Source organism: Schistocerca gregaria, chromosome 2, assembly GCF_023897955.1.
Source record: "Schistocerca gregaria isolate iqSchGreg1 chromosome 2, iqSchGreg1.2, whole genome shotgun sequence".
Classification (NCBI taxonomy): domain Eukaryota; kingdom Metazoa; phylum Arthropoda; class Insecta; order Orthoptera; family Acrididae; genus Schistocerca; species Schistocerca gregaria.
Genome location: NC_064921.1, coordinates 103,792,942 through 104,081,299, shown reverse-complemented (window position 1 = coordinate 104,081,299; position 288,358 = coordinate 103,792,942). Strand labels below are relative to the sequence as shown.

General features: G+C 41.6%; 2 protein-coding genes across 2 annotated transcripts; one reads left to right on the top strand and one right to left on the bottom strand.

Annotated features, from left to right (window-relative positions):
* Positions 1 to 47,573: 47,573 nt before the first annotated feature.
* On the top strand, positions 47,574 to 48,850 carry LOC126336444 (RNA-binding protein pno1). Its single transcript, XM_050000145.1, has 2 exons — positions 47,574 to 47,688; positions 48,091 to 48,850. Exons 1-2 carry the CDS (start codon positions 47,673 to 47,675, stop codon positions 48,759 to 48,761), a joined length of 687 nt encoding a protein of 228 aa, XP_049856102.1. The 5' UTR covers positions 47,574 to 47,672; the 3' UTR covers positions 48,762 to 48,850.
* Positions 48,851 to 102,254: 53,404 nt separating this feature from the next.
* LOC126336443 (mast cell tryptase-like) lies at positions 102,255 to 207,568 on the bottom strand. The gene is made up of 7 exons (XM_050000144.1): positions 207,499 to 207,568; positions 128,749 to 128,909; positions 127,069 to 127,235; positions 118,993 to 119,215; positions 115,384 to 115,545; positions 104,609 to 104,809; positions 102,255 to 102,601 (listed from the first exon to the last, which is right to left on the bottom strand). The coding sequence occupies exons 2-7, from the start codon at positions 128,840 to 128,842 to the stop codon at positions 102,459 to 102,461; spliced, it is 990 nt and encodes a 329-aa protein (XP_049856101.1). The 5' UTR covers positions 128,843 to 128,909; positions 207,499 to 207,568; the 3' UTR covers positions 102,255 to 102,458.
* Positions 207,569 to 288,358: the final 80,790 nt, after the last annotated feature.

Here is a 288,358-nt window from a genome sequence, read left to right as displayed (position 1 = left end):
GTTAGTCATCGAGGGTACAAGAATGGTCCTTCGTCTCCCAAAGCCCATATCGATGTTGTTTCGTTGAATGGTTTGCAGGCTGAAACTTTTTAATGGCCCAGCACTGAAATTTGCAGAAATTTGCGGAAGGGTTGCAATTCTGTCAGGTTGAATAATTCTCTTCAGTCGTTGTTGCTCCGTTTCTTGCAGGATCTTTTTCCGGTCGCTGCGATGTCGGAGATTTGATGCTTTACCGGATTCCTGATATTCACGGTACACTCGTGAAATGGTCGCTAGGAAAATCCCCTATTCATCGCTGTCTCGGACATGCTGTGTCCCATTGCTCTTGCGCCGACTATAACACCAAGTTCAGACACACTTAAATCTTGATAACCTGCCATTTTAGCAGCAGTCATGGATTTAAAAACTATGCCAGACACTTGTTAGGTTATATAGGTTTTGCCGACCGCATCGCCGTATTCTGCCTGCTTACGTATCTCTATATTTGAATACGGATGCCTATACCAATTTTTTGGCCCTTCACTGTAATAACTAACCGGCAAATTTGAGGTTCATGGGGTGTAAAAAGCAAAAGGATGTAAAACTATTAAGTTATACTATGCTCCGAAGGTTTCTTATGTATTAGTACGCTAACCATTTAGAAGCTGAAAAAAAAAAGAAATTTACTCCTTGTCTTAGGACTAGTTACAGCTAACTAGACTTAATTGCTCAACGATTTGTTATGTAAATGTTTTCATAAGGTGACCTTTTCTCCCTTTTTATTTATTTATTTACCTTTTGCTACAAGTTGGTTCTGAGTGCTAATTGTTGTTGTTGTGGTCTTGAGTCCTGAGACTGGTTTGATGCAGATGTCCATGCTACTCTATCCTGTGCAAGCTTCTTCATCTCCCAGTACCTACTGCAACCTACATCCTTCTGAATCTGCTTAGTGTATTCATCTCTTGGTCTCCCTCTACGATTTTTACCATCCACGCTGCCCTACAATACTAAATTGGTTAGCCGTTGATGCCTCAGAACATGTCCTACCAACCGATCCGTTCTTCTAGTCAAGTTGTGCCACAAACTCCTCTTCTCCCCAATTCTTTTCAATACCTCCTCATTAGTTATTTGATCAACCCATTTAATCTTCAGCATTCTTCTGTAGCAGCACATTTCGAAAGCTTCTATTCTCTTCTTGTCCAAACTATTTATCGTCCACGTTTCACTTCCATACATGGCTACACTCCATACACATACTTTCAGAAACGACTTCCTGACACTTAAACCTATACTCTATGTTAACAAAGTTCTCTTCTTCAGAAATGCTTCCATTGCCATTGCCAGTCTGCATTTTATATCCTCTCTACTTCGACCGTCATCAGTTATTTTGCTCCCCAAATAGCACAACTCCTTTACTACTATAAGTGTCTCATTTCCTAATGTAATTCCCTCACCATCACCCGACTTAATTCGACTACATTCCATTATCATTGATTTGCTTTTGTTGATGTTCGTCTTATATCCTCTTTTCAAGACACTATCCATTCCGTTCAACTGCTCTTCCAAGTCCTTTGCTGTCTCTGAGAGAATTCCAATGTCATCGGCGAACCTTAAATTTTTTATTTCTTCTCCATGTATTTTAATACCTACTCCGAATTTTTCTTTTATTTCCTTTACTGCTTGCTCAATATACAGATTGAACAACATCGGGGAGAGGCTACAACCCTGTCTCACTCCCTTCCCAACCACTGCTTCTCTTTCATGTCCCTCAACTCTTATAACTGCCATCTGGTTTCTGTACAAATTGTAAATAGCTTTTCGCTCCCTGTATTTTACCCCTGCCACCTTCAGAATTTGAAAGAGAGTATTCCAGTCAACATTGTCAAAAGCTTTCTCTATGTCTACAAATGCTAGGAACGTAGGTTTTCCTTTCCTTAATTTAGCTTCTAAGATAAGTCGTAGGGTCAGTATTGCCTCACGTGTTCCAGTATTTCTACGGAATCCAAACTGATATTCCCCGAGGTCGGTTTCTACCAGTTGTTCCATTCGTCTGTAAATAATTCGCGTTAGTATTTTACAGCCGTGATTTATTAAACTGATAGTTCGGTAATTTTCACATCTGTCAACACCTGCTTTCTTTGAGATTGGAATTACTATATTCTTCTTGAAGTCTGAGGGTATTTCGCCTGTCTCATACATCTTGCTCACCAGATGGTGGAGTTTTGTCGGACTAGCTCTCCCAAGGCTGTCAGTAGTTCTAATGAATGTTGTCTAGTCCCGGAGCTTTGTTGCGACTCAGGTCTTTCAGTGCTCTGTCGAACTCTTCACGCAGTATCATATCTCCCATGTCATCTACATCTACATCCTCTTCCATTTTCATAATATTGTCCTCAAGTACATCGCCCTTGTATAGATCCTCTATATAATCCTTCCACCATTCTGCTTCCCCTTCTTTGCTTACAACTGGGTTTCCATCTGAGCTCTTAATATTCATACAAGTGGCTCTCTTTTCTCCAAAAGTCTCTTTAATTTTCCTGTAGGCTGTATCTATCTTACCACTAGTGAGATAAGCCTCTACATCCTTACATTTGTCCTCTAGCCATCCCTGCTTAGCCATTTTGCACTTCCTGTCGACCTCATTTTTGAGGCGTTTGTATTCTTTTTTGCCTGCTTCATTTACTGCATTTTTATATTTCCTCCTTGCATCAATTAAATTCAATATTTCTTCTGTTACCCAAGGATTTCTACTAGCCCTCGTCTTTTTACCTACTTGATCCTCTGCTGCCTTCATTATTTCATCCCTCAGAGCTACCAATTCTTCTTCTACTGTATTTATTTCCCCCATTCTTGTCAATTGTTCCCTTGTGCTCTCCCTGAAACTCTGTACAACCTCTGGTTTAGTCAGTTTATCCAGGTCCCATCTCCTTAAATTCACACCTTTTTGCAGTTTCTTCAGTTTTAATCTAGAGTTCATGACCAATAGATTGCGGTCAGAGTCCACATCTGCCCCTGGAAATGTCTTACAATTTAAAACCTGGTTCCTAAATCTCTGTCTTACCATTATATAATCTATCTGATACCCTGTAGTAGCTCCAGGATTCTTCCATGTATACAACCTTCTTTTATGATTCTTGAACCGAGTGTTAGCTATGATTAGGTTGTGCTCTGTGCAAAATTCTACCAGGCGACTTCCGCTTTCGTTTCTTACCCCCAATCCATATTCACCTACTACGTTTCCTTCTCTCCCTTTTCCTACACTCGAATTCCAGTCACCCATGAATATTAAATTTTTATCTCCCTTCGCTATCTGAATAATTTCTTTTGTTTCAGCATACATTTCTTCAATTTCTTCGTCATCTGCAGAACTAGTTGGCATATAAACTTGTACTACTGGGATTGGTGTGGGCTTCGTATCTATCTTGGCCACAATAATGCGTTCACTATGCTGTTTGTAGTAGCTTACCCACATTCCTATTTTCCTATTCATTATTAAACATACTCCTGCATTACCCCTATTTAATTTTGTGTTTATAACCCTGTAGTCACCTGACCAGAAGTCTTGTTCCTCCTGCCACCGAACTTCACTAATTCCCACTATATCTAACTTTAACCTATCCATTTCCCTTTTTAAATTTTCTAACCTACCTGCCCCATTAAGGGATACCCCTCCGTTGTGGTTGCACCTACGGTACGGCTATCTGTATCGCTGAGGCACGCAAGCCTCCCCACCAACGGCAAGGTCCATGGTTCATGGGGGTAGGAGTGCTAATTATTGGTTCTAACTATTGGTATGCCTTACGAGAATTTTCACGGTCTGTCTGAAGGCAGCTATATGATCTGTGCACTCTTGTTCTCTTTTTTAATACTTTACTGCTCATTAGGGCGAGATTTGAGGAGACTTGCTGAAGGCAGCCCTATAAATTTGTGCACCTGTTTACTTTGTTAAATTATCTAGATGCCCTTGGAGGTGTATTTTAAAAATTTCCTTTGATGGTTGCCTCGAAGCAGCTGCAAGTTACTCAGTCTCCCGGCATAGCTATTTCATTTGAGATGCCTGAAGCTTCTACATTATCTTATGAAGCCGTCTGTTTCCATTTGTTGAAGTATTTTCTGAGTTATGGTTCGTAAAAATGGAATCTAAGAAGTGAAATCTAAGAAGTGCTGTCAGACACAGCTACTGACTTCAACTATTACCTTGTTTAAATTATCATTGAACTCAGGTGCGTAATTTCTTAAATTTGATGAGTTCATAATGTTGACTGTAATCCTGCTGATCTATCTGATTTCAGTTATTTTTCTGAAATAAATATGTTTTAGTGAACAAAGATGAGTTTTGGGAACCCCAATCTGTCTAGTCCTTCCACTTAATTTCATGTTTGCCTGCCCGAGATTTGACTTATCTCGTGGCCATAAGCGAGTAGGACACAATAATATCCTTCAGCCGCTCAGCCGGTATTTAGGAGCCCACACGGCTCCAATCCAGCAGTTCCAGTTGCGGAGCTAGTTCTTGTCGCACTCCACTGGAGACCGTCCAGCGAGTATTGCAATGTCGTTATCAGGATGACATTATCGACAGTCCTGCCCTCACGAACGGCTAGTTTTTGTCTAGGACTTAGCTCCTAACTGATCATTTGAATCTATTGCGTGACTCACGCTCACAAGGGACACCTTGAGTGCGACGCCGCAAAAGGCTGATGATGTTTACGACATTCGACGCCCCACATATTGTCTGCCATGCAACCACAGTTTTGGCTCCTAGTGGCAGCACGGAGCGGGACCGGAGGTGTCCAGCGGCGAGGGTAGCATTAGGCTACCGAGTGTAGCTGAACCGCCTAGTCGACGAGTAACTCACAACATTGTTACAGTGTAGCGCTGTTGATATAAAGTAACGCTACGGCAACGATAGATAAAGCAAACATTGCATTATATTTAAAGCTACAGTTACCGAAGTTGACATTTCGTCAGAACGGAACCCATGGAAGTTCGCAGAGTGAGAAAGAAGTGACAGATGAAATATTAGCGGTTACGCATGCTGAGTCACTGGAATGTGTGGTATCGTATACGATCGACTATACGGACTATGTACATGAGGGGTATAATGATGACGATAAGTACCGAACAAAATGGCTCTGAGCACTATGGGACTTAACATCTGTGGTCATCAGTCCCCTAGAACTTAGAACTACTTAAACCTAACTAACCTAAGGACATCACAAACATCCATGCCCGAGGCAGTATTCGAACCTGCGACCGTAGCAGTCGCCCGGTTCCGGACTGAGCGCCTAGAACCGCTCGGCCACAGCGGCCGGCTAAGTACCGAACAAGTGAAAATGATATTGAAACCGGTGTCGAGCCACGTAGTTCATCTTTCTTGTCAGATAGGGAGCCACAAATACCGTCTCGAGTGAAACGTAGTAAAGGACATCCATGGAGCGGGTATTAAACATAATTACGTACACGGAATATCATCTGCAGCATAGTAAAAAAATTACGAATAGATTTCAAATAATTCGGCAGCAAAATGACCTTGTCGTACGTACGAAAAACTACAGATATTCAAGGGAGGACAAGGTACTACCATGCACACCCTGTAAATTGTATCGAGAATCCTCGAAAATTGTAGGCATCAAAAACTGGTGTTTGCGCCTTTCAGTGATGCTCTATAAATTTACAAGCTGTCCATGCTAGTAACCTACTACGTTATGCACATCAAATTGCCCGAGACATAGATTACAGTGATTTCAAGAGAAGCAGTGAATTGTTGCATAACTTAAAACAGAACTACAGAATTGGAAGATGTAAGATAATGAAATTTCAAACAAAGCACAAAATTCACGATGCACAACAAAATGCGAAATGGGAAGGAAAATTTATAGATGAAAATAAACTAACTTGTCCCATCGGTCATTAAGGAATTTGCTTTCAACTCCGACCAATCAGGGTATTGAAAGAAATACTGGAAACTAGAGCTACCAAGAGAGTTGTGTCAAGATCAACGAACATCAATGCCTTAACGCAGTGATATCGAGTTATGTCGACTGTTAACCTGAACGATAAATTGGGTGAAAAGTTAGTTACTGTGCTGCGAGAAGTTGGAGGTGCTCTGTTCCCTACGATTCTTTCTCTTGTGCGTCTACTTGTAAGAGCAGTAGGCCTGAAGATGACAGCAAAGTCAGTCGAAATCCGTGTCCTAATTAAAGAAATACTTTACGCTATCTAGACTGTTGAAAGTTCTTTAGCAAAGAAATCAGATTGCTCCTTCAGTATTCTCAAAATGAGAATGCACGACCCGTCTCATTGCCGACAATGTAATAATGGACTTTGAACTAGCGGCCGGCTTTGAGCCGGCTGTGTAAGCCAGTGGTTTAGGGTACAGGCTGAACAGTGCGCAGATGCGAAACTGTCACGTGACAGATTGGTGCAGAAAGTTTTAAAGAGGCCGTGAATGTTTCTTAAGTTGATACCTCATCTAAAGCGAGGATAGTGGGATGCTATTGAGGGTACTGGTGTTCCAATGTGCTTAGTCTCTTGCACAAAGTGACTTGATAATCGCGATACCGCTTACACGAAAAGAATGTTGCTTGTTGTTGTTATGGTTGTCAGTTTGACAACACATGAATATTTATTCACCAGATGCAGCTCTTAGCATCTGAAGATGGCCATTGTGGCCGAATCCGGTTACGACTGTGTCATAAACAACGATTGAGTTGAAAGCTAAGCAGAATTTGAAAGGTCAGTCACCATTTCCCTAAATAAAATGTCGTTTTTTTCAAAAAATGTCTCCTTGTGCTGTCAGATTTTCTTCATCAGTACCAGCTATGGCCTAAACTAACACACCGTGACGCGAGAAGTAACAGGGTTGTGCTTCTCGAAAATATGGGAAGAATGATGCAACTCTCGAGGTCGCCGTCATACCCCCAGACGATGACCATCTGGGGTGGAGCAGAACCGTGATTCATCGCTGAACACAGTTCGATTCGTCAGTAGTCCATACTTTCTGTTCACAACACCATTTCAGAGGTAGCCGTTTGTGACATGGTGTCAATGGCAGCAAGCGGTTGGTATGGTCATGCCGGCCACTATTGGTCTCCGACCAATGGTGTGTGATGACACAGACTGCCCAGGGAGGCTATCGCATGTTCTCGGACGGGAAACGCAGAACTGAAGGACTTATGACATGCTTGTGCACAATACTGATGTGTCCCTCTCGATTTGTAATATGCGATACCGCTGATATCGGACTCGGGGACGTAGGCTCTCTGTGGGACGCGAAACCTATGAAATAGCAGAGAAGTCGGTCGGTTTGTTGTCGAGGAGACCGCGAGGAGGCGCAGGACGCTCTGTTGTTGGAATTTACTCTGATCGGCGGCGTGCAAAAGTAGCAAGATGCGGCAGCGAAGTGGGAACTGCGTTCAGTCTCGGTATACTTGTATTTCGGTCGGGACGAAGGTTTGTGCCTCCTTGTCATCCAGTAGGGCGTCATTGCAGATAGGGACCGACAACATAGTGAGCTGCACTCAGGAACTGGGTGGACTTATGGTGACACGCTAACTTTGCTAAACATATTCACGGTGTCGACTGCAGCAGTTGAAATTTTTACCGGTAACTTCAAATAGTAACAATGGTGTGCTGACGAGTCAGGGGATCTTTTGCTTAACTACCAGGTATCTGAGCTCAACAGGGGAGAAGCTGTTATTACAATACTGTGGCCTCAATACTTGTCTCAAAAGTACTTCTCCTGAATTATCCAGTTGCACGACAGGAAGCATGTGTGTGTGTTAAAGTAATGTCGCTTCTCTGTGTTTTCTAGAAGCCTGCTTACTTTCGCTTCTCTGTGATCGCGTGTTTGTTTGTGACGGCGGTTGACTTGGAGCAGGCTTGACCATTCTGTGTCTGGCGTAAGGGAAAAGGACGCACTCAAAACATGCCTGCACTGGCTGTAGAAAAAGGAAAACTATTACTGTTTGTAAACTGGATATGTTGGTTTCTGCAACCTTTTCTATAATTTTTTGCCTCTTCTAGGATAGTTAATATCAGTAACGTGAGTGTTGGTTAAGGTTGAATGCAATGTTTGTGGTCTAAAGGTGTCAAGCTCGAATTCTGTAGTAACTGATGGGTTTTGTTTTGCTATGACTTGTGATTTATTATTAGCCATTTTGAGAATTTCCTGATACGTTCTAGTCAACGAGTTTCTATAGGCAACCCGTGTTGGTTAAGCAATCTTTGTTTAGGACTAACTTGTTTGAACATCTTTTTTACGATGACAGTTGTTCCCTTCAAATTTAGCCCAGTGCCGTATTTTATTGAAAGTTTTGTAATTGTTAAAATGGATGCCTGTTTTTTTTTTATATACAGGGTGTAAATTTTAAGTTTACAAACCAGAATAACTCGAAAAATCAGCTTCACACAAAAAATATGTAGATTCCAAAGACCCACTTATCCGAACCTGCAGAAGAAATTAATATTTGGGTCAACATTTGTAAAAGTCTAATTCCTCTCCCTCAAACCCCACCCTATGGGGAGAGAGGGCGAATTTTAGTTTTAGGGAATCAAAATTTACGAAGTAAATAAGTATTTTTTATTTATCCATAACCATTTCCCACGCAAAAATGAGAACATAGATTATCTTAAATTACAGCACGAACTACCAAGAATCAAAACAAATGTTTGAGACAAAATCTACGTAGTTTTTTATGTAAAATCTAATTCTGCAATAAAAAATGGGGGTTCCCATTTGAAATTTTAAAGTTGCCTCCCACCCTACCCCCCAGGGGGCTGGGGTGACGGGCTAATTTTAGCACGAGCAGATGCCCCCTCGAAAATAATCAACTTTGGATTCTACACATTTTTCCGTGTGAAGTTTATTTTTCAAATTATTCTGGTTTGTCAACTTAAAATTTACACCCTGTATATTTGCTTAAAGCAATTTCTGTTTCTTTTTTTTTTACTTCAGACTGAATCTTTGTTAATTACTGGAATGATGAATACCTTTAGAATGTGTGCCTTTGTATTTGTAGCGAGTAAGTACCAAGGAATGAAAACCACCGGTCATGAAGGGATTTTATAACAACATTTAAATTTTGGTCGAGCGCCTTTCCTGAATGGAAACATGTTTCCTGACCTTTATGAACGGAATAGCCGTTTCAAATACGACGTTCCTTCCTTCTCATGGTGGACATGGTCGACCAGAACCTTGATAAGGATACCTGCCCTCACGTTCCCATGCAGTCTAGCACTGGGCCGCAGCCACATCTGAATGCCCCACAAATCTGGATCTTCCACGATTCCACCAGCTGCCAAACAGGGGCCCACAATGAGACTCTTTCAAACTCTGCCAGCTGTTGATAATACATATTCGGCGTCCCCGTCCTTCGATCGCTCAACATCTGACGCTGTCCACTCCCCTTGTACACCGCACCAGACCTAGTAAGAACACTGAACACGAACACCGCTAGTTTACTCTTGTGGCTTTCTACCTGTCGTAGAGAATTGCACCTCTAATCGTTCGCATACCGCCGTTGGTTGTGTACGTGCACGAAATTACATTGACATCTGACCGTGTCTTCTGGTTGCTTCACTTTTTTTTTTATCAGCCAAAGTAACGTGGCGCCTGCATAGAAACGCATTCTCAGTCACAATGCTGCATTAGAAATGGTGACTGAGACCAAATGTTTGTAAAACCGAGGTAATTCCACCTCACTAATCGCCTTTCATCAGCAAATATCAGTCCACAGTTCGGGCCCTCTTAGCACAGTCAGATACAGCGAAAGCCCAAAATACCTGGGAGTCACTCTGGATAGAACATACAAAAAACACTATTCCAACTTGGCCAAGAAGATACAAACACGAGTGAACCTTGTGAGAAAGCTGGCAGGCAGTACATTGGGGGGGGGGGGGGGGGGGGAGCAGCCACATCAGTCCTCCGAGGAGCATCCCTGGTATACTCTGCAGCAGAATACTGTGCACCAGACTGGCTCTGAAGCGCTCACATAGTGAAAGTAGGCGTCCAACTGAACTCAGTTATGAGAGTAATCAGTGGTACAGTCCAGTCTACACATACTTACTGGCTACCAATGCTTTCAAACATCTATCCACCAGAACGCCGTCGAAAGGCTGCTCTTTAGAACCGCTGTCAGCAAGTTTCTGAAAACAACTCGATCCCTCTTCATGACGATTTGCTCTCACTGCCCAGGAAACGCCTCAAATCTAGAAGACCGGCATATGGAATGGGAGTCCAAATGCTATCCACAGGATTCGACCGGGACGCAGAGTGGAAACGTGAGTGGCAAGCTACAAAAACACGAAACCACGAGCTTGTAGACAATCCAACAGTACCAGTTCCAGGCTTCCACCGACCAAGAGAGGTGTGGGTGCAGTTACATATCGGACTGAAGAGGGTGGGTGCAAATACAACATGTACAAGTTGGGCTTTTCAAGTGACAGTGTGTGTGACTGTGGTGACACCCAAATAACGAGCCACATTGTGAATGAATGTCCAATCAGACGCTTCCCTGGTGGCACTGAGAAGCTCCGTCAAGCATCCCACGAGGCACTCCGCTGGATCGAGTCCATCAACATCCGAGTGTAGTCTGAGCCGTTTTAAAACTTGTGTACTCTATATAATTTCACATGTTCATTTTTATATATATTTCTTTGTTTTGCTAAATGTGTATTCCTGCATACGAAAATAATATTGAACTAGTCCTTAGATCAAAGGGTTTGCTGTCACATGCTGACTTGTGAGCTTCAGGCGTTTGCAGCGGCAGTCTCAGTTATTTGTACATTGATTTTCTTATTAGTCGCTCCATAGTGCGTTTAAAATAAGTTGCGAGTTTTGACAGTTCAGTGCAGAGCGAGTGGAGGGAAGCGTAGTTGCCAGTGTGTGCTGAGTGCATCAGAGATGACCATAGTACAGTGTATTTGAAAACGAACTCCCTAGTTTTAATGTGTCCTAGAATCTGTGCAAAGTGACACACTATACTAGTTTGTGGTGTTTGATTCATCGACTCTCCAAGTTTGTGTCCCCTGAAGTTGGCAGGTCTGATTGACCTTGAGACGGCACTGGTGCTGTTATTTCGTCTGTCCCCTCAGTTCAGTCCAGGCGTGCTTGCAGTGCAGTGCAGAGCAACTCAGCAACAGTGAGTACTCCGCAACAGAAAGCGCAGTTTGTTATTTGACTTGTAATAACTGAGTCAGTTATAACAGTGCAACATAATTTGAGGTCAGTATGGTGATGAGCCACCTACAGCAAAAACTATCCGTCATTGGCTAAAGTCTTTCAAGGAAACCGGTAGTGTTTTAAAAGCAAAATCACCACGTGCACCGAGAACTGCTGCAAATTTTGTTGAACAGATACATGTTTCGTATGTTCGGAGCCCAAAGAAGTCAATGGCCAGACGTCTACAATTAGCAGTGCCTAAAGTACTGTGTGTGATGTGCGTAAAAGACTTATATTGCTCGCCTACAAATTTCAACTGTTAATGAGAAAATCGAAAGGTATGAGTTTGCTGTTGACTTTCTACACAGAATTGATGATGATGTCAATTTTTTAAAAAACATTCTCTTTTCTGATGAGACTACATTTCATGTCAGTGGAACAGTTAATCGTCATAAGTGCAGAATTTGGGGGCCGAGCATCCACATTCAGTGTCAACGTGACTCTCCCAAAGTTCATGCCTGTTGCGGTTTGAAGGAAGATCCTTTCATTTTTGTAGAAAAAACAATAAACCGGGACGTCTACTGTGACGTGTTGACAGAGTACGTCTTTCCCCAAATGGACGATACTGAGGCGGAAAATGGGCTTGTGTTTTCCGCCAAGATGGCGCCTCACCTCATCACAGTAACCATTTGTGCGGTGCTCTTGACACTCGCTTTCTAGGAAGGTGGATAGACAAGGCTGACCCAATACCTTCGACACCACGAAGCCCCGGACTTTTTCTTTTGGGCCACATAAAAAATGTTATGTACAGTGAAAAGATCAGAGACATCAATCATTAAAGGAAAAGAATCGTCACGGCAGTTGGGACAGTTACACCTGAAATGTTGGTGAATACGTGGCGAGAAGTGGAATATCGTCTCGACGTGTCCAGGGCAACAAATGGATCCCACGTTGACGTCTACTAACATTAAACAAAGCTTAAAGGAATTCTCTTTCATGATATGTAGTCATTGATGTAATTTCTCATCAATTTACCCATTAAATTTATGCTTAAAACTAGGGAGTTCTTTTTCAAACACCCTGTATAAATGCCAGGCCTTCTCGACACGGAACCTGGCAGGCTCGCTTGACTGCATGGACAGCAAGCTGGCTGGTCTGCGATCTTTCTCAAACGATTTGAAAAAAAAAAAAAAAAAGTTGGGTAATTAATTCTCATTCTCGCACGTCTTATAGTTTGATTCGTCATCTTCATCGTAAACCGCCTATCGTTTCGTTAATCGTCATAGTTATTGTGATACTTCGATAGTAGGTAAACTAGTGCAAGAAATTCTTAGTTTGCAATGAAAGAAAAGGTCACTATGAATTTGTCTGGTGCGTCTTAGGTTACATGTTGCTGCGTGTTAAATGTATATAACTTACTGAATTAGTCTTTAAACGTGGACGATATCGTTGTCTGTTTTCAACCTCGATAAAATGGAATGAATTTAAAGCGCCCCGTCACAAACTCGCGCGTCAGTGAAAAAAAAACTGGAATGAAAAATTAATAAATTCCTCTGATCTCATAAGTGGTTTGCGGTACCGAATCAAGATTTTGGCAAAAGATAACGCTCAAAGACGAGAGTGTTTTGCCATACTATTAATGTGCGAAACTTCCATATCCATCGTAGTATTCAGCTACTATAGATTTTTCGGTGAAATACTGTAACTATTGAGGGTCATCGATAGCTGGTGAAACAAGAAATGCTGTGGCTTTTTTAACAATATAAGTGAAGAAATTACATGTTTTTTATATTAAGAATGGGCTATTTCATAAACTATTGATTTGTACTCAGTTGTTAGTTCAATAATACACTATTCCATTATCCTGTCACAGATTCAACTGCATTAGAATGTTACTGAAATGAATACTTTTAGACTCTGCTGTGTTTTAGCAAAAGAAGCACATTTTAATATGGCAACAAGAGAAGTTACGTATTCTTCAAAACTCGTCACAGTCTTTCATGAATCAATGTCTCCTCAACTACCTTCTTGGTGTGACTGACAATTGAAGACCAGTACCGTGACATTTGCAGTGACTTCTCTTGTCAGCATTTCAACCTCAAATTACCTAAACTTGCTGGTTTTTGCCACATTACTTTTCATCTAGGCCCATATACTCTTAACTCGATTTAAATGAACATGATACGGACGAAGCCTCATTAAACTATTCCCTTTTACCGTTAGCCAGTTTCTCGGCCTGGTAGCATGGCTGGCTCGTACAGCACCACAAGTTCCATTAACTCCTTACAAATGCTAGATTCGACTTTACACCATGGGACATTTCTTTGTACCCAGAACAAAATATCCGCTTTCCTCCACTACATTGTTGGAGCTTTATGCATCACAACAGAGTGGTATGGCGCTTCGTCCCTTACTATTGTCGAATTCCAAGGAATGTTTTGCAGCAGAACGGTATTTTCCCAGCCGGTGAACGTGTTCTTGGACGATACTTTTATTGCAAGTCTCGTATTCAGAAGTATTGCACTCTTGTTGTTAATGGAACGCCAATACGTAACACTTGTTCACAACACCTGACGTCTTACAAACACTTCGGCGCCAGAAAACACGACTTTACAACGAGAAGTGACGAAAGTTGATGCATCTAATGCGTGACACTGCGTGGTACTGTTTATACATGGTATAGCAATAGGGGCGCTTTACCACCAGAACTGCTGGAGGCGTGGTAGGGTAAGCCGGCCCGCCATCGGCGTTACCTGGGCAACGCAATCACCTCCCCCTACAGTCAAACGTCAGAAGTCACAACTACACCCATGCTAATAAATGAAGGGTAATGCTTATACATTATGAAACAACGCTCTGGTGGGCGGTTTGCGGGCTTAAATCACCTCAGGGGATGACCATGCTGTGCATTTGACCTGCGGTCGTCGCACGGTGGCGCTGGCAGCAGTCCACGTACGCAGAGGTTTGTTGGTGCATGTCAAAGTACGGTGCAGCGGGTAGGTGTGCAGACGTTTTCAGACGTGGTAATGGGGACTGTGTGTTGAAAATGGCTCAAAGAACAGATATTGATGACGTTATGAGGGGTAGAATACTAGGGAAACTGGAGGCTGGTCAAACACAGCAGGTTGTAGCACAGGCCCTCTGTGTGCCACAAAATGTGACCTCAAGATTATGCAAACGATTCCAGCAGACAGGAAACATGTCCAAACGCTACAGTACGGGACGTCCACAGTCTGCAACGCCACAAGAAGACCGATATCTCACTATCAGTGCCCGCAGACGCCATGGAATACTGCAGGTAGCCTTGCTCAGGACCTTACCGCAGCCACTGGAACAGTTGTCTCGACACACAGTCTACAGACGACTGAGCAGACATGGTCTACAGACGACTGAGCAGACATGGTTTATTCGCCCAGAGACCTGCAAGGTGCATTCCACTGACCCCTGGTCACAGGAGAGCCAGTAAAGCCTGGTGTCAAGAACACAGTACATGGTCATTGGAACAGTGGTCCCAGGTTATGTTCACCGACGAGTCCAAGTATAGTCCGAACAGTGATTCTCGCCGGGTTTTAATCTGGTGTGAACCAGGAACCAGATACCAACCCCTTAATGTCATTGAAAGGGACCTGTATGGAGGTCGTGGTTTGATGTTGTGGAGTGAGATTATAATTGGTGCATGGACACCCCTGCATGTCTTTGACAGAGGAACTGTAACTCGTCAGATGTATCGGGACGCCATTTTGCACCAGTATGTCCGTCTTTTTAGGGGTGCAGTGGATTCCACCGAGCTGTCATCTTGGAGGAGTACCTTGAAACAGAAGAGATCAGGTGAATGGAGTAGCCTGCCTGTTCTCCAGACCTAAAACCCATCGAGCACGTCTGGGATGCTCTCGGTCGACGTATCGCTGCACGTCTTCAACCCATAGGACACTTCAGGAGCTCCGACAGGCACTGGTGCAAGAATGGGAGGCTATACCCCAGCTGCTGCTCGTCCACCTGATCCAGACTATGCCAACCCGTTGTGCGGTCTGTGTACGTGTGCATGGTGATCATATCTCATAATGATGTCTGGGTACATGCGCAGAAAATGTGGCGTTTTGTAGAGCATGTGTTTCGGGACGCTTTTGTCAACTTATCACCAGCACCGTGGACTTACAGATCTGTGTCGTGTGTGTTTCCTCTGTGCCTGTGCTATTAGCGCCAGTTTTGTGTAGTGCCACGTTGTGTGGAACAACATTCTGTAATTACCCTTAATTTATGAGCAGGAGTGCAGTTTCAAACGCACTCTAGTCAGAGACTATAGACTAGTCTTGGTCATATTGGCCTTACTTACTAATAAGATCGTTTACAGACTCTATACCTGTAGAGTAGGTGCCCCACTTGTGTGAAGGCTTAATGTGTTGAACAACACCTCGTCGCTGAGAGCACTGCCTGCAAAAGGCAATGTTCTGCCTTCGAGTCCCAGATTGGAAAAACGTTTTGTTCTGACGGGGGAGTTACATGCAGGATATTTAAGCCTTTGAAGGACCATAGTGCACTCAATTTTATTAAGGAACACGAGCATTTAACATGACATTTAAGAGGTATCCATATGAATGAGCTGAGCTTGCCATGACAAGCAACACAATATAACGTAGTGAACTCAAGGTCGGTTGTGATCTGCTTTTAAACCATGAGATTGCATAAAAGATGTTCCACTGTCTGGCCATCCAGATTTAGGTTTTCCGTGATTTCCATAAATTCTCGACTCCAGTTTTCATTCTGTTGCCTCATTTCCTTTTCCATAGTCCATAGTGCAAACGCACAGCAGTTTAAAAACAATGGTGAAAAACGAACGATGTTCATTTTGTGTAACGGGAATCGCTTTTATGTGGAGTGAAGGAAAAGAATGAGACTTACACTGAGCAGGAAGTTACTTATTTCCTTTAATTAATTGAAGACAATCGCATTTTACCTTCATTGAATGGTAAGTGTTACATTAATTGTGCTGTCTCTTTGGTGTACTAGAAAATTCAGATTGATTGGCGACAACCTTACATCCTGCCCCCTAGTTGTCTAATTTTTAAACTGTTTCCCTTTCAAGGAAACATCACCAAGTTGCTCTCATATTTTAAAGAGAGAAGAAGCATACATGAACGATATCAGTTTCAGTAACCGATACCGAGAGAAAATTTGGCTCATAATTGTGATATTGCGCACTTCCGACCTTCTGAAAGCTTTCAGGCGTTCTGGTTATTTCTCACTCGTTTCTGCAGCCGCCAAATGCGCGAGAGCCAAGTGCTATACTGCAGAATGACAAATAGAGCCCTACTATTCGCGGAATCTTGACGACGAGGAAAGAGGAAGGGGGTGGAGGAGGCCTTATGTCTGCCAAACGGGTTTTGAAATCTCGATCGATAACACATATTATTTTACGCGAAAAACAGTTAAGTATGCAATATGTCAACATCACACGTTTGACATTATTTTAACAATATTCTGGTACTGATGTTTCAGGAAAGCCTGCAACTGTGTCATTCATGATTTAAATAGTGAAAACTGCTCCAGTTACTTATTTTTTATGCTTAGCACAAAGCGTTACGGATGTTGTAATATCTTTGTCGGGTATTTTGTAACCAAATAGTATGAGTGATGATTTGCGTGTGTGTGATATAATAGAGGAGGCACAATACCTTCTAACCTCAAAAAGACGCAAGAGAGGCACAAAATCACACAAATAAACATCACTTAACACAGTCATGTAAAGAATTGCACAAATGCACTTGAAAATGATAATAAATTCTCGAAAACCTTTGTGCTGAGCATCAAAAAAAAAGTAACAGATGCTGTTTTCATTATTTATATCAAAAATGTAAAATTCTAGGCAACTGTCGTATTATTATGAAATGAAGTTAACGGTTTTCGTTTTACAATTTATTCATGTCAGTCACGTTAAAAAACAGCACAGCGTTCCGCAAGGTAGTGTCATAGGCCCTCTGTTGTTCCTGATTTATATAAATGACCTAGATGATAATCTGAGCAGCCCCCTTAGATTATTTGCAGATGACGCTGTAATTTACTGTCTAGTAAAATCATCAGACGATCAATATCCAATTACAAAGTGATCTAGAGAGAATTTCTGTATGGTGCGAAAAGTGGCAATTAGCACTAAACAAGGAAAAGTGCGAGGTGATCAACATGGGTACTAAAAATCCGATAAATTTTGAGTATAAGATAAATCGCACAAATCTAAGGGCTGTCAATTCCACTAAATACCTAGCTATTACAATTATGAGCAACTTAAATTGGAAAGACCACATAGATAATATTGTGTGGAAGGCGAAACAAAGACTGCGCTTTGTTGGCAAAACACTTGACAAACCCACTAAAGAGGCAGCCAACATTACACTTGTCCGTCCTCTGCTGGAATATTGCTGCGCGGTGGGTGATCCTTACCAGGTAGGATTGACGGAGGACATCGAAAAAGTGCAAAGAAGGGCAGCTCGTTTCGTGTTATCGCGCAATGGGGGTGAGAGTGTCACTGATATGATACGCGAGTTGGGGTGGCAGTCACTGAAACAAAGGCGGTTTTCTTTGCGGCGAGATCTATTTACGAAATTTCAATCACCAACTTTCTCTTTTACGAATACGAAAATATTTTTTTGACACCCATCTACGTAGGGAGAAATGATCATCATAATAAAATAAGAGAAATCAGGGCTCGAACGGAAAGATTTACATGTTAATTTTTCCCACTCGCCATTCGACAGTGGAATGGTAGAGAAGTAGTATGAAAATGGTTCGATGAACCCTCTGCCAGGCACTGAAGTGTGAATTGCAGAGTAACCATGTAGATGTAGATGTAGATGAACTCTTGCAAATGTGCTTCGCATTAACAGAATCTGCTTTAAAGTCCAAAGAAAATAATGCACAGCAGCGACGAGAATAATTCAAAAGCGCTACGCCGCTTCTTTCATGACAGCCTAATTCATTTCATTAAGTTCCACTGTATTTGTGAATCGTGACATAAAAGTGTTCCAAGTAAAGTGATCCCCGACACCATCTACATGCTACAAACCGCGCACTTTGACGCAATGAACAGAGCACTATCGTTTGTTGGTTCATAGACTTTATGAACACAGACCTCTTACAGTAGTACTGCGTGCTTTGGCACTAGTAAGCTGCAGTGGGGCGCTACGAGTGACAAACACGCGGTGCGCGCGAATATTTCAGTGCTGTTTTCAGAACGTCGTAACTACGTATTGTTAGTATTTTCGCCCAAATTTTCGCGCGATATCAATCGCTGTGACTGATATCTCACAGGAATGTTCACTTCCCCTTAAAACATGAGGTCAAGTTGGAGATCTTTTCTTGTTAGTGGCAAACGTTTCCGTACATCACCCACAACTGGTTACAAAAATCCGCTAATTCTGCACGGAGGAATAGGAACATGTGTTAAATCGAATGTTTTCTAGTCACCACAGGTTACCAAAACGTTGGAGCAGAATTATCTTCCACCTGTGAAGCCTTCGCATTTTTTTTCCCACAATGTGCGCAATTTAAATGAGTTAATGGCACTGTTTCAGATGCATCGAGGGGCGTGCTTAAGATTTTTTTAAACGCATTTTCTGTACGATCTTCTGCTTCTCGTCTCCCGTACAAGTTCACTGACATGAATGAGGAAAGTATATTCTTTATTAAAAAAAACGCCATAGAGACAAAACCGAACAGTTGATTTATAGGCCCATCCGTATAAAACAACTTACGCTCGGAAAACCGATATTTGATTGAGCTAGCAAGATCAGTTCTGTCCTAACATACAAACACAGCACTGGGAAGCGGCTTCTGAAATTCGTTTTTCGTCTTGAGCCAGATGTTTCGCAACCTAACGTAGTGAATATGACTGGGAATTACGCACACGAACACATTTCACCCGGTGTGCAAGGTTAAACGTTCACCAAGGAATTGCTTCCAACGAACCAGTCACGCACAAGACTTTCATCGCAGTATCCTTGCTATGGCTTCAGTTCAACAGCTCCCAGTTGCCACAGACGTGTGACATGTCACATACGTGAAAAGAAGAAATCATACAATCCATAACTGCTAAACTGTGGACTTACTGCACATCCAGCATTAGTCAAATACCGTTAATTTCCTCTTCTGTGGGTTCACTGTCTCGACGTAAGTTGTAAACGAAGAAATCATTTTAAAAACCAGCGTATGATCATATTTACGTATAAGGAAGCAAAAGGATAAGTTGTGGTGTTAAATGAATTTGCAAGAATCAGTAAGCAAGTTGTTAGTAGTGTTTTTACTTACACGACGTGTTGGAAGCAACGTGTGATGTAAAAGACCATATATGCAAACCTTCGGCTTTTGTATGTGCGTGTGGACGGGAAGGGGGGGGGGGGAGGAGGGGAGGGGAACAAGTGCCAGTACCGACACAGATTTCTTTAACAACGTTATGTATTTTAAATGGCCAATGGCGAAAACCAGCAAGTAATGTGAAATATATACGTGGGGAAATAAAATCACTTTGCATAATGGAATTGACAGCCTTCGGTGATTTTTGAAATGGTTTCATCATTTATTAGTTAAATACATCGCCTTCTGTTTCATCAGAAAAATGTGCTTCAACAGGTAACCTTGTCAGCTGAAAACATAATTTTCCAGACGATTTCCACATACAGTATCTTCGTCTTCAGACTCGTCATCATAACCTAGTGGGAGACAATTGCTGCTATTATAGTGGACGTTCTCCAGCCAAATTAGCGGCTCTTTTCACTAATCAGATGTAACAAGTTACGTTTCCGAGCTGGGCATCTAATATACACAGTCTGATCAAAAGTATGGGAACTTTTTTTTCAGCGCAAATCGGTTCCGCATTAATGCATTAGCATATCTTACCATTTCACCCCACACTGGACTCCTGTGAATAGTTGCACTTCAATTATAACTACCGGGTAGCTCCAGCTTGAGTTACACCGTCCGCACACTACCGTTCAGAAACCTTACTGACCCATCGGTTTGCTTTATGCCTTGCAATTCGAAAAGAGGGAAAATCGCGACGTGTCAGACCACACAACACACCTCCAGCCAGTTGCGGAATTGTGTTGTTTGGACAATTTAATGTGCCGAACAATCGTTTTTTGTGAGGTACATGGCTCCGTACATCCGTTGCATACAGCTACCTATGCAGCGTTCGTGCGGAATTATTTCATAAATGTTCTAAATTTTGTAGGCGAGAGAGGAGTTCAACTCATGCAAGGCTAGAATACATAATTTGCCAAAAGCGAGAAACAGATGCTGTGTGTGCTTCAAGTTGTGCCCAAGGATTTCTATCTTTCCCCGGTTTTATGAAAAACTGTCAACGAAAAGAATTTTAAAAATAAAATGTGATATTCTCGTCATCTTTGTCTCAAAAATGCGGTTTATAGAGCTGTTATAGATATCATTCTTAAAATTTAGACAGCTCTATAAAGTTATAAAAGAAGTTATTGGCTTGTCAGCTCCTCCTGCGAAATATGTTTTGAAATGAAAAATATCAACTACATTTTTGTGATTATTTTTCCCACTCCACATTTTTCTGTTGAGGCCAAATCAAATTTCGTAAAACTCATTTCTTTTGCTATGGAATGGAACTGACAGCTACACAAAGAAAAAAAAAAGAAAACTTGGAAATAAGAGCGCTCTATGGAGCGCTGTGGAAGCTATTTCTTGATGCTTACTTTACTTTCTGTCCCCGGGCGAAATACATCGCACTTCTCCTCTCCAGAATTCCGCAACTACACTCCTGGAAATTGAAATAAGAACACCGTGAATTCATTGTCCCAGGAAGGGGAAACTTTATTGACACATTCCTGGGGTCAGATACATCACATGATCACACTGACAGAACCACAGGCACATAGACACAGGCAACACAGCATGCACAATGTCGGCACTAGTACAGTACCTTTCGCAGCAATGCAGGCTGCTATTCTCCCATGGAGACGATCGTAGAGATGCTGGATGTAGTCCTGTGGAACGGCTTGCCATGCCATTTCCACCTGGCGCCTCAGTTGGACCAGCGTTCGTGCTGGATGTGCAGACCGCGTGAGACGACGCTTCATCCAGTCCCAAACATGCTCAATGGGGGACAGATCCGGAGATCTTGCTGGCCAGGGTAGTTGACTTACACCTTCTAGAGCACGTTGGGTGGCACGGGATACATGCGGACGTGCATTGTCCTGTTGGAACAGCAAGTTCCCTTGCCGGTCTAGGAATGGTAGAACGATGGGTTCGATGACGGTTTGGATGTACCGTGCACTATTCAGTGTCCCCCTCGACGATCACCAGAGGTGTACGGCCAGTGTAGGAGATCGCTCCCCACACCATGATGCCGGGTGTTGGCCCTGTGTGCCTCGGTCGTATGCAGTCCTGATTGTGGCGCTCACCTGCACGGCGCCAAACACGCATACGACCATCATTGGCACCAAGGCACAAGCGACACTCATCGCTGAAGACGACACGTCTCCATTCGTCCCTCCATTCACGCCTGTCGCGACACCACTGGAGGCGGGCTGCACGATGTTGGGGCGTGAGCGGAAGACGGTGTGCGGGACCGTAGCCCAGCTTCATGGAGACGGTTGCGAATGGTCCTCGCCGATACCCCAGGAGCAACAGTGTCCCTAATTTGCTGGGAAGTGGGGGTGCGATCCCCTACGGCACTGCGTAGGATCCTACGGTCTTGGCGTGCATCCGTGCGTCGCTGCGGTCCGGTCTCAGGTCGACGGGCACGTGCACCTTCCGCCGACCACTGGCGACAACATCGATGTACTGTGGAGACCTCACGCCCCACGTGTTGAGCAATTCGGCGGTACGTCCACCCGGCCTCCCGCATGCCCACTATACGCCCTCGCTCAAAGTCCGTCAACTGCACATACGGTTCACGTCCACGCTGTCGCGGCATGCTACCAGTATTAAAGACTGCGATGGAGCTCCGTATGCCACGGCAAACTGGCTGACACTGACGGCGGCGGTGCACAAATGCTGCGCAGCTAGCGCCATTCGACGGCCAACACCGCGGTTCCTGGTGTGTCCGCTGTGCCGTGCGTGTGATCATTGCTTGTACAGCCCTCTCGCAGTGTCCGGAGCAAGTATGGTGGGTCTGACACACCGGTGTCAATGTGTTCTTTTTTCCATTTCCAGGAGTGTATTATGCCCTTCCTGGTGGTATTTAAAACACTTCCCCCGAGTACATGATTCGTCCATGGTGTGGCTTACTAGTTGTTGACTAAGTGTCTGGGCTTCTCGGTAGCTGCACATAACATCCTCCTCAGACGCTCATGTGACCAAATTTGTACTGCACCTTGAGATTGGCCGACTGGCACGCTTTGGGGAAGGGACCAAACAGCTGGGTGATCGATCCCATCGGCTTAGGAAAGGATGGTGAAGGAAGTTGCCCGTGCCCTTTTAGAGGAACCATCCCGGCATTTGCCTGAAACGATATAGGGAAATCACGGAAAACCTAAATCAGGATCGTCGGACGCGGGTTAGAACCGTCGTCCTCCCGAATGCGAGTCCAGTGTGCAACCCATGCACTACATCGCTCGGGCTCTGCACCTTGAGACTCCTGTGTTTTTTTTTAATCTAAAAGGGTTCTCGAAATAACGTAGGGTAGGTGGTAACCGCAGCAGCTTTTTCCCCTTCTTGCTTAGAAGCGCTTTCTTCCCACAGGAAAACACGTTTAACTTTTGGATTGACGTCTAATGGTAAACTTCACTTCAAAAAACTTCTCCTGGGCATAAGGCAACGTGCTGAAGGTGTTCGACTTAAAGTGTTTCGGGTTTTCAATCTGCTTCTTCTGTTCTGTTTATCCTGCCACTCTGCTTCCCATGGCTGCTGGTGCTATATCGGCCTAGGGGTAGATCTTTCGGGCTGGAACTGATGTGTGGCACACTGTAAGCAAGTGGACTGGTCATTTAAGGCCTCGTACACGTTCCTGGTGTGAACCGACGCTCTCCAAACTGATGTTCCATATTTCCCCATAGAAAAACAGAGCTCTAGCGCACTTGACCGGGAAATTTGGGAATTTGCTCCCTACGCAGAACTTATCAGCTCCTGCAAGATGGTCTTTCTGCTGCAGGTTTTTCTTTTCAAACCTAATACACAGTGGCGATCCAGAGTAATTCCTAGGCATTCAGGGGTGCTATAGTGCTGAATTTCCGATCGTCTCCGCTTAAAATTAAACTTTCTTTCAGCTCTTTTTTATTATGTTAAGTGTGCAGCACTTTCTTGAGTGTTTCCTGGATTGGGCTTCAGGCAGTTCAGACCATAATACTCTCCTAACTTTTCAGGTGCATTGTTTATTTTTGTTTCAGCTTCCTCGAAGGTGCTCCTTGGGTCGTCACAGCTGTCTCATTTTCACAGATACATCGCCTTGCATCTGGATGATCATTCGTATAGGTTTTGTAGAGATTCGGGGACATCTCAGTGCCTCGAAGTAATCCGTTATTCTGGTTTCCCCAGTGGCACGTCTTACACTGCTTTTACTCTGGAGCATATCTCCGTTTACGTTTGTCAGCCTGTAGTTTCCTGTTCTCTCGTGTAACTTTTGGATAAGCCGTTTGTAATTCAGCGTGCAATTCGCAGCACTGATGTCTGCAATAGCCGCATCAGTGACTAGCCATCTCCGAGGTGTTGGTAATGGTTAAGGACCTGGCCAGCGCATGAGAACCCTAGTCTAAAGCCCGGTTGCTCTGAAGTGATCTTTTCGTCCACAGTATCATTCTCTCGAAGATTTTGCACAACTGATACAAAAGTGATATCAGGCGAAAATTATTTAGATCTTTTTGTTATTTCCCCGGCTTGAGATTAGCTATGATATGTGCTTCTCTCCACAGCTTGAGGAAATAGGCAGATTCAACACATTCATTTATTATTTTAACCAACAACTTTGTACCTGTAGTTTTAAATCTGAAATTCTACAGCTGCTGTGGTCTTATATCATCTGGCCCTGCAGCTCTGTAGCTTTTCATTTGCTTTATGGCATTTACTAATTCCGTTTTTATAAAAGTAAGGCTCAGAAACTTGTTTCCCTCAGTGTTTCGTGATACTTTTTCTTAGTCTGTGATTGCTTCTCTGTTTTATCGTTCGTAAGTAGTTGAAGAGCTATTTGATTTGACTTTGCTAAGGTGGGTTCCTTTGATGTTTTTTTATAATCATTGGTTAATTATTTTATTAATTTCCATGCCCTTCTATTGTTTTGCGGCTTATCTAGATCAGCTACAAGATTTAATCTTTTTTACTTCTGCCTTCTACGATAGATGTCATCAGCTTGAATAATATCTTCAGCAAGAGGGCCTCTTTCATATTTATCTTGATAGAGCTTAAGAAAGTTAACTGAGTCTTTAATGAGGCTGGATATATTCGTATATTGTACACTGCACCCAAGTGGTATGATTCCGAGAGATCTTTTTTACTAGAGCTAACAAAATCCTCGTACGGTTTTGGAGTCGCTTTAAGTTTTGCAACTTATTTGTCCAATTCTTCTGAGAAACTTTCCCTGCGCGCCTTTTTGAAGTTGAATCGTTTAAAGTAAACTTCTTTTCGACTGATAATTCCAACTACCTCACACATTATGAGATTAAGCTATGTTTTTCGCATCAGGTGGTCAAATGCTTTTACAATATCGTGGGCTGCTTGCGAACTGATGAAAATATTATCCGGATTATAGCTCTTACGCCATCTTCCACTTTCAAAAGGTGGTCTCAACTTAGAGATGTGTACGAGCTTCAAGCCTTCCCTTTCCACCTAGCTTTCTAGCTCATCGCCATTCTTCTCTGCAGATCGAGAGCCCCAGGTTTTGCTTCTGCAGTTGAAATCTGCCAATACAATATTGATACTCTTAGAGCTGGAATTCCTGTACTTACCGGAATTGAAGTCAGCGTTAGGTGGTTTGTTGGTGATGTTATTGCGCTGGCCTCTAGTTCCATTGTTAGCAACTTTATGTAGCTTTTGCGTTTCAGACTTGCAGACGTGATATTTATCCCTGGCCCTACAAATGCTGCACTTCGATAATGTTCACGTAGCCATTCTAGGGCCATTAACATTCCTTCAGTTTTTTTCTGTTATTTTTCATTCCACTATGTGTCTATTGCACAACAAGAACGTCAACTTTAACTTTTTTACCCATGTTAGCTAGTAAAATTTCTTTATTACTGGATAAACTTTCAGTGTTGATTGAAGTTGTCGCAACCTTGAGGAAAGCGTTTTCTTTCCTCTGTGATGTCTCCTGGTGCTTAAAGAATTTGCCGTTGGCATGATACCAAAGTTGTCCGCGGTAAGGGTGATTCATTTACGGACAATATGTGGGGAGGCTTCTCCAACGTACTCTTATATCCCTTCATGTCTAACCTCACATCCTCTCATCTCGTTCCTTCCTATAGTCATTGTTTTCTAGCGTGGCTTTCTCAGCTATTCTGCGAAGAATCAGTGCACCTAATTTCCAACATCATTCAATAGCACCACAACCCAAACGCTTCATATCTCTTATTATCTGGTTTTCCCACAGCACATGATTCTCGGAAATACGATGCTGTTCTACATATGTTAATTCTGAGAATTTTCTTCTTCAAATTAAGATATATATTTGATACAAGCAGAGTTGTTCATGAACCATTGCGCGACCGATACCATGCGCCACGTCTTCCGAAACACGATCTTTGCTGTGAAGGGGCCGCGGCACGTTTGCCACGAGTGCCTTTGCAAGCTAGCCTATGGAGGCAGGAGTCCTTCGTCTTGCATACGACTAAAAAGTCGTAGTCACCACACCCAAGACGTGCCACAGTTATCAATATCGCAAGGAAATCTGACTAGTGGCCCCAGTCTGATTCACTCCTCAGTTGGGTTCAAAAATGTTTCAAATGGCTCTGAGCACTATGGGACTTAACATATAAGGTCATCAGTCCCCAAGAACCTAGAACTACTTAAACCTAACTAACCTAAGGACAGCACTCACATCCATGCCCGAGGCAGGATTCGAACCTGCGACCGTAGCGGTCGCGCTGCTCCACACTGGAGCGGCTCGAACCGCTCGGTCACAGCGGCCGGCCTGAGTTGGGTAACTTGACATAAAATTAATTTAATTCCTTCAAATCCACAACAAAATAAATGACATTGTACGGAATGAGAACGGGAGTATTGGAACAAGGGGGATTTTGGAACAAAGTACTGTTGTCCAAGATGGGGCGAGATGACGTCGTCAAAGATGGCGGCCGTGACGTCATTCAAGATGGCGGATTTTCGCGGGAAGTTTGAATTTTGGCGGGAAAGTGCCTCGCCGCCCTCGCCCAGAAAAATGGCACAAATTTCAAATTCCAACATGATAATGTCTCACACCAAGAAAAATGGCTGGAAAAATAGACATGTCTTTATTATGTTTATCAATTTCAAGCATGTGTATTCGGCACTGGGTCTGGGCTCCAGTTGACTTAGTTCAGATCGTCGCCACCAGAGTGTGCCACCATAATGGCATCCAAGATGGTGGATTTTGGCGGGAAGATACGACACTTGGGCTACCTCCACTAACATAACCCCCCTAGATATGGCGGGAAGTTCAAATTCCAGCATGATAATGTGTCACACCTAAGAAAATCGCCGGAAGGTAGGTCACTTGAACTTTCGCTACTAACCTTAGAAAATTGTGGGAAAGAAAGCACACTTGTACTAACCTCAGCCACCTGACCGCCACTTCCTCCTAGGAACCGACGCCAAGTTTGAATTCTGCCAGTAAACAAAGCTCATTTGCGTTTTTGCTACCAGCATAAGAAAACTGCTTCAAACGAAGCTCGCCATCACCACTAACCTAAGTCGCCAGACCGCCACTTCTTCCTAGGGGTGGGTGGTAAAAGGACTCAGCCCACACTAGGCTGATGGAGATAGGAAGGAGTGTATTTATTTGGGTGCAATTTATTTAGTGATAGGGTAGATGTATCACAGAACACATACTCTGACATACCCTATAGCATACAGACCTCCAAACTACTCCTACATAACTCATGTACAAAGCTCTTCACACACTCCTGCCAATTGTAAACCGTCAAAAATAACATATTACACAACCTACAGACATGTGAACCATTCATAAACAATGCCCAGCATTTATGTCCAGATAGTCAAACAACTCCTAAATTGTCAAAATAATAATCCATCTAAAACTCTGCTTGCTAATCGTCAACTGACGAAATCATACACCAGCCTTTATATAAATAATTAGAGGCAGCACAACCACCAAGCGTATTCGCCACTGAGTCCATAGCCTAACTGACTTAGTTCTTATCGATGCCACTAGAGGACGCAAGTACCGTAATCTAAGATGGCGCCACCTAGTGGGTTCAGCACGAGCTCCAGACCCCAATTGGCTAAGCACATTTCGTCGCCGCCAGAGAACGCCACCGTGATGGCGCAAGTACAGTTATCCACGAAGGCGGCAAACAGTATGTTCTCCACGAGGTCTAGTACTCAGTACCGCCAGCAGAGGACGCTGTCGTCCGTTTCCTGACGTAAAGATGTTTAGGGAAAATTGTGGCAAAACGACTCAGCCTGCTCTGGGCTGCTGGGGAGAGTAAGGACTGTCAGCACCCTATTTATTTTGAAACAACTTCTTTAACGATAGAGTATATCTACCACACTATCACAAAACACCCACCCAGATGTGCCTGGGACCATGTCGCACGGCCCACAGACACGCAACCAACTCGTAATTTCATTACACAATAGCAAATTGCTCCTAAATAATGCAGTACACATATCTGCAAGCACGCTCAGTGCTCGTAAACTGTCTAAATAACGCATAGCACAGACTACAGGGCCGCTCGCAAAATAATGCAATCAACACTCGCAAGCACCCTCCGCCACATCCTGTCCACAGGATCGCGAAGTGATGCGTTCGTTAGCTGTCGAACCGCGCGCAGGTTCACGCTCAGGTCCCGAGGGCATACATCATTTCTGAGAAATTCCCGTCCAAATACGTGCTCACCTAGACACAGCTCCTGGCGCGACCGGCCAAGGACGCGCGCTTCGTCGCACCCGCCAGCTGCCGCCACCGAACATTGGTGAAAGTTGCATGCCTCTGTACAGTTACTGTTATACTGTCATAGCACTCCAAAGTGCGTTCACGCCAGTCTCATACTACAAGAGGTGCTCTAAAAGAAACCATCCATCTCAATGCCTTGTAAACCCATTGGAGGGTGTGTTGTGTTGCACATCAAATATCAATTCGATGGGTTTTAATGCAAGGAACAGCATTGGTGATGTGAGTGACAAGCTCTTCACTTGTTTCAGCCTTCATAGTGTACACATCCCCTTTTTTTTTTTGGGTCATCAGTCTACTGACTGGTTTGATGTGGCCTGCCACGAATTCCTACCCTGTGCTAGCCTCTTCATCACAGAGTAGCACTTGCAACCTACTTCCTCAATTATTTGCTTGACGTATTCCAATCTCTGTCTTCCTCTACAGTTTTTGCCCTCTACAGATCCCTCTAGTACCATGGAAGTCATTCCCTCATGTCTTAGCAGATGTCCTATCATCCTGTCCCTTCTCCTTATCAGTGTTTTACACATATTCCTTTCCTCTCCGATTCTGTGTAGAACCTCCTCATTCCTTACCTTATCAGTCCACCTACTTTTCAACATTAGTCTATAACACCACATCTCAAATGCTTCGATTCTCTTCTGTTCCGGTTTTCCCACAGTCCATGTTTCACTACCATACAATGCTGTACTCCAGACGTACATCCTCAGAAATTTCTTCCTCAGATTAAGGCCGGTATTTGATATTAGTAGACTTCTCTTGGCCAGAAATGCCTTTTTTGCCATAGCGAGTCTGCTTTTGATGTCCTCCTTGCTCCGTCCGTCATTGGTTATTTTACTGCCTAGGTAGCAGAATTCCTTAACTTCATTGACTTCGTGACCATCAATCCTGATGTTACGTTTCTCGCTGTTCTCATTTCTACTACTTCTCATTACCTTCGTCTTTCTCCAATTTACTCTCAAACCATACTGTGTACTCATTAGACTGTTCATTCCACTCAGCAGATCATTTAATTCTTCTTCACTTTCACTCAGGATAGCAATGTCATCAGCGAATCGTATCATTGATATCCTTTCACTTTGTATTTTAATTCCACTCCTGAACCTTTCTTTTATTTCCATCATTGCTTCCTCGATGTACAGATTAAAGAGTAGGGGTGAAAGGCTACAGCCTTGTCTTACACCCTGCTTAATACGAGCACCTCGTTCTTGATCGTCTACTCTCATTATTCCCTCTTGGTTGTTGTACATATTGTATATGACTCGACTCTCCCTATAGCTTACCAATACTTTTTTCAGAATCTCAAACAGCTTGCACCATTTTATATTGTCGAACGCTTTTTCCAGATCGACAAATCCTATGAACGTGTCTTGTTTATTTTTCTGCCTTGCTACCATTATTAGCCGTAACGTCAGAATTGCCTCTCTCGTGCCTTTACTTTTCCTAAAGCCAAACTGATCGTCACCTAGCGCATTCTCAATTTTCTTTTCCATTCTTCTATATATTATTCTTATAAGCAGCTTCGATGCATGAGCTGTTAAGCTGATTGTGCGATAATTCTCGCACTTGTCAGCTCTTGCCATCTTCGGAATTGTGTGGATGATGCTTTTCCGAAAGTCAGATGGTATGTCGCCAGACTCATATATTCTACACACCAACGTGAATAGTGGTTTTGTTGCCACTTCCCCTAATGATTTTTTTAGAAATTCTGATGGAATGTTATCTATCCCTTCTGCCTTATTTGACCGTAAGTCCTCCAAAGCTCTTTTAAATTCCGATTCTAATACTGGATCCCCTATCTCTTCTAAATCGACTCCTGTTTCTTCTTCTATCACATCAGACAAATCTTCACCCACATAGAGGCTTTCAATTTATTCTTTCCACCTATCTGCTCTATCCTCTGCATTTAACAGTGGAATTCCCGTTGCACTCTTATTGTTACCACCGTTGCTTTTAATGTCACCAAAGGTTGTTTTGACTTTCCTGTATGCTGTGTCTGTCCTTCCGACAATCATATTTTTTTCGATGTCTTCACATTTTTCCTATAGCCATTTCGTCTTAGCTTCCCTGCACTTCCTGTTTATTTCATTCCTCAGCGACTTGTATTTCTGTATTCCTGATTTTCCCGGAACGTGTTTGTACTTCCTCCTTTCATCAATCAACTGAAGTATTTCTTCTGTTACCCATGGTTTCTTCGCAGTTACCTTCTTTGTACGTATGTTTTCCTTCTCAACTTCTGTGATGGCCCTTTTTAGAGATGTCCATTCCTCTTCAACTGTGCTGCCTACTGCGCTATTCCTTATTGCTGTATCTATAGCGTTAGAGAACTTCAAACGTATCTCGTCATTCCTTAGAACTTCCGTATCCCACTTCTTAGCGTATTGATTCTTCCTCACTAATGTCTTGAACTTCAGCCTACTCTTCATCACTACTATATTGTGATCTGAGTCTATATCTGCTCCTGGGTACACCTTACAATCCAGTATCTGATTTCGGAATCTCTGTCTGACCATGATGTAATCTAATTGAAATCTTCCCGTATCTCCCGGCCTTTTCCAAATATACCTCCTTCTCTTGTGATTCTTGAACAGGCTATTCGCTATTACTAGCTGAAACTTGTTACAGAACTCAATTAGTCTTTCTCCTCTTTCATTCCTTGTCCCAAGCCCATACTCTCCTGTAACCTTTTCTTGTAGTCCTTCCCCTACAACTGCATTCCAGTCGCCCATGACTATTAGATTTTCGTCCCCCTTTACATACTGCATTACCCTTTCAATATCCTCATACACTTTCTCTATCTGTTCATCTTCAGCTTGCGACGTCGGCATGTATACGTGAAGTATCGTTGTCGATGTTGGTCTGATTAGAACAACCCGGTCACTGAACTGTTCACAGTAACACACCCTCTGCCCCACCTTCCTATTCATAACAAATCCTACACCTGTTATACCATTTTCTGCTGCTGTTGATATTACCCGATACTCATCTGACCAGAAATCCTTGCCTTCCTTCCACTTTACTTCACTGACCCCTACTATATCTAGATTGAGCCTTTGCATTTCCCTTTTCAGATTTTCTAGTTTCCCTACCACGTTCAAGCTTCTGAGATTCCAAGCCCCAATTAGTAGAACATCATCCTTTCGTTGATTATTCAATCTTTTTCTCATCGTAACCTCCCCCTTGGTAATCCCCTCCCGGAGATCCGAATGGGGGACTATTCCGGAATCTTTTGCCAATGGAGAGATCATCATGACACTTCTTCAACTACAGGCCACATGTCCTGTGGATACACGTTACGTGTCTTTAATGCAGTGGTTTCCATTGCCTTCTGCATCCTCCTGTCGTTGATCATTGCTGATTCTTCCGCGTTTAGGGGCAGTTTCCCACCCCTAGGACAAGAGTGCCCTGAACCTCTATCCGCTCCTCCACCCTCTTTGACAAGGCCGTTGGCAGAATGAGGCTGACTTCTTATGCCGGAAGTCTTTGGCCGCCAATTATGATTATTTATCAAAATTTAGGCAGTGGCAGGGATCGAACCCGGGACTGAAGACGTTTTGATCTTGAATCAGAGACGCTACCCCTGGACCACGGGTACACAGCCCTCATTAACCAGCCTCATAAACTGGTCCTGGGGGCATGAGGCGACCTCATAAAACAGAGCTAGGATTGGATTATTTGGTGAAAGAGACCAAACAGCTAGGTCATCGGTCTCATCAGATTAGGGAAGGACGGTGAAGGAAGTCGGCCGTGCCCTTTCACAGGAACCATCCCAGCATTTTCCTGGAGCGATTTAGGGAAATCACGGAAAACCTAAATCAGGATGGCTGGACGCGGGATTGAACCGTCGTCCTCCCGAATGCGAGTCCAGTGTGCTAACCACTGCGCCACCTCGCTCGGTGCAGAGCTAGGTCCGGTGATCTGAAAAGCCAGATAATGGGTCTGCCAGGCCAATCCACCATTGACGAAGTGTGATATTGAGATACAAGGGTACTTATCTGGTACAGTGAATCAGTGATCGATGATTTTGCAGGTACATTTGACGATATTTTAACGTCACATCTTCCAAAAGTGCAGGTAATTCTTCTATCAGAAAATGTGCATACGTTATGGCTGTCATGAGATTTGTCACGAGCACAGGCCCTGTCACAAGGTCATCAATCATACCACAACAGACGTTCACTGAGAACCTAACCTGGAATCTTGTTTACCTAGTGTAATGTGGGTTATCCGTCACCCATGCATGAGAACTGAAGGTGTACATGATACCACTGAGGTTAAATGTATCCTCATCTGTAAATAAAGTGTATTTTATGAAGTCTCTGTGTATAGCCAACCTTTCACAAAGTTGTTGTCAGTCTACTGAGTCACATGGATGCATTTGTTGCATGTGCTGCACATGGAATGGGTCAAAAGCCCACAGAATGTAACATACACAACGCTCATATTTGGAGAATACTGAGCTGATGGCTAATGCGCCATGGACTGGTGGTGAGACTATCTTGTACAACTGAAATAATGTGCTCTCTTTCCTCAGCTGACTGGATGGCCTCACGTTCTGATGTTATGTTGCACTCGACAGTGCTCCGAGGTTCACATAATGTCTGAAAACCCCTTAAATACCCTGGCAGAGAGGGTTTGTCAATCAGGGAAACGACTCTGGCAATCTGTCAAGCCACATGGGCACTATCATTGCAGTATCTGTACACAAATAACATGTCTGCATACTTCTGAGTGGGTGAACGTATACAGCATGTTGGAATTCACAGACACAGTGGACTTTCTCAATTAAACAACACTCCTGCATGACATGCACACAACCTCACGACTGCTGACAGATCCAACCAACGATTGCACACTGGGTATGATTACAGCTGTTGCCTCGATGAGATGACACACTGCTGACACCTGCTGAAGAACCCCCTACACCTCTTTTAAAATGGATCAGTCATCTGTCCCACCATTATTTCGTCCTCCACAGTGCCTACACAGCATTTCAGTAAGTAGAGAGTATTTACTAGATCAAGTTTTATGTAGGAAGTCATGTCTGGAAACGCCACCGAATGATGCTATAGAGCATTACATTTACAGGCGCCGGCGCCTGTCCATCGAATGATGCTATAGAGCATTACATTTACAGGCGCCGGCGCCTGTAAATGTATGTATGAGGGTGACTCCAAAAGAAATGCACACTATTTTTTGTATAAATACAGTTTTCATTCTGCATGTGTTAAAGTTTTACAGTGTGTAGATACATCCTTCACACTTGTTTTCAAACTTGGTTCACCTGTTCCCGTGAGTGGCGCCGTCACAGCATGTCTTCAAGATGGCTGCTACACTTGACGTTCGTCATAAAATTCCTGTGCTGTGAAAACGAGACAGTGGGAAACATACACAAGACCTTGAAAAAGGTGTATGTAGATGCTGCTGTCGATCGCAGTACAATTAGTCCGTGGGCAAGCAGGTTATGTGATGAAAGTGGGTACGGCAATATTGAGGATTGTCCTCGCAGCGGTAGGCCTTGTACTGCACACACTCGAGACAATGTGCAGAGAGTTAACGAATTGGTGATTGCTGACAGACGCATCACAGTGAACGAATTGTCACGCTATGTTGGGATAGGGGAAGGACGTGTTTGCAGAATACTGAAAGTGTTGGCGTTAAAAAAGGTTTGTGCCAGGTGGGTTCCCAGGATGTTGACAATGGCTCACAAAGATACAAGAAAAACGGTATGCAGCGAACTTTTGGAACAGTACGAGAATGGTGGAGATGAATTTCTTGGAAGAATTGTGACAGGTGATGAAACATGGCTCCATCATTTTTCACCAGAGACGAAGAGGCAATCAATGGAGTGGCATCATGCAAATTCACCCAAGAAAAAAAATTCAAAAGCACACCTTCTGCTGGAAAAGTTATGCTACGGTGTTTTTCGATTCCGAAGGACTCTTGCTTGTGGACATCATGCCAAGTGGAACCACCATAAATTCTGATGCATATGTGACGACACTGAAGGAACTTCAAGCTCGAGTGAGTCGTGTTCAACCACATCAGCAAAAGCAGGATGTTCTGCTGTTGCACGACAATGCACGGCCACATGTCAGTCAAAAAACCATGGAAGCGACCACAAAACTCGGATGGACAACCTGGCTCCATGAGACTATCATCTCTTTGGGAGATTGAAAGACTCTCTTCGTGGAACAAAGTTTCAAGATGATGACTCCCTTGTGCACGCTGCCAAACAGTGGTTCCAACAGGTTGGTTCAGAATTTTACCGTGCCGGTATACAGGCGCTTGTTCCAAGATGGCGTAAGGCAATTGAGAGGGATGGAAATTATGTGGAGAAATGAAAATATTGTTACTAGAGGATGTATCTACACACAGTAAAACTTTCAAACATGTAGAATTAAAGATGGGTTTAAGAAAAAATAGTGAGCATTTCTTTTGGAGTAACCCTCCTACACACATCAAAAACGTTTTGCGGTTCGATCGCTTCCACAATGTTACTTTGTGCCAGGAAGGGCTCTCAACAAGGGAAGTGTCCAGGAGTCTCGGAGTGAACCAAAGCGATGTTTTTCAGACATGAACGAGATGCAGAGAGACAGGAACTGTCGATAACACCCTCTCTCAGGCCTCCCAAGCGCTACTACCGCAGTGAATGACCACTACCTATGGATTATGGCTCGGAGAAACCCTGACAGCTAGCCCACCATGTTGAATAATGCTTTTCGTGCAGCCATGAGACGAACTGTACGCTATAGGCTGCATGATGCGAAACTTCACTCCAGATGTCCACGACGATGCCCATCTCTGCAAACACAACACCATGCAGCTCGGTACAGATGGTCCCAGCAACATGTCAAATGGACCGCTCAAGATTGGCATTACGTTCTGTTCACCAATGAGTGTCGCATATCCCTTCAACTGGTCAGGCTGAACGCCTTAGACTCACTGTGCAGAGAGTGCAGCAAGATGGAAGTTCGCTGTGTTTTAGGGTGGCATTATATGGGGTCGACGTACGCCGCTGGTGGTCATAGAAGGCGCTGCAATGGCTGTACGATACAGGAATGCCATCCTGCGACCGATAGAGCAACCATATCAGCAGCATATTGGCGAGGCATTCGTCTTCATGGACGACAATTCGCTCACCATCGTGCCGATCTTGTAAGTGACTTCCTTCAGGATAACGACATCGCTCGACTAAGTGGTCAGCATGTTCTCCAAACATGAACCCTGTCGAACATGCCTGGCATAGATTGATAAGGGCTGTTCATGGACGACGTGACCAACCAGCCACTCTGAGAGATCTACGCGGAATCACCGTTGAGAAGTGGGACAATCTGGACCAACAGTGCCTTGATAAACTTGTGGATAGTATGCCACGACGAATACAGGCATACTTTAGTGCTAGAGGACGTGTTACTGGGTATTAGAGCTACTGGTGTGTACAGCAGTCTGGACCACCACCTCTAAAGGTCTCGCTGTATGGTGGTACAACATGCAATGTGTGGTTTTCATGAGCAATAAGAAGGGCAGGAATGATGTTTACATTGATCTCTATTCCAATTTTCTGTTCAGGTTCCAGAACTCTCGGAACGGAGGTGATGCAAAACTTTTGATGTGTGAATATACAGGACGATTCCGTAGTGATGTTAGAAACTTTTTAGGACGATGGAGAAGGATAAATATATCAATTTGAGGTAATTGTCCTGTTCTGGAAACGAACGGTTCAAAAGTTATTAGTGAAAACCGTTCTGATATCTGCAACAGTGGAGGACATATACTGGTACTGTTGTTACGAAGACTGTAGGCTAATCAACTTACAGAGGTGGTAGTATGGAGCAAGACAAGAAAGTCTAGTAAACAGGCGCTCTAAAATGCATGCCTTAAGAGTTGTGAGCTCTTGTTCAATAGAGGAGATCTGTTTCACAGTAATGAAGATGAACAGTTGGTCATAACTGCTCAGGTATACATTTTAGAGCCCATGCTCGCTGGATATTTTTTCATTGTTTTGGTATATATTACTACCTTTCGAACTTGTCTACTCTACAGTCTTCACAAAACTACTAGTACCTTTATTCCACTGTCAGTGATATCAGAATGGTTTTTACTTATAAATTTCGGCTCATTTGTTTCCACTACAGGGACCTTTAACCCAAATTTATATATTTATCCTTCCTCATCATCCTAGAAAGTCTGTAACATAATCACAGAATCACCCTTTACAGGCGACAGCGCCAATGACTTTAACACCCTGTAGCAACGTTGAGTGGCGTTTTTAGACGTGAGTTCTTATGTAAAATTTGATCTATTAAGTTCCCTCAACAAGCCCTAGAAGTGAATTTTGAAGCCCCTGTATCAATGAGGTGTGATACAAAAATATGGTGAATGAATTTTTTTAGCAACAGCTGCTGATGTTACAACCATGTGATATAATTTGTCCAATAGTCTGATCCATAAAGACAGACAGCGTCAATTTAGAACACGTTTTGACTAGTAAGTCAGCCTCATGAGCGCTAGAGTGAGGTTGTGTTTACCATGACTGTCGCTCATCATGGATTTCGAACAATGTGTCAACATTAAGTTCTGTTTCAGTACTCAAAAAAGTGCCAAAGAAACTCATGAAATGATGAAAATTGTGTATGGTGATAATGCTGTAACTCTGAAGAATGTTCACAGGAGATATGACCAATTGAAAAGCGGAAATGAGCAGGTTGAAGACGAGTAACGTTCAGACCCTTAAACTAAAATACAGAAGAATACGTGCAAATGCTGGCAAAAATTGTTCGTTCAGACAGGCGAATAACAATTAGAGAGCTTACCATAGAATTCAGCATCTCGTACGGAATGGTGCAAAGCATTTTATTTGATAATTTGCAAATTAGACGCATCAGTCCTACATCTGTTCGCAGACTTTTGAGTGTTGAACAGAAGGAAAATTGTGTGTCAGTTTGCATGGAGCTGAAGGATCGTCTTCCGTCAAACAAGGACCTAACGTTCAAAACTGTAGTTGGAGATGAAACTTGCGTCTGTGGGTATGACTCTGAAATGAAAACTCAATTCCCAATGGAAAATCAGTGAATCTCCTCATCCTTAAAGGGCATGTCATTCAAAATCGAATATCAAAATCATGCTTACTTTTTTTTCATTTTGAGGGAATAGTGCGATCAGATTGCGTTCCAAGCTCTACAAGTGCGTACTGCAAAGTTTATGAATCGATGCAGAAAGGAAAAGACCAGAAAAATGGGCCAGTGGCTTCCTCCCTCATCACGACTGACAATGGGCCACGCCACACCTCATTTTTGAATTACAGGTGTTTGGCAAGAAAAAGTGTACCTATCTCTCCACATCCGTCTTACTCACGAGATTTAGCATCATGCAACTTCTGGCTCTTCCTAAAAATTAAAACTCTGCTTAAAGGAAAACTTTTTGCCACCGCTCCTGACAGTTAGATGGCTCAACATAGCAGCTGAATGCTCTTCCTACTGGGATAAGTGTATTGCTTGACGAGAGCAGTACTTTGAAGGAGATTAAATCAAATTCGATATAAGCTTATTACATTGTTCGAATAAAATTATTCGCCATTTTTTTGATCACATCATCAATGAAAATAATAAATTTTTGGAAATATAATATAAAAAGTTATTCGCCAAGCAGCAATAGGAAGAAGCACACCTGACAGTTAAAGAAATGTTCAAGATTTCAGAGCCAGTGGCTCATTCTTCTCACAAAGCGATTGATGGAGAAGGAAGAGGGCTGAAGGAAAAGGACTGCAAGGATCAGGAAATGGCGAGAGTTGCAGCAAATTCGCAGAGAAACCAGGATCAGGGGAGATTACCAGACAAGATGTGAAGGAAATACTTATACAGAAACAGTGTTGCAGGTACAAGTACATTCATTGTCACGATTGGTTCAAAAATGTCTCTGAGCACTATGGGATTTAACATCTGAGGTCATCAGTCCCCTAGAACTTAGAACTACTTAAACCAAACTAACCTAAGGACATCACACACATCCATGCCCGAGGCAGGATTCGAACCTGCGCCCGTAGTCATCGCGCGGTTCCAGGCTGAAGCGCCTAGAACTGCTCAGCCACACTGGCCAGCTGTCACGATTGGTACCTTAATGTGACTTACCTGAGTACGCTGTTTTTTTTCCTCTTCTGCATCCTACAGTGTTCCCACAAACACATCACACAATTTAGAACCTGATGTTTTCTGCACCATCACAACTATACTGTTAAGTGGTCGACAGCTGACAGTATAGATTATCCATTCAGTGTCTATCCATACGCACTTCAACACCTGGCCTGCTGCCTGGGCTTGTCATGTGTACTTTGAGATACTAACCAACTAAATAAGTGCTACTTATAAGAGCTCTAATTATTAGTCTGAAAATGAAGCACATTCTTATGTAATATCATTAATACTAGAAATATTTGCGCTTAAATCTCTAGCACCCTACATATAGGTTTCTCTCCTATGGGTCATCAGATGCAGTTTCTCTCTTGTTTCAGCAGATATATCCAATTTTGTACTTGTGATGTGTAGGAGGAGTCAACTCAAACAAATACTGCTCATCACATCTCTCATGCAACATCCAGTTTCAACAAAGAACATTTGTTTGTTTCAATAATGATTTAAATAATGAAATACTAACAAGGAATGCTTTGTTATCCATATCCATATCCATTTCATGAATTTATAGCCATTTTCAAATGGCGTGGAGGTTTACATGACTCATGGTACCATGGTGGAGTACTATGATTTTATGTGAAGTAAATAATGCAAGTGATGGTCTGTCTGTGCATGTGTTTTGTGTGTGTGTGTGTGTGTGTGTGTGTGTGTGTGTGTGTGTGTGTGTGTGTGTGTGTGTGTGTGTGTGTGTGTGTGTGTGCGTGAATTCTGCAAAGTGAAGGAGACACAATACCCTAAGACCATAAAAAGATGACTGTGGAGCAATAGACTCAGTCCAAAGATCGAAGTACACAGAGAAATCAGGATCTTGTTCTTCTACAAGTGGGTTTTGAGTGTATAATACAAGAGGACTCACTACCTTCCCCATATTTTAACTCTAATTGTATTCTAGTTCATAATGTATTTAACACAAATTCTTTATTATAACAAACCAGGGGAACCATACGAAACTTCCACACCTTTATAGTTTTAAATAATGACAGTGTTTCGAATTCGTGTAACTGTTGGAATAAGGGTAGTTGTGGGACTGAAGAGAAAACACCTTTAAAAGTGAGCCAAATGATGTGAAACAATGGTCATGAATGTATGATACATCCTTGTTATTGTTCATGCTTCTAAAAAGGTGTTTTGCATTTGGAAAGTTTATGGCTGCTTGTATGATGGGGAGATATCAGGGATACATATATGTAGGGCCACATAACCTACAAATTTAACTCAACAAACATTTTCAGTTACAGTAAGCATGTTAGGTCATAGAAGCAATAGACAAAGTACAATTCAAAGTGACAATGACAAATATATTTCACACTTCAGAAAAATGAGCAGAGATACTCGACTACTGCAGTGGTTATGTTTATTACCTACAACAATGCTGTAAACAAATTACCCAGTTAATAAGCACTTTAAAACAAATAAGATGGTATTTGTAGTAAGATAATATGAAGAGGGGGCTTCTTATTTATGATTAACAAGTTAGCTTCGTAAAACATAGGTGTGGAGTTATGTATACATGATACCCTTTTGCCTAAGGTAGTTAAAAGTCTCTGCTATGTTAAAATTTTCCACAAATAGTAGGTTTCAGCGCAAAATCTGTATGCAGTGTCAAAAGTCACTTAAAAGCCTTTCTGATGATACCTTATTCATCCCTGTACGATTAGTGTGTGCTGAGAAAAAGGGATGTCGACTTGAGAAATAATATGTATGATGGGAAGGTATAATGCATCCTGCTCACCGCAGAGCTTGCTTGGTTAGGACATATGGCCACTCACTTTGGTGTCTTGGCAACTTCCTGGTTGCCCAGACAAAAGGATCAGCTACTGCAGGTAGGTGCACACAACACAGATCAGTTACGGATTACTCAGCAAAGAACATACTGAACTAGACAGGTTGAGCTCTCCCATTGCCCAATGCAGCACTAAATGTCGGTATAAGTGTCAAAAGTGAGAGCAAATTAACATAACATATTCCTACTGTAAAATGAGTCATCTCATTTTACGAACTAACGCAACAACAAACTGGAATATAAATTGAAAATCATATAAAACAATTGAAATAAATATTTAAGATAAGTTCCTGAGCGCCATGTCACATACCAAATAGTATTACCCCAGGTGAAGTATCTGGAAAGGTTTTTATGGCTCTTTCACATTCATAAATTATGAATAAGGCACAGTATGGCTGCTTTGTGTTTCCTGTGGTGTAGGCCTAATCATTAAACAAACTTGACACACAAAGTGAAATATTTTATCTGTGCAGTCTTCCAGCCATAGGTGTTTGATATCTGGCAGTATTCCTCCATATACATTTTCTAATGCTTTGATTTTTGTCCAACCATCAGCAATTTGAGTATTTTTATTCATACCTCTGCAATATGTGATCCAGGCTTCCTTCTTGCACAGCTTAAGGTACCTTTTCTTGGTGATGTTGCCGTTTTTTTATTTGAGATGTTGTCTTTGAGGGCTATTTTATTTGGTTCGTGATCAGGCTGTATAGAGTGTCTTTACACTTCCCACTTAGGTTTCCCACAGGAATCTACAGATGTCAAAGGTAAGTCTGTTACTGAGGGTAGTTATGTGGAGATGAAATCATATTTGGGGAACCATCATTTAAGATCAATATATTCAGATGGTCTTTTACATTCATCAAGTAGTTATCATCTGTATCATTCATCATGTTTCCCTCTGAAATATTATGATCTTTGAAGTCACTATTAATTAAAATGTAGGGGGCTAAATTTGTGTGAGCTTTTCTAACAAGTGGCTGCAATCGGTTTGTGTAATCCATTATTGTGAAGTGTGAAGCAGCTTCTTAGGATCATTGCATGTCAATATGTCAGCCACTGCACTGATGAATGTGATATATTTTTCTCTCTTTCACACACACACACACACACACACACACACACACACACACACAGATATATATATATATATATATATATATATATATATATATATATATATATATATATATATATATATGAGAGTGTGTGAGTGAGTGAGAGAGAGAGGTGGACTGGACCAGTAATTAATTCGTGTCACTGTCAAATTGTGGTCTGCTCACACTAGCTGGAGCATTCACAAAACGTCACTTCACTTAGCCTAACGGCAAAAGAGTGAAGGTGAGGTTACGAGATACCATCTGTGAGAGAAAAAGATGGAATATAATGTCATAATTGAAGAATTAGCCACGATAAGTTTTATTAGTGGCCACAGCTAAATGTATATTGAATGCTCTTGATCAAGTTTGGACAGTAAACTATGTAGAACTGTAACAGCAGGGGAAATATCATCGAAACATTTCAAAATAGTAACATTTATTTTCTAAAGAAAGATACTGACATTTATTTGCTAGAGTAAACATACAAAGGTATGAAACAATGTTTATAAGAAAATGGGAGAAGTTTATTTTTCATTGCATATTATGTGCTTTTACAAGGAACTATGTAGAGTCTTTTTTCATTGCATATTATGTTCTCTCTGCGCTTTCTGATTCCAAAATAACATTAAAAACTATTGAAATTTGCTTCTTTGATGGAGCTGACTTTGCACTGATAAAAAAGTATTAAATGGTTTTCTCCCTCGATAGAGCTGACTTTTCATTATTAAAACAGATATTTAATGAGAATTGCTTCATCAACTTATACCCTTATTTAGATACACTGTAGCCTTTTTCTTTGTGTAGATATTACATAAGACAAACCAGTTTTATCCTTCAAATAGGTATCTGGCCACTTTTGTGGAAGAACACCCACAGGAAAAATATTTTAGTCATTACAAAATCTTTGCAATATGTCACAAAACAAAACAAGTAGTAAAATTAAGAAGACAAGAGAATACAAAATCCATGGTGAGAATGTATTAACGTCTGATGTTAACAAATAAGCCCCTTCCCTGTCAATATCTGCAATACCTACGTCACAACTAGAAACGTTGACATTAATGTCCCATTTTGCTTCTTTCTGTAGTGTGAATCCATCCAGGTGAAATGTATTGTGGAATATTTTGACAATCAATTCCGTACCATTCAGCCAGCTCACACACACAGCAAAACCATTACTGCTCCCTGGTGGCAATATTTCGAAACATGAGCATTCTGTTGCTGTTATTGTGCTCTTATTGCTGCTGTACTCCATTAGCTTTTAGTGTGTTATAGTTTATTACTGGAAAAAGTGAAAACTGTGAGCGACAGGTAAACTTTGGCAGCTTGGGAAACTGCAAGAGCAGCAACCTATGTTTGATTTTTCTGCATTTGTGTGTGTGTGTGTGTGTGTGTGTGTGTGTGTGTGTGTGTGTTTGCAAGCAATATTTGCAAATCAATAATGTATTCCGCAATCTTAAAATATTTTTCGATGAATAAATAAATAAACTTAATACATGTAACGAAAAATGCGACTCATGTAAATGACGTTATTAGTGAGAGCAAGCATTGTATAAATTGTGGATTAATGCAGGAAATCGATCTCAGATATGACATGGCACCTGTTAAACTAAATGTTCGATATTTTTAATGCTTGTACCAATGAATATAATAAGTTCTAAAATCTTTGAAGAGTGGCATGTCTGCAGATGATATTTACTGTATATGCAAGTTGTTGGGGATGTTGCCACTGCAGACAGAAATTTCGTCCCGGAGTGTTATTTCTTTTACAAACGTGTTTGTGACCCCTGGTTTATCCTGGAGCAAAATCTATTTTCAGATCCAACATTTGGGTTTCGTCTTCCTGTATTTAAGTCTTGTCACAACTCTAATGCCATTACCTGCACTATAATATTCATAACCACCCATATGATTTCAAGTGACACCATACTGACAGCTATGTAACTATGCAGAATTTGTGGTGTCCTGTGTGTACAATAGCTCATGATGCCACTACAGAAAGCCACAAGCTGTGGCACCACATTAGTTGTATGTATAGAAAGCAACAAGAAATAGAAATAGGAACAGAAAATTAATTACTTCTCCTACGAATTATAAAGAAGTCAGTTCTCAACTATCTGACTGAGAGTTTTAAAATATTCTCTAACATCCCCTAACAACTGTTGTGCAATGCTCCTGTATGCAACACAGAACTTACCTCCTCTTCCTGCTGCAACTGCATGTTCAGTAAGATACTAAAATGTTTCAAAAGTAATACTGCTATTCATGCAGTGTGCAATGCATGGTTATCCTAATTGCAAGAACTACTGCCGTATTTCTTACATACATAGAAATGGAATGATCTAGAGGGGTTTGGTCAACTAGCCTTAAATGGTATAAAAAATGAAAGAAACCAATAAAGTCTATAATCTATTATATTTGGAATATATATATATATATATATATATATATATATATATATATATATATATATATTACTTATACATTGAAAAACTTTACAGTGACTTTTAATTATTCCACAATCTCTGGCCCCAACACTGATACAAATATTGCTCTCAGTGTCTGCATACACAAATCTGACAGAATCCCTCCAGTGCACAAGCAACCAACAACTATGTGCAGCAAAAAGGCAAATTACCAAAAAATTCTCAATTAATACCAAAGTCTCCTTTGGTGCTACTAGCATAATCACAGCAGGTTACAACCTCTCATTTTGCATGACTTCCATATATTGCATGTTTGCATTCGACCACTTCTGACTCCTCTCAACAACTGTTCACTTGCTACTACAAGCACTAATATTATCTCAGGCTCAGAGTTTGTGTATGATCGCAGCAGAATCATAGACGTCCAACTTCCGACATACCAACTGGAAATTCCATTACTTATAACATGTGAGCTATCTGTCTCTTCATGATTTTTGAGTATTTGTACAGGGCGACACAGAAAAGCGGGAATATTTCCGCTATACAGTAAAACTAGAAGTACGGAAAGAAATTACATTCATAGTACCTGAAACCTTACAACATTCCCATTTTTGAAACATTTATGTCATTTGTCAGTTTTTAAAAAATTGCATCCTTTAGATGGCATCCTCCTGTACGAATATATTCTTGAAATATGATGTTGAGATTCCTCATTGACCGCTGCAACATCTCACCTGGAATACTGTGAATTGCTTCCCGCATTCTCTTTTTTAACTCATCCAAGGTTCTTGGTCGAGTCGTGTAGACTTTGCTCTTGAGGTAGCCCCACAAGAATAATTCACAAACGGATAAATCTGGCGATCTAGGGGGCCAGTGAATGTTACCGAATCGTGAGATCACACAGTTGCCAAACAATTCTAGCCCATATGCCATTGGTTGCCGTGCAGTGTGTGATATCGCCCCATCCTGTTGAAACCAGGCTTCTTGAGTGTTTGCAAAGCTGTTCAATACAAGTGTAATGAAAGTTCACATCTCCACTTAACGATCAGAGATGCATTCTTCAATTATGTACAAAGGTAGCACTGTAAGAATATGCAAAATTTTAGTTTTAAATTGTTTGATTGGTAATAACTTTAGGGAACCTGTTCAGTGTCTCACTTAATCAATATCTTTCCCTGTCTGTAATGTCCATATAGTGAGTGCTATGTTGATTAACTTCATTTCCCTTCCTGTAGGTCTAATGATTTTTCTTTGTATGAACAAGGCAACTGAAAAAATATTGGCTGAAACAGTCAGAATTCCTAATATGGGAAAAACTGTTGTGCAATGATCATTTTTTTTTTTTGCGGGAGGCAACGAGATTCAGTGCTTTCTTTTCCAATAAAAGCACATTCTTACAGACTGCAGAATGGCTCCACTGCAACAGCCCATAGCTGACATGGCCATGGAACATTGCATAGCATACTGTTAATAGGTACCACTGTGATATTATAGCCTGCAGAATGGCTCCAAGGTAACAGCCCCTAGCTGATGAGGCTATGGGACATTGCATACTATGTTATGATATTACACTTTTTATTTCCTTGAGAAGTGTAGAACCTGTCAGAGTTTGGAAAATACATGTTGAGTACATTGTTGCCAAGTTAGCTTGGTATCAATGAAAAAACTTAGATGCTTAACAGCTGCTGTGTAACCCAGGGCTCCAGCATCACTAAGGCTGCATATAATCCTCTTTGTTCAGTCTTTATTAATTTTCATCTTGTTCATGATGAAACGGGTATTGGCCTCACTAGATGGTACCCCTACTTGTTGAACAATCTGAACTACATCCACCCCTTTTGAGAGTAAAGGTGTATCATCTGCAAACTGCAAAGTGTGCCATGTTGGAGTCTATGTCATTAACTAAACTAATGAGCAGCAGAGATCCTATTACAGATCCCTGAGGCACACCTTGTTTTATCTTCATTTGACCTAAATCTGCTCCTTGCACTGAGACAACAATTCCCCCAATACTACTCGATTTTAACCAGCTGAGGAGGGCCCCATGTGGCATACAATCAAATGCCTCACTAAGGTCGCAGAATACCATTGCTATAAACTCGTTGTCTTCAAAACCCTGACTTATATTTGTAACTAAGTTGTAGTTGAACTGATCTTTCGAAAGCCATCTGCATTCATAAAAGGGGTTCGTTCTTTCAAAACAACTTAATAGCTGATATTCCGTTATAGGCTCCACCACCCTGTCTAGTATTGGTAGTTTTGATATAATCCTGTAGCGTTATGTGGATCACCTTGTTTCGCCTATGGTCATTAACCAGATCCCATGCTGCGTTGCATGGATTCTGAGTTTCATCGATAAATCTGGCATTGCTTTCCTTCTTTGCTTTCTCTACTTCTTTCTGTACACCCTTTTGGCATGTAAATAACTGCAGTATAGTCAACTCTTAATGCCAATATCTTCTGTGACTTTGTAGTTGTGCACTGGATTTTATTTTATCTAATGTAGAGGTATACCACCTTTTTACTTAGACACTGTTACATGTGGATTTTGATTTGGCAGTTTGCTACCTCTTGGATTTTAGTTTTCTTTGTAATAACTCTATTTCTGAAGACATAATTTCAGTGCCAGGTGGCAGTTTGTTGTGTACTTACTGAGTTTGTTGTAGCTTCACGATTACCACACTGTGATCCACAAGCATAGGGTCAACGACACTTACTTTGTAGTCCCAACTATTTAGGTTTGTGGCAGATGTATGAAGACAAATATCTCCTCTTGTTGCTAAGATAACTTGCACAAACAGTCCATAACTGCTTCCAAAGTTCATAAAAGGGCTCTCTTTGTCACTATCTTTCCCAGTATAGATGTTAAAGTCTCCACAAAGACAATTTTTGCTGCTATGTATACTAGATGACACAGAAGCTTTCCAGTCTGCTGATGAAGTTTTCAAAATTGCCATTTGGAGACGGTACACAGAAATAAGAATTAAGTTAGCATCTGATGTCTTCAGAGCAGAAAGTTCACACAGAAGTTACTTACTTTACATGCTCTTAGGTTCCTGCCTAATTACGCACTAGGAAATTGTCACATATTCGCAAACAAACAGCGAAACATTTGTAACAAGGAGGACTATGAATTTTATTGCTCTTCATTTCACTCGCAGAAATTTAAGCTGTTTTCTTACGTTTCTCCCTAACCACACAATGTGACATTGCCACATATTCGGAAATACAGAGCCAAAAATTTGTGGTAAGGAAGAATTTAAAATTTATTTCTTCTCATTTCCGTCGCAGCAATTAAATCTGTGCTTTTACGTTCCTGCCTAACCACACACTCGGAACGCGTCAAATGTTTGCTAACAAACAGCCAAATTTATTTCATTCTTCGCTCTCTAATCTGACAGAAATGTAAGTAACTCAAGACGTTGCAGAACATTACACTCAAAAGAAAATCGCATAATGCTTTAACAACCCTAAGATAGGCTACTTGTAGGCACTAGTGTGATGCGATTCTCCATCCTTCCACTCTGCTATACATAACATTATCCACTACGCTAGGTTCTTGAGACGTAGAATTTTCTCTTCCTCTTTTGGTTGTCAGAGCTTCTCTTTATGGCTTCAACATAAGGGTGACGTGATGTGTCAGATATTCAGTGGGCCGTTACATTAAATAGAATACTGCGTCATAAAACATATCAGCTAAATATACATTTAAATATGCAAGATGAGTATGGCGGCTGTTGCAACGAGCAAGAGACAGTATCAGGACTGTGTAACAGTTTCTGGAAATGGAAGCTTCCGCCACTCGTTTCGTTTTGTCTAGTGTGAATCGATCGTTTGACAGCGATCATTGACTCGACTTTGCTAAAATATCGTTGGTGGCGTACCATATCTTTCTTTGGAAATTCTTTGCGTCTGAGTGCACGTGGGTTTGTAAATATGGAAAACTGAAGTAGCAAAGTGCGTTTATTGTTCCAGGAGAGATCAAAATGCCAGAAATAGAAGGTTGGTTGCTATTAATCTATTTATTGTCGTGTTTTTTTGGTAAAGATGTTAAAATGTTGTCAGGCTTTTATATTTTTCTGTTTACTGTGTGTAAGGCAAAATTTTTGGGTGGGTGTGTACTAGTAGCGTAATTGTTTACATATGTCTGAAGTTTTTCTTCCAAATATTTTTATCGGATCATGCCATGTGCGAGTGTTCTTATCAATCTGTTGCCGTTGTAGTAAATTGAGAAACTCCTCTTCCGATACCAGCAATTTTAATTTATAATTTTTTGTCTGAGGAGGGGTTTACCACATCTATATTTATTGCCGCAAGATCTTTTAAGTTGTGCACAGAAGCCCTAGTTGTAGTCTTTGACTAGTCCTATGATTCAAGTTTGACAATACGTAATTTATATTTCAGAAATTAAACAAGCTGTCAAACGTCGAGCCCAGAATGACAGTCCTATGGAAATTGACCATGGCATTGAAGGGAAAGCAAAGCCTAATTCTCTTCCAGCTAAAAGACAGAAGAATACTTCTGCGGAAAAAGTGGAAGTAAGAAAAGTTCCCGTGCCAGCTCATCGTTATACACCACTCAAAGAAAACTGGATGAAAATATTTACTCCTGTCGTTGAGCATTTGCATTTGCAAATAAGATTCAATTTGAAGACTAGACATGTTGAAATACGTACGTGCAAGGAGACAGAAGACATAGCAAATCTACAGAAAGCTGCTGACTTTGTAAGAGCATTTGTGTACGGTTTTGAAGTGGAAGATGCCTTAGCGCTTTTACGTTTAGATGATTTATTCATTGAATCATTCGAGATCAATGACGTTAAACCCTTAAAAGGTGATCACTTGTCTCGTGCAATTGGAAGGCTTGCCGGAAAAGGTGGAAGAACTAAGTTTGCAATAGAAAATGCCACGAAAACTCGAATTGTTTTAGCAGATTCGAAAATACATATTTTGGGATCGTTTCAAAACATCCAAGTTGCCCGAAGAGCGTTATGCAACCTGATTCTTGGTAGTCCACCTTCCAAAGTGTATGGGCAACTACGAACAGTTGCAAGTAGGATATCAGAACGTGTGTAAAAGTATTATATATTGTAAAGTTTACCAAATGATATTGGTTTGATTTGTGAATATAAAAACCATAATAAAACTTATCTTCCACAAGTTTATTTTCTTTTTTTGTTGTCAATTTTTTCTTTTGAAATTACATGACATTACCTGAAATTCCAAACCCTCAGCTTTATGTTGGAAATGGAAAGTGATGTTTAACCACATGTGCTATCTGCACAGCTTCCATAATTTCTCCATTAATTTCCAGTTTAACAACTAATGCTACTTGCTGTGTGGCTAACAAATTTCAATTATTGAGTCTAGATAACTATGGAAGGTGTCATTGACCCTGCTTGCTCCTCGTTTGTGACAATATTTGCTGGTTACTTTTTCCACTCATGTTGTATTGTTCAGTTTGTTATGAAAGTTTATTTTAAGTAATTTAAGACATAACTTTAATGGTTGGTTTTGAATGTCCTTTTCCAAACTGGTGGAATTACTCACAGAATGACTTCAGTTGTGGCCCAATAAAAGTGTATCTTTGGAATTTAGCATAATGGGTGTACTTAAAACCAAGGAAAATCTGTGTGTAATATAGAAAGGGAATTACAGCACAGATAGCCATACCAATATGTACTTATGGTGCTGTGGATTCTGATCCTCATAAATAAGTTGAAATATTACACTTTTGGCATCACTCTGTGCACACTTTACTTTTCCATGAACATGACCACTTATCTCTGATAATGCTTGTACTTTAAATCTTGAGAATGCAGATATAGAGGAAAAACAATATTGCAAGAATTATGCTTTCATCTGCTAAAGTCTGGATGCTAGTCTGTTATAGGATTCCTCTCTCCTAAAACCAGTTCATCTTAACTGTGGAGGGGTAAAGTTACCCCCTTCTTCTCTCTATCAGTAATGTTTTAACTCGAAAGCTACTTTCGTTTCTGTAAATTTCTTCTTCTTACCTGTTTGCCTCTTTATAATTTATTACCATCCGTATGTACAGTTTTCTCTGACTTTTAATAGCCCAATTTTTTTTAATTGATATTATGGAATTTCATTGTGACAGTTGTGAAACAATCTCACCTCAAACTTCTTACCAGGGTTTAGAATAATTTCTTTTCGCATCTTATCATCCTGCACCCAATTATGCTATATGTATTTACTGTCTGCATTTACATCTTGAGAAAGTTTTTTTTTCCCCAAACTGCTATGAGCTGAGATTTTATGTATTTCTTTGAATTAAGTATTTGTCAGCTATTATCTAGCTGTTCCATGTATGACAGCTGTTAAACAGGTGATTGTGACTCATTGCACAAAATGAATAAATGCATTCCTGTTGGACAGGCAGAAACAAGTGTTTTCTCAGCTAAACAGTTGAACCAGGAATCGTTGAAGACATGTGTTCTCAGTAGGGTGATTTTCCTAAGTTAAGGCAAAGCCAATATCGTTCTTTTGAAAAACTATTTAGTTGATTTCCATATCAAATTCTAGCTTTACTGTCGCTGAAAACCTCATGTATGAGAAAACGTTGCTATCTTCCTTCTCCCCCCCCCCCCCCCCCCCCCCCACAAAAAAACAGCTGTCAGCAGGAACTTCATTCATAAATTAGTAGTTTTGTGTATGATACTAGAAAGGAGCTATTTGGTAAGCCCATACCAAGCTTTCTGATGTTGACAGTCAGTGGGTAAATTATATTTAATGAACTCCAAGCAAGCTGTCCTTTACCTCATATGAGTTAGTCATCCTATGGCTACTTAATCAACCAATAAATTGCAGAAGAAAAAATACTCAGGATTTTAGTAAATATAATATGTTGGATGAAGCTTTGTTAGAGACAGACCTCAATGTCATAAGCTGCTACAAAATTCTCATTTACAGATTGTTACAAAATTGATTGCATAGAATCTGTGCAGAATGTAATGATTTTGCAGTGAAGGGAGGTAATTAAAATAGTGAGATATTATGGTGCCTTTATTTAGTACTGAAGATGAATTCCAAAATATGGCAGCATCAATGAAATCAGTAATCTTCCTCTGTGGTATTGTTGGCACATGCAATATTGTTGTGCAGAACTAGCTCCATAACCAAAATTCCACCTTATACTCAGGAGTAATTCATACAAGACTAAAAGTGATTGTAAGTCTGTTGCAAATTATGTTGGCACATGAAAAGTTGGATATCTGCCTATCATGGGTAATTCCCAGCGATGCAACTTTCCTGATAAATCTGAAGGCCCAGGTTGATGGTACAGCATAGTTTAGCCTCAAACATTGTCTGGTGAAAACTGTGCTTGGTTCAGTACCTTCATAAATAAAAGTTAACTTTATTTCAATGTGCTGAAGTATTCATGAAATGTGGGACAGAGGAGAACTGGTGGATACATGATCTGGTACTGAAGGTCAGTATTCCAGGCCTGGCAGAGTGGTACCGTGGTTAGGCACAGGATTCACATGTGGCAGAAGTAGGTTTCAAATCACCATCTTGACATACGGAAATTGATTTTGCTTGTAGAATTCGTGAGTGTCTAGCTAAGTCACATCGTAATAACTTCTTGAGGGACCACCTGTAGATGGCAAATCTCTTTGCCGAAATACAGTGTGGCATGACTGGATATGTGAGAATTCTACAAGCCAGAAATATGCTGGGAAAACATCAGATTGCATACCTGAATTAGATTTCTAAATTGGTAAGCTAACACCTGTTCCTCTGAAAAGAGCATAACCAATTTCTGTCCCTATTGTCATTCACTCCGAGCTTTAGTTCCATCTCTGATGGTGTCATCATCAGTGTGACATTAAAACCTGATTTTCTCTCCTACCAATAGGTGTCAGATATGGTAATTTAAAGTGAAAAAGTTTGTACGTGTACATCAGTAATCCACAAACCACCTGACAGTGTGTACCGGAGGGTTTTTCTGCTAACACTAACTGATCCCTCTTCCCTGTGAATGGCATATGGAAAGCCTCCGCATGGACTCCAATTTCTTGAATTTTCTCATTGTGGTCAATATTTGTATGATCTGTTTTGGATGATTTGTGAATTACATGTCATGTTCAGAAAGTAAATGTACCAGATTTTTGTGTGTTTTAGAGAAAGTGTATTTGGAAACAAATTACAGGATGTTGTTGATACTGTTGACTATTTTCCACGTAATTGCCACTGCATTTAATGCATGAGGTGAGCTGTGACACAAGTTTCTTTATACTTTGCTTGAAGATATCCCCTGCCACCACCACCTTCCTCCCCCTTCAGAACCTGTTTCTGCAGCTGCTAATCAGTTGAAAATTTATTTCCACTCGTCTATGCCAGAGTAGTGTAAACACAATAATTTGAAGGTGCCAAGTCTGGGGAGGTGATTTGAAACATCCCAACCAAATAATTCCAAGGGCACCTTGCCTAAGGCTGTGAGAGAACGGGTGTAGATGTGCAACAAGCACAATCCTCTCATCAGCAATCCCCTCCTTTCCTGAATATTGCTTTTGAGGTTTTTTTTTTGGGGGGGGGGGGGGGGGGCAGAGGGGGGCTCAATGTCAAATGCATTGATAGCTCGAGGCATAAAGTTGATCAAAATAATGCCTTTTCAGTCTCAAGACACCAAGAACATGATTTTATCCCCCTAAATTGTGGTTTTGATTTCTTTTTGGCAGACAGGAAATTAGTGAGATGCCACTGTGATGCAAGTCTTTTTTTGCCTCAGGCATATAATGAGCCACCCATGTTTTATCTCCAGTCACAACAGAGCTTAGGAAACCCTAACCTACCTATTCAAGTCTATCAAGAAACTCCTGGGCACTACTGACCCAATTTTTGTTGTGTATCTCTGTCGACTGTTTTAAGATCCTATTGTGCATGGTTTCCAGAATCCCAGAGCTTCTGTGAGTATCTTGTGTAAGAGAGTTGTGGAAATATTGCAGGAATTAAATCAACTGTCAATTGGCAGTCTTCATGAAGTTTCCTCAATTTTTTGCACTCCTCTGTTCATCATGAACATTTGTTCTGCTTCAACTAAACTCCCTACACCACTTAAACACATTCTGATTAAAAAAAAAAAAACTGTAGGTGTTATTGCTTCCGTGAGTAGGAAGCAGATCACTGCATGTGGCTTGCACTTAGTGAGATTTCTTACCAACATCTTTCATGGAACAGAACACTACAACATGAGTTTATGTATTATCATGTCCGCGTGATGCTCACTCTGGTTAGCAGTCCACCCTCTACCACTCAATGTTGCCAATCCTCAAAAGACAACAAAAACAGCCTATTACCATCACAGCACACATGCTTTCTGTACATGCACTGGTAAATGTTTACTATAAATATTTACTGTGAATCTGAAAAAGATTTATTTTGTGTATTGTTGTGAGTTATTTGCCAGGCAATATAATAACCAACAGCTTATAACACAGTGTTGGCAGTTCACAAAAAATTTGCGACTGCTCAAAATACATTTGCAGTAGTTCACATAAAATTTACCATATCTCAAACTCAGTTTTAAATTTTCACAGAGTCCACCAATAGTTTGAATGCTTTTTTTCCAGAACCTTTTTGTGAAACCCCACAGATAATTGTATTTAACACAAAAGTTCGGAGTTATTGGTGGGAAATTTATGGTACCCACCAGAACCAAGTCATAGACTGCAGTTCAGAAGTTTCATCAAACATGTAGAAACTAGATTACATTGGAATTATATAGATTGAATTATTTGTGGCCGGTAGAACCATCTCTTAACTGTTAAATTAATGAATGGATTATGTTAGAAGAGTAATGAGACTCAATTTTTGTAACACTTTTGCAAGTCAAGGTTGTCTTCTTCAAAATATTTCCCTTTATTAGTTTCACGATGGCAGAGGTGTTTTTCCAGGCTTCATTGCAATACCAGGAGGTCATTTCCATTGCTGGAACTCCTATCAGTTCGTCAGTTGCACTTGTGGATATTATTCACAGCACCAGAATGATTCCCTTTCAAGTAGTTTTAGGATGAGGGCTATAAAATAAAGTCACTGGAACAGAGAACTATTAAATGAAAGGGCTGAGGAGTCACAAGAATGTGGTTTATTGCCAAAAATTTATTTATGACAGCTGCTGTGTGGCAGGTTACTGTGTGTAGTGCAGCATCTCGATAAAAAGTTTTGTTCGCAGTTTGTCCTGGGGGCACAATATTTCTGTTAACAATAGTGTGCTAATTCCAAAAAGAAAAAAAATTATTTTATTTCATATTTGCTAATTTTTGCCTTCCTGGAACTGTGTAATTTGCAGAACACCACCACTCGAACTTCTTCATTTTGTTTTGGGATCATGTTCAAAAGTTTATTGTCATCTGTTATAATGCTTGTGATGAATTCTGACACTTCCTAAATACAGTCCAGAGTAACAAAATGTGCTTCCTTCACACTGTTCTTCTGGTCAGTTTTGAAGTTATTTGGAACTATCTTTGCTGGTGCACACTTTTTCCATGTGCAAACACTGGGCTAAATTTTGATGAATGCTAAATAAATTCCGTTTAACTCACTAGTGGTCACACACTCCATTGACGAGCTGACCACACAAACTACTGCAGACTTAGTTCACTGTTATCCATTCTTGAGATTGTAAGGTTTTCTGTGCAAGCTTCCACTTCTCCTATTAAAAGAGATCTATGTATAACTGTTCATGGATTTCAGTAGTGGCCTCTCCAAGCTCTACCCAAAATTTAAGGGCTCCTTTGCCCATAATGCACCTAACGAACAGATTTCCTTCAGAAGTCTCACCACTTATGTAACAACGTCAGGGAGTTCAAACTGGTACTGTGATTAGGCCACGATTCAACCTAACTGCTGTGGGGAAGGGGAGGGAACAGTGTCATCAGTTCAAAATCTGTGTTGCCAGTCTTATTCTGTAAGACATCTCTTATGTCCCAAGAACAAATGATGCAAGTAGTGATACACTGCCACTCATTTCTTAAAAACAATGTGCCTGAAATCAGTTACCATAAATCACTATTTCTGCCAGCTTCTTAAGATCAGAAGGGGAGTGAGCACAAGTCTTATGTTGTGTTGCTAGAAACCAAGTGACCACTTTTGCAGAAGTATTATACAGTCTTCCTTCCCACTCAGTTCTATGAACATGACAAGTCTAAGAATGGAGGCACTGTGGTTGGCTGCTTCTTACTTGTCAACTCGTTCTCTCTTACTGATGTGTGCAGGATGGAAGGCTAGTTACGACTTAGTAAGGAAGTTGTATGCACGTTCTTGCTGTTAAAAAGTAGCACTACTGTTCAACATGCATTAGGCTGTAGTAGCACTGACAGGGTGGAAATGACCAGTTCTCTGGGTCAGACAGCCTGAACAAAGTATGTTTTGTGAAGCTGCGAAGGATGCAAGATGACAATTAAGTGACACAGTGTACACAATTGCAAGTGTGCCTCAAAAGAGGAAGATTAATGTTTCATAAAAGTGCATCATGCTACAGACAAAAATACCACACAAAGCCTGTCCACAGAAAAAACAAAATGATAGTTTATGTGTTTATTCCACGTACACTGTGAGAAAACATATGTGCTCCATTGAACAGAAACAGGGTACAGCAATGTCCCCATGACCAAGAAGTGCACTATTTGTGTATTCTTTTGTGCATGGCAGCTTGCATTTATGGCCTAATAACAAGTTGTGGAGCTTATCGTTAATTTCTGTAACTTGTGCAAAGATAGCTGCAAATTTATTTTAATAATTTGGGGGGGGGGGGGGGGGGGTAAATAAGGAGCTTTCAGCCTACCGACATGCACCAGCAAACATTTGTCAGATAATTATAGTGCCCCCTGGAAAGATTGCATGAAAAGGCAGTGGCCAATCCTTCTAACACAGTAAAAGTAAGAAGAAAAGGCACTTCACAGAGCCAATACTGATGATTGCAAGCCTAAACACAGAGGGTAACAAATATCAACAATGGATCTTCAGAATGTTGCCGCACACATAAATGGGACCTACTTCATATGCAAGTAATGCACAAAAAGGATGGAATGAAATTAGCTACAGAAAACCCACAGTATAAATATGGCAGTAATATCTTCACAAAATCTGAGATAGCCATCACATCGACCAACAGAACTGCCAGTAACAATATAGAACTAATGACTGTTGAATGTAGCATCTTTAGAGACTGCTGGTATGCAAGATCTCCAGAAAGCAGCTCAGTCTCACCTTATCACCAAAATTCAACAACCAGAAAACAGAGTTCATTTTAGGAGATTAACTGCAGCAGCACATCATGGGGCTGCAGAAGTGCAGATGAAAATGGGCATATACTAGAACATTGGAAGGAAATAAATAATTTGTCCCTTTTTCATGACCCCAAGCTATCATGCACATACACAGTAAGATCTGCAATTGGGAATCCTATCTTGATAAATGTTGTTTTTACTCAAACGTAGAAAATCAATACTTAAAAACTATATATGCACCTCTCCATCCAGCCTGTCAGAATCCATATATATGCTGTTGTGAGAATAACAAAACAATTCCACTGAAGGTTAAACTTTAAAAAAGCTGAATGGGCAGAATGCACTAAGGAACTGGATGCAGAAACAAAAAAATCTCTTGCCAATCCTGGAAAATTATTAAATCTTTGCAGCATTGTCCAAAAGATTTCTAGGGGATATACCATGAGGCTGCAGACAGCATTTTATCTCAGCGTTCGCCAATGAATCAAAGAACAACCTGCTGAAATATGGAACATTTTTCAAACTGGATCCTTTCAGTGAAGAAATGTTGAGGAACGTTAATGGAAGAGATTAGTAGTGACTTAAGACAAAGGAAATGGTCAAGATCTTGGAAAGAATGGATATGACCCACAGCAGCAATGTGGCCTGGAACCTAGTCGAAAAACTTGACTGTGGCTGTGGCCTTAGGATAGTCAAGCAACTCCCAACTAAATTCCTCACTAACTCCCATTAAATGGAAAATCCAACAAGAAATAGAAAATATAAATTATCAGAAGCCAGAGCCAAGAATGAAACTTGTTCAAAATGTCACTTACTTAAAAAGAAGTTAATCACAGACTGAATTCAAATAAAAATAGAAAGCAGCTGGAGTCAATAACATGTGTGCGGAACAAATGAAACACCCTAGCCTTGGTGGCAAACAATGATTTTTATGACTCTTTAAACACTGTCTAAAAATGTGCAAGATCCCAATGATGCGGGAAGGATGCAAACCAACCAAAGAATGGCTCCCCAATAGTCCTCCAGTGCCATATGTATAAGCTGTACAATTGATTGATTTTAAATCAAACACTCATTATCACAGACCAAAAGCTCATACATTACCAGGTTGGATTCAGACACGCAGAATCATGCTCCAGTGAAATCCAGTCCCATAAAGACTACATAGAAGAGGGATTTGAAAACGAACAAATAACAGGTGTAGCTGTGTTATGCATATGGCATTGTCAACCATAGACTCATGAAGAAACTCAAAGCACATTTTGAGACCATCATTTCAGAAAAATATTGAATCTCTGTTACAATACAGTCATTTTCATATAACACTGGAGGACGGGAAAAGCTGGTGGCATAGATAAGAGAATGGTCCCATACAGGACAGTGTCCCTTTTATTTAATCTGTACAGAGATGATCATCTGACACCAGATCTTATTACACATTTCTTTTGCCACTGCGCAAGGTGGCGCAGTGGTTAGCACACTGGACTTGCATTCAGGAGGACAACGGTTCAAACCCACATCCGGCCATACTGATTCAGGTTTTCGATGATTTTCCTGTATTGCTTCATGCAAATGCCTTGATGTTTGAAAGGGCCTGGCTGCCTTCCATTCCCATCCTTCCCTAAACTGATGAGACTGATGACTTCACTGTTTGCTCCCCTCCCCCAAATCAATCAACCAATCTTGTATGCAAATGGCCTGGTTATTACGACACAATGAACGAGCTGTGAAAAATTAGAAGGAAAACTGGAAAACTCGTTAAACATCATGCCTGAATGTTATAAAGAGATCTCCCTGAAGCAAAATACACTCCTGGAAATTGAAATAAGAACACCGTGAATTCATTGTCCCAGGAAGGGGAAACTTTATTGACACATTCCTGGGGTCAGATACATCACATGATCACACTGACAGAACCTCTTGCACATAGACACAGGCAACAGAGCATGCACAATGTCGGCACTAGTACAGTGTATATCCACCTTTCGCAGCAATGCAGGCTGCTATTCTCCCATGGAGACGATCGTAGAGATGCTGGATGTAGTCCTGTGGAACGGCTTGCCATGCCATTTCCACCTGGCGCCTCAGTTGGACTAGCGTTTATGCTGGACGTGCAGACCGCATGAGACGACGCTTCATCAAGTCCCAAACATGCTCAATGGGGGACAGATCCGGAGATCTTGCTGCCCAGGGTAGTTGACTTACGCCTTCTAGAGCACGTTGGGTGGCACGGGATACATGTGGACGTGCATTGTCCTGTTGGAACAGCAAGTTCCCTTGCCGGTCTAGGAATGGTAGAACGATGGGTTCGATGACGGTTTGGATGTACCGTGCACTATTCAGTGTGCCCTCGACGATCACCAGAGGTGTACGGCCAGTGTAGGAGATCGCTCCCCACACCATGATGCCGGGTGTTGGCCCTGTGTGCCTCAGTCGTATGCAGTCCTGATTGTGGCGCTCACCTGCACGGCGCCAAACACGCATACGACCATTATTGGCACCAAGGTAGAAGCGACTCTCATCACTGAAGACGACACGTCTCCATTCGTCCCTCCATTCACGCCTGTCGTGACACCACTGGAGGCGGGCTGCACGATGTTAGGGCGTGAGCAGAAGACGGCCTAACGGTGTGCGGGACCGTAGCCCAGCTTCATGGAGACGGTTGCGAATGGTCCTCGCCGATACCCCAGGAGCAACAGTGTCCCTAATTTGCTGGGAAGTGGCGGTGCGGTCCCCTACGGCACTGCGTAGGATCCTACGGTCTTGGCGTTCATGCGTGCGTCGCTGCGGTCCGGTCCCAGGTCGACGGGCACGTGCACCTTCCGCTGACCACTGGCGACAACATCGATGTACTGTGGAGACCTCACGCCCCCACGTGTTGAGCAATTCGGCGGTACGTCCACCCGGCCTCCCACATGCCCACTATACGCCCTCGCTCAAAGTCCGTCAACTGCACATACGGTTCACGTCCAAGCTGTCGCGGCATGCTACCAGTGTTAAAGACTGCGATGGAGCTCCGTATGCCACGGCAAACTGGCTGACACTGACGGCGGCGGTGCACAAATGCTGCGCAGCTAGCGCCATTCGACAGCCAACACCGCGGTTCCGGGTGTGTCCGCTGTGCCGTGCGTGTGATCATTGCTTGTACAGCCCTCTCGCAGTGTCCGGAGCAAGTATGGTGGGTCTGACACACCGGTGTCAATGTGTTCTTTTTTCCATTTCCAGGAGTGTGCATAGAATACACAAGTTAGTGCTTTCCACCTTTGCTTACAGGGAAATAGAAAGCTGAATGTCACCTGCAATGGCAGTCAACTGGAATATACAGAAAAAGCAACATACCTGGATGTCATACTTGCCAGATCACAGACATACAAATATCAGTTGAGAAGACCTGCCAAAGGGTTGCCGCCAACATCATCATATTGTGAAAACTAGTGAAGAGCAAATAGGGAGCCAAAACAACTTTCCAAGCATGCTACTTTTTCATGGCAGAATATGCATGAACCCTAAGGTCCAGACATGGATGATCTCAAAGAGTCATTGCATGCCTAAATGTCGTATGCGGACTAACAATAGGACGCTTATACCCATACCACTTGTGAAACTATATAAAGCAGCCAGATTCTCAGATCTTGAATCCCGAAGAATTACACTTGAGTGTACAGAAAAATTTAAACAGACTTTTTTGGTAAGCACTAACACCTACACGGTACTTCATGTGGACCTGGCAGACATAAAACCTGCAAGAGATTTCATTAGCACCAAGCTGAAAGAGCCCCCAGAGCACAACTGTGTCTCATAAGAGATACCCAGCAGCAATAAATCAAGCTGGAAGCTTTGAAGAACGTTGAATCGTATCAGAACATATGTAGTGTCAATTGAAATGAATTTGATTAATGGGGCCTTAAAGGTGAAGCAGGCAACAAATGCAACTGTGGTGAAGTCTAGGACATCGATCACCTACAGTGTCCCAACTCTCCACAAGAAGCATCCTTGATGACTTGTGGCCAGACAAAAAAGAAGCACTAGACATGGCTCAATATTGGGCTGAAAAACTTTAAAAGAAAACTTTATGGACATGAAAAAGTAAAAGTAAGCTAATAATTAATCACCATTTAGAAAATACACTTCATCCTTTGTCTTGTTTTCTTGTATATTGTCATCAGTCCTGAAAGTCAATACCCCCCCCCTCCCCCTCTCCCCCCAAATTACTCTTTTTGGTGAATTTGTGCTTGGCTACAAGGGTCCCAGCCTTTGCAGCACCTCTCCCCTTTCCATGCTGCATGTCTATTTCCTGCTATTTTCTTTTCCCCCTCCCTTGGGGAAAATGCCATGGGTATTTTTGGGAATGCATTCTGAAGCTTCAGTGGTCCAACATCAAAACAGTTCCTGTACGTTTTTTCTTTCCTTCTTCGTTCTCCAACTCCTATCTTCTCACCTTCCTCCACTTTGGTGTTTAGGATTTCTCCCTGCCTCTTCTTCCTTCCTGCTCCGGAAGGCTGGCCCATACGTTGGACCAGTAATAGGTGGCTAATTTCCAGTCTTGGGTTGACAGGTAGGATTTGCACATACCCACGGGTATGGACCAGACCCACAGAGAAGTAACTGCCTGAACTGGTAGCTTCCCAATTCCCAATTGGTCCCTCTGTCTGGAGTTTGGGGATGGAGACCTGATGTGTGAACAATCACCTATGGCGGGTTGGGTGAGCCCCCTCTCTGAGGGGGTCCGCAGTTGGAAGGAGCAAGCAATCAGAGATGCTAGCAGTCATGGGGAATTTTTTTCACAATGAACCAATCATTTCCATCAGTCTATGTCTACTAAACGTAAACAGAATGAGACTAGAGATTTGATGACTCTCCCTGCTGCACCTCGGTTCTTCATTGTGTCACGTACTGTAGGAGGTCAATCTTCCACCACAATTAATCCATTCATTCTTCAGAAATGAATTGATGTGATTGCAGGCACTGTGAAATACTGCTCTCACTTACTTAACTGTAGTTTGCTTCTGGAGACCAATTGTGATTTTGAAGCCCAACAACTACTTACAGCTTCAGTCCTCCAAGGCTATCCTGCTTGAGTTGAGACCCATTGTATGCTGTATTCTTCATGTGATGTTATTTACACTTGGTTGCTTGATGGTCTGACCAAGGGGAGAATTCAAACTTATCTGATCAAGGCATCACTAAGGTCCACTGGGTAATGAAGAAGGTTGATGCAGATTTAGTGCCTACATGCACTCCTTTTCTCGCATTTGATTGAGTAGTGCTTCCATTGAAGATTAAGGCAGGCTATGATGTCATCATGATCCAACTGTACATTCCAAACCCAATGCATTGCTACCAGTGTCAACATTATAACCACACTTTGTGTCCTACCAAAATAAGGCCAAATATGTTACCAGTGGTAGAGGTACTCATGAATGTCATTGTCCACCTCCTCCTCTCTGTCATTTCAATTGTAATGACAACCCTGCCATCTCATCCCACGAGTGTCCCCTTTATCTCAATGAGTGGCCTGTCCAGGAGATTAGGTTGAGGGAACAAGTACCCTACCCTATCACTCGCAAGTTGTTGGCTAGTCAAAAGCTAAGTACTGTCCTTGCTACACCTTATTCTGAGGCCGTCTGCCCCATGTCCTTCAGGAATTTTTAATAGACCAAGTTTCCAAGGTAAATGTGGTTTGGCCTTGTCAGATGATACCTTTCTCCAGGAGAATGGAGTCCCTCAAGGTTACGTCCTTAGCACCGAACTCTTTGCTATAGCAATGAACCCTGTTATGAACTGCATCCTGCCAGGCATCTCCGGCTTCCTTTTCATCGATGGTTTTGCCCATACCCTATACACACGGGGCTTCCACAAAGGACATGGACACGCAGTCTTGTGACCTCCATAGTACTACAGTTGTGAAATCACCCAGTGTCACAGTAGCATCCATATCTCTTTCTCCAAAAGCCATGCAACGAGCCACCAAATCTTTGCACCTGGTGGCGAAATTACCTGCTACTCAACTGGCAGGCCAGAAAGGACAAAAGGAACACTCCTGCAAAGACTTTGTACATCCCTCCAGCCAACTAATGTCTTGAGTCTTTGTCTGCCAACCTTAAAGGCTCTAAGACCTACAATGGCACGGCTGAGAGTGTCTATGCAGAAATTGTCACACCAGGGTGATGTCATCGCCCTCAGATATGCATACCGTTTTTTCACCACCAATCCCACCCACTTATCCTACACCTCTTTTTTGGACAACTCCCATGACTGCCGGTATGGTGGTGTGCCCTTTTTCTGTGTTACCTCCCGGAGTTCACTTATGTCTACTGCTCCAGCAGTTTAATGTAACGGTATCTGCCACATTCCCAATGGGTGTGAATCCTTCACCACCTTGCCTTTGTGTGCCAGCCAGTGTTCATCATGGACTTCATTCACTTCCCAAGGACACTACTCCAGATTCACTCTATCACTGTAAGTTTCTCGACTTTTGCACATAACTTAATGATAGCACCTTCATGTACACTGATGGCTCTAAGACTGACCCTGGTATCGAGTGTGCATTCATTATTGGCCCTGACCATTTAACGATATTGGCTTCCAGAACACTGCTCAATTTCCACATCATGGCTCTTCATCTTCTATCAGGCCACCCAATACCTCAGGCAACATAGGCTTTTTAAACATTTCATAAGCTCCAGTTCTCTCCGTGCCCTTCAGAGCCTTTGTATGCTGTACACAGTGTACCCCTTAGTGTGACTGGCCCAAGAAAGCTCCAACTACCTCACTGTTGAGAGAGCCACCATAATGTTCATGTGGGTTCCTGGTAATGTTGGCCTGACAGGAAATGAGGCTGCTGCCAAGGCTGCAGTCCTCCTGCCTTGCTCTGGTAGCTCTTCCATTTCTTCAGATGATCTCTGTGTTGCCATTTGTTGGCAGATAGGGTCACTTTGGTATCACCACTGGTCTTCTCTTCACAGGAACAAGCTCTGGTGGAATAAACCTCTCCCAATGGCTTGGCTGATACCCTCTTGTCATGGGGAGATCACTTTAGCTAGGTTCCGTACTGGGCACTTTCTTTTTAGCAAATCATCGTTTGTTACTTGATGACCCCCACCACTTTGTGCTCATTGTCTTTGATGGATCACCATATCCTGACCCAATGCTCTTTTTTTTTAACTGCTTACTTCCAGTTTTTGTTTGCCGTCTGGTTATCAGCCATCTTAGTAAACAAAGCATGGGCTGACAACCATATTTTACTTTTTTTGTATCATAGATGTCTGTTGAAAGACATTTAATCTTTGGTTTGGAACCTCCACTCCTTCTATGGCATATTTTGTGGATCTTTCTTCAAGGAGAAGGCCTTGTTTTTAGCTGTCTTTACTTCCATCAGATGGGTTTAACATATAGTCTTTTTTAATTTATTTTACTTATTGGTGTCCTAAGGCTATGACATGGGTATGACCTCAGCTGTGTGTGCGGGAAGAAAGGACAACTCAAAAGTTTGAGTATGTCAACACAATTGTTGGACATTCTCTGAATAAACATTCAGCATTAAAATAAATTTGCAGCACACACCTCTGTAAACAGAACAATGTTCTCTGCTAAGTGATAATCATTGTGCTTAATAATTACACATATAATGGCAGTGCTGCCAGTCAGCAGTTATGCTTGTGAACTTGTGTAATCCTCCTCCTTTCTAAGTGGGTGGAGTCTACTTGTAACTAACAGTGACAAGGTTTCAGTTAAAGGGGCAATGAGTAGAATGAGTTGGTGAGTTCAGAGAAGTCATAGGACTTACTGGTGAGCTGAAAGTGAGTATACAGAATGTGTTTCTGATCTCTAGTATTAACCTCTTCTCCCTATGTACCCTGTATGTTTGGTAATGGATTTTGTATGACTGTACTGTTTGTATAAGAACAGTTAAAAGAAATTCAAGGGAGTTTAATATCTCCACAAACTTTTGAACCAGTGCTGACAGCCCCAAGAAAATTTCTGTTTATGTACCTCGAAAAATAAAACATTTTTTGTTCCTTTTCCAACAAATGATTTAGCATCACAGTTGTTTGGAAAAGAAATTGAGTACAGCATATTCAGGTTTCCACTGTTTGAAATGCTACATTGTACAAATGTGTTAACTTTATATAAATTCCCATAGAAGATTTAAATTACATGATCAGTATAAAAGCTTACTTAGCAGTATTAATTAATCAACAAAGTAAAAACTTCAGAATTGAATTCATTAAGTACACCACCATTCATATTTGTTTTTGGGCATACAAATAAAAACAAAATCCTGTGATTCTCAATGTATAAATCCTTGATCTTAGCCACAACCCATTGTGCAAGTCTATAAACACCCTACCTCTCCAGCTGATGAAAAGATTGAAAAAATGTGCTATAAAATGAAAGAAATTCAGTCTATTGAGGGAGAAAAAAAATTGTAGTAATGGGGATTGGGATTTGATAATAGGTGAAAGGAGATGAGGAGGATGTGGGGGCAGATGGAAGGAATGGGAAACTGCCTGTTAGAATTTTGTACAAAACTTAATTAAGTTATTCTTGATGCTTGGTTCAAAAACCATGAAAGAAGTATGTATAAATGGAAGAAAGCTGGAGACACTGAAAGGTCACATTAAATGGAAAGTGTTTTTATTCCAAAGGTTTATGCAAGTGGTTTCAGAATTACATTTTAAAAATTTGGAGACATGTTCCTTACACCAAACAAGAAAAAAATATCCAACATACATTGACTCTAAGATGTGTACCTTAAGAGTTACAAGCACTACTGAACAAGTGCTCAGAGCTCTTAAGATATGCATTTTAGAACACAAGCTTACTGGACTTTTTTCCCCCCTTGAGTTGTTCCATACTACCTCATCCCAATATATGGAAAGCAAAGAGCTTGCAATAGAAGAGAGATGGCTCACATTATCAAAGATGAAAAAGTGGTCATAGCTCTTAAGGTATGAATTTTAGAGTCCATGTTTACTGGACTTTTTTTTGTGTGTGTGTGTTGGTGTAACAACCCGCCCCAGATTTTAAAAAAAATTTGGAACACCCTGGATAATAGTAAGACAGATTTTATACGGAAGAATATTTCTAGGTGCAGTTTTGGATTCTGACCAGCTTTTATTAGTTAGGAAATGTGAATAAATGTTGAAGAAATAGCAGAAAACTAGAAAATTAAAGAAATGGTATCTGGATAAGTTTAAACAAGCAGGCATTGTTGAGAGTTTCAAAAGGGGCATTGGACAACAAACGACTGAAATAGGTGAAAGAAATACAATAAAAGATGAATAGGTGGCACTGGAAATGAAATAATGAAGGCTGTAGATTAAAAACTGGGACTTGCTTGTACAACATGACACACAGGTGATAGCTTTTGAGACAGGAAGGTGAATCAGACCTGGATTGAATCTGTGTGGCAGATTAACAACCAGGTGCACCAGCCAGTCAGAGTGGACTTTTTAGGCAGTTTCCTACACTTGTTCTAGCAAATGCTGAGCTATTCCCCTTGTGCCTCATAAAATACAGGGCGTCAACAGTTAAAATATGATCACACACAGAAAAAAAGGTTTACATGGTTCACAGATAGGTGGCACACATGACCTCCTTCCTTCCAGTTGCAAGTCAAATAAAATAAATCTGTCAAATCGTGAGTGCAGCAAACTCTGTATTAAATAATATTATGACTAAGAAGAAGAAGTGGTTGAGAAACAATTAGGCAAAAAATCAAGGCACAGTGGAGGGAGGGAAAATGAGTGTTTAATGTCCGGTCAACAAAGAGGTCATTAGAGATGGAGTGTAAGCCTGGATTAGGGAAGGATGGAGAAGGAAAGTGGCCATGCCCTTTTTAAAGGAATCATTGGCTTGAGTGATTTAGGGAAAAAAAACACACACACACACACACACACACACACACACACACACACACACACACACACCCCTGTCTCCGTACATTGTGCTCAGTCAGCTTCCAGATCTTTCCTGGCCCGTGGGCACACAAATTAGGTGGGGGTACTGGGACAGGGCATTGTATGTGCACATATCTCATGCCCTAGTCTATGAAATCGTGTGTCCAGCCATCTGCCACCTGTCCCCTCTACCTGCACTCCTAGCTAGCCCATAGACGGCTGTCCACTCTCCCATGAGCTGCTAGACACTTCCCCCCAACCCCCTCCTTGCCTTCCACCTCTGTCCATCCCTCATGTCAGCCCACACTACACCCCCACCTCATCCCAATACAGCCACCATGGGACAGGAAGGAGCTGGGAGTCAATGGAACACAATGTCAGGAGACAGGCACGTGTGTGTGAGTGAGTGTTTGTGTGTTTGTCTGCATGTTTTTCCTACACCTAAAGGAAGGAAGTGCATTCCATAAGCTAACCAAGCTCTTTATCTTTTGTTTTTGTACCTATCAATGATGCAGTACTTCTGCCTTTTGGTGAGTCATCTCCTTCATTCCTAAATAATTTGTAGTTCTTGGCCAGAATTTTCCACACATTATTTATGTAGGAACGCAATATAAAACTGCAATGTATGAAGGAGGTGAAAGGGAATACAGATATCTAAGAAAAGAGCTTGACAGGATGTGTTAAATGGCAAAGCAGTTATGGCTACAGCAAAAATGCAAAGCTGTAGAAGCATATGTGAATATGGGAAAGATATATGCCACATATAGCTACATTTCAGAAACTTTTGGAGAAAGAAGAGGCAACTGCTCTAACATTGAGACTTCTGATGTTAAGACAGTACTAAGACTGAAAGATGGTGACATATCTACATTTATATTCCGCAAGCCACCCAACGGTGTGTGGCAGAGGGCACTTTACGTGCCACTGTCATTACCTCCCTTTCCTGTTCCAGTCGCATATGGTTCGTGGGAAGAACGACTGCTGGAAAGCCTCCATGCATACTGGAATCTCTCTAATTTTACACACAAGCAATATATTTGATACCTTATCCAGAAACGCACCCTCTCGAAACCTCGACAGCAAGCTACACCGTGATGCAGGGCGCCTCTCTTGCAGAGTTTCCGACTTGAGTTTGTAAAACATCTCTGTAACGCTATCATGCTTACCAAATAGCCCTTTAATGAAATGCGCCACTCTTCTTTGGATCTTGTCTCCTCTGTCAACCCGACCTGGTACGGATTCCACACTGATGAGCAATACTCAAGTATAGGTCAAACGAGTGTTTTGTAAGCCACCTCCTTTGTTCATGGACTACATTTTCTAAGGGCTCTCCCTGTGAATCTCAGTCTGGCACCCACCTTACCAACAATTAATTTTATATGATCAATCCACTTCAAATTGTTCCGTATGCATACTCCCAGATATTTTACAGAAGTAACTGCTACCAGTGTTTGTTCTGCTATCGTACAATCATACAATAAAGGATACAGTGTGTCCCAGGAGTAACGCTCATATTTAAGGATATGGCAGGAAAGATAATTTGAAACAAAAAAAAATCATAGTAAACCTGGGCTCTAAAATGCATAGGCCTATCTTGAGAGTTATAAGCATGTCTTCATCTTCAATATGTGAACAAAATCTCTGCTACTGCAAGCTTTACATATTTTGGGATGAGAAAGTATGGGCCAAAGCATGAAAAAAAAAAAAATGGTCTGGTAAACTTGGGCTCTAAATTGCATACCCTTAAGAACTACGAGCACTTGCTCAGTAGAAGAGATGTGTTTCACAGTAGCTAAGATAACAAGTGGTCATAGCTCTCAAGGTATGCACTTTAGAGCCTATATTTCCTAGCAATTTGTTCTTGTTTATGTCCACACTACCACCTATCGAGAGATGGAAAACAAAGAGCTTGCAGTAGAAACATTGAAGAAAAGAAGTGCTCACAGTTCTTAAGGTATGAATTTAGAGTCCATGTTTTCTAGACTTTTTTGCTCAGAATGATCACTCTTATCACATCCCTTCATATTGATCATTCCTCTCAGGAGACCCTGTATAAAGGAAAGAAATTTGGTGACTGTGTTGCAGAAAGGGAAGAGGAATTTATGTGCATGCAATATTTATCTCCTTTCCTTTACAGAATAAATTTATCCCTGTCTAAAATATAGCACTCGTGTGTGGTTGAATGTTACAGACTAGGTTCAGTAAATTCCCTTTGCTCATCTGGTCACTCCTATCCTTACTGCCAATCCCTTGCATCCCTTGGTGGATATTTGTTTGTTATATGTATGTCTACAGGCTTTTGTAGCTGTTGTCATTGGAGGTAATACTTTCTAGGTTGTTAGATTGTGTCACATTCAATTTCTTCTACAGGATCAGTGTTTCAACCTTTCTGCTGGGATCTTCATCAGGATCTTCTGGTGTTCATGGATAGCTGAACACCAGAAAATCCAGTGGTGACAGCTCAAAACATTGATGATGTAGAAGTAATTGAACATGATGAAACCTAACATTTTAGAAGATTTTACATTTCTCACAACATTTGGTTTTATGTGACCAAAAAATACTGCACTATTTGTAAATTCATTTATTCACAAAACTAATTTTACTGACTGTTATTATCATCTGCGAACAGATATCAAACCTGTTCACAAATTTTTTCAGCAGTAAATAAGTGGAGATCTGTACTCTGGTGACTACATGGAAGAATAGATCACATCCAGAGGTAATATGGCATTTTAAACCCAAAAATCTCTAGAAGTACTGTTCTTGTTTTAGACAGACCATCTTGTCTGTTGTAAATTTACAGCACCTGCTTCGAAATCTAGCTCTATGGCCTTTGTGGAATTTCTGTATTCAAATAGTGTTACCTATATGATGTATATATGTAGACTGAAGCAATGAATGAAAATTTGTTCCAAGGCCAGGATTCAAACCCCAGCACAGTTAACAGAAGACCTGAGGTTGAATCCCAGCCTTGTTACAAATTTTCATTCATTGCTTCAGCCTGCATATATACATCATAGACATTTGAGACTGGGAAAGGTCCCTCGAACCGTATAGTTTGATTTGATTAAGGTGTTACCTTTGACTGTTGATGGAGACAATACTAGACTCTTACAAAAAACAGCTGAGGTGGTACTTGCATTGTTAGTATCTTGTAGGAAACTTAAAACATCATACTTGCAGTGGAAAATATGAAAACTACACACAGTGGAGCTCTAAATATTCCATGGAAAAAAAGTTGATAAAATGTGCTGAGGCTTCTTCACTGTCAAAGTCGTGCTCTCCATTTGCTACACAGTTTATTGTGAGAGATAAGGTATGGAAATTGGAATGTCCCTGCATGGAGGAGATTTCACAGACATGGACGTGTAAGATGTATGTTTGTGTAAAACACATAATGCTGAGCTGTAAAGTAACAACTGAGAACATAAGAAAATTTCAATGATAACTGTAATGGAACTAGAGGGGCTCAAGGTTGGTTATAAAAACAGATTCCCAATAATCTATAGTGTGTTAATTTCTGAGTAATTTCAGATAAAAGCTCCATCACATGTTTACAATGGCAGACTGATAGGAAATAGTTAAGGTTGGCCTGTGAATGTGTAACACACATTTATACTGTAATTTAGTCAAAAGCATACCTATAGATGGTAACTGCATTGTTTCATGAAATAAGTAATTACTGTATATAATACTATCCAGTACACATTGCTTTGTATTTTATCTAGCCTGGCACAGTACCAGTTTTGCACATGTAATGCTTCTTTGTGCACCTCCTTTCATAAATAATATTTTTACATGTTATATGGTATGCATATGAATAATATTGGAAAGCAATATGTCTGTACACAAATAAAAAAGTTCATCTGTAAATTTATTGACAAGAAAGATGATGATCCTATTACATTACAAATGGAAGCAGAAGACCCAACACAGTTCTTTAATATGTGTGTAGATACAAAGGTAACAACCATGGCACCTTCTCTAACTATGAAAGGTGTGCCTAAAGGACTGATCCAAAACAAATTATGTACTCCAACAGTTTCAAGAACCAATGTAATAACAAATGCAGTGCAGCTCACTCCTTCTGGAACAAGCACACAGAAGTCTGAAAGCAAGATCAATAATTCAGGAAAACACTCCACTATTCCAAGTAGTTGCAAGAGTAACGGATAAACAAGATCAATGCAGCCTATAGTGACAACCGACGCACCGAAGAATGGAAATATGAACTTAAGACCAAAACAACCTTCAAGAATGGACCAGGATTTTATCTACCCCTGAACAGGAAAAGTTGCAGTATAGAACTTTCAACAAATGTGCAGACAACCAACTTCTCTACGACCAGTTTGATAAAACAAACTGTAAGTGTAACTAAATCTAGGCTCCCATCAAATTCTTTTCAAGTTATGAATCTAAATATTCAGTCTCTAAGAAATAAATACCTTGAACTAGAAGTTGCTTTAGATGAGTTTAACATTGAGTGCTCGTGTCTTTCAGAGCACTGGTGTAGGGAATATAAATTAAACAACATCATTATACACCCTTTTAGACTAGCTAGCTCTTACTGTAGGGAGAATTCCAGAAGTGGTGGTGTCTGTATTTATACAAAAACAGGAGATGTGATATTGAAAATTTAAGTGTAGAAAAGCATTTTGCAGCAGCTGCTATTGAGTTGTATGGTTAGCAAAGGAAAATAATAGTAATTATTGTGTACAGATCACCATATGGAGATGTAGATAAATTTGTTTCAAAACTAGATATTATGTTAAACATTGGGTACAGTGAAAAAGCTACTGTGCTTCTTTGTGGGGATTTTAATATAAATCTTATGTGCAATAATACAATTAAAGATAATTTCTTAATATTTTACAAAGTTTTAACATGTTACCCCATGTAATAGGTCCTACCCGAATAACACACACATCACAGACCCTCATAGATAATATATTCTCAAACACAGATTCCAATGAAATGGAGGTAAATAACACTGACCTTGGTTTATCTGATCACAATGCTCTTGTGCTTACTGTTCCCCCAATGCCTGTGAAATAAACACCTTGCCACACTTATAAAAGAATTTTTTCTAAAGAAAACTGCACACATTTTGTTAACTGTCTAACCAATTAAAGCTGGACCGATGTGATATCAGAATCAAGTGCAAATAATGCATATAATACCTTTTATTCTATGTTCATGTCACAATTTGAAATGTGTTTCCCTAAGAAGTTAGTGAGATCCAAGTCTTCAGAACAAAAAGCACACAAACCTTGGATAACTACAGGCATTAGGATTTCCAGTGTAACCATGAAAAGACTGAACCAAGAAATTAAAACTTTCTCAGATCCACAGTTTGAATACAGAAAAATATACCAAAAGGCAATAGCAAAGGCAAAGTTGCTATATAATGACAATTTAATCAATTATTCAGACAAGAAATCACAAACTATATGGGGCATTGTGAGGAATGAAACTACTACATTGGGAGAAGAGGAAGAAATAATACTCAAAAGCAGTGAAAATTGAAATATAGAAAAGAAGGAAATGGCAAACTATATTAATAACTACTTTTTAAATGTACCACATTCACTAAACTTAAACTTCACAAAACAAAAAATAATACATGCTCCAAGGGTTGCCTGCAGCATGAATATTCCTTCAGCAAACGAACAGGAAGTAATTAGAGTGATTAGAAGCTTAAAACCAAAAATGGCAGCAGGTGTTGATGAAGTACCAGTTTCAACCATAACTGCAGTGCAGATTGCAAAACCTTGAGCACATATTGCAAATTTATCATTTAGTTAAGGTGTGTTTCCTCAGCAACTGAAGGTGTCAAAAGTGAGGCCACTATTTAAAAATGGAGACAGACATAAAATAGAAAACTACCATCCCATATCACTTCTTCCTGCTTTCTCCAAGATATTAGAGAAACTGATGAAATTGAGAGTCACTAGTTACCTAGACAATAATAAATTTTGGAGTAGTAATCAACATGGTTTTTGTGTAAAACAAAGCACAGAAACTGCAGTCATAGACTACACCGAAGAAATAATTAAAAATTTGGAGAAAAGCAAAAGTGTAGTAGGAATCAATTTAGATCTATCTAAAGCTTCGATGTGGTCCGCCATGAAACCCTCCTTGATAAACCGGAAGCAGTAGGTATTAGAGGAAGAGTTAAAATGTGGTTTGAGTCATATCTCAAAAAACAGATCTCAGATTGTAGAGCTCAACACTGTAAATTCAAATCAAGAAAATAAGGTTAGTTTCAGAAGCATCCTTTAGGAGTACTCCAGGGCAGCATCTTAGGGCCACTACTCTTTCTCATATATGTCAATGATTTACAGTTGCAATATGATTCACCCAAAATTGTACTATATGCAGATGACACAAGTCTGATGGTGAGCAACTTTAAAAACTTGTTATAGTCAACTATTGACAAAATCCTAAAAAGTATTGATACTTGGTTCAGAGCAAATAAACTTACACTCAATGCAAAGAAAACAAATTACATACAGTTTGGTAAAATGATTCAGGATGAAGACATTAATCTAGAACTGGATGACAGACAAATAGAGAGAGTGCATTTTGCAAAACTGTTTGGAATGCATATAGATGAAGCTATGAATTGGAAACACCATGTAAAATTTCTTACACACAGACTTAGCTCAGCCTGCTTTGTACTGAGAGTTATAGCAAGTGTTTGCACTCTAGAAGGCATCAGAATGGCATACTTTGGATACTTTCACTCTGTTGCCTCATTTGGAATAGTGTTCTGGACCACCTCAAAATCTAATTTGAAAGACATTTTTATTTTACAAGAATGGACTGTTCAAATAATTACCCACAGTCTGACACAAGCTCGCTGCAGACCTCTTTTCAAAAAGTTAGGAATACTTACTCTGCCATCAGTCTGTATACTTATATGTGTACTCTTAACCGAAGCTAATCTAAGCAATCTCCACACAAATGCAGACTGTCACAATTATAACACAAGAAACAAGAATTACCTACTTACTCGTTCGGAATCACAGAGGTATAATTTACAATATTCTTATCACTATATACTAAAAAAGAAAACAATATAATTCTACACTATATTAGATATGTTTTTGAGCCACTCTATGGCTGAGTCACTGAGTCTATGCATGTCCATGAGTTCACCACCATAGCCATACACTTTGCACACGAGTAGATGGTCCATTGTCTGTATTTCACCGCACTCACATACAGCGCTGTCTGCCAGCCCCCACTTGTTCATCAGGTGTTTACATCTGCCAACACTCGTTCTGACCCAGTTTAGAGCTGTCCACACTCTTCTTGGTAGGTTGAAGCCATCAATCTTCTTGTTCGGATCGTGTACTAAATTTTTGTTCTTAAATTCACTTGCCGGCCATACTTCGTTCCAGGCCGTTCTCGGATCAAAGGCTTGTAGTTCTTCACCAATTTTCCAAAAAGGTGATCTGGATTTAAGCCTGTTTGTCGGTGTCAGATCTTGGTGGCTGGGGAGGTCCGGGTTGTCTATAATTTTCCTGTAGGTTTTTAGGGCTAGCTGTGATCGCCTGATTTCTGGGGGCTCTATGTTCACTAGTACAGGAAGCCATGCACAGGGGGTGGCCCTGAGTGTTCCCGAGATTATTCGCATTGTCTCCCTCAGCTGGACATCCACTTTAGATACGTGTGCACTTCTACTCCAGACTGGTGAATGGTATTCAGCTACACTGTAGACAAGGGCTAGTGCTGAAGTTCTCAAAGTGCTCGCTCCACATCCCCATGTTGCTCCAGCCAATTTCAAAAGGATAGCATTGCGGGATTTTAGTTTTTGCTTTGTGTCTTCGAGGTGTGAGCTGTACGTTAGGGTCCAATCTAGTTTCACTCCCAAATATTTAGGCTTATCCTCATGTCTTATGCTTTGGCCATTCGAAAAGATCTGTAATTTCCTGTGTGTCTCTGTGTTGTTGAGGTGCATTATGGTGCTGGTTATTTTGTTGGGGTTGGGAAATAGGTGCCACTTGGAGTAATTGGTGTTCAGGACTTCAAGGTCTGCATTTAGTGTTTTGTCGAGATCGTTGTAGTTTTTACTCTGATATGCGATGGCCAGGTCATCTGCATATGCAAATTTGCGTGATTCAGTTTCTGGCAAGTCAGCTATATATAGATTGAAGAGAGCAGATGCTAGTGCCGAACCCTGTGGCAGACCATTATTCGGAACCATGCTCTTACTGTTCGTACCATGGAGTGAGACCTTGATTTTCCTGTGTGTTAGTATGTTCTTGAGTAGTTTGTAAGTCTGCTTGTAATTTATGATTCTAGTTAGCTTAAGCAGTAACCCTTCATTCCATACTGTGTCGTAAGCTGATGTGAGGTCTATGAGGACTAGGCCAGTTTTCATCTTGTTCTGGAAGCCTTTCTCAATATAAGTTGTGAGGGACAGCACTTGATTGCAGCAGTTTCTACCTGCTCGGAAACCCACTTGGCATGTTGGGAGGTTGGCTTCGATGTATGGAGTTAATCTAGTCAGCAATATTCTCTCAAATAATTTATAGGAGGTACATAGCAGGGATATTGGTCTGTAATTCCTAGGATTATCTCCAGTCTTTCTGGGTTTCAGCACTGCGATAACTTTTGCTTCTTTCCATTCCTTAGGCACAACCCCCGTGCTTATGCATTCCGTACAAAGTTTGGCTAGCCACCTTCTTCCTAAAGTTCCCAATTCCTTTAAGAATTCTGGTAGGATGTTGTCAGGTCCGGCTGCTTTCCCTGTCTTCATTAGCTTCAAGGCCTGGGATATCTCTTCTGTCTCCACTTCTTTTACAATGCCCATGTTGGTTGGCTTATTAAGCATTAAACTGCTTAGCTCTTGGGAAATTTCTCTCTTTTTGGCTGTTTTAGCTGGATTTTGGAGGTCTGTTTCAGGACAGCTGCAATCTCAGATGCGCTGGTTCCAAGAGTCGGCCTGTTAGGCACTGTGGTACCGCCTAATTTCCGCAGCAGACCCCAGCTCTTCCTGCTGGAGTGGGTAAAATCTAGATTTTCCATCACCTCCTTCCATCTACTCCTAAGTTCCTTATTCATGGCATTGATCAGTTGGTCTGCAGTCTCCTCGTCCCCAGTCTTCTCATATTCCTCCAGTTGTGTTTCACACTCTTTCGTCCAGCAGGGGGTGTATTCCTTTCTTGATCCTTGTGGAATTGCATTTAGGGCCGCTTTTTGTACTAAGTTTACTAATCTTTTGTAGTTCTCAGGTTTTGGTGGTGTCCGATTTATCGTTTTCTCAACATAGGATCGATATTTATTCCAATCAGCTTTCCTCAGGTTCCACTGGGGGATTGGGGGGCTTTTTATGACTGGGATTGATAGTCTGATCTCCACTATTACTGGATTGTGCTGGCTCCGGGGGAACGCCTCGAGGACCCTTCTTATAGCTTGCACGGGTGTACATGTTGCTCCAGGTGTGACGAAGGTCAGGTCAGGTGTTGACGTTGTGCCCCAAGCCTTTGATTTGAAGGTCACTGTGTCCTTGGGGTCGAAAAGGAGGTGTAGGTCCCGGTTGTCTGCCCAGTCACTTAGTCCAATCCCTTCAGCTGTGGATCTTGGGTATCCCCATCTGGTGTGCTGAGAGTTAAAATCGCCAGCGCAAACTGCTGGGTGGTTAGCCTCGGGTAGGATACCTGTGGGCTATTTCTGTGATGGAGGTTTGTAGACATTATACAGTGTCATCTCTCCCAGTTTTATGCCTATTGCATGCTCTGCTGGTACCACTTTGGTATCCAAATTCCTTAGGAGTTCGTTCTTCACTACGGTGGCTATGCCATGTTTGTCATGTCCAGTGTAGCTCACAGCTGTAAATCCTGGTATTTCATCTGTGAGGTGGGTCTCTTGTAGGAGTACGACACTTACTCGTTCTCTCGTTAAGATCTTTTCGAGGATTTCTCCCTTGGTCCTCGTGTAGCCTTCTATGTTGAACTGGCATACATTCAGCTTCTTCATGCTAAGACTGAACTATTTGCCTCTGTGTGGGCCGGGAGGCATTGTCGCGTCCGGCCGCTGTGGATGTGTAGACTTTTCGCCGCTGTACCATGTTACAGTGTTGCCCGGGGTACACCATCTAGGAGGTTGTCTACACTTCATACCCCAGAAACAAGAATGATCTCCACATAGAGCAAGTAAGAAGAACATTAACTCAGAAGCATGTAAGTCACATGGGCATTAAGTTCTATAATGCACTGCCTCAGTATATTAAAGATTTAAAGGACAATACAAATTTTAAATTGGAACTTAAAAAATTTTTAATTGATAAATGTCATTACTCAGTAAATGAATATCTTGAAGACCAATAAAATGACTTTACAAACAAACCTCCAAAATTTTCTATCATTGTTGGTTTCAGCTTTTATTATACTTTACCATCTATAGTACTAGTTATATATTGTTACTGAGAAACAAATTACTATAAACCAGTTATGTGGAAAGAAACTGTAAGTTTGCTGTCATTTATTATAGACAATTTCATTTTGTACATTCTATATTTTAATTTCTGTGTATGACAAATCCAATTGTAGACAATTTCATTTTGTATATTCTATATTGTTTATTTCTATGTATGACAATTCCAATATCATTTCTATGATGACACGGATGCTAAATAAATAAATAAAGGATAGGTTAAATAGTGCTCACTTAAATCATGAACCACTGTTTGATATTCAAGCCAACTTGAAAGCAACACCTCTTGTATTTGGCATCAGTTTGAATAATCTGACTTAATGAATGCAGTCCTGTGTTCACAGGCTGCTAATGATACAAAAATGACAACAGACTTCATTGTTGTAATTACACTAATTCTGCAGATAATTGCATAACAAATATTACTGTCCATTATGTAAAAGAAATGACAGTTCCTTCGTGGATTTTATATGCTACAGCAAGGCAAATAACCAGATTGCTGCATTCCTGCTTCCACTATTCTGAAATAGACTGGACACTAGTTACGTGATGAAATAGCTCCTGCACTCTGATTCACATATATTTGACATGGCTTGGTGTCATCACAAAACAATGACCAAGGAAAGAATGCAGTTGAAATCCTGTCACACAAGTAGTAAGATAAATGTTCATAAATCATCTCTAGAAAAGTGACATATGGAAAATGTTTGGCAGCTCAGTGATAGTTGACTGACTTGCAGGACTCAAGCTGAATTATCCTACCAAATTCACTAAATATGTATTTGTTATTTTGATGAAATATTTTCAACAATTCTTGCACAGTAAGTCATAGTGTGTTACAAATTTTAATTCTGCAACTGCCAGAAGGTTATTTTACAAGTAAATTATAATTTCTCTCATCTTTTATTTTGTGAGAAATCTACCTCTTTGTGCCTTAGACACTATTACAGCAATGAGAGAATTTTCATATTATCAATGCCTCACTAGTGGTGTGCTACTGCAACTGTAGCCATAGATTCAATTCTCTCTGGTAAAGTATGTTTAAAGTTAGATGTTTTTCCTTCTGTACAGTAATATAAATTTGAAGTTGTGGTTTATTCATCTCATGATGTACATTTGCAATCCATTTGGTTTGCATTCAGGAAACATTCAAAACTTTATAATACAGTTACAATGGTTTTTACACTAATAAATAATAGCACTATTGATAATGGAGTGGGAACTGGAGGGGAGAAGAAGAAGTGGATGACATATGACCACCTGGCTCCAAAATGTACAGCACACAATGAGTAGAATGGGCGTAGAGGGAGAGGACACACAAGATCAAAACACCTGGAGGAATATTTTGAAAATATAGTTTAAGAACATTTATTCTTTGTATTATATTTTCCGAGTTAATTATTGTGTTGGTGAAAAGCCTCCATAATGAGGAAAAGCTCAACAAAATAGCACGAAAATAAATAATAACACTACAATGATATTTCTTGAGCTATGTAAGACATTTATCCACTTCAAATTTCCAGATTGTCCTGCATGAATTCATTCACTAAGTAATAAAATTTCAGTGTTAGTGCCTGATACAGCTTTCTTTTAAGTGGACCTAAATTTATCTGCACTGACTTGTTCCCCTTTAATTTATTATACATTTTCAATCCAATGTACCTAGGTGCCTGGGCATACAGTTTGAGGCAGTGGGTGGGTAGCATAAAATTTTCTTTGTTTTGTCTGTCATGTGAACAAACAAAATGATTTCCCACAAATAATTCATGTCTGGTGTACAAAAAGATAATAGCCTTCATTTAGCTGAAACCAGGTTTCTAAAGTACTGAGGGTACTGATCATAGATTTGGGATTTTTTTTTCCAAATTCTGATTTTCAACTAAGACAGATGTATAATCTGTGGATAGAAGTGACAGGGAGCTGATCTTTAATGATAATTCATTAACATAGAAGAAAAGTAAGACTGGGCCTAGCATGGAGCCTTGTGAACACACTAATCTTAAGGCTGTAAATTCACCTAAATACTTAGGGATTACAATTACAAATAACCTAAATTGGAATGATCACATAAATAATATTGTGGGTAGAGCAAACCAAAGACTGTGGTTCATTGGCAGAACACTCAGAAAGAGCAACAGGTCTACTAAAGAGACTGCTTACACCATGTCTGTCTGCCCTATTCTGGAGTATTGCTGTGCAGTGTGGGATCCGCATCAGTTGGGACTGATGGATGACATTGAACAAGTACAAAGAAGGGCAGCTCATTTTGTATTATCATGAAATAGGGTAGATAGTGTCACAGACATGATACGTGAATTGGAGCGGCAATCATGAAAACAAAGGTGTTTTTCGTTGCAACGGGATCTTCTCATGAAATTTCAATCACCAGTTTTCTCCTCCAATTGCAAAAACATTCTGTTGCTACCCACCTACATAGGGAGAAATGATCGTCATGATGAAATAAGATAAATCGGGGCTTGATCAGAAAAAATTTAAGTGCTTGTCTTTCCCGCGTGCCGTTCGAGAGTGGAACGGTAAAGAGACAACTTGAAGGAGGTTCATTGAACCCTCTGTGAGGCACTTCATTCTGAATAGCAGAGTAATCACATAGATTTAGATGTAGATATATTTTTTTCCACTCAGAATAATAATTTGTCTCATTTAAAGAGATGCTAACTCTTTGCTTTCTGTTTAATATGTAGGATTTATGCCATTGTTGGGCACTGACCCTAATGCCATACTTTTCAAGTTTGTAAATAAGCAATGCATGGTTTACAGAAACAAATGCCTTTGTTAGGTCGCAGAAAATTGCTCCCATCTTATTGCTCTTGTTTAATGATGTATTTATTTTCTCAATGAAACTGTTCACTGCACTTTCCATGTTTTTCCCTTGTTGAAAATCAAATTGATGATTTAGAATAATAGAATGTTTTGCAATGAAGTTTTGGATTTGGGCAACATCAACTTTTTCAGATATTTTAGATATGACTGGGAGAATTGAGATAGGGTGGTAATTTCCCATGATCCCACTTGATCCCTTTTTGAAGAGTGGTTTGACTCAAGTACATTTTGGTACCTCTGGGAAACAGCCCTCTTCAAAACATTGATTTATTATTTGAGCTAGTGGGTTTGCAATTTTGTTGTGTACCATACTGCTTTAATAACTTTGGTGGGTATTTCACCCCAAACTGCAGATTTTTTTTATGCTAGGATTGAATTTTTTTTTAATGCTAGGATTAAATTTTCTACTTCCTTAGTGTTTCCTTCAATGTTACATGAAATTTCTTGGTTACATTCTTCAACACCTAACTCAGATTTAAAAAGTGACCACAATTAAATTAAACAAGTAGTAGTGAGAAATCCACGAGACTGTACTGCAAGTATTGTGTAGGTAAAAAAAGCAAGCTGTTCATATTTGTCAGATGACAGATGTATTTTGCCAAACTTCATTAATTATTACTATAATCACAGGCACTGTTATGTTGCTTGTTTTCACTATTTTTGGCATGGCGGATCTGGAAGAATGAAAACACTGTATGTTTGCCACACAGAATGTTCATATTTATCTTAAGTATTCATTGTAAGAGCAATAGCAGAATACATAGTCAGGAAAGCTGATGAGAAGAAGCTGGTAAAGTAGTTATAAATCTGCATCAGAGGGTGACCAGGTTTTATGTCTAAGAGTGTATACAGGATTTCTGATGAATAGCAGACCATAATCTTTAAGGATAAGTATTGATTTAGCTTGCAAGGTAATAGCAGGTGTCATTCAGCATACCAAGATGCCAAAACCTTTTATCAACCATTCTGTGTACATAGTAACCAGTTCCAATCCACTGGAAAACAAATATTGAGAAAAGGCAATAATTTTTGTATTTTATCAAAAGTGGCATGAAATAAACCAATTTTTAACGTGGCAATAGAAGTAAAATTAAAAGTAGAGTTTGAATGAAAGTAAACAGTTTGTATTGTGAAATCTCTCTGCAAAAAATAAACTTAAATTATTGTCCTTTCATTTCTGTTAACCCATCTATTGAGGCAGCTTAGTGAATGAGTTATATTATTCTTACTCCATAAAGTGCTGTATCACTAAGTGTTGAATCACCAGCATTATGACCTGTTGTTTGACACTGCAATTTGCCATACAACAGACTGTACAAGAGCACTGCCATTAAGATTCTCCACAATTTTTCTCAGTCAGAGGAAGTGCACAAATGACAATGTTGAACATGTCATTTTAAAGTGCATTCCAGGATGATTCATTTGTAAATGGCATAGCCAGTTTCCTGCCCCGCCCTTATCTTATCAGAGCTTGTGCTCTGTCTCTAAAGGCATAATTATTTGTTGTACAACAGAATTCACAGAAGCATTTCCATTAATATTCTCCATCATTTTTCTCTGTCAGAGGGTGTGTACAGATGACAATGTTGCACATGTGGTTGTTTAGGCACATGCCAGGATGAATCATTTGCAAAAGGCCTAGCCAATTTCCTCTCCATACCTATCTTATCTTAGCTTTTGCTCTGTCTGTAATGGCATTGTTATTAGTGAGATGTTGGATCATAATCTCACTTTCTGCTTGTCTATTTGAAATGTTCATTGCATCTGCTACTGGTAAGAAGAATACATTTTGTCTCACAGCCAAGGCTTTTCATATTTATCAGTGTGGTAATGTAGTTAATATCAGTGTGCAAGTGGATGACTTGCAAATGGATTCACCAATCCATATTCCTAGACTACTCTATTTAATAAATAATCAGATAAAATTATTTATTACACAGACTACTCTATGTAATAAATACGCAAATAGAAATAAATAAATCTGCCTTCACTCTGGGCTCCTATGACCACATCAAAAATGTGTTGGTGATTTTTACTTAAGTGCAAGGTGTGTTTCAAACAGGCAAAATGTTTTTTCTAATCATTAAACATTATAAAATGTGAGGATATGATGAGGCTGAGCCAGCTGACAACTACCTTAAGTTACAGTAAAAATTGTCACAATGGTGACTGCAATTGTGCCTGTGAATTTGCTGTTTCTAGACAAGTTCTGTAATTTCACTATGTTAGAAGAATTATGGAATCAGAATATGAAAAGTTAAAGTTTGATAGATCTATTCTGATGTGAAAGTCAACCAGTTGTAGCTACTGTACTGCCCTAAAAACATAATGATGTGCCGTCAGTTAGCAGCTCACACTGTAGTGAAAGATCCACATTTGGTATCAGTGCTGGTTTTGTATTCTCACCATGGCAGAGAGGGCACGAAACTTCAAAGCAGTGGAGTGCAGCACCATCACGAGGTCACAAGCAGCTGTGAGTGACACCCGAAAGAAGTCTAGTGTGTGGCAGGAAAGAGGCAACGACAACTTGACCTTGTCAGTGAGAAAAAGGTCTTTCATGGTTTGAAATTATATGTAAAGTTTGTTGCTAATGACTAACTGCTCTCATTCTCAAATACTGAATAAAGTCTGCATATTTGTGAACCATGAGCTACACTCATTTGTCACCCCCACCCCTTTGATAGGTAGGTGGCTCTTACCCCCACAGAGCTTCTTTACAGACAGTTAGTGGTTCAAATTGATCTAGTAGTTTAGAAGGAGATGTTGTACATACAAACATTCATTTCTATAATAGAGAGTGTATCAAAAAGAATCATCTGATTTTTAAAAACATTGTAACTATTAAGTTATTTGAGATATGTGCATGAACAATGTACTGTTGGAAAGCGAAAACTTTCAAGTTTTACATGGTTCCCACTAGGTAGCAGCAGTATCCACCCTCTTCAGTTGTAGTAAAAATTGTTTCGGGACAACAGAAAGCGATTTGTGTTCTACGGTTTGCACAGTATGAGTCAGTAATAACTGTTTAGCGCAACTTTCATGCTAAGTATTGTTTGGATCCTCCTACAGCACAGAGCATTAGACAATGGCATGAAAAATTCAAAGAAACAGGTTGTTTGTGTAAAGGCAAATCACCAGGCCACCCCTGAGTGTCTGACACATATGTTGAATGCATCTGCCATAGTTTCACATGGTGTCTGCAGAAATCAATTCACCGTGCACTTCAACAGCTCAACATGCCCCCAGTGTCCATCTGGTGTTAGTTGTGCCAACGTTTATACATAAAACCATACAAAATTCAGCTAGTGCAAGCTCTTTGTGAAGGTGACAAACAACAATGTGTGGAGTTCTGTAATTTTGTTCTTGGCAAGATAGAGGACAACAATTTTCTTCCACACTTAGAGCTTAGTGACGAGGCAACATTCCATTTAAATGGAAAGATGAACCATCGTAATGTGAGAATCTGGGGTACGGAATAAGTACATGAAGTTGTACAGCATGTGAGGAACTCTCCAAATTTAACATGTTTTATGCAGTTTCACAGGAAAAGGTGTGGAGTCCATTTTTCTTTGCCAAGAAAACTGCTACAGGAAGCATGTGCTTGAGAACTTTATTTACCCACAGCTGGAGATCGATTTTAATGACTTCATTTACAACAGGATGGGGCACCACCACACTGGCATCTGGAAGTGTTAAATTGAAGGATTACTGAATGATGGATCAGTCACACTGCATCATATGATTCAGCCTTACATTACTGGCCTCCAGGGTTACTGCACTTGACTATGTGTGATTATTTCTTGTAGGAGTTTATAAAAGGCCATGTTTATGTGCCTCTGTTACCAACAACAATGAATGCACTAAGACATCCCATAACAGCAGCAGTAGAAGCTGTAACTCAAGACATGCTCACTGCAGTGTGGGAACAATATGAATACTGCATGACATATGCCATGCATCTCAAAAGGAGGGGGGGGGGGGGGGGGGAGAGAGAGTATTGAACACCTATGAAAAGGTATGAAAAAAAAACTTCTTGAGTTTCTCATTCATCAAAAAACAAAATTAATTTTATATGTTTATTAGTTTCAGCATATATAGTTAACTGCTTGTGAACTTGCTGATTTACACTGTGATCTCATTTTTATTGTTAAAGTAGCATTTACTTAAAGTATCAATATTTTTGCTGGATTGACATTTGATGTAAGATACACTGCTCATTTTTGTTTTTTGATATTGAGTGTGAGTAATGTTCCCATATTTTGTTATTTCAGCAGAGATTTTCTGGTTAGTTGTCCGGAATTCTGAATAAATAACATTGAAGTTAGTAAGTATTTATGCCCACACAACCCCCAGCCATATACCACTTCCAATATTTCCTACGCCACAATAAAAAACTCCAGAAGTAGTCCTACATATACATAAAATCAAATAAAATGTATCAGGAACATGTGAACTTAACATTAATCTATTTTTAATATTTTCCATTTTAATGTGTTCTGATAACGTTAAAATTGTTGATTAGTAAATAATTGACCACTGGTTTTATTTGAAGTTCAATTTGTATTTTATATGTTGTTCCTACAACATTCCAAGTACAGTGTGCTGTCAACAAGTAATAATGAGTGCTTGAAAGCTAATGAACTTCATAAACAATATTATGAGAAGGAAAGTTACCACTCACCTTATAACAGAAATACTGAGTTGCAGATAGGCACAACAAAAAGATTTTCACACTTAAAGCTTTCAGCTAATGGCCTTTGTCAACAATAGACACACATACGCACACACACACTCAGGCAAATGCAACTCACACACATGACTGCAGTCTCAGGCAACTGAAACCACACTGCCATCCTGGATTTTCCATTGTTTGAACTTCATAAACAGAAACCTCAATAGAAAAGCAAATCAGTTTATAAAAAATATACTATGATGAATGATTTACAGTGAAAAACTGTAGTGAACTTACAGAATGAAAGAGAAAATGTAGATTAATAATGGTAATAAACTTTCTTAAAAACATGGACAAAATGGCCACTGAACTCAAAAATCCAAGTGCAACATGCTTTTGCTTCCTGGCTGTGATGGAAAAAAGCTGGCTGATACTCTATAAAACATAAACAATGATATATCAGTTAGCAATGTGGTGACATCAGAGGCAAAAACAAAGGGTATCTTAGAAGTTGCAGATTTATAAAGCAAAGTGTTGCTTGACAGTGATTTTGTCTTCTATGTCTCTGGTACAGTGGATGTGGTATATAATGAGGTGGATATTTGTGCTGGAGGTTTTACAAATTTTGTAGACAAAACAACTGAAAAATGCTATAGTTACTACTGCTCCACATTGGACACATGTGTTAACAGAGAAATAAGAAAAACAAATGGAAGCTTTACAATATTACTCTTAGGTTATGAAAAATGCCTAACTCTAGACTAAAGATATTTAGATAACAGTCTGCTCATCATGCATGGATTTCATTTTAACTATGAAGATTAGCATATTTAGGGTGAAAAATTAAGCAAAATAATTAAGCAATGGGTCAAACTGAATATCCTTGTACAGGATGTGTCCTGACACTTTATTTTCAGTGTCTGAGCATTCAGTCATTTGGACTTTAATGTTATCAATTTTGGGGGACGTTTATGTGGATTTATATCTCCATAAATACTGCATAAGCCACCTGACAGTGTGTGGCAGAGGGTACATCTGGTACTGCTTACTGATCACCCCTTCCCTGTTCCACTCGCAGATGGTGCATGGGAAGAATGATTGTTGGTAAGCCTCTGTATTAGACCTAATTTCTCAAATTTTGTCATTTTGGTGATTTTGCGAGTTATATGTGGCAAGTAATATGTTGTCCGACTTTTGCGAGAAATTACTCTTTCGAAATTTTGATAGGAATCCTATCTACAATGAACAATGCCTCTCTTGTACAATCTGCCACTGGAGTTTGTTGAGTAGTTCTATAACTCTCATACTATCCCATCTGCTTTTCCTACTATTTGTTTTATGTGGTCATTCCGCTTAAGAGTGCTCTCAATAGTTACTCCTAGATATTTTATGACAGATACTGTGTCAGAAATTTTTCATCAATATTGTAGTTGTACAGTAGTGGTTTTCTTTTCCTATATATGCACAATACGTTACATTTATTGACATTCAGGGTCAACTGCCAGACTCTTCACCAACTATTAGTCCTCTGAAGGACATGCTGCACATTGATACTGTCTTCTGGCATTGCTATTTTCTTATTCACAATCACATTATCTGTTAACACTCTTAAAGAGCTTCTGAGACTTCCTATTAGATCATTCACATGCATCGTAACACAATTCTATCGCATTCTCTTGTGGTATTCTGGAAATTACTCTTACATCTGTAGGTTTTGTTCCATTGAGAGTGACATGATGAGTTCTGTCTGCAAGGGAGTTTTTACACCTGTCACAAATATGGTCCAGTACTCGGTAAGCTTGTATTTATTTATTTATTTATTTATTTATTTCACTAAACAGCAGTGCAGTATCATGCAAAATGGCTTACTGAAGTCCAGGAATATGGCATAAACTTGAGTACCATTGTCTACAACACTATGGATCTTGTGGAGGAACAGAGTGAACTGATTTTCATATGGTCTCTGTTTGCAGAGTCTGTGTTGATTTTTACAGAGAAGATTTTCTTTTGAAAATGTCATAATTTTTAAGAATAAAACAGGTTCTGTAATTCTACAGCACTAATACTTCAGGGTTTTGTAAAGCTGTACCTACCTGGAGTGAGTTTACATTATAAATAATGTTGAGTTTAAAAAAAAAGTAAACTTACTGTGAAGATGGTCTTTGAATCAACAACCATAAAAATGAAGCTAGGCAAGAACAACCTAACAATAGTTGAACTAGAAGGAGAATTTGTGTGGTAGTTGGCCTGTATAGATCACCAAAAAGGAAAGTTGATAAATTCTTCTGTCATTTAGAAGAATTTCTTCATAAACTCTCAACAAGTGAAATAAGCTTATAATAATAAGAGATGTGAACATAACTCTTAAACTATAATGGAAATTATTCTGACCATATGACTGTTACAGCTCATTATACCTGTCAGTGAACGATTATTGCAATCAGCATATTGTGTTAAATGTGGAACCACACCAGGATAAAAAATATATTAAATCTGAGTACAAGAGGGTAATAAATCAGTCAAAAATTGAGAATTGTAGGAGACTGCTGAAAGACATGAGCTGGATAGATGTTTACAATACTTCTGACTCAATTGGAAAATACAAATCATTTATTAATAAAGTTACTTCTGCTTTTGAAACTTGTTGTCCCTTAAAGTGAACTCAAATCAAATAGAAATCTGGAAAAAAAGACCTTGCACTACACAAGAAATAAAGATATCATGTGGTACAAAAAGGAGACTGTATCTACTATCTAGGAACAGCTCTGATGTTAGCACTGGAATGCATTACAAAGAATACTGCAAAATACTGAAGCAAGTAATCCAGGAATCTAAGCAGCTTTATTATGAGAAAACATTTTTTACATCAAGCAACAAAATAACAATTGTATGGGAGATAGTGAAGTCACAGACAGATGGGACCAAAAAAGAAGAGGAACAGATAGCTCTAAAAATAAATGATACATTGGGAACAAGTGCACCTAGTGCTGCAAACCTCTTAAACAAGTACTTTGTTGCTGTTACTGGCAGCTTAGGGTTATCAGGTTCAGTAAATAGTGCAATGGAGTATCTGAGACCAGTGTTTCCAAATAATTTCAGTAAAACAGAAATGACACTCACGTCTCCCAAAAAAGGAGCATCCATCACAAAATCTTTAAAATCTAAATATTCTAGTGGCTATGATAACACATTGACAAATTCAATCAAAGAATGCTCGTGTGAGTTGAGTTCTATCTTAAGTTATTTGTATAACCAATCTATTTATCAGTGAAACATTTCCATACTGGCTAAAATATGCTCAAGTTAAGCCTCTTTACAAGAAGAGCGATAAAGAGATACCATCAAACTATGACCCATTTCACTTTTTCTGGCTTTTCAAAAACATTTGGAAAGGCTGTATTCAAGTGTCTCCTTAAGCATCTGACTGCAAATAATATATTGTCCAAGTCACAGTTTGGCTTCCTTAGGGGATCCAATGAAGAGGAAGCTATTTACACATCCAGTGAGAATGTACTTAATTTGTTAGATAACAAATTAGAGTCTACTGGCATTCTCTTTGACCTGTCAAAAGCCTTTGACTGTGTGAGTCACAGCAATCTCTTATGTAAATTAGAATATTATGGTGTCACCAGTAGTGCTGTGAAATGGTTCAAGTCTTACCTAAATAACAGGAAACAAAGAGTGTCACTGGGAAATACCTGTGGAGTAAGCAATTGCTCTTTATCTCACTGGCAATTAAATACATGTGGTGTTCCTCAAGGTTACACCTTGGCTCCGTTGTGTTTTACTGTGTACATTAATGACCTCGCATCTGTTACATTGCCAGATGCCATTTTTTTTTTTTTAGATGATAGAAACATAGCAAGTCAAGTACAGATTTAGAATTTTCATTGACATTAATAAATGCTTTGAAGCTAATTCACTGTCATTAAACTTTGAAAAGACCCAATACATGCAGTTGAGAACCTGTAAGTCGTTTCCTTCCAGCATGTGTATAACATATGAAGACATGCAGATCAAAGAAGCTTACAGTATTAAATTTCTGGGATTACAACTCAGTAATAACTTCAGTTGGGATGGGTATACAACAGAACTACTGAAGTGCCTAAACAATTCTGTATTTGCAGTGAAAATGATGTTAGATGTAGGAGGTATAAATATAAAAAAACTTACATCCTTTCTTACTTTCATTCAGTTATGCCATAAGGGATCATATTTTGGGGTAGTTCATCAAACAGAGCACAAGTTTTTAGTGTGGAAAAGCATGCAATAAAACTTGTTTGTGGTGTACACACATTTTTGATAAGCTGCCAACAACCATTAAAAACTTGGTTTCACATAGAGCACAGTATGAACAGAGCTTGAAAGACTCCTTGACAGGCAGCTCCTTCTACTCTGTAGATGAATATCTTAACAGGGACTGTTGGACCAGCTTAAGATTTCAGTTTTGATAGCACTTGGTCACAACAGTCAAGATGAGGTATTTTGTGTATGATAAATTTATTTAAAGTGCATAACTATGTTTCATTCTGACAGTATATTAAATCTGTGAAAATTAGCACTTCCAGTTTACTATAATGTATTCACCTATTTTGACAATCTCCTGGCAAATGATCAGGGTAGTGAGCATATATTCAAATGTTTTATGCTTTTTATATTATAGTTTCTGACTTGTTCCACACCCAGAAGAGTCATCTCATTTTTGGGTATATGGAACAAAAACTGAATCTAATCTAATCTAGTCAGGAGGGTTAGTGCAAGCAGTGAGCAGACAGCATCTTTATCTGGCAGGTCACATAGGCCTGTCAGCCAGGCAACAGCCCAAGCGGCAGTAGGCACCCTTTACTTCCTTTCAAAAGCCGACATGTTCCTTTCCACAACCGACTGAAATATTGATGATGACTCTGCATTAAACCAAATTTTTGGTACTGTTGGTGTTACTACTGGGCCTGCCTGGAATCCTATTATAGTAATGTTTGACTTAGCAGTACTAAGTTCTCACTTCAGAGGACTGTGGTACCATTCAGCCACATGATTTATTTCAGCCTTGTCTACACATGAAGTCCACCACCATAATTCAAGTGTGTCCTTGACAAAGTGTTAATAAATGGTTTGTGTCATCTAAATTGGGAAATACAGAATTGACACTGAAGAAGGTGGCAGTTTTGTCAGAAAGCATGGCTATTAGAGGTGTGAAACTTTTTGAATTGTGGCAGCAGTAGCTTAATCTGTGGTGTCACCGCCAGACACCACACTTGCTAGGTGGTAGCCTTTAAATCAGCCGCGGTCCGGTAGTATACGTCGGACCCGCGTGTCGCCACTATCAGTGATTGCAGACCGAGCGCCGCCACACGGCAGGTATAGAGAGACTTCCTAGCACTCGCCCCAGTTGTACAGCCGACTTTGCTAGCGATGGTTCACTGACAAAATACTCTCTCATTTGCCGAGACGATAGTTAGCATAGCCTTCAGCTACGTTATTTGCTACGACCTAGCAAGGCGCCATTATCAGTTTCTATTGATATGGTAAATCATGTAATGTCAAGAGCGACGTTCATCATTAATGGATTAAAGTTAAGTATTCCATCAGCTACGTCCGTTTTTCTCAATTCTAATTCCCTTGTCTTGTTCCAGACCTCACGCCAGCCTGCGTGAGCTAAAACGCGTGCATTTCGACCTCCTTTAGTAACCCGGTTGGCTCTCCTGCCAACCACAACATTGGTGACGAGAGTAAAAGTGTTCTTACCGATATTGCCCTGATTTACTTGTGTAATGGTTTCGTCACAATCTCTAGATATACTGCCCGAATTTTATCGCTTACAGAATCAGCAGACGCAGGCCTTACTGAATGCCCTTGGACAGCTCGTCCAGGGTCAACGTGCGATGCAAAACGATGCGGCAGCAGCCGCTACACCGCTAACGCAGCCACAACACGCTGTTGCACCCACTTTTCGACCTTTTGATGCTGCACTGGAAAGCTGGACGGAGTGGTCACGCCAATTTGGATTCCATCTCGCCGCCTACAGAATTCAAGGTAACGAGTGGCAGCCTTTTCTCCTTTCCTCCGTCGGAGTGACCACGTACCGTGTGATAGTCACATTATTTCCCCGACGCGACGTAGCCACTCTGTCCTACGAAGAAATTTTGTCTGCATTAGATGCATATTTCAAGGAATCAGTCAATGTAGTTGCGAAAAGGTATACCTTCTTTCGTACAAAACGTACGGCAGGTCAGACTAATCGGGAGTGGGTTGCAACCTTGCAAGGCCTTACTAGGGATTGTGCTTTTGAGTGTCAATGTGGACTACCTCATTCAGATATTATGGTACGTGATGCAATTGCACAGAACGTTTCTGATGTTCGTATAAGGGAACAGATTTTGAAACTAGTAAATCCCTCCCTTCAACAAGTGATGGACATATTGGATCGGCAGGACACACTTGACTTTGCTCAGGAATCATTTGAAACTTCGCCAACAGTGTGTCGGGTTAACCGGCCTGCTGGGCGAGCCGCACGGAACGGAAAACAGTCCTCGCGCCCGGCCGCGCCGCTGCCGCCAGGCTCTAAGCCACGTGTGCCGCGCCGGCACGCAATTGCAGTGATCAAATCATGCCCGCGGTGTGCTACTAAACATTCGCGTGAGAATTGCCCGTCACGCCAAGCTATTTATTTTATTGTAATAAAAAAGGACATGTTCAGAGTGTTTGCCAGAAAAAGCTCAGATCGGAAGCTCAAAACCGTTCCAGGCCCTTTGCTTCGCGCCGGAATCGGAATCGAACCAAGGATACTCAGGCTCGCGAATCTTCGCCCATGGAAATTCATGTAGTTCATTCCACTCCGCTCAGTGCCCCTCTCTCTAACAGTGACTGTATTCGTCCCAAAAATAGTGTGTGTCGACGTCGCCGGAAATCCCGTCAAGTCGCAACTGATTATGTGCCAGTGTCAGTTCACGTTGCACGAGACAGTCGCTCTTGTCATCAGCAGGACAATAAACTTTTTGTAGACTTGGACATTAACGGCAAAGTGATACCATTCCAGCTCGATACCGGAGCTGCAGTTTCACTGATCAATCAAGACACTTACAAACTGCTGTCCACACCTCCGTTGCGTGCCGCAAATGTTAAATTACGTAGCTATTCAGGACAAAAGATCCCTGTGTTCGGACAGTGCAGCCTTCTTGCCACAAACAAAACTTGTCATTTTAAATCCTTCGTTCTTCTTCTGCAGTGAACTTGTTTGGTTTCGATTTATTTCAGTTGTTAACTTGTCTATAGTAAATCAGGTCCTATCAGTGAACCAGACTGTGCCTTCAGACAATGTTTCTCGTCTACGTGAAAAATTTGCAGACATTTTTGCACCGGGCCTCGGTTGCGCTAAGAACTATAAAGCACATTTGGAACTGAAAGTAAACGCGCAACCGAAACTTTTCAGAGCGCGCAATGTTCCCCACACATTGCGTGATGAGGTCGCAAAAACATTACACAATTTGGAATCACAATGTGTAATTGAACGTGTGCAGGCTTCTCTCTGGGCATCACCCTTAGTAATTTTGCCAAAACCTTCCGGAAAGTTGAGACTCTGTGTGGACTTCAAGGCAACAGTGAATCCACAACTAGTGATTGCAACTTTTCCTTTACCCCGCCCGGAAGATCTTTTTGACAAACTGTGCCTGGGTAAATATTTTTCGAAGTTGGACCTGGCAGATGCATACTTGCAAATACCGGTGGACGAAGAATCCCATCTCTTTTGGTGGTTAACATGCATCGTGGGTTGTATCAATTCAAACGACTGCCATTCGTGTGTGCATCCGCCCCTACATTGTTTCAGCAATATCTACAAACTGTTTGTGCGTCGGTCCCTAATGCAGCAAATTATCTGGACGATCTTGTGATCTCTGGAAAGATGGAAGACGAACATTTGACCAATCTCAGAACATTATTTCAGGTCTTGCGACAAAATTGTCTTCGCTTGCGGAAGGACAAATGTGTTTTTTGCTCGGGACTTGCCATACTTGGGACATGTAGTTAACGCCCAAGGCATACATCCCAGTCCCAAGCACCTTCATGCCATACAAGACTTGCCTTCACCGCAGAATTTGAAGCAGCTACAGAGTGTGCTGGGAAAAAGAAATTACTATAACAAATATGTTACATACGCCTCTTCCATTTCAGCTCCGCTTCATGGCTTACGCCGTAAGGGTGTTCCGTTCGTCTGGACGACGGAATGCGAATGCGCCTTTCGCCCGCTCCGGACCATATGTCGTCTTCACCCGTCGGGTGCCCCGGCCCGATGGAGGTCGACAGTTTGGCCGCTCCTGTCTCTCTACGGGTGCAAACGCCACATGTTGTCTTGCACCTTGGAGCAGGTTTTCAGGCGTTTCCTAGCTCCCCGCGGTCCGAATGGCAGTGTGCGGGTGGCACAGCCTCGCCTGTTGTTACGCTCCCCACCTCGTCGCATACGTCAACATTGGGTCCTCCCCACAGCGGGCAGAAGCCTTATTCCATAACCGTACGCTGATTTGCGGGGGAGGAATGTGGTGTCACCGCCAGACACCACACTTGCTAGGTGGTAGCCTTTAAATCAGCCGCGGTCTGGACCCGCATGTCGCCACTATCAGTGATTGCAGACCGAGCGCCGCCACACGGCAGGTATAGAGAGACTTCCTAGCACTCGCCCCAGTTGTACAGCTGACTTTGCTAGCGATGGTTCACTGACAAAATACTCTCTCATTTGCCGAGACGATAGTTAGCATAGCCTTCAGCTACGTTATTTGCTACTACCTAGCAAGGCCCCATGATCAGTTTCTATTAGTGTTGTAAATCATGTACTGTCAAGAGCGACGTTCTCCATTAATGGATTAAAGTTAAGTATTTCATCAGCTACGTCCATTTTTCTCAATTCTAATTCCCTTGTCTTGTTCCAGACCTCACGCCAGCCTGCGTGAGCTAAAACGCGTGCATTTCGGCCTCCTTTAGCAATTCGGTTGGCTCTCCTGCCAACCACAACATAATCATCAGGAGTTGCTGGAACAGTTGATGAGCTCAGCTCATCAGCAGCCAAAATTCTTGCCAGCCATTTATCAAAGCATAAGAAGGCTGGGATGCTTACCAGTAAGGAAATACCTGCTCCTACAGTTTATCAAGATATCTCAAGTTACGAATGTAAATTACTTGCTACTGTAGTATTTGTGTCAAATGTATCTTCACTTTGGCAGTATATAGCCAACTGGTAGCAGTTTGTATAATGTTACACAGATGCTTTTTTTGGAGTATGACAGAAAAAACAGGTGATTAGTATAGCAGAATTAAAGGCTTATTTCAATGCACTATAGACTTCCCACTCTACAGCTTATGACTATCTGCCTTCCATACCATCTGGCCTACTTAACTAATATCATAATAATACTTCTCCATGATAAATCAGAATTAGTTATTGTATGTACTACACTTTTCCAAAGCTTAAGTGGCTTTTCAGAATGTTTTATCCATTTTTTGTGCTTCTAACACATCTCGAATCACAATTATATGAACATACTGTATTGTTAATACTGAATTAATTACCAGAACCACTCTTTACTGAAGAATCCTTAGAAACCCACTTCAAGCATTCACAAACAACAATGAACACACGTAGAGAGCAGCTCTGTTGGCAACCCTTTGTTTCTTCAGTTGCATATCACATGTCCAGTGTGCATATGTTGTTAGATTGTTCTTTTGTGTAGTCCTTTGTGATTTAATTAGAGTCTGAGTCTGATAAATGATAAAAACACGCAATAACTTTGGATCAGGCACTTCGCACTGTATTGCAATTGGATTCTGGGGTAATGGCCAAAACTATTGCTTTGGGGTTAGGAGTAGGAAAAAGTGCTGTTGGAGACTTGAAGAAAAATCAAGGAGAAATTGAAAAGTGTTGTGCTTTCCAAGCAAGTGGAAGTGGCATAAAAGAAAGAAAGACAATGTTGAAAGGGAAGCATAAAGATGTCAAGGAAGCTTTATTTTTGTGGCATGAACACTTAAGAAGAAAAGGTTTGTTCATTAATGGGTTAATATTGCAGGGGAAAGCATTGCAATTTCAGTTGCAAATAAAAGGAGAAGGTACAGAATTTACTGCCATTGATGGATGGTTGGATCAGTGGAAGAAACCATTCAGTATTTGTCAAATTACCATTAGTGGATAGGATTTATCCACTAACAAACAGGTTGTGCCATTGTTTAGTCATCTTTCACAGATGATTACTGAGGAAATGTATGGTGAACTGTTGTACAACAGGGATGAAAATGGTTTAAATTAAAAGATGCTTCCTTTGAAGATGCTTACTTCAAAAAGGAAGCTGTGGAACCCAGATGCAAGAAATGTATGGAATGAGTTACCATTTTGACTTGCAGTAATGCATCTCACAGCCACAAGCTTAGGCTTACATCAACATGGAAACCATGGAAACCTCAAGCTTTCAAAGCCTGAAAAATCAGAAATTACTACCCATACATTACACTCACCAAAAGAAAGCAGGAATGAATTCATATATCTTTAAAACCTTGGTCCAAAATGAATTCATACCACTGTTAGAGAAATATCTGAAACACAATAATTTACCAAGGAAAGCTCTGCTGCTGTTTGATAGTGCACCATTACATCCTGCCAGTGATGAACTCACAGATGGAGATATCAAAGTATTATTTTTGCCACCAAATATGATTTCTCACTATCACCCAATGGGCCAGGGCATACTTGAAGTGTTGAAAAGAAGTATTTCAACCATTTTCTTATTGTGTTAATATCAACAAGTGATAATAATGAGACTGTATAACGATTCTGAAGAGGACTGGCGTGCCTGACATCATAAAGTGGTTGGCTGAAGTGTGGGAAGAGAGTCTAAACTTATCACCTGTAAGGTCTTGGGAAACTATTTTAGGCCATGTAGGTGGACATTTTAACTTGGAGTCATATGTGAAACCAGATGCATATGATGAAATTGTTTCATTGCCCAAAAATGTCCTGGGCTTTGAGGACATCAATGCAGAGGACATCACAGAATGGATGGCAAATGAAGAAGTTGATTAAATAACGGAAAATTATGTTGTGGAAATGGTGATGCAAGGGGAGGAGAGGAGGAGGTGAGGGGGTAACACAAGAGGACAAGGGCAAACTTAGTTGACAGGAGAAATCTCATCCCACATTTGGAAGGGTTCTAGATGATTAACACTTTGGGTCCTGAGCCACTGCGCGCGGGTGTCTACCATAAAGACTGGCTGATTTTAACGTATTTTAAACTACTACAACTCACGAAAGGTTTCAGTTATAGCAATAAAATTACTCTTATTGAAAAACCTAGACTTTCTTGTTTAAAACCACATATAATACTTTTCTCTTGAATTAATACATACTTTTGACAAGCGTTATTATAACATTGTTTTTGAAAAAAGGAAAAATTGGTCAAAGGTATATTCACTGTATTTTCTAGAAGGAATTTTTTTATTTTACACAAAAATTGTAATTATGATGGATACAGTATATCTTATCTACAGTAACTTCCTGTACCTATTTTAGGATGCTTTTGCTCTTTGTGTGGTAAATTTTGCACAATGCTACTTTACATTCACTACACTGGAAGCTTGTGTCTTTTCGCCACACTTTGCCAAAAACTTCCTTATTTCCATAAGTGTAACTCCTTTCCACTTCGATAATGAGCATGTGGGCAAAAGGGAATTTGTGCTTCATAATTTACTGATGCGTTATTGAGCATACAGATTAGTTTGTTCCTTTATATGTTTCATCATACTGTCTGTCAGGAAATACAAAAAAAATTCTAGAGGTGCACTGTTCTGGTCTAAACTGACAACATTGCATATTCCAAATTGTCCTGAGAATAGATCAATATATGGCACATGATCAGTAGTCATCCAACCTTCCTAAGAATCAGTGCAGTGCGCACGTCTTGGCTTCCCCTCGCCGTTAGTCTCACTAGTTCTTCAGGCACAATATCGACAGGATTACTCACTGCTGAAGTGCTTGAACACCTGCTCTCCTCTTCTATCAGAAGAGTAGTATTTGCAAATAAAATCATAATTATGTACCGAGAGTTTTTTCGGTGAAAATCTGAACAAAAATGATATAGATGTTTTGTTGTCAGAATTCTTTACCTGAACTGTCAGAAACTTCTTCTTGAACATAGTCCACATCATCATTAGAGTCATCTACAATATCTTCCTCTGACAAATCAACGTCAGTTTCTTCAAAATCACGATATAACTCGCGAGCAATTTCTTTGTCCGTCAAGCCATGCTTCACCATGTTGACGTTACTGAGACCGCGTGGGAAAAAATCGCTGCTCATAAAACCCGACAAAAAAAAGGGAAGCACACCGTTGCACAGCATGCCTGCATTATCTAGTGACCAATACTTGAACTACAGTCCATGCAGCGCCTCCCAGTCAAGCGGGAGCCGTAAGAACACACAAAGGAAAGAAGGGGAAGAATGAGAACATGCGCCCGTAAAATTACGGGCACTGGACTTTTGGCCAAGTCGCGCACACCCGTATTGTTACGGGCGTCGGCGCCTAAGTGTTAAGGCAGTGATGCAGTACATTAGTAAACAGGAGGAAGCAATGCTAGCTGATATCATCTGTTTGCATAAGTAGTAGGTTATTGCACCAGGCGAGAGTGCTAAAGGAGGGAAACAATCTATCAGACTTTTTTAACACTTCAACCTGTAAGTTTCATCTTTTTTGCTAGCCATGTCTTTCCATATATGTGTAAACATACATTCATACTTTACAATGTGGATTATTTTATGTCTCCATAATTTTTAGGGGTGCAGTATATACCTAACAAGTACTTATAACAAGCTTGTATCACATAATAAGTCAGAAAATGTCAATAAAACTGCTTTTGGTATAAAGAAAGATGGTTTGAGTGGTATGGCTGGAGTCAGATGAGAGAATTTTTGAAGCTCTGGCCTATCCTCCTTTTTTTTTCTTTTTATCTCGCTCAACATTCTGCCACATTACTGTAGCAATTTTTCTCCTAATATAAAATCTGTGGCACAGGCATGGGCACCCACATAATACTCTCCTATGTCAACCTGTTTATGGGCCATCTAGACGAGACCATGCTAGCCTCTCAAAACGCCAAGCCCCTAGTCTGGTTCAGGTTTATTGATGGCATCTTCATGATCTGGACTCAGGCCAGGACATCCTATTTTTACCTTTCAGCCTCAAACCTTCTCTTCCATCCCCTTCAGCTGGTCCTCCTCAAACCAGCATGCCACCTTTCTGGATATGGACCTTCTCCTACCTGATGACTCCATCCACACCTCTGTCCACTTTAAGCCCTCCCAACGGCCTTTTCAATGTCTGTCATCCCTTTCACACCAAAAAAGAAATCCCTTCCATACAGCCTGCCCCCCTGGGGATGGCATATCTACAGTGTGTCTCCTTTACCCTTTATCCTGAGGGTCACATTAAGGCCTTCAGTGACAGGCACTATCCCCCAGACCTATTCCACAAACAGGTTGTCCATACCATTTCTCCTCACACCTTGAATCCTCCCACCTCCAAAAACTAGCCACAAAGGAGTGCCCTATAACTAGCCACAAAGGAGTGCTCCCTTCTTCACCCCTGACTTTAACAACTGAACCATGTCCTTCATCAGGGCTTCTATTATCTGTCATCATGTCCTGAAATGAGGCACATCTTACTCAACATACTTCCCCTCCCCCAGGTGATGTTCCATTAACCACTCAACCTCCATAGCACCCTAGTCCATCCCTATGCCTATTTCAACCCCTTGCCACAAGATCACACCTCTGTGGAAGACAAAGGTGCAAGACCTGCACAATCCATCTACCCAGCACTTCTTATTTCTGTCCTGTTACAGGGTTATCATATCATATCAGGGGCCAGGCCACCTGTGAAAGTAGCTATGTCATAGACCAGCTCTTCCCAGCTTTTTATATCGATATGACACCAAAAAAAAGTCCACTAGGATGAACATCCACTAATGAACTGTGGTCAAGAGCAAAGTAGACAACCCTGTGGGACAACCTGCTTCACTACCCGAGCCATCTGGATCCTTCCCTCCACCACCAGCTTTTCTGAACTGCACAGATTGGATTTCTCCATTCCTCAACCTACAGTAACATACTGTTCCCACACTCACCACCCAAGTTTCCATCCATTCTGTCCTAAAACTTCCTCCCTATTCTCGTCTCCCACATTCTTTGTGTGCTGTCCTCTGCCAACACACCAACCCATCTCTCCCAACTCCTGTCCTTTATCGCTCCATTTTCCCCACCTCCCTGTCTCAAAGCCTCCCGATGCCATGCCTGTTGGCAGTCTAGTAATTGCACAGTCTGCCAGACAGTGTTCCTCTCTCCCCCCACCCATACACTGCTATCCCTTCCCCTTCCCAGCCCCCTCCAGAGTGCTGCTTCCATTCTATGTGACAGTTGCATTCTGGTGTAAACTGCTGGAGTTGGCAGTCATGTGAGTGATGTGTGCATGTTTATGTGAATGAATGGTATGTTCCTCCTTCTTTTTCTGAAGAAGGCTGTGGCCAAAAACTTATATGTAGGGGTCTTTTAATGGTGCTTGTCTGCAATTTCTTAATGTGTCATCTTTATGATAAGTTGCAATCTATCTTTTCCTTACATTGTTGACTATACATACATAAAGAACTCTAGAAGTAATAACTATGATTGCCTGTGTGAGTAGATTAGCACTAGACATAATTTGTTGTTAGTGTATTTTACAGTCACCAGCATTGGCTGCTTCTGCATGTCAGTGTATAACTAGACTCATTCCATATCCCTGAAGGCTCTCCTTCATGATGGGGTTTACAAGTCATAATATGTGAATGAATGACTGTGAATCATTCAGTACATTTATTAGGAATTTATGGTATAAGAGGAGTAGCACTAGATTTTTTAAACTATTATGTTTGTGATAAGTATATTATGCCAGGCTATATTTCAAAAGGGAAGGGAACATCCTAAAGTGAAATCATCATACAAGGTCCTTATTTTTTAAGGTCTCTTAAAGAAGCATTCATTAATCACATTTGTCCCTTGTCCATCACACAGCCAGAAAAAGTTAAATACGGTGATAATACATCCCTTATTAGCTGGAGCTGTACTGATTAGATCACAGTGCAAAACAATAAAGCTGAACTTAAACTCACATTGAATAAGGATAAGAAAGTAATGATGAAGTTTCTGTAAAATTATAAGCAACCTTAAGTTGATATAAATGTCAAATCATTGTCTTAAGGTGAAGAGTTTCATAACATAAATTTTTAAGCATTGTGTGGATGAGCATCTTACATGGAATGACCACATCAGCTACCTCTGTAAAAAGATTAGTTGTAATATTTAGTTATCACACATGTTGGAACCATGATAACTCATCCTGTCTTAAAACAAATCTGCTATGGATTAATCCTCTCACATCTGCAACATGGGTTTCAAATGTGTTAAATGTGAATCCTTTGGAGACTAGTTCATTAAAGATAATTTACTAACTGCATTTCCTGTGTCTGTTCTTAAGACAAATATGGTTGTACAAGAGAATGTAGAAAATAGTAAATCAACAGAAACATTAATCACTAAAATAGTCCAACCAGTGATGCTTATTGTACAATACTAAGTAATAAAAGATCTACATATTATGCATAATTTCTGTTGGAAGACATTTCTTTAACACAAAGCTCATGAAAATCTTGTTTAAGGACAAATTAAAACAGTTATCAACTGAAAGAAGTTCACACTCACTTAAATATTTTAGAACTCCATTATCTATGTTTCTAAATTTTTGTTAATATTCAGTTCCAGTATTTTATGGTAATAATATTTATTTAAAGATAGTTGAACTCTAGTATCTAATGTGCTATTTTTTGTTATATAGCCATTATATTTGTGGTATGTTTTGTTTAGACTTCAAAGTTCTTATAGACAAATAAAGATTGTTATTAAATTGTGAGGTAGTAATATAGGCAAATTTGTATATCAAGATGTTATACATCAGCCTGTAGATCTGATGCAGTTCTCAGTTCTATTGTGGCATGCACATAAGAAGACAGCAGTACAATGCATTATGCATAGAGAGACAAAGAATATATTGTGGCACCACCAGTGTGATCTTTGTCTTGATCCCATTGCCTATCGTGGTAACCGCCAATGCGGGTATGAGCGCTATGCCAGGCCACTGTTTCTTCTTCTGACTCTCTTTAGCAGAATTTGTATACTTTGAAAACTATCACTGCCACTTCTAAATGTACTACATGTCATTTTTTGCCTTATGCTGCCCCTAATGAACATCATAGTGGCTAAATAACCTCTACATACCTAAAATACCATGAAAATCAACACTAAATGTTCTACATGCACCCCGATGCACATGCTACTGGCAGATGTGGCAGAATGACACTATTGGCTAGAGTGTCACTTGATACACACTGCTCCTTACCACTGCACATCACCCTACCACCTACCTTCTCAAGTGCACACTGCTAGAGTCTATTCTGTGCAATCCTCTTCATCCCTGCATTCCTATTGCAGCTAAACTAGTCAAAACACAAATGTTTAATTCCTAAAAAGTGTCCAGATTGTGAAACAGTACATAGCTACAGCAGATGATATACACTGAGGTGACAAAAGTCATGGGGTACCTCCTAATATCATGTAGGACCTCCTTTATCCCTCTGTAGTGCAGCAACTATTAATCATGGGATGGACTCGACAAGTTATTGGATGTCCCCTGCAGAAATATTGAGCCATACTGCCTTTATAGCTGTCCATAATTGTGAAAGTGTTGCCAGTGCAGGATTTTGTGCACAAATTGACCTCCCGATTATGCCTTATAAATTTTTGATGGGACTCATGTTGGGTGATCTGGGTCACCAAATCATTCACTTGAAATGTTCAGAATGTTCTTCAAACCAATGAAGGACAGTTGTGGCCCAGTGACTTGGAGCATTGTCATTCCATCATTGTTTGGAAATGTGAAGGCCATGAAAGGCTGCAAATGGTCTCCAACATCAGCTCTTACCAACTGAAATTCAGGCTCATTTGATCAGTCATCTTGGGTGCAGCCAATATGGTCATGAGCCCAGGAGAGGTGCTGCAGGTGATTTCATGGTGTTAGCATGTTGGTCGTCTTCTGCCAGGGCCCATTAATGTCAAATTTTAATCAAATAATGGAAAATCCAGGATGAAATGAACCAATATTAGAGAAGGAAAGTTGTTACTCACCATATAGTGGAGATCCTGAGTTGTGATAGGCACAATAAAAAGATACAAAAAGATTCACACTATTATACCTTTCAGCAGTACACACACACACACACACACACACACACACACACACACACACACACACACACACACACACGCGCATGCACGCAACTTTCACACACGTCTGCAGTCTCTGAGACTCAGCGTCTCCACTATATGGTGAGTAGCAACTTTCCTTCTCTAACATTGTTAATCTCAAATTTTTCAACACTATCCTAATTGATTTCTGCAGTTATTTCATGCAGTACTGCTTGTCTATTAGCACTGACATCTCTTCACAAACGCTGCTGCCCTCAGTGGTTAAGTGAAGGCCATCGGCCACTGCATTATCAATCCCAAATGAAATGTCCCATGAGCCTAGCTCCAGCTATCATTCCACATTCTGTTATTTCCCATTGTGCAGCCATAATTATGTCAAACATCTTTCCATTATGAATCAACTGAATACAAATGACAGCTCTGACAATGCATGGCCCTTTTATACCTTGTGTGTCTGATACTACCACAATCTGTAAATGTACATATCGCCATCCCATTACTTTTGACAGCTCAGTGTATATGTGGCAGCATTTGACAAAAATGGATCATAAGTGCCTACAATGAATAATAATAATAATTATTATTATTACTGTTGTTGTTGTTGTTGTTGTTGTTGTTGTTGTTGTACTAGACTATTTTGTATGTACAGCATTAATTCGTAGAAATGGAACTGAATTCCAAGAGCTACATATTTATGAAGTTCACTTCCTTGTTCAGAGACACTCATTCTACCTAGTAAATATCCTTATGGTTGCATTTAGGAAATGTTACTAAACTCAAGAAACAAACAACTCTGAATGGTAACAGTTAATAATTTCATAGATGACTGCTGTAACTTTTCTTCTAAATATTTGATTTGACTGCAAGTGGAGGAATAATGGATTACACATGTAGTTCTGTTGTTTGTGTGATACAGGACATTTTTACACCCTCAACATTGTACTTGCATGGGATTGCACTATTGTGTACAGAAAGCATTGCATCTTGTCATTCAGCACAGTGCAAGGATTAATATTTTCAACAAACTTATTATGTCTGATGGTTGGAATGAGCTGAGAAACTTTTCATAAATCTGAAAATGTTTTACTGATTTCATTAGTGGAAGGTGAGAGCATTAAAATAAAAATGCACAAATCAACAAAAAATAAAATTATCTTTATAAATTAATATGGCAGTCTTTTGGGAATTTTATGCAATATGTACATATAAATTAACTGTACATCTATATACATCATATGTACAATTATTTTTACAAAAATAGTTTCAGTGTAACAAATTTTTGGTATTCAGCTCTTGATTTTTTTTGGTCCCTTTTTGGGAAAAGTATAACATGCTGGGCTAAAGTTCTTGTTGCAAGCCAAGTTTCTTGAAAGATGCATGTATCCAATCAACATAATGTGAAATCCTGGTGTAAACACCAGGTTTTGATGGTTTAGCACAACCATCACCCCACGATACAAGTCCTGTTAGCACGAACCGCCCTGTAACCATAATGAAACAGTAAGTAATGATCTCATGTGAACAAAGATAAAACTTATTTAAAAACAATGTAGTTTATGCATACCATCTATGCCTGCTTCATATTCCATCATTATGCATATTTCTAACATGAAGGGACACAATTAAGTATACTTTCAACTATGAGAAGAGTGAGTATAATTCAGTCAATAACAAGTTTTTTATAATGAACACATTTGCCTGAAATGCTTTCTCACACATCTTTCTTATCTGATTAGGACAACTGATGTAGTGAATTATAGCTGAAAACTAGGTTGACATTCATTAGTGATCTGATTTGCATAGTGATTTTTAAAACCTATGACTCAGTTCACCATGCCATGCTATTTAAGGTATTGCATGAACATGATATAGATAGCAAAACAACTAACTCAATCCAATGGGCTTTACCAAATGGCCTTAAAAGTAAAATTAATGTATGAAATATATCACTTGTCTCTTTATTTCTAAATAAATTGTTATGCTCAACCAGAACTTTCCATGCATTACGGTATTGCATCAAATAATGAGTCTTTTAAAATACAAAACAAAAAGATAAATATAAGGCAAGGTGATGGGTTATCTCTATCCCGTTTCAGTCTGGTAGGGTCATAAAAACATGGCAGAGAGAAATATCTACAATAAATGTGGGAACATAATATATAAAGCAATATCAAGTGCCTCATCTATGTTGATGACCTAACAGTGATTAACAGGACTATCATGGAATCCATACATTTCCTAGGGAAGCCTCATGTGATCACTATCAAGACTGGCCTCCAAGAGAATACAGAACACAGATTTGAAGTGTAGTAGTCTGATGTCCCTTATGATGACATATGGAAACATCACACAGGTTAAACTTGGGAGAAGTTATGAGGAATACTGATAATAGCAGAGTGACCAGTAAAACCCAAACAGAAAATATCCATAGAGCCTATAAAACCACCTACAATATCCTTAACAAGAAATCCCTTTCCACCTAAGCCAAACTGTTCCACTAACAGATAGTTGTTCTCCCAGAATCACTCCATGAAGTTGAAATATTATCATTACCCATCAAACAGCAATGTCACTGAGAAAATTATTCAGGCCAAAGGTTCAAGATAGTATCTGGATACATAGAAACTGAAAACAAATATATGATCTGATCGAATTACTTATTTTCATTCCAAGGAAATGATATTGCTGAAGCAAAAGATGCACTGCTTATTTAGTGTATGGTTTGTTTTTTTGAATGTGTTCTTTTGGTTTCTGCATCAGTACAGTTCACTCACCAAAGGTTTAAACTGCCATGCACAGTTATCTCTCATTACATTTATGCCTTTCAAATGACAATATTTTCACTTGACAAAATATCTGAGAAAGTTGAGTATGTTATCTGACTTCATTCCCATAAGTTTTTTAAACATTAGATATACCTGCAGAAACTAAAGGATCTCAGTTGTAAACTGGTTTTTCTTGAATAACTGAGTCTGAATTTGTTGTGGTATTTCACTCATTGTGCAGTCAACACGGCCATGACTATCCAGTCTTTTTTCTCTTTGAAAGTAAACTATGTTTCATTTCTTTTTTGAAGAATGTTTTAAGTGACAATTAAATTATAATACTGAGTGTAATAGCTTAGGATGTGTACTGCTGTTTCTTCCTGGCTGCCAAACTGCATTTTAAAAGCCAAAATTCTTTAATTCAGTTAAGCTTTTCTCAGCTTTTTTCTGAACTTCATCTCTTAATGAATTACTCATACAACTTTAAAATGGTGTGTTTCAGTTTATTCTTTATGCTAAAACAGTATTTCACAGTAATTTTAATCTGTTCAAAATATTTATAGACTTCAAAACTATGTTGTTTATCTTTAATTTCTCCACTTTGTGCATGTATTGTAATTCCAACATTTGAAAGACATCTCTTGTAATATATGATTAACTACTCATATAAAATGTGTTTTATTTACTTGGCTGTTAAAATATAGGTATATGACTAATCCTTACCATCAACTTCACAAGCCAGGGGTCCACCTGAATCACCTCCACAAGCATCGACACCACCTTCAAGGAGACCAGCACAAAGCATGCCATCTAGAATCGCTTGATCTCGGTCCCCATAAACTTCCTTCGTGCGGCATGTCTCTTGTTCCAGTAATGGAACATATGCTGCTAGCAGTACATCAGAAAGGCTCTCCATGTCCTGAGCTATGAAAAAAAGGCAGTAGCAAGTGAGAAAAGAGGATATTGTCCATACTGAAGATTGAAAACTAGGCTGGAATGATTATTCTGTACTATTCTCCCTTTCCTCCCCCCCCCCCCCCCTTCCCTCACAAGAGTCCATAAAGAGTAGAAATATTATCTAATATTCATATATAAAATTATATCTTATCATCAAATCTTAATAATAGGGGATATCACAACCTGTTTAATCAATTATAACAAGCTATCACTGCCACAGCAACATAAAATGTCATCTTTTTTTATATTTCAGAAATGTTTGGAAGGAGAGGATACAGGGCTTTTCTTATCCTCTCCACAAGGTATATGGATATGCATGACTTTATTAATCACTAGTTTCTGATGTAGAATACATAATTCCACAAGCAAGCACATGCTACACTGATCATAGCACATTTCATGTCAAGAATCACACTGCATCTCAGGACTTCAAAAATAAGGATCAAATACTTTTTGATTACCATCACCACAACTATGCTTCATGGAGTGTCCATGAAGAATGGCTATAATACTTGTATTTAAAAAAGGGGGCAACAGTGTTAATGTAGGTACAACATTTCTGGTTTTACTGCTGATCCTACCAAGAAAAGGCAGTGTGGTTGTTAATGACCCAGACTAGCACTTTGGAGGAACGAGGCTAAAATCTCTGCATATTTAGATTTTCTTTGGCCCTTAAATTGATTAAAGCAAGTGCTGGGATGGTTCCTCAAATTGTATATGGCCAATTACCTTCCACTTTTTTTCATATCCAAGATTGTGCTTCATCTGTAATGTCCTCATCATGGTGTGTTAAGCCCTAACTGTTAGTTCTGTGTCTAATGAGATAAGATATGGAAGTGGTAGAGATGTAATAAGATGTATTGGTTGGATGCATGATAGCGATATTGAAACTATATTTTTTTCACATATATATCACCCATGTGACAAGGGACTGGCAGCACAAATAATCACTTCTCATTGTTGTTGCCATTCTATGTAATGGTTGCATTCTGACCTGAGCTGCTGGAGTTGATGATCATGGGTGCGTGAGGTGTGCTTTCTTGTGTATAAGAATGCTGATGAAGGCTGTGGCAGAAAGCTTTGTGTAAGTGTCTTTTAATTGTGCCTGTCTGCAACTTAATGTGTCTTCTTTATGGTAAATAGAAGTCTTATCTTTTCCTACATTGTTGATACCCCTACACCAATTTTCCATTTTATGAAAGATGGCATTCATATTTATTAATAATAAAAAAGTTGAATTTAGCATATAATGAAATATTATTTTCCTTCAGGTAATCTACCTTGTAAACATAGGATAGGGGCCCAAATTGAGAAAATCTCTGCTCTTGTGGACCGACACCTTCACCCAGTTATGACTCTGTGCCCACAGCCCACCTGTCTGGCCCGTTTGTGTGGCCTATCGGCAAAACATTGGTAGAAGTGACGCTGTCTTATGACTATGTACTGTAGTACTAACATTTTAAGTTTGAGAAGGCCAATATATGGCATGTTTTAATTTTAATTTTATATTGCAACATTTCTAAAGAAGGCTACATTACTATAGCTGAAACCTAGTTAAAGTTACTTTGCTTATGCAACTGAAGACTGACTTTTAATATTAAACTATTAAGCAGTATTTATCCACATGGCGACAAATTTCCTTTGAAGCCACAGTCAAGAATATATCCTCATTGGAATGAGAAATGCGATCAAAACAGCAAAAATGTATTTGCAATGTGAATATTAGTAGTACAGGGTGTGGTAGATAAGTAACGAGACTGGCCGCTGCACGGTGCCGTCACTCACAGGGCAGTCTCCACCTGTACGTCACGTGGTGGGGGATCTGAGCTAACAATAGAACCGGTTCGCAGTCGCGTCAGAGCTCTGGTGCAGTGAGGGTCAAGCTTCGCGTATTACGTTGTTTGTGTGCCCGTGACACTTGTGAAAACGCTGAAGATGGATCGCTCGATAGAACAGCGGTATGCAATCAAATTTTGCTTTCGCTTGGGCAAAACTGCTTCAAAAACTTTTGCTATGATTACGGAGGCCTACAAAGAAGACTCCTTATCAAGAGCTCAAGTGTTCCGGTGGTTTAATGAATTTAAAAACGGGAGGGAATCCGTTGAAGACATGGAACGATCTGGACGCCCTTCGAGTCGTGTGGATGAAACGGTGGCCAAAGTGAAAGAACTCCTGGACTCCGACCATCGTTTAAGTCTCAAAATGATCGCCGATGAGGTCTCCGTGAATAAATTTACGGTTCACCAAATTGTTACGCAAGATTTGATGATGAGGAAAGTTTGCGCAAAATTGGTTCCCCGAGTGCTCACAGCCGAACAAAAGCAACAACGAGTGGACGTTTACCGTGAGATGTTGAATGATTTGGAAGATAATCCAGACTTTTTAGACAACGTAGTAACAGGCGATGAATCGTGGACATTCCAGTACGACCCGGAGACAAAAGCCCAGAGCTCGGAGTGCACACACCGGCATCCCCGAGGCCAAAGAAAGCAAGAATGTCGAAGTCCCGCATCAAGACAATGCTGATTGTGTTTTTCGACAAGCGCGGGGTTAATTCACAAAGAGTTTGTCCCTCAGGGGAAGACTGTCAATGCCGAATTCTACAAAGAAGTCCTTCAGCGATTGCACGGAAGTGATAGGACCTCGCTCAACGCTGGCGTCTCCACCACGACAACGCTCCGGCACACACAGCGTTCCTCGTGACCTCCTACTTGACCCGAATTGGAGTTGAAGTTCTGCCACAGCCACCATACAGCCCTGACTTGAGTCGTCCTGATTTCTTCCTATTTCTGAAGGTCAAAAGATGCCTGAAGGGTCATCGTTTCGACGATATTCCGAACATCCAACGTGCTGTCATGAAGGCACTAACTGGGATAACTCAAACAGACTACAGTGGGGCCTATGAAACTTGGAAAACGTGCTGGCAACGTTGCGTCGATGCCCAAGGCGAGTACTTTGAAGAATAATAACGTTTTGTACAAATTGGATCAATAAATTTGTTTTTCTAGACTGAGTCTCATTACTTATCTACCACACCCTGTATGTGGCATTATCAAAAGAAGAGCAGTGAAAGATAAATATATGAATGAAGTAAACTGGGGTCTCAGGGAACAGTGTAAAAGGCTAGAAACAATATTTATGGGTCCTAAGGTGATTAAAACCACGGGCTGGGTAATAACTGAAATTTGTGACTGGACTGAGAATTTTTTGGTCGGGAGGAAGCAACATGGTATCTTCAATGGAAAGTCATCAACAGATTTAGAAGTACCAGCAGGGGTTTTCCTGGGAAGTGCGTTGTGACCTTTGCTGCTCATGTTGTACGTTAACGGTCTTGCAGTTAATGTTGACAGTAATTTCAGACATTTGACAGATGATGCAGTTATTTATAATGAAACACTGTCTGAAAGAAACTGCAGAAATATTTAATCAGATCTTCATAAGATTTCAAAGCAGTGCAGAGACTGGCAACTTGCTTAAAATGTTCAGAAATATAAGACTGAGCACTTCAGGAAATGAAAAAAAAGAAAAGAAAAGCATAGTATCCTTTGACTATAATATTAGTGAATCACAGGTGGAATTGGTCGACTCATACAAATACCTGAGTGTACAATTTACATGTATATGAAATGGAGTGATCACACAGTGTTAGCTGCAAGTAAAGCAGGTGGCAGCTTGCAGCCCATGGATAGAATGCTAGGGAAGTGTAATCAGTCTACAAAGGAGACTGCATACAAAATACTCATGCAACCCATCCTTGAAAATCGCTCAAGTGTGTGGAAACCATACCAGAAAGGATTGACAACAAATATTGAATGGACATAAATGAGGGAAGTACAAATGGTCACAGGTTCAAACAATCCATGGGAGAGTATCATGAAGATGCCAAAAGAATTGAACTGGCAGACAGTTGAAGATAAATGCTAACTGTCCCTTGAAAGCCTACAAAGAAACTTTCTAGAGACAGCTTCAAGTGATAAGTGTCAGAAGATATCACACCTCCCCCCCCCTCCAAAAGCTACATATTACTCCCATTGGGATTAAAAGACAAGATTAGACTAATGCAGGATGCTCAGAGACATTTCAGCAATCATTCTTTCCATGCTCCATATGTGAATGCAATGAAAAAATAACTCGCACAATGGGATGTAACCTCTACCACGCACTTCAGTGCTTTGCAGAATACTGATGTAGATGCAGATTTCTTACTGCTGGATGGCATGCGTGTGATCTGGTTAAGGTCTACAAAATTCAGCAAGTTATTTATTGACATGTAGAAAATTAAAAAGAATAAAAATGAGTGATTTGGGGAGGGGATGACACTCTCCCAGAAAATTCTGAATACCATAATAAAATTAAGACATTTCTGATGCATTTAAGCATCAATGTCTAAGATATAAAATATAAATCCCATAGATGCAAAAACTGAGTCTACAAATTTCTATAGTAGGGAAGAAATATATCAGTCTTTTGCCTAAATGAACAATGGCTAACAAAAACTGCATCAAAATCATTAATGAATGAGAGAACTATGCTGTAGCCAATAGCTTTTGAAGAAGTAAAATACTTTAGCATTTAAGGTAAGAGATTATTTTAATATTCTAAATGATAAGGACATATTTGAAAGTTGCTGCATAAAATTAAGAAGACAAACTATTCTAATATTTCAATACATAGAATCCTTGGAAAAGAAATAACAAAAGTATTTCCATTTAACCCTTAAGTAGCCAAGTCAGGTCAAAATAACTTAAGAGATTTTTCTTTTGCTTGATTTCTTTGGCACTTGACTTTCTGAAACTTGCCAGGGGCACGTATTTCCTTTTATTGCTGGTCTGTTTCAGGTAATACGTTCAGAGTAATTTTAGTCTTCATTGTTTTGCATTAAAATGCCACTATTCAGTGTCTGACCCAACATGATTTCTGGTGTTTTGGCATTGTTACCCATCTGACCTAACATGTTTGCACTCAGCTGTTTTTGCAGTTGTATTCTGACGTGAGTCTGAGTTATTAGCCATAAAATACAGACGTTACAAGTGTTTGAATAAGTTTATTTTTTTCTTTTCTGTATAAGTAAATCAATTATTAACCAATTTTATTTTTTCTATCACATTTTCTTCTTTTAGTTGAAAGGAAAGTGACATGGCTGTTCTTTTGCCCTGAAACAGAATGCCTAAAATCATGACTGATGAAGAAATCATTGTGCATTTATTTCATGAAGATAATGATGAATCTGTGGGAGAAATCTATTGATTTTGATGACATTGTTGTAGAAAGTGAATTTGGCAGTGATTCAGATGTTTCTGCTGCTTCTGATGATGAAATGGTGACTATGAAAAATGACTAACTTTTTTCTGGGCAGAGATAGTAAAACCAAATGGAACAAACAACTATTTAGTCAAAGAGGCTTTGCTAAAAAGCACAAAATTAGTACCATGCATTTACATGTAGCTCAAGGCACAGCAGTCTTCTCCATTCATTTCAGTAAGAATGTAATTGACAGATTGAATGTACACTAACATGTATATTAAGAAAGTTGCCACAATTTTTGTTGTTGCTTCATTCTGTTTACACTTGTTCATTAATTTCTAGTACTAATAGGGAAAAACTTCATGAAAGCCAATACTCAAGCAGAATATTTGATGATGGATTAGCAACTCATTCCATTTCAGTATTGCTGTTCATTTAGGTAGTATTTGCCTAAGAAATATGGAATAAAAGTGTTGGTCATACTAGATTCTAGAACATTCTCCTTCATTTGAGGTGTATGCAGGAATGCAGCCTGATGGTCCATTCAGGCAGTCTAACAGTCATTTAAATGTTGTTCAACAACTTGTTGCTCATATTAGAAATTCAGGAAGGAACACAACCATTGATAACTAGTATAATAGTGTTGCAATTGCCAAAACAGTTCTGGACATTAAGCTGACTTTGTTGGGAACAGTGTGCAAAAATAAATCTGAAATTCCTGCCGAGTTCTTCTCGTTCAACACATGAAAGTGAGTTCAAGTTAGTTTGTCTCTTATGTTCCCAGGAAATATTACTCACTTCCACTAATATCATCAATGCACAGTGATGCCAAGGTAGATGCAGAGACAGGTGCTGATAAAAATTAGAAATTGTAGGTTTCTACAATTGCACTATTGACATACACAACTACTATAGAGTTGGCTGAAGAACAAGGAAGTAGCCCTTCACTGTGCTTTTCCACTTTATGAATGTGTCTGCATCTAATTTTGAACACTGGCCAAAAGGTATTAAGAAGAATCTTTCTGAAGGAGCTTGCAAACAAACTTATCATGGAGAGTATTGCCAGGAGAACACAGCATATACCCCACAATTTTAGGGAGAGAATAAAGTTATCTCTGATAGTCAGAGGCACAGAAGTACCAAAACAGCAGCAGCAAGACTGTTGACATCAAATACACAAGGAAATAGCAACTAGACTAAAATCATACAAATGGGAAGAGATGCCCCATCTGGCCAAGTACAGATGACAACAAGCATTCAACAGTGTGTGCTTCTTGTATGGAGCACGTAGCCAAAGTGCCTTTCAAAATTATCTGGACAAAATCCTTAGCTCACTGAAATATTTTGATGGTCTTTATTAGTGTATAACATTTTTTTTAGAGTTAGGGTAAGTTTTCTTTGCCCCTCACATAATAACTCAGTGTCAATAAATGATGTGAAGTACGCGGTGTTTTTATTCATTTGTGTTCAAAATCTGTCATAAGTCATACCACTTCATTTTTTCTAAGACTAGGCATATGTTGCCAGCTTTATTTTTGCCAGGGTTGAATTGACCTGATGCAAGTATGTAAGTTTCTTCTCATCATGTGAATACTTAAGTGTTAAACCAAAAAGTCTCTTACAGAAATTAAAAAAGAAAAGGATTATGATAGCTGTCAGTTTTAACATCAACATAATAAACGAGTCCAGTGAATCCGCACAAGTTATTGATCTGGTTCAAGCATTTTGTTTCAAGCTAAAATTCACAAAATTCACAAGAGGGAATAGACTTCAGCCTTATAAATAACATTTTGACAAATTACACATTTGTTGATACAAGAAAATTCCCCTTTATTTCTGTATGTTTCATATTGTTCATTATTTTTGGAGTTACCAAAAGTAAATGAACTAGGCATTTGAGAAATGTTCATCAAATGATACTCCAACAATGAAAATATAAACTTCTTTTATTGTAGTCTTGAAGAAGTAAAATGGCCAGTGGATCATCGTAATTAAAGTTCAAAAATTATGACACATCTTGAAAGTTTTTTGGATGTTTTAGTAAAACATTCACCCTACCATATGCCATTAAAAAAGAGAAGCAAACTGAAGTAGATAACTGCTTGTTTAAAAGTGTCAAGAGCTAGAAAATGACAGTTACACAACAAAGTGAAAAGTAATACAAATTTATACTTTATAAACTATGTAAAAAGATATAAAACTGTATTCTGAAGAATTAGAAAGGCAGCAAACAAATGCCACATAAAAAATTCATTCTGAACCGTACAAATAGATCAAAGGCGGTATGGGCAGTCATAAAATGTGAACTTAGTGTCATTGCCAGCAGCCCAAAATCTCCAAAATTGAGTTGGTGACAAATCGATTGTAAATTCTCCAGAAATATCACAATATTTCATTGAGTTTTTTTGTAAATGTAGCAAAATCAAATGTTGATGTCAGTTGTTACCTAGATAATATCCAACCCATTAGTCCCGATCATGATAACATAGTTCTCACTAAATTTGATAGAATTACATCTGAAGATATAGAAAAATAGTATTATCCCTCAAAAATATAAATTCAACTGTGTGGGATGAAACATCCACTAGAGTAAATGCAACAGTTTATACTATATCATTAGCCCTAGTTGAAATAATTAGTCAGTCATTTGAAGAAGGATGCTTCCTAGATGTTCTGTTTACACTTTAGTAAAGCCTCTACTCATGTAAGTCTCACAGGAAGATGTAGGAAACTACTGGCCAGCAAGTCTTATCCCTGTCTTCTCAGAACTATTTGAAAAAGTTGTTGTAACCCAGATTCAAAATTTAATAGAAAAATGTAGTATCATCACATTACATCAGTTTGGCTTCCAGAAAGATGTGAATACAGTATGTGCAGTCAACAAATTTGTTACTGTTTAACAAGTTTGAAAAAGTCTCAGAAATTTTCTGTGGCCTTATCTAGGCTTTTGATTGTATAAACCAACCTCTACTGCAACATAAATTAGAAAGATACCGAATAAACAGTAGGACTTTGAAGTGGTTCAAATGGTTTTTAATAAACGGATAGCAAATGGTAGTTACATCAGGAACAGTAAATTGTTTCTCAGTCTGGAAAATTATTTCACAAGGAGTTCAACTTTATAGTCCCTACCCTGTTTTTAATTTATATAAGTCATTTACCTCCAAATGTAACATCCCAGTCAGTTTTATTTGCAGATGATACACCTGTACTTATTGAAAATGATTCCACAGAATAAGTTCCCCAAAGGCTCATTGATGCTCTAAACAACTTAGAACATTGATTTGAAGTTAATTAATGAAATTAATTAATGAAAATAATGACCCAACTAATACTGTTTAACTAAACAACCAAATTCAAATAAGTTACAAATTACCCATAAAAATCAGAAACTTAGGGAAGCAGATACTGTCAAATTCATGGTGATATTTCTAGACAAAATGTATCATGGTCTTCTCACACAAGCTACTTGGCAAACAAGTTAAACAGTCTTGCATTCTCACTGACAATATTGTTCTACACAAGTGCTATCGACACTGGAAAAGTTGTTTACGTGGGTACCTCGAAACTGTTGTAAGATATAGAATAATATTTTGAGGAAATGCAAATAATGTAAATAGGACATTATTAACACAAAAAACTATTATTAGAAATGTATATAATGTTAAGCCTACTCACAACATAGCAGAGACACTGAGTCTCAGATAGGCACAACAAGAAAGACTACCAAAAAAGCTTTCGGCCAAACAGGTCTTCATCAGAATTAGACAATATACTCACTCACACTCACACAAATGCAACACACACATGTGACCACTGTTTCTTACTCTTGTCTGGCCTTGGAAACCAGAGACTGTGAGTTGCATTTGCATTTGCATGCGTGTGAGTGCCTATGTTGTCTAGTTCTGATGAAGGTACGTTTGGCTGAAAGCTTCGTTTGACAGTCTTCTTGTTGTGCCTATCTGTGACTCAGCATCTCTATTTGTGGTGAGTAGCAACTATCCTTTTCATAACATTGTTATTATTCCATATGGCATTTTCCATGGTTTAATACTAAACCTATGAATTAATGTTAACAATGTTCAGGGATCTAAATATTTTATCTATTCTGTGTATTTATATTTATGAAATGTTTATCTTTGTATGTAAGAAGCCAGAATTATTTATAGAAAACCATTTTGAATCATTTCATGACAACGTCTCTTAGATTAAAACTATACTCCCAGACTCAGCAATTATGAGATATTAAAGTTGAAAAACTTTCATAGTATGCACCTAGGTTTACTGAAAAGTCAGTCAGAAATTTTTGAGTGATGATAAAGATTTTTTTGAAGAGTAATGTTATAAACTTTCACTGATGATTGTAAATGAAGATTAATCTTGGCTCTTGTCTTGACAAATTATATGTGCCTTAATTATATTACTTCCATCGGTGAGTTTTCTGTACATTGTATCAATGATTTACGAGTTTATATAATGAGATAACAAAATTCTGATTCTGACATTTGGCATGAGCTGGTACACAATACAATAAGGGTTAAATTGGGATTATTATTATTATTATTATTATTATTATTATTATTATTATTATTATTATTATTATTATTATTATTATTATTAAGGCAAAATGTGTCATTCAAAAATAAAAAACTAAAATTGCTACCAAGACTGTTTTTAACCAATACTATTATTATTTTAATTTTTTTTATAATAATTCATAGTATGTGTTATTGTGTTAGGCACAGGGAAAATGACACACCGTGCTATCTTGAAATTAGGTACTGTACCAGTACTGTGATGATGTGCTTGCTGTTGTCCAGTCTCTAATGCAGTGAATAACTGCACTAGACAGTGAAAGATCAGTAAATATTGTTTGCCATGTCATCCTTGTCAAACTTGCCCCATCTTATGTGACGGCCCACACCAAGCTGTCTGTCCATTACGACCATAGAGCACTGTTTCTCAACAGCTGCTGAAGTCCAGGTTATTCTTCACTCTCCAGTCTTTGTTAACATAAACCATTAACCTGTACATTCCTCTACGTCACTTTTGGAGCAATCCAGCACACTGACACAAAAAAATAATTTAAAAAATGTTGTAAGAAGAAACAAACCTATGTTTTCCTCTGGCAATGGGAGGTGCATGAAACATATGATATGCAGTATTTGTTCGGTCTGACTCCATCTACACAATGCAAAAATTAAATTGCTTACATTTGCCAAAAGACTGGACAAATGACAACTGAGGATTCCTAAAGAGAGGCACAGGGTATACAATTAAACCAATCAGAGACTTACGTTTCTGTGCTCCCCATCCTGTAACAGTGCACCAAGTCCCTGCAGCATTTCTGGTATGTGCAGCCGGGAGACATATGGGTCTTACATGTGAGTTATAACTGATCCCTTTATCACCTGTGGCTTTCAGTTTCAACAACCCAATATCATGACTGTAGTAACCATCTGTAACAAAAGCGCTGTGTGCTCATCCTTGACTTTTACCAATAAAATAATTACATAGTCAAATTTATATAGAGAACAATGTTTTGCAAGTAACGTAGCCCTGTGTTTCATACAAATCCTCTCTTCTTGAATTTTATCCATTTTCTGTATTGTACTGTAAAATTTTGTACCACTTGTGTATTTCAGTATGGTCAACTATGATCGTACCATGCACATAACACAATCTAATTTATCCCTTTAACTGCTCTTTACGTGTTAACACGTGCGCCTTTGTACCTGTCCCTGTGTGCTCTGAATGTGTTTACGCGCGCCACCAGTTCTTCTACCTGGTACTCTGAACATATCTAGAGTACCAGGTAGAAGGACTGGTGGCATGCAGAGCACACAGGAACAGGTACAAAAGGGCACGCTTTAACACATCCAGAGCAGTTAAAGGGTTAAAGCACTGTTTTTCTTTTTGTAGCATTTGATATTTTTAACTTATGTTCATTTTCAAAGGCAATCATTCAATAGTGCATTACTAATCAACTAATAACTTAATTTTCTATTGCATTAAATATCTGTTTTAACTGCAGTTTGGTGCAGACAACATGCTTCAGAAACTTGTGGAAGTTTCTCTTTAAATTCTGCTGTCACGACATGATTGAAATTAAATTTTGCTGTCACAACATGATTGAATATTGAAATTATTATCTTTCTTTCTTTTTTATTATAGATATTGCTATTGTAATACATTTGTTTTTTAGGTATAATTTCAAGCAAAGTTGTAAGTTTCCTAAAATTGAAATAACATGCAAGTCAATTCTCACTCTGCACCTTGTAATGTAACGAACTACTGAAGAGTGCAATACCACCCTTATAGTCGCATCTGCCCTTGCAGGGTCAGTGCTCCAATTTCATTTCTATGATTTTTTTATTTAATATTATTGTATGTAGTATTTAATTATGCCCAAACCTTTTTTATTATATTATTCTATAATGTGAACTTTATTTGTTTATTTCTGGAGAATATGTTGGCACCAGTGTGAGCCAAAGACATTCGTGTGTGAAAGGTAGAGTGTCGAACATTGTTAAGGTGACTGTGGGAGTGAGTTAGTTGGACTGTTGTGGGGAGAGCATGGTTTTGTGAGGTGGACTGTTGATGGGAGTACGGAAGGAAGTCTGTCGTCTTATATAGAGAGTATCTATAAATAGTATGTGATATGAAGATGGAAATTATTGTGAAAAAGTTAAATTAATAAAAATGAAGAATCAATAGTAAAACAATAAGCGAGTACCAGTTTTCATTAGCACACAAAGACCTAGATGGATGGAATGCACCATGGCGAGAATCAAGACAATGAGACCAAATTCAGCATCTAAAGGTAAGGTATTTTAATTAGTTTTAGTATTCTGTGACGTATCATTCTTTTGTCTAAATATTAAGCTTAACATTGTCTGTTGTAGATACAGACCACCCAAGCTGGCGTGGTGTCGTCAATTGATCATCATAATCTCAGGGTTTGAAATAGCATTTAAATGAATTGAAAATTTGTCGCTTGATATTTGATTTCCACCCCGGACGAAAGAGGGTACATTACAACCTCATCTGAAGGCGGCTCATTTTAGAACTGTTTTTGCATGTATCTCCGTTGACTGATGGCACCTGACAAATTTTAATCTTTCTTTGATTGCCTTGTGATGAACAGTGCTAGGCAACAATAACTGCTTAACTCTAGACTGCAATATGGCTATACTTCAGTTCAGTCCAGTTATATCCTCTTCACCGTCTGTGTTCAACTTGATGCTGAATGGTTTTTGCCATTAAGTAAAAAAGAAATAATGAAGGCACTGTTATGAGCCCAGCATAGTGTGTGTAGAATATAAACGAGGCCATGAGCAACTTGGACACAATCATAGATGTGTGAAGTACTGTCTATTAACGGGTAAGAATAGTGCAGTTGAATGGTAAAATTTGCTTAACAGCTACTTAAAAGTATATTTACATGAAAGTAATTAAAACAAAACATAGTTCGGAGTTTTCTTTTGGAATTTCTGTGAATATGTTTTAAAATGCAGCCATTTAAATTTTTAGCAGACTACATATACCTAAAATCATAACAGATTTTTACTGTTATCCTTTCACAACAATACAGAGATTCAAGATTGTGTTCCTACACATCTGTCTCAGATTCTGGACAGTTGTGATTTGTGTATTATAGAAATTTAGTTTTGGCTAATTGATTGAGCTACAACATTGTGGGCTTCTTCAGGAACATTACAATATTTTTCTTGCCTCCAAGTCAGTTCAGAGTTCTAGTGATAAACATGCTTCTTTCTGAACTGACTGTATGGCACTGTTGGCCAGGAGGTCTCATCTGAAGTTGTTCAACTGCCTGATGCAATTCTTTCAGTTAACTGCCACTTTGGTGATTTGCCTGTCAATGATGATGATGATGATGTGATCAAATGGTTACAGCAACACAAACACCCTGTCCATGAGTGAAGAACATCCCTCACCAGGCTGGGAATAAAATCAGGGACCCATCAATCTAGAGATAATGGTACTAGCCAGTAGACCACGAGCTACAGATTTGCTTCTCTCTGATTACTAGGCACATATCACCATGATTACAGCTGTCTGCAAATGTTCTAAAACATATGATTTTTATCTTGTTTTAATGTCTGTGTGGTAAGATTGCTTGGAATCAGAGTCAATCCAGTTCTGACAATTAAAAGTGACTGTATTGGTGATGACAGCTGTTTTGAAGGAATGTATTTCTGGATGAACAAACCAGCAATTAAATCCAGATTCCCCTCTTTTCCACTTTTTTAAATAAAAAACAGGCAACCATTCTTTGCTTCTATTCCAGATTGCTTAATACAACAATAAAAAGATATTTATATGATAGTGACAGAGAGAGTCAAAGTCTTTTGACTCTCTAAAATGGTTGCACTACAATTAACATGAAGTTAATCATGTGCAAGGAATAAAAAGAAAAACTTACACTTGACTAACTGCATCTTGGAAGAAAATATAAATTATGTCCATCATGTATCTTTTTGTGTCATTATAATCACATTTTCAACATTCATATGTTTAAGTTTTTGCCTCCCTCTTTGGTCTAGCCATATGCAAGGACGTAGTGGCATCATGTGGTAAGCCCCTTGACAACCTGTTTCTACGACACTCTGTCTTGGGCATGATGACTTGCTTGCTGTAAGCCAATCCCAGTCAGGCTGATAACCTGGTTTATCCACCAAAATGGTGGCCATTCTCCATGTCTTTTCCCTCTGTGATTGTTCCTTCTGTTGCTGCTTGCCTTCTGGCAATGTGACCAAAATATTTGTACTCTGCCATTATTTAATAAAGTTATATTTAGACCTACAAGCAAGGAAGCAGTTTCTTGCTTCTGTAGAAAAAAATTGCATACTTTTGCTACAAATTTTTATTATTATAAAATTTACCTCTTCTAAATTTTGGATGGAGAAGGATCTTGTCAATTCTGAAGACTTGCTCATATTTATTGTGCTGGCTGCGGCGATGTTTTCCCACTGTGACACGCAAACGTTCTGGATCATAACTCTGAAGACAGTGGGCAGCAGTCACAATGAGTCTTTCTGATATTATAGCTCCACCACAGTGGTGTTCATATGATTTTGCACCATATTTTAGTATTTCTATTTCAACCTGCCAATGCAAAATCATTACCAGAGATCAGCAAAGCAACTGACAATCTCAATGTTCTTTTAAATAAAATATAAAGAAACTTCCACATGGGAAAAATATATTAAAAACAAAGATTCCAAGACTTACCAAGCGGGAAAGCGCCGGTAGATAGGCACAATAAATAAAACACACAAAAACACGCACAGAATTTCTAGCTTTCGCAACCGAAGGTTGCTTCTTAAGGAAAGAGGGAAGGAGAGGGAGAGGGAAAGACAAAAGGATGTGCGTTTTAAGGGAGAGGGTAAGGCATCATTCCAATCCCAGGAGAGAGAGAGAGAGAGAGAGAGAGAGAGAGAGAGAGAGAGAGAGAGAGAGAGAGAGAGAGAGAGAGAGAGAGAGAGAGAGAGTGTGAGTGTGGGGGGGGGGGGGGGGGGTACACACACACACACACACACACACACACACACCTGTCCTTTTTTCCCCCTAAGGGAAGTCTTTCCGCTCCAGGGATTGGAATGACTCCTTACCCTCTCCCTTAAAACCCACATCCTTTCGTCTTCCCCTCTCCTTCCCTCTTTCCTGAAGAAGCAACCGTCGGTTGCGAAAGCTAGAAATTCTGTGTGTTGTATTTGTGTGTTTTATTTATTGTGCCTATCTACCGGCGCTTTCCCACTTGGTAAGTCTTGGAATCTTTGTTTTTAATATATCTCAATGTTCTTTCGTAGACTATACAGTCAATAAATTAGTTTAACATCAGAAATACATAATAGTAAGCAGAATTCCTTCACCAAGAGCTCAATTAAATTACTTGTACCTACAGACAGCTAAAATTATAGTGTTATTACTTTATTGAATAATTGGTGACCACAGGTCTTTTCTCTAATTTCATTATAGAAGTTTATTTAAGTTTCTGACAGCGTTACATACAAATTGTGACTTCTGTACTAAGAATAACTTATTTGAATAACTTATAAGTATGGTAGGAAAATGTCACTCCTGTAGAGCATAAATTGAATGCAGAGTTATGTATAAAAATTTATTATCTGTAATTGATTTTTCTGAAAAATCATGAAATTACTATTTGCAATGTCCAAGCACATACATGTTTTCTTTCATAAAAAGAAAAGGTGAAACAAAAAGAATCACAGACTCTATGAATTCCATAGTTGTTACTAACATTCGTGTACAGATTGTATTGGGAATTGCAGTTTGCCATTTCTGATCTCAGTCCTGCAATCTGTTTCTGAGGATAAGCTGAAAAAGGTATGGTCTAGAGCTGTAGATGACACAGTTTAAGTGCCACAACTAATAATAAGAGAATGCAATAAGAATTCAAGTGCAGAAAAAGTAATTTTGGGCTGATAAGTTGAGGAGCAAGGGGTAGAAGGAGAATGTTACTTATTTGTGGACAAGACAAGAGGGAAAACAGTTGAAAATGACGATAATGTTACTTATGTTTGGCAATAAAATAACAGTACATCATATTTGTTTTCAAGTTGGACTAACTGTGTGTATTTATGACATATTTAATATTATTACCAATGAAATTATTGTAGACATTGTGGTTTGTGTAATAAACCATGTGTGAAAGTTATTTCATAGCAAATGCCGATGTGGGACCAACGTCAACTATGTTTATACCCACTGATAAAGATTTAAATTCCTCAGAGTCCTCACTCAGACCAGATCTCAATTAACCAGTCAGCTTGAGGAACATATAAATTATGATATTCAGTTAATTGGTGATTGGTTTGAGAAAAACAAGCTCATAGTTAACACAAAGAAAACCACTTACCTAAACTTCCAACTAAGAACAAATAAAATTATGTCTGATATGAAATTACACAGTTCCCAAATATTCCCAAACACAGCAACAAGATTTCTAGGCCTATGGATCCAGGACAATCTAAGATGGCAAACACACGTTAATAAAACTAATAGTAAGCTAAACAAAGTGTGCTATGCCCTACAAATCCTCGCATACTGCACAAGCCCAGAAACTGTTCACACAGCCTACTATGCACAATTCCACAGTGTAATGCAGTATGGTTTATATTCTGGGGGAGACTCTACACATAGCCCAAAAATTCTCCTCACCCAAAAGAGAGCTATAAGAATAATGAACAAGGCAAAGTCGGCCGATAGCTGCAGACCTCTCCTCCAAAAGTTGCTCATCCTACCCCTTGGCAGTCTGTGTATACTAGAACTATGCAAATTTGTAAAAAGTAATATTACAAATTTTAATAAAAATGTAAATGTCCAGAAAATGAAACTCCATGTTAAAGAAATGCACACCTCTGCCTTTAAAAACTCACCCTTCAACAAAGGCATTAAAATATACAACAGCCTGCCATCATAAATAAAAACAGTAAGTCCCTGACTGTATTTAATAAAAAATTAAAATCATTCCTACTTGATCATTGTTTCTACAGTGCAAGTGAATTTCTGCTCCACATGGATGGAAAGAAACGTGAAACAAATTGCAGCAAAGAATTTTGTAAAAAGTAAAACATTAATGCAAGTATGTGCAAAAATCTTGCATCTATATCATCTGTTACTAAGCAAATTAAGTGCAGAAAGAATATCCAACCAGGTACTGCTGTGTATATGTGTGAGAGGAATACAGCACTGAAATACAAATGTGTAACTAAGTAATTTGTGTTTTCATAACTTCTCAGAAAATATATATGTAAACTAATGTTTGTGTAAACTTTTGGCATATTACTTCATGCCAGCAAATTATCATAATGTCCAACATCAAATATACATTTGTGCATCACCCTGTGCATGTCATGTACAGTATTGATTCAGAGGACAATAAATAAATAAATAAATAATATTTTTGATTTCTTGTACTTCACATTGTGCCATATGCTATCATGGAATGCCATAAATTCACTTAGCACAATGGAGGACACTTGATATCCACAAAAAGGATCAAGGCAAAAATTTTCATGTTAAAGAAGATACTGTAACGATGGTAGTTTATTTGACTTTGGAGAATGTGGATCATGGGAAGATGGAGGGTATTCAATTCTGTGAATGTATTCACCAAGTAAATATTACTAAATAAATACCTTACATCATGTGGGACTGCTTCACTAATATTATTTGAGATCTAGATCTTTACACAAAGTTATTCATCAGTTAACTTCAGGGGAGATCTAGAGTGACAAGGAAATGGAGAATCTGTCAAAATTGTATTTCCTTTGATTTATACAGCCACTGACAAGCTGACAAGAAAAATTTTAATTTATTTTGCTCATTCAGAAAAGAGATAAACAGATACTCATAATTCCATATTCTTAAAGGCTCCTGGCAGAGATTTTCAAACTGGCCCATCACACTGGTCTATAGTGCATAATGCTCAACATTCCTGGCTTCCTCTCTCTCTCTCTCTCTCTCTCTCTCTCTCTCTCTCTCCAGTATCTACATTAAAATTTATACACTCCTTCAGTACCAGTAAGAAAAACCCTGTACTGCATTAGTTTGTCACTGGGACTTCTTCTTTCACAGATATTTATTATTTTTTTGGCAGTTCAATTTTATCATCTCCTTTGCAATATGCAGCATATCTTCAGTCTCAGCTCACTGTGACACTGACAGCAGCAAAACAACATCATGTGATTTTTTGCTGACTTCAAGTTCTGTAGCTACGCTTCCCAAATAAGCCCAGTCTCACATGTTGAGTTCACTAATATATACAAGACAAGTTCAATAATTAAGAAGACAAATGCTTGTGGGGAAAAAAGTATTCAGTGACAAATTAAGCTTACATAAGTCTTCAGTGAAGTCTCCAGCAAGATCTATTCCGTATGTCTTTTAAATTTCTAAATGATATTATGAAGATTTCCCATGCCTAGCATTTGGTCCATTTTGCACACTTCGTTTAGCTGTACTTTTGTATTTAAATCTTATGAAGCTTAAAAATGCTTTGAACAGATAAAAAGTGGATGGCACAAGATTGGCTCGGAAAAGTAAATATGGCGACACACTCCCATTCAATATTTTCAATCACATCTCATATTTTCTAGTCAGAATGAATGCAGAATACTTTTTGTACTGGACAAATAGGGGTAATGCAGGAGTAGGTTTAATAATGAATAAAGCAGTAGGAATGCTGGTAAGCTACTACAAACAGCACAGCGAATCCATTGTTGTGGCCAAGATAGACATGAAGCCCATGCCTACGACAGTAGTACAAGTCTATACGCCTACTAGCTCTCAGATGACAAAGAAATAGAAGAAATGCATGATGAGATAAAAGAAATTATTCAGATAGTGAAGGGAGACGAAAATTTAATAGTCATGGGTGACTGGAATTCATGAAGATGTATGAAACAGGCAAAATACCCTCAGACTTCAAGAAGTATATAACAGTTCCAATCCCTAAGAAAGCAGGTGCTGACAGATGTGGAAATTACTGAACTATCAGTTTAATAAGTCACAGCTGCAAAATACTAACGCGAATTCTTTACAGAAGAATGGAAAAACTAGTAGAAGCCGACCTCGGGGAAGATTAGTTTGGATTCCATAGAAATCCTGGAACACGTGAGGCAATACTGACCCTAAGACTCATCTTAGAAGCTAGATTAAGGAAGGGCAAACCTACGTTTCTAGCATTTGTAGACTTAGAGAAAGCTTTTGACAATGTTGACTGGAATACTCTCTTTCAAATTCTAAAGGTGGCAGGTGTAAAATACAGGGAGCGAAAGGCTATTTACAATTTGTACAGAAACCAGATGGCAGTTATAAGAGTTGAGGGGAATGAATGGGAGGCAGTGGTTGGGAAGGGAGTGAGACAGGGTTATAGCCTATCCCTGATGCTATTCAATCTGTATATTGAGCAAGCAGTGAAGGAAACAAAAGAAAAAGTCAGAGTAGGTGTTAAAATCAATGGAGAAGAAGTAAAAACTTTGCGGTTTGCTGATGACATTTTAATTCTGTCAGAGACAGCAAAGGACTTGGAAGAGCAGTTGAACGGAATTGACAGTGTCATGAAAGTAGGGTACAAAATGAACATCACCAAAAGCAAAACGAGGATAATGGAATGTAGTCGAATTAAGTCGGGTGATGCTGAGAATATTAGATTAGGAAATGAGACACTTAAAGTAGTAAAGGAGTTTTGCTGTTTGGGGAGCAAAATAACTGACGATGGTCAAAGTAGAGAGGATCTAAAATGTAGACTGGCAATGGCGAGGAAAGCATTTCTGAAGAAGAGAAATTTGTTAACATCGAGTATAGGTTTAAGTGTCAGGAAGTCGTTTCTGAAAGTATTTGTATGGTGTGTAGCCATGTGTGGAAGTGAAACATGGAAGATAAATAGTTTGGACAAGAAGAGAATAGAAGCTTTTGAAATGTGGTGCTACAGAAGAATGCTGAAGATTAGATGGGTAGATCACATAACTAATGAGGAAGTATTGAATAGGATTGGGGAGAAGAGAAGTTTGTGGCACAACTTGAATAAAAGAAGGGATCGGTTGGTAGGACATATTCTGAGGCATCAAGGGATCACCAGTTTAGTATTGGAGGGCAGTGTGAAGGGTAAAAATCATAGAGGGAGACCAAGAGATGAAACAACTAAGCAGATTCAGAAGGATGTAGGTTGCGGTAGGTACTGGGAGATGAAGAGGCTTGCATAGGATAGAGTAGCATGGAGAGCTGCAACAAACCAGTCTCAGGACTGAAGACCACAACAACAACAACAATTGTGGGATGCTGGCCAACCTGAGCAGCAATGTCACAGAATGATAAACTGCAATCTCAATACACCAAATTCCTGCCTCTGTCAAATTCATGGATGGTTGTCATGATTTCAGGGGAAAAAAATGGAAAGTTATACTCAGTTTGTCATATTTGTGTTTGGATACATATTGTCATTTACGTTCTAGAATGCATCATTGTTTTGCAAATGTTATTTCCACATTTCAACTAGAAAGTGTGGTAAGTCACAATATGTAATCTTTATTCTGGATAATCTTTCCAAACTGCAGGGTCACTGACATTAGTTTGTTACAGAATCTTAGAATGTATTCTGTGCTCAGTCATAATGATGTATCTTGAACAGAATGAACTCCTCCTTGCCACCCAGCAAGGATTCTGAAAACATCAATCATGTGAAACCCAACTCACAGTTTTCTCACATGATATACTGAAAGCTTTGGACCACCAAGGCAGTCGGCTACAGGCAGTATTTCTTCATCTCCAAAAAGCATTTGGGTCAGTATCACATCTATGCTTATTATCCAAAGAACAATCATGTGGGGTAGGATTGATGATTTTTTGGTATGGAGGATGCAGCATGTTATCTTGGTTGAAGAGTCGTCATCAGATGTAGAAGTAACTTTTGGTGTGTCACAGGAAAATGTATTGGTACCCTTCATGTTGTATATTGATGACCTTGCAGACAATATTAATGGTAACCACAGACTTTTTGTAGGTGATACAGTTATCTATAATGAAGTGTTGTCTGAAAGTAAGACTACAGTATCAATGAGTCACAGTTGGAATCAGCAACTCATACAAATACCTGGCTGTACCGCTTTGTTGGGATATGACATGTAATGGTCACATAGCCTCATTCATGGATAAAGCAGATGGCACACTTTCATTTATTGGAAGAATACCACAGAAGGGCAATCACTCGTGTGACCACTCCTAGAATATTGCTCAGTGTGTGGGACCCATGCAGGAGAGGACTGCCAAGGGATACTGAACACATGCAGAGAAGGGGAGTATGAATGGTCACAAATTTGTTTGAACCATATGAGAATGTCACAGAGATGATAATGAAACTAAACTGACACTCTTGAAAACAGATGTAAACTATACTGAGAACACCTACTTACATAGTTTCATGAACCAGCTTTAAATGATGATTCTAGGAATATACTATGACCCTCTACATACTTATATAGGGATTGTGAGGACGAGATTAGACTAATTACAGCATGCACAGAGGCATTTAAATAATCATTCTGTCCCTGATCCATACGTGAATGGGATGGGAAGAAACCCTAATAACTGGTACAATGAGATGTACCCTCAGTCATGCATCTCACAGAGGACTTTGGCGCATAGATACAGGTGTGGATGTAGATGAAAGTGGGTCAAAAGTCACTACCCATCATAACCTAACTGAATATGAAATAAAATGATCAGAATTTTGAAGTAACTGAACACTTTATTGAAGTTATAGAGCTCTTTATAACATTCCTTGTTGAATTGTTTTCCATCTTTGTTGATACAAATCATTATCGCATCTCTTAATCAATTTGATATTGTCTTGCAAAACTGAAGCCTATGGTCACAACTGTCTTCCAATAGCACATGTATGAGATGAGGTATGTAATGTTTAAATTTGGCCTTATGTAAAACTCTTTGCACAGAAGTCCTGTCTGAGAGATAATCTGCAAGGAGGCTCTTTAGGGCACTAGATAACGTCTTGTAAAACTTTAAGCTTAGTTTCTTCACTTAATCATGGCCTACCTGATCTCTTACAACCTGCTGCAGATCCATGTTTCTATAAATATTTCCATAAATTGTAGACAGCATAGTTTGTAGGTGAAATGGTGTTGAAATTATTAGTCCTCTCATTTATTATTACATTATAATCACCTTCGTATGACATTTTTAGAGCAGAGCCCCTCTCTTCATTAAAAAACATCTTCACAACAAGTCAGAATTAGTAAAGAATGATGTCAGAGATGTTTGATTTAATAGCAGAACACTCTGGTATTTGTATCTATAATTATCACAACCAGGCTACAATTGGTAATGACTTTTTGCCCACCCCATACATAAGTTTCCTATGAGAAGTATTAGTTCACTGGTCTCATAATTGTACCATTTTTAGTACTTTGTTATTAACTCACCTGCCAGGGGTATGCTCCATAATAGGTCTCGGTGCCACCAACAATCTTAGGATAAGGGGCTCCATTCCTGTGTGGATGGTGCTCAACCTCTCTTGTTCCACAACTGATGACTGGCACAGGACTTGTAAAGGGAAATTTAGGATAGCCACCACTTCTTCGTAATCTGGCTGTTCCAAAAAAAAGAAAAAAAAGGGAATTAAGTTCAAACTTTTAATTAATTTATATGCCTTACTCAGTACTCATTTAAAATTTACTTCTTACAGTGATCAAACAGTCCACAGGTGTACTGTTGGTCCAAATGTCAATGGGCACAATATTTCAGCAATCAACATGTCACCCTCATCAGGTGCACTGATGAACCGAGTTCCTGAGGGCGTGCACTTATATACCCTCCCACCACAAGCCATTCCCTCCATGGTCCGCATCTGAGGGCATGTATCGGCAGTCGAGCTTGTGGTGAGACTTGCACCAGCATCAGTTTTGATGTAGTTTCCCTGTCTACACTGCTTGCCAGATCACTGAGTTTGCTGCACATCTTCTTAATTAGGTCCAATGTTGATTCCCAAGCCTTGCTGAGATTATATAGCTGCAGTCCTGATTGATAAGATTATCCCTGCGCGAATTTCAGTGACTCCTTTAATGACTCTGTCCCACTGGAGGTCTGCACAAAAATCCTGGTATGTTCATATTCCATAGAGTAATTCTCTAACAAACAGTGCTCTGTGACTGCCGACTTCTTGAGTGTACATTAATCAAGTGTGCCACTGGTCTTCTCAGCATCGACCACTGATGGTTCACACTGTTTGTCCAATATATGTCTTGCCACAACGGCACTGAGTCTGACGTACTCTAGCCTTCTACAAACTGAGGCAATCTTTGACACTCCCAAGTAATGCCAGTGTTTTATTTGGTGGGCAAACGATGGTTCTTGCGTGGTGCACTTTCAGTATGCATCCAACTTTTTCCAATAGCATGGTGGTGTATAGTATAAATGCGGTGGCTTATAAATGCGGTGGCTACCTTTTCCTGCATATTTTCTTCTGTCTCCACAGGCTGCAGTGTGGTGGTGGAGCAAGAGCGTGTTTAATCTACCATTCTAATATCCATTTTTTTTTTTTTTTTTTTTTTTTTTTTTTTGAACGCTGTTATGGGGTGCTCAAGTTCCTGTGGCAGACACTCTGCATCTGAGATGGCATGTGCCTGTAGCATGTACCAGGATTTTAGCATAGACTTCCAAAGACAGGGGCAGCGCCGTTAGAGAATCCAACAAAATTTGCACCAGGGAAAATCTTATCAGTTGGTAGTGTGGCTATAATCTCAGCAAGGCTTGGGAACCAGCACTGGGTCTAATTAAGAAGATGCTCAGAAAACACAACGATCTGGCGACCAGTGTGGGCAGAGAAACTACTTCGAAGTCACCACAAACGCCAATGTGACTGGTAACACTTACCCTCAGGCATGGACCACAGAAGGTATGGCTTGCAGTGGGAGGGGATGTAAGTCAGCCATGCACCCTCAGAAGCTCAGTTTGTCAGTGCACCTGATGATGGTGATAGTCTGATTGCTAAAATATTGGGACTGTTGGAAACTATGGACTGGCAGCACACCTAACAACTTTTTGATCAACAAATACACCATGAGAAACAGAAGAATTACTTCTTACAGTGTCTGTCAACTTACGTGGAGCCTGTGTGTATTTCATATCTTCGTGTGGCGCAGCCAATAACAAGTGTGCCACAAACAAAATTCCAGTTGTTTTACCAATAAGCAGCATTTTCAAAAAAGTTATGTGGTGTCCTTTTTTGTAGATCCTTATTTGGAAGAGCACCAATACCCTCCTTCTGAAAGGTATAAAAGAAATGATTGTGATATAGTGAAGACACACACAAACGTATTAAAGTTATTATTTAAATATCTCTGTAAAATGTTATCATTACAAACCAAAATAAAGAAATATGTGGAGCACACTTGGTAGCTCCAGAAACTGACATTGTGGTCCTTCATAAAATAAATTTATACCACAGGAGTGGGAAAACACTTAACTCAAGTTATGTTTAAATGGGTAGTAATATGTGTTAGACTTTAGCTCTTATATAGAGTATTCTCAACTACTAACATTAGATGGAAGCTCCATTTGAATGACAATTATTTGCAGTCTGCTTTTGTGCTGCAGAAGGTTTTCTGTGTACACTTGAAAATCCATTTCAGAAATATGTCAGATTAACAAAGAGACAGATGAGTTCAATAGTTATTACCTTCAGGAGTTACATCCCCTAATAGACGTAACAGATAAGTAATAAAGAGAACTCCTGATTTCTGGAATCACAGGCTGCTCCTTCAGCAAAAAAAAAAAAAAAAAAGAGGAAAAAGTCTGGAGATGGTGGGAACATAGGACACGGAAAGGAAATGCTAGGAGGTGGGATAGAGTAGAGGGGGTAGGTTCAATCAGGTGCTCGGAGATTTATTGGGGAAAGGTAGCCCATTCTTCACAGAGTGCTGCACGGAGGAGAGGTATCAATGTTGGTTGGTGAGGCCTGACAGTAAGTTGGCATTCCAAAACATCCCAAAGGTGTCCTATAGTATTCAGGTTAGGACTCTGTGCAGGCTAGTCCATTACAGGGATGTTACTGTTGTGTAACCACTCTGCCACAGGCCATTCATTGTGAACAGGTACTCAATCATGTTGGAAGATGCAATCAGCATCCCCGAATTGCTCTTAAACAGTGGGAAGAAAGAAAGTGCTTAAAACATCAATGTAGGCCTGTGCTGTGGTAGTGCCATGCAAAGCAACAAGGGGTGCAAGCCCCCTCCATGAAAAACATGACCACACCATAACACCACCGCCTCCAAATTTTACTGTTGGCACTGCACACACTGGCAGATGATGTTCACTGGGCATTCGCCATACCTACACATTGGATCACCACATAGTGTACCATGATTTGTCACTCCATACAACATTTTATCACTGTTCAATCATCCAATGTTTACACTCCTTACACCAAGCAACGCACTGTTTGGCATTTACTGGCGTGATGTGTGGCTCATGAGCAGTCGCTTGTCCATTAAATCCAAGTTTTCTCACCTCCTGCCTAATTGTCATAGTACTTGCACTGTATACTCATGCAGTTTGGAATTTCTGTGTGGTGGTCTGGATAGATGTCTGCTTATTACACATTACGACCCTCTTCAACTGTCAGCAGTCTCCGTCAGTCAACAGATGAGGCTGGTCTGTACACTTTTGTGCTGTACATGTCCCTTCACATTTCCATTTCATTATCACATCTGGAACAGTAGACCTAGAGACGTTTATGAGTGTGGAAATCTTGTGTACAGACGTATGACAGAAATGACACCCAATCACCTGACCACATTTGAAGTCCATGAGTTCCATGGATTGCCCCATTCTGCTGTCTCACGATGTTTAATGACTACTGAGGTCACTGATATGGCTTTCCTGGCAGTAGGTGGCAGCACAATGCACCTAATATGAAAAATGTATGTTTTTGGGGTGACTAGATACTTTTGATCACATAATGTGTATATTGCAACAGAGTACTACTCATTGACAACATCCTTTTGTACTTATTTGTTCGTGTATTAGTTATGCAACTTCATGGCACTGATTGGTAGCTGTATGCAATACTGTATGAAAACACAATTTTTAAAAATTGTTCTCATATCAATGTCAATGGAACAAAAATGTCTTGCTCCTACTGTATAGTAGTGCATAAAAATGCCATACAACTGTGGACAGTACTGTGTTAGAGGAACATGAGAGATGTACATGTCTATATTACCCCAAATAATGAGCTGTAACTGAGGACAGCCTAGAAATTAAATAAAATCACCATCAGATGGACAAGTGGCTTCTAGAACTAGGCATATCTTATACAAGAAGCTATATTAATTAAAATAACAAATAATGCTCCTAAATGCAGTATGCAACCCTGTCATCATGAGGTTGCTCCAACCACACAGAATATTGAGTGAAAAACAAAGTTTTTCATGACCATGACTAAGACACCAGTTCTGCTGTGATGGCTGACATTGCTATATTAACTTGGTATTTTCATGCCGACTTGAGTTGTGAATGAAAGCTGAAAAAAATAAGTGAGTAGCACTAGACAGTGAGGGGAACACTGGACTAAAAACCCGTGAGAGAGTAAACTGCTTGACACAACTGAAAGCTCAATATTTGAAATCATTGAAGTAAATTTCATACTATAGTGATATATTTTGGTGTGATGGATTTGTTCAAGCATCAAATTCAAGATATTCCTTGACAGTGAGTCTTTTGCAAATGCTTGCTATGAAACAGTTTTTGAACCAACTGAAATTTTTGCACTGCTAAAATACTGTCTCACAATATGTGGAGCAAGTGAATCATTTGAATTCTTCATTCACTCTTCTTGTGATGAAGCACTTGTTTGGTATTTATGGATAACATATAATAAATCATAAAAGAATCAGTAATTTTTTTAATTCATTGTATGCAAGAAGTAGGGTACTCAAATTTCAGATATTTATCGCTACTAGTACCTTAAAACTTCTGTTTTCCCTTCTAAGTGTTCACAGTGTTACTTTAGTGATGTTAGTGTAATGATTCTTTATTTTTCAGTGTCTCCAAACCTGTAATGCCACCAATGCGTTAACATGTTTTGTGATGCTAGAGTACAGAGCCATATGAGGTGCCACTGGGTCTAAGTTAAAACTACAAAAGCTGCTCCTGTTTCCCAGGAACACAGTCTCTAAACCTACCACAATGCAAATCTCTATGTAGAATTAGCAAATTTTATAATTTTGTAAGAATGCTTAGTAAACCCATGGAGACCACACCATTGGTAATGTAAGTGTGGGATAATAAGACTCTATGGTCAGTGGTTGAGGGCCCATGACGACACTTTCAGTTCACTATGAACAGTTGTTAGTGTACATGCATTTTTGTCGTGTCTCCATGTTCTCAATAAACTTGCTATCTTCATTTCACTAGAGGTTTTCTGACCAAGAATTCCCACATTCTTGGCCCCACAGTGAATGATAACAGTACTACGAATTAAACAGTGCAGTTTGCCTGATTGCCTTCCCTATGACAATGGAGCCATCAAACAATTACTGCTCACGTGGACAACAGGTACAAAAAAGTGACTATCATGATACTTTGTATAACAATTTTTATTTGCCTCGATCAGTGTACAATACATTGGAAACATGAAAATGACATTTTTATGTGCCATTCTATTTACTACAACAATATCTATATATTCATGGACAATGTGTAATGACTTTTTATCTTCTTGGTGATGAGGTCATTCTGTCTTCCCACCACCAAGACACTGTTACACAGGCTATTTTGGACATAAACAGCACACATTGTTTGATTTTACAGCTCCATCCACGTCGGGCACTAGTCCAGCTGAATCAACTTGTAGCCTCATGCAGGGGCCGGCCAGTTGAGCCATGAAAGAAGGTTTTCAGTTTACCATCCACATTGTGCATAGCCCATCCACTATTACCTGCAGATGACACATTGCACCACATTCATGACAAAATTTCTGTGGAGCTTATGCACAACCAGCTTTTCACCCTAAACTGCCACAATGCCAACCATAACAGCTGGTAACATGGTTCATGATCATCGAGTTCATTTTACATATCCTTGGTATCTTTGGTGACACTTCCAAGTTTGTTGGCCTGTTGAGCAACACAGCAAAGCACACCCAGAACATAAGTAATGCCATATAACACCTCCAGCTAAAGGCAAATTCAATGTCAGCAGGACACCAGAGCAGTAGTTATGACAAGTAATTTACAGTGAAAGATTAGACAACAGGGCACCATCTTGGCTTTAGAGGTGTCCCTATTCATATCAAGTCATCAGACAATGCATTGTGGACGCTAAGGCTCATCATGCTATCACTACAAACACAGTTAGCAGTTATTTTACATGAGAATAAAATTATACAACGCAAATTACTTCTGGCTGACAGACATTTCGCTATTCTCTAGCACCCACAATTCACAGATGCACCAGACAACAATGGCTGCCACCAGCATATGCAGTGAGCGCAATGCCATTGGCAGCAAAGGGCTGCTGAGGTGCCCCAAGTGAGTCTATACACTCATGAGAGTGATGTCACAAGCCCCCTGCCATGAGTGACCTTCAGTCACCCATGATGGCCACACCTCCTGCTGACAACAACTTTCTACTATCAGGTGAGATAATGTGCTGGTTCCACACTCACTTTAGCACTAAGGCACACAAACGTTCCATGCTGTGCAGTCATCTAAACAGAAAACATCGTCCTCAATAGATGCTCTGGATTGCTTCACTTGTTTAAGTCACCTACTGCTAAAACATACGGGCCATATTGGTTTCGCCCCAGTTCTAAGTAACTGTAGTAGACTCTACATGTTAGTTCACTCAGCAAATCAATACTTTCTGATTGACACTGGCTCATAAGCAAGCACCAATTTCAAGGAGAACTCATCAATGGAGCTTACTATATCAGCCATCCAGCTATGTGCCACAAGCGATTCAACTTTCAAACTTTACAGAACTGTTAGACGCACTGTACATCTCGGCCTATGTGAAAATTTACCAAGGTAATTTTTGGTATCCTTTTGCATACCAGCAGAGAAGAACCTGTACCTGGCATCACTGCTACCGACTCCATGGGACCTTAGAGGGCCTGAGCCCCCTCAAAAACTCGTTGGGTGGGTGTGTCGGGGGGGGGGGGGGGGGGGGGGGGGGGGTGCGGAGCTCCCCTAGTAATTTAGGAAAATTATTTGCTATATTATTCTTTGTAAAATCACAAAATTATGCTGAAATTTTTTATTTTCATTTTAAAGTACCGTACATTCAGTAATGAGTTAAAACAAATAATTATTCTACATCTACATTTATTCTCCGCAAGCCACCCAACGGTGTGTGCGGAGGGTACTTTACATGCCACTGTCATTACGTCCCTTTCCGGTTCCAGTCGCGTATGGTTTGCGGGAAGAACGACTACCGGAAAGCCTCCGTGCACTCTCGAATCTCTCTAATTTTACAATCGTGATCTTCTCGGGAGGCATAAGTAGGGGAAAGCAATATATTCGATACCTCATTCAGAAACGCACCCTCTCGAAACCTGGACAGCAAGGTACACCGCGATGCAGAGCGCCTCTCTTGCAGAGTCAGCCACTTTGCTAAACATCTCCGTAACGCTATCACGCTTACCAAATAATCCTGTGACGAAACGCGCCGCTCTTCTTTGGATCTTCTCTATCTCCTCCGTCAGCCCGATCTGGTACGGATCCCACACTGATGAGCAATACTCAAGTATAGGTCGAATGAGTGTTTTGTTAGCCACCTCCTTTGTTGATGGACTTCATTTTCTATTATGGTAGCAGGTTAACTGAAAACGAGTGGTGTGAATCATGGTAGTATTAAGTGCAGCGGGCACACTTAGAATTTGTCCAGGTGCGCGAACCTTCGGGTAAAGTATGGTGCCGGAGGGCCAGCGCTACGGCCGTGGCGACATCAAAAGGACTGGAACAGAAGCGCCTAGAACCCTCTGCCTCGCATCGCCTTGACGTTACGAGACATTACGACGCCGCGGCTGTACAAAGCCCACCCTGCTGTCGCAGTCATTCAGTGTGGATAGTTTCATTCAGTACATGCTGCAGACGTGTTTAGTGTTCCAACTTTAGTGTCTAGTGAACTATTTCATATGATTATATTTTATTCATTTACTTTAGTCTCTTAGTGTACTGTTAATTAAGTTTGCAATGGATAAATTTGTTACCAAAAAGGCGTGCTTGGAAGTTGATGATACTGCAAGTCAACCTCCAACAATTGTTGTGTCGTCAATTGCTTCGTCGTCTTCAGCCGAGAACCGTTCACAGCTGAAAACTGGACGATCCGGTACCGGAAGATCATTTCAGAAATCTTGGTTGATCAAATATACAGGTCTAGAAGATGAAGCAACTACCGACAAAGTTTTTTGCAAAAACTGCAAAGAGGTAGATGCTAAAAATCTATTACAATTCAAAAAAAAGAAGATGCATTTACTTCCATAGGGTTTTCTAACTGGATAAAGGGTTTGGAACAATTCCGTCTTCATGAAAATACATTTACGCATAAAGAAAATGTTCTGAAACTAAATTCTATCACAAACTGAAGTGTGGCCTCCAACTGAATGAACAGTTAGATAGCGATATGAAGAAAGGCCGTTTAGCTCTTGAGACAGTTTTTACTACCGTGCAGTTTCTATGCCGACAAGGAATATCAATTAGAGGGAACAAAGATGTAAACACTTTTTTTTTGAATTGTTGGAACTCTGAAAGAATGACATACCTGAGTTTAAAGATTGACTAGGGCGTTCGGGGTGTAAGTGGACGTCCCACGGTATACAAAACGTGACCATTGATCGACTAGGAAAGTCTGTGTAGAGAAAGGTATTGGCTTCAATCAAGAAGGCTGAACATTTTTCTATTATGGTAAACGAAACAAGTGATTCTTTGATTCACGAACAATTGTCTTTTGTATGCGTACTGTTGATGGTTCCTTAATCATCAACGAAGACTTTGTTGGCTTATATGAGACCCCAAACACTGAATCACAAACTCTGTGTAGTATTTCAAAAGACGTTTTTGCTCATCTTGATTTGTCAATGGATAACTTAAGAGGATAGTGTTATGATGGTGCCTCGAATATGAGAGGTAAGTTCAAAGGACTAAAAAAGTTAGTTTTGGATATGCAACCAAAAGCACGTTAGGGTGTAAGACCCCTTTTTTTGAGATGTTGTTTTTATGTAGTGAACCCTGAGCCTTATTCAAAGTAAGCTTAAATTAGCTATTTCACTTATTAATCAAAGTGATTTTACTGTGCAAAAGCAATATTTTGTTTTATTCTTTTAATGATAGTTTAGGATTTATTTAAATGTAATTTCAGTCTTTTCAGGGCTATATATTCACTACTCTGTAATAGTCTATAAGCATGATTATTACTGTAAATTAAATTAGCTTTTTACGAAAATTCCGTGCGTGTTTATGTTTTGTTTCTTTTTTCAAAGCCAAAAAATGTGTCAAGCTTGTCGAGTTTCCCGAAGTGTCGAGTTATCGAAAGTTTAGGTTTCTTGGTTCTAATGTTGATCGTATGACTCTAAAATGCTTTTAAAAAAACTTTAAAACTCACTATTTTTCATCTAAAATTTACAAAATTTCCCAAATTTCCTGGGGCAAGACCCCCAGTATCCCCCCCCCCCCCCCCTCCCCGCAATACTTTTTGTAAGTCGGCGCCGTTGCCTGGCATCACTGGTAGTCTGCCACTTTATGGACAGTCACCTGAGGACACTAGTCTTTGAGCTACAGCTACTCAACTTCTGTCAGACATTAGAATCGGAGATATTAAAGGCCACAACGAGTCTCGAAAAAGTGAGAAAGGAGAAACTCAGACTATACAGGGAGAATCGCATGCCACAATTCTTTTGTTAAAAAGTGAGCTAAATGTAATGCATCCGTATCTGCAACACCTCAGATGGCGCCAGCACCACAAATCAAGCAGACTGGCAGCAGATGGCTACAAGCAGCCAGTTGCTTGTTGGGTCGTAGCGTCGATAACGCAAGTGAGAGATAAGAAGACTCTTTGGTCACTGGTTGAGAGCCCATGAGGAGAGTATCTTCGACACTGTCAGTTTGCGATGAAGAACTGTCTAGTGTGCATGGATTCTTGCTGGATCTCCATGTTGTCAATAAAGCGTATCTTAACAGCATTAATCTGCTGCCTGCATTTCATTACAAGCATTCCAGCTAGGAATACATACAAACTTATGCGGTCATTAATACCAGGCTCAGAAAAACTGCCTGTCCTGTGAGATTTGATACATGAACTACACTTTTTGGCAGTGATTACCAGAGAAGCTTACAACTTTCGCTGCTTGAACGTTTGTCAAAGTTTCATTCACGCTAGAACAACACTGTAATGGTAAGGTCCACTTCCTGTGAATTGATGACACCAGATATTTCAGTAATGTATCCAATGACCAACGACACAGCATATGTTTGTTTACGTGAGGATCCAATGTTTCGAATGGCTCTGAGGCCTATAGGACTTAACATCTGAGGTCATCAGTCACCTAGAACTTAGAACTACTTAAACCTAACTAACCTAAGGACATCACACACATCCATGCCCGAGGCATGATTCGAACCTGCTACCGTAGCGGTCGCGCGGTTCCAGAGTGTAGCGCCTAGAACCGCTCGGACACTCCGGCCGGCATGAGGAGCCAGTTTAGATGAAAACAGTATAGCTGTATTTAAGCACCATGACTAACAACTCACGTAACAATATTATTAATAAGCCATGGAAGGCATAGTCTTGAATTCTTTTTTATTTGCGCAGCAGACTGTACCGACAGAAACTTCAGAGCAGGAGAAGTACTTGCTGGAACGGCAATTACATATCCCTTCCACCTTTGTTTGCCTGCTTCCTCCACTGTTGTTTCTTTTGCTACACTTCTGTCGATAGAAAACGGCAAAAATAGGAAGCTTTCGACGAAATAGCATATTTGCTTCAGCATCCACTCGCCGACTTAGAAAATACTGCTTCTCAAAGGCAGAAACAGGAATACTCACATACCTTTTCCGGTTAGTTGTTAAAAAGTGTTTCTTTCTTTTTCTAGGTTAGTTTTTGTGCCCCTCCATACCCGTTGGGCCTCTCTCACCAACCCTTTGGTATGACTCTGTCGGCTTACAAACGTATGACTTTCTTAAAACTTGTTTAAGGGAGCACAGAAATGAGAGTCGTGTGTACCATGTCCCGTACTGAGAGGCTGTGATGTGTTCCCCGCTACAGAAAGGAAAAGGTCTTCCTATGGCCATGCGTTTCCTCTGGAAACCAGTTCCGTCAATAACCTTGCAAGGCAGGGAAGCGTACGTGGCGGACGGCGCATTAACGTCACCAGCGATTACCTCTCTCCGCTGCAGGGACAGCGGCAGCCAGAGATAAACAAGAGGTGAGGGCTGGCGAACCGGTTACAGCCGGTTACCCACTCAGCCCTTATCTCTGCAAATTGGGGTTACGCTCCCTTTCCCCTGGAGAGGAATCTCTCGTCCGCACATAACGGCTACACACCGAGCCACCGCGACACCACATCTGGTGGCTAACCTCGAATCCTTGGAAAGCATCTAGCGAAAGGCGGCAGTGTGGTTGGGTTGAAATCTAGAACCCACAGGGGACACCGTTCCCGAATCCGCTTCTTCATACACTTACTGTTTCATTTATCTTCTCCTCGTTTCATTTACAGATGTCGTCCTGGATTACATTATAATATCGTAAATTTTCGAACTGACTTGCATTGGTAAACGTTATTACTCGCCGCATACAGTCGTTATCGTTTAAAATTTGTGCCTATTGTCCGTTTGTTTTCTGACTTGATCCGCGCTTTCAATTAATTTCCTCTGGAAACATCGGAATGCTCAGGAACCCACAAGGCAAAAGTAGCAGTAGCAGTAGCAGCCCAGATCATGCTTGGTGTTAGTTGTAGTTTTATTGAACTGCAAACCACTTGTACAAGGACGTTAGACATGTTGTGGTATTAACATATTAGAAGAACAAAAATGGAGTAACTCAATTTACAGCCATTTACATACATATAGGTCTAGTCTGGCAAGAATGTGACAGGCAGTTGGCCGTAGCCTTAAAGTAAGAACCATCGCTGCATTGGCCTGAACTAATATAGGGAAACCACGGAAAATCTAAATGTGACAGCCGAATGAAGATTGGAGCCTCCACCCTCCCGAATACAAGGCCAGTCCGTTTAAACTGGTATATTCCCACCGTCTCATGGTACAATAATGTTTTGTAACGAAGTTATTTAACTCTACAAAAGGCTACTGCAACACTGTTCATTCGTATCTCACTACCAACCACGGCAAGCATTACACATGCAACACACATATTACTTCATAAGTTCACCGGAAAAAATTAATCACGCCTAGACAAATCATTATAAGTACCATATGGCTCAAATGGCTCTGAGCACTATGGGACTTAACATCTTAGGTCATCAGTCCCCTAGAACTTAGAGAACTACTTCAACCTAACTAACCAAAGGACATCACACACATCCATGCCCGAGGCAGGATTCGAACCTGCGACCGTAGCAGTCTTGCGGTTCCGGACTGCAGCGCCTAGAACCGCACGGCCATCGCGGCCGGCTTACAAGTATCATTTAATATCGTGTAATTCCGCCCTTGGAGTTGATAAGCGCCTATATTGGGTTAGAAAGTGAAGCCACAAGGTTGCGTAGGTACGTCGCACCCAATTTAAGCCACTCGCTGAGGACTTGCAGTAATTCCACCAAAGTGTGGAGATGCCGATGTGGGCGTTTTACATGCACCACAGATTTTCTATGGCGTTCTAGTCAGGTGATAATGCATGCCAGTCGAGATATAGCAGTGTGGTGGGAGTCTTCAGAAAATCAGTCACAATTCTTAACCCGATGAACTTTGCAGTTATCGTCTGCGTGTGCGTGTGTGAGCAATAGCCTCTTGCGAGGTGACCTACTCCAAACGTTCACTCCTTGCAGTTCCCGTCGCAAAGTTCTCTCCCTAACAGGTAGGAGTTGACCTCCATTCACTGCTTGCACCAATGCCTGTCGTGTTTGGAGACGATTTTGATTCACAAGCTGCGAAACGCGTTTCTGGTCTCTTTCAGTCAGAATCTTTTCCCGACCACAATTTTAACCACGTGTTTCGCGTGGCCACGTGTGTTACACATTTCTTGTAGACGCGCTCACCAGTCCGCCGCGAAACACCAGATGACGCCGGGTATGTCCAAACATGATTGCCCCTTTCTGCCACTCTGCAACATCCTAACATTTACACTACTGGCCATTAAAATTGCTACACCACGAAGATGACGTGCTACACACGCGAAATTTAACCGACAGGAAGAAGATGCTGTGATATGCAAATCATTAGCTTTTCAGAGCATTCACACAACGTTGGCGCCGGTGGCGACACCTACAACGTGCTGACATGAGGAAAGTTTCCAACCCATTTCTCATACACAAACAGCAGTTGACCGGCGTTGCCTGGTGAAACGTTGTTGTGATGTCTCGTGTAAGGAGGAGAATTGCGTACCATCACGTTTCCGACTTTGATGAAGTTTGGATTTTGGCCTATCGCGATTGCGGTTTATCGTATCGTGAAATTGCTGCTCGCGTTGGTCGAGATCCAATGACTGTTAGCAGAATATGGAATCGGCGGGTTCAGGAGGGTAATACGGAACGCCGTGCTGGATCCCAACGGCCTCGTATCACTAGCAGTCGAGATGACAGGCATCTTATCCGCATGGGTGTAACGGATCGCGCAGCCACGCCTCGATCCCTGAATCAACAGATGGGGACGTTTGCAAGACAACAACCATCTACACGAACAGTTCAACGACGTTTGCAGCAGCATGGACTATCAGTTCGGAGACCGTGACTGCGGATACCCATGACGCTGCATCACAGAAAGGAGCGCCTGCGAAAGTAAAGTTCTATGTACTGACTTGGCAGAAAATCCTAAGAAATTTTGGTCCTATGTCAAAGCGGTAGGTGGATCAAAACAAAATGTCCAGACACTCTGTGACCAAAATGGTACTGAAACAGAGGATGACAGACTAAAGGCCGAATTACTAAATGTCTTCTTCCAAAGCTGTTTCACAGAGGAAGACTGCACTGTGCTTCCTTCTCTAGATTGTCGCACAGTTGACAAAATGGTAGATATCGAAGTAGACGACAGAGGGATAGAGAAACAATTAAAATCGCTCAAAAGAGGAAAGGCCGCTGGTCCTGATGGGATACCAGTTCGATTTTACACAGAGTACGCGAAGGAACTTGCCCCCCTTCTTGCAGCGGTGTACCGTAGGTCTCTAGAAGAGCGAAGCGTTCCAAAGGATTGGAAAAGGGCACAGGTCATCCCCGTTCTCAAGAAGGGACGTCGAACAGATGTGCAGAACTATAGACCTATATCTCTAACGTCGATCAGTTGTAGAATTTTGGAACACGTATTATGTTCGAGTATAATGTCTTTTCTGGAGACTAGAAATCTACTCTGTAGGAATCAGCATGGGTTTCGAAAAAGACGATCGTGTGAAACCCAGCTCGCGCTATTCGTCCACGAGACTCAGAGGGCCTTAGACACGGGTTCACAGGTAGATGCCGTGTTTCTTGACTTCCGCAAGGCGTTTGACACAGTTCCCCATAGTCGTTTAATGAACAAAGTAAGAGCATACGGACTATCAGATCAATTGTGTGATTGGATTGAGGAGTTCCTAGATAACAGAACGCAGCACGTCATTCTCAATGGAGAGAAGTCTTCCGAAGTAAGAGTGATTTCAGGTGTGCCGCAGGGGAGTGTCATAGGACCGTTGCTATTCACAATATACATAAATGACCTGGTGGATGACATCGGAAGTTCACTGAGGCTTTTTGCAGATGATGCTGTGGTGTATCGAGAGGTTGCAACAATGGAAAATTGTACTGAAATGCAGGAGGATCTGCAGCGAATTGACGCATGGTGCACGGAATGGCAATTGAATCTCAATGTAGCGAAGTGTAATGTGATGCGAATACATAGAAAGATAGGTCCCTTATCATTTAGCTACAAAATAGCAGGTCAGCAACTGGAAGCAGTTAATTCCATAAATTATCTGGGAGTATGCATTAGGAGTGATTTAAAATGGAATGATCATATAAAGTTGATCGTCGGTAAAGCAGATGCCAGACTGAGATTCATTGGAAGAATCCTAAGGAAATGCAATCCGACAACAAAGGAAGTAGGTTACAGTACGCTTGTTCGCCCAATGCTTGAATACTGCTCAGCAGTGTGGGATCCGCACCAGGTAGGGTTGATAGAAGAGATAGAGAAGATCCAACGGAGAGCAGCGCGCTTCGTTACAGGATCATTTAGTAATTGCGAAAGCGTTACGGAGATGATAGATAAACTCCAGTGGAAGACTCTGCAGGAGAGACGCTCAGTAGCTCGGTACGGGCTTTTGTTGAAGTTTCGAGAACATACCTTCACCGAAGAGTCAAGCAGTATATTGCTCCCTCCTACGTATATCTCGCGAAGAGACCATGAGGATAAAATCAGAGAGATTAGAGCCCACACAGAAGCATACCGACAATCCTTCTTTCCACGTACAATACGAGACTGGAATAGAAGGGAGAACCGATAGAGGTACTCAGGGTACCCTCCGCCACACACCGTCAGGTGGCTTGCGGAGTACGGATGTAGATGTAGATGTAGATGTAGATGATGAACCTAGGGGCAAGAATGGCAAAACGTAATTTTTTCGGATGAATCCAGGTTCTGTTTACAGCATCATGATGGACGCATCCGTGTTTGGCGACATCGCGGTGAACGCACATCGGAAGCGTGTATTCGTCACCACCATAGTGGCGCATCACCCGGTTGATGTTACGGGGTACCATTGATTACACGTCTCGGCCACCTCGTGTTCGCATTGACGGCATTTTCAACCGTGGACGTTACATTTCAGATGTGTTACGACCCGTGACTCCACCCTTCATTCGATCCCTGCGAAACACTACATTTCAGCAGGATAATGCACGACCGCATGTTGCAGGTCCTGTACCGGCCTTTCTGGATATAGAAAATGTTCGACTGCTGCCCTGGCCATCACGTTCTCCAGATTTATCACCAATTGAAAACATCTGGTCAATGGTGGCCGAGCAACTGGCTCGTCACAATACGCCAGTCACTATTCTTGATGAACTGTGCTTTCGTGTTGAAGCTACATGGGCAGCTGTACCTGTACACGCCATTCAAGCTCTGTTTGACCCAATGCCCAGGCGTATCAAGGTCGTTATTACGGGCAGAGGTGGTTGTTCTGGGTACCGATTTCTCAGGAGCTATGCACCCAAATTGAGTTAAAATGTAATCACATGTCAGTTCTAGTATAATATATTTGTCCAATATATACCCGTTTATCATCTGCATTTCTTCTTGGTGTAGCAATTTTAATGGCCAATAGTGTACCACGCAATTTGTATTGGCACCACCGAGTCTTAATTACATAAGCATTACAATTTTTTCCACTCACAACCACTCACTTCCACCCGCCGCAACCAAAACACCATAGTGCATAATGGGAGGCTTAAAGCTACTCCAATGCATAAGCGGCATTGGTTTGGAGTTAATAGTTGTGGCTACGAAGTGCAATATAGAGACACACGTCCCAAACCTTTACTCTGGCTCTGTGTCATCTAAGAAATCCTTCTCTTACGGTATGGTGGCTTGCGGAGTATCTGTGTAGATGTGGAACGTCATTGTAGATGGATGCATGGTGTCTGTGCTTCGGACATGTCCGAAAGAACAGACACCACTCATTCACATAATGGATTTCGCCTCGATGGGCACATATCGTTCGACCTCCGGTGGGAATCTAAAATTTGCAAGCATCGAGGACATGAACGGGGACTACGATAGGATGTGTCCGGCTGGTGTAGTGGTTAAAGCAACTGCCTAGAAAACAGAAGACCCTGGGTTCGAGTCCCAATAAGGCATATATTTTCATTCGTTGCCGGTGATTCCGTATAAGGTCCTGATAAAGCTGATATCAATAGCTAAAGGAATTATTGATATAAGCTGTATCGGGACTTGAGTTTCCTTTCTCCCCCCCCCCCCCCCCTCCACTTTCAATTTACATAAAATCCTTCACTACATAGCATGCATTACTGAACAGATACTTTTTAACTGCCTTTTTAAAGAAGTTCGTTTCAGTATTTCTCGTATCACTTACCGCTACTTTTACGTCTAAGATTTATTTAATAGCGAGAAAAGTGCTAAGTTGTTTAGTAATTCGGAGTCCACGATAAACTGGAGGTCTTCGATAACAGGCTGCGTAATTACTCGTGTTCAGGTAAAAGCCACCGTCCAGTCACGCAGGTTCACGTTTCGTACGGCTTTCCTAAGTTACTTCAGACCAATGCCAAGATGTTTCGTTTGGTACGGCCATAGATGATTGCTGTCCTCTTCCGTGACCCGCGACCAAATGAAAGGGAAACGCATCTTTGCCTATCTCACTACTAATGAGAGGACGTACACTAAGGTCCGGTTATTTTTGATGACTTACTGAAACAACCTCCAAAGGCGAGAGAGCTGAAGCCTGCTAGTGTGATGAAGGAAGAAATTTTTATCATCATTATTTCGTAAGTAACGGGACAAAAGATGTTGGCGCAAATATTCTGAGCGCTCAACATTGTGTCGGTGACCCCTAAGCCCCTCAGACCTCTCATTTAATGAGCCAGTGAGACACAGTTACTGGCAGTATACATCGACACTTTTCTTTTTACCTTTTGACAGAGATATCGGTAATCTGTTCTACCCTGTACAAATAGTACAAAGGTAATCGTAAACGATGACCAATTTGTTTTCTTAACCTTACTCACCATCTACGTGAATCCAAAGTTTCGGGATTCAAGCTTCAGTCGGTCTCAGAATTTATTCTGCCCCTTTAGGAAGGAAGGAAGGAAAGAAGATCAGTGCCTAAAGTCCCGTCGACATCGAGGTCAATAGAGACGGAGCACAAGCTCGAACATTTCATAGGAACTAACTGGGCATTTGCCTGGAATGATTTAGGGAAATCATGGAAAGCATTCGCCTGGATGGCCAGAGGCGGTTTTTAACCGTCTGCCTCCGAACGCGAGTCCAGTATGCTAACCACTGCGACACCTCGCTCTGTTTCTGTAACTTAATGAATCGCTTCTTTCATAACTTGAAGCGATTTGTATATTATATATTCAAAACAAGGATAAATCAGTAAAATTTCATGGTTACGATAAAAAATCTCACTACAAGCTTTTACGTTTGTCGTAGGTTGAATGGTGTACCTTCCGGATTTTTATGCCACTCTGTTCATAAACGTGCTTCACCGATGTAGTGCACAATCGATCAGTTGTGTTTTGCCCTCTAAAGACTTTGAATGAACTACTGTACTGTTCAGGGGGATCAAATTTTCTGTGAAACGTATCGTCTATAAGACGTTTACAATGTCCAACCTTCATTAATTTCCAAATATTTCGGCGTGTACAAGAAGAGATTTTACAAATGTAGGGTGTCGTAAAAATGCACCGAGAGAAGCGGAACATCTACCAACGTAGCAATTGATGTGAGTCTCGTCAGTGCACTGCACCACGCGTTTTTCCTTTTACAAATGTAGGGTGTCGTAAAAATGCACCGAGAGAAGCGGAACATCTACCAACGTAGTAGCAGTTGATGTGAGTCTCGTCAATGCACTGTACCACGCGTTTTTCCTACGAGTGAACGATACGTGTTGCTTACCATGCGCGTCATAAACGTAAGTACAAGTATGGGGTAGGGCACTCCACTGATAACTGTACATCAATTATCATCATTGTGATGTTACCGGAGTGCAATCTTCCAGGAGTTGACGTAAACGACCGAATATTAACGCAAGCGATGCGTAATCCGTTGTCAAAGGGCGGAAAAACGAGCCACTACTAATTGTGACGACCTCGCTTCGGCAATAGAGGTAACTTCTTTTGATAACTGACATTTAATACCGTCTTGTGGGTGGTTGTGATGAAAATTACTGCACTGAACGGTTTATGTAAAATATATTCAGTAATCTGTTATTTGATCAATAAAGAAGTGACTGATAACATGAATTCTTTATCAGTAAAATAATTCCTTGAAAATCATTTATTGAAGAGCTACAGCAGCTAGTGACGAGCCAGTTCCCTTTTTCTCGTTAGTAAATTTCCTTTGCCGGATATGTTTCCGATGCGTTAAAGATCCAGTTGTTCTCAATTTGTTATACACATATTTAAATGTACGACGTGTAGGGTGAGTACGTTGAGGATATCTTTCAGCCCATAAGTCTCTAGCTCTCACTGAATTTCGTTGGCATTCTCCGTAGATGAGAAGCATATTTACTTGTTCTTCGAAGGAATACGTAATTCACATTCGCTTGATTCGACTACACAAGACTTACCGTTCCTATTAGTGTTGTACTGCGAAACAGTCGAATGGTGTTTACATGTCAATGATATTTTAAATATTTACTATTTCCACGCTTTTTTGCTGTACGTGTCCCTTCACGTTTCCACTTCGCTGTCCCATAGGAAACAGTGAACCTGGGGATGTTTAAGAGTGTAGAAATCTCGCATACAGACGTATGACGCAAGTGACATGCAATCACCTGACCACGTTCGAAGTCCGTGAGTTCCGCGGAGAGCCCCATTCTGCTCTCTCACTATGTCTAATGACTACTGAGGTCGCTGATATGGAGTACATGGCAGTAGGTGGCTGCACAGTGCACCTAATATGAAAAACGTGTGTTTCTGGGGATGTCCGGATACTTTTGATCACGCAGTGTAGTACTATAAAAGGAATTCCATAATATTTGCGCCAGGGAAAGAGGATATAACAAGAGATTAGGTGATATACGCGGTGACATAGCGGCACTGAAGAAGACCAAGAAACAGCGAATATAAGAGTTGACTAAGTGCATAATACGGACAGATTCAGTGCAGTATAAATCTGTAATGAGAAGACAGTGCTTTGACACACATAATAGATGCTTCCGGCATCTGGTAGTATAAAGAAATAACTATCAGGCAGCCAAATAGCACCTAGTGAGTGAAGAAAGAGATACAAGATCCTGGTTCCGAAAATAACGCGATAAAACAGCGTTTGAGAAGAATAACAACAACTTAACTACTAACGATGCGCTATAAGAACAGTAAGATAGTATATCTGACCTACATTTTTGTATGCTACTGAAAGTACGATTAGAAAAGGAAGGTTAGAGAATACCCAGAAATAGAAAGAGAAAAATGCTCCGAAAAAGGGTGGGCCAAAAATGAAAGCTGCTCGGAGAAGACTGCTCCTCGACAAATAGTTGGTACATAAGATTGGTAGAATTGATGGAGAGGAGAAGAACATACTTTTATGGAAGTATATGCTGTGGACGTATGATGTAATAACGTAGGCTATGCGAAACTGAAGATCTGTGAACTATTTGTTGTTCAAAATGGTTCAAATGGCTCTGAGCACTATGAGACTTAACATCTATGGTCATCAGTCCCCTAGAACTTAGAACTACTTAAACCTAACTAACCTAAGGACATCACACAGCACCCAGTCATCACGAGGCAGAGAAAATCCCATATTTGTTGTTTTCACTGTTGTAGTGGCATATACATTTTTCATTATGACATGACTAATTTTGTGAAATCGTCATCTTGAAGGCATTGGAGACTAACCGTCATTAGACCGGAAGGAGTCGCGGAGTAAGTTGCGACACAAAATGTAGAGAATCTGTGAAGAAAAGCGAGAGAGAACATGTAGATCTCTGGTGTTGTTATTACAGTGTTGATATTACAGTGTTGTTGCCGTTTTGAATAACAAACAACTTTGAAGAGGGAAGCTATTAACCATATATAATATTAAAATGTAGCACAAAACACAAAACAACACACACGAATGTTGTGAAGGCTTAGCATTGATGTGCAAGAAAATTACGCCACGCTATGGAAGTGTACCAATATTCCGATATCTCTAAATTACCTCTATAAGTTCGCAGATTAGTACCTTTATGTTACAAACATATAAAAAGTGCCAGTTGTAAAAGATTTCGCTCAAAATATTTCACTTTTTATAAAAAAATAAATTGAAAAATGTTGTTATAATATTTGTAGGGAAGCATTACGCCACCACAGAGACATTAATTAAATCTAATCCTATGCATAGGACTTTGCTCTATCGTTATCAAGTTATCATTATAAACATGCAGCACAGGATACCCTAGAACTACCATTGATGGATACTGATTACAATTAATGTGGTTTTCTGTTGTACGTATAAAATGCTCACAGAGAACTGCTGATGTCATCAAGGCGTAAGTAAATAAAGATTTTAAATAGTGAGCAGAGCTAACTCTGTAGCATTTCTTCGATTGCATTAATACTGAAAGTATTTCTAAAGCGATACAGGCATAAACTTAGTAATTTGATCGTTGCGAACGAAACAATGACTTACCGAAAATTCAGTTTCGGCTACATAAGTAGTCTGAAATATAGTTGGTCAAATATTTTCTGTAAGGATAGTATGTTTAACACGTTCGCTGCCATCGGCTCACCAGCGCGCCCGGCCGATACTGGTGCACATGCCGTGGACGCGTCTGCGCGGCGACTCAGCTGTTGCGAGGCACGACGGTTTAGTCAGGTACAGCCATTTGGTGTGGTTTATTTCACTCAGGCGCTTTAAGAACGTATTGTTTTCAATTTTTACGGGTGCGGTTCACGTTTTTTCCCTACAGTTTTTCTCTGTTGTGGAACTGAAAATTGAAAACAATCGTGACACGGCGGGCCCTTCAGAACCTAAGAAACACAAAAAACGAGACACAATAAACGTACAAAAACCAACGGATGCGGAATTATTACGAATATTAGAAGAAAGTGATTTAGAAACGGAATTGGCCATTGGGGAGGACGGGTGGGGAATCCAGTGAAGAGACTAACGCAGCCGAGTATGCCTTAGAAGAGACTGTAGACATGGCTGTGAATCCAAGCGGCAGGGAACGGGAGAAGGAGTAGTAACAAATATTGTGCATGGGAAAGCGAGCCAGTTGGAATGGTAAATTGCCAGTTTATAAAAAATGAGGCACTGCTAATTCAACCAACAGGAAACACTCCCTTAGATTATTTTCGTCTTTTGTTGACGGACGAATTTCTATTGAAAGTTGTAGAAGGAACAAATCGAAAACCCAATTGAATTATTCCTTTCTGTGGAAACCGAAGAAGAATCACGAATAAATTGTTGGAAAGATGTGACAGGTGGCGAATTGTTAGTGTTCTTTGGAGTTTTCCTGTACATGGGAAATGTGAAGATGAGGAACTTGCAGGAAAAAGGACCCTTTATTTCACGTGAAAGGAACTGCCTATAGTATTTCACGTTTTCTTCTAATACTACGTGCATTGCATTTTTCTGAAAATCCAAAGCAGGGTGAACCAAAACCATCCGACAGGTTGTATAAAATACGCCTAGTTATCAGTTTTTCAATGAAAGGATGTGCCAAGTGCACTACCCTGGACGGGAACTGTCACTGGACGAATCAATGATCCTTTGGCGTGGAAGATTACTTTTCCGCCAATACATCAAAAATAAAAAGCACAAATATGGCTTAAAGCTACATATTTTGGCAATTCCCACTGGAATGGTCCTAAAATTCGCGGTATACACTGGCATGCTGGACGATTTAGGAGGAAGAGGCCCTGCGCAAAAAATTGTTCTTTATTTACTGGATGAAAAGTTGAATGCTGGTCACCATGTGTACATGGAAATTACTATAATAGCTTCGCATTGGCTTAGTTGCTCCTGGATTAGAAGACTCACTGCACGGGAACTCCGAGGGCGAATAGGAAGGATACACCCAAGGAAATACAGAAGGCAAAATTACGAAAAGGTGAAGCCGTTGCCAGATTTGCGGACGGAGTTATGATAGGTAAGTGGCGTGATACGAGGGAGGTTTGCTATATTTCTAATGCATTTACAAATGAAATAGTTGAGGTTGAAAACAAAAGAAAGGAGAAAAAATCTAAGCCCTTGGCCATTGTAAACTACAATAAACTTATGTCGGGAGTTGATCGGCACGACCAGATGTTATCATATTACCTCTCGGAACGAAAAACCATACGCTGGTACAAGAAACTTTGTATCCACGTTATGGAAATGATACTGACAAACGCACATGCCCTACACAATAAATATTCTGGCACAAAAATGCCCCTCCAAGAATTCAGACTCAGTATTATAAGAGCACTGTTGCCACAAAAGCAGGTACAACGCCCAGTCAGAAATCCCCAACATGTTGTGTAAAACGAGAATCAACCGGAAAATCAAAAACACCGAGAAAAAAGTGCAGATCATGCGCCAGCCGAGGACAACGAACGGACACGATTCATGAGTGCCCAGATTTGAAGCAGGGTATTGTTTGAATCGTTGTGTTATTCATCACCTCTAAAGGCAGATAGCACTTTCGTTGTTCTTCCATTTTTCGACAGTTATGTGTATGTACTGTTCTTTAACTTTGTATTTATTGGAGTGTCATCGGTAAAGTTCTTGATTATATTTTTTCTGAGATTTGACATACATTGTATTTCAGAAGTTTCTTCAAGATCTTGTGTTTGTTTTTGAATGCTGTTTTACTATATTTTTTGTTCAGTAAATATGTCGTTTGTCAGTAGGATATTTCGTTTTATTTTTGAATATAAAATAAAAATGTAGTTCTCTAAACTGTCACAATTTTCAGGAAAAATAAACGAAACGCACTAGCGCGTCCATGGCCACCCGCTACAGAATGTGGCTTGATATGCTACTGACGCCTTAGTGCGTCCCCCTCCTCCCTCCTCTCACCCCCCAAAAAAATTGATTCACGAGAGTAAATTTTATCTTTTACTTATAAAATAAATACATTTCATATTACTTTTAGCAATACAGTTTGAGATTCTATTAAAAAAAATTGGTTACGTGGCAACGAAAGGCCAATTACAGTGGCAGCGAACGTGTTAATAAGGTTCTGACTGCACATGTTATCTGTTGTGTTTTCGAATGCGCCACATACTGGTAACAAGTAGAACCATATTAGCCGCTAGAGTATCCTGTCTACTCTTGGAACTGCTTGATAGTATTAGATTTACGTTCTTGTCCCTGAAGTTAACCAAACATACTGCACGCATAACAATAACATAAAATGCTCTCTTATGGATTAGCACTTTCTCCCGCCGACTACTTCATTTTATTAGACAGATTTGAATGATTCTTCGTTATAGCAGCACAGAGATTTTCGACGTTGTTTAAAATCCTGACAAATCTGTGATCGAGATTGTTTTGCTACACGTCCAGTCGGTGGATTTACGTTTCGTTATCGCGCAGGTGGTGAAATCCTTGAGAAAGAGAACACTGTGTCAATTCTTCAAATATCACATTCAACAATAGAACAGCGTGAACGGTCTTATCGTCACGGCAGATTGACAGTATTTTGGCAACATGACTATTTGTCAAAATATGGGGCAGCTTTTCTACGACGATCTTCTTGTTCACCCGAGATCGGTTCGTGCAAAATAATTGCAAGGAAAAACTTTGACATGAGCTATTGATTGTTTCGTGCAGGAGTGTGAATGGTAATTCTCACTTACCTTGTTTTTTTCTTGACTAGCTTGGACGAAAAGAAAAATATAGTCAATTATCTGACTACAAGATGAAAATCGTAATGCCGACCTTCACCTGGATAAGTCGCAGTACGCGTTGATTTGTTCATTTTATTCACAAAGACAGAATTTTAAGCCTGCTGCCACGACCAACAACAGTTAATTCAATCAGTCTGATCATTAAATTTGAGCTCTGCTGGCGAGGGCGTGCATACAACCTCACTTCGTTTACATGCTACAAACCTTCCGGAAGACGGAAACCGAATTTGGAAAACCGTTTCTCGCTGCAGTGTTTACATGTTAAAAGGTCTGAAGCTGATTCGATAGCCCAGTTAAATATGGAGTCTGGAAAACAGCTCTTCCAGTTTCCGATTTAGCACTATCGCTTTTTCTCTTCACTTAATTGTTAGAGGTAGACAGCTTCATCCTCATTCAAATATTTCTGCCCCTCCTTCACAGCACTGTAAGTCACTCCGTCCATTTTACCTCTACATCTACATATATACTCCGCTAGCTACCAAGTGGTGTGTGGCGGAGGGCACTATTCGCGCCAAAGTCGTATTTCCCCTCTCTGTTCCACTCGCGGATCGCACGAGGGAAAACGACTGTCTGAACGCCTCAGTACGAGCCCTGATTTCCCTTGTGTTTGAATGGTGATCATTGCCCGGTATGAAAGTTGGTGGTAATATGTTCTACATCCTCTGCGAAGGTCGGATTTTGGAATTTAGTGAGCAGCCCCTTCCGTTTACCGCGCCGTCTGTCTGCAAGTGTGTCGCACTTCAAACTTTCCGTAAGATTTGTAACGCTCTCGCGATGGCTAAAGGTACAAGTCACGAATCTTACCGCTCTCCTTTGGACCTTCTCAATCTCTGGAATCAGACACAACTGGTAAGGGTCCTATACAGACGAACAATAAGACTGGGCAAACTAAATCATTGTAAGTAATTTCCTTTGTTGAAGGACTGCATCGCTTTCAGGATTCTACCAATAAACCCCAATCTAGAGTGCGCCTTACCCGTTACTTGTGTATTAGCTAAATATTTTGAGAACAAGGCACAACCTGACAACCCAAGCTCGTTTTTCAAAAATGAGTGAAAATCGTTTGCGGAAGTGGAAAACCGGCAGCTAGAAACTGATTTCCAGAATTGATTTTGAGAAGTTCAAATGAAAAACCAGAAACGATATTGTAAAATCGGATACGGTTTTGGGAGGCTCATGCAAACATATTGACTGTTACGCACGGACTTGCGCGCCTTGGATAGAGCGCTTTGTCTCATCTTTGGTGGTGTAATAGTTTGTAGTTCCGGCAATCGCCACACAAGCGTTGTATTGCGTTGTTTTGTTTTGTCATATGACAGTCGCCAGAGAGTCAGTGTTTTGTTCTTAGTTGCACCGAGTTACTCGAGTAAACATGGCTGGCGCAAGGCTTACATTCGATGAAAGGAAGTCAGTTTTGAAGTGGCATTTTAAGTACGAAAACATTAATGAGGTTTAACGGCAGTGGCGAAATAAGTATCAAACAGAGCCACCGACACGTTTAACGATTCGTCGCATTCGAGGCAAATTTGAAGCTGAAGGCTGTGTTAAAGATGTACACAAACAACGATCTGGACGACCTGTAACAGTAACAAGTACAGCTAACTCCCGTCGTGTGTTACAATTCACTCGCTTACCACAGAAGTCTGTGAGACAGTGTGCCTGTGAAACTGGAGTGAATCGCTCAAGTGTTCGGCGAATTTTGAAGATAGCAAAGTGGAAGTGCTACGTCCCACGATCGCTACACGCAATGAGCGAGGACGACTCAGATCGTAGAATGGAGTACTGCGAGTGGTTTACTAACACGGCGCGTAACATTGAAGAGTTTGCAAAGATGATTGTGTGGTCTGATGAGGCACAGTTCAAACTCAATGGTACAGTAAATCGCCACAATTGCAACTGCTGGGCCGCCGAAAATACGAACGTCCATGTCGACAAACCCGTGAATTTGCCAGGAGTGAATGTGTGGTGTGGGTTCTCTTACCGGGGCTTGATTGGCCCATTCTTCTTTGACGGCACAGTTACCGGTGAGGTGTAGCTTCAGAAGCTTCAGACATCCATTTTAACTGCCATCCGAGATTTGTATGGAGACGGAAGAGTTTACTTTCAACAAGATGGTGCCCCAGCCCACTACCAAAATAGTGTTAGGGAGTATCTCGACGAAAATCTGCTAGGAAGATGGATAGGCCGTAGAGGTACTGTGGAGTATCGACCACGTTCCTCAGACCTACCTCCTCTGGACTTTTCCCTGTCGGGAACACTAAAGGACGTCGTTTATCGACAAAAGCCACGCACATTGGATGAACTTCGAGAATCCATCGTATATGCATGTGCAAATATCCAACTGAACACGCTGCAGTCAGTAGTTCGTGCTGCAGTTCGGTGGCATCGTTAGTGTGTGGATGTTAATGGTGACCATTTCGAACACCTACAGTGATATCTTTAAGTTGGACTTTAAGCTACACTTTCACCAAAAATGAGACAACTCCGCCAATTAGTTTGCAAGCTATGGACTTTTAAACAGTGGATACATTTTTTTAGACCCCTCTGTATAAACGTAGCGGCATGCAATAGGCTAGGCTATGTCCGTTAACTGGTGTGCTGTTCCGTTTCCTCTAGTGCAAACGCTGATTCGCAGATAAGAGCGATTGATAGCGAACACTGGCGAATTGCGTGCGAATGCTCTCTCGCCTGTGTTCGATTGCATTCGCTCCGGAGTAAACCGGGCGTCAGAGGTGACCCGATGCTCCCGAAGTTGTCCGCTTTCGCACGAACGGCCGCCAGCGGAGGACATCGAGAGGAATGGAGGAAAGCGAGTGCAGAAGAAGCGAGCGGTACTCACGGCGAGAGTGCGGGGCGCGCGCCGGGCTGCGAACTGCGGCCGGCGCTCTCGCGGACTTTCTGCGGCTGCTCCTCCCCGCCTCTGTGTTTACATTCCCGCCGCGACCGGTTCGCCGGCCACTCCCGCGTAAGGCGCCGATCTCTCCATCAAAGAGTCCGTAGCTCGTGCTCATTAGGAGCGACGGGAGCAGAGGAGGGGCAGGGGGCACTTTGACAAAAACAGGAGAGGCGGATTTCCAGAAAGAAAATTAGCAGGGTTGGAGGGGGGAGGGGTATTAGGGAAGGGAGAGGACGGGGCAACTCGTAGCAGTTTCGCAGTGAATGGCGAAATAGTTTTGATACTTCGCGACAAATTTTTCCGACAAAAAACATTTTCAACTTGATCTTATGTTTTAAGGAGGAAAAAGCACGCTTACAAGATATCAGTTTCAGCAATCGATCACGCGCGAAAATTTGGGCCATAATTGGGAGAGTACGCATTTATGGCCTTCTGAATATAAAGCTGTCACTCGATCCGCCCAACTGCAGCGCAGTGAGTAAGAAGATCGTGTTCATAATGTCCGTCAACCAACAGGCGATTGTTGTTTGTTAATTATGTCAAGCCGGCCGCTGTGGCCGAGCGGTTCTAGGCGCTTCAGTTTGGAACCGCGCGACGGCTACGGTCGCAGGTTCGAATCCTGCCTCGGCCATGGATGTGTGTGATGTTATTGGGTTAGTTAGTTTTAAGTAGTTCTAAGTACTAGGGGACTGATGCCCTCAGATGTTAAGTCCCACAGTGCTCAGAGCCATTTGAACCATTTTTTGCAATGTCCTCATGCCGAAATGCTCTCGAAAATTCATATAGCTACAATTTATTGCGCTACATACACTCCCTTTCGTGCAAACTGTATTACAGATCTATGCAAACAATACTGTTCGCAATCATCGGATATCGTATTCAACAGTGCAGCTTACTCTCCGCTTGGCGACCTGCTGATGCAGTGGTATAACAAACATGGAATAGCTGTATGTGTTTAAATTGTACTACCGCCGAGTTATGCGCGGGAGCCAGATGCTGTAGCGCAGCAGCTGGGTCGTTGGTGGGGATTGTTCGGAGTGGGAGAGGGGAAGAGGAGTGGGGGGGGGGGGGGAGGGGGGATTAGCGGATCTTGGCGCCAAGCTGTCTGGCGGCTGTGCTGTTGCCGATCCCTACAGCGCACACAGCGCCATTCCAGCAGCAATGCTCTCTGTCCACATGTTTTGGACGAAGAGAAACGACTGACAATGAGATCATGCGGCATCGGATTTCTATAATTTCTTTATATTTATAGTACGTAAAGTTCAGAACTCAACTAGCAAACAGCCAAAGCAGTTCGATCCAACTCTCAAAAATTCTCGAGAGCATCGACTTTCTAATTCATCAAAGTTAAGGCACATTATACAACGCACCGTGTGGATCACTTGGTAGCGGCGTAAAATGGCAATCAGTGGTTTGCTAGTTCAATTCTCTCTATGTTTTAATTTTTTTCGTTCAAATCGAATACCTACTCCATTTAAATAGAAAACTTGTCAAATATATGCTAATTAACACATATCTAATCAACACTTTTTTTAAAAAAAATGCCCGTCTCCTAGTTTCCAATCACAAATTATACATATTGCAAATGTAAATTTGCAATTTTTTAAATGAAAAAACATTGCAATATAAATGATTAATTATTAATTTTTTATAGAAGATCGTTGATAAAGATAGTTTAAATGAAAAAACTTAAAAATGTATTAACACTCCTTTCGATAATTAAGAATTTATGTTTGCAATGCGCGAGATATGTAATTAAAAGCAAGAAGACGAGTATTTTTCGCAAAAATGATTATCACGTACATGTTAATTAGCATATAATTGATGAATTTTATATTTAAATGATGTAGGTATTCGAACTGAACGAAGAAAATAAAACAAAGAACACCCTAGCAATATTCGAACAGCTAGCCACTGATTATCTGATTACCGTTGTCCAACGCTACCGAATGAGCCACGGAACCCATCTTGAACACCCCCCGTAAACTTAGTAAATTAAATTTCGTCGGAAACTTGAAAGCCGACTTCCTCGAACATTTTTGCAAGTTGCATCGACGTGCTTTGGGAGATTAGTATTTGAGTGCTGAACTTCACGTACCACAGATACAAAAAAATTACAAAATCTGAGTGCCGGGTGGTCTGCTCGTGAGCTTTACATGTCTGGTTTATAGCACTCTCGTCTGCTGCCACCAAACCATCTTTGGAAGCATACCGACCGTATAAAATGTGAGAGACTTCATACGTTCATTACCGGTATCCCGAGTGCTTATTACGTCACGATCGACATCGGCGTGGCGCTACTCAAATTACAGCTGAATGCTAACATAGTGAAGTTTGCGATAGTGCTGCAGTCTGTTGGTTACGTTAGTGGTACTGTTACAGATGCTCCGGGTGATACTGGAGGAGAACACTACTGTGAACGAACTGCTTTTGACCGCTTGTGTAGGTGAAACAGGGTGAAAGATAATGATGGTACTGAAGTGTAAGAGGAGAAATCTAATGTGAACGCTGCACTGCTGATATCCGGGATATCTTTAAAAGAAACTAGGGGAACAGGATCTTTCATCCGTCTTTACGACTGTATAAGGATGAAAATTATTCCTCTGGCTCTACTAGGCTGTGAATATCCACATAACACCAGTGTTTCCGTTCTATAAAAGCCTAATCTGTTTTAATCTAAATCGGTCTTAAATTAAAGTGATCATCAAAATAATACACACAGATTTTTTTCTGTTCAACAATCAGTTTTATTTTCCAAAATTGTTGCGTGCCTTTGCCTGCAGCAGCGTTACCGATTAAACCAGTGGATAAATACAGTGTTGTGTTCTGTTTGAATATCATGCCAAAGAGTACAAGAAAGTTACACTCAAAGTTACAGGTTACGATGTTGTCTACCAAGGTGCACCGGGATCTCCACTGCAAAGTGCGATCATCAGCATAGTGTAAGAGGCACAGGACGGTGAAAGAACCTTTTTCCAGTTCAGAACACTCCCACAATCAGTTACAACACAAACCCACTTGCCGTGTTCAAGCTGTCAGTATTAGCGTCTTCAGAGGAATTATTGATTATACAGTGGCTGGATGAAAGTTATAGCAGGAGACAGATAACAGTCTCTAGCTGGCGGCTGAAGCCTTTGCTGTGCTATGTCTCCGTGCAGTAATGGGTACGTGATGCCTCAGATTCATATGTGACTCACGGTAGACGGTCAATATCCCCATGTGGCTGTTTGGCATAGATTCACAGTACTGTGTCCAGTGGCGACCGCGACAGAACCTGCTTCTGGTATTCGGAATACCAGTGCCATTCACAGGACTGGGAAGACGATGCACTGAGTGGCTAAAGCCACGGCGAAGAGTCGTGGAAGTCATTGCATGTGGTGGCAATTGGCGGCTGCTGAAGTCTATGCAGTAAATTCCGTACATCCCTAATAGAAATGGGTTCCTGGCGTTCCATATTCCAATGGGCAGCTACCTGACAACCTTCTACTGTACTGTATGGCTGGGACAAAGTGACGTCTGTGTGCTTTGATATATATATTGTGCTGGTGTACGTTGAAGCCATCACACCATCCGGCATAGAAGTCACAAGAAGTATCGACAGAGGCCAATGGCAAGACTCGCATGGAAACACGCCGCCAACGCCCTCTCAGCCGCCAGTATTTAGGATCGCCACCGCGGACCGGAGGGCCAGTTTAACCAGTTAGCTCTAGCCTATTACGCCAGTTAGTTCGAGTCTGTACGCCATGGAGTTCCTGCGTGTCACCGAGATGGAGCCGCAGACTTCGTCTCTAGCATAGAGACAGGCAGCACGTAGTAACTTCAACAGCATTCAGGCTACGTGGACTATACAGAAGAGAGCTTGTACCACAGCACAGGGAAACCTAAGTTAAGTAGCTCTTTCTTTATGAATAAAGAACCCAGTTATTAATTGCGTGCACTTTGCTTCCCATGGTACAGCTCTACAGAGACAACGAGATGAACACGTACAACATAATATAAAAATAACGGCACTCGATTTGCCATTACGACATCGATGTCTCAATATATCGCTGGAAAAGTATGACTGATTTATAGCGATATTTTTTAGAAGTAATATCGATAAGACGATATTTCATGAACAGTCCTAGTGCAGAACAGAGCGCGGTCTGCTCCCGTGCTCCGGAAATGCCGCTCTGGGTGGGGGTCGCTTTCTCGGCAGCCGCTCTGCCCTGCCCTGCAAAGCACAATCTCGACCTCTTGCAGAACCGGTACTCGCGCGCTCATCCGTACTGCACACTGCAGCTGGAGCTTCCTCGAGCTCGTTTCACATGGCACGGTAACGAGAGAAGGAGCAACAAGACGAAGTACGAAGCTAGGTAGCAATTTCTTGCTCTCCTAAAGAAATATCGTTGAGATCAATGAAAATTATTAAGTCTTATGCACTCTCGCACCTCCGCAGGTGAGTGGTAAGCACAGATGGCTTCCATGCGGAGGACGCGGGTTCGATTCCCAATACTGCCAAGGATTTTTCCTTGGTGGGAGGACTTGTACAGGGTGATGTCAGCTGGGAAGTTACTTGGCCGAATGGTAGCGGCTCCAAAGTGGGGTGCCCTGACCACATGCTCCTTCTTACGTCTGCGAACCTTTTTCTGCTTAGGTCGCTTCACAGACACAAGGAAAGTTGGAGTACTCCGCCGGCTTTATAAGGCCAGCGCAGCAGCAGTACAGCCAGTTCCTCGCCGAGCTAGGACCAGCTCCGACGGACCTCACTGACGCTCTTGATGAATAGTCGTCTACAAGTTATTTGTTTTCTTTGTGGGTATATAGTGATTGTTCGGGAAGTGTAGTTCAGTTTCAATAAACGACATTATACTGAGTGTTCTACAATACTGAGTATTCTTCACCCCTCTACACAGAATCTGCGTAACGCCGGAAGGCAGCGAATGGCACGGCAGCTGGCAGACATTCATTGGGCCTTCACGGCCTGTAGAACAGCTCGTTTATGCACTGTGGTACCAGTCACTAATTAAGCTTTATTTTAAGCTACGTGAATTAATACGCACAGGGCGTTTCAAAATGAATGACCTGATTTCAAAATTCCATATTTGTTGATAAAAACGTACTACAAACAGGAGATACATTGCTAAACACTCACAAAGTCTTAAATTTTTAGCTGTGCTATTACAAATGTTGTATATGTCCACCGCCAGCAGCATAAACAACATCTAGACGGTAGCTAAATTCGTCATCTGCTTTGAAGCGTCCCCTTAGAACAATTTTACACGACTGGTCTATGTGAAACGTCCTCTTTGAACAATTATACACGAATGTGCTAAAACTGACACACAATATTTTTTAGCGCAACGCAGTCTGACTTTCAAAAAATCCCTACAAACGAATGGCCCAGACTAACATTAACCTATACGTTCCACAAATCACTTACCTCACAAAAATCTTCGTTACTCAAGCTACTGCAATACAGGGAGCGCCACTACTGCCAGCTAAATAAAAGATTCAAACTACTGAAGGCACTAACTACTGATAGGTATAGTTAGCAAATGAAAGATTTTAATACAGAACAGACAATGTATTTACCTTAATAGTCATAATATATATGATAGTTCATGACATCCCGTCTTACAAATTTCAAAACTCCGCCATCTCTCTCCCCACGTCCACCACTGCTGGCGGCTCACCTCCAACTGCGCAATGCTACGCGCTGTTCACATCCAGCTGCCGCTGCCCAACACTACAATGGCAGACAACAATGCAAACCAGCCACTGACTGCACACAGCACAGTCAGTGATTTTTCATACAGAGCGCTACGTGGCGGCGGCGTTACCAATAAAAAAACTTAATCAGCCTACTTACAGCTTTTGCAGAAGTTATGGCAGTTATTCTGTTCTTGACTTCTTCGTCACAAGATAAAGGGGAGATGAACACATTTTCCTTCACATATCCCCAGACATGACGCAATACAATTACTAGGTAAAACAGATCGAAACGAAACAAAAAGTAACATCCATTCATCACTTTAGCAGATCTGTTTGTATAAATCCTACCATTACCTGTTTACGTTATTCCGAAACAAAAAGAACCAGGATATTGTACGTACGGAACAGCACTGATGCATTACAATAGGGGCTCGATGTAGCGATCACCAACGCTGTTAACGACACTGTACCTGTGAAAAATGTTCTCCATCACACCTGCTGTCTCTTCAATGTTCAGTGCAGCGGCAAGAACTCGTGCCAGCAGATCTTCCTCTGTCTCTATAGGAGTCTCGTATATTAAACTTTGCTTACAGCTCCACAAGAAGTAATCAATAAAAGTTAAATCCGGCGACCGCGCGGCCACGCAATCGGACCACCTCGGCCTGTCCAACTCTCACCATATTGTCTATTGAGATGTCTCCGAACGACACTTGAGAAGAGAGGTGGTGCGCCTTCATGCAGAAACCACATTTCCTGACGGACATTCACTGGCACAGCTTCCAAGAATGGGTACAATACGTTTTGCAGGAAGATCAAATAAGTAGGACCAGTGATCTTGAGTGTAAGCAGAGGTGGACACAATACACATCTGAAATGCAACCGTAATATCGGAAACAGTATGTTTCCGGACGTGGGTTTCTATTCAAAATATTATGTACTCACTCCACTCAACAAGTCTTGTAATGTGGATTTCCGAACTCCCTGTGTTCAGTATGGAGTGAATCGTATAAAAATGCGTTCCCGAGCACTAGGTCAATAAAATTTTTCGGTTTCTTCCGACATTTGTAACGCTCGCCCATCGCGATCTATGTAGGAAACCACAAGCTGACAGCTTCCTGCCGTGGGCAAGAGCGGACTAGCGAGGGAGCACGCTCACAGTCTGATCGAACATTTAGGGCATCATCAGTTTATAGCTAAATGTCGCAGCCACAGATGAAATGGGGTGCGACTTACAGAGACGTTACTCATACAGATAAGAGACACAGAGAGATTAAAATCACGCCACTCCATGGCTACCACAGTGGCGCTAGTGCAGGAATCGTGACAGAACTTTAGAACAGAAAAAAAACAGTTTTGGTTGCACAAGACAGGTTTATTTAATCTTTACATATGACGCGTTTCTCCTGTTGTGGGTATTATCAGACAGTAGCTTTCTTTTTCATATATACATATTGGTTCACGCTCACCGGCCATTTGACCTTCTTCTGTGCGGATGCACAAAGAGTGCCCGAAAACTCTTACGGGAATCGGTAGTAAAGCCGCGAGTAATGAGTGTAATGGGCAAAGGCGGGATGAATATAGTGCGGGACAATAAGTTGCGAATGTGGGTCTCACGGGAGGCGTGCCAGATATAAGTCCCTGCAGCCGCATTATCCTCTGTGTTCACGGTGGCTCAGATGGATGCCGGCACGGTAGCTCAGCTTGTTCGGTCAGAGGGTTAGCTGCCTCTGTAATAAAAAAAAAACTGAGTTAATGGATCAATGACGAACTGAAACGGGTGTCTTGCGACGTCCGCCCCCGAGCAGATGGAACGAACTAAAATGAACAAAACGAGATTAAAAAAGAAAAAAGATGGATAGAGCGTCTGCCATGTAAGCAGGAGATCCTGGGTTCGAGTGCCGTCGGGGCACACATTTTCAACTGTCCCCGTTGACTTATATCAACGCCTGTATGCAGCTAGGGGTATTCATTTCATTGTAATTACCTTTTTTCGTGTTGATTCTAGGTGGTGTAATGAAGCATTGACAATGGCTGTCTGATTACCTCCTCGTTCTATGGGATTCTTAATTACGTTCGACATTTCGATTACGATTACAAGGAATTTTTATCTGTAAGCTCAGTTATGCTGCAATATTTTATTCGTTGAAATTTATACTCCTCGCCACCCCCTGAAAGACAAATGTGGACCTGTGATACTTAGCCCAATCGGCGTCCAATTTTTAATTTATTCTTTTTTTATTGCCCTTAATAGCAATTTATTATTATACCAGTTTGTAATTTGCCGTTATTGTCTGATGATAAACCTATCTTGCGCACACAAGATTGTTTTTTTCTGTTCTAAAGACACAAAGTTTTAACAAACAAAAGCGTTACTATCTTATGTAACACAGATATCGTAAGGTTCAACAAAAGAATTAGTAAATAATGTTTTTTATATGGTGTGGAAAAATAAAATTGGATTTACTGATGTAATCTATCGTTTTCATAACTGAAACTTAATTTAATAGAGGGGAGAAAAGGAACTCGTATTTAAATCATACTAAGTTTTATGGCGTATATTTATTGACTTCAAGTATTTTCAGTAGGGATATCTTTCTACTTTCCGTAACAGTCACGTTCGACATCATATAGGTCGTATTCTGTTAAAAATGCTATGCTCCACAAAGGTCAAATATACCTTGCCTACGCTCCAGTTTCTCTCATTTTCCGATAACGTAATTGCCACAGCTCTGTCTGAACGACCAACACAGTCTTTTCCAAAGCGCTTGCAGGTAATTCAACACTCGTCACTCTATACCGGATGTTTCTTTTTGCCTTTACTATTACAAAAGGAATTTTTTATTTGTTTTTATTATTTTGGTACATACTGTGCAGTAGCAACAGTCAGTGGCTGAATGACATACGAAATAGGTTTCTTCACAAGTGTTTTTACGGTTTTCTTACTGAGTTCCCTTAGTTTATGCGCATGTACTGGAACACCGTGCTATTGCAAAGTACTTTCTTTTGTTGGATTATCGAAAAAAGGAATTTACCAGTATGACTTAAATAATAAAACACTTCACCATTTACTTTCTTTCGTGCACAGCACTAAGTCTTTCGAGAATTTTTTCTCATTATCAAGTGCAAATAATTACGTAGCTATATTATGTGATGTTTTGCGTGTGAGTTTTCAAGGTACTTCATCTCCCAGAAATCCAGAAACAATGTGCGAGATGATTTGCGTGTTGTGGATTTCTGCATAACGAAGGAGGCTGCTACCCTAAAAACTACAAAAAGACTAATTCAGGGCAAGAGAGGCAGAATAACACGCACGCAGACATCACATAAAATATTATTGTAAATATCTGCACTCGCTAATGAGAATAAATTCTCGAAAAGCGTTGTGCTATGCATAAAAAAAAGTAACTGGTGCAGTATTTTGACTTTCCTTCGCAGTGAATGGTCGAAATGCAGGTATGACACGATATGAAATAGTAAATAAAGCAGCCTCTGGCTGTATGAAGGATTTTTAATTTTTTTAGTGGATTCAGGAACTTAAAAATCAGTCTTGCAGCCAGAGGCTAATTTATTTACAATTTCAAATAACTGGGGGTAGTGTTTTCTTATTGAATTCCATAAAAATTGATAATGACGAATGAGACTAATTTATCAGTAGCTGGTAGTCGTTTATAAGGAGTCTGGTCCTTAATTTTCAATAGTTAGAAAAGGATGACGGGATTCAAACGCGGCCACATATCTCTTCAAGACATTTGTCGCGAAAGACATCACAAAACTTTAACTGTGTGAAAAAAATACCGAGAAAGTCCACAAGACGTTATTCGTAAAGCAGTGATAGAAGGTATATAAAATACCTGACGTCACTGGCAAATCTAAAATAGAGTACGTTACATTTTACATAAAGAATTAACTGTGAGAGTTCTTGGTAGAAGCTGCGTGCCGCCATAATTGTTGATACTGACAAAAGAAAATGTAAAAAAGGTTTTCTCCGTAACGTTTGAAAAGATTTACAAAAAAACTCTTACTGATATGCAGGGCTGATATTTGTTCCTGCGACACGGGATCACCATTTTACCCTGGTAACAAATCGACAATGAAAAAAAAGAATAATGGTCGTTCCACCTGCTGGAATGGCTAAAATAATTGTTTCTGGGATGCAAAAGTAATTTTTCTCATTGATTACCTTGCAAACGGTAAACCAATAACTGGCGAATAGTTCACAAGTCGTCTGGAAAATACATAAGAAGAGACCAGGATTGCAAACAAAAATTTAATCTACGTAAAGAATGCACCTTCCCAGAAAGATGATTTGACAGTGGATGGATATAAAGAATGGTAATTCGGAACATCCATGTTTCTCAGCAGATTTGCACCGTCTGGCTTTCACCTGTTGCGACATCTCAAGAAAGTTGTGGCTGGAAAACGTTTTGAATCCAATGGAGTGGTCAAAACAGACATAAAGGGGTATTTTGCGGATTTTCTAGAATCGTTTTTCAGGGATGGAATCTACTTTCTACAGAAAAAAGGAAGGGGATTTCTACTCCAACATGGGGATTATGCCGAAATACAAGTTTATTTTTGGTGTAATAGACACCACGACACCACATTCATTTGCCAGAGTTTCGTCTTGCTCTCGCGGTTGCGCACTATCCTTTATGTACAGAATGCTCGGTATGCACACAGACTGTTCTGTGGCGTGGTGTTGGCTGGCTAGTTTATGCATCAAGTACAGGACGCAGCTACACGCTTTGCTCTTCGGCCTGGTCGTTTCTGCGCCTCGGAAAACCTGTGAATTATTACAGGGCGTCAAAGAAGCCCCTGCGAGAATGTTGATTATGCTTCCCGCATTACCTCCAACACACAAGCACTGTGAGGCAGCTCAGAAATTCGTATCTTCGTAGCGTGAGAACGCTTTATTACACTCAAAAGTAGTTTAGATGCTCAAGGACAGGGATGGAATTGGAGGTGAACTGTTCAAAAGAATGGTTTCTGCATCCGTTGAAGAATTTCGGAACATGTCTTGTGATGTAATTAAGCGGATCAGCTACCCCCTCAAGGATGTAGAGACAAAGAGAATCGTATAGATACTAAAGAACGACTTTTCCGATAAAGAGTTGGCCGATATGTACCTTATGTACGAGTTCACTGAATGCAAGAGATGAACAGCACAAGGATGCTATGCTGGGCTGTTCCTGCAGTGACAGCAACCACGTCACAGTAGTTTTCACCTATCTGACAAGGATAGTATTTTTAACTGAGACATGCTGCAAGAATTTTTTTTTTAAATGTACGAATTTGTCAAATTCCTTGCGCGCCGATTGGTTGGAGAAGTGTACACCCCCTGCTATATCTGTCTTCTTACTATTTACAGAGACTAATTCATTGCCTTTCTTCCACTCTTGGCCGGGACATAACACCCTGAAGAGAAAAAAAATGCTAATATAATTCGAACTCCACCTGGAACTAATAGTGTGATTCAGCCTCTCGATAAAAGAAAATTTTCAACAGTGCACTTTTGAGATAATTGTCAGAAAATATAATTTACGATACTTCTTTGTCGTTTGAGATTTATCAGCGCAACAGTATTGTTAAACTTCAGTCATTTCTTCAATTAGCAGTTTGTTGGCATCACAACATTTTGCTAATTTGATCAAGCATGCCTGGTACGAAGCACAATATGCAGAATTATAAGTGCATTCCAGTTCTGTCTGTATATAAATAAAAGTAGTAATTACTGTGAAGTTCCTGAATTTATTAATTTTATATTATCAAGTGTGTCTGATGTAAGGATAATGATTGATTTGGTCATCCAATAGACACTTATCATTTTTGTGACGATTACAGGGAATAAACAAGGAACGGTTTCATTGATAGGAAACTAATGTATATATTATTAAAAATTATCATAAGAACTGTCAAACAGTAACTGTCATAACATTTAATATCAACAATATTATTTGTATAATATAGCAAACCGATTGCAACAAGATTTAATTTGACTTGGTTTCTACACCGACTAAAACCTAAAACAATTACGGTTAATCATATTTAAAACCACATAAAAATTACAGGTATTGGAACTGACATAACATTGCTACATGTCAGTAAAAATTATAGCTACATGACGTAACGCACAGTACGCTGCTGTTCTGAACTGCCCCCTTCAGTGCCCGTGTTCCTCCTACAGCCCTCACCGGCGTACAGTGTGTTACGTCATGCAGCTATGTTGTTGTTGTTGTCATCAGTCCTGAGATTGGTTTAATGCAGCTCTCCATGCTACTCTATCTTGTGCAAGCTTCTTCATCTCCCAGTAATTACTGCAACCGACATCCTTCTGAATCTGCTTAGTGTATTCATCTCTTGGTCTCCCTCTACGGTTTTTACCCTCCACGCTGCCCTCCAGTGCTAAACTTGTGATCCCTTCATACCTCAGAACATGTCATACCAACCGATCCCTTCTTCTTGTCAAGTTGTGCCACAAACTCCTCTTCTCCCCAATTGTATTCAATACCTCCTCATTAGTTACGTGATCTACCCATCTAATCTTCAGCATTCTTCTGTAGCACCACATTTCAAAAGCTTCTATTCTCTTCTTGTCCAAACTATTTATCGTCCATGTTTCACTTCCATACGTGGCTACACTCCATACAAATACTTTCAGAAACGACTTCCAATCAGTATGTATTATGAAAGTAAATGTGCAACGTGCGTGCCGTTAAAACTCAGAAACGAGTCTTGGTACGATCAAGGGAGTTATGTGGTGTGGTAGCCTTCTATTCCCCATCCATGAAGAAGATTTCCCGTTTCAACCTGAAGGGCGTGCTTTTGAAGACATAAGGGCTGAGACCTTTCACCATCTAGAAATTTCTAGAACATTCCAGAGTATTCCAGAACATTCGAGAGCATTCCACAGCATTCCAAAATGATCCAAAATGATTCGGGATATTTTGGAATGATCGGGAATAGTATGAAACATTCGGGAAGATTTCAGAATGTTCGAAAACATCCCAGAATGCTCCAGTTCATTGTGGAACATTCTAGAACACTTTAGAATGTTGTGGAATGTTCTGGAACATTGTGGAACATTCATAGCCTTTTTGTTATGTTCCGGCGTTTGCCTCTGGTGGGGCTACCCATTGTTAGGGGTATATGAAGCAAGACACGTAGTGGATTCGAACGTCAGTTTCTTATCAGTGACGAAGGAAGGAACCGAAAAAGCAGTGCAGTGAGTGAATAAAAACTAAACAGCGAAGTGGGAGTAGTCAAAATGACACGTTGACTGAATATAAATCGAAAATGAAGTGTGAATAGTGTTCTAAGTGTATTTGTTAATGAAAAACTGATTTCATTTATAGTTTAGACAATGCTCAAACGTAAAAGAGGAGGAGATCTTAACAGTTCTGGAGAAAACGGCGAAAACAAGAAGAGCAGCGAAAAAACGAAACAGACGAAGAGCGTGAAACATGTTTAAGTTCCCAACGAACGAGAATGAACATATGAGAAGCAGAGAAACCGAAGAACAACAAAATGAACGGACTGTAGAATCAACAAACTTATAATAAAAGACAACGAACTCAAGCCAATCACGAAAATATCACCCTACGAGAACCGCGGAGGAGCACAAGTAAACAGTACAACCTAACAAATGAAGCATTTCTTTCCGAGCAACGCTATAACTATGGACAACGGATAGTCGAAACGAAATTTAAATGAGGAAGCACTTACCAGAACTTCCCACGGCTACCCATTATCTGCGAAGCACTTCCTCGTCGGCCGGCGACGTAACTCGACCGCGAATGCTGCGCAAAGCCGCGTCGCTATCGCGATGGCAGATCTCCGGAAGTCAACTGCGAGCAAACGAGGACACGGGTGCGGATGGTAGGCTGCGGGCTCTTCAAGGACGCCGGGCGGAGAGCGAAAGAGGAGAAGAGAAAGCAAAGAAAAGGGAAAGTGCGTGGGCCGGCGGTGCTGCCCTCAGGCGATCAGCCGACGCAGCTCCCAGCTGTCCCACTGACATGGCCTCTCTCTCCTCCTAGCCTAGCCTAGGAGCCGAGCACTTGCCGCAGCCTACTCTGCAATCTCCTACAGGCTCCGTCGTGTTCTTCTTCGTGGAAGTAACTACTATTACGAAAATGTGATTTTCTGTTGTGCTACAACGTCGAGTCACAAGCCAAGCAAGATCGTAAGAGATGGAAAAGAGCCACCGTGGTACAACAACCGTGTTAGAAAACTGCTTCGGAAGCAAAGGGAACTTCACAGAAAACATACACATAGCCAAAGCCTTGCAGGCAAACAAAAATTACGCGAAGCGAAATGTAGTGCAAGGAGGGCTATGCGAGAGGAGTTCAATGTATTCGAAAGTAAAGTTCTATGTACTGACTTGGCAGAAAATCCTAAGAAATTTTGGTCCTATGTCAAAGCGGTAGGTGGATCAAAACAAATTGTCCAGACACTCTGTGACCAAAATGGAACTGAAACAGAGGATGACAGACTAAAGTCCAAAATACTCAATGTCTTTTTCCAAAGCTGTTGCACAGAGGAAGACTGCATTGTAGTTCCTTCTCTACATTATCGCACAGATGACAAAATGGTAGATATCGAAATAGATGACAGAGGTATAGAAAAACAGTTAAAATCGCTCAATAGAGGAAAGGCCGCTGGACCTGATGGGATACCAGTTCGGTTTTACACAGAGTACGCGAAGGAACTTGCCCCCCTTCTTGCAACGGTGTACAGTAGGTCTCTAGAACAGCGTAGCGTTCCAAAGGATTGTAAAAGGGCACAGGTCATCCTCGTTTTCAAGAAGGGACGTCGAACAGATGTACAGCACTGTAGACCTATATCTCTAACTTCGATCAGTTGTAGAATTTTGGAACACGTATTATGTTCGAGTATAATGACTTTTCTGGGGACTAGAAATCTACTCTGTAGGAATCAGCATGGGTTTCGAAAAAGACGGTCGTGTGAAACCCAGCTCGCACTATTCGTCCACGAGACTCAGAGGGCCATAGACACGGGTTCCCAGGTAGATGCCGTGTTTCTTGACTTCCGCAAGGCGTTCGATATAGTTCCCCACAGTCGTTTAATGAACAAAGTAAGAGCATATGGACTATCAGACCAATTGTGTGATTGGATTGAAGAGTTCCTAGATAACAGAACGCAGCATGCTATTCTCAATCGAGAGAGGTCTTCCGAAGTAAGATTGATTTCAGGTGTGCCACAGGGGAGTGTCGTAGGACCGTTGCTATTCACAATATACATAAATGACTTTGCGGATAACATCGGAAGTTCACTGAGGCTTTATGCGGATGATGCTGTAGTATATCGAGAGGTTGTAACAATGGAAAATTGTACTGAAATGCAGGAGGATCTGCAACGAATTGCAGGGAATGGCAATTGAATCTGAATGTAGACAACTGTAATGTGCTGCGAATACATAGAGAGAAAGATCATTTATTATTTAGCTACAAAATAGCAGGTCAGCAACTGGAAGCAGTTAATTCCATAAATTATCTCTGAGTAGGCATTAGGAGTGATTTAAAATGGAGTGATCATATAAAGTTGATCGTCGGTAAAGCAGATTCCAGACTACATCTACATCTACAGTTATACTCCGCAAGCCACCCAACGGTGTGTGGCGGAGGGCACTTTACGTGCCACTGTCATTACCTCCCTTTCCTGTTCCAATCGCGTATGGTTCGTGGGAAGAACGACTGTCTGAAAGCCTCCGTGCGCGCTCTAATCTCTCTAATTTTACATTCGTGATCTCCTCGGGAGGTATAAGTAGGGGGAAGCAATATAATCGATACCCTATCAAGAAACGCACCCTCTCGAAACCTGAGCAGTACTCAAGTATAGGTCGAACCAGTGTTTTGTAAGCCACCTCCTTTGTTGATGGACTACATTTTCTAAGGACTCTCCCAATGAATCTCAACCTGGTACCCGCCTTACCAACAATTAATTTTATATGATTATTTCACTTCAAATCGTTCCGCACGCATTCTCTCACATATTTTACAGAAGTAACTGCTACCAGTGTTTGTTCCGCTATCATATAATCATAAAATAAAGGATCCTTCTATGTATTCGCAATACATTATATTTGTCTATGTTAAGGGTCAGTTGCCACTCCCTGCACCAAGTGCCTATCCGCTGCAGATTTTCCTGCGTTTCGCTACAATTTTCTAATGCTGCAACTTCTCTGTATACTACAGCATCATCCGCGAAAAGCCGCATGGAACTTCCGACACTATCTACTAGGTCATTTATATATATATTTTGAAAAGCAATGGTCCCATAACACTCCCCTGTGGCACGCCAGAGTTTACTTTAACGTCTGTCGATGTTGATAACAACATGCTGTGTTGTGTTTGCTAAAAACTCTTCAATCCAGCCACACAGCTGGTTTTATATTCCGTAGGCTCTTACTTCGTTTATCAGGCGACAGCGCGGATCTGTATCGAACGCCTTTCGGAAGTCAAGGAAAATGGCATCTACCTGGGAGCCTGTATCTAATATTTTCTGGGTCTCATGAACAAATAAAGCGAGTTGGGTCTCACACGATCGCTGTTTCCTGAATCCATGCTGATTCCTACAGAGTAGATTCTGGGTTTCCAAAAACGACATGATACTCGAGCAAAAAACATGTTCCAAAATTCTACAACAGATCGACGTGAGAGATATATGTCTATAGTTTTGCGCATCTGCTCGACGACCCTTCTTGAAGACTGGGACTACCTGTGCTCTTTTCCAATCATTTGGAACCTTCCGTTCATCTAGAGTCTTGCGGTACACTGCTGTTAGTAGGGGGTAGACTGAGATTCATTTGAAGAATCCTAAGGAAATGCAATCCGAAAACAAAGGAAGTAGGTTGCACTACACTTGTTCGCCCACTGCTTGAATACTGCTCAGCAGTGTGGGATCCGTACCAGACAGGGTTGATAGAAGATATAGAGAAGATCCAACGGAGAGCAGCCCGCTACTTTACAGGATCATTTAGTAATCGCGAAAGCGTTACGGAGATGATACATAAACTCCAGTGGAAGACTCTGCAGGAGAGAGGCTCAGTAGCTCGGTACGGGCTTTTGTTGAAGTTTCGAGAACATACTTTCACCGAGGAGTCAAGCAGTATATTGCTGCCTCCTACGGTTATCTCGCGAAGAGATCATGAGGATAAAATCATAGATTAAAGACCACACAAAGGCATATCGACAATCTTTCTTTCCACGAACAATACGAGACTGGGATAGAAGGGAGAACAGAAAGAGGTGCTCAAAGTAGATGTAGAATGTCACCACTGCCTACGTTCGACGCAAAAGTGGAAAAACCAAACACTGAAGCGTATGGCAGCCCTAGCAGTGGAGGGTAGATAAAGCGTTTCGCGGGGACGCGGAAAACAGTGCTGTCGTCGTCGTAATGTTGAAACAGAGCCCAAGTGGGTATGATCATTGGCTTTCGGGTCAAAGGTGGAAGCATTTCTAAAACGGCTACGTTTCTGAACTGTTCGCCTGGTGCCGTGGTTAAAGTATACCGTACATGGCAAAATGGCGCTATCCAAAAGTGGCGTCGAGGCAAGTGTGGTGGACACGGGCCATAGATGACAAGGGTCAACAACGGCAGCCGGATATGTCTAAGAGCGAATAAACGTGCAACTGGCGAGCAACTCACAGTCCACATGAACCGAAGAGCTATCATCAGTGATTTCGAAAGTAAAATTCTATGTACCGACTTGACAGAAAATCCTAGGAAGTTCTGGTCTTACGTTAAATCAGTACGTGGCTCGAAACAGCATATCCAGACACTCCGGGATGATCATGACATTGAAACATAGGATGACACACGTAAAGCTGAAATACTAAATACCTTTTTCTAAAGCTGTTTCACAGAGGAAGACCGCACTGCAGTTCCTTCTCTAAATCCTCGCACAAACGAAAAAATGGCTGACATCGAAATAAGTGTCCAAGGAATAGAAAAGCAACTGGAATCACTCAACAGAGGAAAGTCCACTGGACCTGACGGGATACAAATTCGATTCTACACAGAGTACGCGAAAGAACTTGCCCCCCTACTAACAGCGGTGTACCGCAAGTCTCTAGAGGAACGAAAGGTTCCAAATGATTGGAACAGAGCACAGGTAGTCCCAGTCTTCAAGAAGGGTCGTCGAGCAGATGCGCAAAACTATAGACCTATATCTCTGATGTCGATCTGTTGTAGAATTTTAGAACATGTTTTCTGCTCACGTATCATGTCGTTTCTGAAAACCCAGAATGTAATCTGTAGGAATCAACATGGATTCCGGAAACAGCGACCGTGTGAGATCCAACTCGCTTTATTTGTCCATGAGACCCAGAAAATATTAGATACAGGCTCCCAGGTACATGCTATTTTCCTTGTCTTCCGGAAGGCGTTCGATACAGTTCCGCACTGTCGCCTGATAAACGAAGTAAGAGCCAACGGAATATAAAACCAGCTGTGTGGCTGGATTGAAGAGTTTTTAGCAAACAGAACACAGCATGTTGTTCTCAATGGAGAGACGTCTACAGACGTTAAAGTAACCTCTGGCGTGCCACAGGGGAGTGTTATGGGACCATTGCTTTTCACAATATATATAAATGACCTAGTAGATAGTGTCGGAAGTTCCATGCGGCTTTTCGCGGATGATGCTATAGTATACAGAGAAGTTGCAGCATTAGAAAATTGTAGCGAAACGCAGGAAGATCTGCAGCGGATAGGCACCTGGTGCAGGGAGTGGCAACTGACCCTTAACATAGACAAATGTAATGTATTGCGAATACATAGAAAGAAGGATCCTTTATTTTATGATTATATGATAGCGGAACAAACACTGGTAGCAGTTACTTCTGTAAAATATGTGAGAGAATGCGTGCGGAACGATTTGAAGTGAAATAATCATATAAATTTAATTGTTGGTAAGGCGGGTACCAGGTTGTGATTCATTGGGAGAGTCCTTAGAAAATGTAGTCCATCAACAAAGGAGGTGGCTTACAAAACACTCGTTCGACCTATACTTGAGTATTGCTCATCAGTGTGGGATCTGTACGAGGTCGGGTTGTCGGAGGAGATAGAGAAGATCCAAAGAAGAGCGGCGCGTTTCTTCACAGGGTTATTTGGTAAGCGTGATAGCATTACGGAGATGTAGCTTGCTGTCCAGGTTTCAAGAGGGTGCGTTTCTTGATAGGATATCGAATATATTGCTTCCCCCTACTTATACCTCCCGAGGAGATCACGAATGTAAAATTAGAGAGATTAGAGCGCGCACGGAGGCTTTCAGACAGTTGTTCTTCCCGCGAACCATACGCGATTGGAACAGGAAAGGGAGGTAATGACAGTGGCACGTAAAGTGCCCTCCGCCACATACCGTTGGGTGGCTTGCGGAGTATAAATGTAGATGTAGATGTAGATGTAGATCAGTGTTTCATCAACGACTGTTGCTGTGAACGTCGCTACCTAGGGGCCTCTGCGATCGGCGTCTGGTTCATGCACCCACGCTGAACTGTCGTTCGTAGGCGACGAATACCGAACTTTCCGCGCCATTACCGCAACTAGATGTCAATTGAGTGGCGAGAATTGGCTTTATCGGATGATTCACATTTTGCGTTCCATCGGACAGATGGCCGTTGGCTTGTACGGCCCTGCAACAACCGTCGGGACAGTCCAGGCTGGAGGAGAGAGCATTATGGTCTGGGGAACGATTTCGTGATCTTTTCATTCTGGAAGGCACAATGGATAAACACAAGTATGTTCCGTCCTTGGGAACCATCTCCAACCCTACACGCAGTTTGGATTTCCTCGGCACGATGACATTACCAGCAGGACAAGGCAACGTGGCACACAGCTCGAAGTGTAGGTGCGGGGTACCAAGAGAATCGGGTTGATTTTACTGCACTCCCCTGGTCACCAACCACACAGGATATAAATCCAGCCGAGTCTGTGGGACCACCTCGTTCGGGCTTTCGCCCCATGGATTGGCAACCCAGGAGGAAGCTAGTGTTTAATGTCCCGTCGATAAACAAAACGCCGGCCTCGGTGGCAGAACGGTTCTAGGCGCTGCAGTCCGGAACCGCACGATTGCTACGGTTGCAGGTTCGAATCCTGCCTCGGGCATCGGTGTGTGTGATGTCCTTAAGTTAGTGAGGTTTAAGTAGTTCTAAGTTCTAGGGGACTGATGGCCTCAGATGTTTAGTCCCATAGTGCACGGAGCCATTTGAACCATTTTTGAGAAACAAAACGATTTAATTAATAATTTTACGCTGTTAAAATTAGTAAAATTTTAAGTTAAAATTAATACAAAAGGCACGGAGCACAAGCTCGGATTGAAGAAAGATGGAGAAGGAAAGCGACCGTGCCCTTTCGAAAAAGTAACCTTCTGGGTTATTAGGCCGCGTCATGTTTCTTCTAAAATGTTCGACGTTTCGACCCCACTGCTGGGATCCTCCTCAGGATATTTGGTGTCCACTACTCCTAGAACGCTGTCAGAGACGAGTGTCGCTTCCACTTATAAAGGGGGAATTTTCTGGCGTTCGTGCTGGAGAAGAGATAGTATTGGTTAAAATTCATGTGGCTACCATTGGTGGGTCATAGTCATAGGCTAATACAGAAGAAGGGTCGTTGGTACCTCATCTCCTATGGATACCATTGGTGGTCATCGTCATTGGATAGGGAGGCACTGTTCCACACTTATGCTGGAGAAGGGTTATTGGTTGAAATGCCTGCTACCGCAAGTGGTTGGTCGTCATCAGTGGCTAGATTCGAAACGGACAGAGCAAGAGAGGGGGAATGTTTACCCAAAATGTTACTGATCGCCTAGGTAACTTGCAGCGCGTTGTTTATGCCGCTCACACACCGCGGCCGCGTATTTACTTCATTGATGGCGGGGAGCGACGATGCCGGAAGCCTATATCCGTCCGCTCTATTGAAATTAGATGAATTCTTAGAAATTTCAACCGCTTCTCGGAACTTTCTTCTATAAATGTTTGTTTCTTTAGCCAGTACACGTACGTTATTAAAATCGATGTCAGAGTCACAGTTCTCGTTATGTTCCACTACTGCCGATTTTGCACTTTGATTTACCCGCATGTGCCGTTGGTGTTCCTCATTGCGTTCTTTAACAGTTCTTCCCGTTTCGCCTATACACCCTTTGCCGCAGCCACGTGAAACTTGGTAGACGCCTGCATTGTGGAGGTAATCGGGTGCATCCGTTTTCCGCGGGAAAAAGTCTTTTATTTTGTTTTGACTAAAGAAAGATGTCTGAATACCATTTTTCTTTAAAATCCTGCTTATGCGGTCAGTGACCCCAGAAACGAATGGTAACCTGACGGAGTGAGAAGGCGGTTCCACGTCATTCTTATTAGTGATATAAATATTCCGCTTAAAAGTCCTGTCGATTAAATAACTATCATACCCATTTGCCTTCAGTGTCCTCTTTAAAAAATTCAACTCCGGTCCTAAGTTGTCGTCATCGCTGATACAGAAGGTACGTGAAGACAGAGTGTTGAGTACTTCTTGCTTCTGGGCTGGGTGGTTGTGTGCAATGGCACCTAAATACCTGTTTGTGTTACTCGGCTTTCTGTATACTCTGTGACCTAGAGTGAGATCAGATCTTCTGTGTACCAACACATCTAGGAACGGGAGACCGACCTCACTCTCAACCTACAAGGTGAATTTTATTTTGGGGTGAATTCCATTTAAGAAATTGTGGAACGCATGAAGCTCTTCTTCGCCTTGTGGCCATGTAACAAATGTATTGTCCACGTAGCGGAGCCAGCAAGAAGGCTTCAAAGAAGCACTACTTAACGCCTGTTGCTCAAAATGTTCCATAAAAACGTCAGCTGCAACTGGCGAAATGGGTGAACCCATAGCAAGGCCGTCAGACTGTTCATAGAATTCACCATTGTAGTTAAAATAGCTCGAGCGAAGACGTAGTTCAATTAAGTCGCAAACATCTGGAACAACATTCTTTCTTATGATCTCCATTGCATCTGATACTGGGACGTTAGTAAAAACGATGTCACATCGAAGCTAACAAGAATGTCAGCTGCAGATATCTTCAGTGTGCGTACAATTTCTAAAAAATGTTTCGAATCTTTTATAAAAGTATTTGTTTTACCAACAAGAAGTCTCAGTTTGCCAAACAACTTCAGTGAGAATGGGCACCAAAGCCTGCAGACTTACATAAAATGCTTGTATGGGCAAGAGGTTTATACCACAATCAGCAGACTTACATAAATGAGAGTTGTAGCTTATCACACGGCAGATCGTATAGCAGTCGGCACACGGAACGTGCATCCGAACGTTGAGCGTTGAGGGTGCCGAGCTGACGTCGTAGCGTGGAATTGCACGCTCGATAGTCTTTCCCAAGGTGCAGAGCAATATCTGGCATGTCAGGTATTCTGAGCGTGCGTCTGAGCGTTGACCAATGAGATGGCACAACGCCACCTACGTCACACGCACGCCGTCTCCCTTCAGTACAGAGTTGTGAGGCGCCGTATTGGCATTCATTTCAACCCTATATGTAGATATGCCGTTTCTGAGCACCATCAAATTGAGAATCACTGGAAAACTCGATGTTACTTATGTGATTCGTTCCAATAAAATAATGAGAAACATCATATTCGTGGCAAAAGAATTATTCTAAATTGCTTATTATGAGAGTAGGCTATTTGAAGGCAGCGAGACACTGAAGATCCACCCAAAACGCATTGTTCTTGGTACAATTTGTTATAATTAAATTTCAATTAGTAACATAATTATCTACGATTAACGTTTTTAGCAGAGAATAACACAATATGTTTACGGCCGAGGAGCCTAATGTTGGTTTAGCGTGATGAGTAGCGTCCCTATTGCTGGGGTGTTTTCATTTGGGCGGTGGTTCGCGTCATAACACTTCCAATGATTTTTTTCCCCTAACATTTGCGTATTTATTAGGTTCTGATACTTTATAATTAGTTTAATATAAGTATATGCTACAATATTTGATGTTATGGAAATATAAGTTCACCTTTTTTTGACTTTGTTCGATTGGCTTAATCTACAGGACAGCTTGCGCTACTGGTATTAAGATATTTTGCTCCTTTTTCTTTTACGCTTCCTAATTCACATGTTACAAAGATTCTGTTACTGGGTAGGAACAGTGGTCAAGTAAGACTGACCTTGAAGTTTTACTAAAATGTGGGAGTGATGAAATAATGCTTATCTTATGCGGAGAAGTATTCCAAATTTGTACCGCACTGTTTGTAATGGAACTTTTTTAAGCCTGTGTCTTTATTGATTGGACATGGTACTTTCCTTTTCGTAGACGATGGAGGAAATGTGCGTTTTAACAGAGCAAACGTGGGAATTTTACGCGCGCCCGTTGAGTAAACTGTGATTTACGAACTAGAAACATCCCTCAACTGTCGCTGGACTGCGTTGCGATCTCATATACCACGTTCGGACCCACGTACCGTATGCACAAGTCGCATCGTTCCTGAGCGTTCAGCAGCACGTCGAACTTGGCACGCTCAACGTTAACGTTCGACAGCACGGTCCGTGTGCCGACGGCTTAAGGCACTGGGTGGGACCAGTCTTTCTTGGAGGAATACTCTCTACAAGACAGCGCTCACCAGGTCTACACTGTACAGGCACGTGACCATCACTTGTGTGCAGGCAGAATCTGCTTTCATCGCTGAAGACCACGATGCGTCATTCCATATTTCACGAAGTCTTCTGACGGCATTAGTATTGCCGTGCACGTCGATGCTCTGACGCCAGTGGAAGACAGGCTACAGTTACGCTTGCCCGTAGTCGCACAGCTAACAACCAGTTCGCAAAAGTCTGTGTTGACACGTCTGTGCTTATAAGCCCTCTTATATGTTCTCAGCTGTATGAATTGCCATTGCTGCCCTTACAATAAGACCATCCTGGCGGGTGTCTGTGCTGCGTGGACGTCCGGAACCTCGTCTGCAGGTGTCAGAATGATCACCTCACCACTGATACGAGCACCGTCGCGCAACCGACACAACTCGTCCAACTTGTGCGACAGAGTTCTCCAATAGGGCCATCCCGCCACTCAGGAGGCCGCAATTTGGTCCCTATCAAACTCGTTCACTTGGCTGTAGGAAGCACGAGTGCGCTTCAGTGGAATGGTTCCGTGCTTGGTTCACACGTTTGCACCACACTGAGCCTTCTGGCTGTGATCATTTGCTTTTGAAGGGTAGACACAGATGGCGCTCTAGTAGCTATGCCACTACGCTACGCAGACGACGGTGAAACCTTTATTAGTACATTTGCCGGCAGGGGTGGCCGAGCGGTTCTAGGCGCTACAGTCAGGAACCGCGCGACCGCTACGGTCGCAGGTTCGAATCCTGCCTCGGGCATTGATGCGTGTGATGCCTTTAGGTTAGTTAGGTTTAAGTAGGTCTAAGTTCTAGGGGACTGAAGACCTCAGAAGTTAAGTCCCATAGTGCTCAGAACCATTATTAGTACATCTGTTACCCCCCACATGGCATATGCCGTCATCGGATCAAATTCGACGGTGTCTTTGCAGGTGTACTAATTTTTTCCGCAGTTTATTTGAACCCAAGGCAACGGTCTTGTCGCAGTGGATACACCGGTTCCCGTGAGATCACCGAAGTTAAGCACCGTCGAGCGTGGTCGGCACTTGGATGGGTGACCATCCAGCCGCCATGCGCTGTTGCCATTTTTCGGGGTGCACTCAGGCTCGCGATGCCATCTGAGGAGCTACCCGACCGAACAGTAGCGGCTTCGGTCAAGAATACCAGCATAACGACCGGGAGAGCGGTGTGCTGACCCCACGCCCGTCCTATCCGTATCCTCCACTGAGGATGACACGGCGGTCGGATGGTCCCGGTAGGCCAGTCGTGGCCTGACGACGGAGTGGTTTTTTTATTTGAACCTAGGTGTGGTAGTGCCAGAAAGCAAAAATAGAACAAACAAAAAAAGCACTCCGCATCCCCTTGGCCAATGAAGATGGAGTCTTCGCCTTTTGCAGTAGTGGTGGTTCCACGTGTTTCTCCTGCTTGGGTTGCTCCCTTTTCTCGTGGCCACATCGATACATCCAGCATTTGTCCATAGTGATTAGGTGGCTAAGGAAGTCACCTGGACTGGCTTAACACAGTTGCAACACTTCCATTTATGCCTCTGTGCTGTGGGCTGTTTGAATGGGTGTGAGCAGTTGCAGAAACCAGCGAGCGGCGAATCATCACGTTTGAGTCTTCTGATCCATCAGCGATTTTCACTTTTTTCCACAGTCGCCTCGGTTGTGATAGCCAGTCTTCGAGCACCAGTCTTTCTTGCGATTCCTGGTACTTCGCGGACAGATGGTCTTTCATTTCGCTCTTCGTCAAGTATATTTGTTTGACCACCTTGGAAGCGTCTGCCCCATCTAACCAGTGCCATGTGGTGGTTCGTTGTCGCCATACACTTCCACTAGATCACAACTCAGCATGGCTCGATGCAACATTGTTCCCCTTGAAATGCAGAACATGGACCACCAGTTTGTGATTGGAGTCTGCCATTTTGTTTTGGGTCTTGTAGCAGCGTGATACGGTACTGTGATGTTGGACTTTCTGTGTGTTCCAGGACTTCTGACATGGAATAGCAAACAAACTAAAAATTAATTACGTAACCCTATTTTTTTTTTTCGAGGCCATAATCAAAACTTTTTGACCAACCCCCCTACAGTGGACCTGTTTCACTTCAACCAAATTTGCTCAATATTGTTTGACAGGGCTCGACTCCTTACCACTGTGATAATTAATTGATTGACCGTGAGACAAATTAAATATAGTTTAACGATAGCTTTTACAAACTAAAATTTTTAAAGAAGTCATCGGACTTTGTAGCTTGATTTTTGTTTTAACAGAAGTCGTCTTACTGTTACTTAACCCGATATTAACGTAAGCGGTACTCTTTGACGACAGATAGCCTACCCCAGATATATGTAAAAAGTGAACCTCTGGTAAAGTGGTATGTAACGTGAAAGAATAGAAACTAAATTCTATTCACCAGTGAAGTTTGACGAACTATTTTCGAACAGCGATCTTATCTAAACTACCTTTTCAAAAATAACTCCAGGTAAATGCTTTTCTCACGTGACCGTTCGAGTAAACATTAAATATTCATTACCGTAATGTAGTGTCTTACCGACAAGTAAAAATTCATGGTGCTTTCTGATTCACGGACAGTAGGCCGTGGTCCAGGGCAAGTTTCTCTGCACAACGTTTCGTCCTTAGTGCTGGGGACATTCTCAGATGCTATAAAGGAGAGCTAGTTAATTTTCAAACTTAAAACAACATGCCGAACTGCCTAAAAGCAATTGGGGAACCGTTGATCCATGACGTCGTAATTTCACTTCCAAAGATCGCAGAGTCGCACCGACGTATGGTAAGCAGCTTGTGCAGTAGAAGATTTGACGGTGTTTATTTTGTTTGGCACTAAGGTCTACTGCTGGTTTATTTCAGTACTTCTTCTCTTCTGTTACAGTTGTTTATTTGGTTTTGAATTACTGTGTTCAGGAAAACAATAGTATCAGAGAATCATTGTTGGCTTCGACATATCGGCATATCCGTCCACATTACCACATCCATACTCTATCAGATAACAATCTTGAACACATTGGAATTACATATCGGAATGATATACCATTGTGTCCACGGTCAGAGCAAGCCAGAGTCCGTACTTAAACAGGAATCAAGGACTTGTGATACGCTCAAGTGATTACGTGCCACCATTGCATCAGGCTTCTGATTGAAATTTTTGCCTTCCTTCATATAATCAAGTATTAAGTTGCCCGTAGGGAAGCAATAAGAGCAGAATGGGTCGGTCAGGATGTGGACTAGTCACTGGATGTCAGGGACCCTTCAACATACCTAAGGCTGCCCAAATCGACTGTTGGTAATGTGACAGTGAAGTGCAAACGCAAAAGAACAAAGCTAAATCATGTCCAGCCAGACCTTATGTATTGATAGACAGGGGTCGTCGAGCATTGCGTACGGTGCTTATACAATATCGCATGAAGCCAACGTAAGGATTGAGTCGTGAATTCCAAAGTGTTACCAGCAGTCCAGCGACCGCAATGTGCATAGGTAGGGCTGGATGGTCGAGCAGCCCCTCACGAGCCACATGTTTCTGCAATCAGTGGTAAGCGACGCTACATCTACCATAAAGAGCGACGCCACTATACAGTTCATAACTGGAAATGAGTGATTTAGAACGATGAATCTGATAGAAGGGATTGAGTTTGGCGAATTCCAGGAGAAGGTTACCTGCCATCACATGTAGCGCCTACAGTGAAGTGCGCAGGAAGTGTTGTAAAGGTGCAGAGGTGTTTTCGTGGTTAGGGCGCCGTCCGTTTATTGCGCTTAAGAAAAGGACAAATGAGAGATGATATGAACACATTTAACAGCTTTGTGTATTGCGTGCAGTAGAGGAGCAGTTCAGAAACTTTGATTCTATGTCTAAGTGTGGCAGTGGACCCTGCCATAAGGGAACATCTATGAAGGAATGGACAACAACATTCCTGAAATGGACGTGCCCACCCATAGTCCCGACGTGACCCCAAAGGAACATCTTTGGAATGTGCACATCTGCAACATGGCAGTGAGCGCTAAACAAAGAAAAGTGCGAGGTCATCCACATGGGTACTAAAGAAATCCGATAAACTTTGGATATACGATAAATCGCACAAATCTAAGGGCTCTCAATTCGATTAAATACCTAGGAATTACAATTACGAGCAACTTAAATTGGAAGGACCACATAGATAGTATTGTGGGGAAGGCGAAACAAAGACTACGTTTTGCTGGCAGAACACTTAGAAGATGCAACAAACCCACTAAAGAGACGACCTACATTACACTTGTCCGCCGTCTGCTGGAATATTGCTGCGCGGTATAGGATCCTTACCAGATAGGGCTGACGAAGGACACCGAAAAAGTGCAAAGAAGGTCAGCTCGTTTCGTGTTATCGCGCAATAGGAGTGAGAGTGTGGCTGATATGATACGCGAGTTGGGGTGGCAGTCACTAAAACAAAGGCGGTTTTCTTTGCGGCGAGATCTATTTACGAAATTTCAATCACCAACTTTCTCTTCCTAATGAGTAAATATTTTGTTGACACCCACCTACGTAGGGATAAATGATCATCATACTAAAATAAAAGTAATCAGAGCTCGAACGGAAAGATTTAGGTGTTCCTTTTTCTCACGCGCCATTCGAGAGTGGAATGGTAGAGAAGTAGAATAAAAATTGTTCGATGAACCCTCTGCCAGGCACTTAAGTGTGAACTGCAGAGTAACCATTTAGACGTAGACTATCTTTTCTAGTTTCTACTTTTGGGGAAGAAAGGGCAGCCACCGCCCCATAGACATTCTAAGACCTGATTGAAAGTGCCTCCAGCAGAAGCCATGCTGGAGGTGAAGGGTGGACACACCCCATATTAATCTCCGCTAACAGATGTCCGGATACTGCTGACGAGGTGGTGTACGTGCTTCACTTTCAGCCCCGCACGTCGCCGGCGCTCACACTCGCCGTGTGCCCTCAGCCGCCTCCGCCAGTGCCCTACCCGGTTCCGGCAGATGTTGAGGCAGAGGTCACTCTGCGTGGGCGCGAGCCGCTCTTGAGCCGCTTTCCTGGTCCGCCGGCCACGTATTGTACAAACAGAAAGCCTCTCTGCAGCAGCTAGCTAGTTAGGCCGAGAAATTGCCCGATAGCCGCTGGGGGCGGCCGCGGCGAGAGAGGTTAGACAGATGGCGAAGCGCTCTCCCTCGCAAACACGACTCACTCTCGCGAGCGTGACTCGTGGAAACGGAAACAGACCGCCCGCCTCCGGCCGGCGCACACGAGAACGATCACACCCAATTAGCACCTCGCCGGGGCTATTCGCGCAGATACAAATCTCTGTCGGCGAGAACTGCATGAAACAATCTCAACGATGCCGTCATTGCAAGCTCTAAAGGCCACCTGCTTATTCCTCAGTTTTTACAAAGGTGCACTGCCGGCCATTTAAACTGCGACACCAACAAGGATAGCAACTACGATGAAGATTGCAGTCAGGCAAAGTTTCTTAATTCCCAGTGCCTCCACACACGTACTGGAGCAACGTGATATTGCACGCAGACCCGGACTCTTCTGGAAAGTCGATGTGGCGACAATTCTGTGCCCATTATTGTCGTTGGGCGTACGATCGTCGCCACTCTTCTCCTTGCTCCTCCATCGAGGGAAGCCGCAACAGTGGTCGCCTTGCTGATATTCGAGACGTCGTCCGGGGATTCTTGCAAAAATACCCATTTCCTGATTAAAGGCATGTGACGTGGCTGTACGATCCTGCACAGTCGAATGAACTGTGGTCCGTCCTCTCGGGCGCTAGGTGCGTGGGGCCGTTGAGATCCTGTATGACGTTGAGTGCGGTCCTCCTGAAGCCAGTGATTCCATATTCGCACGACATTTGTGGGAAAACGACCAACGCTAACAGCAATATCCCGGACGATGAACCGCAGTTTTCATACGCTACAATCATGTCGCTGTCGAGTGAACCATGGTCCATCCACTCGGGCGCTAGTTGCGTGGGACCTTTGAGATCCTGTATGGTGTTGAGTGTGGTTCTCCTGAAGCCAGTGATTCCATATTCGCACGACATTCGTGGGAAAACGACCAACGCGAACAGCAATATCCCGGACGGTAAACGACAGTTTTCATAAGCTACAATCATGTCGCTGTGGAATAGACGTTTGCCCTTCTTACACGACGTATAAAGTGAGCTTCTCACGCTCACAAACAAAGAACAATCAGTTTCGATTTCTGAATGACAAAATCGCTGCTTAAAATTGCGAATACACTTCATAACTTAATATGGCTATAAAACGTCAGCGGTGTCTGTTCAAAAATGGTTCAAATGGCTCTGAGAACTATGGGACTTAACATCTGAGGTCATCAGTCCCCTAGAACTTAGAACTACTTAAACCTAACTAACCTACGGACATCACACTCATCCATGCCCGAAGGAGGATTCGAACCTGCGACCGTAGCAGTCGCGCGGCTCCGGATTGAAGCGCCTAGAACCGCTTGGCCACCGCGGTCGGCGGTGTCAGTTCCTTCGGACATGCATGCAAATGCGAATGTCCTCTCAAATACAGGCACTGGACTAATAGACACGGAAAAATAAAGACACTGCACTAATATAGCCAAGACAACACGACGAGAAAATTAAATAAGACTCTTCCTGTACAGGAATCACATAATTGCGCGAGCGCTATGGAAAGCAGACACTGGGACAGTTGGTACTTTCGGTCAGTGCAGAGACCGTGCTCGGATAGCCTAAGCGATTAACGCCACTGCTCACATGAAGCGGAAAATCTGGGTTCGAGTCCAGGTCCGCCAAGAATTTTCATTTGTTTTCAGTAAATTGTATAGCTTCGGTGGTGCAGTTTGCGAATACACTTCGTGATTTTATACGCCTATAAAACGCCAGCCGTGTCTGCCCCTTAGGACATGCATGCATGCTTGAAGTAACATTGCATAGAACTTTATAGAGACTGTCAAATAGAGACACTGCGCTGATGAGAATTCTAATCGTTTGCATATCCAAGCATGTAGTACATTTCATGCCAATTTTACATTTCATGTTTTCCGCTTTCATGATGTTACAGTTTTAATGGCCGAGACTGCATTAATACGTCGTCTTAGAATTTTCAGGACCATTATACGTCATGAGCCTCCATCCCCCTTAACACCACCCCTACATTTAAAGCTTTCCCTACGTCGTAAATTTTGTTGAGTCAGTCCACCACTGCCTCGCTGATGTCACAGAAAAAAATGCAGTGATTCAGCTCCTACTTTTTTCAGGCGATGACGTTTGGTGAAAGACCCCCTGAGCGTTCCACTTGTACGTGGATGGCTGGTGGCTTTGCTTTATTGGTGGTACATTCACTGTAAAACAAATAGTTTCATCTCTGTTTGGGTGTTTAAGCATCAATTGACGACGTCACCTGAGGACAGCGACGAGACGCAACAAAGATTGTGTATTTACAGCGGAGTCGGCCGGTGTAACGCCAAAGTGTGTTGACCTTTTCGAGAATTTTTACCTGGAATAGTATTGAACGTTAGTCTTATTTCAAAGCTTCCTTTCATAATTACTGTGTACGTGAAGTGATTCTTTTCGAATGCTCAGGTACTCCGCCTAAATAGTGCTATTATAGTCACACATTTTATAATAGTTTCATACCCCACAGAATTAGATTCCTCTCTTAATTTAGCCAAAAGGCCTCTATTTTATGCAACAGAAATTCCAAAAAAACTTACAAGAAAGGGTATTACTGTCAAGTTGGACAACGCCAGAATGAGTAGGTAAACGGCTATTTAGATTGAAAAAATGTGTTATTGCTTGTGTGAAGGTATTTCACCATCAGCACCGAATTGCCATTTCTGCAGTCAACACTATATGCATCTATAGGTGTTCCGTTACTTGCGTCTTTGCGTAATTACTCATGTTGCTTGAAGAAACTGTTTTACCACTTCCCTTAAGGCTATTTCCATCAGCTGATGTCGGACGGGGAGTGTAGAAGAGAATATGAGTTTAACATCCCGTCGACAGTGAGGTTATTAGTGACGGAGAACAAATGAAGATTGTGGAAGGATGGGGACGGAATTACGCAACGCCCTTTTCAAAGCAAACTTCCAGGCATTTGTCTTAAGTTCTAATGGGAAACAACTATGTTCAGTCTCATTTAGTAACAATTGACAGTAGTAGTACTAACAGTACAGTACTGGTAGAATAAGAGAAGTGTACGCTTCAGGACGTCGTCTTATTTACAGCCAGGAAACTGGTAGTACAACTAACTGCCATACCTTTCGAACAAAGAATAGAGATAAAATTCTGTGAATACGCCAATCAAGAACTGGAACGTCTACCCAGTAATTTACAATTGAGAAGGTAATTTTTAGAGAAGGTTAACTTCTCTCCCATTTGTAAATCTTCAGATGATCTCAGATATTAAATATATAAATATCATGGCTTTTAACCATAATATACCGCAGAAACTTCCAACAAAAAATCGTGTCCAGTAGGTCCCAATCGCCTACAAGAAGGGAATCAGAAGTGATCCACTAAAGTACGGAGGGTGTTCAATAAGTAATGCAACACTTTTTTTTCTCGGCCAGTTTCAGTTGAAACAACGCGGGATTTGTTGTGTGGCATCGTGAAAGATTCCCACTTCAGCCCCTTTAGTTTCACAAGTTACGATAGATGGCGGCGCCGCACGTAGCCCTCAGAATTGTGTCTGTAATGGAAGTGCGTTCCAAGCAGAGATATGTCACTGAGTTTCTTTGGGCGGAAAACCAGAACATCGCAGATATTCGTAGGCGCTTGCAGAATGTCTACGAAGACCTAGCAATGAACAAAAGCACGGTGAGTCATTAGGCGAGGCATCTGTCATCATCGCAACAAGGTCGCGCGAAACTGCCCGATCCCCCCGTGCCGTCCGGTCGCACAGAGCTCACAACAACGCAAACGAACTTCTCTTCATCCATGACAACGGAAGGCCTCACACAATTTGCCCGCTCGAGAGGAGATCGGAAAACTTCACTGGAATGTTCTTCCACATCCACTCTACAGCCTGGATCTCTCACCTTCCGACTTCCATCTATTAGGCCAAATGAAGGATGCACTCCACGTGAAGCAGCACGAGGATGATGGGGAGGTCAGTGATACAGTAAGACGTTGCCTCCGACGTCGACCATTAGAGTGGTACCATACAGGCGTGTGGGCCTCCTAGAACGTAAGGCCGTCGCGTTGAACCGAGAATATATAGAAAAATATGGTTTTGTCGCCAAAAGAGTTGAGAATAATGTGGTGTGTTGGAGTCCAGAATAAAGCCAATCTGTTATCAGAAAAAATGTGTTGCGTTACTTATAGAACGTCCCTCGTATCGTCCAGTATCCTTGACACCCATTATTTGTAGAACCTTAGAGCGTATTCTGAACACTAACGTAATGGGGTGTCTCGAACAGAATGACCTCTTCCATGTCAACCAACAACGATTCCAAAAACGTTGATCGTATGAAATCTAGTTTGCACTTTTCTCGCAGAACATCTTGAAGGTCTTGGATTAAGGCACTATTTACTTTCTTCCGAGAAGGATTTAACTTAGTACCATAAGTTGTTATTGAAAGTATGATTGTATGTGGTATCAAGAGAAATTTATGACTGTTTTTAGGTTTCCTTAGTAGGGAGGTCACAGCATATTATCATCTATGGAGCGTCATCGGCAGATGTAGGTGTACCTTCAGGGACCGAGCGAGGTGGCGCAGTGGTTAGCAGACTGCACTCGCATTCCGGAGGACGACTTCTCAATCCCGCGTCCGGCCATCCTGATTTAGGTTTTTCGTGGTTTCCCTACATCGCTTCAGGCAAACGTTAGGATGGTTTCTTTGACACGGCACGGCCGACTTCCTTCCCAATCCTTCCCTAATCCAATGAGACCGATGACCTCTCTTCCCCCACATCAGTCCAGTCCAGTACCTTCAGGTATGCACCAGAGAACTGTTTTGGAACGCTTGTTGTTAATGCGGAATATAAATGATGTTGTTGACAACATTAATAGCAACCCCACGCATTTAGTAGATGATTCATTTATCTATAATGGAGTACCGTCTGAAAAACGTTACACAAACGTTAGTATGATTTTTATAAGATTTCAAAGTGGTGTAAAGACTGGAAACATGCTATAAACGTTCAGAAATGTAAAATCATGCACTATGGAAAACGCAAAAATGTGATATCCTACAACTTAGATATCAACGAATTGTAATCGTTCGACTCACACAAACACCTGTGTGTAATACTTCGTAGGGATATGAAATGGAACAGTAACAGAGACTCAGTCGTAGGTATATCGGATATCAGACTTCAGTTCACTGACAGAATTCTAGGAAAATGCAATCAGTTTCCAAAGTAGATTGCTTACAAAACACTCGTACGATGCATCATAGAGTATCGCTCATGTGCGTGGTATCTGTACCAAAAGGGCTAACATGGTATAATGAATATATACAAATCCGGGTGGCACGAAGGTTCACAGAGTTGCCTGATCCTAGGACAGATTATCATGGAAATACTGAAGAAATTGAACTGCCAGACACTTGAAGATAGATGCAAACTATCACGAGGAAGCCTACTTAGAAAATTTCAGGATACAGCTTTAAGTGATGCATCTAGGAATACAATCCCGACGTATCGCACCCGCATTGATCGCGAGAGCAGTGTTAAGTTAATTACAGGTCACGCAATTTTTTAATCAATCCTCCGTGCTCGATGCGTGAATTGAGAGGGAAAGAAGCACTAATAATTGGTACAGTGTGAAGTACCCTCTGCCGTGCTCTTCGCAGTTTTTTGCAGAATGTCGAAGTAAATGTGGAGGAAAAGTTCTGGAAGAAACAATTTACTACCAGTGTTCCGGTAGATCTTGACATTTTCCCCCCGCGTCATGTAGCTAACTAGCTACTCACTTTTTTTTCGTCAAAACCGAACTCTCGACACCCGTCTTGAGGTTCAGTTGTTGTTATAAGGGCTATGGAAAATCATATTTGTCACATATACAATATGTCAATTATTTCTCTTCTGATTACTTTCCTGCAAATTCGCTTTCACAAGTCGATTCGAAAACTCGAGTAATTGTCATCGATCGCCTAATGCCAGGTTATCAAGAAACTACGGGAAGTAACATTGTCAAGACTTTGAAATATATCGTTACATCCCAGGACGATTACATGACTAGCAGATCGGATGCTGCAGCCCTCCGTGGCTAGTGAGCATGCCCGAGCCACTGGAGAAAGCCTCGGTCATCAGAGGCGCGCATGCGCATCTGTGTCCTGGCCGTCACTTTCACCTGCGACTGCCACTGTGACACCGGCTAGGGTCAGATAGCTTGTCTGTCACACGGTGATGCAGCACGCCGATCAACCACCAGCGAAAGCGCTGCTCTCGGCGCTGCAAGAGGAACTATAAGTCGTCCAGCCAGTATATGCAAATCTCTGTTGGAGTGATACTGTGATACAGCCGCGTCACCACGCGGGCTGCTCCATGGTGAAACTGTGGCTCTTGTGTGCAGGAGCAGCTGGAATGAAATCCCGTTCTGGCACCTTTACAGCACTGCAACAGCGTTACTGTAATAGGTCATAAAAATATCTTTGTTGAAGAATCTCTCTTTTACGATGTTTCCCAAGAAAAACAGAGGCAGAAGGTGTTTTAGTTTATTCCAAAATTATCAGTTGTCTGTTTGCCGTTCCGAACAGGTGTCAAGACTTTCGCCACAAAACACACGCTACACACTACATATTAAACATGCAAACTGACTACTGATTATTCTAAGAAATGAATTTAAACTCGTTTAGTCTAAGCAAGGACCTACTGCATTTGCAAAATACTTCGTCAACAAAATCAAAACCATAAAAACAAAAATTCCTTGGTCGTTCAAGCGTCATACACCCTCAAAGTTTCTTTCTTCAATGGCAACAAACGGAGACTCGGGTTTATTGCCCAGTCGACGAAGCAGACGTTAGATACAGATCGCAATCTCTGTTCGGACAAGGTTGGCACTCAGGAAGAATGATTGTCAGAGAACTCTGTGTGAGTTCTAATTCCTCTGATCTTGCCGTAGACAATTCACAAGACGTATGTCGGAGGAAGTGATATGTTGTTCGACTCTTCCCAGAACGTACTCTCTCAAAATTTCAACAGTAAACACCTTCTTGGTGCACAACTCCTCTCTTGCAGTGTATGTCGCCGAAGTTTGTTGTGCATCTCTGTAAAGGCCTCCGTAATCGATCAAGCATTTTGTCAAACTTAAGTAAGTTTGCCAAATATTTGATAGTGCACAGTGCAATTTGACGTGTTTGTCAAGCATAAATAGCGTTTTACGTCTTTGAGAGAAATTTTGACTCACAAGTTTGGCAAGGTGGCGAACGTTGTTTGTGTTGACGTTCCGCCGCATATGTTTAGTGAAAAAATGTTTTCTTACTATTTATCTCACACTATAGCGAGATTCCACTACTATGGGAACTAACAAGTAAAAAAAAAAAAAAAAACCGGTTGCTGTGGCCGAGCGGTTCTAAGCACTTCAGTCCGGAACCGCGGTGCTGCTACGGTCGCAGGTTCGAATCCTGCCTTGGGCATGGGTATGTGTGATGTCCTTAGGTTAGTTAGGTTTAAGTAGTTCTAAAAATCTAGGGGACTGATGACTTCAGATGGTAAGTCCCATAACGTTAAGCAAGTTATTAAACATTTCACTGTCCTTCCGCAGAAAGTTGATGTAATCATCGGGTTGTTTCACTCATCCGTGGCTAGACAAGAGCGAACTTGAGAGGCAAGTCTGCTCTTTTAGGAGGGACTTAATAAGCTTTAAAAAGTTCCATTCCTTGTTCGAAGGAAGTTGATGCAATCATCGGGTTCTTAGAGTAATATTTCCTTTAGCATATTTTCATGGGCAAATCTCTTTTAAGCCACTCCCTAGACCAGAGTCTTGTTTCCTTCTTATTTAAACACAGTACCAAAGTCAATGCCAGGACTGCCTTGTCTGCATTTGTGGCCGCACTCACTACGCTCGCAATACACACGAGGACGAACAGCGCCTGCTTCGAAGTGGGGTTAAACCGACAAACACTGTTTGAACGTGTACGGGCTTGCTTGGCAAATCCGTGGCTAGATAAGGGAGATTTCGTGAAACACATTTGATGGTTTACGGGGGCCTTAATGCACTCGTGCCACCTAAACGACACCATGGCGAAACGCGCCGTTCTTCGTTGGATCTTCTCTCCGTCTGTATCTCTCTCTCTCTCTCTCTCTCTCTCTCTCTCTCTCTCTCTCTCTCTCTCTTTAATTAATCTAGTTTGCTAAGGACTACAGACTGACGAGCGATATTCAAGAATCGATCAAAACTGTGTTTTCTAGGCCACTTCTTTCGTGGATGAGTTACATGTCCTTGCGATTCTCCCAATGAACCTCATCCTTGCATCTCCTTTCCCTACAGTTTGTTCTATGTGGCCATTCCACTTTTGGTCGTTCCGGACTGAATGTTAAACTCTTTCTTGTATTTTAAAGATTAAAAACTGTCTTGATCGCAATTTTTTTAATTTTATTGGAGTGACCGGTTTCGATTCTATTTAAGAGCCATCTTCGGACTCCAGAACGGTGGGTGGACTCCGTGGAGCAAATTGCGCCGACCCTCGACGCGTTTCTAAGTCCTCAGTTCCTTTTTTTATTCATTGGTCTTGTAGTTTCAATACAAGTGTATACACAATTGATCCGATGTGTCTATAGAGATGCTGTCAATAGCAGCACTACTTATTATTGTAACTCTTGTAATAAATTGTATGAAGGAGAATTAGATTATATGAAATGACAAGGGGCTTGTGTATAACCATGTAATGGATTTGTCCTGAACGTCTAAATTAAAATGTCCTGTTAGCATTACAGTAGAAACTTACGCCATTGTGTTTAGAAAAATGGTTCAAATGGTTCTGAGCACTATGGGACTTAACATCTGTGGTCATCAGTCGCCTAGAACTTAGAACTACATAAACCTAACTAACCTAAGGACATCACACACATCCATGCCCGAGGCAGGATTCGAACCCGCGACCGTAGTGGTCACGCGGTTCCAGACTGAAGCGCCTAGAACCACACGGCCACACCGGCCGGCATTGTGTTTAGAAGTTAAAAGCTTTAATAATGCGTATACATATTTCTTAAGTAACTCAGAATCACAAGGTGAAGCCCATTGTATCGCGACTATTACTGTGAACTTTCCATCAATTCTACTTCTGTAGCACAAGCTTCAAACTGATAATTACAGCAAAATCGGAGGGCATACTTTGCGTTATTTCTTAACATGAATGGCAGCTCATAATTTCATTTAATTTCTGGCAGTAGCTCGTGGCCCCTGTGTAACTATAAATTCCAGCGTAAATCTCTCACTTGTGGGCAAAGCGGAACGAAACAAAACTGCACAACCACTCTCGATAAACAGAGAAAAAGAGTCGCAGCCACATTGCCACAAAGCTCTGCTAACCAACCTGGGAGCGTGCACGACTCGCATGCGATCCGTCAATTGTCCGATATTTCCATGTGGTCAGCAATCAGCGACCGATCGCTGGGATTTGCCCACATACGTGCGATGTACGCAGATATCGATCGCCCGTGCGATGGATCGCTGCCATCCGTCGCTCGCGTGTGGCGCCCTTAATGGCACTGGCGCGAAATTTGAATAGACAGCTTCTTTCACACGCCTACCAACTTTCGTTTACGTTGCACAACTCCTTTCTGTTGTGATTTTTCCCCCGTCTATTTGCATCAAAGGCGCGTCGCGCCAGCACGTGGATTCGGCGTTGCGCAGCTTGCAGCTCGCAGCTGCCTCCCCTTCCCCCTCCCTCCCAGCAACCTGCCGACTACGACGCTTCCTGCCCGGCCTGTGGGCTCGCAGCTTTCACCGGCAGATGGCGGTGCGCCGCGGTCGTTACGTCACGGCTGCCCAAGGCCGCGCGGTGTCGCGCACGTGCAAGTCGCGCTCCACGTGGGCCAGTGTTTACCTTTCCTCATACTGCCACGGCCAATCACATAACGATATTTTGTTTATGTTTCTATAGCAACGTGCTGTCGTTGCTCTAGGCGACTGTTGTTGCCAGCCGGTACTAGGACGTCGTTCTTAGGCTGGCATCACCTCTGATACCTGTCGGGTATCCGCTCTTGTCGGTTGTGGTATAACTCCTTCATCGCGACAATGTGTGACACCTACAGCAATACTCCAGCCGTGGGTCACGGTTTCCTCCTAACGTTTCTGTTACGTAATAATTTAGACGATATAAAATAGTGTCATTGCCGGATTGGGGCGATCTGTAGTATAATGATCTCCGGGAGAACCTCCAGACAGCCAATATAGCTAGTAAAGTAATTATGTCGATGAAGGAATTTTACAAGACTATATGCAACCATCTTCCGATCTTCAACTTTACAGTTCATACAATCTCCGCAATCTTCGTTTTGTGTTGTGCAATATCACAAATGTATGTGTAACGATCATGGCACACACTGTACATACAAAAAATAAGATTAATGCGCCGACTGCGTGTGTTCATGCTTACACAACAGGTGTGGTAACATAGTCCTACCGCGGTAATCTAAATAAGCACTTTGCTAAGCGATCTTGGCTGTTTTGCCGGAGTTAACGATATGAAATCGATGTGTGCTTTCAACATTAGCAGTATCTCATTGCGCACGACAATTATGATAACAACTACAGGGGCTGGGCACAAACATGGAAACACAAAAACACAACAGTTTGCTATGCGTGATACAGTGCAAGAAACCTGTTGGCATTCAAAACAACTTCGAGTCTTCCCAGAATGGATAAATACCGGGTGATCAAAAAGTCAGTATAAATTTGAAAACTTAATAAACCACGGAATAGTGTAGATAGAGAGGTAAAAATTGACACACATGCTTGGAATGACATGGGGTTTTATTAAAAGGAAAAAAAAATATTGCTAGACGCGTGAAAGATCTCTTGCGCGCGTCGTTTGGTGATGATCGTGTGCTCAGCCGCCACTTCCGTCATGCTTGGCCTCCCAGGTCCCCAGACTTCAGTCGCAAGTCTGTCGTGATCGACCGACGTCTCTGGGGATGCTGAAAGACAGCGCCCGACGCCAATGCCTCACCATAACTCCGGACATGCTTCACAGTGATATATATATCTTTCGTTTGCTAACTATGGCTATCAGTAGTTAGTGCCTTCATTAGTTAGAATCTTTTATTTAGCTTTAACGCCACTTTGATCTTGTATCACGCTGTTTACGTCTGTTATCTTTACAACATGTAACTATGCCTTCTCCGTCTACTGGCTGCTTACAGTTCCAGGGTACGTGTCTTCTTATGATTGCAACGCTTTTATCGTATGTCTATGTTGATTTTGTAACCCATTTTTATTGCATTTGTAGTTAAGTGATTTGTTTTATTTCAATAGGTATGTGACCATGGCAAATGTCGAAACACGTAATACTGGATTAATAAAGTCATTTCGCATTCAATCAGTGACTTTTCCCTCAGCGAGCGGTGCACTACATACATTTTTCAGCATGGTCGCATGCAATCTTCGTGACTTTATGTCACGGTTACTTTAATTCTTAACTAATGAATCTCACAAGGTAGGCTAGTACTAGCGTTACTACAACAACTGTCGCAGTCTGCCGCGAGGAACGGTGTCTACATAATGACCTGATCTTAACTGACGGCACTGTCATAGAATCATTGAATTAATGATAACAGTTAACAACAACACGAGCGTTGAAGACAGTGAAGCGGTGCTGGGCCCTTATCCGAGGAAAATCTCCTTTCCACTTGCAGACCCAACCCAAAGGACGTCATTGCGCTTTCCGTAGACGACTAAAAACTCTTCGCCAGCTTTCTTTGCTCTTTTGGGATGAAGGAATACGGTGATCTTGTTGGTAAGAGGATAGGGCCTACTTAGCAAGGAATTACGTACGACCGCCGATATCTTTGCAGGAAGAAACTTCAAACTTCTTTTATTCTGCCGCTTATCGTTCATTTAAGATGATACCACTTTCAAGACTATAAACTCCAGAAACAAAAGTACGTATGTGAAACTCGACGTGAGCTGTAAAAACAGCACAAATTGCTAAGGGTGCATCATGCACAGTGAGTCTAAGGTCATCTGAAATGGAAAATTTTCTCAGTTAACAGACGCTGAGAAGAAAGGACCCGTGGATATCTTTATGCAGTTATACCGTCATTCATCTGGAGCCACTTAGAGTAACTACATACAGATCGAAACGAAGGTAAACGGACCAAACTGAGGACTTGTGATCTCCCCAGTACGAGTCCGCCAATTTACCACACTAGCAGCTCGATGTTTGCCTAATTTCCTAATAGTTTTGATTTTTTCTGTGTGGTTGTAGTTTCAACCAAAATAAATTAGCAGCTACCGTCAATTACTAACGCACAGTACGGCAACCGCAAGAATAATACATATCGTACTATAACCTAGTCATTGGAGGTGATTTAGCAGCGAGATTAAAGGTTGTTATGTCACTTTTTTGTCACGACAGAAACGAATTTACTTCTTAATGCATGCAGCGATGATGGAAACCACTAATGTATAATCAATGAAGTTCATAATTACGACGGGAGCGTGTTGAGAATGTTAATGAATTCCTACTAACGCTACTGGAACAGGGATGTCCCCATTACTGCAAGCCCTGCATTGTAATGCAGATGTTGGTGACACCAATGCTGTGAGAATAGGCTACTGGCGTTGTTCGTCCAGAACTTTTTTATTTTAATTTTTTTATCATCAGTCTCCTGAGTAGTTGTCTGCGGCCTGCCACGAATTATTGTCCCGATTCTCGTCATCTCAGAGTATTACTTGCAACCTACGCCCTCAAATATTTGCTGAACGTGTTCCAATCTCTGTCTTCCTCTACAGCGCTCTAGAACCATGGTGGTTATTTCCTGATTCCTGAAGACATGGTCTACCATCCTGTACCTTGTTCTTGTCAGCGTTTTCCGTATCTTCACTGATCCTACGGAAAAACTCCTCATTCCTTGTCTTTTCTATCCACTTTTGTTGCTAGCGAGGATAAACTATATCACTCTAAGCGCTATGACACAAGTCCTTGATCATCGTCATCATCATGTTTCAAACTTCAGAAGTATATTGACCTTATCATTTATGGAATTTAAAGGTTTACAGAATATCCTTGACAATGATGATTGGACTACACTCCTTGAATTTTTAAGGAAGTAGGGATAATATAGGAACCAGTAACTTAGAAAGGAGTGAGACAGGGTTGTTGCCTGGCATCTATCCTATTCAATCTGTATTTTGACCAAGCAGTAAAGGAAATCCGGAAAGGGGTTTAAAGTTGAGGCAGTAGAAATAAAAACTTTAAGGTTTGTAGATAACATGCTAATTCTATGAGGGATGATAAAAGGACTTCGAAGATCAGTTGAACTGTACGCCTAATGTCTTTAGAAAAGGTTATAAACATCAAGAAAAGTAATGGTAATGGGACGTTGTCAATCAAAACGAGCGACGTTGGCAGGAATTAGATTAGGAACTGAGTCACTATAAGTAATAACTAAGTTCTGCCACACAGATGGCAAAAGTAGTGAAGATGGCAGAAGCAGAGAGGGTATAAAATGGAGACTTGCAATAGCAAGAATTGTTCTTATGAGAAAGGCAAGTACGATAACAACTAAATATAAATTTACGTGTTAGGAAATATTTGGATCATAGTCTCATACAGGAATGAATCGCTGGCGATAAACAACACGGTCTTGGCGAAATAGAAGCTGTTGAAATGTGCTGCTACAAAAAGTGCTGAAGATTGAATGGATACATCGTATAAGTAAAGAGGTGTGTTGAATCAAATCGGGGGTAAAGAAATTTATGGCACAATTTCTCTAAAAAAAAGAGAGGGATCGTTTGGTAAGCATAGTTAATTTTGCACTGAAGGAAAGTGTGGTGGAGAGGGGACGAGAATTGTTATGCCCGGAGGGGGAAGAGAGGTCAAGGCTTGAGCGCAGCCAGCAGCTTCATTCAAGTGCATATACGCAGAGGTGAAGAGACTTTTCCCTTATAAACTAGCTTGGAGAGTGCATCCAAACAAAAAATGAATTACATAACTTTATTTTCTCGAGGTGATAGTTAAAACCTTATGACTACGCCTCTCGTGTCTTATTTTGACGGCCTCCCAGAGACCTGTGACATCACTGCTTCGATTGATTCCAAAGAAAATGTTCAGCGAAAATTTGCCAATTGCTTTACAAAAGCTGCAAAAATTGAATTGTGGTCACTGGAGAGTACTTTGAAAGTGAATAAAGGGCATATGTTTCTAACTTCTATTTTGTTGTATGTACCAGTTTTTTTTTAACTCGTTTCGTTGAGTTTAACCCGCATGCTTTGCACAGAGCGAAATATTTATTTCTGGCTTACTTTCTTAATTTCATTATGGACCTCATCAGAACTGTTAAACGCACCTTAAGCTGGACAAAATTTACAGTCCACTGGACAAAATTTACTGTTCATGGCCACAGAAGAACGCTGGTGAAGTGTAATTCTTAGGCTGCAAAAATGTTCAGTACTTCTCAAATTCATTATGCCAACTGGTATTCAGGTGGTACTAAGAAGAATGATGCAAACCGAGATTACCTCTTTCGCAAGGGGTACGTGCAGAAATGCAACTGGATGTGTGTGTGTGAATTCCTAAGGGACCAAACTGCTGAGGTCATCGGTCTCTAGACTTACACACTACTTAAACTAATTTACGCTGAGAACAACGCACCTACCCATACCCGAGGGAGGACTCGAACCTCCGGCGGGAAGGGCCGCGCAGTCCGTGACATGGCGCCTCAAACCGCACGGCCACTCCGCGCGATAATGAAACTAGACAGCGCTTCTGAATGGCTCGCATGAGAATGGAATGCGTCTGTGTTATAGGTGGTACGGTCTTTTCGTTGTTGTTGATAATAATGACGACAGATGACGAATACTGTGCTGGCAACGAGCTTTGAAACGAATCGAGGATGCTGCCGACCTCAACGTTCTTAACAGACGGACGAATCACCAGTCAGTGTCGAAACAGGAACCTGGTACAAAATCTGGTGACGAGGAACTTCACCGAGCGAGGTGGCACACTGAACACGCATTCGGGAGGACGACGGTTCAATCCCGTCTCCGGCCATCCTGATTTAGGTTTTCCGTGATTTCCCTAAATCGTTTCAGGAGAATGCCGGGATGGTTCCTTTGAAAGGGCATGGCCGATTTCCTTCCCAATCCTTCCCTAACCCGAGCTTGCGCTCCGTCTCTAATGACCTCGTTGTCGACGGGACGTTAAACACTAACCACCACCACCACCACGAGGAACTTCATGCCCTCATCTTGGCTTCCTTACCGGCCAAATACTCGCGCGATTTAAATGTCTTCCACCAGATTTCGAAGCGTCTACCGCAGACCCAAGCGCCATCACACAACAGCACGTTACCGAACTTGACCATGGACGCAAACGTCTCACTGAGGGACAGTATTCCGTGCGGGTATTCCCGCCTACTGTAAAGCGGTGAATAGAGCCTTTTTGCTTTGTCTTTTCTAGCTTGCTATCTTAATGTTCTACGAGTTGGGGCATGGAATGTAAGAAGTTTGGAACGTTATAGGGAAGTTAGAAAATCTGAATAGCGAAATGCTAGAGCTCAATCTAGATTTAGTGTGGGTCAGTGAAGTGAAGTGGAGAGGAGACAAGGATTTATGGTCAGATGAGAGCAGGGTAATATCAACAGCAGCAGAAAATGGTACAATGGGAATAGGATTCGTTACGAATAGGAAAGTAGGGCAGAAGCTGAGTTACTGTGGAGTGATAGGACTGTTCTCATCACAATCGACAGCAAATCAACACCGACAACAATAGTTCAGGTACACACGTCGACATCGCAAGCAGAAGATGAAGAGATAGAGAAAGTATACGAGGATACTGAATGGGTAATTCAGTACGGAAAAGGAGATGAAAATCTAGTAAAAAATTGGAAATTGGTAGTAAGCGCTTGTGGGACCAAACTGCTGAGGTCATCGGTCACTAAGCTTACGCACTACTTAATCTAGCTTCAACTAACGCTATGGACAACACACACACCCATGCCCGAGGGAGGATTCGAACCTCCGACAGGGGGAGCCGCGTGGACCGCGACAGGACGCCCCAGACAACGCGGCTACCCCGCGCGCCAAAATCTAGTAGTCATAGTGGATTGGAATGCGATTGTAGAGGACTGAGTTGAAGACAGGGTAAGGGCAGAATATGGGCTTAGTAGTAGCAGCGAGAGAGGAGAAAGGATAATTGAGTTCTGCAATAAATTTCAGCTACGTTTCTAGCATTTGTAGACTTAGAGAAAGCTTTTGAAAATGTTGACTGGAATATTCTCTTTCAAATTCTGAAGGTGGTAGGGGTAACATACAGGGAGCGGAAGGCTATTTACAACTTGTTTAGAAACCAAATGGCACTTATAAGAGTTGAGGGGCATGAAAGGGAAGCAGTGGTTGGGAAGGGGGTGAGACAGGGTCGTAGCCTCTCCTCGATGTTATTCAATCTGTATATCGTGCAAGCAGTGAAGGAAACAGAAGAAAAATTCGGGGTAGGTATTAAAATCCATGGAGAAGAAATAAAAACTTCGAGGTTCGCCAATGACATTGTAATTCTGTCAGAGACAGCAAAGGACCTGGAAGAGCAGCTGAACGGAATGGACAGAGTCTTGAATGGAGGATATAAGATGAACATCAACAAAAGCAAAACGAGGATAATAGAATGTAGTAGAATTAAATCGGGTGATGCTGCGGGAATTAGATTAGGAAATGAGACGCTTAAAGTAGTAAAGAAGTTTTGCTATTGGGGGAGAAAATAACTGCTGATGGTCGAAGTAGAGAGGATATAAAATGTAGACTGACAATGGCAAGGAAAGTGTTTCTGGAGAAGAGAAATTTGTTAACATCGAGTATAGATTTAAGTGTCAGGAAGTCGTTTCTGAAAGTATTTGTATGGAGTGTAGCCATGTATGGAAGTGAAACATGGACGACAAATAGTTTAGACAAGAAGAGAATAGAAGCTTTCGAAATGTGGTGCTACAGAAGAATGCCGAAGGTTAGATGGGTAGATCACATAACTAATGAGGAGGTGTTGAATTGGGGAGAAGAGAAGTTTGTGGCACAACTTGACTAGAAGAAGGGATCGGTTGGCAGGACATGTTCTGAGGCATCAAGGGGTCACCAATTTACTATTGGAGGGCAGCGTGGAGGGTAAAAATCCTAGAGGGAGACCAAGAGATGAATACACCAAGCAGATTCAGAAAGATGTAGGTTGCAGTAGGTACTGGGAAATGAAGAAGCTTGCGCAGGATAGAATAGCATGGCGAGCTGCATCAAACCAGTCTCTGGACTCAAGACCACAACAACAACAGTAGTATCGAATACTCTTTTGAAGACTCACAAGAGGAGGAAAAGGCCGGGAGATACGAGAAGATTCCAGTTAGATTACATGATGATCAGGCAGAGATTCTGAAATCTGGATTGAAAGGCGGAACAAGGAGGACATAAAAAGCAGACTAAGACTGGCTAAAAGATTCCCTGCCAACAGAAGTCTGCTGGTATCACACATAGGCCTTAATTTGAGGAAGAATGTAAATTTGGATTGTATTGTGTGGTAGTGGAACGTGGACTGTGAGAAAACCGGAAGAATAAAGAATCGAAGCATTTGAGATGTGGTGCTACAGAAGAATGTTGAATATTAGGTGGAGTTATAAGGTAAGGAATGAGGAGGTTCTCTGTAGAGTCGGTGAGGTAAGGAATATCTGGAAAACACTGAGGAAGGGACAGGATGACAGGACATCTGTTAAGACATGAGTGAATAACTCTCATGGTACTAGAGGAAGATGTAGAGGGTAAAAACTTGTAGGAGAACACAGAGACTGGGATACATCCAGCAAATAACTGAGGACGTAGGTTGCTACTCTTAGATGGAAATATTGGCACAGGAGAGGAATTCGTGGCGGGCCGCATCAAACCAGTCAGAAGACTGATGTGTCAAAGAAATCTTAAGTATCAAATAAAATCCAAAACTATATTCCTCCTTTTATATATCTGACTTTTTAACCACAGAAAATCGTTTTGATGTATTTACGCTCTTATTTATATACAGTGCAGACTTCTTCTTTGTCCATGTATCGAAAAATTTAAATAACGTTTTGATTTCAAATATTTGTTACACGTTGTGGAAGTAGGAAAAACTTCAGCTCTTTATACGCACGTTTACATTGTGTCACGAAAACAAAGCATACGACAAGGTAAACATTTAAGAAGACACGAATGCGCAAGATCCTTTAATATTAGCTTGGTGCCTAAGATCGTAGCGTATTTCCATAAGTTTAATAAACATATCAGGCACACTTAACAAAGAGTTTAGTCATCAATTGTATAGTCTCCTTGACTATTAGCTACTGTCTGCCAACATTGGTGTAACTCTTCGATCTTGCGACTGCAGAAATGACGTGGTTTTGACGCGGACAATTCGTCGAGCCATGTTCGGAGTGCATTTTTATCCCAAATGGACGACCCTTGAAGGTTGTTCGATAGAGAGCGGAATACCATTTTCTTGCCGTGCACTGTTCAACAGCATTATCCCCACACATGTGCGAATGTTTCTGACTGCCTCTGCTGCTGTCACCTCTGTACTGAGCTCAAAGAGAGGAATACGTCGTAAATTTACTATTTCTCCACTTGGCACTCCATTTCCTAGGGTCCACAGCTCCACTCATTAATTCCAAGTGGCCAAAACGGCAATATGTAAACTCAAAAAGCAACAGAGAACTACAAATAAAAAATGGCAATCGGAAAGCAAACTCGTAGCAACCGGAGTACCAGCATGCAAAACAGAAACGCTACGAATTTATGTACCAATCTAACATAACGTGATAGCATGGAGAGAATCGATACTTTTTGATGTTAGCCTACGACGCCAACATCCCCAGTTCCTGCGCATGCGCAGTCTTTAGCGTGCTCAGGAATTCAGAACTGTACATGCGGCACAGTCAGCTGATCAGTGACGTCAGTAATCCATTCGTGATGTGCTTGGCGGCTGATTTACTCGCAGGCACGTGGTGCGCAACCACCACGAGTAGTAGATTTTATGTGTGAAGTAGGTAGTGCAAAAGAAGCTTACATGTGGCCTGTTACACATTGCGCCACGCGGGATTAGCCGAGCGGTCTTAGGCGCTACAGTCATGGACTGTGAGGCTGGTCCCGGCGGAGGTTCGAGTCTTCCCTCGGGCATGGGTGTGTGTTTGTCCTTAGGATAATTTAGGTTAAGTAGTGTGTAAGCTTAGGGACTGATGACCATAGCAGTTAAGTCCCATTAGATTTCACACACATTTTTGTTACACATGGCAGGCACGGATTGAATGCTACGTGCTACGGCTTACAACAGCAGCAAACAGGCTACAAAATGCTGGCGCCAACGCTTCTATTCTGTACAGTTTCGTTTACATGGAAGAAGTAAAAATCTCTTAATGTCGTAATCCTCACTTACCTCTCAAAAAATTGTTCCCCTCATCATCAAATTTATTTTAATATAAAAATTCACTGACAAAAACAATCAGTGATTCTGAATGCATGAGGAAATATGTGAGGCTGTATTATCAGCAATTGTACAGATAAGCGGAGCAGAACCAGCGAAGACCAATAATTGGAAGCTACTAATTTTTCATGTGTTTCGTTATGTTAACTAGCGCTCCGCTCCATAGTCGTACACGTAAAAAAAGTTGGACCTGATTGCTAAAAATATACGCTGTGGTAGGGATTCTATTCCTAAATGAACTAAAATTTTTGTGACAGTTCACGTGACTGTTATCTTCAGCAAAGTTTTGTATTTGTGAAAAGATTGCACTGTACCATCATTTAGATTCCGCTTTAAATTTCCTCTCCGCCTGGTAAGATGACAACTAGGGCACTCTTAGCGCAGGAAACAAGCAATAACACGTGCAAAAGCTCCGTTCTTTGTATATGTAGATGAGATCGTGGTAGCCACATTGCTCTGCTGGCCGTTAACGTCGGCCTCCAAACTGGTTCCACCCAATTGAGGATTTAGATCCTCGTTTGTTCTTATAAGAGTGGATGCACACTAATCACTCTGATCGCACGGCGGCGGAGGGCAATTGAAGACATGCGTGGATGAACGGGCTAACCTTCATATGTAAAAGCTTAGAGATAAGTGTTGCCATCTGTTGCTGGCTTCGGGAACTGTCAAAATTGACATTGGTCTCACCCCTAAGTAATATGTACGGTCGACGCCAACGTCCAATTTGATAGGGCCCGTACACTGAAACACATGACAACGCTTATCTCTAAGTTTCTACATCTGAGAGTTAGCCCGCTTTTCCCTGCACGACTTCAAAAATGGTTCAAATGGCTCTGAGCACTATGGGACTTAACATCTGAGGTCATCAGCCCCCTAGAACGTAGAACTACTTAAACCTAACTAACCTAAGGACATCACACACATTCATGCCCGAGGCAGGAGTCGAACCTGCGTCCGTAGCAGAAGCGCGGTTCCGGACTGAAGCGCCTAGAACCGCTCGACCGCTCCGGCCGGCACACGACTTCAATTAATGTGCACTGATATTGTCTGGATAACTGTCACGAATGTTTGTGTCGTCAGGGATGAATAGCCTGCTGTTTGATAGAAGGAAAAGGATGGAAACCGAGCTTAGCGCACCACGCCGCCTTCCCCCTCACCCGATATGATTGGACAACAGTATCCTATGACCGCACTTAAATGACGCTGTGAAGAGGTTTGGAATTTAAGACGGGGTACTGGCACGCAATCTTGTAATCAGAGGCTGTAGACCAGTTCGTCTCCTCCTTTTGCCGTGAATGTTCTGGCCGTGTCGATGTCTTTCGCGACAAATATTCGAACCAGTTACTCCCGTGTAAAGAGCAACAACGTATTAGTGGGTAGGTATCAGTAGAGTGTATAACATTTCAGCTCCTCAACACCAAATTAAAACGTTCCACTTCAATTTGTTTGCACTTATAGCGGTCCCAGCTTCCTCAACCAAATTAAAACGTTGCATTAGGAGGTGTCTGCTTCGTGCAACAAGGTCTTAAGTTCATATTGACGACAACAATTAATTCTTCATTACAGAAGTTTATTTACAAATAGAACTGACTCTCTGAGCTAACCGCACTGCATATCCGAACTGGCAACTGACAACTCCTAGGTGAATTAATATCTTTTCAAACAATGAGAGTCTTTGACAATGTTTTGTTTACAATACGATAGCAATTCACGACTTAAAACTAAATTAGACATTACAGAATTTTAGTACAGATTAAAGTAAGTAAAAGGATCAGTACATATAAATTCTTACAAGCATAATTTCCAAATAGATTTTATAACATTTTTTCTACCAGCTTCTGGATAACCTTCACCAGATTTGTACCGATGTTTCCAGAAATATCTTGACATTTGATTCTGGATATTTCTTGAGTGATTTAGAACAACTATTTATATGTAAAATGATTTAAATCGTGTTTCAAAACGTAAATAAATCTTTTTAGCAATATTTCTTGATACAAATCGTCTTTCGAAATTAGGTTATGAAACAGTTTTCACAAGTTTTCGTATTTTTGCGATCATAATATAGAATTTCTCCATAGAAAGTTCCAGAAGTGTGCATTAAACGTTCATTTACAGACTTTCTCTTTAGCTGGTGAGTTTTTAAAAGTATCTTGTCCATATTATACGAAATAATTTAGCTCAAAACTGATAATTTATACAATTAATCAGAGCTACAGCAAACAGTGAGTCTTTCTTTTACAAAATGAAATATAATTACAAAATTGAATGAAAATAGGTTACTAAGACTAATATATATTTACATTAATTCTATTTTTGTTCTTTCTGTGCAAAATGTCCTAATATTGACACAGTACAATATTTAACCATCACCAAAGTTTCCCTTTACATTTTGCATATCTGTATCGACATCCCCTAAAAGTCTACAGTATCGAATACTTCAATATGGCCCAATATGTCCTGTAATGTTACAAGTGGTTGCGTCATGTTCAGCCTCTTTGTTTCATTATGGTCCTTTGCACCGACGCTTTACCTCTTATTCCCTGTTAAATATGTATGAGACGAAACGAACTGTGCCGCGCGGAGTGGCCGTGCGGTTTGAGGCGCTGTGTCACGGACTGCGCGGCCCCTCCCGCCGGAGGTTCGTGTCCTGCCTCGGGCATGGGTGCGTGAGTGTGTTGTTCTTAGCGTAAGTTAGTTTAAGTAGTGTGTAAGTCTAGGGACCGATGACCTCAGCAGCGTGGTCCCTTAGAAATTCACACACAGTTGAACATTTGAAACGAACTGTACGGCTCCTTATGAGGTCACCAGCGCAGGGCGAGTACGTAAACGAACGAGAGAGATTTCATTTAGCAATTATTGGTAAACATATTTATGACATAATCTCTAAGCCTGTTCCCAAAACAGTACGGAAACGAATACCTAATCAAAGGTACGGAACTGTCTCCACTCAATGGTATTTACATTGTGTATGCGCACACATTACCCACAATACAATTACTTAGAACGTTTTAAGTATATATTCAAGGTCGACAACTATCAGACGAACCAGTTGAATAACCAATCCCCGCTATCAGAAATTAAAACAAAAGTAACGTAATTATACACTAAAGAAAAGAAAAATGAACACGCAACTAAATTATTTGGCAGAAACTCGTCACTGTATGCTCGAATTATTTTCGGTAACTACTACTGTCATAAATAAAACAGTATATAAAATTATTACGTGGCTGATTTTGAAATTGTTCTTGCTCATAACTCTAAAATGCAGTACAGTATGTACACAGTAAGCTACAAATGTTTGCTACAGGTCTGTCTTCTAATGTGTTAAATTCTGGCAGACGTAGGATATAATTCAGAAACATAGTCATTTATTAAATTACAACCTCTATCATCTCGTAGAGAAATATAAAAAGCGTACTAATTATCCAGAACTAAATTTTTGCTCTTAAGCAGTGTGTGCACTGAAATGAAACATACTGGCAGATTAATACTGTGTGCAGCGCCGAGACATGAACTCGGGACCTTAGCCTTTCGTGGGCAAGTGCTCTATCAAGTGAACTACCCAAGCGCGACTCACGCCGCGCGAAAGGCAAAAGTCTCGAGTTCGAGTCTCGGTCCTGCACACTGTTCTAATCTAACAGGAAGTTATACTATTCATGTTTGAAACTGTAGAATTTGAAACAATTAATGTGAACTCTTACACATCGTACGGCTCATAATTCAGTCTGAAGAACTGCTTTGTTTTATGTGGGATAAATCAAAGATGCTAGGGAAAGTTATCCCACCACGTTAGCTCTTGACAGACATTAACTGCAGTTTTATTCTCATTAGATTTCGTAGATTTGCCAAAATGAAAACGAAAGTTTTACGTAAACACATATTTTATGCACGTAGTTCATGACTTTTCAATTAGGTATAATTTCATCTTGACGACCAGTATCTTTGATTGTACACATAGAGTACGTACATCTATGGAGTCAGCATAGTCTACTGCATATGTTCTCAACAACGAAGCGCGTTCGTCACATGTCTTTGGGACGGCGCTGCATGTCTGCATTTTGCTGTAATAGCGCAACTTGAATATTAGGCATATTCGCCTTCTTTTATATACGTTTCTGCACGTCTGAGTTTTCTTGATAGCTATGGTGCAGTATTGTCGTTGCTTAGAACATAAAGAGAAACATGCGAAATGAGAACCATTTACTTTTCAGAGGTATGTACAACATGTATATTTGAAAATGTTATGTTGATATGAGGCTCTTTATTTGTTGAAAAATATCGAGTCACGGTATTGTGCTGTATTTTAGAGATAATTTCTGCGGTTTTGTGGCGATATGTTCACGAGACAGGCGCTAGATAAATTTGCAAGTGTGTCTGAATAAACTCCCAGTCAGTGAATACGCATTGGTCCCATGTTCACATGGAGATAAAATTTATACCTGACAGCCTGGTTAATTTCCTCCAGTTTATGCACGTTCCCAAACTCTTATGTGTATCTAAGTATTTCTGCATCTGTGAATTTCCTATTCAGCGTCATTGTAACGTAACTGATTAGAACAGATTCTACAAGATGAGTCAGTACAATAGAAAACAAAAAAAATATTGTTGGCTGTCTCTTCTTTTATTACTCCAAAATTCGAGCATTAATCTTCTATTTTTTCGTGTGTAGTATATGGTTTTACTATTGTGATGGGATGGCAAAAAAATTTATAGATCTTTTACTTTTCTATAAGAAGCGGAAGGATAACTAATGAATACTTGGAAATAAAAATGGATAAGCAGGTGGTGCAAATCGCTTACCATATTTACTATAAAAATTTCAAGTTCAAAATGCGTTGTTTTTTCGTGACACTTCGGCGTCTTCCACAGTGTCATTGTAACATAATTACTCATAACTATAACAGACTTTATGAATAAGTACAATAGAAAACGTAAAGAAAAAGATTGTTGGCTGTCCTTCTTATCCTGTTGCCGAAAAAAATATAAATTTAGTGGAATCTGAGCTATAATACTTGGCGAAAAAGCACAATACCATTGCTCTTCACATCTTTACACCAACTTCAGTTCCTGGTATAAAATTGTTGAGATGTCTGTAAAAAAACATATACAAAATGTCACTGTATTTCTGAAGGTGATCTATCTCTAGTAGCGAAGTAATAACACTCAAAATACATTTAGCGCTATACGGGCTACAAAGCGCTTTCCCAAAATCACGTGACTTCGGCTGCAGCAGAAGCTGCGGACAGAATTCTCGTTCTGCGCATCCATATGCTCACTCCGTATATATTTACGGCTGTACCCAGAGATCACTGACTATATCACACCAATAGCAGCGAGCGAGGACGCAAAGAAGTTCGATAAAAGAACACTACTCACAGCGTGTGCGATCGACGAAGGCTGGAGGTCGACGCGAAACCTTGTGGCTCGTCCCAGCGGCGACCTCCCGATTAACAGTAGTAATGCGTGTGTGTGGCGCGCGGTGTAATATTTTATACCGGCGCGGCGGGGGATGGCGTGGCCTCGATCGCAGCTATTGGCGGACGCGCAGCTACTATCCGCACGGCAGATGTCGCCCCCCTTCCCCCCTCCTCCTACCCCCAGCACTCTCGCCTTCGATGTGCTAATCGGCGCCGTCCCCACCTGACTATTCGGTTGTCGCAACGGGGGACGTCACAAACTGCGCGCTCCTCAAATCTGGTTTCAGCAGCCGCTTTCAGGTGCGTCATTCATTACTCATTAGTTTCGAACAACCGGGTTACTGGGTGGGCTCTTCATTTACCTAAGTGATGCAGTTAAGTTCCTCGCCTATTGCGTGTCAACACGAGTGGGTGTATACGATTGCATGTCACGAGCCAAGCTTCAGGTCAATATAACCTGCTAGTGCTAATGTACCTGACCCAGAGTTCCTTCTTTCATCCTTCCAATCGTAAAATGAATAGTCAAAACTTTATTTCTAGAATAGACCGGACAGCTTCCATAGCTTAGTAGTAACATAGCTGTCCGGGGATGTATTTCTCTCATAACCACACCATACTTTATGGGAACCGAATACACCCTTCTCCAATGTTCGCAGCTGTTGTCTCTAGTGCAAATGCTTCTCTCAGTCTCATAAACTGATTCACAATTTGTGCCTTAAAGCTTCACTTAGCTCTTGCATAGCTTATTGGTACAAATGGCTCTGAGCACTATGGGACTTAACTTCTTTAGTCTCAGTCCCCTAGAACTCAGAACTACTTAAACCTAACTAACCTAAGGATGGCGAATATCGTCACGAGCATCAAGTTAATCTCTTTGAAAGCTGTCTTTCAATACTACCTTTGATCGAGGGAGGTGGCGCAGTGGTTAGCACACTGGACTCGCATTCGGGAGGACGACGGTTCAATCCCGCGTTCGGCCATCCTGATTTAGGTTTTCGGTGATTTCCCTAAATCGCTCCAGGCAAATGCCGGGATGGTTCCTTTGAAAGGGCACGGCCGGCTTCCTTCCCCGTCCTTCTTTAATCCAATGAGACCGATGACCTCGCTGTCTGGTCTTCTCCCCCAAAAACAACAACAACAATACTACCTTTGCTCTCAGTAATTAACGACGTTACCAATTATAATTCTGTCCTAGATGATGTCTTGACTCTTATATCTTTGATTCCTTACCATCTCTGTAACTGTATCACTTGTAACCAATGCCAGACGACTCTACACTTTCCCAGAGAAACTGGGAAATCAGCTACGGAACGTGAGTACCTCGTTTCTTGAAGAAAACAGAGAAGTAATAAGCAGTAGCAGTCAGGGAGACAACTTATGTAATAATAATTTCCTCTAAAAAACTCAGAAAATTGGTTAGGCCAGTTCAAGAGAGAAAGCAACAGAGACCACAGCTGCTCCATGCTTTGCCAAAGAAGTTAAGAATGTAGTTAATTCAGTCAAAGGCAAAATCTCCCATCGAGTTAATAAAATCTCATGTTAATTACTAAAACCCTAATATATTTTGTGAAGATAGTGTCCCAATCGTAGATATTTTTCTAAAAAACGTCATTTTATTGTTGACAGTTTAACATATTTTGCTACATGATAACAGTGACCTACGGTCGATTTTACGTTTGACGCCATAGGTTTTATACTGCCGAGAAACTGTTTTAAATGTTTTATGTTACCTGATGACTGTTTGAGGACAAACTGGTTGTAATCATCACCATCAGTCATCTGCTATATTAGCAGGTCCTTTGTCTCTCCATTTTCTGCGATCCATTGCTTCCTTCTTAAGGCTGCTGTAGGTTGTACCGTCCATCATGTCTTCCAGTATCTAGAATCTCTTCCTTCCTCGCTTCATTTTCCCTTCTACATAACCTTCTAAAACTGTTGTTATCAGTTCGTCATTCTTTCTTAGCATATGCCCAATCCAATTTCTTTTTCTTCTCTTTATTACGTCTAGTAACTCTCTTTTCTCTCCCACTCTTCTCAGTAACTCTTCATTTTTTACTATGTCCATCCAACTTATTCTTTCCATCCTCTGCCATGTCCAGTCAAAATCCTCCAGCCTTTCTCTGTCTATCTTCCTCATAGTCCATGTTTCAGCGCCATTTAGAAGAACACTCCATACAAGACAGTTTATGAGTCTCTTCCTGAGTTCTCTGTCGAGACCGCTGCAGAAAATTCTCCTTTTCTTATAAAACGCCTCTTGCCATTGCTATCCTTGTTTTAATTTCTGTGGTACACTTCCAGTCTGTGTGTATCCTGCATCCAAGATACTTAAAATTTTGCACCTGTTCTAGTATTTCTCCATTCAGCATAACTTTCTTCCTAGTGCCAATACTTTTGTTTTATTTGTGTTAATTTTCATTCCATATTTTTTCCGTTAGTTTCAATGGTGTCCACCAAATCCTGTAATTCTTTTTCCCCTGTGGCTAGAAGGACCATGTCATCAGCAAACCTCAAACATCCTACTCTTCTTCCTCCAATTTCTACGCCTTTGTTTTCTAATGAGCATTGGTCAATCTTTTTTTCCAAGTAGAGGTTGAAAAGAGTAGCTGATAGACAGCATCGTAGTCTTACTCCTTTTCCTAGTCCGATCCAATTTGTATTTTCTCCTCTCACTTTAATTGAAACTTCTTGATTGAGATGTAATGAGTTTACAAGTCTTCTGGTGTTCCAGTCTATTCTCTTTTCCCTCATTATAGTCGCCAGCTTGTCCCAAACCACAATGTCAAATGCCTTTTCTAGATCGATGAAGCACATATATAGGTCTCTTCCTTTTTCAATAAACCGTTCTCCCAAGATTCGTAGGAGTCCTACTGCATCTCCGGTGCCCGTATTCAGTCTAATACCAAACTGCTACTCACCAAGATCCTCCTCCATTACTTTTTCAAATCTTTTATTATTTATTCTTAACACCACTTTGGCTGCACGTGAAATGAGGCTGATTGTCCTGTGCTCGCTGCATTTCTTGATTCCTTGTTTTTTTCGGTAATGGAATCATTACTGCTGTCAGAAAGTCGTCAGGCCATTCACCACTGTCATATATTTTATTACATAATCTCAATATTTCTCTTATTCCATCTTGGTTCAAGCATTTTAATATTTCTCTTGGTATCGTATCTTTATCTACCGCTTTGCCATTTTTCATTGCAGCTATGGCAGACTTTACTTCTTCTATTATGATGGTTGGTCCTTTCTCGTCATCACTTATACTGTTGTGTGATTCAAGTTCCAAAGTTTCTGGTTTGCTGCTTGTGTCATATAGCTCTTTTAGATATTCTTCACGTCTCTGGAGGACATCGTCACGATCTTTGTACACCACCTCTTCATCTTTACTTAAAATTTCCATAATAGTACATCCTACTCTATTTTGTTACAATGTCATAGTCTTTACTCTGTTGTACAGTAAGTCGTATCTTCCCTTCCTGTTGAGTTCTTCAATTTCATCCCATTCCTTTTTTAGCCATTTTTTCCTAGCCTGCTCTGTTTCTCATCGCTGTTCATTATTTAACCTTCGGTACATCTTTCTTGCATCTTCAGAGCTCTTGTTTTTCAATTTTCTTCTCTCCTTCATCTTGGAAATAATAATAAAGAATAATAAAGAAACATTTTTAGTAGCTCTTGACGTTGAACTACGCCATTATTTTTCTAGGTTTAATTCCGTTCTTCACATAAATTTCAGGCATTCATTAACATGTACAGAACATCCCGATCACAGGGTATATTCGCAGAGAGAATGAAATATGCTGTTGTGAGATTCCTTTACAAGGAAGGTAATGACAGATGTTGTTGATTACCGACCAGTCTCATTACTTACATTCGGGTCGAAGTTAATAGAAATGATTACGTACACAAGAACAGTAATACGCCTCTCTTAAACTAAGGCACCAGTCAGTTTCAATTTAAATTTCAAATGAGCCTCTCAATAGAAGATGCTATTTCTCAGTTCCCGACTCAATTTTTTAGGCCAATCGAGATGACCTCTTTAGGGGCCTAATCACGAAAAAGGTGAAGACGCAGTTATCATCGGGCAAGTTGATGTTGAGCATTTTGTAGGACTGTTATGGGGTGCTGCTAAAAGATTATGCTCGTAAGGGGCAACTGTCATTGGAGGTTACTACCAAAATCTCCTGACGAGACTGTCAAGAAGAAGCATCATGGGAAATGGTCTAAAGGGGTATTTTTGCTCTACGACAGTGCCCCAGCTCTTTCTATACAGGACTCAGACTCACGAGCTGCTTCTTTGGGTTATCAAGTTTTCTCTCTCTCTTTTTTATTTCCCTGCCATGGCACCCAGTGACTTCTTTTACCTTCCTCGAATCCAAAAACCATTGCATGGTAGGCATTTCCAGAATGACGTCATGGAGATTTTTGAAGTGGAACATCAAAATGCGAACTTTTACAAAGACTCTGCCAAGTTTTCAGTCTTTGGGTCGCATTCAAGGGTGAATCTGTAGAGAAGGATTAATACCATCTCCAAGCATCGCGATTGCGGTTTGAATTTTTCGAGGTGGTAATCAACACTTTATGACTACCCCTCGTAGAGATTGTCACAGTTCGCGGTTTCTTAATAAGGAAATTTGTCTATTTGGCATTGTGCCCTTTTCTGTGCTCACTGACCCTTGGAGACTTAAATACGAGCATGTGTTGGGCTTGGTTAGCTTCACTTTACAGTGAAAGTCATGAGCTAAGACTGGCTGTGGTAATACATAATGTGTTTACCCGTCTGGTAGGACGATATCCATAAGGGTTTCGCTTCGAGTTGCACTGGGCAATTTCAAACGTTTGCTCATCCTCAGAGAATTGGTGGCCACTATTGTCGGACACGGTTCACTTTAGGTTTTCCATTCGCGTTTCCCTTTGGACGTAGGAACGGGCGAACGTTATGAGGCACGAAATCACCTGAATTTCGAAGACGTTCCAACAATTCATACTTCCCCAGTGCCCAGATCAATGATGTGTTTTTTCTTGTCTTCTATACCGTAGCTCTTGTCACAGATTATTCATCCAGCCTGTAACTTTTCCTGTTACGGTATACTGAGCGTAGGCTAATCGGACGCTTATTCTCATGTTAACAAGAAAAATTTTCAAACACCCTTAGTACGAGTACTGCACATTCACGAGCGTATTTCTTATATGAAGTAATTCCATGAAATCATAAATAGCCACGCGGGGTAGCCCCGCGGTCTCGGGCGTCTTGTCACGGTCCGAGCGGCTCCCCCCGTCGGAGGTTTGATCCTCCCTCGGGCATGGGTGTGTGTGTTGTCCATAGCGTAAGTGACAGTGGGTGCAGCAGGGAACAGTCTCGATAGGGACGGGGAATATGATGTCAGTGGTGACTTGGGTAAGATAGCTACTCAAACTGGTGGTACTAATGTGCATTTCGTGCAACTGTTTCAGCGTCATGATCGGCCTCACCTTAATGCGGCTGTTAGGCGCGTTAATGTGGGGCCGGGGAGGGCACTGATGGCGGAGGGCATGGATCACATCTCAGTGGTGCCAGTTGGGTCTATCAGTAGATGGGGTTTCACTAGGCATGACCTGCACCTCAATAGGTATGGGAAGGGAAGGCTGGCTAAGCTTATAGGTGACAGTGTAGTGGGTGGTAGTGGTAGTGGTATCACTCATGGAAAAATTCCTATAGTAGTTGTTGTTAGAGCTGTACCTTTTCTAGACTGAAGTCAGCTGATATGTATACCTGCTTAAAGTGCCTCTAAGGGCTCACCTACAGTTTACAAGTAGAGAAGGAATTATCATATTTCATCAAAATATAAGAGGTATTAGAGATAAAGTTAGTGAACTGCTAATAGATGTTAACTCAGAATTTTTGGTATATCAGAGCACCACTTAATTTGATAATTCAGAGGCTTCCTTTACCAGGCTAAGGATTAGCTGGCTGTTTTTCAAGGAGTTCCTTGCGGGGTGGGGGAGTGGCTCTGTACGTAAAAAACAGTATTTCATTTGAGTCCATAGACGTATCACGATACTGCACTGGACAGATATTTGAAAGTTGTGCAGCATTAGTTGAATTTAGTGAAACTAAACTTCTAATTGCTGTTGTTTATAGGTCCCCTAACTCCGACTTCAGAGCATTTTTGCTTAAGCTAGAAAGAGTTCTTGATTCACTTTGTAGGAAGTACCAGAAAGTAGTTCTATGTGGTGACTTCAATATTAATTTTGTACATGATCGTGCAAGAAAAAGGATGTTGGCAGATCTCCTAAATTCATATGATCCGACGCAAATTGTGTTTTTTCCAACTAGGGTGCAGGGGAACAGTAGCACAGTCATAGACAATATTTTTATTCATTCTTCATTACTAGATGGGCATTCTGTTAGTAAAAGGGTGAATGAGCTTTCAGACCATGATTAACAAATGTTAACACTAAAAGGTTTTTTGTACTCTAACCAATGTCGTATTTAATTACAAACTACGTAGGAAAGTTAATCCAACAGCAATAGAGAGTTTTTCAAAACTTGTCAAGGAACAAGAGTGGCAAGATGTTTATAGTGTCGATAATATAGATGATAAATATAATGCTTTCCATAACACATTTCTCATGCTCTTTGAGAGCTGCTTTCCATTAGAACATTCTAAACGGGGTACTAGCAGTAAAGGACAGCCCGGTTGGCTGACTAGTGGGATAAGGATATCATGTAGAACAAAGCGGGAATTATATCAAAATATTAGAAGTAGTCACAATCAAGCTGCAGCACCCCATTACAAACAGTATTGTAAGGTGCTTAAAATGTTATTAGCAAGGCAAAAAGTATGTGGTATGCAAATAGAATAGCTAATTCACAGGATAAAATTAAAGCCATATGGTCAGTTCTGAAGGAAGTGTCTGGTCAGCAGCACAAGGTTGACGATATAAAGTCAGTTTGCAGTGATAATATTCCTGTTACTGATAAATCAGATATATGTACAGTATTTAACAACCATTTTCTGAACATTGCTGGTGAATTAAACAAAAATTTAGTATCTACAGGAAATCATATACATTTCTTAGCAAATGCTTTTCCGAGATTGACGTCTGAAATACTCCTCTGTGATACAGACAAGAGGGAGATTGAGACAATAATCAAATCACTGAAGACTAAGGACTCTCATGGTTATGATGAAGTGCCTACCAGAATATTAAAGTACTGTGCTGCACATGTTAGCCCTGTATTTAGCCATATTTGTAATTTTTACTTTAGGAATGGTCAGTTTCCTGAGCGATTAAATTACTAAGTAGTAAAGCCGCTTTATAAAAAGGGGGAAATGGATAAGGTAGATAATTTTAGACCTGTTTCTATGCCATCAGTGTTTGCAAAAGTTATCGAAAAGGCTGTGTGTGTAAGGATAATTGATCATTTTATATCACACGATTTGCTATCAAATGTACAGTTCGGCTTTAGAAGTCGTTTGACAACTGAAAATGCTATATTCTCTTTTCTCTGTGAGGTACTGGATGGGCTAAACAAAAAGTTTCGAACGCTTGGCGTATTTTTTGATTTAACAAAGGCATTTGACTGTGTTGATCACACAATATTGCTCCAGAAGTTGGACCATTACCGAATATGGGGAGTAGCTCACCTCTTACTTTAGCAACAGGCAGCAAGAGGTCATTATTCACAATGTTGATAACGGCTGTGATGTGGGATCTGAGTGGGGTACTGTCAAGTGGGGGATGCCCCAGGGATCAGTGTTGGGGCCGCTCCTGTTCCGTATTTATATAAATGATATGCCCTCTAGTATTATGGGTAACTCTAAAATATTTCCGTTTGCTGATGACACTAGCTTGTAGTAAAGGATGTTGTGTGCAACATTGACTTGGTTTCAAGTAGAGCAGTACATGACCTCAGTTCATGGCTTGTAGAAAATAAACTAACGTTAAATCACAGTAAGACTCAGTTTTGACAGTTCCTAACACACAATTCAACAAAACCTGACGTTTTAATCTCACAGAACGGGCATATGATTAGTGAAACTGAACAGTTCAAATTCCTAGGTGTTCAGATAGATAGTAAATTGTCATGGAAAGCCCACGTTCAGGATCTTGTTCAAAGACTTAATATTGCCATTTTCACCATTCGAACGGTATCGAAAGTGAGTGATATTTCGGCACGTAACTTAGTCTACTTTGCTTATTTTCATTTACTTATGTCGTATGGTGTTATGTTTTGGGGTAACTGTTCCCATTCTAGAGGAATATTTTTGGCTCAGAAACGGGCGATTCGGGCAATAAGTAGTGTGAGTTCACGAACCACTTGTCGACTTCTTCTCACTAGTCTGGGTATTTTGTCATTGGCCTCGCAATGTGTATATTCCTTATTGTCGTTTCTTGTTACCAATATTTGTTTATTTCCAACAATAAGCAGCTTTCATTCGGTTAATACTCAGCAGAAATCAAACCTCCATTTGGATCGGACTTCCTTAACTCTTGTGCAAAAGGGTGTGCAGTATACTGCTGCATTCATTTTCAATAAGCTGCCACTCGAATTCAAAAATCTTAGCAGTAATCCAAGCGCTTTCCAATCGAAACTGAAGAGTTTCCTCATGGGTCACTCCTTCTATTCTGTCGAGGAGTTCCTTGAAAAATTAAGATGATTCTCATTGTATTGCTGATAGTGTTTGCTTAAACTTGTGGACTGATTTTCTTTGAGGTTCATGAACATTTATTTTTATCTGTTATTACTTTTTATGTTGTAAGTTCATGTACTGACACGTTCCATGACCTTGAAGATTTGCTGCTCAATTTGGTCCTACGGAACTTGACATTTAAATAAATAAAAAAAAAAGTTACATTCAATAGTGAGTAAACTTAAATCCCGGGTTCGATTCCCGGCGGGGTCAGGGATTTTCTCTGCCTCGTGATGGCTGGGTGTTGTGTGTTGTCCTTAGGTTAGTTAGGTTTAAGTAGTTCTAAGTTCTAGCGGACTAATGACCATAGATGTTAAGTCCCATAGTGCTCAGAGCCATTTGAACCATTTTTTTTTAGTAAACTTAATGACCGATGACCTCAGTAGTTTGGTCCATAAGACCTTACCACAATTTCCAAAATCATAAATACAACCAAAGGTGACGAATGGCTAGTTAACAGTTTATAATGATAACAATCAGCACTTCGTTTACGCAATGAATAACTTAGCATACATTCAGAAAATCATTCACACACACACACACACACACACACACACACACACACAGAGAGAGAGAGAGAGAGAGAGAGAGAGAGAGAGAGAGAGAGAGAGAGATCCTCACTAAGTAATTGTTAAGCAAGCACAAAAATTAACTGCAAGTTTTGAAAAACAGCATCGAAAATTCTAAGCAGCTCGTAGAATCTGAGAAATGACTGACGACTTTTCAAAATGTTATGCTATCTGACTACACTGAGGTGACAAAAGTCACGGGTACGTCCTAATATCAAGTCGGACTTTCTTTTACCCAGCGCAGTGTAGCCACTCGACGTGGCATGGATTCAAAAATGATTCTGAGCACTATGAGACGTAACATCTGAGGTCATCAGTCCCCTAGGACTTAGAACTACTAAAACCTAACTAACCTAAGGACATCGCACACATCCATGCACGACGCAGGATTCGAACCTGGGACCGTAGCGAGCGCTGGGTTCCAGACTGAAGCGCCTAGAACCGCTCGGTCACAACGGCCGGCCCTGGAGTCAAAAAGTCGTTTGACGTATACTGCAGAAATACTGAGCCATGCTGCCTCTACAGCCCTCCTTTATTGTGAACGTGTTGCCGGTGCATGATATTGTGCACGATCTGACCTCTCGAATGTCTCCCATAAATGCTCGATGGGATTTATGTCGGGCAATCTGGGTGACCAAATCATTCGCTCAGACTTCCAGAATGTTCTTCAAACCAATCGCAAACAACTGTAGCCAGTGACACAGCGAACTGTCATCTATAAAACTTCTATCGTTGTTTGAAAACATGAAGTGCATGAATGACTGCAAATGGTCTCCGAGCAAACCAACATAACCATTTCCAGCCAATGATCCGTGTAAACACGCGTTGTCCGAGGTGAGAGGTAAAGCCTGAGATTTGGTATTGGCGGCATACTCTTGACTCTGTGGATCTCGAAATATTGAATTCCCTATCATTTTCGAAATAGAATATCCCATGAGTCTAGCTCCAGCGACTATTCCGCTTTCAAAGTCTGTTAATTCCCGACGTGCGGCCGTAATCCGATCGGAAACATTTCACATTAATCACCTGCGTACAAATGACAGATCCTACCCTTTTATACGTTGTGTACACGATACTACCGCGTTCTGTATATGTGTATATCGCCATCCCATTACTTTTGCCACCTCAGTGTATTTCGTAGAGGGACATTATAGTCTTTTCAAATGACTTTATGGCACTATTGAATGTTAACTTTTCGTATCAATGCAAAAGTTAATTCTATCAATCGCATCTTCAGTGTTTCAGCACAATTGTGATGGGTAAAATTCTCATTAAAACTTAGGAATCACTTACAAAAGTTTAATTTGGATATTCATGAAATGCTGAAAGCTTCACTTTACAGCTTGTACCACTAATATGCCTTGCAAGACGTAGGCATTGTGCAGACAGGCGTCGTACTTTTAGTGGCGGACTGGCATTTTCGTTTCTTTCTCTCTCGCAGTGCCTCCAGTAAAATTTTATGACTAATATTCCACGGCATGAAACGGCTTCCTCCATCCTTAACATCTGACAGTTTACCCACATCGAGCCAAATCTCTTCCGCTAAGTACCACTATTACATACATAGACACTGCTAGCCACTGACTGTTCGCCTCCTTGCGCTATAACAAACAATATCTTTCATCTACGTAGTGCAGCTCTCTCTCAAATGTTACCAAAATGTTTACCAGCGAATACGGTACATTCTGCTACTTGTATATTAGTTAAAAAACTGTAATGAAACAATTCAAAATGTGTCCATGAAAATTAATAAAAAACTAAAATTAGATATTTCCGGCATATCGTAAGACGGTCCTTCCTTTCAGCCATCGTACGAACGTCGAAATGGCTGATATTGAGATTAACGATTGCTTAATAGTGGAAAGGCATCGGGACCAGAAGTGATGCCTATGTGGTTCTATAAGGATTATGAGAAACAACTCGCTCCCCTTCTAGCAGCAATTTATCGTAGACTGCTGGAGCAACGAAGGGTACGTAGCGGCTGGAAAAAAGCCAAGTCTTCGAGAGGGGCCGTAGGACAGATGCGTACAACTAAAGACCTACATCACTTTCAATCGGTTGTGCAACTATGGGGTATGTTCTAAACTCAAGTATTATGACGATATTGGAGAACGCAAATCCCCTGCATAAAAGTCGACTTGGATTGTGCAAGCAGAGATCTTGAGAAGCTCAACTGACTCTGTTTCTCCATGAGATACACAGAGCCGTAGAGAAAGGCGCTCAGATTGATGCCGTGTTCCTTGACTTGAGGAAGGCATTTCAGACCGTCCTACACTGCCGTTTACTGAAAAAAATACGAGCTTATCAAGCATCGGGCCAGACTTGCCACTGGATTCAAGACTTCTTTGCAGGTAGATCTTAACACGACTCTCTTAACGGAACAATACACAAAGGAAGTGTGACTGGACAATTACTGTTAACAGTTTATATACATGAACTAGTAGAAAGCGTTGGATGCTCTTTTAAGGCTCTTTTCAGATGATTTGGTTCTCTGCACGAAAGTAGGAGCGCCAGAAGGCAACATCGATTTGCAAGACGACCTGCAGAGGAGCGATGAATTGTGCATATTACTCATACATACCTTGTAGGAAAAGAAATCCACTACTGTACAATTACACTACTGATGACAAACTGCTGGAAACAGCATCTACCGTAAGATATCTAGGCGTAACCAGCCAGAGTGACCTTACATGGAGCGACTACATAAAACAAATATTAGGAAAAGCCGATGCCAGACTGAGGGTCACAGAAAGAATCTTAAGGAAATGCAACTTATCCACGAAGGAAATAGCTTATAAGGCACTTATTCGATCGACTCGTTTGTTCGACTGACTCTTGACTGTTGTTCATCAGTATGGAATCGTTATCAGGTAGCATTGATAGAAGAGACAGGAAAGATCGAAAGATGAGCGCCGCGTTTAGTCACAGGATCGTTTAGTCGGCATGAGATCGTTACACAGATGCTCAACAAACACCAGTGGAGAGAGGCATTGCCCTTCACGGAGAGGTTTCCTATTGAAATTTCGGGAGAGCACTTTCCTGTAAGAATCGGACAACATACACTCCTGGAAATGGAAAAAAGAACACATTGACACCGGTGTGTCAGACCCACCATACTTGCTCCGGACAGTGCGAGAGGGCTGTACAAGCAATGATCACACGCACGGCACAGCGGACACACCAGGAACCGCCGTGTTGGCCGTCGAATGGCGCTAGCTGCGCAGCATTTGTGCACCGCCGCCGTCAGTGTCAGCCAGTTTGCCGTGGCATACGGAGCTCCATCGCAGTCTTTAACACTGGTAGCATGCCGCGACAGCGGGGACGTGAACCGTATGTGCAGTTGACGGACTTTGAGCGAGGGCGTATAGTGGGCATGCGGGAGGCCAGGTGGACGTACCGCTGAATTGCTCAACACGTGGGGCGTGAGGTCTCCACAGTACATCGATGTTGTCGCCAGTGGTCGGCGGAAAGTGCACGTGCCCGTCGACCTGGGACCGGACCGCAGCGACGCACGGATGCACGCCAAGACCGTAGGATCCTACACAGTGCCGTAGGGGACCGCACCGCCACTTCCCAGCAAATTAGGGACACTGTTGCTCCTGGGGTATCGGCGAGGACCATTCGCAACCGTCTCCATGAAGCTGGGCTACGGTCCCGCACACCGTTAGGCCGTCTTCCGCTCACGCCCCAACATCGTGCAGCCCGCCTCCAGTGGTGTCGCGACAGGCGTGAATGGAGGGACGAATGGAGACGTGTCGTCTTCAGCGATGAGAGTCGCTTCTGCCTTGGTGCCAATGATGGTCGTATGCGTGTTTGGCGCCGTGCAGGTGAGTGCCACAATCAGGACTGCATACGACCGAGGCACACAGGGCCAACACCCGGCATCATGGTGTGGGGAGCGATCTCCTACACTGGCCGTACACCTCTGTTGATCGTCGAGGGGACACTGAATAGTGCACGGTACATCCAAACCGTCATCGAACCCATCGTTCTACCATTCCTAGACCGGCAAGGGAACTTGCTGTTCCAACAGGACAATGCACGTACGCATGTATCCCGTGCCACCCAACGTGTTCTAGAAGGTGTAAGTCAACTACCCTGGCCAGCAAGATCTCCGGATCTGTCCCCCATTGAGCATGTTTGGGACTGGATGAAGCGTCGTCTCACGCGGTCTGCACGTCCAGCACGAACGCTGGTCCAACTGAGACGCCAGGTGGAAATGGCATGGCAAGCCGTTCCACAGGACTACATCCAGCATCTCTACGATCGTCTCCATGGGAGAATAGCAGCGTGCATTGCTGCGAAAGGTGGATATACACTGTACTAGAGCCGACATTGTGCATGCTCTGTTGCCTGTGTCTATGTGCCTGTGGTTCTGTCAGTGTGATCATGTGATGTATCTGACCCCAGTAATGTGTCAATAAAGTTTCCCCTTCCTGGGACAATGAATTCACGGTGTTCTTATTTCAATTTCCGGGAGTGTATTACTTCCTGCTACACACATCTCGCGAAATGACCATGGCAAGAAAAGTCGCGAAATGACCATGGCAAGAAAATTCGAGAAATTAGAGCCAATCCAGAGGCATACCAAAAAGGCTTCTTCCCACGCGTTGTTCGCGAGTGGAACAGGGTAAGGGGGAGGGGGATTACCCTCCGCCACGCACCATTAGGTGGCTTGTGCAGTATGATGTACATGTAGATGTAGTCAATACAAAAATTGAAATATTTCCATTCGCCACTAACAGGTAATACTGGTTGCTACTTTTACAACGCATTGGTATTTATACCAAGACATTTCAAAGTAACTTATACATTAACTGAGAAAGAACAGAAAGAAAAATTAATTATTGAGCCGTGGCTGGCTCATGTTATGTGTTGATCCCCTCTCTCCGCGAGTGGCAGCAGCGGTGTGTATCGATATTCGCACCTTGTAGCATCTTTGGCCTGGCGATTACAGTTTCCGGCTGTGCTGTGTGCGAGCAGTTGGTCGGTAGGCGTGGAGCAGCGAGGAAACCTCCGCGGTGCGTAGTTTGGCTGAGGCCGCTGGCGGCGATTGATAATGGTTCGGCCGACTGCCTGTCTCACCTAAGACGTTAGTGTTTGAATTCCAGGCCGACCCTCGGAAACTTCTGAGCGCCGTTGGGGGTACTGCCTTTTCTTATTTGTTCTTGTTGTTTGTATTCGTATGGCTTCTAGCCGATTTTAAATTAAGGTTGTTTTGCCCTTAAGGCGTAAGATTGTTTGGGTCTTCAGCCTAAAACAACTGTTTTATGTAAGGCCTTTGGCCTTTTTAAAAATTTAATTTTGTTGAATTTTAAGTGATGGGCCTTCAGCCGATTTTTAAATTAAAGTTGTTTTACTCTTAAGGTGTCAGATTGTTTGGGCCTTCAGCCTAATTAAAGAACTGTTTTTAAGGTAAGACATTGGTTTTCTAAAAAATTATTTTCGTTTGAGTCTTAAGAGTTGGGCCTTCAGCCGATTTTTTTAAAAAAATAAAGTTGTTTTGATCTTAAGGTGTAAGATAGTTTGGGTCTTAAGCCTAATTGAAAGAACTGATTTAAGATAGGGCCTTCTGCTTTTTAAATTTCTCATTTTGGTTTGAGTTTTAAGTTATTGGCTTTCAGCTGATTTTAAATTAAAGTGGTGTTGCCCTTAAGGCATGAGATTGTATGGCGTATTCCGAAAATTAATGCTGTGGGTTTTTTTTAATTTTCTTGGCTGTTGTAATGTTTGGTCAAATAAATAAAGTTGTATGTTCGAGTGTAACTAACAGCCGCTTGTTTTGGCCCCTATCCACAATTAAAACTACCTGTCCTGTCCTGTCCTGAGGGTTTATCACGACGTCTGAATTGTGTCACAATGATTCGAATTTACTGTGTCATTAAATTCTGGACTAGAGGATTAGGACAGCAACTGCTAGCTATTATTTTACTTTTTCTAAGATGATCGATAAGAAGAATTCCACTTGAATACCAGAAAAAAATATAAGTACTTTGGAATATGGAACTGACGTTATTTTTGATGCAGAGCTTCGGACTTCCACCTGCTTCTTTGATTGACATTTCAATCCTGGTGAGAAATGGTGGGCTCGCGTCTCGTCCACAATGATAATCTGGCGTACAACATCAACTGAATAGTAGTTTAAACTTCCTGTAATTGCTTTTATTCATATGACTAAATTGAAGGGGAGGGGAGAGAAAGGAAAGGAAAGGGACATCAGGACATTACTCAGAATCAGCGGCGACGGGTCTGTTGCACCTGCGCGGACTACCTCGCCACGCCTCACGGTCGGCCCACACCCCCACCGAGCTCCACAGTCTCTGTCCATTTCCTCCATGAACGCTACTCTGACATTCCCACAGCACGCCACACGTACTTCTGCATCCGCGCGGAAGAAGCTTGATCCTTTGCCCGTCTAACGTATCAATTATATGAACGTATGGTGTCTCTTCTTTCGGACACGTTTCCTCAGTGTGGAGGTACAAATACAGGGTGAAAAGTATTTAAACCAACGAACTCTGGGAGGTTGTGGGGGGCATAAAAACAAATATTATACCCTAATGTCATTTTTTCCTATGAGGAGTATTTAAACCGATAGAGGAAGATTTCTCTGGCGGCAAATTAATTAAACCAACAAATACTTTTCCATTTTTTATGACCAAGAGACGACAAATTAACACAACAAAATTTCAATTACAGTAGATTTTCAAAAATGCCTCCATTGACACGTAAACGAAGGTTACACCGTCGGATCATATTCTGTCTGACATGGGCAAAAACCCCAGGAGTATCCTGAATTGTTCCTGCTGCTGCTACTATCCGGGCAACCAGATCCTCTTCTGATGCAACAGGAGTTGTGTAAACAAGGTTGCGCATCTCTCCCCACACAAAAAAAAATCCAGAGGGGACATATCTGGGGATCGAGCCGGCCATGGTACAGGACCACCTCTGCCAACCACGTTTCTGGGAATCGTCGGTCCAGGAATCGACGCACACGACGCCTCAAATGTGCCGGCGCCCCGTCATGTTTGAACCACATGCGTTGTCTTGCAGGGAGCTGGACTTCTTCCAGCTATTCTGGCAATGTGCTGGTGATAAAATTGTAATAGTGCTTGCGATTTAATGGCCTAGGTAGCAGATACGTCCCAATTAACAGTCCCCAACATCACCGACCCACACATTAACGAAGAACCGCACTTGATAAGCGCTAGTAACTGTGGCATGAGCGTTATCCTCACTCCAAACATGTGAATTGTGCATGTTGAAGACTACATTACAACGTTGATTCATCGGTAAACAACACAGAGGATGGAAATGTAGGATGAATTCCACACTGTTCCAGGTACCACTGCGAAAACTGTGCTCTGGGTGGATAATCAACTACACTCCTGGAAATGGAAAAAAGAACACATTGACACCGGTGTGTCAGACCCACCATACTTGCTCCGGACAGTGCGAGAGGGCTGTACAAGCAATGATCACACGCACGGCACAGCGGACACACCAGGAACCGCCGTGTTGGCCGTCGAATGGAGCTAGCTGCGCAGCATTTGTGCACCGCCGCCGTCAGTGTCAGCCAGTTTGCCGTGGCATACGGAGCTCCATCGCAGTCTTTAACACTGGTAGCATGCCGCGACAGCGTGGACGTGTACCGTATGTGCAGTTGACGGACTTTGAGCGAGGGCGTATAGTGGGCATGCGGGAGGCCGGGTGGACGTACCGCCGAATTGCTCAACACGTGGGGCGTGAGGTCTCCACAGTACATCGATGTTGTCGCCAGTGGTCGGCGGAAGGTGCACGTGCCCGTCGACCTGGGACCGGACCGCAGCGACGAACGGATGCACGCCAAGACCGTAGGATCCTACGCAGTGCCGTAGGGGACCGCACCGCCACTTCCCAGCAAGTTAGGGACACTGTTGCTCCTGGGGTATCGGCGAGGACCATTCGCAACCGTCTCCATGAAGCTGGGCTACGGTCCCGCACACCGTTAGGCCGTCTTCCGCTCACGCCCCAACATCGTGCAGCCCGCCTCCAGTGGTGTCGCGACAGGCGTGAATGGAGGGACGAATGGAGACGTGTCGTCTTCAGCGATGAGAGTCGCTTCTGCCTTGGTGCCAATGATGGTCGTATGCGTGTTTGGCGCCGTGCAGGTGAGTGCCACAATCAGGACTGCATACGACCGAGGCACACAGGGCCAACACCCGGCATCATGGTGTGGGGAGCGATCTCCTACACTGGCCGTACACCTCTGTTGATCGTCGAGGGGACACTGAATAGTGCACGGTACATCCAAACCGTCATCGAACCCATCGTTCTACCATTCCTAGACCGGCAAGGGAACTTGCTGTTCCAACAGGACAATGCACGTACGCATGTATCCCGTGCCACCCAACGTGTTCTAGAAGGTGTAAGTCAACTACCCTGGCCAGCAAGATCTCCGGATCTGTCCCCCATTGAGCATGTTTGGGACTGGATGAAGCGTCGTCTCACGCGGTCTGCACGTCCAGCACGAACGCTGGTCCAACTGAGACGCCAGGTGGAAATGGCATGGCAAGCCGTTCCACAGGACTACATCCAGCATCTCTACGATCGTCTCCATGGGAGAATAGCAGTCTGCATTGCTGCGAAAGGTGGATATACACTGTACTAGTGCCGACATTGTGCATGCTCTGTTGCCTGTGTCTACGTGCCTGTGGTTCTGTCAGTGTGATCATGTGATGTATCTGACCCCAGTAATGTGTCAATAAAGTTTCCCCTTCCTGGTACAATGAATTCACGGTGTTCTTATTTCAATTTCCAGGAGTGTAGATTGTATTGGTCACCACTCGACGAATTCGGCATAAATCTTGCTGAAGCTTTCTCATATTTAGTTATTTATGTAAAATGTAGCACAGCCATTCCTTGATAGGCTATGGCTAAAGTGTCAACTGCTTGACACCCCTGTAATCGCCATTCCCCCAGCGCCACACTTTGTAGTCACGATCAGAAAATAGATGTGTGGTGCACAGTTAGTGGTAACATAATAAAAGGGTCCCACTTTTTAAAGACACAGTTAACAGTGAAAACGATTTTTAATCAAATTGCGTGCATATGGAGTATCGTCTCAGTTGTGTGACTGGTTTCGTGATTTCCTCTCAGAGAGGTCACAATTCGTAGTGATAGACGGTAAATCATCGAGTAGAACAGAAGTGATTTTGGGGGAGCACTGAAGGATAAAGCGTTCGCAACAAATCTGCACACGTTACGAGAACTCAAATTCAATATCTCAAAGAGAATGATATCTTATGATAGACAATTTCTTGTCCAGATGCCAGAAATGCGTGGAAAAGAATGGCAGGCAGTTCAAGCGTCTCCTTACATCGAATGGGTACACGACATGGGCGAGTACAAAATTTGTTTGCATATATTTTTAATTTAGCATAGTGACGATACACAGGCGACACCGCAACTAATCTGCCGGGAAACGGAGCGCGCTCTGCCTGCTATCTACAGCGACGTGCATGCTCTCACCAGATAAATGGAACACCCTGTCTAATAACAATCCCAGTGGAAGTATGTTGCACAGCAAAATAATAGCTTCCACGAAAGCGAGTATGGAATACTAGGACCTGTGGCGCCGTGAGTAAACACCGAAGTCAACCCAACTGGCAGATCAGTGAGTCCGAAACCACGGTCAGGGACAAAACGGAACTACAAGAGCAGGACAGCGCGAAGGATTCACAAACACGAATACAGGCGAGAGTAAGCCGAGTAAACAAGAATCTGGGCTAATGTCAGCTTGAGAATGACACGTCGCATGCCCGAACGAGGAAAGCTACTACTCCAGAGCTACTGCTCAATGTATGCGACACTCACACCAGTTGCGGTGGAGTCGTAGATCACTCCAAGCCTCGTCTGACGTGTGTGAGTCTGGAGGGGATACCAGACGGATCAAATTGGTACTAACAAAATTCCATGTCCTAGCTCAATGGTTAACGCGTCCGACTGCCATGCGCAGGCTCGGATTCGATTCCAGACCGAGTCGTAGGTTTTCTCCGCTCGGAAAGTGGGCGTTGTGTTGTCTTCATCGTGATTGACACCCTAGTCGCTCAATGTGGCGTCAAAGACGTGCAAATCGCCGACCGAACCTCCTCAGTTGGGGACTGCCGGCCATCAATACCATACGATCATTTCAAGGCCGTAACTACAACATTCTAAAACTGCTGGAATTTCAACATAGGAAAATGGGACAAATGCTAGTAGCTCTGCACATAAACTCCAAAAAAACTAAATAAAAGCAATAGCACTTGTCGAAATCACCGTTATAAACAGATCAATTAATGCGAAACATCAAAAAGTGGGGAAGGATTGGGTTGATGAGGGAGAGAAGACCAGACAGCTAGGTCATCGGTCTAGTGCGGAAGGAAGGGAACAGGGACATTTATTACTATTGCAAAGAAACACTGACATTTATGGCTTAGTAACAGCTACCAGTTCTAATGTCGAGATCGTCAGTTACTACAGTTACGTTACAAAACATCAGTGATTACAATTACAGATTTATACAAATAAGTCCGTAACTGCAGCGCTTCGTGCTGCTAGGATTTGAACACAGGAATACGGCAATATTCATTATGTAAATTTCAACCGTTCAAAACCACAGCGCATGAAACTAAAAGTCATAAGAAGACCAAAAACACTTTTAAAAATATGGAAAATAACGTACCAAGGACATCTATTACATTTAAAAGGAACCACTAGTATTTATGGTCTAACAGCAGTTACACTTATAACATCGAGCTCATCGGGTATTGCATTATGACACAAAAACATGGAGACCATGATAGATCTTTCGTTACAAGACACCTGTAGAATGCTGTACCCTACCACAAACGAAACAAATCTGTGACACCACAACAACTGCAAATCACAGCGCACAACAGCGAACGTAAAATGAAATGTACAAACTCTTTAACAGTCTTAAATAAAATTACATCTTCTTACGATTTGAATAGAGACATTTAAAGAATGAAACTCTATGAAACTATCTGCATCCGTAACTTGAATGAAAATGTTTAAAGTACAAGTATTGCTTATCACATGAAAAAGATTTAAAAAGGCGGAGTAAAATGATTAATTGGTGGCATAGTTTTTCACAAGCAAGTAATCCAATTTAGTGCTGCTAAATTAAACTACAGAGGATCGGAGCCAGTCCAAATAATCGTCAAACAGAGAGAAAAACCAACTCCTGCTGAATCCACTTTTCTCATTTGTAATTCGATCTGTTCTTTTTTGTGATGTGAAAAAATCTCATTTTCCTCGAGGTCATCATTAACAGACTGCAATGCGCGGCTGTTGTCTCGTAAGATGGCAGCCTAATGCACCCAGGTTGCTGTCGTCAACTGTCCTCTCTCAAACTCGTCTTGAAATCATGCCCCGTCTGCCCATTTAAGTAGTTTCGGCAAGACCTGTATTTCATTGTAGTAACAGAATGCTGATATAGTTGGTGTTGTTTTATTCGTATAGATTCTACAATATCAATAGGACTACTTCAACTCTACGTCCATCTTAAGGCTATATGCAGGCAAATACGCTTTGTTAACAGTTGTAAAATCTCGAATAATAACAATTCTATATAACAGTATATACTATCACTAAAGACCTAAGCTGACGTTTCTCAACAACAGGAGTCATAAGTGAAAATTAAATTATTGATTAACAAATAAAATTAGGCTGAACTGAAAATACCTATGCAGCAAGGTTATAAGACAGCGGCGGACTCACGATGCAGTAAGGATGTAAGCACCAACACAAAATAAAAAAAATTGTTATTATTTATAACGAACAACTGTTAAAAAACATATTTGCCTGCAGATATCCTGAAGATGTCAACAGAGCTGAAATAGGTCTATAATCTAAAGCAATATAGCAACATCAATTATGGCGGCTTTATGGTTCAATACTACTATTACAATGACATTACAGGACATCTTCTATGCTGTCGTCCTGAGAGCAAACAAATTGTTGATCTATATTTCAACCTGTAAATACCAGCTCTATTATATCTATGATTTTTTTTTTGCCAGACTGTAGGTGAGACAAAAATCCATTTTTTTTATTGTGGAAACCTACCATGACGTTGAGCCTTCGAAATGCATGAGCACTCTTATCATGGAAAGAAGAGCAGTACGTCAGCAACACATTTTTTTTCTTTTTGTGTGGTTCTTGTTGAAAGAATAGAATGGTCAACCTACGTATATTTTTTGCTTTATTTCCATTGACATGACCAACTTGAGTTCAAGTTCACGGGATCCCTAATCAGGGTTTAATTTTGCTAGCATACGTAGCACTACTGTGCAGCTGACAAGATGACTCTTGCATATGCAGCCATAACGGCATCTTATATGACGATGCTGGTGCTGATTTTTGTGTTAAACATTTGAAGATGCCGCTATGGCTGCAGTACATTAGGATATGTTTTTATAAAACAGATCTGAAGATGGTCATTATAGACCGAAACCGATAGTCTGATGACAAAAAATTTGTGACACTAGACGTAAAGTAAAGGAAATTTATTATTAAATTTGTAAACAACGAATATAGAGCTAGATATTAGGAAGCCTTTTATGGGAGTATTTGTGTCAACTATAGCCATATATGGAAGTGAAACATGGACGATAACAATTTAGACAAGAAGAGAATAGAAGGTTTTGAAATGTGGTGCTACAGAAGAATGCCGAAGATTAGGTTGGCAGATCACGTAACTAATGAGGAGATACTGATTAGCTCTGGTGAGAAAAGAAATTTGTGGCATAACCTGACTAAAGGAAGGGATAGGTTGGTAGGACACATTCTGAGGCATCAAAGGATCACTAATTTAGAATTGGAGGGAAGTGTGGGTGGTAAAAATCGTAGGGAGAGACCAAGAGATGAATACAGTATACAGATTCAAAAGGATGTAAGTTGCAATAGTTATTTGGATATTAAGAGGCTTGCACAGGACAGAGTGGCATGGGGAGCTCCTTAAAATCAGTCTTCGGACTGAACCTCATAACAACAACAACAACAACAACAACAACAACAACATGCATCAATGGACGGCAGGGATCTTCAAAAATGATTCAAATGGCTCTGAGCACTATGGGACTTAATTTCTGAGGTAATCAGTCCCCTAGAACTTAGAACTACTTAAACCTAACTAACCTAAGGACGTCACATACATCCATGCCCGAGGCAGGATTCGAACCTGCGACGTAGCGGTCGCGCGTTTCCAGACTGTAGCGCCTAGAACCGCTCGGCCACTCCGGCCGGCCAGGAATCTTCGCTAATGGTAAGATCAGCGGAGGTCGGTTTGCGGTAAATTTCCACCATATCTAATTTGTTTTACATTATTTTATTTGGTGTGCACTACACTGGTGTCCAAAAATGAAAGCAACAAATCGCTTTTTCCCCATCTGTCTAATTTACGATATAATTATACGAACTGTCAACAGATGTCTCTACTATCGTGGTCTGCACGGAAGGTGGCATTCCGGTCCATAGACAACCACACCAAAGCTGACATCAGTGCACCTATCAAACGGGGTGGTGTGCCCCCTTAGTCTCACAGCCAAAATCGCTATGTACACAGTCACAGACGGTGCAATATGGTACAAAGACGCCTGCCAGACTCTGCGGTGGAGGGCCATAGGAAGAATGGAAGCAGGACGGTCAGTAACTGATGTGGCCCGATGACTTAATGTAAATCGTTCTGTTGCTCCTCGGATGTGGCGACAGTTTATAGTGAACGAAACTGTATCCCCAAGATCTGGATAGGGACGACCGCGTGTGACATCAGAAAGAGAAGACCGTTAATTGACTGTAAGGGCACGACGGTACGGCCTTAGTACTGCACGGCTTCTGGCATCTGACCTCGCAGCATCCACTCGACGTGTTACATCGAGGCAAAGTTTGTAGAGAAGGCTTCGGCAGAGTGGCCGTTATTGTTGGGTCCTTATTTGGTCTGAAGAGTGATGCTCGACGGATTCGCATCTGGAGGGAACATGGAACACGATTTAGAGACCAAACATTGTGGAAAGAGAGCGGTATCGAGGAATATTCCTAAGAGTGCGGGCAGGGATTATGTTGACCACTCGAACACCTCTTCATGAAACTGTACGGGTGAATCGGCGAGGTTTAACGGCTGTCAGGTATCGTGACGAGATCTTGAGACCTCATGCGCTGTTGTTGCGAGGTGCTGTGGACCCAGACTTCCTACTGATGGATGATAATGCTCGCCCTCATGGAACGCCGCTGGTCGATGTTTTCTGAAACGGAATGTGTTGCACACGTGGCGTAGCCTACACGCTCTCCCGATTTGAATCCCATAGAGCATGTCTGGGATGCACTGAGGAGACGGGTTGCATCACGTCAGCATCCACCAACTAATCTCCAAGAATTGCGAGCAGTTCTGCAGTAAGAACGGGCGTTATTGCCTCAACAAGACTGATGACATCTTGTCGCGTGCCCCGTCGTTGTCAGACGTGTCATACCCCATACTGAGCACATTAACCCCTTGTCGGAATGTGTGTGCAAAAGAAAAATTTTTTTGGAAACGCCTGGTTAAACCTGCAGGACAGGTAGTTGGAATTGTGGAAAGGGGCCAAAATTGAGCGGCTTTCAGTTACACTCGCACACATATAACTTTATTTAGTTGCCCAAACATTACAGCGCAAATTTCCAAGCTTAATTATCGACTGTATATGTCACACAATCGTATGGCATAAGGGCACAACCACTTTAATTTATAAAAAGGCTGAAGGATCGTGATTTAAAACACAACTACAATAAATTTTCAAAAAGCAGAAATCGCAACGTTTTATCCTTAAATAATATTTTCTATGAGGCTAAAGGCCCAAACAATCTAAGACTTGACAAGTAATGAATTTTGATTTTCAATTGACTGAAGGCCCACGATTTAAAAACACAACTACAATAAATTTTCAAAGGCAGAAGGCCTAAAGCTTCATCCTTAAATAATTTTAGAAAGGAGGCTAAAGGCATAAACAATGTAAGACTTAACAATAAGGAATTTTACTTTTAAAACGGCCGAAGGCCCATGATTCAAAACACAACTACAATAAATTTGTACAAGGCAGAAAGCTCAAGGCTTTAGCCTTAAATAATTTTTTTAAATGACACTGAAAGACCAAACTATCTAAGTTTTTACAAGGAAGGAATTTAAATTTTAATATGGTTGACGGCCCATTATTTAAAAACAAAAAATGGTTCAAATGGCTCTGAGCACTATGGGACTTAACTTCTGTGGTCATCAGTCCCCTAGAACTTAGAACTAATTAAACCTTACTAACCTAAGGACGTCACACACATTCATGCCCGAGGCAGGATTCGGACCTGCGACCGTAGCAGTCGCGCGGTTCCTGACTGAGCGCCTAGAACCGCGAGACCACCGCGGCCGGCATTTAAAAACACAACTACAATACATTTTCAAAAGGCAGAAGGCCCAAAGCTTTATCCAAAAATATTTTAAATGTGGCTGAAGGCTGGCCGGAGTGGCCGAGCGGTTCTAGGCGCTACAGTCTGGAACCGACCGACCGCTTCGGTCGCAGTTTGAATCCTGCCTCGGGCATGGATGTGTGTGATGTCCTAGTTTAGTTAGGTTTAAGTATTTCTAAGTTGTAGGGGACTGATGACCTCAGACGTTAAGTCCCATAGTGCTCAGAGCCATTTGAACCATTTTTTTGTGGCCGAAGGCCCAAACAATCTAAGAGTTAACAAGTAATGAATTTTAATTTTAAGACGACTGAAAGCCCATGATAGAAAAACACAACTGCAATGAATTTTCAAAACACGGAAGGCCGAAAGCTTTATAAAAGAAATGGTGCAGAAGGCCCAAACAATGCAAAACTTGACAAGTAAGGAACTTTCAATTTTAAAACGGCTGAAGTTCCATTATTTAAAACCCAACTAAAAGCATACAAATTCAAACCATCGGCTATGAGCAATTAAAATACACAATTAAACACCAGTAAGAAAAGGCAATAAAAGCAGTACATCCAGCGGCGCTCAGAAGTTTCCGGGGGTCGGTCTGCATTTGAAATATTAACGTTCGCTTAGGGGAGACAGGTAGTCGGCCCAACTATGTCCGATCCGCCGGCAACCCAACCAAGAGACAGTCAGCGGACCCACCGACAAGACGACTTGCTTTCCACCCACCAGTACACAAGGAGCTCCAAAGCCAAAACGTAAGAGGCAAGTATGCATAAGCTGTCAAGACAACACACACGTGTAGGACAGCGACAACACGGTGAGGAAATGGCACTGTCTGAATTTTACGTCAGCAGCCAGGGCAGATAACTGGAACGCCAACGGCCACAAGGCAGAAAATTCCGCTGGTGCACATGGACTTCAAATAACCAAATCACAGTTAAACTCCACTGGATGGTGGCCAAACACCCGCCAACTCGAACATTCGTTATTGCTCACGGGAATACCCCCAACATCCAACCATGAAAACCAACGTCAGAATGTGAACAGGCTGGCTCCGGTATTTAAATCACCACACAACTTTGATGTCCGGGGTCGGTGAGGCACGAACCTCGTAGCAATTGGAGCAGCTCCCACACACTCCGACACTGCGCAGAGACCGCCAGCTGGCCTGGCCCACTGTGCCACGCGGAATTTTCCTGGCTGATCCACACCAACCGACCGACTGCCGCACACCAGCTAGCCAGAACCTATAAGCACCAGACCAAAGATAGTACAAGGTGTGGAAATCTGTACACACCGCTGCTGCCACACGTAGGAAAAGGAAGAACCACGACATAACCGCAATAACCATGGGAAACCAAACACAGAGTAACAGTGAAGGTTGAAACCAACGCATAAGCCAGGGCCAGCACGGCTCATTTTTTCCTACCGTTATGTATGTTACAGTTATTTACGTTTTGTACTCTTTACATTGTTTCTACTTTAATGTCACCCTCTTATCCTGTTTTGCGGAAAAATAAATGCAACTTTGCAAAATTTCCGTTTGTTGCTTTAAGTTGTGGACACCTGTGTATTTTAGAAGGAGCGACAGCGTCAAGACAATGCGTGCCTAATCTGGAGAAACAGATATCTAATCAGCGTCCAAAAATGATGATTTATCTTCAGTAACTGAGAATATCTACAGGAAAATTTAATTCCATCATTCCGACGTTGATTTAATTTTTCCAGGATTTCATTAAGTCACTTTGTACCAGCTCCAAAGTCACAGTCAGCTTCCTCTAAAATAAATGCTAAAAGAATAATCTACACATCTTGTTTACTTTCCATAGATTCACTCTACTATATTCTATGCCAGCATATTTTGCGACAACTCTGTGCATTTGCAGAGAACATTTATATTACAGGAAAGAAAACAATCTGCAGTGGCATTACGCAAACTTCGTGCTAAACGTTGTTCAAGTGTCTCCGAGTTCTGTATATACTATATACCCCCCCCCCCCCTCGCCCGTGGGTTTGTGGTTAATAATCTCGATTTATTCATTGGGAACTCAATGAAGGAAAGACAGAAAAAAAATTGCACATGGATAACATTCCTTTATCATTTTGTGAGGAAGCGTGTCCACTATTATGCAGGTCTCATTGTCAGTGCGGTTCCAGCAGAACTTAATAATAATGAACACAATATTTTCAAATATAAGCTGATATGGCCCCTTGTGGCAAACTTCTTTTAGACTGAGGCGACAAAAGTCACAGGGTAGCAAAAAAAAAATGGTTCAAATGGCTCTGAGCACTATGGGACGTAACAGCTGTGGTCATCAGTCCCCTAGAACTTAGAACTACTTAAACCTAACTAACCCAAGGACATCACACACATCCATGCCCGAGGCAGGATTCGAACCTGCGACCGTAGCAGTCGCACGGTTCCGGACTGCGCGCACAGGGTAGCGATACATATATATACAGATGACGGCACTATCGCATACGCAGCATAGAAATAGGCAGTTCATTGGCGGATCTGTCATTTTTACTCAGATAATTCGTGTGAAAAGGTGTCCGACAGGAATTAAAAGACTTTGAACACTTAATGGTAGTTGGAGCTAGACTCATGGAACATTCCATTTCGGAACTCTTTAGGGAACTCAATATTCCGAGATGCACAGTGTGACGACTGTGCCGAGAATACCGAATTTCAGGCATTACCTCTCATTACGGACAACACAGTGGCCGAAGGCCTTCACTTGACGACCGAGAGCAGCGGCGTTTGCGTAGAGTTGTCAGTGCTTGCACGCCGGCCGGAGTGGCCGTGCGGTTCTAGGCGCTACAGTCAGAACCGAGCGACCGCTACAGTCGCAGGTTCGAATCCTGCCTCGGGAATGGATGTGTGTGATGTCCTTAGGTTAGTTAGGTTTAATTAGTTCTAAGTTCTAGGCGACTGATGACCTCAGAAGTTAAGTCGTTTAGTGCTCAGAGCCATTTGAACCATTTTTTGTCAGTGCTAACAAACAAGCAACACTGCGTCATATAAAAGCAGAAATCAATGTGCAATATACAACGAACATATCAGTTTGGACAGTGCTACGAGATTTGGCATTAATGGGCTCTGGCAGCAGACAACAGATGCCAGTGCCTTTGCTGACAGCACGAGATCGGCTGCAGCGCCTCTCCTGCACTCGTTACCATATCAGCTAGACCCTAGAAGACTGGAAAACCGTGACCTGGCCAGATGAGTCCCGATTTCAGTTGGATAGAGTTCGAATGTGGCGCTGACCCCACAAAGCCATGAACCCAAGTTGTCAACAAGGGGGCAGGTTGGTGGTGGCTCCCTAATGCTATGGAATGGACACGGAATGGACTGGCTCCTGCTCATATTCGACTACTTAGTCCATTTGACGCCATTCATGGACCTCATGTTTCCAAAAAACAATGGAATTTTTATGAATGACAAGGCGCCATGTCACTGGGCCACAGTTGTTCGCGATTGGTTTGAAGAACATTCTGGACATTTCGAGTGAATTATTTGGCCTCCCACATCGCCCGACATGAATCCCATCGAACATTTATTGGAAATGATCGAGAGGTCAGTTGGTGCACAAAATCCTGCACCGGCAACACTTTTACAATCATGAACAGGTATGGAAACAGCATGGCTCAGTATTGCTGCAGGGGACTTCCAACGACTTGTTCAGTCCACTCTTCTTCGAGTTGTTACACTACGCCAGGCAAAAGGTAATTCGACACGATTTTAGGAGGTTCAAATGGCTCTAAGCTCTATGGGACTTAACATATGAGGTCATCATTTCCCTAGACTTAGAATTACTTAAACCTCTCTAACCTAAGGACATCACACACATCCATGCCCGGGGCAGCATTCGAACCTGCGACCGCAGCAGCAGCGCGGTTCCGCACTGAAGCGCCTAGAACCACTCGGCCACAGCGGCCGGCTATTAGGTGGTATCCCACGACGTTCGTCATCTCAGCGTATTCTGGAGTGCTTTAGAGCCTCATACTGTAACGTGTTATTTATTATATGTACTAGTATTAATTTTATCATGTGTCTTTTGAAGTTATTATAGTTTTATATTTAAATTCTCTTATCAGCCTCCTGTGGATTACCTGATGGCACGTTCCGTGACCAAGTGTCTTTAGCTCAGATGACCGCAAGAACCCGATGAATTAACATGAAGCAACTCGCTCTGTTCACCCACGAGACACATAACGCGGTAGATACGGTGCCCAGGCTATTGCTGGGTTCGTTGACTAGCGGAAGGCGACAGATACCGTCAGACACTGTCGCCTAATGATCCAAATACGAGCATACGGAATATCAAATCAGCTTTGTGACTGGATGAAGGAGTTTCTAGCAAATGCAACACAGTGTGCCATTCTTCAGTGAGAGAAATATTCAGACCTAACATTAACTTTGCGAGGTGCCGGGTCTAGCAGTGTATTTAACACAAATTCTTCTCGAATCTTCATATGGAAATGATGCTGTAAGCCCCCCCCCCCCTTTTTTCTAACTCCTACTTTTGCTGTTGCACATGGATTAACGCGAACTGACTGTAATCGACCCTGCAAGTCGACTAGAAAAGAGTTTGACACCTGCAATAATTTAATTTGGTAGACATTAATTAAATAAAGTAGAGTTTCAGTAACGTAGTGAGAAATGAAAGGGTTGTTCTGCCGATTAACAGAATGTAAGTTCTATCCAAAATAACAATTTGATTTATTATGACTAAACTCAAAATCATAAACAAAACACATGAAACATTTGCAATACATTAAATTGGATACTCAAATAAATGCTGTGAAGGTGAAGTTGTCCATAAACTAGATTGTGACATTTATGACGAAGTGGTATGTGGAGCCAATTCCTTGCAGCTCAAATCTTAAGAGAAACACACAGCCAACCCAACATTAATTGTTGCTGCAGTAGTGAGAACTCAGACAATGAACACCCAAGACAGAACACAGTTAGGAAAAGACGAACAGGCGCGCTCTGCTGAGATCTGGTTATCACCTAGGAAAATCCCTAATCTGCCGGTGCTGCGGACATACATTAAGAAACTGTCTTCTTAACTGCAACAACACGATCTGGCGTACGGAGGCGATGGCTGGTTGCTTCGACGTCCTGTCGTGGTGATGATAATGTCGTGAGTATAGCCCGAAGCAAATTATCCTGGTCTGGTTGTTCCAGACTAAAGACTTCCTAGCAATACAAATGCGCCTCTGAGGGAGACGAAGAAGGCTTGCCACACAATCACTGATGGTACAGTGATTGATTTTAACAAGTGAAGTCACACAGTAACTCCGACACAGCCAACTTTAGCCAAAGCTGCCCAAGACAGACAACATAGGCCGCTTGTACGCAGAACGCTCAATTGCCAACTGTATTCGGAAAGTTACGTTGAAGTTGAAACTCCAGCAACTTCGTTAAACAGTTACAATGAAATAAAAGTATATTAGACAGCCAACAGAATGCAGGCTGCCCAGAGCAGCGAGAGCTCAGTCTTGTAACCTACTCCGACCGAAAGGCGAGAGCCGACTCCCATAAGAGCACCCGTACAAACCAAACACAGAACATTCCCGCCCCCACGACAGTGGCCGTGGTTAAACGTTCCAATCAGCAACTCGAAAACCGGCGGAAAATTCCACTCTATTGCAAGCACTACCATTCCACCAATGGAGATTCTTGGCGCCAATTTCTGCGCCGATTTTGCTACGTCACGGAGCTATGACCTGAGCAAGCCAATCACAGTTACGATTTTGCAGAAAACGCGGGAATTTGCCCACCAAGACTGCCTGAGTACACAAGTCATTCCCACGCCTACCTGGTAGCCCGCCAGAAAGTGTTTTCGCTAAGTTTCTGCGAAGTAACGGAACGTCTAGCCCAGCCGCTCCTTCAGGCCCCTGCGGGCGTGTCTCCGCCGCTATTGACAATGTCGGCGTCTGGAAAGCATTCACTCGACTCCCTCACACCCGTCGGCTTAACCCTTTCAAGATCAGCAGAGCCCGCTTGTCACCGGACCACCTGGGTGACGAGAGACACTGCGTGGGAAGTCCGCGTGTGAAAAAATAGCAACTTTTCACCGCATGCAATTAGAGAGGCAAATCGAATTACTCAGAGTAAGATAGAAATATGAAAGGGGGCTTCTGCGGCCTCTCAACTTTGGGTGTAACCCAAGCGAGTGTTACACGACGAAAGCGTTCACAACGAATAAATGTGATCTAGGCGATAGCTTCACAATTTTCATGGGGCTACTCCCGGCTGATGCTGTTGTATATGCAGAAGTCCCAAATCTCGAAAACTGCAGCGAATTGCGGGAAGCTCAGCAGAGAATCGGCGACTTGCGATTACGATGAAAAGATGATGAGAACAACACAAAATCTGGAGAACAACACAAAATCGGGTCCCCGAGTGGAGGAAATCGCCAACCTGGCCGGCAATCTAACCCAGCACTCCAGAATTTTCTCCTCTCGCACAGGCCATGGAGGCTCAAAGGTACTGACTGGCCGCTGTGTCATCCTCAGTCCACAGGCGTCACTAGATGCGGATATGGAGGTGCATATGGTCAGCACACCACACTCCCGGCCGTATGTCAGTTTCTGAGACCGGAGCCGCTACTTCTCAGTCAAGTAGCTCCTCAGTTTGCCTCACAAGGGCTGAGTGCACCCCGCTTGCCAACAGCGCTCGGCAGACCGGATGGTCGCTCATCCAAGTGCTAGCCCAGCCCGACAGCGCTTAACTTCGGTGATCTGACGCTAACCGGTGTTACCACTGCGGCAAGGCCGTTTGCAATGGAAATGAGCATTGTGGGCCGGGAGGCCCCCATTTAGGGAAGTTCGGCCGCCGAGGGCAAGTACTTATTGCATTCGACGCCACATCAGGCGACTTGCGCGTCGGCGATGGGGATGAAATAATGATTAGGGCAACACAATACGCAGTCCCTGAGCGGAGAAAAATCCCCTGCCCCAGCCGGGAATCGAACCCGGGCCCCTTGGCGTGGCATTCCGTCGTGTAGACCAGTCAGCTAACGGGGCGGACCCAAAATTTTGGAAAAAAGATGGAGACAGATGAAGTCTGTTGCAGTTGCGGGCTTCACTGCAGACGGTGAGACATTATTGTTTTCCACGTGTTGCTTATAGATCTTTCTAGCGGCTTAATAATTGAGTGAATAGTGTAATTCTAGAAAGCGTTTTACTAATGATATGAAATACTAATTCGTCGTACAGTTTAATGTTATTTGCAGCTGCGTGCTTTTATACACGAAGTGCCAACAGTTTATAGTCGCCTATTTATAAGAGAGATAGAATTACAGCACTGTTGTATTAATTCTTAATGTAATACTGTTCGTTTCACAGTAAGGAGAACGTCATAAAGAATGGCTAGGAATAGTCTAAGTGAGACGTCGCCTCGTCGCATACCAGAATTTTTTCATTCACGAGCATCTTGTTCTTTTATTTACAGGCAAAATGGTTCAAAAATGGTTCAAATTGCTCTGAGCACTATGGGACTTAACATCTATGGTCATCAGTCCCCTAGAACTTAGAACTACTGAAACCTAACTTACCTAAGGACATCATACAACACCCAGTCATCATGAGGCAGGGAAAATCCCTGACCGCGCCGGGAATCGAACCCGGGAACCGGACGCGAGAAGCGAGAACGCTACCGCACGACCCCGAGCTGCGGACTACAGGCAAAATGGGGTCCCTTATATGTGCTGCCGGAGTAATGTAGCTTCTGTTTAAACCCAAAGAGAACATTTAATACTTTTGACAGAAGATGAAAGCGTTAGCTGCGTCAATGCTGGAACGTAAGTGACAGTCTACAGTCTGCTGCACTTAAAAAATTGCTGAAATTCTGTATAATTTTAATAGCACTACTTGCGTAATAACTTGTCGTGAGTAACAACGTAGTTTTCTCTGAAGAAACTGGTCACTGCGGTCGTATTTAAACAAATTAGTAATCCAGACAGAAAATTTCCGTCTGAAATTAACTGTGCAAATACTCAGAGAGAAGACAGTTTTTATATGCACAAAATCACTTTAACAAACGTAAGTTACATTTTAAGGATAACAGATACATATTTTCCAGCAGTATGTACCTTTTATCAACCGAGTAAAACATGTCCAGATATTTCAATCCGCACAGCGATGAGACACAAAGCAGAATAATCACGAAGAAGGCCATAGACTCTAAATTACAAAAGAAACAATTATCTTTAAGTATTATTTGGTTTGATACCCATTTTCAAACTCTGATAAAATTCCGATGTTCCATGTCTTCGTTTTTGACATCATTTGGATACAATTCACTTATATTGAGCACTAAGTTTTTCCAGGAGACGTTGCAATACGACAAAGAGCCTTGGATTTTGTGTTTAAAAGGGTGAGCTCAGGCCACAACTAAAACTCTTACATTTTTCTGGCTGTAACTTTCACACAAATCCGTGTGATAGTGGATAAATGAGAGAATACGCTGTGGGAAGCGTAAGAACTCTCTCTCACAACTACGACGGTGTGGGTATTTCTTTTACTAAATTTAGTACCTACACTTTACGGTACAAATCCCACAGCCTTTCGGGTACCATACTTAAAAAGCTAATTGGGAAGACTTTCATTACCTTTAGAAAATATCTGTTTAGTTGCGTCATTCAAACGATTGTTAAATAGAATACAAACTTCTGTCACATCTCCACTTCCCTCGAACTGCATTTTACCACTAAAACTCAGTTTGCGACGCTGTAACACAGCATTACTCCTAAAATATTTAATTTTATTCTTTTTCACAACCGATAGTTTTTAATTTTTTCAAAATTTCTTTGTGTATGACCAGTTTCACAAACGTGTAAACACTGTAATTTAAATAGGAGAAATGCATTTGGTATAAATGAAATATTACCCGAAATTGTTAAAAATTACTTTTTTTTATAAAAAATGGTTCAAACGGCTCTGAGCACTATGGGACTTAACAGCTGAGGTCATCAGTCCCCTAAAACTTAGAACTACTTAAACCTAACTAACTTAAGGACATCACACACATCCACGCCCGAGGCAGGATTCGAACCTGTGACCGTAGCGGTCGCGCAGTTTCAGACTGAAGCGCCTAGAACCGCTCGGACACCACGGCCGGCACTTTTTTTTATAACTTTGTAAAGTAGACACACGGCCAGAGTCAGGGACTTGGTTTTTCTTAGCGTCACTGAAACTGAGTAGAGCATAAACGAAATCCCTAGATTATAGGCGGTATTTGACAGCAGCATATTGTAAGAAAGAGTAAGTAGTGTAGCCGAAAAAAAGACAGGATGGAAGTGTGAGATTCTGTTGCAGTGAATTTGTGAGCAGCAACTGCTTGTGGCTACAAGATGTACTGCGGGCTACATTCCTAGTTCGTCTCGTATATTCTCATCGCTTATACGGTCTCTTCTTGAGAAACCTTTGAAAGATCTTAAGAATATCACTGGAGCCGACTATATGCTGCTTTTTTTCTTTTTTTTTAGTCCAAGATTCATTAACACTGATTAAAACAGGCACAGTCATTGCTTTGTAAGGCTTTAATTTTGTATTTTTCTCCGTCTTGTTCTTTACGGTTTTACTAACAGTTCCAAATATTTTATGAAATATATTGTTTTTATTCTGTACATTACCATTGTTATTTAAGTTGGCATAGCACCCTAAATCTCTAAAACTGGAGATTTTATCCAATGCGTTGTCGTCGATAGTAATTTTTGCTAGGCTGAGTGTTTTCCATGGTGATCCATAACTTTAGTGTTAGTGGTGGATATTTACAGACTGTAGCAAAAAATGTGTGTCTGTGTCAATTTCTAAGGGACCAAACTGCTGAAGTCATCGATGCCTAGACTTACACACTACTTAAACTAAGTTATGCTAAGAACAACACATACCCATGCCCGAGGGAGGACTCGAACCTCCAGCGGGAGAGGCCGCGCAATCCGTGACATGGCGCCTCAAACCGCGTGGTCACTCCGTGCGGCCAGACTGTAGCATTCTCTTCGTACTTCGTATAACCAATACATCGATTGCTGTAAATTTATTCTTCACCATCAACATATAGCATAGCATTCAGATGGTAGGTTGTTTTCAGTTCTGTACCTTTACTTATTTCATTCTTCCATTTTCTTTTGAGGTCCTGAATACACATGTTAAAAAGTGCCGGTAACGAAATACATCCTTGCCTGATGCATGAATTTATTAATACCTCTTCTGTTTCTAAATTGCCTGCATTTATGATAATTTTGGAGCCTTCGCATAAGTTTTTGATTGTGTGTATAGGTATGGGTCTTTCTTCTATTACTGTCACTAGACTACGGACCAGTCTTAAATATTCTGTGTAACTACATTTCTTTGCACTTACTCTTTATTAAGACAGTGTATTTAGTTGCCGTATTGGTGATGAGTCTTACACCTCTCCGCATAGTGCTGGTCAGTTTTCTTCGGAATCACGTCGATTAAAGCGTACACCGAAAAGGGAAAGTTGTTGTCTGCTTTTGGCTGTATTTAAGAGCTAGGAGGCGCGACTGCCGTGACGATTTACGCCGTGCCTGGTTAGCCTGGAAGAATAACATGAGAGAGACGTCGACATGGTAAATTGCATCAGACCTACAACTACTCAGCGCTTAGCGGGAATCAGTAATCGGTCTAGCAAATCCATAGTTCTTGTATTAAATAGGTGCACAACATACGCTAAAGAGCACTGAACCAGTGGAGACGTTCCCGTGAGGTAAATTTTCACTAGACGACGCTTTTCATGTACAGATAGTTTATGAAACTTGTGAACCCGTTGGATCACCTTTACACTCCAGTTCTAAATTTAAAAAAAGGCATATTTGATTGCAGAGGTACCTTACGAAATCTCGGAACCCCTTTCAAACGTCCCTTCCTCATTTTTACGGCGACGGGACGATAGCAGGAATTACCACGTTGTTTTAGTACTGTCTCTGCTCGAAAATCAGAGCCATCAACTTTATGAAAGTTCTGGTAACCTTGTTTTCCTCACTGAAGAGCCACTCAATGGCCAATGGATCATGCAAATGGATAGTCGCGTTCTCTTCCACGATCCATAAAAGGGACACTGACTCTTATCGGGTGAATGTTTCCGAGAAGGAAATATTCCCGCGGGCAGGCATGTTACGCGGTCGTGGGACACGTCACGCAGATCGGGAAACTTGTTGCTAATAAGAAGCTGTAGACGATTTCCTTGAACTCCGTCATCACCGTTACAGCTGCTCTACGCCAAATGTCAAAAAACAACAGAAGACGAACAGTCTGATGGCAGGGTGTGCGAAAATTTAATAAGAAGTCAGGGAGCTACCATCTATTCGAAAGTTTTGAGACACCTTCTAGTACCAATGTGGCAACACGAAGAAAAATATCATCGCTGTATCGCAAATGAAAGCTGAGCGAGTCGTATGGAAAGGTCCATTTTGGAAATTTTCGCCAATTTAATATTCGTCGACGGAGAAAGTCAGAAGTAATCAGGACCATCATCTTTCCAAACACACAAAGAGAGAGAGAGAGAGAGAGAGAGAGAGAGAGAGAGAGAGAGAGAGAGAGGCAGAGAGGAATCTATTGTTACGACTAACACTTCAGTTCATCATGTTGCCGTCTTAAAATTACTTTCAGATTTGTGATTCTGGTCTACTGAAGATACTGCTTATTTCAGCAATGAGTGTTTTATGGCAATTTTTTATGTTTTTGCCTTCCGCTAATCGATTATTTTGTGTAGCTAATGTTGTTACAGTAATTATGTTCTTAAAAGTTCATAAGGAAAAATTATATAATAATGTTTTTGAACAGAGTAACCAGTCAAATTCACGATGTAAACTTTCTATTAAAATTTATTTATATATGAAAATACTGAGTTCTCCTTTTTCAAAAACTTTCTCTTCGTGTAACGTGTGCTTTAGATATTGTATTCAATTTCTGAACAATACGGACTGTTGTTGGTTGGCCCTGTGTTGCGCATGTGAACAGTGTCGTGAAACAAAAATTTAACTTTGTAAAATACTGAATTTGGAATCAAGAAAATGAATCTAACAACATGCCCAAGAAACTAATTGTGTGCTCAGTTTAAACTATTTAGCTAAAACTCAATACTGAAGTACATTATGGAAGTTTCATAACGTAAAGAGCAATGACTGACTTCAAATGTCCACTAAAATAAAATACTGCTCTTCGCAGAAGAAAATAACTGTTTGAGATTACCTACGCTGTTCTTTGTAAATTAATCTGCTTGTGTAACACAACACCTGAAAATTCTGACTATTTACTGTTTCCTCGTAAGGATGCAAAGTGAGGTCTTCCCTGAAATAAAAGTAACTCATGCCCAGCGCACTATTTTGTGTCTGGTGTACTGACATTCTCGAAAGCAAATAGAAATCAGCAGATGCAGCAGCTAGGAAAACACGAACTGCTCACCATAAAATTTGTTTATGCTTGTCAAAAGCAATCTGTGGCATCGTGTGGCGTAAGTTTCAATGCACACACGACAAAAATATTCAGAACTTTACTAATAATGATAGAGGTGGGTTTTATTTGAGAGAAAATCGGTCTCGAAAAATTAAACTCTGCTTGTTGACAAAAAAGACCGTACAACATAAGACGCCCCTAACAATTACGAAATTCTCACAATACAAAAATTGCAGACGTTTACCTTAATTGCATTATTTGTGACATAATGAAAACAAAGCGATCAAATTAACAATACTAATCATGAATATTGTTAGTTATCTGAGAGACAAAGGTTTCATTCAGTTAATAGTTCTTACAGGCAAACGTTTCACTCTTGCGCATGCATTGGTTACCTTGAAAAATACCTCCAAAATCTTCTCTACTAGTAGAATCAATAACATATGTTTACAGCCAAATTTTGATCCCCATAATAAAGTATTCCAGATAATTTCTCTCAGATTAACCGATATCAAATCTCGTTCTCTAAAAACTCAACTGCTTGCTAATGTGCTTCAGATAAGAAAGCTCCTGAGCTGCACAAGTGACAGGCAAGCAAGCGAACCACAGATAAACGCAAACACTACTCGTCCAGCGCGCTCATTCATCTTTGTCCTAGTACAGTAAACGTGAATTATTACAATGACAAAAAAGTATGAAAATCTTGCAAAGATACCTCTCCAATCGTAACTTTATTTTTATTTTGTGTGTTTTTTTTTTCATCGTGTGATTAACCTAAAAATTTTCATCAAAAGTGTCACTATTAAAGGCAATAACTTCAAAGATGTGGCAGAAAATATTAATGGTTAATGGTTAAAAGACTAACAGAGATATTAGCGTTGTCGGGTGAATGACTACACTAACTGATATCTTAACGTAATCGTTCGTACTAAAAGAACGCCAATTTACATCAAATAACAACCCTCATGAAGAATGCGCAACAGACATTTTGATGAGATTAATGCGCGAATTTGGTAGTTGTTTCTGGGATAAAGTGAGGTAAAGATGCATCATCACGTAGGATGGTTTGAACCTCATAGTGCTTGAATAGACATGATCCTGTTGGAGGTGGTAAGCCGTTGTACTTTACGGGTGTGACTTACAAGTCAGTGTGGACTCCTCCAGTTACGCTGTAGCTTGGCAATTTCCATACTAACATATCACTTCGAGAGGTGAAAGAAGAGGTAAGTGGCAGATTTTCCAAGACCTCTGGATTTGTAGTCGTGGACGTACCCGTTGAGGTTGGGAGGATACAGCAACGAGAGTCCTTGGAAATATTAGGTCACTGGAAGTAGAGCCATAGGTGAGTACACCATGAAAACATCCACTGTGTCCCAGATAACTGCGAACCCGTAAGCGTACTGTCGCTGGCAGGAAGGAAGGGTGATTATGGTTTAACGTTCCGTTGACCTGTCGATCGAGAAGCCAGTTGGGCCGAACTAATAAGAGGGGCCGGATGTGATACAAACAAGAAGGGATGGAACTAAGTCTTCAGCTGGACCTTACACTGAGGTGACAAAACTCATCGGATAGCGATATGCACATGTACAGATAGTGTTACTATCGCGTACACAAGGTATAAAAGAGCAGTGCATTCACCGAACTACACTCATGCTCATAAATTAAGGATAATGCTGATACATGGTGAAACAACGCTCTGGTGGGCGGTTTGCGGGTTTAAATCACCTCGGGGTATGATCATGCGGTGAATTTGACCTGCGGTCATCGCACGGTGGCGCTGGTCGCAGTCCACATACTCAGAGGTGTGCTGGTGGATGTCAGAGTACGATGCAGCGAGTAAGAGCGTAGACGTTTTCAGACGTACTAATGGTGACTGTGTGTTGAAAATGGCTCAAAGAACGCATATTGATGACATTATGAGGGGCAGAATACTAGGGCGACTGAAGGTTGGTCAAACACAGCAGGTCGTTTGAAGTGATATCAGGTGTTCCCCAGGGAAGCGTCCTGGGACCTCTACTGTTCCTGATCTATATAAATGACCTGGGTGACAATCTGAGCAGTTCTCTTAGACTGTTCGCAGATGATGCTGTAATTTACCGTCTAGTAAGGTCATCCGAAGACCAGTATCAGTTTCAAAGCGATTTAGAAAAGATTGCTGTATGGTGTGTCAGGTGGCAGTTGACGCTAAATAACGAAAAGTGTGAGATGATCCACATGAGTTCCAAAAGAAATCCGTTGGAATTCGATTACTCGATAAATAGTACAATTCTCAAGGCTGTCAATTCAACTAAGTACCTGGGTGTTAAAATTACGAACAACTTCAGTTGGAAGGACCACATAGATAATATTGTCGGGAAGGCGAGCCAAAGGTTGCGTTTCATTGGCAGGACACTTAGAAGATGCAACAAGTCAACTAAAGAGACAGCTTACACTACACTCGTTCGTCCTCTGTTAGAATATTGCTGCGCGGTGTGGGATCCTTACCAGGTGGGATTGACGGAGGACACCGAAAGGGTGCAAAAAAGGGCAGCTCGTTTTGTATTATCATGTTATAGGGGAGACAGTGTGGCAGATATGATACACGAGTTGGGATGGAAGTCATTACAGCATAGACGTTTTTCGTCGCGGCGAGACCTTTTTACGAAATTTCAGTCACCAACTTTCTCTTCCGAATGCGAAAATATTTTGTTGAGTCCAACCTACATAGGTAGGAATGATCATCAAAATAAAATAAGAGAAATCAGAGCTCGAACAGAAAGTTTTAGGTGTTCGTTTTTCCCGCTCGCTGTTCGGGAGTGGAATAGTAGAGAGATAGTATGATTGTGGTTCGATGAACCCTCTGCCAAGCACTTAAATGTGAATTGCAGAGTAGTCATGTAGATGTAAATGTCGTAGCACGGGCCCTCCGTGTGCCACAAAGTGTGATCTCAAGATTATGGCAACGACTCCAGCAGACAGGAAACATGTCCAGGCGCTACAGTACGGGACGTCCACAGTGTACAACATTTGCAAGAAGACCGATATCTCACCATCAGTGCCCGCACACGGCCAAGAAGTACTGCAGGTAGCCTTGCTCGGAACCTTACATCAGCCACTGGAACGGTTGTCTCCAGACACACAGTCTACAGACGACTGAACAGACATGGTTTATTCGCCTGGAGACCTGCAAGGAGCGTTCCACTGACCCCTGGTGCCAAGAACACAGTACATGATAGTTGGATTAGTGGTCCCAGGCTACGTTCACGGACGAGTCCAGGTATAATCTGACCAGTGTTTCTCGCCGTGTTTTCATCTGGCGTGAACCAGGAACCGGATACCAACGCCTTAATGACCTTGAAAAGGACCTGTATGGAGATCGTGGTTTGATGGTGTGGGGTGGGATTGTGATTGGTGCACGTACACTCCTGCAAGTCTTTGACAGAGAAACTGTAACACGTCAGTTGTATCAGGACGTCATTTTGCACCAGCATGTCCGCCTTTTCAGCGGTGCAGTGCGTCCCACCTTCCTCCTGATGGATGATAACGCACGGCCCCACCGAGCTGCCATCGTGGAGGAGTACCTAGAAACAGAAGATATCAGGCGAATGGCGTGGCCTGCCTGTTCTCGAGACCTAAACCCCATCGAGTACGTCTGGGATGCTCTCGCTCAACGTATCGCTGCACGTCTTCAAACCCCTACGGCCCTTCAGGAGCTCCGACAGGCACTGGTGCAAGAATGGTAGGCTATACCCCAGCAGCTGCTCGACCACCTGATCCAGAGTATGCCAACCCGTTGTGCGGCCTGTGTACGTGTGCATACTGATCATATACCTTATTGATGTCGGGGTACATGCGCAGTAAAAAGTGGCGTTTTGTAGCTCATGTGTTTGCGACGGTTTTCTCAACTTATCACTAATACCGTGGCCTTACAGATCTGTGTCGTGTGTGTTCCGTATGTGACGGTGCTGTTACCACCAGATTCGTGTAGTGCACGTTATGTGGCGCCACATTCTGCAATTATTCTTAATTTATGAGCATTAGTGTATTATTCATACTCAGGTGATTAATGTGAAAAGCTTTCCGACGTCATTATTGCCACATGACGGGAATTAACAGACTTTGGTAGTTGGAGCTATGCGCATGGGACATTCCATTTCGAAAACCGCTAGGGAATTCAATATTTCAAGATCAGCAGTGTGAAGAGTGTGCCGAGAATATCAATTTTCCGGTATAATCTTTCACCACGGACAACGCAGTGCTCGACGGCTTTCATTTAAAGACAGGACGAGCAACTTTTGCGAATAGTTGTCAGTGCTGACTGACAAGCATCAGTGCTTGAAATGATCGCAGAAATCAATGTGGGACGTACGAGGAACGTATCCGTTACGACAGTGCGGCTAAATTTGGTGCTAATGGGCTGTGGCAGCAGACGACCGACGGGAGTGCCTTTGCTAACAGCACGACAGCTGCTCTCCTGGGCTCGTGACCATATCGGTTGGGTCCTAAACGGCGGCCTGGTCAGATGAGTTCCGATTACAGTTGCTAAGAGCTAATGGTCGGGTTCGAGTTTGTCGCAGACACCACAATGCCATGGAACCAAGTATTCGCTATTGGTCTGAAGAACATTCTGGACAATTTCGGTAAATGATTTGGCCATCCATATCGCTCGACATGAATAACATCGAATATTTATAGGACGTAATCGTGAGGTCAGTTCGTGCACAAACTACTACACCAGCAACACTTTCGACATTATGGGCGTCTATAGAAGCAGCATAGCTCAATATTTCTGGTGAGGACTACCAACGACTTGTTGCGTCCATGCCACGTCGAGGTCCTGCACTACGATTGGTTAAAGAAAGCTCAACCGTTATTGCCGGCCACGGTGTCCGAGCGGTTCTAGGCGCTTCAGTCCGGAACCGCGCGACTGCTACGGTCGCAGGTTCGAATCCTGCCTCGGGCATGGATGTGTGTGATGTCCTTACGTTAGTTAGGTTTAAGTAGTTCTAAGATCTAGGGGACTGATGACCACAGATGTTAAGTCCCATAGTGCTCAGAGCCATTTGAATCATTTTTGAATCGACCGTTATTACGAGATATCCCAGGGCTTCGGTCACCTGTGTGTGTATCAAATCCAGTGATACCAGCGTAATGGTAGAAAGTATAGAGATCGAAGACCAAAATGTTGGTTTGAACACCACAACGAAATACAGAGCTTGATTGTGATGGAGGCGGTACATCCGAAGAAACGAGTCATCCTGCTTTTTATAAGAGGACATATAGTGTGTACGGATTCAAATAATGCAGAGCGTTGCTAGTTCTCACAAGCGTTAAAGCCTAGCAGAGGTAAAAGTCATGACAAGTTTCAGGAAGACGCCTACTCAGGCAAGAAAGAAATACTCCAGAAGAGGATTTTAAGCATAAGTATTACAGGTATATTGTTACATAAGAATGATCAATAAACATACGAAGAGCGTTTGAAAAGTCCATGCAAAAATAAAAACTACTTGTGTTTGAGGTAAATCTTTTTCATTTCTAGATATGTCTCATATTCTGGAGAGCAAGACTAAAATTTCGTAGATGATAAAGGCACTCTTATAGTTAGATCTTCATTTAAACCCTAGGTCTGTCGTTCTTAAAGACGTGGGAGAATCACGTCAACTTCCGTTAGTGACATATATAGGCTACGTTAATTATTATGGCACACAGGTGTCACTGTCATTGATGAGCTCTTGACAATACCTGTTGTATTTTTCGTTAAAGAAATAGAACTGGGACACACAAAAAGAAATCGGCGCAACTGATGCGAGCCCAGAGCGAAAAACTTTTTTTTCATCTTAAAAATAATTGAAACAGAGGACCTCATTACGGACTGCCAAAGATTTTGAAGTCAAATAAACCTAATCCTGTGTAGCAGCACTGTTAAAAAGGTTTTGAAAGAAGATAATCTTTCATTTGTACTATTTCCTTCCTTCCTGCAGAAAACTTGGTTGAAGCGTTTAAAAATGTTGAAAAGGAACATTGGGAGCGTGTCTCTTTAATGGTTCAGGAACTTACAAAGGTTTCAGTACGTTTCGACTTTAATGTAATCATGAGACAAATGACCAGAACACCAGCCATGGTAGATCCAGCAAGTCGGACCAAAATTCTACCGATACAGCAACACAATAAATTGAAACAGTTATCTTAACCACAATTTAAAGACTTGAAATTTACTGCAAAATCAATGACCGTGTACAGTACTCGGTAAGAGCGTTAATGATGATAAACATGTATGTTCTTTTGACTACAAGCACGTTATATTGTCCCTAGTATTTTGAAGGCAATAACGTTTTGAAACAGAATGTACCTACAGCCCCCTCTTCTTTCATACTGTCGCAATTTCTAGCATGTCAACAAATAGTAGAGCCAGTGACACCCAGCAGTAAAGCAGTAATAATGTGATTTTTTTTTTGTATTTTATCTCACCTGGCGTTCTACGGGTCGGAGCGTGGAATGGCAGATCCCTTAATCGGACAGGTAAGTTAGAAAATTTAAAAAGGGAAATGAATAGGTTAAAGTTAGATATAGTAGGAATTAGTGATGTTCGGTGGCAAGAGGAACAAGACTTCTGATCGGGTGAATACAGGGTTATATATACTAAATCAAATAGGGGTAATGCAGGAGTAGGTTTAATAATGAATAATAAAATAGGAATGCTGGTAAGCTACTACAAACAGCATAGTAAACGCATTATTGTGGCCAAAATAGGTACGAAGCCCATACCTACCACAGTAGTACCAGTTTATATGCCGATTATCTCCGTAGATGACGAAGAGATTGATGAGATGTATGATGAGATAAGAGAAATTATTCAGATAGTGAGGGGAGACGAAAATTTAATAGTTATGGGTGACTGGAATTCGATAGTAGGAAAAGGAAGAAAATAAACGTAGTAGGTGAATATGGGATGGGGGTAACGAATGAAAGAGGAAGCCGCCTGGTAGAATTTTGCACAGAGCATAACTTTCATAGCTAACACTTGGTTCAAGAATCATAAAAGAAGGTTGTATACACAGAAGAAGCCTGGAGATACTGACAGGTTTCAGATAGATTATATAATGGTAAGGCAGAGATTTAGGATGTAAGTTTTAAATTGTAAGACATTTCCAAGGGCAGATGTGGACTCTGACCACCACCTATTGGTTATGAACTGTAGATTAAAACTAAAGAAACTGCAAAAGGTGGGAATTTAAGGAGATGGGACCTGGATAAACTGACAGAACCAGAGCTTGTACAGAGTTTCAGGGAGAGCGTTAGGGAACGATTGACAAGAATGGGGGAAAGAAATACAGTAGAAGAAGAATGGGTAGCTCTGAGAGATGAAATAGTGAAGGCAGCAGAGGATCAAATAGGTAAAAAGACGAGGGCTAATAGAAATCCTTGGCTAACAGAAGAGATATTGAATTTAATTGATGAAAGGAGAAAATACAAAAATGCTGTAAATGAAGCAGGCAAAAAGGAATACAAATGTCTCAAAAATGAGATCAACAGAAAGTGAAAAATGGCTAAGCAGGGATGGCTAGAGGACAAATGTGAGGATGTAGAACCACTTGCATGAATATCAAGAGCTCAGATGGAAACCCAGTTCTAAGCAAAGAAGGGAAAGCAGAGAGGTGGAAGCAGTATATAGAGGTTCTATACAATGGCGATGTTCGTGAGAACAATATTATAGAAATGGAAGAGGGTGTAGGTGAATATGAAATGAGAGATATGATACTGCGTGAAGAGCTTGACAGAGCACTGAAAGACCAAAGTCGAAACAAGGCCCCGAGAGTAGACACCTTCCCATTAGAACTACTGATAGCCTTGGGAGAGCCAGCCCTGATAAAACTACCATCTGGTGACCAAGATGTACGAGACAGGCGAAACACCCTCAGACTTCAAAAAGAATATAATAATTCCATTCCCAAAGAAAGTAGGGGTTGACAGATGTGAAAATTACCGAACAATCAGTTTAATAAGTCCCGGTTGCAAAATACTAACACGAATTCTTTACAGACGAATGGAGAAACTGGTAGAAGCCAAACTCGGGGAAGATCAGTTTGGATTCCGTAGAAATGTTGGAATACGAGAGGCAGTACTGACCGTACGAATTATCTTACAAAATAGATTAAGGAAATTCAAACCCACGTTTATAGCATTTGTAGACATAGAGAAAGCTTTTGACACTGTTGACTGAAATACTCTCTTTCAAATTGTGAATGTGACAGGGGTAAAATACAGGGAGCGAAAGGCTATTTACAATTTGTACAGAACCCTGATGGCAATTATAAGAGTCGAATGACATTAAAGGGAAGCAGTGGTTGGGAAGGGAGTGAGACAGGGTTGTAGCCTGTCCCCGATGCTATTCAATCTCTATACTGAGCAAGCAGTAAAGGAAACAAAAGAAAAATTCGGAGTAGGAATTAAAGTCCATGGAGAAGAAATAAAAACGTTGAGGTTCGCCGATGACATTGTAATTCTGTCAGAGACAGCAAAGGACCTGGAAGAGCAGTTGAACGGAGTGGACAGTGCCTTGAAAGGAGGATATAAGATGAACATCAACAAAAGCAAAACGGGGATAATGGAATGTAGTCTAATTAAATCGGGTGATGCTGAGGGTATTAGATTAGGAAATGAGACGCTTAAAGTAGTAAATGAGTTTTGCTATTTGGGGACCAAAATAAGTGATGATGGTCGAAGTAGAGAGGATATAAAATGTAGACTGGCAATGGCAAGGAAAGCGTCTCTGAAGGAGAGAAATTTGTTAACATCGAGTATAGATTTAAGTGTCAGAAAGTTTTTTCTGAAAGTATTTGTATGAAGTGCGGTCATATGTGGAAGTGAAACATGAATGATAAATAGTTTAGACAAGAAGAGAATAGAAGCTTTCGAAATGTGGTGCTAGAGAAGAATGCTGAAGATTAGATGGGTAGATCACTTAACTAATGAGGAGGTATTGAACAGAATTTGGGAGAAGAGAAATTTGTGGCATAACTTGACTAGAAGACGGGATCGATTGGTAGGACATATTTTGAGGCATCAAGGGATAACAAATTTAGTATAGGAGGGCAGCGCGGAGGGTAAAAATCGTACAGGGAGACCAAGAGATGAATACACTAAACAGCTTCAGAAGGATGTAGGTTGCAGTAGGTACTGGGAGATGAAGAAACTTGCACAGGATAGAGTATCATGGAGAGCTGCATACGTGCCGGAGTGGCCGTGCGGTTCTAGGCGCTACAGTCTGGAACCGAGCGGCCGCTACGGTCGCAGGTTTGAATCCTGCCTCGGGCGTGGATGTGTGTGATGTCATTAAGTTAGCTAGGTTTAAGTAGTTCTAAGTTGTAGGCGTCTGATGGCCTCAGAAGTTAAGTCGAATAGTGCTCAGAGCCATTTGAACCAAGAGTTGCATCAAACCAGACCACATCAACAACAAAATCTTACCTATAGATTTAAGAATCAGATCAATTTCTGACTCGAGGTCAGTCAACGTGATAACATATTTCTCTGGGTTTAAATGTTATAGCTGTTATGTTGAGTTGTCTAGTCGCATGTCACAACTTTGGATGCCGGTAATTTCTATTTTCTCGCCAAACAGAGATGCAGAAATGCAGACGTTTGGACTCCCTTGTGACAGTGACATCGATATGTAGTCTGTAGATAGTCTTGTTGTTGTTGTTGTTGTCTTACAACTAAAACATACGCCCAACGAGCCACCGAGTTTGTTCACTTTTCGTACGATTGTAGTACTTTCTCATAACGAGAAGACGACAAGTGCCATAACCCGATTTCCCAGGGACTTCGCACAGTGGAAGAGGGGTCAAAATAAGCGAACACGTGTCACGGCTTTTACATAGGTACTCAGTCGTTTCTGAGAAAACGAAGTTCGAAGTTTTCGAGATGCTTTATGTGCCCTTTTTGATAAACAGAACTTGTTCACATACTATTTTAAAGCCACCGGCATCCAAATTTAATTTATGAGTTGTCGAAGTCTCCATTTTCAAATGGCCTCACCCTGGTTCGTAATCGGCTGCATAATTTTGAATTTTAATGTACGAACGGACCTCTACTTGTGCATTCCATTTTCATTATGCTTCCTTGTGCACCTTAAGCCACTGTTCTACTAACACTATTGTACAAAGCGTTGGTTGTCTTGTGTTTGTCGTTTTGGGTTCTTCTTTATTGTAGGTACGTCTGTCTGTATGCTGTAATTCTCACATTCTCACGATGTGATTTACAGTTCTGTTCTCAGCTATTGTTATACTTACTGTATGAAGTACGAGTTTGCCGTTTAATGTTTTGTCTTTTCAATAATAGCATATGTATGTTTGTCATAATGTTGTTGTATAGAGCTGTTTGTAAGCTCCAATGTCCTTGTCATCACTGCCGTCGGCTCTCTGGTGTTTGTCTAATTGCACTTTCAAAAAATGGTTCAAATGGCTCTGAGCACTATGGGACTCAACATCTTAGGTCATCAGTCCCCTAGAACTTACAACTACTCAAACCTAACTAACCTAAGGACAACACACACATCCGTGCCCGAGGCAGGATTCGAACCTGCGACCGTAGCAGCCCCGCGGTTCCGGACTGCAGCGCCTAGAACCGCATGGCCGCCCAGGCCGGCAATTGCACTTTCATTTTACTTTAAGAGTGTGTTTATATGCTAACTTTGACATTTTGTATTTTTCTGCTTTTCTGCGGCCATGTTTCTTTGATACTTCATAACCGTTGTTGACTGTATAGTCCTTGTAACCCAAAGCCAATATGCACAAATAAAATTACAAAAATAAGAAGCGATTGCACAGTGGCTAGCGGCACTGTTTTTGTTTTTCATTTTTCTACCCAAGCCGTTAGAAAATTACATGAATGTTTTCAACTGTATTCTGAAATAGCATTGCCCTTATTCATCTACTAACTGTGGGCATGGTGAATTAATTAAAAAAATAAATAAATGAATGAGAAAATTATTTGAAACACTTTTCGGTGAAATTCTTGTAGCCTAACTTGATTCGTAACCCATTGCAATCGCCAGTTTTCGCAAATGCGATCCGTTATGGGTGTTTTTCCACGAAACTATTGCCAATGCGTGAAATCTTCAGCAATGTTAACGAATTTTTTTCTCGTGTGAGATTCATACGAAAACGTGGTGTTCGGCATTTCTCTGTTTCGAATGTTTCTCTGATCGGTATCATCCAAGAAAATGCACTAAATCTTCCTGAAGAATAAACATAAGAATTCATTGTAAAATTAGTATAAAAACTGATACAAGAATGAAACATAAGAACACGAGGATTTAAGAAAAAGTTGTAGCCCCTGAAAAACCATACAGACATATACACACGTATATCATTTTTTAAATGTATGACAATGTATATGAAACCCAGTTGTAATTTTAAATGGTTCAAATGGCTCTAAGCACTATGGGACTTAACATCTGAGGCCATCAGACCCCTAGACTTAGAACTACTTAAACCTAACCAATCTAAGGACCACACACACCCCCATGTCCGAGGCAGGATTCGAACCTGCGACCGTAGCAGCAGCGCGGTTCAGGACAGAAGCGTCTAGAACCGCTCGGCCACAGCAGCCGGCTCCAATTTCACAATTAATATAACGCTTTCGTATCCTCCGACTTAATAAGGAACATCCATGTAGTAGACTTCTACGGATATGGGTAGACAAATGAAAAAATAAAATTAAATAAATAAAAACAGTAACTGCTTTTGAACACGGGCCGCAAAATTGAGTGTCCCACAATTTAGGCTTAACTAATAGCGCTCAAAAACAGCGTCGAAAACGTTGACCTTCGCTTTCTCATAAACGGTAGGATATCTCTGCATAAGCCGACACACATTTTCGCTAACGTTGACTCCTCTCCACTGAGCGATGTTTCTGCGAAATCGGGTTATGGCACTTGCAGTGTTCTCCTCGTTAAATGTAATGAATGCTGCTTTAGTATGATGCGCTCCTCAAACGTTTCGAGAGACTGTGGTTCAAAGTTTTATGGGCTTATTGAATTCACTACCTGCAAATAAAGTGAAGCACCCATAAGAGGAGGAGGAAACATAATGAAACTTCACACGTTGGCAGGATATGTGATGTTATTTGAGTGATTACAAAATCCAGTGAAATTAACAAAGAACGATAATATGAGCCCATTTATCAATATGACGGTTCACGCCTTTTGGTCTGGGTGCATGTACAGATTCATTTGGGAAGGTTGTCATAAAGTCGTTGTATCCTGTCGTTAGGCAACTATTCTAACTGGTCCTTGATATCCTAGATACTGTTACTGGGGCGGAGTTGATATCCAAGCTCGACCAACACACGTTCTATCGAGGACAGGGCTGTGGATCTTTTTGGGCATGGGAGTATCTCAACATCACGCAAACAGTTCACAGACGCACGTAGCATATACGTACAAGCATAGCCCTGTTGAAAAATGGCACCGCGATACTGTCGCATGGGAGGTAATACGTGAGGAAAAAATGGCTCTGAACACTATGGGACTTGACATCTGAGGTCGTCAGTCCCCTAGAACTTAGAGCTGCTTAAACCTAATTAACCTAAGGACCTCACACACATCCATGCCCTAGGCAGGATTCGAACCTGCGACCGTAGTGGTCGCGCGGTTCCAGACTGAAGCGCCTAGAGCCGCTCGTCCACACCAGCCAGCATTACGTGAGGACACAGGATGTCTGTGACGTACTGTTTGGCCATCAGAGTACCCTCACTCACTACCAGCTGTGACCTAAAGTCATATCCAGTGTCTCTCCACTCCATGACGCCGGAGTAACATCGCTGAACCTCTCTCCAAAACATTGGAAGAATGGGAACTCTCCCCATGTCACCACCATACTGACCGACAATAATCATTCGAGGTTGTGTAGAGCTGTGCTTCATCGATGAACAGAATCCGGTGCCGTAAATTAGCAGTCCATGCTACCCAGTCGTAGTACAACCCTAAATGCTGCAGATTGTACTGTGGTGTTAGCAGCAGCCTACGTATAGGGCGGCAATTCCTTTATCAGTGTCCTCCTAGTCCCTGAGCAATGGTGTGGCGATAACACAGAACGTTGCAGGGAGTCCATTACTTGTTTTGAGGTGGCAAGTGCAGATGTGGAGGGATTACGATATGCATGATGCCCAATGCAGCGATTCTCCTTTGTTGCGATGAGACGTGGTCAATCGGAAATTTGAAGTTGGGTTGGGTTGTTATGGGGGAGGAGACCAGACAGCAAGGTCATCGGTCTCATCGGATTACGGAAGGACGGGGAAGGAAGTCGGCTGTGCCCTTTCAAAGGAACCATCCCGGCATTTGCCTGGAGCGATTTTGGGGAATCGCGGAAAACCTAAATCAGGATGGCTGGACGCGGGATTCAACCGTCGTCCTCCCGAATGCGAGTCCAGTGTGCTAACAACTGTGCCACATCGTTCGGTGCCAGTCTGATCTCACAAGAACGCGCACATGTGCAGAGTTTTCCTCAATTTTTGAAGTTGAAGGTCTGCCAGAAGGTTTATCTATAATGTGTTCTTGGCCTTCCAAAACTGATTTGTGCCAGTGAAAAATTTGTGCTCTTGATGAGGAATTGTTCCCTATACGCCTCATTCAGCTTTCCAGAGGCCACATTCACGGATTCCGCAAGTTTAACTCGAAGGATGATTGCATAACGTTCGTCTAAATTCCACTGCTCCACTTTCGTGACACACAACAAAAACACAAAACTTCATTGATAGCACTCTCAAAAAGCTCGTGATGGCTGTACGTAGCTGAAGCTCGGACTGACGTTTTGGAATGGAAGAACACACAGAACTACAGAAGCAGAATAGTACAGCGTTGCCAGATCACTCGCAGTGTTGACAGTCTTTTTACTTTTCTCACGCACCTCGTAATCCGAGACTAGCTAGTGGCTGGATGAGTACCCATTGGAGTTTCAATAGTGACGTCATAAGGATGTAACATTCTGCATTAGCTTTTCAGAAAACATGGGAAGAAATTCGATTCATTGGCTTGTTGATGTTTCACCGTTTCTGGGCGCGAACTACTGTCAAAGAAATAGTTACGCCACTGGCGGGCTGTAGAAATTTTGAAGAGGATTGATGGTCGAATTTTGTTGACAGGAAGACTGCGGAAAGCTGCTGGGACAAAGAGTCAAAGAGGTGAAGAGATGCAGAAGTTGGAGGACTTCCGAGGCAAAAGTCACGGGCAGGTGACGGAGACTAAGGTGAGGCTGAAGACAAGTGAGAGTACTGTAGTTCAGTTGTGAGACAGCTATCACTGGCTCCTATTCGCCAGTGCTCCTTGAGCGATGCTTTCAGCCGAACGGTAATTGTGATCATCATAGTGAGGTTACTGTAACTAGTTCACGGAATAATATCCGACACTTTATCGAACTCCATCTTTTTCAGTAACTGTGCCCGCTCAGAGCTTTAGTTTGCAGTTCTCATAGTAAGGTACATCTCTGTAAACTTTTTCTCTACGTAATTGTGTTTCGTTGCATTTTTATTTATGCATCTTTTATAATAAACTAAAATGTTGCTTAAATTCTGAGTTTATTATCACAAACCTTTCAGAGCTTCACGCGTGCAGAGTGTGTGGGTCGTGTGTGGGCAAAGACCCAGCCTGTCACTCGGGTTTGCTCGGTCCTTCACGGAACTACTCGGAACAGTGCGGCATATCATTTAATGTTGCGGTGTGGCATTTTGCGGTCGGCACAACTCTCTTCAGTTCGGAAGAATCGTGGTGTCAGCACAGCCTATCCGTCACTATTTGTTCGTGGTATGAAGGGTGTTCAAAGGTCCAGTGGCTCTCCTCAAAAAGAGGCTGTCCAGCGGTCTGTAGTCACAATCCTTTCGAATGACTAGGAATGACAGAAGAGAGGCATGAGCACTGTCAATTCGCATTAGCGACCAGTACTACATATCTGCTATGAAACGACATTACAGTAACATGAAGAATGAATTTAAAGATTTATTTGACAGTGACAGAGCAAAAACATAACGATCGACAGTTGGGATTAATTGTTCTGTACGTGAAGAAAGACTTTGTGCTAAATTTTCAGGTGCGGAGAACGTAAAGGAACTGGTAGTACGAATAGTAAAATTTCTGAAGTCGCACCCATTATTCTATTTTCAGTTGCAACTGTTTTCAACAGGAATGAACAAGAAGTATGAAGATTACATATATTACTGCAAAGTTCGTTGGAACTATTTCAGGAACAAAAATTGGATTGCAGACTTCTCATTTTGAGTGGACTTGATCGCACAATGCCCACAATAAGACCCTGCAAGGTACACTACTGGCCATTAAAAGAAGAAATGCAGACGATAAACCGATATTCTTGGACAAATATATTATACTAAAACTGACATGTGATTTTCATGCAATTTGGGTGCATACATCCTGAGAAATCAGTACCCAGAACAACCACTTCTGGCCGTAATAACGGCCTTGATACGCCTGGCCATTGAGTCAAACAGATCTCGGATGGCGTGTACAGGCAGCTTCAACACGATACCACAGTTCATCAAGAGTAGTGACAGGCGTATTGTGACGAGCCAGTTGCTCGGCCACCATTGACCAGACGTTTTCAATTTGTGAGAGATGTGGAGAATGTGCTGGCCACGGCAGCAGTCGAACATTTTCAGTATCCAGAAAGGCCCGTACAGGACCTGCAACATACGGTCGTGTATTATCCTGCTGAAATTTAGAGTTTCACAGGGATCGAATGAAGGGTATAGAGCCAGGGCTCGTAACACATCTTAAACGTAACGTCCACTGTTCAAAGTGCCGTCAATGCGAACAACAGGTGACCGAGACGTGTAACCAATGGCACCCCATACCATCACGCCGGGTTATACTCCAGTATGGCGATGACGAATACACGCTTCCAACGTGCGTTCACTGCGATGTCGCAAAACACGGATGCGACCATCATGATGCTCTAAACAGAACCTGGATTCATCCGAAAAAATGACGTTTTTCCATTCGTGCACCCTGGTTCGTCGTTGAGTACACCATCGCAGGCGCTCCTGTCTGTGATGCAGCGTCAAGGGTAACAGCAGCCATGGTTTCCGAGCTGATAGTCCATGCTTCTGCAAACTTCGGCGAACCGTTCGTGCAGATGGTTGTTGTCTTGCAAATGTCCCCATCTGTTGACTCAGGGATTGATACGTGGCGGCACGATTCGTTACACCCATGCGAATAAGCTGCCTGTCATCTGGACTGCTAGTGATACGAGGCTGCTGGGATCCAGCACGACGTTCCGTATTACCCTCCTGAACCCACCGATTCCGTATTCTGCTAACAGTCATTGGATCTCGACCAACGCGAACAGCAATGTCGCGATACGATAAACCGCAATCGCGATAGGCTACAATCCGACCGTTATCAAAGTCGGAAATGTGATGGTACGCATTTCTCCTCCTTGCACGAGGCATCACAACAACGTTTCACCAGGCAACGCCGGTCAACTGCTGTTTGTGTATGAGAAATCGGTTGGAAAGTTTCCTCATGTCAGCACGTTGTACGTATCGCCATCGGCGCTAACCTTGTATGAATGCTCTGAAAAGCTAATCATTTGCGTATCACAGCATCTTCTTCCTGTCGGTTAAATTTAGCGTCTGTAGCACGTCATCCTTGTGGTGTTGCGATTTTAATGGCCAGTAGTGTAACTTCTGTCTGGTTTGATGGAGATGCAGTTAAAAAAAATCTGACAAAGACAATCCAGTTCCCTAAGCTCACTGGTGTTAAGGCAAGCACGGGGTTTGGAAAATTCATTGCGGCCTTTCAAGTATTACAACGACAGTTTTATAAAGGTTTTAAGGACCCTGTGAGTCTTATATATGTTTTCTAACTGTTTGCCGTGTCAGTTCAAAGCGCCCCTGTGCTTGTGCAGACGTAACTGAATGACCTACAAGGTAATTCCACTTTTAATTACAAATCTTTTTACTTTAAAACTGTTCAGAACATTGCTTTTTTCATGTAGATTTTTGAAGTCTCTGTAATGAGGTTGCAAAAATGCTACAATATTTCGAGCCGGCCGCGGTGGTCTCACGGTTCTAGGCGCGCAGTCCGGAACTGTGCGACTGCTACGGTCGCAGGTTCGAATCCTGCCTCGGGCATGGATGTGTGTGATGTCCTTAGGTTAGTTAGGTTTAAGTAGTTCTAAGTTCTAGGGGACTAATGACCACAGCAGTTGAGTCCCATAGTGCTCAGAGCCATTTGAACCATTTGAACAATATTTCGATCGCCATATTTGTATTTAAACGCGGCGCATTCGCTGTTTTGCCCCTTTCCATTCCTGACGCTCAGGCAGCGTGGCGTAGCGGTGGGGGAAATGTGAAGAGCAGCTGAGTGCTTTGGCACTCGGGCCCGGGAGTGGCCTGCGAGCCAAAATCTTGTCCACCCCCTGTTTGAAATGAAAAATGGTTCAAAAGGCTCTGAGCGCTATGGTACTTAACATCTGAGGTCATCAATCCCCTAGAACTTAGAACCGCTTAAACCTAACTAACCTAAGGACATCACACACATCCATGCGTCAGGTAGTATTCGAACCTGCAACCGTAGCAGTCGCGCGGTCCGGAAGCAGCGCCTAGAACCTCTCGTCCACGGCGGCCGGCGAAATGACAAATACTGTGTCAGTTACTCACCTTCAAATTCACTGCTAGGACCAATAAATTAATGTACTGCGTACATTAAATTCAGCACTGGATCTCAAGGTGTGCCTGATTCTTGATTAATTTCAAATTCAATTAGATTTAACTTGCTCACACAGGTTGGGTTTTGCAACATGAACAGCACAAATGCACTCTGGCGGCCATTCTAGAAATCACATCATTTACATACCCGCCGATGGTGTGTACGTTCACGAAGTTACATTGACATACAACCATGACTTCTGGGTGCTTCACTTTTTTTTGGGATTAGTGTACAATATGTAAATCAGTAAAATAATAAACTCACTGAAAAGTAAAAGCTCTTACGGAATTGATGGCATTTCCAGCAAAGTACTTAAAGCTTGTTCCCCACAGATAAGTAGAATTCTCAGCCACGTATGTAATAGCTCTTTGGAGCAGGGTGTTTTCCCTGATAGACTGAAATATGCCATTGTAAAACCATTGCATAAAAAGGGGGATATGTCGGATGTCAACAACTACCGCCCAATCTCTCTTCTGACAGCTCTATCAAAAATTTTTGAGAAAGTAATGTATTCAAGAGTAGCCTCCCATATTTGTAAAAATAAAGTACTAACAAAATGTCAGTTTGGTTTTCAGAAAGGCTTTTCAACAGAAAATGCTATATATGCTTTCACTGATCAAATATTAAATGCTCTGAATAACCGGACATCACCCATTGGTATTTTTTGTGATCTCTCAAAGGCCTTTGATTGTGTAAATCATGGAATTCTTTTAGATAAGCTAAATCATTATGGTTTGAGTGGGGCAGTGCACAAATGGTTTAATTCATACTTAACTGGAAGAATGCAGAAAGTTGAAATAAGTGGTTCGTGTAATGTTAAAACAGCTGATTCCTCAAACTGGGGTGCTATCAAGCACGGGGTCCCACAGGGTTCGGTCTTAGGTCCTTTACTGTTCTTGATATACATTAATGACTTACCATTCCACATTGATGAAGATGCAAAGTTAGTTCTTTTTGCTGATGATACAAGTATAGTAATAACATCCAAAAACCAAGAACTAAGTGATGTAATTGTAAATGATGTTTTTCACAAAATTATTAAGTGGTTCTCAGCAAACGGACTCTCTTTAAATTTTGATAAAACACAGTATATACAGTTCCGTACAGTAAATGGCAAAACTCCAGTAATAAATATAGAATTTGAACAGAAGTCTGTAGCTAAGGTAGAATTTTCAAAATTTTTAGGTGTGTCCATTGATGAGAGGTTAAACTGGAAGCAACACATTGATGGTCTGCTGAAACGTCTGAGTTCAGCTACGTATGCTATTAGGGTTATTGCAAATTTTGGTGATAAGAATTTCAGTAAATTAGCTTACTATGCCTACTTTCATTCACTGCTTTCGTATGGCATCATATTCTGGGGTAATTCATCGTTGAGTAGAAAAGTATTCATTGCACAAAAACGTGTAATCAGAATAATTGCTGGAGCCCACCCACGGTCATCCTGCAGACATCTATTTAAGGATCTAGGGATCCTCACAGTAACCTCACAGTATATATATTCCCTTATGAAATTTGTTGATAATAATCCAACCCAATTCAAAAGTAATAGCAGTGTGCATACCTATACCACCAGGAGAAAGGATGATCTTCACTATGCAGGGTTAAATCTGACTTTGGCACAGAAAGGGGTAAATTATGCTGCCACAAAAGTCTTTGGGCACCTACCAAACAGCATCAAAAGCCTGACAGATAGCCAACTAACATTTAAAAATAAATTAAAAGAATTTCTAGATGACAACTCCTTCTACTCATTGGCTGAATTTTTAGATATAAAGTAAGTAAAAAAAAAAAAAAAAAAAAAAAAAAAAAAAAAAAAAAAAAAACTTAATCATTAGTGTCATGCAATATTTTGTGTAATGTAATTTCTTGTACAGACATCTTTTATTAACCTGACACGTTCCACATCATTACGAAGTGTCGTATTCATGATCTATGGAACAAGTATTAATCTAATCTAATCTAATCTAATCAACGTTGGTAGCTCAACCGGCGAAAGCAGCAGAATATATGTGTCACGAGCCAATTGTATTAAAACAATGAAGGAACTTTTGTTTCTGGAAATAATTTTATTAATTCATCTACATCAATGTCATCCCCTTTAAAATAGTCCCCATTAGGTATTATATACTTACTAGAACACTTTTTTCCAATCCCTGAAACTCTTCCGGAGCTCAATATTTGGCATAGCTTTTAGCTTCCTCAGCGATGAGTTTCTAATCCAATCTCTGCTTGTAAAATCTTTAAAGTATTCTGATATTTTGGGAAGAGAAAAGATTCACGTGGGGCCATGCCTGGCGAATATAGAGGTTGTGGCGTATTGGGGTCCATAATCCCAGGCGGTTCTTTTACGGATTGTTACCGCAAACGACGCTGACGTTGTAAGTAATAGTCTTCGTGCACTGTGCTGTTGACGTCGAAGAAAATAGTGAGCGTAACGATCACATTCGAGCGCACTTGTCGAGCTGTTTTCGGTCTAGGAACTCCACAATGCTTAGTTTCAACGTCTTATCCGTGAACCCATATATCACCACCTCTTATGACAGCAGTTCTGTGTCGTCGTTGGCTTCATTTGGCGACTTCTGAACATCATGTATTCTTCGCTTGTTTTGTTCGAAATTCAACAATTTTGGAAAAAACTTTGCTGTCACAACTTCCATGCCCCAAGCATCCGAAAGAAATTCAGAGCGTGAGGCAACTGATTTTCCAACATCATTACCGACTTCCTAAATTGTAATTCAGCGATCGTCAATAATCATTTCTTTCATCAGCTGATAACATGCCCTTCGACTTCACCGTCTTCATGGCCTTCTTCGAAACGCTTTTACCACCAGTAAATGTTTATTTTACTCACGGGAGGCTCACCAAAAACAATAGTTTACTTTTCTAAAACTCTGCTGCGTTTTATTACGTCATTACAACAAAATTTAATACAGATTCTCTGATTCATTTTTATACAAAATAAATAATCGCCGATACTGGCAGAGCATATCACCTTTTTGAAAGCTGACAACAGACCAAATATTCATAATGGTTAACATTGCATAAATACTTTTCTGACCTGTTTACGAACACAACAACGGATAAATCGCACGATTCGGACTACGGCAACAGTTACATCCATTATGTACAAACCACTGTGAAGCGAATGGCACAGTGTGTTACCCGATGTACGAGTTATTAGGGCTCATTCCCGTTCCATACATGCATGGAACTCAGGCATAATGATAACTTAAAAACCTTTGTGCACGCTATATATTTCTGTAACCCGGTCATCGCAATCTCTACTGGAGATATAAGTAGGGTATTGTTGTGCACTCCTTTACTCACCTACTAAAGTTAGTTCTTGAACCAAGGAGCTTTCACGAGATAGTTTGCGTCTATCTCCAACTGTTTGCCAGTTAAGTTCTTTTAGCATCTCTCTGATGCGCTCCCATGGATCAAACAAAACTGTGATCATTCGTGCTGCCCTTCTCCGTATACGTTCAATATTCCCTGCCGGACCTGTTTGGTATGGGCTCCACGCAGTAGAGCAATATTCTAGGGTGACGTGCACTAGAGTTTCTTAAGCATTCCTTTGTAGACTGTAGGAAATCCACCACCTGCTTTATTTACAGACTGTTACAACATGCGAAGTCACAAAACATACGAGTATATCGTGCTGCAGTCGAATCACGTCACTTTTTCTTGTCTTCTACGAAAAACTTGTATGACTACCACGAATCACGATTAACTGGAAAGACTTTCGTGATCATTATAGACATGGTTATACACTCATGTTTAGAAAAAGCAGATAACCTTGAACGACTAGAGACAGGACGTTCATAATCACAGGACATGTACATTAGTATGTTCTGCAGAAATGATTAGCATTTGAACCATGTCGACCCGCGGGTTCAAGGTCAACATCGATATCGCGGTGCAACACTACCTACCGGTAACATGTGCTTACAGCTCTCGTCGGTACAAGTCGAAATTGGAAGTTGGTGGTAAGTTCCTACGGGACCAAACTGCTGAGGTCATCGGTCCCTAGGCTTACACAGAACTTAATCTAACTTAAACTAACTTACGCTAAGGACAACACACAGACCCATGCCCACGGAACGACTCGGGCCTCCGACGGGGTGAGCCGCGCGAACCGTGGCAAGGCGCCAAGACTGCGCGGCTACCCCGCGCGGCACAAATCGAAGATAACGGATCAGTGTGACTTAGGCAGACGTGCAGGATGCTACGCAGATGTATGCGAGAACCGTATCGTCAAATCAGTGAGTTTGAAAGAAGGCGTATTACTGGCACGGGAGAATGTATCGCATCCGTCCGGAAAGTTGTTGTTCGCGTGCGACGAAGTGTTTCGGCAGTGAAAAGGGTGTGTGCAGAATGGTTCACAGAACGTCGCTGAACACGACGAGATGGGTCAGGTCGCACCAACCAGACCATCATCCGAGAAGAGCAACACCTCATCTGAATGACATTGTAGTACGTGTCTGCTTCGTCCTCGGTTCTGGTGCAGCAGTGGAACAATTAAACACATCGTACACTCTCGGTGGTGACAGTCCGTCGCCGTTCATAACAGCATGCTTTACGTGAGCGTCGTGCACTTCTCCTCCTACCTTTGACTAATTTGCAGGAACATTCCAGAACGGCAGTGGTGCATGGAACGACGTCACTAGAGACAGGAATGACATAAGACAGTGTTTTCGGACGAATCCAGATACTGTTTATTTGAAAATGATGGCCGCATTTTGGTTCGCCGCAGACAGGGTAGAAGCATCACAGTGACTGCATTCGCGTGAGACATACAGTGCCAACTCAAGGCCTTGTGGTGTGGCGTGCTACAGGGTATAACCACAAATCACAGTCGGAGCGTGACCAGTGTGACCTACGTGAATGACATCCTGCGACCCGTAGCCGTACCCTTTCTGCACAACACCCCAGAAGCCATTTTTCAGCAAGACACTGTACGACCACATGTTGCTGCACCAACATATGCCTTCTTGGTGTCACAGGATGTCAGTCACTTGCCCTTGCCAGCCAGATCACCAGACTTGTCGCCAATGGGAAGTGTGTGGGATACGGTGGAACGAAAGGTGCAGAGCTGTGACCCAATGCCGACCACCACACATGAACTTTGGAACCAGATGAATGAAGCGTGGATGGCTCTACCACAGGACGCCATTCGTGCCCGATATGCTTCGATGCCATCACGCATGGAATAAGTTGTCAGGGAGCTTAGCGGATCCTGTGCGTACTAGGCAACAGGAAGTATGCTGATACGAGGTGACTGAAACGCTAATCGCTTTTGCAGAAGATACTGCTGTACATGTCCAGTGAATATGAGCGTCCTAGCACCAGTAGTTCAAGGTGTTGTTTTTTTCCTGAACATGAATGTAATTAGGTTTTAAATATCCACAAGGCTTAACACTTCCTGATTCACACCACTATTGACATAATTGAGATTTTATAGTTGACAAGCAGGCCAGTTAATATACAGAGTCCGCCAGAAAAATGTGTAAACTCTTTGTCAGTCTCTATGGAGATATCGATGTTGTTGTTCGATCTGAGTGAACGTGTGTGTTGTAGTATGGTCTTTGGCACAACAGATGTTAGTTCTTTCATCTCGGTATTGAGAAAACAAGATGGCTGGAGCACGCTCGACATTCGAGCAGCGAAAATGTAATACGAAGTGGTTTTTCTAGTTTGATAATGCCGTTGAAGTGCAAAGTTAGTGGCGGCGGGAGTTTGAAACAGAACTGCCGACCTGCCTAACAATTAAACGCACCATTGACAAGTTTGAATTGCACGGAACGATTTGTGATATTCACCAAGTAAGACCAGGAAGACAGCGTACAGCTAGCTACAAGTCCTGCTTCGTTGGCTCTCGTGTTGGAAACTGTTAATTCCCCACAGAAGTCTGCTACGCAATGTGCATGTGAAGTGGGGGCTAGCAGTACAGGTGTACGAGGAATTCTGAAAGCTGCAAAGTGGAAAGTTTACATTCCACGATTACTGAACGCGATTAATGATGATGATCCTAATTGCTGAATGCAATTTTGCGAATGGTATCAGCAAATGGTAACTGATGACGAACGACTTGTGACGAAGGTAGTGTGGAGTGACGAGGCACAATTTATACTTAATGGAACCATGAATCGGCATAACAGCGTGTACTGGGCACCTGAAGACCCGCATGTTTATGTGGATAAAGCGGTCAATCTACCAGAGGTTCATGTGTGGTGTGGACTATCGTCTAGGGGCTTAGTAGGACCGTTTTTCTTTTATGCTTCTGTCACTGGGTAAGTGTACCTGTAAATGTTACGCACATCTATTTTGCCAGGTATGTGTGCGCTTTATGGAGCTAATGAAGAGGTCTTCTACCAACAGAACGGGGCGCCACCACACTACCACCTAGCCGTACGAGCTTTCCTGGATGGCAGTTTTCCGAACACTGGATTGGACGAAGAGGGCCCATTAAGTTCTATACCTTTGTTGCGCACTTTTGTGGGGAACTGCGAAAGATAACGTATGCTGGAGGAACTTCGCCAGGACATTACAGCGACGTGTGCAGCGATCTCCACTGTAACATTGACTGACGTGGTTGCGGCGACCGCCCGTCGTTCTGTTGTGTGTATATCCGACAACGGTGAACATTTTGAGTAACGATGTGCTAAACTGAAGGTTGTACAACATATGTGATCAATTATTAAATATAAAATAAACACATAAGTAGTACTTTTCGTTTATTAAAGTGTATATAAATTTTTCTGGCTGGCTCTGTAGATGGGAAAATATGTTATTAACCTTTTGTTTCTATTATTATGTATAAAATGTTAACTCTTTTGTTTTTTCTTTTACGTAGTATGCAGTAAAAGATGCAACACAAGCCCATGCGTTGTCTCTCGTATTTCTTGTTATTAACAGCAGTCATGGAAAAAAACCTCTGGATTACAATATAAAAAATACACTGGGCAAAAGAATGAAAGCGTCACTTGTTTGAAACCCCGTCATTTTCCCCCACTGCGACTCAGAAATGTGAAATTTCTTCTGTAACTGTGCAAACGCGTGGCGCCCTGCGACGTCAACCGCGAGTCCGGAGACGCTTCAAATAGCAAGGAGTCGCCGCATGTGAAAAGAAAAAGGCCAGAGCTCAGAGATCGTGTGAGGTGTTAAGGTGTTTAAAGAAGTCCACAATTCTGCCACCCCCTCCTCCCTTCTCTTGAGGCCTCTCCGATGGAGATGAGAGACGTGATGCTCAGTTTTGAGTGTAGCGCGATCGCAAGTCTTGCTCTTGTATATGGGGTGGAACTACTAGGGACCGTCCAAAACCACTGGACGCAGTTTCAACGCTATCCGAAGAAGCAAAGGGTTTTTATGCGTTTTGAGCCCTCCTGTGGCGTGATCACATTGATAAGTGCATGAAGAAATTGGTAACGGGTCTCTCTAATACTACTCAGTTCAGGAATGCCTATGGTGCAATATCTATACCTTTGTTGCGCACTTACATAGACAACACTGGGCTGATTCCTAGGCGCTACGAGGGGGAAGACTTGTCCGATGACGTATCAGAAGGAGAAATAGTTATCGATTTAGAAGAGATAGGGGATCCAATATTGGAATCAGAATTTAAACCAAGATCAAATAAGGCAGTAGGTGTAGATAACATTCCATCAGAATTTCTGAAATCATTGGGGGAAGTGTCAACAAAGCGACTATTCGCGTTGTCGTGTAGAGTGTATGGGTCTTGCGATATACCATCTGAATTTCGGATAAACATCATATAATATTACTGATATTTAAAAAATATATTGTAAATCTTTTTAATCATATCTTCTGGTGGAACAGCTTCTGAAATGGTAAAATGTGCAAATAAAATTGTTGCTTGCTTAATGGAGAATTTCCATTCCGCCGTCCCATCAGACCGATGAGAATGTTAACCGACGGCATTGTTAAGAGACAATGACCGATCTTAGAATTACAAAGTGTGCATAATTACATTGCCCGGGTGCTGATAGAAAAGATCGGTAACATGGATGTCAAGGACGTTGAAACAAAAGTCTGATAAAGTAAATGCCGAATGAACACAAGTAGCGTTCGGTTGTGGCCACCAAACAATTCGTCACCAACTCTCCTTCGCTGCGGCCTGAAAAAGTTCTAAATTGCAAAAAAATAAATTGAGTTGTCGCATGAATGGAAAAGGAAAGTAGATTCCTTGATTCAAGCACGGCTGTTATCGTTAAATTAACGTAATAATTTAATCGAAAGTTGCAGATACATTTTATGAGACAGCAATCACAAACAAGTGAGGGAGAGAGAGAGAGGAGAAGCACAGCTCCTGCTTTTATGCAGTCAAAACAAATTACGACGATTGCCTTCAAAGTTGCGATAAATAAACATTTCTCTGGAACATTCTTTATATGAACAATATAAAAATACATTTTTTGTTTTACATTATGACATTTTACCCTTACATTTCCGATTTAATTACACAAAGAAAATTTATTCTTAACATCTCTTTGCATTAATTAAACTTTTGGGGCATATTTTATTAATTATTCGAAAAATCAACATTTCAACATCAACACAATTTCGAAGATTGCAAGAGCTAACAAGTGTTAGTATTATCGCGCAATCGGCTTAACAGCTCATTCAGCCAAGTTGCTGACGTGAACCATACACAGAAGAATGGGAAAGGAAATAGAGGATTTGTTATATGACGGTCAGTTTGGCTCTAGGGCAGATAAAGGCACCGGAGTGGCAATTGTGACGTTGCTGCTGATAATGGATGCAAGACTGAAGAAAGGAGGATTTATCGATCTGGAAAAAGCCTTAGACAATGTCAAATGATACAAGATGTTCGAAATTCTAAGAAAAAGGGGTAACATATAAGGAGAGACGGCTAACACACAATATGTACAAGAGTAAAGAGGGAATAATAAGAGTGGATTACCAAGAACGAAGTGTTCGCATTTAAGAGTGTTTAAGACAGGGATACAGCCTTTCGCCCCTACCGCTCAATCTATACATCGAAGAAGCAATGGCCAAAATAAAAGAAAGATTCAAGAGTGGAATTAAAATGCAAAGTCAAAGGACATCAGTGATACGACTCGCTGATGACACTGCCGTCCTCAGTGAAACCGAAGAATTATTACATTGTGTGCTGAATGAAATGAACAGAATAATGAGTACAGAATATGGGTCGAGAGTAAATTGAAGAAAAACGAAAGTAACGAGAAGTAGCAGAAATGAAAACAACGAGGAACTTAGCGTCAAGATTAAAGATCACGAAGTAGATGAAGTTAAGTTCTGTCATTCAGGCAGTAAAATAACCCCTGATGGACGGAGCAGGGAGGGTATAAAAATGACATTAGCACAGGCAAAGAGGGCATCCGTGGCCAAGAAAAGCCTGCAAATATTAAACATGGGCCTTAATGGGAGGAAGAAATTTCTGTGAATGTCCGTTTGGAGCACAGCATTGTATGTTAGTGAAACATGGACTGTCGCGAAACCGGAACAGAAGAGAATCGAAGCATTTGAGATGCGGTGCTACAGTCGAAGTTGAAAATTACGCGTAGGTCGGTTGATAAGGAATGAGGAGATTCTCCGGAGAATCTGCGAAGAAAGGAATACGTGGAAAACACTGGCAAGAAGAAGGGACAGGATGGTAGGCATCTGTTCAGACATCAGGGAATAAGTTACATGGCATTAGAGGGAGCTGCAGAGGGTAAGAACTGTAGAGAAATACAGAGATTGGAGTACATCCAGCAAATAATTGAGGACGTAAGTTGCAAGTGCTACTCTGAGATGAAGAGGTTAGCACAGGAAAGGAATTCATGGCGGGCCGCGTTAAACAGGTCAGAAGACCAACAACTCAAAAAACGATCATATTAGTCTATAGCACAGTCAAGTCGTTTAAATATCTGGGCATAACGTTACAAAGCAATGTGACGTGGAACGAGCATGTGATAAATGTGGTAGGGAAGGTGACTAGCAGACTTCGGTTTACTGGGAGAATTTTGGGAGAGAGTGAAAGAGTGGTTCACCTGTAAACGAGATGCAGGTGCGACATATTCTTGAGTACTGCTCGAGTGTTTGGGACCCGCACCAGGTTGAAGGGCTGCTAGATTTGTTACCGATAGGTTCGAACTACATGTAAGTGTAATGGAGACGCTTCGAGGACTCAAATGAGAGTCCCTGAAGGGAAGACGACGTTCTTTTCGAGAAACACTATTGAGAAAAATTAGATAACCGGCATTCGAAGCTGACTGCCGAGCGATTCTGCGCGTACATCTACATCTACATTTATACTCCGCAAGCCACCCAACGGTGTGTGGCGGAGGGCACTTTACGTGCCACTGTCATTACTTCTCTTTCCTGTTCCAGTCTCGTATGGTTCGCGGGAAGAACGACTCTCTGAAAGCCTCCGTGAACGCTCTAATCTCTCTAATTTTACATTCGTGATCTCCTTGGGAAGTATAAGTAGGGGGAAGCAATTTATTCGATACCTCAACCAGAAACGCACCCCCTCGAAACCTGGCGAGCAAGCTACACCGCGATGCAGAGCGCCTCTCTTGCAGAGTTTGCCACTTGAGTTTGTTAAACATCTCCGTAACGCTATCACGGTTACCAAATAACCCTGTGACGAAACGCGCCGCTTTTCTTTGGGTCTTCTCTATCTCCTCCGTCAACCCAATCTGGTACGGATCCCACCCTGATGAGCAATACTCAAGTATAGGTCGAACGAGTGTTTTGTAAGCCACCTCCTTTGTTGATGGACTACATTTTCTAAGGACTCTCCCAATGAATCTCAACCTGGTACCCGCCTTACCAACAATTAATTTTATATGATCATTCCACTTAAAATCGTTCCGCAAACATACTCCCAGATATTTTACAGAAGTAACTGCTACCAGTGTTTGTTCCACTATCATATAATCATACAATAAAGGATCCTTATTTCTATGTATTCGCAATACATTACATTTGTCTATGTTAAGGGTCAGTTGCCACTCCCTGCACCAAGTGCCTATCCGCTGCAGGTCTTCCTGCATTTTGCTACAATTTTCTAATGCTGCAACTTCTCTGTATACTACAGCATCATCCGCGAAAAGCCGCATGGAACTTCCGACACTATCTACTAGGTCATTTATATATATTGTGAAAAGCAATGGTCCCGTAACACTCCCCTGTGGCGCGCCAGAGGTTACTTTAACGTCTGTAGACGTCTCTCCTATCTACGTAGGGACAATGAAGATAAGAGACGAGAAAATAGGGCTCATACGGAGGCATACAGACAGTAGTTTTTCTCTCGCTCTATTTTCAAGTGGAACAGAAAAGGAAGTGACAAATTGTGGTACAGGGTACCCTACGGCACGCACCATAAGGTGGCTTGCGGCGTATCCACTTAGATGTAGACGTTCTGGGTGAAGCTACATTCGTGCACTCGGGCTTCGCAGCGCGACTCCTCACATGCTAGCTATAAATAAATGTCTGTCACAAAATTTCGTCCGGCGAGTACATCCGGCAGAAAAAGGACGTTAAAGAGTGGCAGTTTGGCAACACTGTACCCACACGTACTGTAACTTCCTCTGTCACCGGGTAGCAGTTGTGGTGTACAGTTGGTGGAAGGATACAGTTTTGGGTTAGCATGCAGAAAGTCGAGGGTTTGATCTTGGGTTGGATCATTTTTTTATTTCCTAATTTCATTCTGACATTTCATAATGTAATATACACCGTTTCTTATATCACATGTATCCTAGATTTACAACATTTTTTTAAAGTTGAACATAAAATATACGTGGTTAGACAAATAAGAAATAGACAGTTGAAGCAAATAACCTGTCATGGGGCAGAATAACTACAGAAACAATATCAATTTCGAGTTGCTAAAGATGATAGCGCAGTACAATAACACAACATCTACTTGTCATTTAACTACATATAATATCAGCACTCAGATGTCGCACATTAGCACCCAGTGACAATAACAATGTCCATATTAATGACTGCAAGACCTTCGAAACAGAATACATTGTCCTCAGAACAGCAGCTGCTCAAAGCGACCTCCCAGCACATCCAAACGTTGCTCAACCCGCCGGATCATACAGCTCTGGACACTTTGCAGCAAAGCTGCGTCCACAGTAACAAGAGCAGCATGAACACGCACTACCAATTCTGCCACATCCGTCGGCCGAGTTGAATACATGTGCTCCTTAAGGTGTCCCACAGTAAGAAATCCAGGGGACTTAAGTCAGGTGAATGTAGTGGCCATACAACTGGACCTCCATATCCTGGCCACTGCCCTGGAAATGTTCTGTCCAAATACTGTCGCACATTAATTCCAGAGTGTGGAGGTGCAGCATCATGTTGGAATCATATCCTCTGCCGAACATGTAGTGGAACATCTTCCAGCGTATCAGGCAGATAGCTTGAAAGGAATGCATGATGCCTTTGTGCAGTCAAGCGGTCAGGCAACATGTAAGGGACCCAAACATCTGTCGCCCAATATTCTGGCACAGATGTTGATACCAAAGTGAACTTGATATCCATGGTCGCGGGTGATTTGCAGGTTAACCTCCCACCAATAGTGCGTATTGTGCATCTTGAAGACACACTCACGAGCGAATACTACTTCATCCGACCATATTCTGATGTTCACGAACTCATCGTTGGCTTCCTGTTGTTGGACTCATTAAGAGAATTGCTTCCGCTGATGGAGATCTGCAGGATGCAGGTGTTGCGGGAAAGGATAATGATAGGATGCAGCCCATGCTGGTGCAGCACGTTAACGACCGTGCATTGTGAGACATGCACCTGCCTTGCTACGCTACGCGTACTTCGCTGAGGTTCTTGGTGTATGACCTCCAGAATAGCTTCCCCAATAAATGGAGTACGGCGAGTCCGTGGACGACCTCTGTCACGTGATGGTGGAAGGAGAAAACCTGATTCCTGAAGGCACAGCTCCAGATGATGAAACACATTTTTATCTGGATGGCGTCAATGAGGATATCTAGCAGCATATTCACGAGCAACAACACCAGCCCTGTTATCAGATGCACCAAGGACCAGAAGCATTCATCGTCTGTGTATGGCAGACATCTGCAACACTGCTTTAGAGGTTTACAATGAGAAAATTCGGTATGTGTACGCATGCACATTGGAGTCTATCACAGGAGCGTTACTCCACTCGCAACTAGTCCCTGCCTGGTGAGCAGCAAGTACAGCATAAACATACCGTCAGTCCTGTGCGCTGTCTCACCTAATATGCATTACCTCTCTGACAGATATTGCTCTGCATGATTCACCGCTAATTGTGAAATGTTCAGTTTTGAATCACACTGTTTACCCAACGGCAATAGATGTGACGTTTCCATAATCCCATCGATAGAATAATAATAATAATAATAATGCATTGAGATATGTACTGGTTCAAATGGCTCTGAGCACTATGGGACTCAACTGCTGTGGTAATCAGTCCCCTAGAACTTAGAACTACTTAAACCTAACTAACCTAAGGACATCACACACATCCATGCCCGAGGCAGGATTCGAACCTGCGACCGTAGCAGTCGCACGGTTCCGGACTGCGCGCCTAGAACCGCGAGACCACCACGGCCGGCAGGTATGTACTAAACAGCATGTAGTTACCAGACTCAATGTTGAAATCCATAATTAGTGGGACCATGGTGATAACATATACAAATAGTAACCGACTTTGGACATTATTCGCAAAGGACGTTGTTAGACCTACTAGTAATGTAAGTCCCTTACAAAATGTGATGAACCTGGACGAGGCAAGAATAATCTTTGGTACTGATCTGTGGTGCCATTGGAGGAGGGTACAAAGAAAATAGGTTTTGCATCTAGTAGATAAACTGGTGCAACTAAATTCTCGCCCATGACTTGGACAGGGCTTCTGTCAAAGGTGACCAATCTTCATTTATACGATTGTAATACGTAAGTGCGAATGTTTTCTAGAGGACCCGCTGCAATCGCTGTTGGCGATTAAGATGCCAGATACCGTACTGCCTGGACTACATTTATCAAATAAAAAACATCCGCCTCAACCCAGTATCGAACCCTCGGCCTCCTGCATGTTGCCCCAAAATTCTGTCCACTGTCCCAACTGTATAGCATGACTAATGTGTGCTCACAGAGGTAGTTACCGTAAATGTGGTTACAGTGTTGCCAGGTTGCCGCTCTTTAACATCCTTTTTCTGCTGAATGTACTCGCCAGATGAAATTTTGTTACAGACATTTTTTTGTCGCTGGCATGTGAGGAGTCGCGTTGCAAAGCCAGAGTGCGCGAATTTCGCTTCACCCTGTATACCATTATTACGCTAATTGAGAATCGGCGCTGATGCCTTGCTTACTTAACAGCATGTGGATCTGCGTTAACCCCCAATATGTTAATTATGAAAGTTGACAACCCCATCTCTCGTAAAATCAGACTCGTCTGTGAGCAGTATTTGTATTGTGAAAAGTGGATCTTGACCGCGTCTTTGTAACAGCTAATGGCAGAACTGCATTCTGCCAGGTTGATCTTGTGGCCAAAGGCATTGGACACGCTGTACCGTTCCGCACGATATGAGTATAGTAACTGTTCGTGCAGAATCTCCCAGACTACAATATGACTAACCACGATAGATGCTGAAATTATACGTTCAGTAATTCCAGGATCTTCTCCCACTCATTGCGATGCTCGCTCCTTCACAATAGGAGAACGAATAGTGCGAGGCCTGCCACGGTTACCAATTGTTGGACTACGAAGCCAGAGTCTGCTAGTCATTGGAGAAGACGACTGAACACTGTTCAGATGGTACCCTGCGTTCTGGATATTTTTCATTATGTGGGGCACGTGCCCGAGAGTAACTTCCATTTGACTATAACAGAAGATTATGTCTGCCATTTCCGATGTGGAATAACATGTTTCCATGATGCTGGTAAGTGCAATGATAAAACAATGTAAAAGCATTTCAGAAACATATCAATAAACAAACTTTTGCCTTTAGAAATAATGTATGCACTGTACTTACACAGAATTGTGAACACACTTTACATTAATAATACTGGTGTTTACTGCATGCTACATTCATAAGCTGCATGGTGCATTCATGGACAATAACAGAGGAATATGTAATCATTTATTTACTACATTCTGTAGGTTATCATAGCAGGCTGTGATGGCCGAGCGGTTCTAGGCGCTTCAGTCTGGCACCGCGCGACTGCTACGGTCGCAGGTTCGAATCCTGCCTCGGGTATGGATGTGTGTGATGTACTTAGGTTAGTTAGGTTTAAGTAGTTCTAAGTTCTAGGGGACTGATGACCTCAGAAGTTAAGTCCCATAATGCTCAAAGCCATTTGTACCATTTTGTAGGTTATTATAATAGCCAATAGCTTATAGTAGAAGAGATAGGTTTCACAGTAGCGATGATGAACAAGTCCATATTTACTGTACATTTTTGTCTTGTTTTGGTCCATACTACCACTTCTCAAAATATGTAACATTATTTTCAACACTCCGAATGTTTATAGATATATTTAATATGTGATTATATGATATACACTGAAGCGCCAGAGTAAGTGGTATAGACATGCGTATTCAAATACAGGGATATATAAACAGGCAGACTACGGCGGTGTAGTCTTCAACGGGCATATAAGACAGCAAGTGCCTGGCGCAGTTAGATCTATTATGTAGCTACAATGGCAGGTTATCATGATTTAAGTGAGTCTGAACATAGTATTATAGTCGGCGTACGATAGATAGGACATAGCATCCCCGAGGTAGTGATGAAGTGGGGATTTTCCCGTACAACCATTTCACGAGTGTACCGTGAATACCAGAAATACGATAAAACATCAAAGCTCCAACACTGCTGCGGCCGGAAAAAGATCCTGCGAGAACGGGACCAACGCCGATTGAAGAGAATCGTTCAACGTGACCGAAGTGCAACGCATCCGCAAATTGCTGCAGATTTCAATGGATCGCCATCAACAAGTGTCAGCATGCGCACCATTCAACGAAACATCATCGATGTGGGCTTTCGGAGCCGAAAGACCAGTCGTGTACCCTTGGTGATTACACGACACAAAGCTTTACGCCTCGCCTAGGCTCGTCAGCACCGACATTGGACTGTTGACATCTGGAAACATGTTGGCCGGTCGGACCAGTCTCGTTTCAAATTGTTTCTAGCGGATGGACGTGTACGGGAATGAAAACAATCTCATGAATCTATGGACCCTGCATGTCAGCAGCGGACTGTTTGGTGGAGGCACTGTAACGCTGTGAGGCGTGCGCAGTTGGAGTGATATGGAACCCCTGATACGTCTATATACGACTCTGACAGGTGACACGTATGCAAAATCATCTGCATCCTTTCATGTCCATTGTGCATTCCGACGTACATGGGCAATTCCAGCAGGATAATGCGATACATCACACGTCCAGAATTGCTACAGCGTGACTCCAGGAGTTTAAACACATCCGCTGGCCACCAAACTCCCCAGACATGACTATTATACAGCATATCTGGGATGCCTTGCAACGTGCTATTCAGAAGAGATCTCCACCTCGTCGTCCTCTTACGGGCTTTTAGAGAGGCCTGCAGGATTGATGGTGTCAGTTCCCTCAGCACTACTTCAAACAGTAGTCGAGTCCATGCCACGTCGTGTTGCGGTACTTCTGCGTGCTCGCGGGAGCCCTACACGATGTTAGGCAGGTATGCCAGTTTGTTTGGCTCTTCAGTGTATGTTCACTGACACATTTCATTAGATTTGATGATGCCGAGAATGCCTGTCCTACCCTAACGAGGGCAGCCAGCTGGCCCCCGATTTGCAAGTTACGGAATCGCTCCACGAAATTATTTTAACATGCAGATGTGTCGACTGGTCAGTCTCCAAAACAGAACGTAGGCTGTTCAACTGGACATTTCCTGATAACACTCACAGTACTTGTAAGTTGCTGCTTCCTGCTGACCCTCTCAGAACTTTCTCTTCCCAACGACATTAGGAAATAACGTCCATTCTGTACCAATCAATCCCATTTGAAAACAACACAGTCGGTCCACACCACCACCCATTTAGCCCGATGAAGATAAGTCTGGTCCAATAACTACACGTTGGAGAACAGTCTCCGTCTCCTGGAAACTGGAAAACTGGTGCTAGCGTTCACAGTAGCGACCAGCGCTACCGAAGATGCGCGGCCGTGAAATCCTGTATTACAAGCATACTGATGTGTCCTGGATGGGCCCGGTGTGCAAGAACTTCCACCTAGGTAGACAACAAACAATAAGTTAATTAGTAACCACATAAAATCACTCTTATCAGTCCTGGAACATTAATTAACAAGAACACAAATTGTCTGGGCCTCAAGGTGATACGACAGTCTCCGAACACAATCATAGTCTCAAGGCGAAATGCCAAAGCCCGGGATGGCCGAGGATCAGGAAGCAAAATCTCAGTGTAACAAGAACGAAGATGGCTGGTAGCACCAGGTCACCAAGCAGCTCTGGTCGCGCCAGCATAGCTCAGAGACTGCGCCCGTCGTAAAGCGTTGTGTGTGCTCAACTAATGCTTCTTACTAGTTAAATAGGCAGGCAGCAGGATATCCGCATGGAACACGCGACTTACAGGCACTGCTGGTGGTGGGTCTGGCATGTCTTGTGGCTGTTGCGGAAAATACTGTGGACAACAAGCCACCAAGTTTTGGTCGTTATCCATACATTCATCAGTATGGTAAATCTTAGGCGCATTGTGATACAGCGTAAAACCATAGTCCAGTCAAGATCGAATAATCCATCGAGACATCATGAGGGAATTCTTCGATGTTCTTACCACCATACACAAGTGAGAAAGCGAATTACGTTAATCCTTCCTCGCATTCATCGACAATAGATTGCATGTGAGGCAGCTAGCTGAGTCGAGAGTCAAATATCGTAACGAGAAATCGAGTATGACTTTTGCCTGGAAAGTGTATTCTCCGCCTGTGACGTGATCAACAATGTAAGTAGTGTTCGATTTATAAAAATGTACGATCACCGAAGAATAGGGGAGATCTCCAAACCACTGTTAGACAGTTACTCATCGCTGTGTTCTATAGCAGTGAGTAACTCCGTTTTAGCCTGAATATGTGAGTTGAATGAAGAGAAACATCGTCTGCATAATGTAAAATTTTTGTCGGGAGAGTGATTATTCTTTCTAAATCATACGTATACAGAGATTACAAGAAGGGGCTTAAAACTGCACTCTAGGGCAGTCCCTTTGAGACCGAAAGTGGACGAAGCATGTTTCCATTAAATCTGATGTAGATTGTTCTTTGAGCGACCTGACAACTGATGCCAGGTATCATTCTCAAAGGAATACCAAGATCCGAGAGAATCCTTGTCAAGAGAATCGGTGTCTGCCAGTGTTCATAGGCCCCCTTAACGACAAGAAAAGCGATGATGCTCTTTTTTTTTTGGTTTGAAAGGCTGAGATGATGTACATAACAAGCGAATATGGGTTATCAATAGTCCCTATGCCTTTTCTAAACCCCTATTGACTTGAGGCATTAAATTACACTTTTCAAGCCACCATTCCAATCCATTTATGACCATTCGTTCGAGCGCTTATGCTGCACAAGGCGACATCGCGATCGGTCGATAGTTAGAGTTGATATTTCTATCTTTTTCATTTTTCACAATTTCAATTATAACCTGCGTCTTACACGTTTCCAATAGGCGCTGTTTCATGCAGTACTGATTAAAAATGGACACAGCAAATCTTTTAATTCCACGGGCAGCTTCTCAAGCATAGGATAATATATGGAATCAACACCAGGACAACTATCACATGATGTTTTAATAGTCCCGCTTAGTTCTTCTTCAGAAAATGCACGAAGCAAGATATGATGTTAGTCATCTTCAGCTGGAGGTGCATAATGTTGGAATGAGATCGTTGGAGGAGCAAGAGTATCAATAAAATCCCTCCATTCAAGGTTTGCAGTAGGAAGAGTGGATGGCATACGGCTGTTTCTTAAAGCCTTTGTTTTATACCAAATGTTGAACACACTGAGACAAGAACAAAATTTAATCCAGCTTTCCTTTTTTATTTTTTTCAGGAATTTGTTTACACGCGCATTTACTGTTCTCACTTCCAAGTATTTATCCACGCTAGGATTCTGCCGATATGTTTTCAGAGTAAGAGGGAGTTTTGTAACTTCTCTAGTGCATTTGGGATTCCACCAAATATGGGATGTTGCTTCATAACAGTAAACGCTTATTTCTTAGGAATGCTGATATTCGCTGAGGCTTCTATAGCATTTATTAAAATTCCGTATGCTTCTTTTTCCCGTAAGTTGGTCTGCATAGTTTCGAGATTTCTTCGAACTGTGTCCATATATTCGTCCCAGTTGGTTTCTGCAATATTGCATTTACTGTTTGCATAAAATATTTGTTTAACATCAACGATTATGTTAATGAAAAATCCTGTTGCGGGATGATCTGACCCCAATGAGACAGTTTTAAAGTGCCAATTAGAGAGTTCAGTAAAAGGGATGCAAATCGTTACATCTGTTGCAGAACTTCTACAGAAGGGCGTACACACCATAGTGGGAGCTCCACCGTCGACTATCATTAGGTTATTGTCTTCGATAACATTCATCAAAGCCATGCCATCCCTGTCAGTCATACCTCCTCCCAATGCATCACGATGGGAATTTAGGTCACCACCAATTATAAATGGAGGCCGAAGCTGGTTTATTATGAGTCTCAAGTCATCTTCTACGATTATATATTGGGGAGCTCTATATACAGATACTACTGTAAAGGATTTTGTGAGCAGCTTGTATTAACACAGCAAGTAATTCGATTTCATTGTTTCTTGAATTGAGTGGGAATCTTTTATGCGACAGCGCATTTTTTACTAACATAGTGACGTCACTTTTCCAATAGAGACGGTCCGCCATTGTTACGAAATAATTTTTAAAACGAACAGTCTGCAAAAACTTGAACCATGTTTCTCATAACAGGACTATATCAGACTGATTGATGAATAGTTGCCTTTGTAAGCTTTCTATATCGGAATTAGCTGAGCTTGCGTTCCATTACAATACGTTTATAGGTTTCATAATTTAGGCTCGGAGAGAATCAATGATACCTATTACGAGACGTCTGATATCGTTATCGTTCATAGTATTATTTCGTCACTTTGATTGAATGACAACGCCTATTACGTTAATTGTCTTATCGATTAGTTCATTGTGAGCTAGAGGCTGTCATTGATTTGGTACTTGCGAAGTTGTTATCCTGTGATCGCCAGACACTTGGGGTTCTGACTTAAAGGAGTGACTGCACTATGCATGGGGTAGAGCAGGTGCCGGTACTGAGACCTCTCATGTACATTAGGATGTTCGCTTACTTCCGCGTGTCCACAGTAAGGTCGGAGAGTAATGTTTGTCTGAAGAGGCTCATCCACACGTTTAGTGCCAATCCCATATGCGTGCTGATAATCATGTATGGTTGTCGTGGGCAGCGGCGGGGAAAGCTCTTTGTTTTGGTGATCTGGCGCGGTGTTGTTTGTTTGAACAAAAGCTGTCTCTACTGAAATTTGCTGATCTTGCTTCCACTGCAATACATTTGTAGTCTCCATAATTTAGGTTTGCCGAGAATCAAAGATATCTATTGAGAAGCCTGATATCGTTATCGTTTCGTACCCAGGTCCAGGATAGGAAAGTTGTCCTCCTTTGACGAAAGCGAAGGTTGATTTACGAGTAATGTACCGATCATCCTGAAATCTATGTTATTAAACGTAACTGGGTCCTGAGCTCTTTGCCGTCTACGATATTCAGGACAGGACCGATCTGTGGATGTGTGTTGACCGCCACAGCGAACACAAATAGCAACAGGTGAGGCGCGGAATGCTTCAGAATGAAGCCCACTATAATTGTTGCATCTCATCTGAGACGGACGCTGTTTGCTGATGTGGCCGTCTCAGAGGTATTAAAAACACCTCCTGGCAGCTGGCACGTAAGAATCTACAGGACATGTAGTTCCATAAATAGAAACAACGCCTGGTACAGTTTGAGTGTCGAAGGCCAACAAGTAGGTCTGCAGCTTCATAATTTGATGTTTATCATCGATTACATTTTGCTTAGCAAATCTTCTAACGCTTATAACGGGGAATATAGATTGCACGACTTTTAAAATCTCCGCTTCTTCAAGATTTGTATCAACTTTTCTTATGGAAATGGAAATGAGCGTTTGACGTCATTGGCCGGGAGGCCCCATGCGGGGCAGATCCCGCCGCCTTGGTGGAGGTCTCATTACATTCGACGGCTCATTGGGCGACCTGAGCGCCGGATGGGGATGAAATGGTGATGAAGACAGCACAACACCCCGCCAGGAATCGAACCCATCCCCGTAGGAGGGCAATCCGTCACGCTGACCACTCAGCTATCGGGCGGACAACTTTTCTTATTTCTCTCTGTTTGGGAACAACGAAAGAATGGTTGTAAGCTTCTATATTTTTAGATTTGAATACTTCGGTGTTTACTAATAAACTGGCCTTTCCTGGGGATTTTAATTTCACCTTCACTTTGGTTTTTCCCGACAGAAAACATATTAATTACGGTACTCTTCACTCCAGGTAAGAAAAAACGTGCAAAATTGTCCCTAGAACCACAGGATGTAGGTGGCCTATGTTTTTTTTCCAAATTTTCCATATAAGCAATATATAGACACTCGTCTGTTTTTCTGTAGAAGTTAGGTGACCTCTGAGTAGGTGCAGACTCTGCAAGGAGACTGTTTCTAGCATTTTGTTGACAAAGATCAGAAGCAGAAACTGCGTTTACATGGGGGCCAGATACATTCGAATCAATAATGGGAGATGATACTTGGTTAGCTACTGCGGTAAAGGTTTTTGGATTTCTTAATTCAAGGCTAGTCTCACTTTTTCGCTTATTTCCCCTGCTGGAAAAGCTGGAGGGTTCCTGTTCTGACATCTCAGTCTTCTCCTCTTCATGGAGTATTACAGATTCACTCCTAACGAGCCCTAACGAGTGGCCAGCCGCTGTGGCCGAGCGGTTCTAGACGCTTCGTCCGGAACCGCGCTGCTGCTACGGTCGCAGGTTCGAATCATGCCTCAGGAATGGATGTGTGTGATGTCCTTAGGTTAGTCAGGTTTAAGCAGTTCTAAGTCTAGGGGACTGATGACCTCAGATTTTAAGTCCCATAGTGCTTAGAACCATTTGTACCATTTTGAACCAAATGAGTGACTGATACTGCTCATAGGGGAGTACAACATAGTTCCTAGAGACGCCTGAAAGGGAACAGAATGTTCATGTAACCGCTGGACGGCTGGCTGTTGCCCAGTAGGGGCTTCGAAATCGACATCCCTTTCGCCATGTGGCCCACGATACATGACGGAGCTTGTCTCGTACGAGAGGAAATTCAAGTAATATAGACTGTTATAACAGAACCAAACGTAAAACCAGTATTCACAAACTAAAAGGGGAACTATTAAATTGAGGTCTACTCAGAAATACTGCCAAATATACAGAATTTATGCAAAAGTATTTCGGAGCGCTCGTTTAACGGTTGCTTTTGTCGTTGCTAATCAGGGACTTTTCTATTAGCCAGTCTGCTCTGATCGTTGTCCGGACACATGCCGCGCATTCGCCGGCAGCCACTGGCTTGCTGGCGTGTAGGCTTGTTCCGATGGATGACTGGTGGGTGCATGTCAATCCTCCGGACATACATCTGGTAGCCGATTAGTGAGTGCGGAATGGGGACATAGGAGTCAACCCTCAAAATTATAAGATATAAGCCTGAAGGGAGAAGAAGTCAAGAAAGGCCGACGAAAAGATGTGTGTTGCAAGTGACAAACATTTCAAAGAGTTGACGAAAACGTAAAAGACAGTAATGAATAAAACAAAGGACAAATAAGCGCTACTGTTAGCATGGTATGCTAACAGCTTCTAGATCGTTCCAAATTTCTAAAGCTGTAGCTACGCTGTAAACAGCTTCATCGTCTGTGAATGGCCTGACAGGTCTGTGACGTCATCCACCAGCCCATTTATCCTGTGAGTCCAAACCGTTTCGAGACTGAATTAATAAAATGTACAGAAAACATAAAAGTTAAGATGATGGTTTCAATACTTCAGATTATCTACATAGTCCCTGTTCCCCACCCCCTACCTTCCGCTTCCCAAATCGAGTACAACTCACAGAACGTTCATAAGACTAGGTGAAACACACACGAAGTCTTTCTTTAGGACGTTATCCAACTTGTGCGTCACATTGGGTGGAATGTCGGTTATCTCGTCAAAGCGTTGATCCTTCATGTGAATTTCTGCACTGTGTCATTTTGTGGTAGGTTCGTATTGGCAACAGCAGATGTCGTCACTCATGATTTTTTTTTCATAAAAGACTTTTCCGAATTTTGCATTTAAATCAACTCATGGCTCATATCCACACGTCGTTGTTTTTCCTCGTGAGTCCAGATGTGCGGGACCAACATTGGACACGATTCCTCTTCTCCAAGACATTCTGGAGGATGCCTCGAAAACTTGATTTAGAGATGTTGCTCCATTCTAATTCGTATCACGACAATGTTGGCACACTGTGGCCAAACGTGCAATACTTTACACTGCCCGCTTACAACGTAGTTGTCGAGCGCACATTCGTTGTTTACAGCTTTTGGTCCAAGTTTCCACCGTGGTTACATCTACATCTACATCCATACTCCGCAAGCCACCTAACGGTGTTTGGCGGAGGGTACCCTGAGTACGGCAGCAATGAGATCAGTCTTAGAACTTTTTGGACGGGTTGTCTTTATGCTACACGAACAGCGGCGACCCTGTCTCAAGCAGCTGGTTTGGCTCACAATAGGATTAGACTACTGGGTCTGTTTCACAAGACTGTGCAGTGCAGAATATAATACTTCTCGAAACGTTAGCTACTATGACGGCATCTCGAGATTAATGGATACGACGCCCGCATGTTGTTCTGGGAAAAGTGAAATCTGTGTGTCTCGACAAGCTGGTCGAGAACAGGCGACGTTATTCCGCGAACTGTACAGTTGCCTTATACAGGAGGACAACTCGGTGACTCGTAAGTGAAGTGAGAGGGCACATAAAAGTCGTTTGTGGAACAGTTCTTACATTCGAGGCACTTAACGCGCGCTTTTTCTAATGATACTCTAACACATATCTTGTTAGTTAAGTATCGCACATTCGTTTCATAAGTTTCTCAATTATTAGTGGCACAGTGTTTCACCCACCAATCGATATTCGGATGCAATGTCAGATATCAACTAACAATATAATTCAACAAAAAAATGCTATTTTCTATTTACGTCTGACGGTTAAAGCTTCCTACTTATTCAGCTAGATCAACTATATTATTCACTAGGCGCCAACAACAGTGCCACACCATGTTTCTCTACGTGCGTTTCTATTTAAGCAGTCATAAGAGGACTGAATTTAGAGTGTATATATTAGTTAGCTAGACACCTTCGACATCTAAACTTGAAGCATTAATGAAGTCGCTCAATCTGCACAGAATACATCCTGTAAAATGTTCGCAAACTAAACGATCAATATGGTTTGTGAGTCACAAATAAAACATTTGTGGAAATTGGAAACTGCTTCATTGATCCTGAAATCGCAGGACTCGTCCAGCAGTTCTAAATATAACCTACAATTTGTTTTATTTGCTGGTTAATTCTGAGAAACAGAAAACACAAAAATTGATCTGTGTCAGTGTACAGATAAAGCATGGGCAAGCTTTCTCATATCGTTTGCCAAAGACCAGTTCATGGGCAAGAAGAATTATTTCTGCAGTTTATTCGCAGAACTTGAAAAAAAATCCAAAAAATAAAATAAATCTTCTAAATGCTAGAGGCTAGTGCGTTACTGCAAAATATAAAAAATAAGTGAATAATGATCAGCCCCACAACGAAGCAACAACCAGACAAACGAACTTATAAACACGACGTACATATCCTAGAACTCAAAGGAGCTTTACCGATATCCTGAATCTTTTATAATTATGAAATGTTAGTATGTATTAGAGAAACCCCAAAAATACTATAATACACTGAGGAACAAATGATATTAGTTCTCGACATATTCAATTTTGAAATCAAGGACACTTTTGCTGGGTAACCAGTAAGTTATATAATTAAACCAGAGGTTGTTGATTGCTCATTAGAAGCGTGTAAATTGATGGGACGTCTCTTGAATTTTTTTTTCTATGCTCTCCAGCAGTTTATGGTTTCCAAATGTGCGGATTATTTATAAGCGTCATTCAAAAGTTCACATCCTCTCGCAGCCACTGGCATAGACTGGCTAGGGTACTCCCTACTGCTATAGCAATCGTTTCCGCTTTTTATCCTCCATAGACTGGTAGGCCATGGACCTTGCCGTTGGTGGGGAGGCTTGCGTGCCTCAGCGATACAGCTAGCCGTACCGTAGGTGCAACCACAACGGAGGGGTATCTGTTGAGAGGCCAGACAAACGTGTGGTTCCTGAAGAGGGGCAGCAACCTTTTCAGTAGTTGCAGGGGCAACAGGCTGGATAATTGACTGATCTGGCCTTGTAACACTAACCAAAACAGCCTTGCTGTGCTGGTACTGCGAACGGCTGAAAGCAAGGGGAAACTACAGCCGTAATTTTTCCTGAGGGTATGCAGCTTTACTGTATCGTTAAATGATGATGGCGTCCTCTTGGATAAAATATTCCGGAGGTAAAATAGTCACCCATTCGAATCTCCGGGCGGGGAATACTCAAGAGGATGTCGTCATCAGGAGAAACAAAACGGGCGTTCTACGGATCGGAGCGTGGAATGTCAGCTCCCTTAATCGGACAGGTAGGCAAGAAAATTTAAAAAGGGAAATGGATAGGTTAAAGTTAGATATAGTGGGAATTAGTGACGTTCGGTGGCAGTAGGAACAAGACTTTTGGTCAGGCAAATACAGGATATAAATACAAAATCAAATAGCGGT

What these genes read in the sequence shown, in the direction of transcription:
- LOC126336443 (XM_050000144.1), bottom strand. Translation starts at nt 128,842, where the DNA reads ATGCTGCTTATTGGTAAAACAACTGGAATTTTGTTTGTGGCACACTTG. An exon ending in ATGGAGCATACCCCTGGCAG is followed by an intron (nt 119,216 to 127,068) that starts GTGAGTTAATAA and finishes TTGCATTGGCAG; the next exon opens with GTTGAAATAGAAATACTAAA. An exon ending in AGGATGGGGAGCACAGAAAC is followed by an intron (nt 104,810 to 115,383) that starts GTAAGTCTCTGA and finishes TTTTTTTCATAG; the next exon opens with CTCAGGACATGGAGAGCCTT.